Source organism: Triturus cristatus, chromosome 3_1 (assembly GCF_964204655.1).
Source record: "Triturus cristatus chromosome 3_1, aTriCri1.1, whole genome shotgun sequence".
NCBI lineage: Eukaryota > Metazoa > Chordata > Amphibia > Caudata > Salamandridae > Triturus > Triturus cristatus.
Genome location: NC_140583.1, coordinates 524,051,855 through 524,340,212, shown reverse-complemented (window position 1 = coordinate 524,340,212; position 288,358 = coordinate 524,051,855). Strand labels below are relative to the sequence as shown.

General features: G+C 44.5%; 1 long non-coding RNA gene across 4 annotated transcripts; it reads right to left on the bottom strand.

Annotated features, from left to right (window-relative positions):
- Nucleotides 1-81,711: 81,711 nt before the first annotated feature.
- On the bottom strand, nucleotides 81,712-265,114 carry LOC146860533 (uncharacterized). Of its 4 annotated transcripts, XR_014979161.1 has the most exons (5): nucleotides 264,971-265,114; nucleotides 214,416-214,475; nucleotides 206,679-206,793; nucleotides 165,611-165,768; nucleotides 145,692-145,851 (listed from the first exon to the last, which is right to left on the bottom strand). It is a non-coding gene; the product is annotated as an uncharacterized LOC146860533 (long non-coding RNA). The 4 variants fall into 4 exon arrangements; XR_014979163.1 differs by lacking the exons at nucleotides 145,692-145,851; nucleotides 165,611-165,768 and adding an exon at nucleotides 81,712-81,768; XR_014979164.1 differs by lacking the exons at nucleotides 145,692-145,851; nucleotides 165,611-165,768 and adding an exon at nucleotides 150,899-151,149.
- Nucleotides 265,115-288,358: the final 23,244 nt, after the last annotated feature.

Below are 288,358 nucleotides of genomic sequence, written 5' to 3'. Positions count from 1 at the left end.
TGGTGGGTGTAACACAGCATTGGGCTCTGCCAGGAGCGCGCTGTGACTCTCAAGTGATGTTCGTCCCCTTTCCAGAGAGTAAAATAAAAAGTATTACACATCCGGCAGTGGATGTGTGTTTTATTAACCGTGAGGGGGGTTTCTTACATAGTTTTGGTCGAATTTTTGTCGAATCCCCTTTGAATGGCTTGGTGTGCATGTGTATTAAATGTGCCCGTCAATAGCTATCCATGAAGCGACAAGGGTGTCTACCGGGATTAGGCACGGTAGGGCATCAGACATGTCAGAGCTTCACTAGTGGTGTAAATACATTCCACGTGGATTCATTGTGTGCATAGTCGCCTTTTAATGAATATCACTCAAATCGTCATGGTGATAGGTACGTACGGTTTGTCCAGCATGTCCTAGGTGTGTCTATAAATATATATTTTTAAAAATAATAAAAAACAGTGGCCGGCCCTGGGGATTGGGGTAATAAAATATAATTAGGAGACAGGCCCTAGGGGATGGGGTCATCAGGGGCCAATAAATTAGAATAAGAAGGGGAACCACACAGCCCCCCTTCTTAAAAAACTTAAAATAAATAAAAGACTGGCATCGTGCCGGAGACCACCCCCGTCCTTGCAGCACTCTGCAAACGCGCCCCCTGGCGAGTTGTAAGTTGGGGAAGTAATTCCTCTTCAATACTGAGGGTCCCTGAGGGCCAACTAGCCCAACAGGCATCTCCAGTATGCGCCAGGGAGCTGCGCTGCAGACAGGTGTTCTGAGGCCAAGCCCCTTTTTACACCTCTCTGCAACGCAGCTCTGTGGCGCTTACTGGAGGTACCTAGTGGTCTAGTTTGACTCTAGGGACCCTTAGGATTCAAGGGGACTTAATATCTCAACTTAGAACAGCCACAGGGCGCGTTTACACAGTGGTGGAGGGAGGGGACGGGGCCTGAGGTTACGTGTGCAAACACGCACTATGGCACGTTTTAAATTGGGGATTTAATTTCCCTTCAATACTGAGGGCCCCTGGGGGCTAACTAGCCCACCAAGTGCTTCCAGTAAGCGCCACTGAGCTGCATTGCAGAGAGGGGGTCCAGGCTGTGCCACTTTTTACACCTCTCTGCAACGCAGCTCTGTGGCACTTACTGGAGGTACCTAGTGGGCTAGTTGGACCCTAGGGACCCTCAGGATTCAAATGAACTTAATCTCCCAACTAAAAACGGACACAGGCGTGTTTACACAGTGGTGAAGGGAGGGGACGGGGCCTGAGTTAACGTGTGCAAAAACGCCCTGTGGCCTGTTTTAAGAGGTAGTTTTAATCCCCCTGCCCTATTATATACTAGGGGCTTACAGAGGAGGTCATGCTAATCACAGGGGGACCCCAACGCATAGTGTTCCCTAGTGTATGTAGGTGTTTTCACTGTATTCTAAGTGTCGTTTAACATAGCACTGGCTCTAGGACTGGTTAGTCAGACTCAGTTACCACCAGTATCCGTCTGAAAAAGTTGAGGGTACAGGATGATTTTGCAACAAGGATTCTTTCTGCTCTTCTTTTTGTTCTTTCTGCACGTTATCCTTCTTCCTGCACTTTTCTTCGTCTTTGAGGACTTCTGTTGCTTCTTTCTGCATTTCTTTTTTTCTTTCTGTGCATTTTTTCTTCTTTCTTCACATGTCCTATCTCTGTAGGCATAGTTAGAAATTAGCATTTTAAAAACCTTTGAAATTCACAGAAAAAACCATAGGTTTCAGGCACGTTATAGTTAGGAATTAGCATTTAAAAAACCTCAGAAATTCACTGAAAAAACCATAGGTTTCAGGGGTGTTATAGTTAGCTGGACTTTTCACTTGTACAAAACCATTGAAATTCCCCCGTTATAGTTAGTTCAGCTAACTATAACTCGCGCGCCCGCAATGCACTGCTTATGACATCACATATTACATCACTGATGACATCACTGATGACATCATCCTTGTGATACAGTGGCAGACCTCCTCTCACCCTAATATAACCTTTGATACACACATTCAAAAATAGAGACTAAAATTTTCAAAACAATGGACATACCAATACCAGTTACAACAACCTCTTCAGTAATTCTAAGATCCACATACACATCCACTCATTCACCAACAGTCCTATACAGTCACTCATACATGTACTCACTCATCATATGTACTCATACACCTATACATCCTGTTACACAATGCCACTCATCCATAGAGTTACTCACACACATAGTCACTCATGCTAATAAAGAATCAAACATACATTTACTTGCATATACAGTTATACACACACCACCACACTTACTTCTACGGAAACTTACACATACTTAGTCTTTTAAACAATCACTTATAGAAACATACTTATTCATACAGTAACTCTTTCAATCTCTCACTCTCACATATACTCACTTATATACACCAATAGTCACATATACTAGTTTAAAACATATGTAGTTACTCATAAAGACACTATTGAGACAGTCATTCACTCACTAACACACCCATACACACACTCATCCACCCATACAGTCCTGCACACATGCTGTCTTCAACACATACAAACAGTGAGTCACTCATTCATGCACCTATGCACTACGTAATACCCCCACCGAACCATGCAGACACTCAGACTGATATTCAAAAAACCAACTAATAACCTATATAGACACCCATGTAGCTACTCACCAACCCATGCAGCCACTTGTACACAAAGTGAGAGACTGATACAGATATTTACATATTTAAACATTACTCACTAAGCCATGTATTCACTATGATACACTTAATCAGTCAGTTACACAATCAATTTTTCAAAAACAAATCATCCATTTAGACACTTATATACCCATTTATTCTTCCATCGACCTTGAGATATACATATATAAAACATATTTAATTTTCTTTCAGAAAAACAGACATTCACTGGATGATGTAATCAGTGATGTCATCAGTGATGTCATTTGAGATGTCATCAGTGATGTCATGATTGATGTCACTGACCATGTCATGAGTGATGTAATATGTGACGTCATCAGCAGTGCATTGCGGGCGCGCGAGTTATAGTTAGCTGAACTAACTATAACGGGGGAATTTCAATGGTTTTGTACAAGTGAAAAGTCCAGCTAACTATAACACCCCTGAAACCTATGGTTTTTTCAGTGAATATATATATATATGTATATATACACACTTAAAAAACCATAGGTTTCAGGCACGTTATAGTTAGGAATTAGCATTTAAAAAACCTTAGATATTCACAGAAAAAAACTATAGGTTTCAGGGGTGTTATAGTTAGCTGGACATTTCACTCGTACAAAACCATTGAAATTTCACCGTTATAGTTAGTTCAGGTAACTATAACTCGCGCGCCCGCAATGCACTGCTGATGATGTCACATATTACATCACTCATGACATGGTCAGTGACATCACTGATGACATCTCAAATGACATCACTGATGACATCACTGATGACATCACTGATGACATCATCCAGTGAATGTGTGTCTTTCTGAAAATCAAATATTTTTTATATATGTATATTTCAAGGTCGATGGAAGAATAAATGGGTAAATAAGTGTCTAAATGGATGTTGTTTTTTGTAAAATTGTTTGTATAACTGACTTATTAAGTGTATCTTAGTGAATACATGGGTTAGCGAGTAATCTTTAAATCTGTAAATATCTGTATCAGTCTCTCACTTTGTGTATAAATGGCTGCATGGGTTGGTGAGTAGCTACATGAGTGTCTATATGGTTTATTAGTTGATTTTTTGAGTATCAGTATGAGTGTGTGAGTGTCTGTATGGTTCGGTGGGGGTATTACTTAGCGCATAGATGCATGAATGAGTGTCTCACTGTTTGTATGTGTTGAAGACAGCATGTGTGCAGGACTGTATGGGTGGATGAGTGTGTGTATGGGTGTGTTAGTGAGTGAATGACTGTCTCAATAGTGTCTTTATGAGTAACTACATATGTTTTAAACTAGTATATGTGAGTATTGGTGTATATAAGTGAGTATATGTGAGAGTGAGAGATTGGAAGAGTTCCTGTATAAATAATTATGTGTTTCTATAAGTGATTGTTTAAGAGAGTAATTATGTGTACATTTCTGTACCAGTAAGTGTAGTGGTGTGTGTATAACTGTATATGAAAGTAAATGGATGTTTGATTCTTTATTAGCATGAGTGACTATGTGTGTGAGTAACTATGAATGAGTGGCGGTGTGTAACAGGATGTATAGGTGTATGAGTTCATATGAAGAGTGAGTACAGGTATGAGTGACTATATAGGACTGTTGGTGAATGAGTGGATGTGTATCTAGATATTGGAATTACTGAATAGGTTATTGTAACTGGCATTGGTATGTCCATTTTATTGAAAATTTAGTTTCTATTTTTGAATGTGTGAATCAAAGGTTATATTAGGGTGAGAGGAGGTCTGCCACTCTATCACAAGGATGATGTCATCAGTGATGTCATCAGTGATGTCATTTGAGATGTCATCAGTGATGTCACTGACCATGTCATGAGTGATGTAATATGTGACGCCATCAGCAGTGCATTGCGGGCGCGAGAGTTATAGTTAGCTGAACTAACTATAACGGTGGAATTTCAATGGTTTTGTACGAGTGAAATGTCCAGCTAACTATAACACCCCTGAAACCTAGGGTTTTTTCTGTGAATTTCTAAGATTTTTAAAATGCTAATTCCTAACTATAACGTGCCTGAAACCTATGGTTTTTTAAGTGAATTTCAAAGGTTTTTTAAATGCTAATTTCTAACTTTAGTGTAACTGAAACCTATGGTGTTTTAAGTGAATTTCAAAGCTTTTTTAAATGCTAGTTTCTAACTATGCCTACAGAGGTAGGACACATGAAGAAAGAAGAAAAAACACACAGAAAGAAGAAAATGAAATGCAGAAAGAAGCAACAGAAGTCCTCAAACACGAAGAAAAGTGCAGAAAGAAGGAAGACATGCAGAAAGAGCAAACAGAGGAGCAGAAAGAGTCTTTGTTGCAAAATCATCCTGTACCCTCAACTTTTTCAGATGGGTACTGGTGGTAACTGACTCTGACTAACCAGTCCTAGAGCCAGTGCTATGCTAAAAGACACTTAGAATACAGTTAAAACACCTAAATACACTAGGGAACACTATGCGTTGGGGTACCCCTATTATTAGCATGACCTCCTCTGTAAGCCCCAAGTATATAATAGGGCAGGGGGATTAAAACTACCTCTAAAAACGCGCCACAGGGTGTGTTTGCACACTGGTGAAGGGAGGTGGGGGCTGAGCTGACGTGTGCAAACACGCCCTGTGGCCGTTTTATTTTGGGGGATAAAGTCCCCTTGAATCCTGAGTGTCCCTTGGTTACAACTAGCCCATCAGGTATATCTAGTCAGCACCACAGAGCTGCGTTGCAGAGCAAATGGGCACGGCCTGGACAACCTCTCTGCAATGCAGAACAGTGGCGCTTACTGGAAGCACCTGGTGGACTAGCTGGCCCCCATGGGCCCTCAGGATTGAAGGGGAATTATTTCCCCAACTTAAAATGTGGCATAGGGCGTGTTTACACACGTCACCTCAGGCCCAGTCCGCTCCCTTCCCCACTGTGTAAACACGCCCTGTGGCCGTTTTAAGTTGGGAGATTAACTCCCCTTGATTCCTGGGGGTCCCTAGGGCCAAATTAACCCACTAGGTACGTCCAGTAAGCACCATTGCAGAGAGGTGTAAAAAGGGGCACAGCCTGCACCACCTCTCTGCAACGCAGCGCAGTGGCGCTGACTGGAAGCACCTGGTGGGCTATTTGGCCCCCAGGGTCCCTTAGGATTGAAGGAGAATTATTTCCCCAACTTAAAATGTGCGACAGGGCGTGTTTGCACACGTCACCTCAGGCCCCGTCCCCTCCCTTCACCACTGTGTAAACGAGCCCTGTGGCCGTTCTAAGTTGAGAGATTAAGTCCCCTTGAATCCTAAGGGTCCCTAGGGTCAAACTAGCCCACTAGGTACCTCCAGTAAGCGCCACAGAGCTGCGTTCCAGAAAGGTGTAAAAAGGGGCGTGGCCTCTGAACACCTGTCTGCAACACAGCTCCCTGGCGCATACTGGAGATACCTGTTGGTCTAGTTGGCCCTCAGTATTAAAAGAGAGTTAATCCCCCAAATTAAAACGCGCCACGGGGCATGTTTGCACAGTGGTGATCGAAGGGGGCGTGGCTTGAAGTGACATGTCTGCAAACACACCCTGTGGCGGTTTAAGTTGGGGAATTAATTCCTCCTCAATCCTGAGGGTCCCTGGGATAGAGCAGGTTTTCCTGCTCTCTCTTTCAAAATTCAAACCAAGTTTGCTATGGCAGGGCGGGAGCTGCGAGGCTCCCGCCCTGCCATAGCAAACTACAGTGTCCCAGGGGTGGGCACCCCGGAACACTGCAGGAGCCGGCCCTGGGGACTGGTCGTCCCCAGGGCCATGAAAGGCTCCAGGAGGGGGGCCACGCGTCCCCCTCCCACAATCTACAAAGCCCTGGGGGGTGGTTGTCCTCGGGGCTGGGGGGCGTGACAACCCCCCAATTTAAATATTTAGAGCCCCGGAGGTGGCGGTCCCCGGGGCTTGGGGGGACCTTTGAGCCCCCCACCCATATATTTATAAGCCCAGTAGGTGGCAGTCCCCGAGGTTCCCCGACATATTTTTTTAAATCCCCGGGGGTGGCAGTCCCCGGGTCTTGGGGGGGTCATTGAGCCCCCCACCCATTACTTTTAGAAGCCCATGTGGGGTGGCGGGCCACGGGGCTGGGGGGGCCTGAGAGCCCCCGGCACATAATTGAAAAAAAAGCCCCGGGGTGGTGGCGGCCCTCGTGGGCTGGGGGGCCCCTCTGGGCCCCCCTTTACATAAACAATATTGCCCCCAGGAATTGGCCCCCGGGGGGCTAATTACCAAGGAAGCGCGGAGATCCGCGCTTGTTTTTTTTTTATCGGCAGGATCCACGCACCCTGCGTGGATTTTCACGATTTTTTAGAAATAAAAGCAGGCCTAGGGGGTCAGGGTGTTTCTACCCTGCCCCCTTTTTGCGTTTTTTGCGAGTTTTTTTCTGCTTTCTTTTGCCTCGGTTCTACCGAGGCACAAGATGGCTGCCAACACTTCCTGGTTTGGAGTGTTGACATCCAATTAGCATTCAGCTTGTCATCAGGAGGGTGCGCGGATCCTGCGCGGCCATAGATATATATCTGATTTTAATTTTGATTTTCTCAGCAACTACTGAACGGATTTACACCATTTACTCTCTGAACCAAGGGCTACCTTTTTGCCAAATTTGGTGTAATTCTATTCAACAGTTAGGGCTGTAGCTGCGACTAAAGTTTCCTATGGAAAATTGCATGGGGAAAACATGTTTTGGGACCCCCTTTTTTCTCGGCCCCCGCTTGACGAATCACCCTGAGACTTACAGGATTGGAGCGGACCGGAGCGCCCCACCAGTTTTGAAAATTTCACGGTTTCGTCAACCAGCGCCAAAGTTATTAGGAATAGAATATTGTGAATTTCTTATGGAAAATAGGTCCTAACTATAACTATCTACTGGCGACCGCCAGTAGATAATATATATATAAATATATATATATACATTATCTACTGGCGGTCGCCAGTAGGTAGTTATAGTTAGGACCAAGTTTCCATAGGAAGAGCATTTTTTGTTTTGCTTATAACTTTGGCGTTGTTTGATGAATCTTCATGAAATTTGCCAAACTAATTCTTTGTTCATATCAGCTCCTATGTTGAAAGTTTGGGGGTGATTCGTCAAGGGGGAGCTGAGAAAAAAGGGGGTCCCAAAACATGTTTTCTCCATGTTAATTTCCATAGTAAACTTTAGACAAGGCTACAGGTCGAACGGGTGAACAGAATTAACCCAAATTTGGCAGGGAGAAGGGTCTTGGTCTAGAAAGCACGCCTTTGTTTATCTGGTGTAAATACGTTTAGTAGTTTTGGAGAGATATCGAAATTTACAGATTTCGATATTTGGGAATTCTGCCATCTGATTGGCTGAGGCGTTACGAGCACAAGCTTGCTGCTTATTGGCTGAGAGTGGTGCGAGCGGTTGCAACTAGGAAGTGCTGGAAGCTATTTTGTGATTCTGTTGAAAGGAGTAAGGGGGAAAAAGGGCAAAAAGAGTAGGAAACAGGAGGATAGGAGCACTGTAACCTCTGTGCAGGAGTGCGAAGCGAAGTAGTCACTCCTACCGGACTGAGAGTGCGGTGTTGCTCAGAGTGACATGGTGCTGAGATGAGATGCTGCTACACTCGGGTATGAAACCGAGAGCCTAAACCATGAGGTCATTGCTGTAAAGTGATGTGCTCTGGTGTTTGTAGCATACCTGTGGAAGTAGTGTTAGTAGGTGTTTATACCATACAGGGAGTGGGAAGCGAACTATTGACCTCTACCGTGCGTTTATACTATACCGGAAGTGGGAAGCAAAGTAGTCACGCCTACCGGTGTGAAGAGTCGGGGATCAAGCCAAGCTGATTGTTGTAAAATGATGGGCTGTGGGCGCTGTAGCATACTGGCCGCTGTAGTATAACTGTGTAAGTAGTGTTAGTATGCGTTTATACTATACAGGGAGTGGGAAGCGAACTACTCACCCCTACTGGTCTGCAGACTCGGGGATTAAACCGTGAGCTCATTGCTGTAAAGTGATGTGCTCTGGACGCTGTACCCTACCTATGGAAGCAGTGTTAGTTGATGTTTATACAATAGAGGGAGTGGGAAGCGAACTACTCACCCCTACCGGTCTCCAGACTCGTGGATGAAACCATGAGCTCATTGCTGTGAAGTCATGTGCTCTGTGTAGTATTCCAATGTAAGTCATAGTACAATGTTAGTATGTAGTGCTACTATAATGTAAGTATGTAATGTTAGAATGTAGGGCTGTCATGAGGGGAATCTTGGGGAGTTTGTACACGGTGCTGGAGAAGATGATTGCCTTGCTGTCTGATCCTGTTGGTGGCTGTTTAAGCTGTCTTCTTTTCCTGCAATAAATCAACTTATCGGATCCACTACTGTCTTCTTCTTCACTACATAAATTTGGCGACGAGCGGGAGAAGGTAAAAAGAAGGCAGCACACACCACGATTTTGAGTTTGCTTGCGTTCTGCTGAAGATCTGTTTTCTTGGTGAAGCTGTTTCTACTCATCCCAGGGTCGTCGGCTGATCGAACTATGTGATCCTACCTCTGGTAGGATTTATATGTTTTGATTTTGGGCTTCCTCTGCCTCTTCACTACACTCTGGTTGCTGTACTACACGTGTGCAAGTAGTGTTAGTATGCGTTTATACTAATTCTGTAGTTATGCATTAACCAATGCATCATGGCCCTATGGAGCGCCACCTCCCAGGCGCAGGTCATACAATGTCCCGGGGTGTGCCTCCGCGGGACATTTATGTTTTCTATTACAGGGCAGGAGCATTGCTTCCACTCTGTGATAGTAAATTCTTGTTTGCCTTGTTGAAGCGAGAGGAGGAAAACATCGTATCGCTTCAATAAAGCAAAAGTAAAAATGGAGGAAAAATAAATTAAGCGGGGTCTCATCCGTTCATTTAAATGAGCCCACTGATGGGTAATGTTCCGGGGCCAATCCTATTATTATACTGCGGGGTGTCTGCAGCACTGGGGACCTTAATCTCACATGTAAATTAGGTGCGGGAGGGCACAGAGACGTTTTGCACACTAGGGGTTCGACACCTCCCCGGGTATTGTTTACGAATTGTTTGGGGGGCTTCGAAGCCAACTCAAGACCGGGGATTGGCAACCTCCGGGGCTTTACTTAAATATGCAGGGTGGGCCTCGCCAGTCCTTGAAGCCTCGGTGGCCCTAGGCAGCGCCTTATTGGTTCTGAAATCACACGGGCAGTACTCATGGTGTTATAAAGTGATACTCATAGAACCCTTGCCGTTGTAGAATTACCCAGGCTTCATTTATGTAATAGTCTGTTGGTTTTTATTTGCTAGGTGCACCGCAAAATAAAAAATGTTTTTCCTCATAACCTACTATCAACCGCTGATTTTCAGAATAAACTACAGACAAGTGTTGTCAGAAGAAGAAGACCCATACACACACTTATTTATTGGTAAAATAATACCTTTTATTAAAATAACACAAATAAATGGAAAAGTAACTTTATTCGTAAAACATGAAAGAAGTGGGTGGGACTCCTCCGGAAGCAGCGTACAAAACCTGCAAGAGGAAAAAGAAACATAAGTATGTGTGCCATGTCCAAATGAACAAGCATTTGCAATGCAATAGGTCTCGCATTAACGCAAGTTTAAGCTATTGGCATTGTAAATGACAATGCCTTTTATTGATGTTTTAAAAACGAAAACAAAAAGAAAAGGCATTGTTATTTGCATTGTCAATAGCTCAAACTTGTGTAAATGCGAGACCTATTGCATTGCAAATGCTTGTTAATTGCGTGAAGGCCTACGACTAAACCCGGGTGTAGAGCTCACGGAGTGTACGTAGCGCTGCCTGCTTCGCGGTTTATGAAGTAGGCGTAGCAGGCAGCGCTACGCACACACCAGTGCGAAGCAGAGCTGCCCGTTACCCGCCACCCGCCCGCCCTCATTTTAAAATAATTTAAAGAATATTAAACTAAGTAAAATGCTTTACCTGCGGTGCGATAAGACCAGTGGATGACCCAATATACCCTTGAGGCAGTCTTGTATGTTCAATGATTCACAGCACCAATGGTTCATAACTGAGATGACAAGATAATTAATGTGTTCATACTTTGGATTTGTATAGGCAGTCCTATATGCTCGATTATGTACAGCTGTAACTTGTTGGTTTTAGAACGAAAAATATCCAACTAAGCATCATTACAAAACTATATATAAGGCTGGGTAAATCTCCTCGATCCCCTCAAAACTCCCACGGTGTACCACAATTGGACAGGACACTTATCTCTGAGAAGGATGCCCCTGTCAAACTTGTTGTTTTGATCTTTGACTTGACATAACTTTATTTAACAACCACAATTTATTTGCATTCTGCATTGTGTCTATGAATTTTAACCATTATTATGGCTAACGTTAAAGATCAAAGTTCCATCCAGACAATTCAGTTTAATTCTACATAAGATCATTCTTAGTATTATATATGAACAATGCAAATATTATAAATCACTTGCAGTATATGTTGGGACTCAAGACCTCCAATTAACAAAATATAGATAACTTCCCCTTTTAAAGATGGCCGACGTTTAACATCCTCCTTGTCTGACATACATCTTTTAGTCCGCTTTTGCTGTCTAATCAGCATAAAGAGGCTGGCTCACAACAAAAGTTGTTTCGCCGTTCGAGCATTGGAACCTGATTCACACTGCGATAGTAGACCTCAGGTAGGCTGCAAGCGTTATATCATTGACGGTAGAAGACTGAGTTGATTAAGTTGAGTATCTACTTTCTCCACACTAAATTACATGCTTTGATATCTACTTTGTAGATTAACACAGGGGCGTCTACACAACTATTCAAATACGTTTGATTAGAGAACTACGCAACTATTGGGCAACAATGGATCAGTGATTTAATGCCCCACGAGAATATCTATTGATTAAAGAAATTATCATTGATTTGAGGTATGTTTTTACTAAATTGCAAACCAGGCCTATAACACGTAATTCCCTGTACACTTTTAGAAATATTTCCAGCTCTTAGATTAAACCAGATGCCACTTAAGAAGAACTGCCTATAGTTAATATGTGCTCCCTAGTCCGTTATCACTGTTTATTCCGCAGCACAAAGTCTGCAAACACGCACACTGAAGTGGGTGTGCTGTACGCGGTAAAGCGTTACATATCCCAGACCAGACATCGGATATGCATTTTCTTTTTATATCTTTAAAGTACATCTGTGATGTCTACCACCTCGTATGTAATGCGTTTTTCATTCGGTTTTGTCACAAATATACTCAGAGGTTTATCCACAATTGATTTTACTTGCACATTTTATCTGATATGTCTAACTACGGGATTAGCTGAAAATGAAACATAAATCCTCAGCGATATTTTGACAATCTAAATCGCTGTAAGATTAAGACCTCACCAAATAAGCTATTTGGTAATCAACTCTTTCAAGGAAGCCATCAAAATAATTATGTGTCATACTTCCACACTACCACATATATTGATAGGATTGATATTTTGTGTGTTCTTATTACAGACGACCAACACCACAATATCTCTGAATGAACGAAAGGTAACAGTTGGAGTCTTTTATTGACATAAAGCCGAAACATCAAGGTAGATATTTTTCAGAAGGACAATAACGAATTGTATTTTTACACTGGCCGACTACACAAAGGCCTTATCCGCATAATTATTGATTTAGACAGATGTGAATAGAGATAACCAAAACAAGATATTGATAGTAAGAATACTTGATCATGTACATTATGATGCTCATCATGGCACAACCAATAACACACAATTAATAACGTGTAATAGTGATTGCTGCCAATAATTTGCATCTAAAACAGGCATTAATTGATAAAATCTCGGTTATGGGTGATGTTCTTTAAAACTCACTCAATGGGAATTAACCAAATATTGCATTAGCCGAAGAGAGCAAAAATACCAAATATTTAACATTGATTAAATAAAAAGATATAATCTGTTCCTGCAAATAATGTTTGTTCTCAATATAAATGAATTAAGTCTTGATAAATGTGAAGATTAATATTTGAGATTTGTGAATAAGAAATTGCTATATGTTTTTTAGGAGAAAGATTTTACTGTTTTGGGTGTTGATTTTTGAATTTTATTTTCTTAAGATATTTTTTCTATTCTACTAGGGGTCAACTGTTTAAATAAAATTGTCCTGAGGATGGTCTTACCAAAGAAAATCTAGAGACCGAAACGTCGACATTCACACTGTTTTCCAACATAATAATTGTATTCTCTGTGAAAAAGTGTTTGATAATTGTTAAAGTGAAGGCATGAAGAAATGAATTATTTCCTTCCAATGTAAAACTAATTGAAGTACCCTTTTGAAATTTGAACATAAATTTAACTTCCTACATATACACCTGTTTGCTTCTTTTCCTTCTTCTCCTTTTCTTTTGTTGATTGATTACATTTATGTGAATATGTGATGATTGATTCGCACTCTTTTTAACTACGATTCAGGCTAATTGATTTCATTTAGCAATAAAAAAGTGATCGCAAATAAAACTGTAGGTATATAATTAACCTACCTCCAATTAATAATCGAAATAACTCTAATTAAACTGTAGAATAAATCCCTTGAAGGCACCCTTCTACCCACTTACCTGCGGTGCGGCGTCCCGGGGCTCCCTCTTCCTCATTGACGGCAACTTCTTCTCACAAATGCGCATGCGCGGATGCCCGCGCATGCGCATTTATCGCGTGAAATGCACAAGCGCAGGTGTCCACGCATGCCCATTTATGAGAAGAAGTTGCAGTCAACGAGGAAGAGGGAGCCCCGGGATGCCGCACCGCAGGTAAGTCATTTTCTCTTATTTTTAAAATAGTTTAACTTATTTTAAAATGAGGGCGGGCGGGAGGCGGGCGGCATGTAGTGGGGCTATGCGGAGCTCGTTATGGATGCGCATTTCTTATCCAACGGCTTCGTAGCACCATGTCCCGCCTAACATCATATACATATAAGGTCGCGCCAGCTCCTAGTTTGGTATGCGACAGCTGTGCGGTACCAATACGCGTGTTACATCATCTACGTATAGGTTCGCGCCGGCTGCGCGTTCCGTATGCGACGAGTGCACGCTGCCACGTCCTGTATTACGTCATAGACGTATGGTATCGCGCCGGGTACGCCATTCCCTCATTTATTTTTTTATGTCTCAAAACTATATCTAAATAAGTTTAAAGTGTATGAGCAAGCGATAATCTAAAATATTGTCCACATTTATATATTTCTAACTGTAATAAACTTATATTATGGTAAATATATTTTCACAAAATCGCGTCGGGTGCGGCCTCCTTGCGCGCCATGTGCGTGCTTGCCATGTGACCTTACAAAAAAGCTTTTGATTGGTTCATAACATTTCCCATAGTAACAGTTGGAGGACCCCACCCATTTTAGTCATTCTCTCTACACCGTTTGATGAGAAACACCTCTTCTGCTTACAGAGCTTTTTTGAAAACTTTTTTGCTGTGTACACATATCTTATAGTACACACAACATGCAACGATCATCTCGATCAATAATCATGCTCTGTACAGTAGCCTTCCATGTGTGATAGCCATGCATCTGAAAAGTTACATCAAAAAACAAATGTGTGTTACACGATGCCCCTGGTGTGCGTGTGTGCGTATTATTGTGCTGCCTTTCGGTCTGGGTATTAGTGGCTCGAAGGGGTATCATCAGCCACCGGCAGAGTGCACATCCTAGATCACATGTGACAAACAGTAAAGCGTAATACGTAGATTGGTGTTGCACTATGCTCTGTTGTCAGGCTTTACCAGTATAGTAGTGTGTCATATGTGAGACTTTCAGATTCACGTTTGACATGCATTCCTTGACTGTAATGAGCGTTATCACTGTGTATGACGGAGCCTCACTGTTGATCCTTCCTCTATCTGAGCACATTCACATGTGTGCGCTTCACGATAGCAACACTTTCAATAATACCGCACACCATTGACATGCGTGTCTGCGCATATCCACAAGCTTGACAACGACATGTGATGTTGTCCATGCAATGTTTTCGGACAGCATCTCATTAGCGATAGTTGCAGTCCTCCCGGTACATGTTACATTAATGTAAATTGCGGATTGTGCGATGTCAAAACTGCAACAGGGACACACACATAAGTACACTTCCTGCCCAGGCAGGAACTGAACAACACCCAGGTCCCCGGAATAATTATTCACACGCCTACGCTGGCCTGACGTACGCAAGCCCAGCCCACTTTGCGTATGTATAAATAGGATAACGACAACGCCACATGTCCCAGTTCTTCCACACTGCTTCAGGTGATATGGCCGCATCCACCTCGCATATCACAATGCTCAATAAAAAAAAGGGATCCATGAGGTGTACATCATCCTGGCAATCAAAACTACATCTGAATTGTGAACCCTGCTGGCTGTCGTGTTTGGACACAAACGAATGACATCAGGCGAGCAGTGGGGCCTGCGTGCACAGGGTCTACAATTGAGCGCGGTGTGGCAGAAGGGATGGGGTGCATCAGCCTGGGTGCACATGTGCAAACAGGCAATGTTGCGGTGTGTAATGATGTGATTTCTGACCTCATTCAGTCACATCTCTCTCTCATTTTAAGGACCTGCTGGACCGTACTGTAGGCCTGAGCCAGCGGGCAGCGCTGCCCTACAGACACGTGGCATTGGCTTTTGGGGCACTGTAATGAGCTGATTACTAACTGTACATCCACACAGGCTTGCCCAACTGCATTGCACGCGCACATTATCCTTCTAGCATGCGCTCTGTTCCTTTGTATGTGAACGTTGGCATAATATACTATTATTTACCATTGTGTATTCTCGTGCACTCCAACTCCTCTTTGAACCACGATTACCACTAACAGTTGATAGATCGTACTTCAAGAAGGAAGGATGCACTCAACTGGTGTTCTCTCTTAAGCTTGAAATAAACCTTCATTTACCTTAAGAGATTTCCACCATTATATTATTTCTCCCTTTTCAGACACTGAGTTAGTTGCACGAAAAAGCTCGCAGCAGGTGCTCAACCAGTGCTGATGCTCTGGCCTTTCTGACGCCTTCCATTGTGGTATCAAGACACCGTCCCCGACCGGAGACCTGCCGTGCCATGCTGAGCGGCACCCTGGAGTTGGAGCTCACACAGGCATGTTGTTGGACACACCAGTTGTGGCAGGTGAGCAGTGAAGCCTCGGTGTGCAGGAGCTGCAATTGAGCACAGTGCGGGGGAAGGGGCTGGGGTACAGCAGCCTGGGTGCACAGGTGCAGACAATCGATATTGCTGTAGATAATATTATAATCTCTGGCCTCATTCATATCTCTGTTTCATTTGAAAGACTTGCTGGACCGCACTCTTTCTCGTGGACCCCAGCGTCCCAGACACACGGGTGATGGGAGGTGAACAGTGAGGGCTGGGTGCAGTAGGCCGACGCTCTGTCTCCTCCTCAAACTGTTCTTTTGACTCTCCCTCCCCTTCTCACTTCCACCCACTCACTCTCTAGCCCATTCTCACTTTCTTACTTTCATTCTGACTACCTTTCTTTTTAGGTCTCGCCTACGCAGTGCGCATGCACTGCATAGGAGACCTTTGGTCGTCGTGCAGCTCTTTTTACAAAGCACATACTCCTGCTTGTGGCAGCATACGGCTTGCGGGAGTGCGCAGCCACGTGCCAAAAGCACGAGTATGTGTTTTGAAAAAGAGCAGGATGCGTGATCACGCACCCGCTCATCGCCAGCGCACTCACTCAAGCGCCTCTGAGCACCACTTGCGTGCTTTTTTAAAATTTTCTTTTAACGTGCACGCGCGCACACAACCCCTGGGCTTGTTATTTCATTATATTTATTTTGACGTTTTTAGAGCGCCTATGTGGCACCTTACGAGAACTTCAGGGCACGTGCTGGTATTGCCTCTTTTCTGATGCCAGCCCATGAGCGCGGCTTAAGGCTGCCTCTGGTCTCATGCGGTGAGCCAATGGTGGTGAATTTTAGGGATAGGAACCTCATACTGTGAGCAGGAGCCAGTGTCACTGGGCAGGGGGCCTTGGGTCAAAGGGAAAGGAGCCTTTTGTGTCATGAGCCAGTGTCACTGGGCAGGGTGCCTTGGGTGAAAGGCCAAGGAGCCTTTTGTGTCGTGCAGAGGGCGCTTGCTTGAAACGTACAGTGCGCAGGGCTTTAAGTGGGCCGGGTCCCTCCGGGTCGTAGATAACCCTGGGCGTAGTGATGTCATCAGTGATGCACTGACCATGTCATGAGTGATGTAATATGTGATGTCATCACCAGTGCATTGCTGGCGCGCGAGTTATAGTTAGCTCAACTAACTATAACAGGCGAATTTCTCTGGTTTTATATGAGTCAAATGTCCAACTAACTATAACGTCCCTGAAACCTATGGTTTTTTCAGTGAATTTCTAAGGTTTTTTAAATGCTAACTCCTAACTATAACGTCTGTAAAACCTATGGTTTTTTCAGTGAATATATATATATATGTGTATGTGTGATGATTTGCTCCTGTTTCTCAGATTCGGTGTCCAAGGTCCATTGCCCTTTCGGATGAAATACAGCAGGGATCAGCTCTGTGTGGTAAACCATGTTTTATTTGAACTGATTCCTGTTGGACCAATAGCAAAGGCTTCCGTCTTTTCCCTTAACCTTTTCCACCACAGTCGAGAGCGGCAAAGAAAATTTACTTCTTTTTGCCTGACAGCCAAATACAATACATCCAGTTGACTCAGCAATCTGTCTCTGATAGACTGAGAAGAGAAATGCCTTCTTCACAAGTCTGATTCAGTCGTAAGTGCCACTCATTGCCTGTGAAACATTGTTGTCTGGAAAACACTGCTAAGTTCAGAGAAGTGTTTATTAAGTTTACAGTACAAAAGACCAGCCTGCAATCACTGTCCTCACCCTCGGTAAAAATCTCTTTCTGTTCCTTTTCGATGACCCCCAACTTTCCACGTTCCAAAAGCATAACATAATAACTTATAGTTGAAGATGCTTAACAAATACAATAACATAACATGTATCTGTATGTTGGTCTTGTAATTAGAGGCATAGAGTTACCATAAATACACTATCGTGAAAAGGAGAGAAACTACTGAGTTTTTGTATTCACATATTAACACACACACCCAGCAATCGAATCATTATACACAGGCATTACAGCATGCAACTAATGCACCTCCCTTATCCCATATTTGTACTTTCTTCAGATATCCAACAGCATTCTACACCCAAAATACTACTATAGACCATCTTTCCACTCTCAACCTCAAATGGTGTCAGAACTCCCTGCCATCAAACACACACACTGAACCAAAAATATATAGCTGGCAAAGTCCTTTTAAATCAATGGCACTGTAACACATGATACCAACATAACCCTAAAACACATAAATAAAAAATAAAAAAACATAACTAACCTTTATATGTACATCACATTTTAAGATGCCTACCTGGGTTGTAATGCATATATAAGAAGCACTATATTCTAGCTGAGGAATTGATAACTGATACCCCAATCAAGAGAAAACTGGAAAGACTTTTGGCACTCCGACATAGTTCACCACACTGATCTTCCTAGTTTGAACTCATCCAAGTTTAACACTAACTGACTGAAACTCGCTCAATATTTAACACTGTATAAACTCTACAAAGTACACAAAATCAAACACTAATAAAGCATCAAACTTAATTTCTCCTCCAATCTGAATAATGTTCTGCCAAGATATGCACTGTAGGGCGCCGAGGTAGATACTGCACTTTGATGCCATAGCAATAGTAGATGGGGCTATTAAAAAATAAAATAGCTTATTTTAACATAACATATGCAGCACTCTACAAGCAATTGTAAATGACCCAAAGGAGAAGCTGGTCAAGAATAATTTAATTCAGTTAATTTCATTGGTCTATTCAGAAAACATGGAACCCCTTTACCAGCTTCATATTGTATTTCTGTCTCCTCGTCTCATGTAGGACTCAAAAAATATTTTAGCATACATTCCAAGTTTAGTGAAGTTTTCCAACACCTGCACAAACCCATGTTTGCGCAAGGACAGGAATTATGATTTAGTTGGTATTTACAGCATCTGGTAATTACTAGCTGCACTAAATACTTCACATTTATTAAGTTCTGACAGGTCAGTCTTAAAGAAACGTACCAATACTGCATTCACCAAGACGTGTAATACAATAAGCACTACAATTGGTAGCTTAGTCACCATATAGTCAGAGGAGTCGTTATTTATTATTTATTTGTGCTTATGAACGTGGTATGGTACGCGACGCACTCTCGAAGGAGTATCTCGGTTCTGTGAATCAGGCAAGGACAGGTCCATTCAGAACATTCATGTTTTCAGTGCCTTCTTGAAAGCCCTAAAATCAGAGCCGTACATTTTCTAAAAGGCAGCCAATTAAGTTTTTCCAGAGTGGGTGCTGATGGAGTCCGAGAAGGAAAGTTGCAGATAAGCCAGGTGGATGTGTTCTGCACAACATGCAGCTTGGTCAGCAAGGTGTCATTTGCAGCAACCAGTAAGGTATTTCCATAATCAAGGTGACTAACTATGAGAGCCTGGACAAGGCTTTTCCTAGAAGGGGAAAGCAGCCGTGGAAAAACTTGTTTTAGAAGCTTCACTGTGGTAAAACACATGTCACATGTGGAGTTAACTTGGTCTCTCATAGACAGAGAGTGATCAATCTTAACACCCATATTCTTCACCACTTGCTTAGGCAAAGGGGCTGGGCCAAGATCAGTGGCCCACCAGTCGTTTAACCATAGCGCTTGGGCTTTGCCGAATGGCACAATCTCAGTTTTTGCTCTATTGAGTTGGAGACAATTCGTGGCCATCCAATTAGCAATTTCTGTCATACAATTAGCAAATTAAACTTTTACGTTCTCCGGATCAGGGCTGAAGGAGATAAGAAGTTGGGTATCATCTGGGTAAAACACAATCTCCACACCACACGCCCTCACAGACTGAGTTAGAGTCGCTCCATAGATATTAAATAATGTAGGGTTCAGAGTAGACATGAGCCCTGTGGGACTCTTTTACTGATGTGCATCATTCTTGATTTGAAAGAACCGAGACATATGTTCAGTTGCGGCTGGTGCAGGTGAGAGCGGTGGGGCGGAGGCAGGGCATGGGGTGAATTTAACAGTTAATCAAAAGAAGTCCACTGGGTAGGATTTGTTTAATATGGTATCTTTAATATTAGAGAGGCTAGAGACTTAGGCCATTGAGACAGGGAAATTCTCAGATATCCAACATAGGTTCAGGAGAGGCCTTGGCACTGTTGAACAGTGTCTGAACCTGCACCTGGTCATCTGCAAATACACCTTAGCCAGACCTGGAACCCTTTATTTGGGGTTCATGGACCTGAGGTCCGCCTTTGATTGGGTGCAGAGGGGGAAACTCTGGGAGAAGATGCTCTTTATGGGCATAGAACCATTGATTGTTCATTTCTTGGCAGCAATGCACCAGGGTGTAACAGGTAGAGTGCGCTATGGTGTTGATGGCGAGCTCACTGCCCCAATAAAGATGGATCGTGGGGTCCGTCAGGGTTGTGTCCTTGCCCCTTTTTTATTTTGCCTCTATATTAATGACTTGGAGAACAATTTAGTAAATGGGAACATGGATGCACCCATGATAGGCTGTAGACCACTTCCAGCACTTTTATATGCTGATGATTGCGTTTTAATGTCCAGAACTGGGGTGGGGTTGCAGAGGCTTTTAACTAGTTTTAATGGTTTTATGAGTGACCTTGGCCTGAAAACATATGTTGCTAAATCCCATGTTATGGTGGTGGGCAAATCTTCCATAAACACAAGAACATGTTTTATTAATAATGAAAAATGACTTTGTGTACCCACCTTTTCCTACGTGAGCATTCTTTTTAATCAAAAAAAGTCATGGTCCCACCTAGTGGAGGCAAGAATTGGAGGTTTTAATAGTAACTTCGAGGCCCTGTTTAGGTTCACCAAAAAATTAGGCTCCCGACCTATAAAAGCCATCACAGATATATACAAGGCTCGCACGTGCGCCATCACCTTGAATGGTGCTGGTGTTTGGGGGTCTTGTAGAAACTGCGGGTTTACAGAAAGCTGAAAATATGTTTTTAAAATGGTTGTTGACAGTGCCTAAAAGTACTGCTGCTACTATTTGTCATAATGAATTTATGTGTAACCCCATTATCTTTTCGTCTTCAGTTATCACCACTTCTGTTATGGCGTAGCATTTGCGTGAAAGAAGAGACTGTTCTAAATCGCGCTATAATCACTGACTGTTTAAAATTGGACTGTCTCACGAAAATTCCCTGGATTATGTACATACGTGAGTTACTGGGGAAGCTGAGGCTCTCAGACTGTATTGATACTCCCGACAACATAGTCAAAATTCCAAGAGTTAAACTGAAAAGAATGTTTATGAAACATAGTTACGAAGTCAGAGATCGTTTAGAATATAGTAAGAAAAGAGTTGTCGAACACTCACTGTTGGTCTGTTCTTTAGGCACTGAACCTTATCTTTCTTTCTATTTTAATCATCGTATGATGTTTTACCTCATAGGATTCAGGATGGGTATTGCCTATTTATTGGTTTCTTATCCGCGTGATGCACATTGTGATGCAAAACTGGATTTGTGTCCCTCTGACTTAGAATCAGTACAGAGCACTTTACATTTTATGTTTTTTGTGGACTCTATACTACTCCTACACATGCTTTTGTAAAACCACTGTTAAGATTTTTAAATATAAGAAAGTACAGGACTGCATTACAATATTTGCTCCTACTGAAAGATGAGTTTATTTGTTTAAAGATTTATAAATACAATTCTACCGTGGTTTGGCTTCGGAACATGGTCGGCAAATGATTTTACATTGCTCAATACGATATTTTTGACATAAACTTGATTGCCTTAATTATATGAAATGTTTTTATTATGTAATATTTTATGGTTGATTTACAGCTGAATAAAGATTCATTGATGATGATGATGGTATGTTTCCAAATGTACGTGACCCATGTGGGAAAGAATTATTTTTCTTAAAATAACCCTCACCCACCAAAAAGCGCCTTGGTGGCTGTGGGATGGGGCATGCTACGACCGACGGAGACGTGGGAGCACTTTTTTGGGAGGTGTGGGCTATATTTTGGTGTGGGAGTAGAAGGGTCAAAATGATAGTGCAAACATATAAAAAGATACCTGTCCGCTAGGAACCTAGACTTTAATGAATCCTGTGGCTAGTATTATTAAAAAGGGGTTGGTGAGTTACACAATGTAATGGGTGTGTCACTCTTGGTATACATGTTTCGAGCTGCCCCTAAGGCTTTTCGTCAGGACCAGATGGGTTGATCCCTAATACCACTCCTGAGTAGTGCCTAATGTATTCTTCAGTGCCTAGTCACGGTATGAAATGTAAATGTTATACAAAACCTAACTGGTATGATGCTTCATGATACCTATTTGATATGATGTCTCACAAAAACATTCTGGAATGATAAGAATATATAATCAATGGGTTTGACTTACCAACAAAGTCAAGTAGTGTAAAACTACATCACCATTATGTGAAAAATTCATGATATATTTTTCTGTAATCTTGACATTGTCATTGTGCCCTTTCACCTGTGAATTCAACAGACAACGACGAGCGAAAATTAGTATTGAAAAAAATGAAAACCACTGTGCTTGTGGTCATTCAACTTCACATCTCTGTACCCAGCCCCCCTCGGCAATGCAGCCAGCGCATTGATAAGTGGTTTTAGTTATTTTTTTATTTAATTTTACCTATATTGTCATCTGTTGACTCACCCCTCTCCCCCGCTCCACCGCTCTTACCTGTGCCGGCCTTGCTTAGTGGGAAAATTAAAGTCTACACTTTTGAGTAAACTTTACACTCATAAATAGTGAATAGCCAAAAGTAGTAAAGTTACTCAAAAGTGTAAGAGAAAGCTCATACATGTAGATTTACTAAAGTTTTTTTAGTTTGCCTCCTCTGTCTATTGGCTGTCAATTATTAAAAACTTTGTTAGAAAAACAGACATTTGAGTTGATCAAATCCAGAGTGTCGCTGGTGTTGTAGATTGCTCTATACAAGAGTTGCTCTCCACCCAGAGTTCTCTACTTATTTCTTGCATAATTTATGCAGCACTCTAACCCTGAAAGGGTATTGTTTTGACTCATACTTGGTGCTCCCTTGTGTCTGGACAAAACTAAACCTCTCTAAAGAGTTATAATGATAGCGAAACATGTGGCAGGTGTTGCTTTTATCAATTCCAGGTTGCTTAGGATGATATTTTACCAAATCAATGCTGTAATACTGTTTCTAAAGTTCTAAATGTTTTTTGTCATTTTATAGCTCGGTGTGGATAGCACTGTGCTAATCCTATGCTTAAAGACTGCTGTAGAAGTGGCAAAAGACTTTTGACCAAATTACGAGTCTGGCGATCTTTGACCGCCAGACTCGTGGTGGAGCAGTGGTGGGGGTCCTGCGGTAGGCATATTACGAGGTGGTCATTCGGACCACCACTGCTGTGCCAACTGCGCCAGGGAACCATATACAATGAGGGACCACTGCAATCCACTGAGCATTTTTACGAGTTTCCCCACTGCCAGCCTTTTCATGGCGGTGAGCCCACCATGAAATGGCTGGTGGTGAGAAAACAAAGGGGCCCTACAGGGCCTCCATGCCCCTGCCACTATGGGGATGCCTTCAAGGGGGCACAATATGTGCCCCCCTGTTTGCATGTGCCCCAGGTTCCAGCACTCACAGTCCATGCCGTACTGGAACCTCTTTTGCGTTCCCATTGCGGTGCCTGATTTCAGGACACCACCATGGGATTGGCAAAAGGAAAGCCTGCCAGAAATAGTTGAACGCATAATCTGGGGGCAGACCATAAATGACTTTGGTGGTGCTGTGTCGGCGCAAAGCCAGTGCAGCACAGTCAAAGTTGCAATTAGGCCCTTGGTCCTTTTCTAGCTCTGTGAGCAGATTCATATTTGACTTGTGAGGGTCATCTAGTAACGACTAGTGGAACTGCACCTTGATTCAATGCTTTTGCATTTGACTCGTGAGAGACACCTAGTAGCGACCGTTGAACTGCAGCTCTTTGTAGAATTATTTTGATATTGGATACTATAATATTCACTGCCCACTGCTAATCTCATCCCATAACGCTTTGCAGAGCCTTTGGTTGGGATTGTATTTTTGCCCATAATAACTGTGCTTGGGGTGGTCCTATGAGGATGGGACCACCACCGAATCGTTCAGCATGATAGGCTCTTTGTGTTCAAGGCATCTGCTTGGTCCTCCCCCTAGGTTAGGAGGGACCCCAAAATTATTACCTCTCTCATTGCCTGATATTTTTCAATTTCAAAGTTTACTTTTGTGAATTGGTTATATGCTTTTTAACATGTAAAGTTGATTTATCAAAGCATGTTTGGGTGTAGTTTAGAAGCTGACTCTATGTGCCCAATCTATGCAAAAGCAGAGGGGAGTTCATTGCCCAGGGTTACTCTATACAGGAGCTGCTATCCACTTAAACTTGGGATCTACCTAGAGCTCTCTGCTTCTTTTTTGACATTCAATAATATGATGTCCATCTTAATATTGTCTTACGCTTAGGTGTCCAATATGCCTTCATCTACTTCACAGGTGGTGGAGAAGTTTAACCATAAGCAGTGCTATTTTTGGATGACACTGACTACTTAGCTTGACACTTCCAAATGGTTTCTTCTTGCATCTTGCAAATTTGCTGATCTTAACGTATGACAGAGTTGTCACAAGTAAGCATACACTATGTGTGCATAGGGAGTTCATTTATAAATGCACTATTTAAAGATTTCAGTTTCTATGTATGCACCCATATGCTTGATTGAGGGCGACATGGTTGACATGGAGCCATATCTGTGACACCAGCAATGTACAAACGTGCTGCATATTTCCAAACAATGTTGCATGGACAATGTTGCAATGGGCAAATCTGGGGTTTCTTTCACTATGTTCATTATGCCCACTGCAGGGAAACTTCCATCTGCCACTTGTTAATTATGTAATTCTGAATTTCCAACTTTACGCTAAATACTTTTTTTTGCCAACATCCATGTTTTGTGAATTAAATAATGGGCTGTCAGGATTTGGTGCCAACTCTAAAGAAGATTCAGCATTGGTCAGACAGAGGTAAAGGAAAATAGTTAACAGCTTTTAAAATCAGGATTTGCATTGTATTGCAGCATTTATACAAAGGAGGAGTATCCAATGGTATAACAGAGCTGAGGAAAGATTGTTAGCAGAAATTAAGATCAAGTTAAAATGTTTTAGTACAGTGAAGGATGTCACAGAAACACACCTCATTAGTTAAATTGTAGGTGCCATCAGCTATGGAGTAGGAAGGCCCTTCACCAGAGAGAATGTAGCATCTTTTATAGAACAGATGGCAATCACTCAGAGACAGTAGCTGCTGCTACCAGATGGGGTGGTGGGTCAGAGGGGGGTTTAATTAACAAAAAAAAGCACGCTTACCTTAGAACCGTCAGCCGGCTACTGTTTCACCTGTGTCCTCTTCCTGTCTGCAGTCCGGCCGGCAGCAGGAAGCATCAGGCACACAGGTTCCCCTGAGCCAATCACAACGCTGCAATGCAGCACTGTGATTGGTCTGAGTGCTGTGAATTGACATTCAGACTGGAACAGGGAGACTATGCAACTTCCTCAGCAGGCTGCGTAACGCAGCCTGGGGTGAACATGCAAAGTGCGCATGACTGTTTGGTCGGCCCAAAAGGGCCGGCCAAACAGTTCATGTGCACTTTGGGAGTGCAAACAACTCCTTCCCTGCTCTGGCCAGCCCCGCCCCTACCGACACAGGTCACTGACTGCATGCAATCGGTAAAACGAAATGACAACAACGTTATTGGCATTTTATTTTTCCTTTTTCCGTAGTGGGGCAATGCTCCTCAAACTTAGCGGAACAGCCGTCACTGCTTAGGGAAGCACACAGCATTGGAAACCTACAGTTCTGACTGCTGCTGGATAACTGACAGGTAGGGCTGGAGGGCTCTACTACCGTTAAATCCTATTTCGGCATTATGCAGCCAGAGGTGGGGAGGGAAGGCTGGCCGTGGATTCAACCTGCTCTTTTTCTGGCCTAATCCTGGGTGTTGTTTGTGGGGATCATCACTGGTTCTCCCCACAAACAGTGGGCATATGATGCATTCAGAGGCTCTCACACCACTCTGGACTGGGCCATAGAGGACATGTCCTCGACGGGCACATCACCCTGCTCACATTTACTCTGAAGAGCCAATTACAACTGGTATTTTAAGGCACAATTGGATGGAAATTGCTAGGTAGATAACAAAACGGCAACTCCAAGGTTATTGGTATTTTTGTATGTTTCGCTTTGCTTTGTATTTATATAGCACTTACTGCCCTTGGCAAGGCGTTGCAGGGTGTTTATCCTGTCCCTTTTATCCATCATTTGTATGAAACCATTGACACCTCATCAAGTAAAGCTGAGGAAAGCTAACTAGCAATTGTAATTAGGCCGATAACCAACTCCTTTTCTTTCCAGGCCTGCGGATTCATGCTTTTCCCGTCACTTGTGCCTGATCTTGGAGTAAAAGCTTTCCATTCCAGGGCATTGTCTTTTTCTTCTGTAAACTGGGAGCGTTTTCTGAGTTGTAGGATTAAATAAATGCATGTATTCAAGGTAAATGCGAGAGAAGAAATAACAAAAACGTTTAATCAAACTGCCCAGAGGAAATAGAAACTTGAGCTGTCAAAGTTTTAAAGGCAATTGATTGGCATGGAACAGGATATTTTGAAAGACAAATATGATTCGTTGCTGTGATTATTGGCGAAACATGTGATTGGTTTATCAGGTTCCACTTTAAATATTCATCACTAAGGTGAACGGGAGGCACATGAACAAGAAATATTCATAACACACTTCGGCTGAAATAGACCAGGTCAGCACCTGTCCAGTGCCTTCCAGTTTGGAATGGTTTGTGTTCTGTGCTCTTTTGCCGCCGGCAAGGACACTGTTACTGACAATACTTGTGAAACTGGAGCAGGCATTAGGGCACTGGTTGGATCTAGACGAGGGTTCTCCAAAGTCGGTCGTGGGGGGCCGGATCCAGGCTAGATTTAGATTTTTAGGGTCACTACATTTATCTAAATGTGGAAATTCTAAAAATCTGGCATGGATCTGGCCCTCCAGGACTGACTTTGGAGGACCCTGCCCTAAACCATTGTAGGAATAGGCATGTCATATAGCAAATATGGACCACAGAGTTAACTGAAAGGCATGCATTGATATGTCTATTTTGATACATCTGTTACTTTCTTGAGCTGTCATTAGTATACAAAGATCTTGAAGACAGCCAGACACTGAGACATGAGAACATGTCAAATGTATCCTGAAATCCCTCCGCTTGATGCCAGCGAAGCAGATAATCAATTCCAAAGCTTTGTCACTCATACTTAAAGCCAAACATTTCGAGACAAATTCAAAGAAACTCCTGTAAGCAGAATAACCAGATCACCTGGCAAAACCCACTAAATATCCCTGGTGCGTGCTACTCCACATGGAACTGAAGGCGCCTGTCAGCCACTGAGAGCGAAAGTCTTGAATGATTTCCCTTAAACAGCACGTCAGTTTCAGGTCACTGTTAAACTCTGTGATTGTAAAATATATGTCACCTTGTCAATCCAGCCTTATGAAAATAGAATTTCAAAATACATTCCTCTCTGGAGGTTTAATTCCTGAAGTAAATACTCTCCCGGATGGATACTTGTTGTGTTCCTATAAGAAAAAAACCTCTCAATGTGCACCGGAAATGGGTTGTCATATGCCCAGAAGCAAGTATTTGAGCTGCAAAGTGAACACTATTCTGGGTTCAACTAAACTTCTCTCGCTTTCCTTCTCCCTCCTACTTCACCCTGCTTTTCCTATTCAGATCTTCCCTTCCTCCTCTTTTGCATCCTCTATCTTTTATCTCTACCACCTTCTACTTATCTCCCTCTTTTTTGGCCTCTCACTTAGGAATCTCTTCTCCCTTACCTTCCTTCATTCTCCTTTTTAATTTCCATCCTCTCTTACAACTAATTCTCCTCTTCCACACCCTTTACCAGAACTCTCCTTTCCTACTCCTCACATTTTTGTCTCCTAACACTAACTTCACCTCATCCTCCTCTTAGATTAATATTTTCTTTTTCTTCTCTACTATTGTCTCATCATTGTCTCCTTCTCTCCATTCAAATATTACGTTTCTCCTCTTTATTTTATCCTTTTCTTCAAAAGAGATACTCTTTGCCATTGCTCTATTGCTCCTCTTCTTCTATTAATGTCTGCCACTACTCCGCCTTTCTATTCCTCTTCCGAAATACTATTCTTCTGATCCTACTCTCTAGCCCCTTGTCTCTTCATCTAATTTAATTTAATATTTTGCTCTCTCCTCTCCACTCCTCCTCTTCTCTTCTCTTCTCTTCTCTTCTCTTCTCTTCTCTTCTCTTCTCTTCTCTTCTCTTCTCTTCTCTTCTCCCCTCCTCTCTACTCCTTTCTACTCCGCTCCTCTCCTCTGCTCTGCTCTCCTCTCCTCGCCTCCCCTTCTTCTTCTCCCCTCCCCTTTTATCCCCTTCCCTCCTCTCTCATTTATCAATTTTTTGTGGTTTCAACCTACTTGAGGTTTGTGGTGTAAATTGGTCTGAAACTCCTGGGTGGCCCAGGAAAGCTTTACATTTCTGACAGGTAGACAACAGTTTTAATTCAGCTGGGAGTCATTTGTGTATATCCTCAAGGTTTTCCCAAAGAAACCAATCATGGAAATATATTAATAATGAACATGAGGAGGGAAAAACAGCCATTGGAGACAGTGGGGCATATGTACGAGGACTGGCGTTTACTAACGCTAAGGTTAGTTAGCGGCAATTTTTTTATCGCCGCGTATCACTGAAAACTATCGCCATGGTACCGACATATTTACAACACGTCGATGCATGGCAATAGTTTCCCATCGCAAGGGTATTTGTTTTCGTGAACAACAGCGTTGCTGTGGTAAAAATCTTGCCGCTAACGTGAAAAAAGTAGTGGCAGGCCAGTCAGCGGCCAGGAACTGCACGCTAATCAGCGTGACTCCACTTTTTTTCACGTTTGGCGGGAACATCAACTACAAAACGCCTGCAAAGCATCACAAACACAAAATAAATAGAAGAACCATGGATGAAGCTGAACCCAGTACTGCAGGCAGTACTGCAGGAGAGAACAACCACCCTAACACCTCAAACAGCCAGGAGGACCACCCAGAGACCCAGGGGAAGGGGAAGAGGAAGAGGAAAACCAGGTTCAGCCAGCAAGAAAATCAGATCCTGATTGCGGAGGTGACAGAGAAACAACACCAGCTCTTTGTCAGCTCTAGTGTGTCATTGGGGACCAAAAATGCAATATGGCAGTCCATCACAGCCAAGGTGAATGCTGTCACAGAGGTGAGGAGGACAGTGACCGACTGTAAAAAACGCTGGCATTATGCTTAGCGCAGGACCACGCATAAACTGTCCAACAATCGCCAGGCCACACTGTAGACCGGAAGTGGGAGTCCACAGGAGGAGCTGGATGCCTTGGAGGAACAGGTGTCTGTGGTCATCTGCGAGGAGTCGGTGGTTGGACTCTAGGGACAAGATAGTGCTGAACAAGACCAACTACATCAGCAACAGGGTGAGTAACAACCAGGGACTAGGGGCAGCGGGGTGAATGGGCCCAATGTCACTCATGCCAAAATAAACATCCCTCAGTGCACACCCATATTGGCTGCAGATCTTGTCCCAGACACTCTTGTCCCAGGGGGTATAGCCACATATCACCCAAGTCAATGAATATATTGCAATACACATTTTGATGGTGTCACAGACTTGGAAATCTGCACAGAAAAGTTATCCCAAACTCAGACAATAAAATATTTACATCAGAACACCAACGAAGGCAAACATGAACAAGCAAAGGTGCATTTGAAGATTGTACATGTGCATGAAGGAGGACCTTACTTCACATACATATCCTTGCACACAACTCAGACACCCGTGCGCAATGATGCATGTGTGCTGCTATTAGTGGTGGCATGCTCACGTCTGCCCATGATCAGTCTTCTTCACGGTGCATCATCATGTTGTTGTCCCAGAGATGCAGCCCTGTACAGATAATCTGTATGTGCGCGGTGTTGAGGCAAGGGGGCCATTTTGACACCCTGCCGCATCTCGAGTCAATGTGCCCCTTTGCTTGTTCATGAGATGCACCCCTGTGTCCACCAAGTGAGATAGCATGTAGTGAGTCTGCATACCATGAACACATGCATTGTCACAACATAGTGATCATGCAGCATTTGGTTGAAAAGGTGCATATCCAACATTGCACACATTCAGCACAGTTGAGACATAATGTGATGTCATACTATGAGCAGGGGGAATATGCCTACAACAGTATAGTGCATGGACTATGCATATCAGGAATGTGTCACCATAAAGTTTAACTACATGTCTTGTTTGTGTACCATAATTACAGAACTAAAATGTCCCTGTAAATAAGAATAACAAGTTAAGTATGACACCAAGCAACAATACCAAATTAGCACCAAAGCATGTTTAATTGCTAAATGGCACCATCACCCCTGAGGTCTAAGTGCACTCCGCTTCTCTCAAGTGGACACATGTGCCATACAGTATTCTACAATAGTCCTGGTGTGAGTTGCCCTTTACACCTTGATGTGCATGTAAACAAGTATTTTTTGAAAATCAACAGTGTCAGGGAACAAGTACGCAATCATGTCTGTAAACATCCGCACACAAATCCCGGCATGCCAATATTCATTTACAGAACAGCATATATCATCCATGTGACCATCTTAGGGGCACATTCCCAAACACACATTACCCTGCCGATCACACCTGATGTGATGTTGGGGGGTGATAGGGTGTGAGCACCACTAATAATCCTTTGGAAATATACAGCCCTGAAATCTAGGCACAATTCCACACCACACATGGTGTCAACGTTGAGGGTAATGGGTGTTGTATCTGTCTGTTCACCCTGCACCACCCATAGAAAGTCAAGTTGCACTATACTCACAATGGTCAATACAACAGAAGGGCAGTAAGCATTGCATGCAAGGAAGAACATGACCGACGACATGCATACAAGAGAAATCGCAATAGCCAAAGCAATTTGAATGTACATGTGTACTGCATTGTGCAGCACACATATAAACTGCAATTAGTCCATCATTGCCAATGTGCCTGAAGGTGTCCCTCCTCACACATAAACATTCCCGCCCGAACCCATGCACATGTGCACTACCCAGTAATCATGGTGCAGGCCCCGGTCACTGAAGTGGATGAGTGTGGATTACATCATTTAAGGAGCAGGTCTCTCTCTGTCCCTTTCTCATGTTCATACAACCCCTGATGTAAGAAAGACATCTGCTGTCCAACAACGCACAAGTGTCCCAACTGTGACCAAGACCCATTCCTCAAGCATGCAACATCTCCCCATTGGCAATGCATATAAGTGAAAGAGTCACTGGTAGAATGGGATAAGGGGCAGTAACAACAAAGCTGTACCATACCTGCAGATCAACATGCATCTATTAAGATGTCATTACTCCCTGTGATTCAACAAAATGAACAAGTAACTACACTGTGTGTATCATGGCAAATCAAGCATACCTCTCTGCCCATCTCATGTGGCACATCACATCAACACAGATCACAACAGTGTGATAGCCCTAATTATGGCACAACAACAATCATGTCGCATTGCCAAAATCAAGGTGTGGCCCCATGCAATCTACACCTCCAAAAAGGAAAAATCCATTAAAATATCAAGGTGTACTGAGTAGGGTTGACTCTCCCACAATGCAGTGTACAGTCACATAAATCTGAGCTAATCAACATCGACAACAATGTGGTACAACCTGCACCACTGTCACTACTGAACAGAGGACACAACTGGTGCTGCTTGTGTGTAGAAATCGGCCACTCACATTTGACATACTTGTAAACTGCAAGATGACAATATACAACTATAATGTCAAATACTTGATGTTGTACAATGATTCACTATCCTACATATAATAGCCATCTTCTCCTAAACATTCTGAATGGACATTGTCATACACTTAGCTTGTAAACGTATCCAATGCATGATCAAACTTGAGACACACATACAACTGCATCTCCCCTTTACATTTCAGAGGAAGAAACATCACCTCCTGTACAACAGCCTGTCCCACTCTTCACTGATGAAGATGATGGCATCTCAATCATTGACAAGAACACCCTACAAGAACTGCTCAACCGCATTGACACCCCATCTTCAGAAGCAGTGCCATCCAGCAGTGTTGTGGAAGCTCCACCCCCTGCAAAAAACAAACAGCAGCAAGTACCTACCACCACAGCTGTCTCCCAGGACCTTAAGGACCCACTTCTGACATTTCAATGTCATGCGGTAGAGGTCCAGCAGGAGATGGCTGGTCAGGTGCGGGTGGGGTTTGACAGCCTGGCAGCCAAATTAGATGGGTGTACGTGGGTGTCTCAGTCCCATTCAGGATCACCTACTGTCTATCACTGGCACCCACAGTCGGCTCCATGCTCTCCAGCATTCCATGGCTGACATCGCTGGAGTACTGACTCAGAGGCAAGAACAACTGTCCAGTCATAGTGGCTCCAGGGATGTCGCCAAGGAGTTGCGTCACGTGCAAATGATCATGGAGAACATGGAGCAGATGCAAACCTCACACTTGGCTGCCATGGCTGCACACCACAGAGATGTTGCTGGAATCTTCCAAGCCCTGCAGCTTCTCATCACAGCAGTACTGCCTCAAGGTTTGGCACAGATAAATGCTGCTGCACCTTCAACATCCACATCTCAGCCCCCTGATGTGTGAGTGTCTGACATTGTCACAGCCAATCTTCCATCACGCCCACGGGAGGCACATGACACATCAGAGGATGGAGATGTGGACAATTCAACATTCTTGCAAAGAAGAAAGCGGTAGCATTGATCTATGTTTAATAGACTGTTTCTGCTTGGATCTGTGCTGAGCATCATGCCCGGAACATCTGCTTCCCTCTGTGACACTCGCCTTGGACATCGATATGGACTGCCATATTTTGTGTTTTTTTCCAATGACACTGCAATCAGCCTGCTGACTGAACTCTGCCTCTTCCTCAACATGTCTCTAGACATGTTAACCCCAAAGGACTCTGTCAGGCCCTCCACTGGGCATCTATACAATGTTGGAGTTGTTTGTCCAAGTACTGGGCCAGTCTCCTACCACTGTGAATGTACATGATAATAAAACAAGTTAAGTCACACAGATGTGTGTTGCCTATGACCATTCAAGTATAGAAGTCTTAAAAAATGTTGGGCCAGTTAATCTATCAAAACGTACACAGAGGGACATATGATAAATGGTCATGTTGAATCTGTGTCCCAGATACCCAGGGAGATGACTGGGTATGTGTGAACTACCCGTGCCCTCATTGCTCAAATACAACATTCTTGCAATATTCCAACATTGCCCCACGTACATGATGGGAATAGGCATGTGTGGAAATATGTTCAAGTCAGTATCATGTCACAAGTAGTGTCTTCATTTAGCATTGCTAACAAGTCTCACTTTGCAGATCTACTCACAGTCAACGGGGTGGACCAAGCTTGTTGTGATGGGGGTAATGGCATATCACTTTTCAAGATAGCGCACACACCACATTCACATAGATGATGAATCGTAATGGCACATATCAACCACCCACTATTGGAACCACAATGTCTATTTCAGTGAAGTTGTGTTGGCAATAGGGACTAGTCACTGTGGCTTAACAATTCCATAAAAGTAAGGAACCCTCTCATGCTGTGCTCACTGTGAAAGGGGAGGGCAATGTGTCTAGTGGTGTGTAGTGCACTGCAATTAGCATATAGTGAGATGCAGTACCACCATTTAAAGGTTGGCATCACTTTGATGCAATGCCCAAAGTAACAGTGGTGAAACGTGGGCATAACACTGGCACTACAGGGAGCAATGCTTCATTTCCCCTCCTGTTTGCTGTAGAACTGTGGTCTGCCTTGTGCCGTGCACATTTGATGTGCCAAATGACAACCTGACACACTTGCACTACGTAGCAAGTGTGCCTGTGTCTGTGCATGGTAGATGGACTCTGCGCCAGGCTCATGTGAAATGCAGGGTGGGCCGTAATCTGGGAAACACAGCGCATTCATCCATTTTCATGATGGATAAGAGTTGCAATGTCAATGTTTGCTTAAACCCATGTTCCTACATTGTGTTGTAAATGGGCAACAATGGGGTGTACAACTGTGAGTCACACATAGGATGTTCAACTTCACTAAAGAGTGTCCCTAACCTAGGGCATAACTCTTACTTGCCATCCTGTAATCAATGCAAGTTTCCTGTGCACAAATCAACTGGATCCTGACACTATCCGTCAAACTAAATTATGTGTCATGACCACACGTACACATTCAAATGATTGTTCTGTGATAGAATAAGTTGTAGACAAGGTTAAAAACACCACTCAACCAATTCACTTCTGAAATAAGTGCAACCACATTTCAAAAACAGTAACCATTTATTAGTACTTTACAAAATGAACTACCCTATACTAACACTAAGCACTACAACTAACCTAATCTTAACTAACTAGAACTAAGTGAATGCTACTCTAAACTATCTACCTTAACTAATACTAAACACGCAACAACAGATCTGATACATTAACCCCCCTCCCACCCTTGAAGCACATCAGCAGACAGGGAAAATACATCTTAGCTATACATGAACTAACTACTCATTTATCCGATAGATAGATAGATAGATAGATAGATAGATAGATAGATAGATAGATAGATAGATAGATAGATAGATAGATAGATAGATAGATAGATAGATAGATAGATAGATAGATAGATAGATAGATAGATAGATAGATAGATGTTACAAAAAATACATCAACCCCTCAGCCAAAGGAAGAGGAAACTTAGCCCCAAATACTACATCAAGATATTAAAAAATCTGAAAAATTGTTCAAATATGACACTACCTATTCCTACACTGCAACTACACTACCTAACACTTATACACCTACACAATTGCAAAATATTAATAGAAAAAACATTGGGGGACTGGTGAAAAGGGGGGGGGGACACTACTTGTCCATGTCAATAGGGGAGACCCAGGGCAGCCTTGATGTCCTGGAGGTGGGTGCTCTGATCTGACAATTCCCATTCAATATGGGCCAGTCTAACATTCATGTCCATCATGCACCAACGGTCCCTGATAATGAATCCCACAGCATATGTCAGTGCTATAGATGGCACTTTGGCAGTCCCTTGTCCACGTGGCTGTGAGGGGCACATGCCTGTAGCACCAGGTTGGCTGTGTCTGTGCCTGTGTCTGTGTCTGATTGGCAGATCTTTGGCCATATCATAAAGTTCAGCAGCCGTTATGCGAGTCAGCCTGGGAGACCAATAATCTCCATAATGAAATTGTAAAAACACTTTGCAGTAAACTGAGGCAGGGACACATACAGAGAAAATCTCAGTCTCCCAGCATGCCTCTGCCACAAATGCGCTCGCACCCTTTGATGATGTCGGACACGTACACACAGTCCTACTGGTACTTAGAGTCACACGCCACAAACTCCGGCACTCGGTAGAGGCCAGAGCGAGACACGGAGGTACTCAATGGTGCTTGTTCTTTGACGTAGTAAGTTGGCTGTGTGTGGAGATGTGTGGTGTTATTTACAAAGGGGGTGAAGTGAGAGGTCTGTCACCTCGTAACAGTAGAAACAATTCCATGTCACAAGCGTGGTGGTTCCGTGCTATTTATCTTTCCATTGCAACAATTATACTGCTCACCAGCTAATGACAATAAATGCTTTCACACCCAGCGAAGTACAATCGATAGTCACACCCAAAGAGGGAATGAGCATGAAACGGTAATGAGTTGAATGTATGATCACTAGATATCATTCCTAAAAAACTACCAAAAAAGCACCCTGTTGTTTGGAAAATACAAATATTCCTCAAACTCGATAATGTTAGAAATATGCATGCATATTTCAAAAAACAAATTGAAGAGGGGCTAGGCCATTGGATCTGACTGTGCGTATTTAAACTCACACCAGGCAGTCATTAAGAGTCAAATAACAAAACCCAGCAGGTAAGCATGAAAAGCCATAAAAACCAGACCTAACTGGCATGTGTTTTGTTACATAGATATATATATATATTTATAGCTTAGAGAAAAAAAGCAGCTAGGTTATATACGAGTGCACAGCCTAGACTTGTCACCATGCAGTAGTGCTAGTAGGGTGCTTGCCGGATACAGGAAATGACATCACTTATTGAAAACCGGAACCACTCCAAGATGGAGTAGTCAGGATGCATACACTGTCTAGTTCATACTCCTTATCGGGGACATCCCGGAAGCGCACGCCTTGGCGCCGAAATATAAAGGCTACTTTGACATTTCCTCTGGTAACCGTTCCGACACGACGGCAAGCACGGCGTTATTGACCCCCCGAAAGTACAACTTGGAATTCTCTACTCGAAGTAAGCATGGGTCTGGGTTTTTAGCGTGTCTTCCTTGTATTCGATTACAAATTTGTGATCACAATAGATGTACTCCAGCCAAACGTTTTACTTGAGTCGTATGATGGCTTTTTAACTGCTAAATTAGGGTAGGGCAACCATGCGCATGTTGCGAATATGGCTGAGTATGGTAGCGGTTTGAAGAGAATTTCAGTTTTTTTGCTAAACGAAGCTAACGGGACTTTGCTCTATCTATGGGGGCTTCACATACGTGCAGTTCAGCTCCTCTGACTGACTGACGATGTTGGCATAAAGTTTCAATTACACGAGTATATTTGTAATGAATACTATTCTGTCAAGTGAGTTTTTTTCATGGGTAGGATCTAGTTTTGCTTTGCTCAGGTTCGCTTTAGTGGCACTCTGATCTTGCATCGAATACCTCATGTTTGACTTCGAGTTTGCTGTGCTATTCATTTTCCTTACTGATCATATTAGGCCCACTTACGGATAGGGCGTCTTTGTATTACATTTGGGCAGATACCAGCCCTTTTACCTAGTGTAGTTTCTCACGAAAGAGTTCGTTTCTCAAATTTGATATTTAATTTTTTTCTCAGACCTAATACTACTAGGACTCCTTGAGAACTCTCATCCCGGATGTACTTTATGACTTATGAGCATTTACGTTTCACTCTTCATTTTGGTGAGTGTATTTCTATGTCTCTGAGCCTTAAGGACAACTGATTTTAATTTCTCCTTAAGAATATACTTATATGTGGCTTTATTATCTATAGATTCTACCTACACTGTATGCGACGACACCTGTTGAACATACTTTGTGCATCTACGTTTAATATTGCGTGGTAAGCGTTTCACATCTCGCTTCCCTCTTCTCAAATAATTCACCTTAGACTTTATCTTTTATTGGGTCCGTGTTTGTTTTAGACACCTGTTCAATTGGGGAAAGTAATAAGGTGTCACTAACAGGGCTTAAGACCTTGTGCTCTCGTGCATTTCTTTTTGGCAACCTTGTTCAGTCACATGAGCTAGCCTTTTTGTCACCACTATGCTAGTTCAGTTTCTCGCACGCCCCACACGGGTCACATGGGTGACTAAGTCAACTCACGGCAGTTCACCAACCTGGTCTATTCCGCACTTATATTGTTGAACCAACTTGTTGCTGTTTTTCCCTATCTGTCATCAGCATGCTCTTTTTCTTTTCTTTCATTTTCATTTCTCTTTAACGTCTCTTTTCCTTACTTCATTTTGCTCTCACTATGGTTTGTAAATGAATTCTCTATGTGTACCGAGTAAGGATACATTCCATATTTTTGTATGATTCCCAAACAGCCTTGAAAAAGCCCATGTTTGGGCGAAACGCGTTGGCTGTGAACATTGTCGCACTGTGTCTTGGAATAAAGAACACCTGAATACTGCGAATATTTCGTGTGAACTGAAAATTTGTGCTTGTGTTGTATTACTTCTATACAGCTTTCTCTTGTGTTGCCTCTCATATTTCTATAAAAACATATATATATATATATATCCACACCTAGGTTTGACATCTGGACATAGTTTAGTTAGCACAAAAATAAATGTAGAGAGTATGGATCTTAATCAATACAACCGACATGGTTCACAAACCTCATTTGTTTTGATTATAAAAAGTATTTTAAAAACTGCACTGAGATCAACATTACTTTAATATAGCCTTGAGGGAATTTGCTCATGTTAGCACACCACACAGGATAGTCGTAAAATTATGACATCATGGTCCAGTGTATAGAATGGAGAACTCACGGTGGAAGCAGCCTGTTTTTATATAAGCCAGGTTTGACGTTCCCTTTTGTTGCTTTTCTTTTCTTCCCTTTCCTTAGAAAAGCTACTGGGGAAACAGATAAAACAGGTGAGCACATTGGGCCTCATTCCTATGCATGAAATGCATGCATTTTTTCAGAAGCAAGGATACGTAGTAGTAGATATTCAGCCATGAAGAAGGCACCAGACCCATGCGGGCTCACAGTGGGGGCCGAAACATGTTGGCACTTTAGAAAGAGTACAACCCCGACTATCTCATGTTTTTATCCATACCCCAGGTACCCTCCTAATAAACATATCATTTGGGTATACCTGAAAGTACTTTACTATCACTCATCTGGTTCCCTGCATGGCCAGCTTTGCTTTATATAAGAACTCCCAGAAAATCTTTGGTTGAGTCTGCCCAGGTAGTACCATCTTACCTGGGTGTGGATAGACACCTATGATGAAGCATGTCCCAATAAGTGAGTGAGGTGTCTACTCCAAGATCTTTGGATACCCCATCGCCCAAAGATTAAGCAGAGGAAGACCAAGTAACTCTTTTGGTACCCTTATCACCTCTTTTTCTTCCTCTTTATTTGGTAGTCTTGATATCCCTTTGGTGCGATTGTACCCGGGAAGATTGCAACTGACCTGCTTTTCTCTCACTCTCTATTGTGAAAAAGACATGTGACACCCATGCTGTATACTACTACGTACAGGATTTTACCCAGACATTCATCACATCTCACAATGACAATATTTGATGGGTGAACTAACCAGTGGCGTGTGGGTCCCTGAAGGCATCTATGTCCCCCTGAGTGATCAGTTGTTGACCAGCTGTGAGACATGAAAAAAAATGTGTATTGATATCAGATGTCAATTCACAGATGTGTCCTATTCATCATCAGATTCATCAACATCAATGCCCGGTAACTTTACTGTTGCAGTTCAAGTTACATACATGATTGTGTCAACTTTGCCTGTTCTTCTGACAAGACATGACCAATGCTGAGTTTGGCAACACAAGGCAATCATGCTTGCAAATGTGCAAATTTGTACATTTTGCACACACTACTTGTGTGACACATTTCTCCCAGCAACAACATGTTCTCCATGGTCTGTAGGCTGCAGATCTCACAAGGGTGTGTCACAACAATTGAGGGTGTATGATCACATCTTCTGTATGTGGTAGAGTGACACCCCGGAGATAGCCTATTTTATGAACAACAATTTTTCATATCTCATCATAGGTTACACCAAACCTAGGTACAAGGGCAGTGTACATAGGAGGCAGCACAAAGATCAGTGAAAATCAGATCCTAACTTGTCGAAACTAGGAGAAAAGCAGAATTTTTCCTCTTTTTTGCTTTTTCCATGTGTGATGCCTTGTGCAGCACACATGTAAAAAGCAAAATGCCTTGGATTGTTTATGTACAAAAAGTTCCCCCTTCCTGTACTTAAACAATCTTTCCCCTGCACACAGACACACTTGCACTATGGTTCAAGAGTGCCTGTATTGGCACTACACTGATGAGTGTCGCGCTAGCGCTGGCTGAACTGCAATTCTGAACCATATTGTTGAAATTATGGTGCAGCCTTGCATTTCGGAAGTGGCAAACTGAGCCGTTATGCTATGTCGGCTAACGCCTCACCCCGCCATTTTCTTAAACATAAGCCCCATTGTGTTACAGACTGTATTTTTGACTTTGTGACAAAAGTGTTCATTTAATAATTTAGAGATTGTACTTACCACCTTGTAGGCCAATAAGGACTCCCAGGTGGTCCAACATGTCACGCTCACGGCCCAGGCAATCCTGCCATCGGTGCTTCCATTGTCGGTCAGTCCTGTCCACCCCGAAGATCCTCAGCATCTGCCTGCATACATGCTCCCACCTCACCTTCCGTACACGTACAGAATACCCCTGCAGGATCCTACCCCCACTCCAAACCATCAAGGGCAGGTAGTATTTGACTAGCCAGAGGAAGCCCCCCAATGCTCTCTCCGACATCCTACCCTCCCTACCCACACCCACCATCTTCCAGAACACACCTAAACCCACTTGTTAAAAAAATAAAACCCAAATATATATCAAAGAAACTATTAAGAATGTAAAATTACCCCTTGGACAGACACCCAACAAGATTTGGTACAAGACGCAAAAACACGTAAGGAAAGATACACAAGACTTCACAGAGACACTAGGGACAGTTTACAGGACACAACAACACTCTCAACTTCCAGAAACACTAAACACCCCCCACTCTCTCCACATTCACTAGGTGTGCTCAAACGAGAAAGTGAAAGTGTACATATTCCTCCAGTAGCCAGGATGCATGCTGACAACACTTCTTGTGTGTTTGCGGCCCATTTTTTGACTATGCGGTAAGATTCTGCACTCAAATTGGCTTTAGCGGTAATATGCTGTGTTGTTACATGTATTTTGTGATCATTTTCTATAGCGTTATGAAACAATTATCGCTTTTGTGTTAAAGCGGCTACATTTTGGACGCTAAGTGCAGGTTGTTCCTCAGATGAACAGGATTTCATGGAATTGCATGGCTGATGTAAAAAAATTCTTTTGTGATGTGATCTGTGTTGGGTATGTGACTTAACTCAATCTGTAATGTCTAGATTACAGTTATACATAGCTGTCTACATGCACTTGGATCACACATTGCAGACTATACACAGTAATTCATGTGTGATAATACATGCATGCATAAGTGCTCTTCATTGTGTTCGACATAGTATGTGTGACATCGGTAGTGACTGGCAATTTACTCATTCCTGTGCTGTCTGCTACTGTTTGACAAGCTTGCAAGACACATGTGAATGAACACCAGGCATCCAGAACTTGCAAAACATATTTTGTTTCCTTGAAACAATGTGTATGCATGACAACAGATTCATACTTAGTATTATTCAGCCTAGTTTAGCAGATGTGCACAATTTGTATGCACAGCTGCAAAGTCAGTGATGTGCATGAATCAAGGAGGTTGTGTGACACGATGGTGATGTACATTTTCTGATGATGTAAGCAAATTGTGTATATTTTGCATTATATTAGCTTTTTATGCTCCATATGTGAGATGCATTCTTACATCTCATAAAGCACAGTTTGTGCCCAGAACAAAATCACATTGGTTTAGTCTGTTAGTGCTACAGAGCTTGAAGCTAGGTTGATACCGATATGATGCCTGGACAGCTGACACGCAAAGCATTTTATGTGTGTCTACAGTTTGTCATGTTTGAGACTCTGTACACTTCATGAGCTTGTGGTAGCAATACTGATATTGTAGGCAGCAATCTATGCACCATAATGCAGAATGTGTCACCTATGTGCAAATCATGTGGAGGACAACAAAGCACACAAAGCTATCTGTTTGTTTATTGTGGAGCCAGTGTCCAATGTGGACATGACATTTTTGGATGGCCACTACTGAACAGAACTTTACATTGTGCCTTGATTACAACAGCATGGCGTTCAATGCCAGTAAGCACATACAGTCAAGATGGAATTGGATCAACACTGTCTGATTTATATTTGAGCCATAGTGTCAGACACAGGTAATGCAGTGTTTATGCAAAATGTATTTGGCAGCTAGGCCTGCATCTTCCACAGGTCTGTGTGCACTAGCAGTGGTCATTGATACAGCATCAACAACACTTAGCTGTTGGCAAACTCTGGCATACCAGATGTAGACCCATTGCAGTCCAGAGATACATGAAGGGTGCAGTGAGTATGGTTGAACAATGAAGGTGCACATGATCATGTACATAGGGTGCTCTGTATTGCATGGCACACACCAAAGCAACGATGGGTTGACAGTGGAGACATCCTATTTTGTCCAGCCCCCTTTCACATCATCTTGCATGTTCTTTTTGTGGCGAGCATTAGCTGGTGAAGGTGAGGCACCTGACCTTGGCACAGCTTAAATGTCAGGGTACCTGTGACTGTGCAACTTTGAGTGCATATTTACATTCACAGCACATGTGTTTTCCACTGGCAGACTCAGAGTGCACAGCTGTACCCATGCTGGTGTCCCGGATGAGCAAGTATTGCATCAGTAGATTCACTGATCATTACAGTGCGTTATGTTTGGAGGGCTTGTATCATTGTCCATGGTTGTGAGATGGTTTTATATGGAGCAGATGAGGAACATCAATGGCATATTTAGCAGCAACATGATCACACTGCTTGTACAACCATGACTTACATGGGATCGCTCTCACATATGTTTAGCTTTCTTAAGTTGTCAACCAGGAGACAACCATGTGTGTCCTTTTTTCAGTATCACATGTTATGAATCTCTTGTATGTATGGTGGATTTACCTTGTTTCTGTCTGTAGATAGGTTTTGGGGTAGCATTCATGTGACTAGAGTGGCAGTACTGGGTGCCCCCACAAGGCTGCAACACATTCCATATGTCTATTTTCCTTGCCATCTTGACCAACATTATATTCTACCAAGTATGTTGTGCATTCCTGGAGTGATACAACAAATTGTGACATTGCCACATATGGTAAGTTGCAGGTTTGTCTATGTGTTAAACTGTGACAGGTGTGTGTGTGTGTATATTTGTGTAGTTATGATAAATTGGTACAAGACACACATCATGTAATTGACAATGGTAAACTTGTATTGACCATCGTAAGACATTTTGGACAATGTCAGGGTGCTACTACTTGTTAGCATGTCCATCTCACCCAAAACATTGTCCAATCCTGGTGTAAGTGTTAGTATTTCAATGGCAATCTTTTGCTCTAATCATTGGTTTTCCTGCTGCACTTCACTCATGTCTATGTCTGTTCTCTGTTCACTGCGGGAGCATACACATTACTGAGGTCATAGGCCCAATCCGTTGTTCCATCCCCAATCTTTGTTTGCTGTATTTTATGTCCACTGCTATGTGTGAGAGCTGTGTGGCTCAGTTATTTGGTTACCTTTAACTTGTCAGATACATGAACTTATGCAGAGAATAAAAATGTACACAAGATTTTGATGTAGTGATATTTTATTGCACACACTAGCCTTATGTGCCATTTTTTAAACAAATGAAAACATGATGTCATCTTTAGACATTGGGATTAGGTGAAGAAATTTGTGATGACTAGATCCCTCTGTGCTGATCCAGCAGCAGAAGCTGTGGTGTGTGCAGCATCTGCCTCTTCTTCCTCGTCATCCTCTGGATTGTCTGGATCCTCTGGCTGTTCAGCCGAGGGCTTGTTTGTGCATACACATATGTTGTGCAAAAAGCAACATGCCATGATGATTTTGCAGACAAGTTCTGGGCTGTACAGCAGTCTGCCGTCTGATATATCGAGGCACCGGAACCTGGACTTCAGCACTCCAAATGTCCTTTCAACGATGGACCTAGTGTGTCCAGGGCAAACGTTATACTCTCTCTGTGCCTGTGTGTCTGTTACTCTGAAGGGAGTCATCAGCCATGGTGAGAGTGCATATCATTGATCACCTGAAACAGATAATGGAGAGATGTGTCCATTACTATTTGTGCTTGCTGTGTTTGCGGAGTCTCTAGTTAGTGTGATTTGTGCTACTTTGGATATTCATATTTGTCATGTGTGCTTCAGATAATTGACCAGCATCACAGTAAAATAAATTGCCTATACTTGACAGCCTACCCATCACCATGGTGGCATTGTCTGGATCCTGTGTATTGCCTCCATGTTGTGACTGTCAGGATGTATGTTTTACTCAAAAACGATTACTGTTTCTTTACAGGGCCGTTGCACATTCTGATCCTCTCATGTGCACATATTTAATAGGGTGCACCATTGGCACATCTGCCTACTGAAACATCCCCTTAAGGTTTTGACGACTACTATTTTTGTACATCATCTGTATCCCTCATTGTGAGTGATTGTGCTGAGGGTGGTGTGAGAGCAATTCCCTGTCTGCTAAACGTTGAAGTAATTGTGTACTAATTACATCTACCTTAACCCAAAGGTGGGTCTGTGTTTGAGTGACAGTGGCACTGCTACCTGGTGCAATGTACTCACTGGAATATGTGATGACAATGTACATGTTCATTGATGTCCTTGTGCATTAATTGACTTTGACCCTGCATGTATACATGTGTGAGTGATACCCATCAATGTTTCAGTGTATGCCAGTTCTGAATCGACACACATTGTTATTTAAATATAGGTTCATCATATGTCCTACCTTTAGCATACATTGCACCCTGCCCATGGGGGTACCTTGGGGCTACCTTAGGGGTGACTAACATGTAGAAAAGGGAAGATTTAGGGACTGGCAAGTGGGTGCACTTGCCAAGTCGACACGGCAGTCCCAGACTGCACACAGGCTCTGCAATGGCAGGCCTGAGCCATATTTTACAAGCTGCTTCTGTGGGTGGCACAACCAGTGCTGCAAGCCCACCAGCAGCATTTGATTTACAGGCCAGAGCACATATGGTGCACTGTACTAGGGTCTGACAAGTAAATCTAATAAGCCAATCATGGCGTCACTAATCCATTACAACAATTTACAATAGGGAGCACTTGCACTTTGGCACTGAATAGCAATGGCAAAGTGCCCAAAGCATCTAGACCAGCAAAAATATAGGAGGCAACAGCAAAACAAAATGGAAGGGAGACCCACGCCAATGGTGCCAGGTCTAACAAGGCGGACTTACCCACTTTCTTCAAAGGTCCTGTCCCTCTGTCACACCTACTTGGTTCTCGCCTCTCCCGGCATTTGCAGATATGTGACAGAGGGGCAGCACCTTAGAGGAAAGTTTGAGTACAAGCCTACCTCCTCTAACCGCAGTCCCTTGAGACACATTAAATCCACTTGAATTGGTAGTCATATGCATGCACATCATGTAGTGAGATTGTGATTTGCATTTTTTGCATGCTCTTCCTTTGCATGCTCCATTCTGCAACGACACAGAGTGATGTTTTATATACTTTGGAGAATTTTTGCATGCAGTTGGTGCTCCCTTCATGCAGCACTACTTGCATTCCTATGATTCAGGAACACATGATGCATGGTGCATGGCTGACTATTTTTTGCATGTCAGATAATTGTGCACCATCACATGTGAGTGCAGGGGATCTGTCATCTTCTTGTACATATGGCTTATATGTTTATTTCAACATGTATGTAGCACAGTAGAAGCATATGTTCTGTGTGATGTGCTGCATATTTCTTTTAACAGTATTTTCTGGGGAGTTCAGCAACATCTATGTTCCATGTGTGCCTTATTGGTTTGTGTGCAAATTTGTAGGCTGCTCCCTTGTTGTGCTGTCTGACATATGTCTTGATCACTTGGCATTGGTTGCTTGTGTATAGTAGGTGGAGCAGTTACAAGGTTTGCGGTATTACATTTGCTACATGTGCATTGTCACTTATTTGAGATACCTGATTGTGGACTTGAGGTGTGCGGTGTGTTTGGTTTGTACTTGCCAACAAGCAGTCGGTTTCCATATGTACCATTCTCAAACCGCTAATTGATGATGGATTGTCGGAAGATGTAGGAGTCATACACACTCCCTGGAAACTTTGCAACAACATTGATGCAAAAGCCCCGGTGGTCCACGATTGCCTGCACGTTCATTGAGTGATTGTGCTTCCTGTTCCTGTAGATATGTGCAGTGTCCGCAGGTGGCACAAGTAGAACATTTGTGCTGTCAATTGCCCCCAAAACATGTGGAAAGCCAGCAATGGCATCAAAGCCTTGCTTGGTGTCAAGTTGTTCTTGCACAGTGTTGAGAAATTGTAGGTGCTGTGGTGTCAGGCTGATAATAGACAGTGAATGCACCACTCAAAGGTGAGTGATGTCCCTCTAATAGCACAGCTGTAATAAGGCGATGAAATCGCACATGTTCAAACTGAGTCCAATGAAGTTAATCATGAAATTGTATTCAACAAAGATATCCATCATCACCATATTTCATACTGTGTTCATATGGAGACACTAACCAGTGGGTTGCGACACTCACTCCTATCTTTGTATCTTTTAGGATTCCTCCTGACGAAGGGTTACCCACCCGAAATGCATTGGGGATTTTCCTTTGATTTCTTTGGAAAAGTTACACGAATTGCCTAAGCGACAATTTTGTTTGAATATTCATGATGATAATGGATATCTTTGTTGAATAAATTTTCATGATTAACTTCATTGGACTCAGTTTGAACATGTGCGATTTCATCGCCTTATTACAGCTGTGCTATTAGAGGGACATCACTCACCTTTGAGTGGTGCATTCACTGTCTATTTTCCCGCCTTGGTTTAGAGGACGACTCCTCTTCAGCACGCTCAGAACTCCCTGAAATTGGTTTATCCTGTTTAAAACGGTGTGCATGGTATTCCATACCTTTGTCAGGCTGATAATGGCATCCAAGACAGTTGGGAGGAACCTTGAGAAGGATGACTGGGAGACTCCACCAACTCTAGCAGTGGTTGGTTGGAAGGTACCAGAGGCTAACATGTGCAGCACTGCTAGTAGCTTCGTCTGCGGAGGGATGTTGGTGCTACGCTGTGATAGTGCCTGCAGCATGGGGGCTATCTGGGTCAGTATGCGGAGGATGGGGGTCCTTTTCAGTCTGTAGTGGGCCATCACATCCTCAGGCGTGAGGTCTATCAGGGTGATGCATTGGCGGTAGACCCGCTCTCTTCTTTGCGGCCGCCTCTGTGGTGGTCCTGGTGGCGATGGTGGTGGTTGTGGTCTTCTTGGGGATTCGAGCTGCAAGAGTAGTACCTCCATGGCATCAGTAGGTAAGCAAATGAGGGTCTGGAGTAGTCTACCTTATGTACAGTTTTTTTATCAACATTTTCTAGACCAGCTTTTTTCTGGTCTTAATAACCAGTCCCTAACTTGCCTTTGCGGCTCTTTTTGGAAAGTATCGCTGGAAAGGGAAATCATTGGAAATATCATGTAGTGGGGTTAGCGGCCATGTTTGCATGGGAACGTCTACCTTGCATCTCATTTTCGTTAGCTATCGCTAACAGAAGTGGCAATAGTTAAAATTAACGTTTTCACCAGGTAACTGTCACTAACTGCGATTAGCGGCAACTCATAAATATGTCGATAAAAATAAGCAGCAGTAACGTCAAATTTTTTCTCTACAGCAGCGTTAAGTCCTTGCACATATGCCCAAGTGTTTTTATCTGTAATTTTTTGTCACCATGGGTGATTTGAAAACTCAAAATACCCATTCCCTCCAATAGCTCATTCTAGTCAGGAAGATATATAGAATTTGTAGGTTTTCTAAAAACACACGATACACAGAGCCAACATCTGAGTTGCAGCTTTAAATTATTTTTTACTAAGCAGTGACCATACAGTAATCATATGGTAAAGAGATAATAAATACAATTGGTATGACGGAACAAACACAAGGAAATGATGGACGATTCGCTGAAACTTTTTAGACACTCACCCCCAGTCACAGATCTGGGTTAAATCCATCCTCATTCTTTAGCTCACTTCACCACCTCAGTTCAGACCCAGACATATGCAAATCAGCCATGACCCTGTTCCTCATTGGCCAGTCCAGCCTGAACTACCAAGCCAGGTCTTCCCTGGACCGGAAACAAGTATCCTGGGTTCAGATTGGGGGTACCACCCCTTATCAGCCAGGTTAGCTTGAATCCAGTGGCAAAGTGAGCAAGGGACCCACATATGGGCACACCCTGCCAACTTAGGTCGAACAAAGCAAACACAAGGAGATAATGGACGGAGCGCTGTAACATTTCACACACTAACTCCCAGTCACAGATCTCGGATTAATCCATCATCATTCTTTAGCTCACTTTGCCACCCCAGTTCAGACCCAGTCATATGCAAATCAGTAATGACCCTGTTCCTCATGGAAACAGTCCAGCCCGAACTGCCAAGCCAGGTTTACATGGACAGGAAATAAGCATTCTTGGACTGGTTTCGGGGTAACACCCCTCAACAGCCAGTCTAGCTTGAATCCAGTGGCAAAGTGAGCAAGGGACTCATATCTGGGCATACCCTGCCAACTTAGGGCAAACAAAGCAAACACAAGGAGATGATGGATGGAGCGCTGTAACTTTTTTTCTCACATTCACACCCTGTGACAGTTCTGGGTTGAATCCATCATCGTTCTTTAGCTCACTTTGCCACCCCAGTTCAGACCCAGTCATATGGATGTCAGTCAGGACCCTATTCCTCATGGGAACAGTCTAGCACAAACTGCCAAGCCAGGTCTGCCCAGGACTAGACGCAAGCATCTTTGGAAAAATAGGTATGACGGAACCCTGTGTATTTCTGCAATGCACACAGGATACTGAGGTTAGGAACAGTGGTTAGTTGTACACTGAATTTAGAGTTACCCATGCTATTGTGGGATTCAGAGAGCATTTTGCAAAATGACTTGTTTCTTCCACAGTGGCTTACCTTAATTTTGGGAGCTAAAAATGCAGAAACGTTCAATTAATAATAACACATGTGTTACGCTATGTTATGGTATGCAGATTTATAGAGCGTACTTTCATTTGGGATGGTATCCTCGTGCTGAACAGGTGTGTGTCTAACCACCCCTAGGGCCTAGTGGGACTATTTGAAAAGCCAGGTCTTTAGCTTCTTACCGAATTCAAGAAGTGAGGAGGAGGCTCTCAGGTACAGCATCTGGTCGTTCCACACACAATTATGACATGTCTGACAATAAATGCAGTACCCCACTTATGTGGCTAGGCCTAACGCCGGGCCACAAAATGCCCTAAAACGCAACCTGAAGAAATCACAAATTACTTCAGCAAATTGATTGCTTTTTTAAACATTTTGGGTAGCTGCAGACTTTGGCATTAACCCAGCTGTCATCCAGGGAAATCTGCAAAACCAGATATTTCTGAAAACTAGATACGCAAGGAGTCAAGGAGAGTATGACTCATTTGGAACCCACAAAGGGTTTTTACCCAGAAGACCTTGCAAACCTCAACCATTGGCTATAAACACCCATTTTCCTCACATTTCTGTGAAGGAAAGTTCTGGAATCTGTCAGGACCCACAACTTTCTTACCAATCAGCGTTCCCACACCTCCCTAATAAAAATGGTACGCCAGTTGTGTGTGTAGGCCTAGCACCTGTGTCAAAATACAACATGAACAGATCAAGTCTTTCCACTAAAAAATGACCCTTTATTTGCAATGTAGGTAGCTGTAGATTTTGGGCCGTATCTTAGCTGCTACCCAGGGAAGCCAACTAACCCCAGACATTTCAGAAAACTAGACACCAAGAGAAATCAAGGTTGGTGTGCCTTGAATGGATACCAATACTTTTTCCTAACCACAATGACCTTCAAACCTCAAACTCTGGCAAAAAACACATTTCCTTTGCATTACTGTGAGAGAAAGTTCTGGAATCTGCAGGGATCAACAAGTTTCCTACCACCCAGTGTTTCCATACTTGTCCTGATAAAAACAGTACTACACTTGTATGGGGGTCCTAGTGCCCGGGACAGGAAAGGTGCCAAAATGCAACATTAGCAGAATACATTTTCCCACACAAAACTAACCCCTTTTTTGACAATGTGTGTAGCTGTGGATTTGGCCTGGGTTTGGCCACGACCCAGAAAAACCTATCAAATGTAGACATTTCTGAAGACTAGACACCCAGGGGAGTCCAGAGTGGTGTGCCTTGCATGTATGCCATAACATATTCTTTGAGATAAAGTTCCGGAATCTGCAGGGATCTACAAATTTCCTACCACCCAGCATTCTCACACTTATTCTGATAATAATGGCACCCCACTTGTGTGGGTAGGCCTTGTACCTTCAACAGGAAAGGCCCCAAAAAGCAAAGTTTTTCACTGAAAACAGACCCTTCTTTTTGCAATGTGGGTAGCTGTGGATTTTGAGCATGGACTCGACTGCCACTCAGGGCAACCTACCAAAAGCAGACATTTCTGAAAACTAGACACCTAGAAGAGTCCAGGGCGTGGTGTCGTGCTTGCATTTCATTATGCTTTTTTAAGATAAATGCCATTCACACCTTAAACTTTGGGGGAAAAAACACATTTCCCTCACATTTCTTTGAGAAAAAGTTCTGGAATTTGCAGGGATGCACAAGTTTCATAACACTTAGCATTCCCACACTTGTTGAAATAAAAACCGTACCCGACTCCTACCTTACTTTACAAAAAAATATATATATCCTTATTGATTTTAAGCATATGGCAATATGGCATTTGGCATTAATAAAAGATACATGGTTAACAACTCCCATGTTGCTAATCATAGTAACAATATACTTCCAGTATTCAGTGCATGACAGTATATTTGCCATGTTTTCTTAGTTCACCATTTATCATTATCTGGCAAAGTCAGATATGCCCAGTATAGCCTAACCATTACCTTAACAGAAAACTGAACGATTGAAAACTAACCAGACTTTACCCAGTGTGTTAGAAGGGCCAGCCTCAGGAAAGGACAGAGTGTGTACCTGACCGCCCTGCGACTCACCCTCCCCGGGAGATGTAGCCGAGCACTGGTGGGAGACCCCCTCAGGGCTGGGTCTCGTATCTAGGATCGTACACGCTGACTTAATACCATGCAACACAGAGACACCACACCGTAGATTCTGAAGCACGTATTCTTTATCTAGAATATCGGGACCTTTATGATCCGCAGATTCATCTGTACAAGTAGATCAAGGGCTCATAGAGTCTCGGTGGGGGTAGGGGTAGCGGGACAGTCTTAGGATTAGGGTCAATGCAGGTGCGTATCCGGCGCACGTCTCTCAATCCTCGAGCCGGGGGATACGGGACGGTCTTTGGGGTCCAGCCGGACCAGGATAGTACTTGAGGGCGACCAAGTCTGCCGGGCTCGAATTCTCAAGGTGGCGAGGGGAGCCGCGACGGCGTCAGCAGGGCTCTGATGATTCAGGCAGAAGTCCGTCTCTGCCAGGAGGAGCTGCAACGCTGTCTGCAGGGCTCAGTTGGTTCAGGCAGAAGTCCGTCTCTGCCAGGGGGAGCCGCGACGCTGTCTGCAGGGCTCAGCTGACTTAGGCAGAAGTCCGTCTCTGCCAGGTGGAGCCGCGACGCTGTCTGCAGGGCTCACCGAGGTTCCAAGAGTTCCGTCGGATCTTGTGATGATGTTCCTTTAGCCGCGACCACGTCAGCAGGGCTCTCTTCGTTCCAGGTTCAATCTGCCGATCGTCCCAGAGCGCCCCTTGTTATAGGTCGACTCCCCTTTGATGTCCGGAGTCCTCACGGGCAGGGGTCTTAGCCCTGGGGGTCGTTTGTTGGGGGTTCCTGCCATGCGGTCCTTTGATCCTTTCAAGGCGGTGTCGGGAGGGATCCTAGATACGCAGTAGGCGTGGAGCCAGCCCCCAGGGTGGCCAGAGGGCGATCGAAACCATCTCTTGAGAGGAGGCCAGAGGTGTGAATGAACTGCTCCTCCCTCTCCTGCTCACCGGGAGCTCTTTCTCCCCCCAGCCGGCATGGCGCGACTAGGCCGGGGTTGTGCTGGGGTCTGGGGCGGCCATCTGGGGTGCAGGGCCTGGTCACTGGAGGACGCGAGGCCGATGGAGTAGGGAGGGGGCCCGGTGTCGGGAAGATGGAGGGAAGGACGGGGGTAGCCCCGGGTTCTGTGGGGGGATCAGGTGTGGTGTTACTACGGGGTGGGGGATCAGGTGTGATGTTGCTACGGGTCGGAATGGGCCACGCCACAAGGCCGGGTCCAACACAGTGTCTCTAATTGCAACACTCCTAGGGCTCTGCAGGGGTCATCCTTGCATGAGATCAGGGACGGGAGGATCGGGGCATGAAGGGTCTCGCCCATGTCTCACAATCGGTCTATCATAAACAGCCAGCTTAGCTGCATGCTCCGGTAAGGCTGTTACTGCTGCTCAGGCTCCATGAAGCTGGTGACTACCTCCCCCCACAAATCCACCTGCGGTCACATATGCAACACTCTGTAGTCTTCGGCTCGTAGCGCATCTTCAGCTACCACCCAGCTTTTCACCTCAGTCCACCACCTATTATGCGGTGGTCCATATGGGGACGTCCAAAAATGGGTTTGGTCTCTGCGTGCCACTCCTAGCGGTAGATCTAGAAATCTATTGCCCACTTTTCCCTTAGAATGTCGCTTGTATAAACCAAGAAGGCAGATTTCTACTGTAAATAGATTCTCACAGTTGAGGGTGAGCGCCAGATACCTCGTAACCTGCAGCCAGACCCATGCTATAATCAGACATCCCCATAACATATGTAAAAAAACCTGCATCAAGCTCTGTACACCGAGGGCACTGCAATTCTTCCAGGTGTAGCATGAGATTGAGCCTATGAGGAGTGATGTACGTGCAATGCAATTAGTTATACTGTGTGTGCTTAAATCTCATATCACACGTAGAGGAGTAGGCAAGCTCCAGAATGTGAGTCCATTCTTTACCATAGAAGGGCCTACCTATATTTTTTTCCCACCATATTCTCAGGGCAAGCAAGCCATCTGTCCTTATGGTCAGGGCTGATCTATAGAGCCACAAGACCAAATGTGTGCCTCCAGCAAACGTTAGGATGGTCTGTAAATGATTGTGTGTAGGGGGTTCCGGGATCCAGTGCCCAATACAAGTGTCTCACAGCTCATATGTCTGCCCCATAAGTAAAAACCTGGGTTCCAGGCAAGCTGCCCACAGTCATTAAGGCATCCAAGGATCGGAAGGAGCCCTCTAAGTCGCAGTCCCCAATGGTCTCAATCTAAGATGCCATTCGCCCAGCAGTGAAATAGCCCTTCCCGCAGTCAGCCAGCTCACTAATGGCATGCCTGGGAAATAAAGGTCTGTCAATCCAATCCATCGACAAGGTCCCCTTCATACCCGAGAGCTGTAGAAAGAAGTCTTGGTTCAGGGCTTGCAGAGACTTTAGTCCAAATATTTTAACAGCAAAGCTAGTAACATCCCCTCTCTGTTTGGTTCACCAAACTCTCCCAACTCAGCCAGGTTAAGTCCCACCAACCAGCGAGCCAGTCATTACAGTTGGCTGTGTGGTAGGATAGTTCATAATCTGGGATCCCCAAGCTGCCTCGGGATGAGGGTTCCTGCAGCATTCGTAGGGATATCTGCAGGTGACCACCATCCCATATCAGCTTCCTGATCAGGACTTCAAGGGATCTAAACCAGGAACTCCACACCCAAACCAGGAGATAATATAATGCATGATTTGAGGGAGTATCACCATTTTAGTCAATGTTATGCTAACCATGGTGGGAAGCTGGAATAATCCGCCAAAAGGTCGTGCTGCTCCGTAGGCCATGCATCACTCTCCCGAGGTTGCCCTCCCTTACGTCAGCATCAGTGTGGTACACCTTGACTCCCAGATATATTGAGGACCACAGATTCCCATTGAATTCCAGTGAACAATGCTGCTGCTGGTGGCTTTTAAAGCCACACCGACACAGGGAAAGCGCATGACTTCTGACAGTTCATGCGGAGGCCCGAGACTTTCCTGAAGACCTCCAAGAGTGCAACACTCCATGGGATCTCAGATTTAGTGTCCTGCTTCATGTTCCTTGTCCCAGAGTGGAATTTCCTTCCATCAGGTACACCCACCACAACACACAGGCAAATGGCTCAAATCACCAGCTCAAACAACATGGAAGAAAGGGGGCAACCCGGCTGAGTAACCTGGCCAATCTCAAAATCTTTGGAAATTCATCCACCCATACATATTCATGCCCCAGCACATAACAGAGCAACCCATTTAGTCCAACCTCCACCTAAATACATTCTAGACATGAACATCTGCAGGTAGTCACATCTAACAGAATCAAAGGCCTTTCGGATGTCTACTGCAAATACCAGTGCCTCAAGAAATCTGTACTCATCTATTGCCTCTATAACGTGGATCAGACGCCGAATGTTGTTAGAAGTGGTACGGTTGGGAATAAATCCATTTTGGTTGCATGTATGAGGCTGTGATGATGCAGTTAACACCTATTGGCCAAAACCTTGCCAAGTATTTTATAGTCTAAATTCAAGAGCCATTCAACAGCCATAAGGCTTGTTAGGACGTCACTAAAGGGTTTAGGGATGGACACTACTAAGGCTTAATAGGTATGAACACCTACTAGACCTGTATTTCTTCTCATATGCATACCACGTGCTAAAGGTTCTGTTCCAAAAATGGAAATGTGATACCTATACAATTCGTTATACAAAACCAAGTTAATTCTACTTTCCAAAGTGTCTCATATTTGTTAATCTCGAACAACACATATCTTTACAACGTTTTTAAAGAGTCTACACATACATTTGAGCAATTCTTTCTATGTACTGCAACATAATCCTTCTATCACAAATCCACTCACTCTCACATGCATCCAAAATCAAACACCACTAGGCTCAACATTCCTACCAAATCCAAGGATACTGCACATACCTTAGACAGATAACAAAGGCAAAACATATTGAACTTGCATTGGTTGAGATGTTATAAATTGAGATTACTGTTCCAAAAATTTTCAGCGCACGTTTCGGTAAGGGCGTAAAGTTCGACCAGCAACCTTCTTCAGGACCACACAACAATACAATAGCTTCTAGAAGGGAGTAATGTAGGGGAAATCTATTTAAAAAATAAGTAATATAGGGACATCAGAACCAGGCTGCTAAGTATTTAATTTATGGTTCACATGTATATAACTATTACTCAGGGATAGAGAATATTTTTAGAAAGTATTAAGTGTGTTTTGGGAAGCCTCTCCTCCAAATGGGCCCAATGTTTGCCCAGATAGTTCACCAAGTGCTCCAAAAACCACTTATAGTGCATAAACCAATTTCCAAAACAAAAAAGAAATGAAAAGAAAATGTAATAAGAAAAAGCCGGATACCCATTGGATATTTGCTTACATCCAGCAGTGTCTATGTCACCTCATATTTTTGAATCAAGCATTTATTGTCATATAAGCATTTACTGATATATATATATATATATATATATATATATATATATATATATATATATTACCTACTGGCGGTCGCCAGTAGGTAGTTATAGTTAGGACCAAGTTTCATAGGAAGAACATTTTTTGTTTTGCTTATAACTTTGGCATCGTTTGATGAATCTTCTTGAAAGTTTCCAAACTAATTCTTTGTTCATATCAGCTCCTATGTTGAAAGTTTGGAGGTGATTTGTAAAGGGGGGGCTGAGAAAAAAGGGGGGTTCCAAAACATGTTTTCTCCATGTTAATTACCATAGGAAAATTTAGACAAGGCTACAGGTCGAACGAGTGAACGGAATTACCCCAAATTTGGCAGGGAGAAGGGTCTTGGTCTAGAAAGCACGCTTTTGTTTATTTGGTGTAAATCCGTTCAGTAGTTTTGGAGAATTATCGAAATTTACAGATATCGATATTTGAGAATTCTGCCTTCTGATTGGCTGAGGCGTTACGAGCACGAGCTTGCTGCTTATTGGCTGCAAGCGGTTGCAACTAGGAAGTGTTGGCAGCCATTTTGTGATTCCGTTTAAGCGAGTAAGGGGGAAAAAGGGCGAAAAGAGGAGGAAAGAGGAGGGTAGGAGTTCTGTGAGGTCTGTGGGGTGGTTAGGGTGTGCTATACAGGGAGTGTGAAGCGATGCATTCACCCCTACCGATGTGAAAGTGCTGTTTTGCCCAGAGTGAGATGGTGCTGACTTGAGGTGCTGGTACACTCAGGGATGAAACCGTGCGCTGATTGCTGTAAACTGATGTGCTCTGGGCGCTGTTGGATACTGGCCGCTGTAGGATACTGGCCACTGTAGCATAGCTGTGCAAGTGGTGTTAGTATGGGTTTAGAGCATAGCGGTGTGAGCTCTGTGGGGTGACTAGGGTGTGCTATATAGGGAGTGTGAAGTGAAGTATTCACCCCTAGCAGTGTAAAAGTGCTGTTTTGACCAGAGAGAGATGGTGCTGAGGTGAGGTGCCAGTACACTCAGGGATGAAACCGTGAGCTGATTGCTATAAACTGATCTGCTCTTGGTGCTGTAGAATTCTGGCCGCTGTAGCATAGCTGTGCAAGTGGTTTTAGTATGGGTTTAGACTATAGCGGGAGTGGAAAGCAAACTACTCACCCCTACCGGTCTGAAGACTCGAATGGAGTGTTTTAGCAAGCAGGAATAAAGAAATAATCGTGAAGAATATAATGCAGAATGTTGCAATGCCACAGAAGACAAATGGTGAAATCAGGTGTCTTTAAGAAAGTGGCTGTGTGGAATAAAGCGATGGAGTCTGCAAGTTATGTAAAAAGAGTATTTATTTAAGTGCCATGAATGGACCCACTGGTGCAAGAGCTAAGACATCCAGCTGAGGCAAACTCCAACCGCTGCTGCTGTATTCAAAGCTAAGCTTCTGCATCAGTCAATTCCACATTACATGTTACAGTTCCATGTGACATAAACAATACCTATTAGACATGAATGACCATAAATTGTAGAATGAAAATAAAGGTAGGATACGATTACCACACTGTGCCAACCAGTTCCTAAACAATGCTGTTTTTTTTATCTTGCGCGCCAGTTCGTGAGCAGAGGCTAAGGATGAGCTAATTTGTGTGAAAGGGCTTCGTGGATAAGAGGCAGGCAGAGAGATGTGTGTACAAAGAATAGATATGGTTTCAAAATGGATGTCGGGTTTAGGCTAATTTAGCAAGTAAATAGCGTATTTGCATAGGCCATACATCATCCTTCCCTGGTTAGTGTGGAGACGTAAGGGCCAATAATGAAAATAAAGTTAAAATGCCTAAGCATACTTTGAAAGTTATTATATGAAAATAGTTTAATTGAAGTGGATTAAAAAATGTTATAGGAAAAAGTCCAAAAAGTTGGAAAAAATCAATCCAAGAATAAAGTGAATTTCTTACAAGTCTTGGAGATTGCAGTCCGGAAGTACTTCAATGGCTTGAGATGTGTAATGTTCCAAGAGGCAATTGTTGCCATCGTGTGAGAAAAATGAAGCGATCCAATTCATATCCTAGAAGGGACAGTAATGTTCCTTGAAAGTTGGAGCGGCAATTTGAATTGGCAGGCAATCTGCGATGTTGTCAAAGGTCGCACGTTGCAGGAGATCTTTCGCTGCTGCGTAGAAGTCCAATTCCGCCATGATACCTTTCTGCGTTGCATCCACCATTGCTCCACTGCCCGGACAATCAAGTTCATGGTTTTCAAGATACTCCATTACCTGCTGGATATCGGGAGCATTTGCTGGGATGTTGGCAAGGCATAGATCCTTTCGCCAGTCGATTGGGCAAGTTTTGCAATAAAAAGATGGTTGCACGCAGATTGTATATGTGTAAATAAATGTCATGTTGTAGCTGGCTCCGATAATAGATAGAAGCAGGCAGCCGAAAAGTTGTTCCATTTTTTCACGGTATTGATGTAGCTTCGTGTAGAGGCGTATTCTGTCAGAAATGCTTTTTACCACAGGGAGCGTAGCCATTTTTAACAAGCTAAAATAGTAGTAGGATGGCCGCAAACAGAGCGAGAATTATGGGCACTGTTGCTGTTATTCCAGAGATGATCAAATGAATGAAGTCTGGTATTAGACTAAAAACTGTTTGAAAGCCTGTGAGAAGGCCGAAGGAGACAATGTTAAAAAAGTGTAGCAGACATTAAATGTCAGATGTGTTGAAAATTGTGTAACAATTCACAAAGTGTAATGGGAGGTTCGTATTTAAAAGGGAGTGTATTTTACTTGAAGTTCATGCTATCTGCAGTTGATAAATTACTTTTGGAGAAGTGAGGGACACTTCTGTTTGAAACAAAAGCGTGCTCAGTTTGCTCCGTTTAATAAAATCTGTTTTCAAAGTAGGTATTGAAGGCCAAGTTGAACTTTGGGAGTTACTTTGTGTGGGTGGGGATAGAGATTGCCAGAGGAAGCTATCCGGTTTGAAACAGTAAGGACATACGGTATGCCAGCTCACATTGCGTAGCAGTCCATGTTATTAAGAACCAGATAACTGCCGTTAGAAAGCTGTGTGAATGTTGGTCTGATTGTGGGTGTTGGCGTGATTTTAAGAAAGCACGCAAGATTGGGGGCTGTAAGCTTAGAAGCGTCGTGCAGTTGGATATTCCTGCATAGTAATGAATGATTGCCATTGTGGTCCCACTTTTCACCTGTGAGAAAAACTTTGGTATCCTCTTTAAGACAGCGATATGTAAATGGGAGAAACCACTGCTCGTGAATAAACGCGCTACCTTGTATACTCACATACAACATGACAAACAACATGTACACCTAGCAGACACAACAACACTACGTACTGTGGGAACTGTGGCTAGCCATGTACACAAACCAAACATGGCATGGCACGTCTGCCACACAATGCATAATGTGGGAGAGATGGGAGAAAAGTATGTGCGAAGGTGGCAAGTGATTCTCGATTATAAAAGTATACAATGCAAAGTGTTGAGGGGATGTGCGTATGCAGAGCACAGACATGTACATGTCAACATACACTGATGATCTATTGAGTGAAGTCGACAGTGGACGCAACCATGATAGTACAGTCAGTAGGGAAGATTACGAAAACATAGTGCGTATGTGCCCCCTCCCCCCCAAATCTTTAGCGTAGTGGGCTGGCTCGACGTACGCAAGGCTAGCGTAGGGGTATGAATAAAAGGCACATTTCTCTGGGAATGGTGAACATGTCTGTCAGGTCTGCGCAGCTTACACCGCCACGAGACTGACGCTGTGAGCGAAGGTGGCTGCGGGAATAATGCTCTCAGCCTGCTGCTACCCAGAAACCGTCATGGCCGCTGCAACGCACATATGCCCCACAGTTCACCTTTCGACACCGTTGTATGTGAAAGAGGGCCCATCACGTGCCGGCGGAAGCTCCTGGGCCATGGTCTCCGAGCTGGGAAGGTTCCTAAGATCAACGCTGGCTACCGTAACACAGGCAGACAGTGCCCAGCTGAGGCCCAGCACCATGGAGTGCTCTGTATTAGTACACAGTAGTCCAACAGGTACCAACAGTGGAACGGTGTCTTGATCCCACTATTACATGCTGCTTGGTTTTCAGAGAACTCCCTCTGTTGAGGTGCATCAGACTCTGTGCTTCCGTAGCTAACTGCTGCACATAATTATTGGGCTTTGCTGACTGCAGTCGGTGGAGTACACCGTGGTACAGCAGGTCGGAACATGAAACGGGGTCTTGATTCTGTGATTGAGGATGTCAGAAGATAAAGTTTGTGATAATTTGTGTGTAGCCCCTCCAATCAGGTGCAACCAACTGCGTGCTTCCGAATCCAACGACACATGGCTGTGAGGCGTTAATGACCACTGCCTCTGGCCTACACTGTGGTCAGCAGGGCTCACAATTCAGATTGAGTGGTGATTGTTTAATTACAGAATCCAGTAGGCAACTAACTACAACGTCTATTGAAATATACACAATAGCCTTTTAGTATACTTGCTTGAAGAAGTTTTTTAAGATGACTTATAGGTCTAGTACAATGACCAAATTCTTCTTGGTAGTGGTAAAGAACACTGAATAACAGTGTACATAGTGGACAGCAGAGATCGCAATTCGAATTATTTTGATTTATTTATTGCAGAGTTTTGTGTAATTTATGTTGTTGTATTTTGTGAAGAGGAAGTGAGAAAAAGTATTCATGGAAGACTGTGCTCACTACTGCCTTCAATTTACACTGTAGACAGCAGTGTTCACAATTCAGATCGAGTCGCTATTGTAGACGACGCAGTCCTGTAGCCAAAAGACATTGCTCCAGTGCACTCTGTCCACACCACGCATATGCATCATCACAGGGTCCGCACACGGTTTTTGTTGTTTCGCGTACAGTCAACTGGGCAGCTCAAGTCAACGCCACGTGGTTGTGGGCCCTTGCTGACCGCTCTCTGGCCTACACTGCAGACAGCAGTGTTTATAATTTAGATTGAGTCGCTATTGCAGATGATGTAGTGTTGTGGGCAACAGACATTGCTCCTAGTACGGCCCGCCCGCAGCACGCATCATCGCTGGCTGTGCACATGCCTGGTGGTCCTTGGTGGCCTTGGCTGTCTGGGCTCTCTTGGGACCTCTGCACGGTGCCCTTGAGCTGTGAGCCATCTGTTCAGTGGTTCAGGTTATGGTTGTGTCAACAGGGCGGCCATTTCATAGAGAGGCGCTGTAGAACTCTGCAATAGCTCAAAGACGGCTACCTGAAGTCCCTCTAGTGTCAGATTGAGTTAACGATTGCCCCTCCATTTCTGATAACCCACACACTCGTTGTGAACTGTACTGGCATAAAGAACTATTAAAATCCATCACCCAGTAAATACACAGAGGCTGCCACTTCCCCGCAATCCTATCTATTTCATCCCTAACAGTATTGATATTTTCACATCTGTTCTGATCAAATACATTATAATACCAATTTATCAGTAACATCTTGGACTGAAATAAATTTGAAATCAGAATAAGTTGATACCAATTGGAATCAGAGATAGTCTCCGTCTTGATGGACCCATATTTGACGGAGATCAGGGTCGCCAACACTCCTTTTGCCCTCCCTACTGGTGAGGCTATTGCATGGACATTGAGAGAATAATAACCATCTAGCTCAATGTTCTCCCTGCATCATGTTCCATGAACACATATAATATCAAAGGCCTTGACATACTCTAACCATACCCCATCCTCTAGTTTCGTGAGGGTGCCTGCAATATTCCAGGAAACAACTCTAATTGAGCCAACTCTGTGTTACCTTATCACTGGAGCTTCCCAGTTACTGGTAATAGCAAGTCTAGTAGGCATAAGGTCTAGATCATGCCCTCCTGCTCCAGAATTAGATATGGATTGCGGAGTGGATGAATCATCTCCACTCTCTATTCCATGTGTGTTGCTACAAATAATAGATATATTCTTTCGATGGGGATACACACACTTTCCGACCTCTCCATTCCCTTTTATTCTTACCTCTACTTCGGGGTCTCTCCCTAAAGGCCCATCCGGTGTTACAATCTTATCTGGTCTACTAGGGTCGGGAGGTAGCCAAACTATGTCAGTGAGGCCAGAAAGTGCCTCAAATCTATTAGGATGGGTCCATGTACAGTATTGAGGGAGGGGAGGTCTATTAAAAATATGGGGGCGTAACTGTTGGCTCTTAATGGCCCCCTGTTGGTAGGGAGAAAAATAACCCAAAGGGCGGGCCTGTATCTGCTCCACAGTAAAGTCCCTGAGGTGCCGAAGGGCAAGGCCAACACATGCACTATCATTAAAATTCAACACCACACAATCACCCTCTCGATTTTTAGTTGTTTTCACCAGCCATCTCACCCGCCTTGCCATGATGATATGTATGTGCCAAGTTCCGGGCCTGAATTTTACTAGAAAACAAATGAGCAGATTTATTGATAAGGCTCTGGCAGCTTTCATAATGTCCTGGTGATAGATAAGGGACCCCTGTCAAGACCAAGGTTTAGGGTGTACATCCCGGGGGTAAGTTTAGAATAGTGTTATCACCCTGGCTGCTTGGCAGATCAGGCGCGGAGCCAGTTATGGGCCTTTTCCCTATCAATAGGCTCCTCCTGTTAAGCCTGTCTGATGTTAAACAGTTAGTGGTCCCTCTCCCACTGTTAAGGTCCACACAATGAGCAAGTGCCATTGCTGACGGCGCTCTTAGATGGGCCAAGCTATCAACCCTATCGTGGTCAAGATCCGATGGGTTTATCGCATTACATATAGCTAGGGGGATATTTGTTTTTGCCCTCCCACCCTCTGGAGCACCAAGGGGAATGGAAACTCCTCTCTCACCAATGCCATTTACTAAGTCACATTTTTCTCTTTGCTTACTTTGTGTGGGTATGGTCCCTGGGGTCAGTAATAATTTATCTAGCTGCTCCTCAATACGACCCAGGCAGGACAGAATAGGCTCTAAGGAGTCCAACACAATTTTACTAATTCTGTCTAACATCATGTCCATTTCAGTTTGGGTCCTTGTAAGCCCACCCCCGATCTCCCCACTGGTCCTGGGGGGTTGTGCCTTGTTCTCTTGACCTTTGGAAAAGGGCCCATTGCACGACAATCAGCTCCCGTTGGGTCAATACGCTTCCTTTTTGGACTCGCCGTTCTCTGGTCCCCCATAGATGTATGTGTTGCAACTTCCATTCCCTTTGGCGCTCCCTCTGTAGCACCCGCCTATGGATGATAATAGTAGGCGAAAGAGGGAGTGGAGGAAGTGCCAGAGAATCAGAGGGCATGGCAGATGTAATAATAGTGGGAACCTCCAGGGTAGAGGAAGTAAAGGAGTGGGTGGGCTGAGTGTTCAAAATATCAGATGGGGATAATGGGGCTAATGAAAGTCTGCGCTCAGCAAGTTCAATTTCTTTATTAATAGCCCCCACAGCCTTCTGTAAAAACCCATCTAAAGTGGCGTCTGTACTTTTCACAGCGGGCGTGTGTTTCTTCCTCCCCATAATGGAACAGTGGTGAGATCCAAACACAAATCAGGGTTTCGTAACAGTGGGAGATATTGCTGCAATAAGATGCCCTCACGCCTCCTTACTTGTAGTTGTGCCGACACGTTGTCAGATGGGGCCCAGAGGGGTCGCCCAGCCCGGCCTCTTTCAGCCGCTGATGGGCACAGACGGGCCCGCCCTTAGCACGGAAACGCCCGCGCACGTCCCGCGCTGCGGGAGTCTTGGGGAGATCTTGTAGGCGCCTCCTGGTGCATGAATGACGTTGGCGGATACGCTGCCGCAGGGCACGTCGGGGAGTGTAGTTCAGCACTCTCCCCATCCCGATCTCCTTCTACTCTGGCCCCCGTCAGAGTCACAGCAACAAACAGTGGCAGCAGTAACAGGGCAACCCGGGCTGCGGGAGCCCTGGGGAGATCTTGCAGATGCCTCCTGGCGCAAGAATGATGTTGGTGGATACGCTGCCGCAGGGCACGCCGGGTAGTGTAGTTCAGCACTCTCCCAGTCCCGGTCTCCTTCCACTTGGGCCCCCAGAAGAGTCTCGGTAGCAGTAACAGTGCTTCCCACGCTGCTGGAGCCCTGGGAGATCTTGTGGGCACATCCTGGTGCGAGAATGACGTTGGCCTCTATGCTGCTGCTGAGTGTAGTTAAGCACTCTCCCGGTCCTGGTCTCCTTCCACTCGGGCCCGCAGCAGAGTCACTGCAACAAACTGTGGCAGCAGTAACATTGGAGTCAAAGACATTGGTGTAAACGACAATCGTGAGCTGGGATTGTTATTTAGATTCCTTTGTTTATGTTAGCGTAATGGAAGGGTCTAGGTTAATACAATTTTGGAAATAGTGTTTTTTTTATTGCACATGTGTAGGCCCTTAAGTTGTAGTGTAGGTTATGCATGTATAGTTTAAGGGTGTATCTTCTGTTTGAAGGCTTTCTTTGGGTATTGTTCAATTGAGGGTGGGTTTGTATGCTTTTTTATTTTCACATTTTATACCTTCTTATATAGATGGGTTTTGGAAGCTTTTACCAGGATTTTTCCACATGGAAAATATGTATCTTTTTGAGAACCTTTTTACATGTGTTTTCCTAGGTCATTTTTTTAAACTTTGAATATTTGCCGGGTTGTGCAAAGTCCGTCTGTTTTTTGATGGACTATTCATCATTCATTTAAAATATTTTTGCACATTTCGAAAGATATTGTTTTACTTCACCATTTTTCATAGATTTATATTATAGTTTATATAAAAGATTGTTGGTCAAAGTCTTGTTACTAAAGTGTATGTACTTTTTTTGTTCTTATTGTGGGTTATTTGTCTTTAAATATTTCTTATTATTAAGTGAATGACTCATTATATAGGTACTTATTATGAGTTTGGTTGTGCGGGAGCGGAACCCCTGCCAGATAAGGAGTTGTCTCCTGGTCTGGCAGGCAGTTCTTTGGCGTTCCCAGGGTGGTGCCTATGAAATAGGCATCGCAATTGTAACGTCAAAGGCACTACCTGCTGCAGTTCATTCCATGTAGGTACTGGGGTGCATGCAAAAATAGAATACTGACAACTTATTTTTGTCACCCTGAAACAAATAACACACATCAAACGGCAAAATCAATAAAAACCAGATTGAAAAAGTAATCAGTTGTAATGCATTAAAATAAAATCAGATTATATAAGCACATTTAAAAAACAGTAACAATATAAATGCATAGCAGAATATTGTTATTAAGCACTAATTAAGCAAACTTTCTCAAAAGTATGCCAAATGTATATAATCAATACATAAGTACAGAAAAACACAGAAAACACTATGGCCCTTATTATGAGACCACGGACCGCCAGACTCACAATGGCAGCCTCCCAACTGCCCTATTATGACTAGGGCTGCCCTTGAACTGCCGCAACCATCGCAACTGCCAGGGAACCGCTGCTCTCTGGCGGTTGCATGGTGGTCTGAGGCCGCAATATGCTTGGCGGGACCGCCATAGTTCCACCAAGCATAATATGAGTTTCCTCTTCACCGTGGTTTTCATGGCGGTGAGCCCACTATGAAAACCATGGTGGAGAGGAAACAAAGGGGGTCCTACAGGCCCCTTACTGCCTCACACAATGTGAATGCACACAGGGCGGCACACCATGTGCCCCTCTATGTGCATGCACCCCTGTACCTACATGGCATGAACAGCAGCAATTACAGTCTTTGATGTTCCAATTGCGGGAATGCCAAAAAACCACCTGCCAGACCAGGTGAAACTCCTTATCTGGTGTGGGGTTCCTATATGGGTTTGGCGGTGCAGGAGCAGGGCGGTCCCGCTCCCGCATCACCAAACTCATAATGAGGGCCTATATAATGAGTCATTCACATAATAATAAGGAATATTTAAACACAAATAACCCGTCATAAGAAAAATAAGTACATACACTTTAGTAACAAGACTCAGACCAACAATCTTTTATATGATCTAAAATGTAAATCTATGAAGAAAGGTAAAGTAAAACAAAATAATTCGAAATGTGCACAAATATTTATATATATATATATATATATATATATATGTATATATATATATATATATATATATATATATATATATATATATATATATATATATATATATGAAAGCTCCAAGGTTGCCCAGCTGGCAGGGATGCACTCTGGGATCAGCAATGCCACATGGACTCCGTCACACACGGAATGCAGCCTGACGCTTTTCAAACAATCTTCTTCAGAGGCCGCTCTTATGTGTATGATGACATCAAGCGCCACACCTTAATTCAAATGTGCTGCCTCCTGATAGGCTCCCACTCATTGAGCAGTTCCAGCAGTCTCTCACAGTATTGTGGTATTAGTAGTGTGGCGCAAATCCAACCTAAATAGGTGCCATCAACCCATAATCACTAATTCATGCCCTGGATGGGCTCCATGTGTTTTGGAGTCACTCATTTCGGCGCTGTCCCCTTGTTGCAAACTGAGCATGATTCCCAGCTCGCCGACCCGCTGCTATACTCGCGGTGGTGCATCCCTCGCGGCAGGGCCTGCCGCGTATAAATGAAAGCTCCAAGGTTGCCCAGCTGGCAGGAGCCCATCCAGGGCATGAATTAGTGATTATGGGTTGATGGCACCTATTTAGGTTGGATTTGCGCCACACTACTAATACCACAATGCTGTGGGAGACTGCTGGAACTGCTCAATGAGTGGGAGCCTATCAGGAGGCAGCACATTTGAATTAAGGTGTGGCGCTTGATGTCATCATACACATAAGAACGGCCTCTGAAGAAGATTGTTTGAAACGCGTCAGGCTGCATTCCGTGTGTGACGGAGTCCATGTGGCATTGCTGATCCCAGAGTGCATCCCTGCCAGCTGGGCAACCTTGGAGCTTTCATATATATATATATATAAATATATATACATAGAGAGAGAGAGATATATATATATATTCACTTAAAAAACCATAGGTTTCACACATGTTATAGTTAACTGGACATTTCACTCGTAAAAAACCAATGAAATTCCCCCGTTATAGTTAGTGCAGGCAACTATAACTCACGCGACCGCAATCCTCTGCTGATGACGTCTAATATTACATCACTGTATTTAGACACTTATTTACCCATGTCTTCTTCCATTAATCTTTAGCTATACATATATTACAAATATTTATTTGTCATAAAGACACATATGTCATCAGTGATGTAATATCTGACGTCATCAGCAGAGGATTGCGGTCGCGTGAGTTATAGTTGCCTGCACTAACTATAACGGGGGAATTTCATTGGTTTTTTACGAGTGAAATGTCCAGCTAACTATAACATGTGTGAAACCTATGTTTTTTTAAGTGAATTTGCAAGGTTTTTTAAATACTAATTCGTAACTATAACGTGTGTGAAACCTATGGTTTTTTCAGTGAATTTGTACGGTTTTTTAAATGCTAAGTTATGTATTTATTTATTTATTTATTTTTGTTCAGGTTTTTCACCGTGCGCGCACCTTGCGCGCACCTCACGATTTAAAAAAAAAAAATTATGTTTTTTTCGCCCTTGGGGGTCCTTCTGTGACCCCCTGACCAAGGCTAGGGGGTCAGGAACTGTCCACTCTGCCCCCTTTTCCCGTTCTCCGCCTTTTTTTTTCACCCTCTCAGACAGCGAAAGACAAAATGGCGGCCGACACTTCCTGGTTTCGACCGATTCGAATGTTTACCGACATCTAACAACCAATCAGAATTGCGCTCGCGCACGGCAGGGTGCGCGCACGGTGCGCGCGTATAGATATTGATATGCTTTTAAATGCTATTTTCTCAGGAAATACTGAACAGATTTACAATCGACCTGCAAAAGGCACTTCCTTGACCTTATGGCTACCTCTCTGCCAAATTTCACGTCATTCTGTTCAGCCGTTTGGGCTGTAGCTGCGACTAAAGGTCCTATGGAAAAATGCATGGGGAAAACACGTTTTGGGACCCCCTTTTTCTCGGCCCCCGCTTGACGAATCACCCCAAGACTTTCAGGGTAGGAGCTGAACGGAGCGCCCCATTAGTTTTGAAAAATTCGCGAGGATTCGTCAACCGGCGCCAAAGTTATTCATAATAGAATTTTGAGATTTCCTATGGAAACTAGGTTGTAACTATAACTATCTACTGGCGACCGCCAGTAGATAATATATACATATGTATACCTTGTAAAACCTACTCTATAGTGTCAATGTATTACAAAGGCAAAGCACACTTTAGAATACATGTTCTTTAATTTCCTTCCAATGTGTATTTACATTTAAAATGTGAATTTTAATTATATGAATTTTTGCAAGAAAGCATATTTTAAATATTGGCAAATTATCCCTAGCAAAAACACGTTTCTCACAACATTGACAGACATAGCTACAGTCTAGGGCAAACAATGAATACGAACTGGATGATGCTCAAAAGATCCAAATCTTTTAAAATTGTGCTAAAGTATATAATGCATATTAAAACATACATAATGATAAAAATATAAAAGTAAATGAGTAATGTAATCTTACATTTCCATCTCGAGGTTCAGGTGACATTTATAAAACTTTACAAACATTTGTGATGTCACCAAAACACCTGGATGACAATATTGGCCCATCCTACACTGACATACACAGATACACCATCAGGATGCATTTAGTAACCTAACTATGACTTGCACTATCCTCATGGCGAGGTGGTGCTTCTTTAGGGGCGTCGGGGTGTTGCCCTGTATATGTTGCCCCACGTGAAGAGTGAATTGTGAAATACATGTTTTTTGCCCACAACACCGCTTTGCTCTTTTTATTTAAGGCATTAGTGCCTTTCTGTGAGTGTGGGCGTGGGTCTTAATGGCTACAGGCTGAGCTGGGATTTCACTAATTCATGACTTGAAGTTCGCATACTGGGTTGGATAGGTGCCTTTCTGTGTCCAGCCTAACATGCTCACGTGAGGCCTCTCCTCTACCTGCCCAACTTTAGTGAACCCTGGCCACCACAGCCACGGGCTCCCAGTCTCCTATGGAGCACCGCGTTTGCTTGCTCCAGCCAATTCTGGCGCTGCTCTCATTTGGATGAGCTCAGAGCAGGAGAAGGAGATGCGAGTAGGGGTCTCTAATCTCAGCATTCATAAAGTAGTGCATGGGTGGGAGGTTGACAGAAAATGTCCAATCACTGTACTGGCTTTATTTTGAAGGTATACAGTGATTGACCTTATCCATCTGTCCCTTGGCCTCTTCCCTTCGTGCCCAGTGCCAGTGACGGCATTGCGCACAAGGGAGTGAAGGAGAAGAGTAGTGGGTTTCCTGTTGCTGCCTTCAGCATCTTAGGGCGCACCTGGATGTGAGCTGGGAACGGACGCCTTCCTTTTCAGCTTTAATTCGGCCCCCAGCCATCAGCAGCCATTAGCAAGGTAGCAGCCCTATAGGGTAGTCACTCATGAAAAACAGCTAAGAATAAATGTTAAGAAACATAAACCCGCTCTGCTCACTGCTCAGACTCTGAGCAGGCTGTTCTTATATGTTATATGTTTTTTAATGCTCAGACTCTTAGTACACCATTACGTAAGGCGTACGATTTCACATCTTTCTACACTGTTCCTCTCGGTACGATTGGAGGGGTGCACTTCCTGCATTGCTTACCGTGTTGCTTCTAGCTTCCACTTTCCCCGGTATTTATGTTTTCATCAAGCAGCCTTGGGTGTTAATCCTTTACAGCGCACACTTATTCCAAAAACGAATCATGAAGTCTGATGGTCCTGGGTAATTGAACTCCGCTAAGGGTGTTAGTATTTATTTTCGGCGTTTCATTGGCCAGTATGACTAGACCGTAAGATTTAATTAGGATATAATTCTATGCGCGTTAGCAAACTAACATCCAAGTCTCCTTGATGCAAAAATAAAATACCAGGGAAAGTAAAAACTAGAAACCAACCCTGTAAGTGATGCTTTCCGATGTGATGCTTCTTGCCGCAAAACCCAGGCCCTGAGTCTTGTGCTCTGCGTTTCATGCGTTTCACGGGTTTAGTTACCATTGAACGTGAACGCTGGCCTGGCTCTTCTAGTGAGCCTCAGCCAGAGAATGTCCGTTGCCACTATTGGTAATTGTTTTCTGTTTGGTGCACGTAACCCTAGTATGTAAAAGTGTCTTTTGTGTGTGCGTATTATTAGAATGTTTTGCCGCAACTAAGAATGCGTGCCTTGTTTGAATTCCATTTAATGACACAATTTGTACTATATATTGCTGTGGCTAGCTCCAAAGGCATTAGCACTATTATTCAATCCCTCGCGTTGAGAAACGTAGACTAATCCTATAGATCACTATAGATTCCATTTTTCATGGTAAGGTTCTGTTTTGCATGCAGTGTGAATGCTAATAGTCTGGGACACTCCTTCACGTAAGGCCTGAGTGAGATGGTAGTTCAGGTTTTTTTCTGTGGAGTACAGACATGCTGGATGCTATCTTAATGTTTCTTCTCTTCTGTTGTCACCATTTGTTACTGGATTACATTGTCTGCTTATTGAATACTGTTCTTATTATGTGCAGTAACTGAGTTTTGCAATGCATTGTCAATTTCTTTTCAATAATATTTAGATATTTCCACACCCACCACAGTGAGTTGAGGCAACCCTTTTAACGGTTTTCTTTTTCTTTTCAATCTGGTTTTTAACAATCTACAACGTTTTTTTCAGAAGGATTTCAGAGGATGTCTTGAGATGCACCACATAGTTATTTCTTCTGTAGTGGATGGACTAAGTACAAACGTTTGGTCTGAATGTGTCCAAGGTTATTTAGAAATGTGATGAATGAAATATCAGGATATCACAGAGTGGTCAATGTAGCAGATGCTGTTGTTATGGGTTCTTGGGTTGCGTATGACCCGAGAGGTGAATTAAATTTAAAAGAGATGGGAAGAAGGAGGAAATCAACAGATGAGATGGGGAACAGTAGTGTGACCTGCCCCATGCTAAGACATCAAGTTGAGTTGAGGGTGAACTAATATTCAGCTTTCTCCTGAATAAATTGTGCACAACATTGCTAGCCCCCGGAGGTTACCGCTACAAAGACACCAACAAATAATGCCAGCCCCTCCACTAGCATACCAAAAACATAGTTAGGAGTATATAGAACATATGTAATTTCTAAGAACAGCCAAGGGAGGGAAGCACTGTTCAACATGGTCTTCTGCCAGTCCCTCCAACCAATTCTCCATGGAAGGCCAAATGCCCCGCTGTACATGGCCTTCGGCAATGCAGTGGTACTGACCATGCACATAGCCCCTTGAAGACAGCAAACCTCCATTGTGCTCAGCCTATAGCCTGCACAATGGCAATTGACCAGACCTTTGTTATTTTCAGCAAAAACATTTTTTAATGCTGTAGTACTTGTACTGTGTTACTACAGGGGGTAGCCTTTCAAATTGCTACAGTACCAGCTACTAGTAACTAGACTTAGGTGGGATTTTTTATTCGGCTTGTGGAATTGGAGGAATTTGGCAACTCTGCCTTACTCATTTACCGTGGAGTTCTAGCCAAATTCCTCCAATTACCGTTGGCAGATTTGTGTTCCAGTGTGAGAAATGCAATGACAATGGGAACAACGCGAGGCTCCAGCAAGCAACCTGGCAAGAGACATTGGGCCTACCCTAGCTGGTTTTCCAGTCATTAGGAAGCCATCCAGTATGACTCAGAGGGCTGCATGCAGCAAAATCAACTCAAAATAGTTTTTAGAGTAGGTATTCTAACTGAACGCATGGTTCAAGTAGTTTATTTTAGTGTGAAACACACATTTTTATTTTGCTTATTTTTCCAACAGGAAGTACCACAGAGACTGCAACTTCCTATTCCTGTCCAAAAGGCTCCTCCCACTGCCTTATCCATCCCTTGGCCTTTTGTCATTCGGATTCGGGTGGGGGAAAAGATCACTCTTTTTATCTGCAATCCCTACTGCAAATGCCAGAAGAAGGCCGGCAGTGACACAACCTGAGTCCTCCTCTGCTTCCGCTTGTGCAGTGAAGTAGCAACTGCCAGAGCTAAGAAAGAACTTGAAGATGGCCCCAAAGAAGGGTTTTCTTGCCAAGAAAGGGGTCAGTGAGGAGGAGGAGAAGAAAAAGGAGATTACTACCACTGGTGTGCCGCCCTCCACTTTCCTAAGGAAGCGTGCCGCCCTCTACCTTTTTCAGGAAACATGGTGTACCTGCCACACCTTCTTCTGGACAGCAGAAGCCCCCACATCAACGGCACCATGCCAACTTAAGGCTAAACCAAGTCCATGTCTCTCAGCGACGCATCTAATGCAGTCATGGCAGCGAGCAGTGAGTCTCAACCTTATTTGCCTCAACTGCAATATTCCCAATCTTCACAGAAAAGAGGACAACAGGAGCCCCAGCCAGCAACAGTTCTTCCTGAAGTCGGAACAGAACAGGAGGTTGAGCTTCCTAATGAGCAAGATGTTGCTCTTCCACCATTGGCTTCACAAACTCTAGCAAGAAGTTGCTGTTCCAGCACACTATCATGATGTGCTGCCATTGGTTGGCCAAGCTATGCAGCAGAGTGCTGTTCAGACTATCCATCTGATGACAGACATGTGGATCAGTTGTCAATCAACTGTTTACATGCATATTTCTGCACACTGAATCACTTTTGTGGGGGTTAGGCAACAGCTATCTGCAGGTCTCAGCATTGAAGACAGTTTTAAGGGCATTCAGCGGTGATCCCCCTTTCTGATGGTGTGGACATGGATTGGACCCCGACCAAGTCCGAGACCTGCCCCAAGAGACAAGGGAAAAGGAAAGTTCTTGAAACCCTTAGAATTATGGAAGGTAACAGTGATGACGACTAGCCAGTGATTGCCAGTATGGAGGGTGGCTCAAAAGACACTGAGATGAGTCATCCTATTCAACCTGCTCAGATGGATGTGGTTCCAGCATCACCGTCAGCTTCCATATATGTAAGACTCCTGCTGAGACCTGTATCCACCACTGCAAAGTGAAGTACGCTTTACAGGGAGGTAAAAATGACACACCCACCTACTTTCAGTTCTACAGGCTTTGGCAGTGGCACACTAACAAAAGTTATCCTCCCCAGTTTGTGTCTTCTATACGATTAGCAAGCAAGAGGATAGCATTGCATTATGTTCCATTTGTCATGCAAGTGTTTGTCGAGGTAACCCAAGTTCGCACTACAGTACTAGAGGCCATCCGAGAAAACATCATGCAATCCATTGGGAGGAGCATCTTAAAAAGAGAGTTGCTGGTGGTAGTGATGAGAGAGGGGAAGCAACTCAGCTCACAGCGATAGAAGAAAAAGGTAGTCATGAGGAAGAAGAGGAGGATGGCATTATACAAAGCAACTTCCTGTTTCTTGTAGGGTGCCAGTATCACCTGTATCAGCACCCTTCAAATGGCACAAGATTTGGATGTAGACACCACCTCACATAGCAAATCCCGCAAAATGTTAACCCTCAACCTCCTGCCTTTTCGTTTTGTGGAAGGAGTGGAATTTTTGGGATTCGTGATGGCCATCTGCCTGAAATGGAAGGCTCCCAACCAAACTTATTTTGCAAGAATTGCTGCTCCAGCACACCATCATGATTTACTGCAATTGCATGGCCAAGACTATCTATTAGATGACAGACATGTGGATCAGTTGTCAAGCAACTGATTACATGTGTATTATTGCACACTAAGGGCCATATGTAGGTGGCATACACTTTACCGATTCTTAAATACAGAATTTTACCGATTCGGTATTTAAGAATCGGTAAAGTGTATGTAGGTAATAATTCGGTAAATGTTACCGAATCGGAGTAAGTCGGTAATTACCGAATCGGTATTTACCGAATCGGTAATGAGGCATACCTTCCCATTGATTGAATCAATGGGAAGGTATGCCTCATTACCGAATCGGTAAATACCGATTCGGTAATGGGGGGAGCACATTCAAGGGTGGCAGGGTGTCACATTGACACCCTGTTGCACCCCTGATTCGTCCATGTGTGCACATGTGGCGCACATACATGCCCTAGGGGCATGTATGTCTGCCACATTGCACACTTTACAGCGCACAAAAATGCATTTTCACACCCATTCGTCATTTACCACCAACTATTAGTTGGTGGTAAATAACGAATCCCCACACCCACCACACAGTCCCCCTACATCTCATTTCTGTATTCGGTATTTACCGAATCGGTAAAATTACCGATTCAGTAATTTTACCGATTCGGTAAATTATCGAATACAGAAATTATCCCCCTACATAGCAAAAGCCTAAATACCGGTCGGTAACGGTATATTTACCGAAAATCGGCCGTTACCGACCGGTATTGGGCTACCTACATGAGGCCCTAAATCACTTTTGTGGGTGTTAGGGAACAACTATCTGCAGATCTCAGCACAGAAGAAAGTTTTAAGGGCATTTGGCGGTGTTCGTCATGGAGAAATCCCATACAGCTCTAAATATCTTTGAAGAGTTTTACAGCAAGGTTTGATGAATGGCTTTGATCCAGACATCTCAGAATTGGATTTGTTGACATGAACAATGGCTGTAATATAGTCAAGACCATGGCAGAAAGTGAATATTTCCGGGTGCTGTCTTTGGTACATAGCATCCACCTGATTGTACGGGACTTTCTAAAAACAAAAGACAGTCAGCAACATACTGGCAACCTGCCGAAATATCTGCACTTATTTCAGTCATTCATTTACAGCCCAGAAGCAGTAGAGGATCTGTTGTAATTTCCTCCCTTGGTATGTTCCGCCCACCCCTCCCCTTTACCCCACTATGGTACAGTCATGGAATGTTGGAATGAAGTCGACCTTAGAATGTTGACAAGCTTGACTTCTGTTCAGAGAGATGCTGTAACTGACAAGCTGAGGATGCATCAATGGTTTCAACTAATAAAGAAGTTAATCTTATCCACTTACCTGCGTGGTCACTTGTTACATTTGGCGACGAGTTACAAGGGATGCTGTGACAGGGACGGCGATGCATCCTCCCCTGTAGTTTTGCAGCTTGCAGTTGGTGATGATAAAGACTTGACAGCATCTGGGTCGTGAGTAAAGAGACACAGCGACAGCGGTTGGGCGGATAAATTGGCCGGTTGCCGTGGATGTTGTTGTTGTCGATACCTGAATTGAGGAAGTGTGTCACAGAAGTACGGCATGTTGGAGGTCTTTAAGGTGCTCACAGGGGTTGGAAAGCAAGAAAACCCTTGTGTTAAGTGTTTCGAGGGGGATTTGAAGCTGGAGTATTAGAGAGCCTGGGGCGGTTTGAACTGAGTGAACAGCGGAACCCTTGCGATCGCTTTACCAAGCGGGTGGCAGACGTCCGTCACACCTCGACAAGAAGTACAAATACGATGAGGCCGAATTGAGAGTGAGCGTGTCGGTGTAGCGAGATGGCGCAACGGCTGATAATCTGTAATTGAGGTGGTGAGGCAAGCTGCGTTGGTTACGTGAGCGACGGACTTTTGGCCCACTGTTCAGGCAGATTCGACGGGGCAGTGCATCGGGATTAGCAAACATCGTGAAAAGTGAGGAGAGAGTATTCTGAGAGGACGGGGGCATTTACCTCGTGAGGAACGGTGCGTATATCCTTCCCGGTGTGAGGCAGCTACGATCTCCTGTGAGGTGTTTCCTGTCAGCGGTGGAGGCGTCGCGCTTCACAACGCAGGCCAACCAGAAGGAGGAGGAGGCGGTGATTCCTCGGAGAGAACACAGTCACAGAAACAGGACTGTTAACGCTCAGAGGTTGAATTTATTTTTTTATCTTCATTTTTAGACGGTTTGGAAAGACTACAAGAAAAGAAAAAGGACTGTTCGTTCTACTGGTATTTACAGTGAGTTAAGCACGATTTCAGTGGGAGTGAATGAGAATATATTTTTTTTTTGAAAAGGTGGTCTTTCTGAGTATATTAAAGGTAAAACGAACTGTGGAACAGTATAAACATTTCATAGACATTTCAAACTGTCACCTGGGAGAAAATTTGTATTATACTACAGGCTTGCTGATTGAGTGTGGTAAAAAGTGCAGGGGTATTTAGAGTGCTAAGGCGTATAGATTGTATTCAGGGAGACATGGCGGGAGCGGGAATGAGTCAACCTCCCCCATTCTTGAATGATCTAGGAGAACCAGAAATTCCGTGGAAGAGATGGGTTGGAATTTTTAAGTCATATTTGATTGCAATAGGTGGAGGAAACTTTTCTAACATACGGAAGCAGCATATTTTGTTGCACAACTTGGGCATACAAGGTAGAAAGGTGTATGAGGATGTGACAGGGAGGTCGGTTGAGGATGATCCCTTGGAGGAAGAGGAAGGTGTTGATGTGTATGAGTATACTTTGAGGAAGTTGGAGGCGCACTTCAAAGTAAAAATAAATGTGGTTTTGGAGAGACACAAGTTTTTCAAGCGCAATCAAAAGAGAGATGAGAAAGTGTCCTCCTATGTAGCAGTGTTGCGTGGGATGGCTGCCACATGTGAGTTTGGTGCACTCACTGACTCCCTTATAAGGGACCAATTGGTGAGATGCACAAATGATGAAAAGGTGCAAGAAGAACTTCTCACAAGGAATCCGGATCTAGAGGAGGCCATTAACATAGCTAAAGGTCTTGAGCACACTGCACAGTGTATGAGAGAAATGAAAATTGGGGTGGCAGTAAAAGATAAGTTGGAATGCAAAGAGGGAACCAACAGCGAGGCTGTGTGTATAGTGGATGCAAAACAAAAGGAAGGGTCAAACAAGAGAACAAGTAATTTACAATGTTTTAGATGTGGTAGTCATAACCATTTGGCGAACAATTGGAAGTGTCCAGCAAGAAGTATTGTATGTAGAAAATGCAATAAGAAGGGGCATTATTCGAAAGTTTGTAATGTATTTATGCCGAAAGTACACATGATTGAGCAGAATGAGAATGGAGAAGTTACAAATAAGAATTTCATTTTCCAGATAGATGAGGAGGACACGGAGAAAAATACAGGGTATCCCATGTGTGAAATCAAGTTGGATGACGAATGTTTTAAAGTGTATGCAGACTCTTGTTCCCCATTCACACTGGTGGATAAGAAATTATTTGAAGGAGAAATTTGCTAAACATGACATTATTATAGAGAAGGCAGACATTTCTCCGTCAGGGTACAACAAAGTTCCCATACCCTTAGAAGGCATGGTGAGAATGAGGATTTCATTCAAAGACAGACACACTGTGGGGGAAGGTATATATTTCTAAAGAGGGGTCAAGCTTGTTGGGTTGGAAACATCAGAAGGAGCTTGGCATAAAGCTTGATCCCAACAATAGTGAACAGGTTCTACTCATGGAGACCCCAGGGGTTGGGGCCACGCTAATTGAGAGTTATCCGGAGGTATTCAATGAGGAGTTAGGGTTGCTCAAGAATTACATGCACAAAATTGTACTTAAAGAGGGGGCAAGGCCAGTCATTCACAGGACAAGATCAGTACCCTTATTGATGAGGGAACCATTGAGATTGGAGTTGGAGAAACTAGTGAGACAAGGGGTGATACAAGAAATTGAGAGCTCAGCGTGGTTGGCACCCATTGTGATCACAACTAAGGATGGGGGTAAGAGCATTAGGCTCTGTGTGGATTTGAGAGCGCTTAACGGAAACATTGTGAAAGACAGACACCCCTTGCCAAGAATTCATGAGATGTTGAGCACCTTGCAAGGTGCTAAAGTGTTTAGTGTTCTAGACCTATCGTCAGCATACTATCAAGTGAAACTACACCCGGAGTCACAACCGTTGACGGCATTCACTACCCCTTTTGGCAATTACAAATTCTTAAGAATGCCTTTTGGACTAGCTTCTGCAGCCTCAGCCTTCCAAAGAGCCATGCAGCATGTGCTCAAAGATTGCAAAAAATCCATGTGCTTCCAAGATGACATACTCATATATGGCACGAGCGAAGAGGAGCATAAGGTTAATGCAGAGAGGGTGTTGGAAAGGTTGAAAGAAGTAGGGTTTACCAGTAAAGAGAGTAAGTGCAAGGTAGGGGTCACCTCCGTAGAGTATTTGGGGCACATAATCTCGGAAGAGGGAATCAAACCTAAACATAGTCTAGTAGAAGCAGTGATGAAAGCGCCCACACCTACTAGCAAGGAATAAGTGCTGTCATTTCTAGGCCTGGCAGAGTACATGGCAAAGTTCATTAGGAATTTTGCAATGATGGCTCAACCCTTAAGGGAAATGCTAAAGAAAAAATGTGAATTCACTTGGGGTAGAGAACAGGAAGAGGCAACGGAACATATAAAAGAATCCATTTCCAAGGCACCCTACATAGGCAACTTTGATGTTAATAAGGATACCATAATTACCACGGATGCCAGTAGCAAAGGGATTGGGGCAATGCTATCACAGAGTACGAAGGAGGGTATAAATGTGGTAGCGTTTGCTTCAAGAACATTGTCAGAAGCCGAGTCTAATTACTCTACTATAAAGAAAGAGGCTTTGGCGGTGTACTGGGCAATCCGACACTTCAATTTCTATGTGTGGGGCATGCCGTTCTCGGTGCACACGGACCACAAACCCTTAGTGGGGTTGTTCGGGAAAAAAGAATTGGAAAATTTGGCGCCCCGCATTGCTAAATGGATCCTGGGCTTACAAAGCTTCAACTTTAAAGTGGGTTTTCTACCTGGTCACCAAAACAAGGTGGCAGATTTTCTGTCTAGATCACCATTAGAGAAAGGTTTAGAATCCGAGTCGGAAGAGAAAAAGGTGATGGAAATAAAGATACCTGCAGTTACGAAAGAAGTATGGGATGTGCATTCGGAACAGGATGCAAATCTGGCGGAAGTGAGAAGGAGGGTGGCCAAAGGGTGGCCCAATAAGTGCAAGGATCTGGCGGAAGACATCCAACCGTACTGGAATGTACGCAATGACTTGTCTATAGATGGGAAATTTATTCTCAAGTCGGGAAAGATCGTACCCCCGGAGGGTTTGAGATCACAGATTATTGATCTCACCCATGAGGGTCACATGGGCAGGAGTATGTGTAAAGCACGTTTAAGAGCTGCGTACTGGTTCCCAGGGATGGATCAGCTGATGGAGGACAAAGTGAAGGATTGCTATTCATGCAGTATCAGTGACAAGTCTAGAAGCATAAGACACTCACCGCTCATACAGGTGGAAGTCCCCATGGTCCCATGGGACAAACTAGGATTGGACATTACAGGGCCCATCCGGTCGAAAGGACCTCAAGACAGGTACCTTTTGGTTCTAATTGACTATTACTCAAGTTGGATATCTTGCAAATTTGTGAACACAATAAATACAAAGACACTTATAGAGTTCATGAGCGAAATATTCTCGAGAGAAGGAATTCCCTCCACCTTGGTTACTGACAACGGGGTACAGTTTGTGTCGGAGGAGATGAGGGAGTTCCTTAAAGACATGTCCATATCACATGTACGCACACCCCTATATTGTCCCAAAGCTAATGGGAAGGTGGAGAGGGCATACAACTGGCAAATAAGTCAGGGTTCGCGATCGAGCCGGCTATTAGAGACATGCTATGGGCATACCACACAACACCAAGTCTGTCAACGGGACAGTCACCCTTTGAATTATTGAGGGGAAGGAAGGCAGGCACAAAGTTGTCCCCCAACTGGTTGGGTCCGAAGGAGAGGGTAGTGGTCAACTTGAGTGAATTCAAAGCTAGGACTGATACCCGGCAGAGGAAGTACCAGGAGTGGTATGACAGGAGGTGGGGGGTACAGGAGAAATCCCTCAGTCCAGGGCAAAGTGTGTACATCAGGAAACCCGAGATACAGGGTGGTAGTGGAGGTAAATACTACCCTCCGGGTAGAATCAAGGAGGTCAAAAGAAACGTGGTAATCATGGAGGATGGAAAGAAATGGAGCATGGACAGGGTGGCGTTGGATGAGAGTGGGGGTATCCACAGAGAGGACAACAGGGGTCATGGACAAGGTGCTGGGGTGGTGAAGACTCAAATCAGGAGAGGGTACCGCCAAAGGTACACTCCATGCTGGCACAAGGATTTTAGTATGGGAGACCCAAGTCAAGCAGAATGTTCATATACTTAGGTCCACACCACACATAGGGCACCCAGGGAGACAGGTAGCCTTGTCTTCTTATTCCCGTGGTGAGTTCCTTTCCCCTGCCCCTCTTCCCTTTATTGACTGTTAGGGAAGGAAGATGTGTTGTAATTTCCTCCCTTGGTATGTTTCGCCCACCCCTCCCCTTTACCCCACTATGGTACAGTCGTGGAATGTTGGAATGAAGTCGACCTTAGAATGTTGACAAGCTTGACTTCTGCTCAGAGAGATGCTGTAACTGACAAGCCGAGGATGCGTCAATGGTTTCAACTAATAAAGAAGTTAATCTTATCCACTTACCTGCGTGGTCACTTGTTACAGGATCATTCAGCATGCTAACAGAATACAGGTTTAAGCTCTCATACAGGGAGTGCCAACACATTGGAACTAAACCTATTACATGCTGTAACATCTGCTTGAGCGGTATGATCTGATCACTGTTAGAAATTGGATTTCTGGTTGACGGAGGCATGCACCCTATTCAAGCAGGATCCACTATCCTAGTCAGGGTAGGTCACAACACAACTAGGCCTGGGCAGTAAATTCCGTTCCGCTTGCGGAATTTGGGTAATTTTGTGTTCCGCGGAGAACGCGTAATTGCCCAAAATTCTGCGTTCTGCGGCTTAGTGGAATTTTTTTCTTGTTCACGGTCTCAAAATGCATGTTCGCAAGATATTTCCCCCCTGAACACGCAAACAGCATTCGCGAACAGAAAAAAAGCATCGCGAACAAGCAATTCCGCGTGTTCGCAGAGTTTTTGCGTGCTCGCGGAGATTTTTTACCGTTTCGCAGAGCTTTGCAGAGCGCGACTACGCAAATTCCGCCAATTCCTAAACACAACACAACCTAAATTATCCTGCGCTCACCCTCAGGTATTTTGGCACAGAGCAGTCCGGCTTAGCGTAAGAGGCAGTGTGTTATGTATTTGTGTAACACTTCAAACATTAACACAGGGAAACACCACAAAAAGTCTCCACACCAGGTTAGAAAAATAGATTATGCTTTTTAAATAAAACAAGACCAAAATGACAAAACTCCAATTTTTAGAAGTCGATATATGAATTTTTTAAGATTAAATGCAAAAATAGCGCTTAGAGAGTTAATTGGTCATGCTGGACCGGAACAAAGTCAAGAGTTTAGGCCTTCCAGATGAATGGCTATCTCCCACTGGAATGGTTGACCGGCTCCAGCAGCAAGAGCAGCTATATCAAGAAAGAAAAAAAACACAAATTGTAATGATCAGTGCAGACATTTGTTTATACTTTAGTGACATTGTAGCATAACATTGCGGGTTGCCTAGGGCCACTAGATCTTTTATGTGATTTATGTGATTAGTCAGAGGGCCAAGTCGTTCTTGCACATGCATCATATCATGCAATGGCACTGACTGCACGGAATTAAGCCAAACCACCAACATAATCAAAAAGTGATTTCAGTTTAAAATATTTCATAGGGTGAAAGTGAACAGACACTTTATGTGTGTTAAAAAATTAATTAGCTACCTTTAATGAGTAAGGCATATTTATGCTGCACAATTACTTAACTATATGTGCAACACTAATGGAACTTCCCCTACTCCCTCTTCAATTCTACTTTAAGCCAAACCTTAGGGGCTGATAGAATTTGACATATGGGATAGTCTGCCACACATTGTGGTGGATAGCGGAAAACCCCTCCACAGTATACATAAACATAAACATAGAACATAAATGATGCATTGCAGAACAGCGAACTGGATATTTTATATGTCACATTTGTCACAGAGTATCCCATCCTCCAAACTCAAAATCAGGTCCTTAGTCCCATAATACACCCTGGTCCCAACCACAAATTATTTAAAAAAATATATCTTCACTTGCAGCGGGGAAAGTTAGTCTATGGGAAGTTAAGTTAAAGGGATTGGACTAGGTAGAGGATTAGCTATGTTATGATTGTGTGTCACTGATCATATACTACGCTTTAACTTAGCAACATTGGTTTTTGGAAGGAAAAACATTGGAACCGTGAATCGATAATGGAAGTAAAAAATAAGTAACTAAGGCAGGAAAATGTGGCACATGCCAAGATGGAATTTACATTTTTAGATAGCCTGACACAGAAAGAATGATGAAGTGAAGAAAAAGGTGACTGAGTGGGCACTGGTAAACAACCCTTGTCTTGGCTGGTATGCATTGCAGACTTCGTGACGTGCTTTTAACTGAAAAGGTAATGCAAAGGACATATGGTATTGATTGGTAACGGTATCTAATTCCTGCCTTGCTCCACTGTCCTAGAAACTACTAGTATAAGACAACATTGCGGGTCCATGACCACCCTATCTCTTTATACTTTGAATGTTTGATCAAGCAAGCCTTCTCAACCACCATGCTTTGTGAATACTTGGGCTTGTGAACCTCTTTAAGTTACCAAAAATCTGTTTTCTTAATAGTACAGACATAATAAAGAGTGATGAGGGAAAGCTTATTAAAAAAAGGAGCAGAAGAAAGCTACAGACAGAAGAAACTCAATTTTGGAAACAGGAAATATAGAAAACACAGGGACATGCAGGGGGAACAAACATTAGGTAGGAGAGTTGAAAAAAGTTAAAACGGATGGCCATAAAACATTACTAGTGGGCAGAGCTAGTAAGAAATAATCATAAACATGACTTCCTGGGGACAGCATAACCATCTGCCGTGGCCGCTGCGCTGGTGGAGGTAGTTTTACTTGCCGTGACACTGGTGGTGGTGGCAACCGCTTGTCCCTAGCCAGATGGCCTCTTCCCCTTGGATCCTTATGAAAGGAGTGAAGATAAAAAGAACAATGATTAGTGGCACTCTCTACAAAAAAAACATTTTAGCAGTACATCATTGCACTTTTTAAATCAGATAGCCTATTCTTAATTCATACCCTAAAATTAAATTTTCAACTATTCATTCATTTCCACTAATGATCTTTGCTTCACTGCCCACTTTAACTATTGATGGGCCAAGTTGGTCCTCATTTGTGGGCACTCTCAGGGAGATTGGGACTATAGGAGCTACATAAAGTCACAGAGAATGCTAATACCCTTGATATACTACTATAGTCATTTTGACAACCCTTAAATCAGCCCACGTGAGCACCTGGTTCACACGGGAACAGAATCCTGGCAGTATCATTCCCTTGACGTCAAATCCACTCCTATGGTACCTATCAGGCTGCCACTATGCACCCCTACTCATGATACCAGGACCCACATTTGTCTAGGGTTTGTGTTGCTCTTGTGCCACACAAGGTGACGCCAAAGCAACACGAATTCTTAAGTGATTATTTACAAAGCCATGCTAAGCCACAATTCGTGGCCTTTGCGACTTGGTAAATCTGGAGTAAGTTGCTGCCTTGTGTTACCTTATGCCAGGAAGGCGTTATATGGGTGGAGACTGAGAGTTGGTGTATCTATATATATTACCCAGTGGCACTTGACACTGGGTAGTTGTAGGTGGGTCAACTTTTCCAAATACAAGGCGATTTTCGCTTAGCAAATAAAGGGTTGGCACCATTGGACGAATCTTCACAAAACTTTCCAAAAAGAAAGTTCAACCACCTCAGCTCCTTCCTGGAAAGTTTCAGGGTGATTCATCAAGTGAGGGCCAAGAAAAAAGGGGGTACCAAAACATGAATTTTCCAAAGACTTCTTGAAGAAACACTACAGCAAAAACCTGCTGAACAGGAACATTTTCGGGAGGCTAGATCTTAGTCCACCGATTATTTTTTTGATTTTGTATAAATCTGCTCAGTAGTTTTTGAGGCATTAAGGTTTAAAAATATTTGTACATATAGACGGTTAGGTTGAGAGAGTCCACTGAATCTAATTTTTAAAAATGGAGCGTTCCCAGGGATTTTTTTTTCTCTAGAAAATTGTTGCTGGCAGCCATTGGATAGGATAGGATAATATTTATAAAGCGCACTTATACCCGAAGATGTCAAGGTGCTGAACGAACGGGGAAGGAGTGAGAAGAGCCAACCTCCAGCTAAGAAGCGAATAGCCAGATTTTCTAAAGTTTCCTGAAGACCGGAAAAGAGTCCGCCTTCGAAATGGAAGGAGGCAAGGAGTTCCATAGTTTGGTGGCTGTCACAGAAAAGGAACCACCGCTCCATCTGGACCTGTGAAATCTAGGAGAAAACAGTTTTTTCTGTGAGGAGGATCTTAAGGTCCTCCCCAGAGTGTACCACTGAAACATGTTTTTTATATTTGATGAGCCTTTGCTATGCATAGCCTTATATACCATATTCAGGACTTTGAAGGAAATGCGCTTCCTGATGGGGAGCCAATCAAATTCCTTCCCTGGCTGACTCATACTTCAGGATGTTAAGAATGAGCCTTGCTGTTGCGTTCTGTACCATTTGAAACTTGCTCAGGGATACTGCGTTGATGTTAAGGTACAGAGCGTTGCTGTAGTCCAGCCGGGAGTTGACTAGTGCGATGATAGTGGATAGATGCAGTTCAGATGGAATATATGGCAGCACATTTCTCAGGGTTTTTAAGATGTAGAATCAGGTGATGACTGTATGGCTGACCTGGGCATCAAAGGTCAGACCCTCGTCAAAAGTGACCCCCGGATTGTTTGCTGTTCTGACCAGGACAGGAAGGGGACCGCAGTCTGCAGGCCACCTGCATTTGACCAGATAGAGTTTTGTGGTCTGAAAACGAGCACCTCAGTTTTGTCTGCATTGGTCTTTAATGAATTGCCCTTCATCCAGCATATAATGCTGGACATACATTGATTAAACTTTTGTGCGACCGATTGTAAATCATATTTTATGAAAACAATGATTTGTGTGTCATCCGCGTAGGAGAGCACCTGGAATCCAAACGATCTCACCAACTCGGCCAGAGGGGTCACATAGAGGTTAAAAAGAGTTGGGCTAAGCAAAGAACCCTGGGAGACCCAACAGGGAAGGCCAAAGGCCTTTGCTCTGAAGCCTCCACAACTGATGATGTGCGTTCTGCCGGTCATAAATGAGTGGAGAGGCTGCAAGGCCCTTCTCGTAACTCCCACTTCCAGCAGTCGCTGGACCATGCACACTGGGAAGATGATATCGAATGCCGGAGAAAGGTCGAGTAAAATCAGTACCGCAGATCCGCCTTGGTCAACCTGCGTGCGGATACAGTCGATGGCTGCTATTAGGGCAATTTCAGTGCTGTGACCGGCATGAATCCCGGTCTGAGAGCTGTCAAGGATTTCCTGGGATTCAATGTGTTCCATCAGTTCAATATTGATGAATTTCTCAAAGATTTAGGCAGGAGCGGGAAGAAGTGAGATAAGCCCAAATTTCTTCAAATCTGAGGGGTCGGCGTTGGGTTTTTAAGAAGAGGTGAGACAATTGCTTCCTTCCAAGTGGCTGGGTAGATGCCAGATATGAATGTGTCATTGAAGACCTTTCACAGGAAGTTGGCTGTTAAGACAGGAGCAAGGTTGAGTGCGGAGGGCATTCAATGGTCTGACGGAGCTCCAGACTTTAGGCTGAGTAGGAGTTCCTTGGGTTGCAGAGCGGTGGTTTGTGGAAAAGAGGACAGGGCATACTTCCCAAAGACCTGGGTAGGTTTCCCCTTAGACGGATCATCACTTTCCCCTTTGGCTACCCCTATGGTAGGTTCCTCATCTGCAGTAGGGGTGAACTCATGAAAGATCTTAAGGACTTTCTCCTGGATGTAGATTGCTACTCTGTCACAGAAGTCTTGGGAGGAGTTCAAGAGCTGTGTCCCTGGTGGCTTAACAATCTCCCTTATGACTTTGAATAGCATGCTGGAGGAATTGTCTGCCGACACGATCTTTTCGGTGAGGAAATGGGATTTGACCTGAAAGATGGTGTGTTTATATTCCCGCAAGAAATATTTCTGCTTGTTTTTTTCCCAGAGGGCAAGGGTCATCACGCCATTTCCATTCTTGTCTACAGCATTGACGCCTGAGAGCCAAGAGCTCTTACGAGAACCATGGAGCCGAGGGTTTTGCTCTTTTAATGACACGGTTTATAGTGGAGCAACTATGTCGAAGGCCTTGATAATAAGTTGCGAGAACCCTCTGCCGCGGGAGGATGAGCGATGTAATTCCCATCAGAAACTGAAGCTAAGGCTGCCTCTCAGTTGGTGGCAGTAACCTTGATCAGTCCCCTGCATTGTATATGTTTTAGGAGGGTGCCCTTATTTGCTTTAGTGAGATGAGGGAAAATAATATTGAACGGAACCAGCCAGCAGTTAACCCAGCAGCGAGGCTGAACTGCCTCAATCGTTAGATTGTTGTGATTAGCAAAAATGCCATCCATGGTGTGGCCAGCACTATGGGTGGGAGAACCATTACAGGACTCAAGGACTTAGTCCCCTCTCCAGAATTAAAAAAAAATAGTAATAATATAAGGGGACAGGGTAAAGGATACCCTTCCCTCCTCCCCCAGTGGGATGGGGCCAAAATTAAAAAAGATTGGTGTTTTTTGCTTTGATCCAGCTTGGCTTCTGTGGGATCATTGAGAAAACAATTGTGGCTGCCATTCTGTTTAATAAATATATGGTGAAGGGGAGTGAGTATGGCCCCCTCCCCAAGCCCATTTTGGGTCCGTAGGCCCCATTCCTTGAGGCCAGCTATATTAATTGTGGGCATGGCGCATGCAACCCGCCTGTCTGAGCCATTATAGGTCTCAGGAACCACATCCCCTCTACGCACTGCACCTACCTGTTGGGAGACCACTTCTTGCTGCCCTACTGCCAGCGCTGCTACTACCGTCCCTGGGTGCCTCCTTGCTGTGTGTCTCCCCCGCCGCCGCCATTACCTTTCGCGGCCGAGAGCGGGGGGAGACTACAGCCCCCAGAGTCCTTTGCGGGCATTGACGGCATACACACGCCCGGAGGCATAAAAGACGGTCGCCCCTTCCGGAGAGCGGGAAACCACATACCGCGCACTGCACCTACCTGTTGGGAGACCACTTCTTGCTGCCCTGCTGCCAGCGCTGCTACTACCGTCCCTGGGTGCCTCCTTGCTGTGTGTCTCCCCCGCCGCCGCCATTACCTTTCGCGGCCGAGAGCGGGGGGAGACTACAGCCCCCAGAGTCCTTTGCGGGCACCGACGGCATACACACGCCCGGAGGCATAAAAGACGGTTGCCCCTTCCGGAGAGCGGGAAACCACATACCGCGCACTGCACCTACATGTTGGGAGACCACTTCTTGCTGCCCTGCTGCCAGCGCTGCTACTACCGTCCCTGGGTGCCTCCTTGCTGTGTGTCTCCCCCGCCGCCGCCATTACCTTTCGCGGCCGAGAGCGGGGGGAGACTACAGCCCCCAGAGTCCTTTGCGGGCACTGACGGCATACACGCACCCGGAGGCATAAAAGACGGTCGCTCCTCCCGCATCGCGGGACGCGCGCGGGCGAAGCCCGGGACAAGGGCGGGACCGTCTGTGGCCGTCCGGGGCAGGACGAGGCTGGGCCGGGCCACGGACCTTGGCCTACAGGTTTAAGGCAACGGACTAGCAAGTAAGACTTCATTTAGACTAGCGGTGTACGTTCGTACCCTCAGCTGGGTGTATTGTGTGTCTGATAGTGCATACCGTATGGTGAGGACATTGTTGCTTATTTTATCTATAGCAAGTTCCGGCAGCCGATTCTATGTCTAAGCCCAGGTCTGTAAAAATAGCTGCCACAAACGATACCAGGACAATGGATAACTATCTTGTCAAAGTGGTAAATAAGATTAATAAAGACAGGAGACTCTCACTTGGCAGATCGAGCCCAGAAACGTCACCAACAAGGTTAACCTTGTCCACTACGCCAATGCTCGCTCTAGATAGCGGCTGTGTTAACTCCAACAATGCAGACGCAAATAACGACTTGGCTATCCTAGTAAGCTCTGAAGAGCGTGTAACCCCAAATGATCCTGGTTTCAGCCAGAGTCCGGCCACTAGTCCAAGGGATACGTCTATCCCTTCTCCGGTGTGTAGAACGGTGCGTGCATTCAGGAAGGTTCCGGTCAAGAGGGTGGCGACCCGAAAGCCGAAAAAACAAGGTCCAGCCTCGCTAAGTAAGGGGGAAACTCCAGAGTCAGAGCCCATTAATAATGTGGAGGGAAGCATTCTTCATCCAGCACACATAGAACACTTGGCTTCTATCCTACAGTCCAAACTAGAGGCTCTGATTAGCCCACTGTTGGAGAAGCTAGATTTAGTTTCACTAGAGGTTACCAGATTGAAAGGTCTCTTAGACTCTCATTTGACTCGGCCTCCCTCCCTGTCGACCCCTCAACCTGGTCTATCGGGCTCCACGTGCCTTAGTTTAATGGATCCTGCATCCCATACTACTGTTAACACCAGGGAGGGCGGTCCTGGGGGCAGTATTCAGTCACTTAGGGCTGTAAATGCCCAGATTACCAACCCACCCACACAACTATCAGTGGGTACCCTACCTGCATTAGCACCAGCCTTACGACAATCTTATTTAGCACAAAAAAGCATCCAGAAGAACTTAGTAGAGGGGGAAGTTATTGGGACCAATAAACCCAGAAGGAATAATGCAGCCAATAATGCTGTCAACCTCCCACCACAGTGTGTCCCACACACAGTGGTATTAACCAATGTTCTTGAGGTTGACTCCTGCATCTCTAACCCTAGGCTGGAAACCCATGATGCTCTGAAAAATAAAACACTTGCTTGGCTGAACAAGAAATGTGGTTTTCCGCTGGCTTTTTCAAATGACATAATATCCACTCGTAGAGTAGGCTGGATCGGTAATGGTAGGAAAAATATAAGAGGTGACTGCATCATTGTTAAATTTAAATATCCACAACATGTTGCCACTGTCCTCCTAAGAGCTGCCTCTTTACCCATCCAGGATAACCTAGTCTGTGCTAGACCTCTGGGTTATTTTTATAGTCATTTGACCAATACTCAACCACGATCACCCCAACAGCCAGAACATCATGGTAATGGTCCCACAAGGGGAACGGCTAGTTGTCTTTTTAATCTGCCAGTGAATGTATCTGGGTACCATAATGGTGGGGACTCTTATGGTCATCAATCAGCGAACAGGCAGATGGACAATATTCTTCCCCTCCACAATCGTTATACGGCCTTGTCCACATTGGAGGAAAATGATTGACTTTTTGACGGCACGAGAAAGCCTACCCAGTTACCAGCCTCATCTCTCATAATAGCCACCTGGAACATTGCTGATATAAAGAACAAAATTGGGAACTCGGACTGGCTATTGTCACTTAAGGCCTTTGATATCATTGCTTTACAAGAGACCTGGGATTTGACGAATAGTTTCTCCATGGATGGCTACAGCCATTTTTGTATCCCAGCTAAAAGCAGTTTGGTAGGACGACCTAAGGGGGGCCCTTTGAGCTTATTTAAATTGGACATAAAAGGTAAACTTTCTCAATTTTCATCTGGCTCGGATAACTGTCTGATTGTTGAACTTGTTTCGCAAGATAAGGCCAAGATCCTTTTTATTAATTTTTATAATTCTCATGCTAATGATTGTACCAGTCAAAACTTAGAAGTACTGGACATTTTTTTGTCAGCCTATAGTACCAATGTAAATACTTTTGAATTAATATTACTAGGGGATTTTAACATACACCCATGCCCCCTACCATGTATTAGCCCGGATGTTGATGCTCCCCCCCTCTCCTCCTTAACGCACTTAGAACACACCAGGCGAGGTGAACTTCTTGAAATCTTCTTAGCAAGATGGAATTTATATGAATCAGGCAGTGGGGTTGGGAATAACAGATCCCCTACCTTTAAAGGAAAAGACAGGGGTACCATTATAGACTATATTTTTTTGACTTCTATTCTGTTAAATAATGTGTCTAAATATTATACAGAGGTATCAGTTTTTAGTGACCATAATCCTGTTCTCATATAACTGATGCTTAGAGACGTAATCTCCCTAAAATCAGCTAAAGACAGAGGGGGAGTAAATCTTATGGTAAAAGACCAAAATCGTAGGTTGAAATGGACAAAAATAGTCCCTGATACTTTAAGTTGCAATATGTTTAGCAAATAGAGCCGAGTGCAACAAGGTCATAGCGGCCTTTGATTACATTTGCATAGAAATTGATCGTAGCCTCCAGTACAAATCTAGCTCGAAGCTGTTACTGGGTAAAAGATGGTTCGATAGGAAATGCTCAAAGGCTCATTGTGATCTACTTAAAGCCCTGAAAGCCTCTCCCAAAATCCGCGCGGAGATAGTTAGTGCAAGGACTGTTTATAAAAAACAATCCTAGAAAGAAAGAGGGTTTTGAAAGACAATGCTCTAGAGCAACTTGTAGAACCAGAAACCCTAAAAAATAGTGGTCTATTCTGGAAAATAATAACTCAGCCACTTTTCTCAGAAGACCCAAATACTCCTCTAGAGGCTTATATCCCTGATGAGGGCTGGATTAAACATTTTAGTGAGATATATACAGAACCTAACAGCTCTGTTATTATCGCTGCCCCCGCAGAAGTGGAGGAGGGGGAACTGAGTACCGCTAAGGTCATTGTCACCTTTGTACCAGCAGAAGTGGAACGGGCAATAGACTTGACCCCGAAAAACAAAGCTCCAGGCCCTGATGGGGTTCCAGGGGACGTTTTTAAACATGCACCCAAGTTTTGGTCCAAAATTTTATTTAATGTTTTTAACGTCCTTACAACTGACAAAATCCCGGACTCATGGAAAAAATCCATTATTATACCGGTCTTTAAAAAGGGAAACAGGCAAGACCCATCCTGTTATAGACCGATTTCCTTAATAGATTCATCAGTGAAAATACTGGGTAGGGTCATTTTATTAAGACTGAATGATTGGCTAAGTGAGAAAGGGGTCTTGTCAAATGTTCAGTACGGTTTTAGACCCAAAAGGAGCACAATTGACCAAGGTCTCAATCTGCACTTACTGGTTGAAAAATACACGAGGGCAAGGGAGGGGTCCATGTACCTGGGGTTCATGGACCTCTCGTCCGCCTTCGACCTTGTAAATCGTTCTAAGCTATGGAATATCCTGCTTAACATAGGCTTGGACAGGGCACTTGTTTGTCTTTTGGCTGACCTTCATTCTGATCTAACAGCTGTGGTTAGAGTTACTTCGGAAGGGCGTTGTACAAATAACTTTAAGTCAGAAAGAGGGGTGAGGCAGGGGTGCATTTTGGCTCCCCTCCTCTTTACCGTTTATATAAACGCCCTGGAACCTTCCCTTAAAGATGCAACTCTTGATGTTCCGCGTATAGGTGAACTTGGTATCCCAGTTCTCCTATACACGGACGATGCTGTTTTGCTTTCCCGAACTGGTGTGGGTCTTCAACGGCTACTGGATGCTTTTGAAGACTTCATGGGTACTCTGGACTTGAAGATCAATGTTAAAAAGTCCCAAATTATGATAATGGGCAAGGGAAAAAATAACAAGTTAATAAAAACATTCACATGTGGCAAACAAGAGCTCTGCAGAGTAGCCACTTTCCCCTATTTAGGGATAACATTTGATGAGAGAGGTACCTGGGGTCCCCAGATTAAAAACAGAAATATTGCTCTCGCCAGATCCTCTTCTGCCCTCCAGAGCTTTATTAAAAAATTGGGAGCAAGACCAATAGTTGCCTTGTTAAAAATTTACAAAGCAAAAAGCCTGGCCATTGCTACATATGGCAGTGCTATTTGGGGCTACTGTTCTACGGAAAGTATGCAGATTACCGAAAACAAATTTTTAAGATCAGTACTTTCCGTTCCCCAGTCAACTTCCACATATATTGTCCATTCTGAACTTGGCATGGGATACATCTCAGACCTGATTAAAGTGGCCCCTGTCTTGGCCTGGCTCAGGATCTGGCTGAATCAAGAAATTCCCCTTAATCATACCATCTTAAAAGACTGGGCAAGTAAAATACTGTGGCTGGCCTACATTAAAAACCGTCTTGTAAAGTTAGGGAGACCAGAACTCTTTTTTTCCCCGTCCACAATAACTGCAAAAGACATAGTCCTGATTAAAGGCTTGATGGGAGATATGTTACGGTCAGACAGGGAACAAGTAGAACTTAAGAAACCAACGGTAAGATCGGGTATTATCATGTGTACTTATCTTGGCCCAGAACCATACTTAACTATTGTTAATTTGCCTTACCATCGCTTCCTCTTAACTCGTTTTCGGTTGAACCTGATCCATTTATCTTTGGGTCACTTTCCGACTTGGTGTTCTCCCGAAAACGCTTTGCCGTGTAAGTGTGACAATTTCTCGATTCAGAACACACTGCATTTTTTAATGTTCTGTGATCACTTCATGGCTTTAAGAAGGAAATATTTAATTCCGATTCTTAAGGAGGCTGGGTTCATACAGGTCAAGCCAGCACTTTTATTTCTCCAGCTATTACAGACTCCAACGATAATATTTCATGTTGCTAATTTTTTAGTGGGGGCTACTAGGGTCAAGAAAAGGTTGTTGTCGGATAATCCTGTGTATTTGGGTCGTAAATGCCTTCTGTGAATACCGAAAGCCTTACAATCGTATATTGCCATTTGATAATGATTACTTCATGAATAATTTTTTTCTTTTTTAATTCGTAGAATTTATGAAAGAGATGTGTATAGCTTGTTTTATTTTAACTGATCTCTTCTTAATGCTTTTTAGGATTAGATTTTATAGAAAGTATATATTTTTGTATTATTCACATGTAAATAGTAAATGTATGTATATATATTATGAACTTACTCTGTATTAATTATTATTTCTTTTCTGATCGACTGTATATATATTTCCTCTGTCTTTTTATGATATTGATTTATCGAAATAAAGTATTATGACTGACTGACTGACACATCCCCTCTACCCAAAATAAAGTTCTCGTGGCCCCCGTCCCTTGGCCTTAAAAAGTCCCAGGTTACCCCATCCCCAAGTGCCATTGCATTAAATAAAGGGCGGTGCAAAGCCCCTCCCCCCTGAGATTTGATAGGCATTAAAGTCTTTTGCAGGTATTTCTTATTTTATTTCCTAACTGTAGCCTGGAAACTTTGAGAGTGGGTGTGTGAGTGGCTGTATAGGTTGGTGACTGGGTGTATGAATGGAGAGGTGTGGCTCACTAGTTAGAGGCGGCAGACCCGTAAGCAGAGAATCGGCCAGGGACCAGGGTTCAATTCCCGACGCGGCAGGGTCGTGGACCAGGGTCAAAATGGACTCGATAATTCTCGCCTCGGTACCTACTCTAACCAGGAACACACTCGGCAACTCTGGGCATTAAGCTTGCCTCATCTCTACAACGGCCCCCCACAGAAGCCGGGGATGCCTGGTTTCACCTTGGAGATACCCAGAAAGGGACCATCTCACAGGGATAGCCAGGACGGGTTCCCCAGCGGTCTACAGCGCCGGGACGCCCCGTTGCTGGGGCAGCTGTGCGCTTTACAAGTCTACAACATTTACATTTACATTTACATGTATAGGTCTGTGAGTTAGTGCATGATATCTGGGTAATTACGAAGAGCATGAGTAGTACCTGGGTGATTGTATGTTTGCATAGGTAGTGCCTGTGTGATTCTATGAGTGCAATTGCAAAAGACACAATGCAACTACTGAGTGCTTTTAACAACGTGTAAAACACACATATAACATATTTTAAATTAAGTTTCAGTGTAGCTATTTAGTAAGATCCTAATGTAACTTCCCCTTTGTATTCAGTTGTCAAAATAACTACATCAAAAATTAATCTTCTTCAAAGCAACACCGGAGGTCACAATGACAAATGACAAAGTGTAAAACAGATGTATCGATATATTTACAGAAAGTTTTAGTCTAGCTGTTTTGTAACATAATGGTTTAACTTTATTTTAACAAAACATTTGTAAAAAAACAACAGTTTCATAAAATAACTTTCAACATCGGAACTCATTAATAGAACATACTCCTAAATTTGCATCATGCACAATATGTGACAAGACATTGTCAAGGGGTACAAAAAGAAAATATTGTTGTGGGACTACGTCCATGCTTAACCATCTAAAAACATACCATGGGGGGGTCGGAGCCAAGATGGCGGAGTGAGTAGACGTACTACTCCCGAGCTCCCGCCAGAGATCTACAGAGCACCGGCCTGCGGGCCGCCAAAGGCACGCAAGGTACATCAATCAGCGGCGGAGACGTCCCGGAGCCGGGGCAGCTCGCTGAAACGGTGCCCGCGACTGTTGCGGCCGGCTTCAGACTTCGATGACGGGGATCGGCTCTGGGTTGTGCTGAGGCCGTAAGGGAGACCTGAGGACAGCGGTGAGATGCCGAGGGCCTGCCGGAGCGTGAGGCGGGCCCAGGCCTCACCCGGAGGCGGCGGTGGCCAGAGAGGCATCCCAGAAGTTCCCGACAGTGACGGAGGCGGTGAGGGGGCAGCCACGAGTCTAACGCAAAGCTACGGCCAGGAGCGGCCGCCATCTTGAGAACGTGAGGGCTGGCGCTGAGGCCTGTGTGGTGGTGATCGGGGGCCAGGTGCGAGAGCTGTGTGTGGCACCCCCCCCCCCTGCCCCCCCTCTTCACTGAGACATCGGCTGGCGGCCTGTCGCGGGACCGGGGGAGACTAGCTGCTGGAGTCAAGGGAAGCGGCTGCGGAGCGATCGGCAGTGGCGGCTGGACTGGGGTTCGTTCCTGCTGTTGCGCCCAGGACTGCGGGGGCTGCCGCATGGCGCCATCTGGAGTGGGAAGCACAGATGGACCTAGAGAAGGTGAGAGCACCGGCTCGCAGCTGGCCTCGTGGGGGAGGGCCCTCCCGGGAATGACAGTGTAGTGCCCTGCGAGGTCGGGGGTGCAGCTGTTGTGGGGACGCACTGGAGGGACAGTGTGCGGACATCTTCACGACGCCGGTGGCGGCCCTTCGGGTCATGGGGGGCGTCCTGGAGGGGCCCGTTGTGTGGCCTAGCACTGCAGAGAACTGGGCCTATTGTTTGGTGGCAATCAGCTGTTAATCAATGATCCAGGGCTCAGTGACGACCATCCTGGTGGAGGAAGTAACACTTGCCATGGGGAGTCCTCTCTTCTATGCCCCGTGATCCGCGTGAGCTAGAGAGGGCTCGGACTGTGGAGTTGCAGTGGGGGAGGCTTGGGGCCTGGTCGCTGAGGCTCTCTGATTTGGTGCCCCTCCTGCTTTCAGGCCTAGCCGCTACTGGCATCTTCTCAGAGAGGAGCGCACCACTGGTGGAGTTCTGCAGCTGGTACTGGCGATACCGACACGTGGCGGCTTGACCCTCGGGGCAGGGGTGCCGCTTGGAAGAGTTGCTGGGTGGAGAGACAGGAAGGTCCCAGAATTAGCTCCATCTTTGCATGCAGGAGCTGGTGCTGGCCATACCGGGGGATCTGGGCCCGGCACGCGGTTCCTTGGATCCTCTGGGGGGGAGTTATGTCCAACGCCAGGAAACAGCCGGACAGGACCCTTAAGGACATTTTTGCCAAGACTTCGGCGGGACAGATGGCCTCTGGGGAGGATGCGGGGGCTTCGGGACAGACATCGGCGGGGGCTGGAGGACCGGAGCCTATCACCAAGGCGTTCCTTAAGGGATGTATGACGTTACAACGCACACTATTACAACGCATGCACTTACAACGCATTTTTTACAACGCATAATCCATTACAACGCATGACATTACAACGCATGACACTACAACGCATTTTTAAAAAATACCTTTACAACGCACTACCATTACAACGCATACTACCTTTACAACGCATACCATTACAACGCATAATATTAAATTACATTTAAGGTAAGTATTAGATAGTATAGGGGTAAAAATTACTATTCTAACTCCAGGGGGTGCAACAGTAGGGTAAGTGTTGGATAGTGTAGGGGTAAAAATTACTATTCTAACTCCAGGGGGTGCAACAGTAGGGTAAGTGTTGGATAGTATAGGGGTAAAAATTACTATTCTAACTCCAGGGGGTGCATCAGTAGGGTAAGTGTTGGATAGTATAGGGGTAAAAATTACTATTCTAACTCCAGGGGGTGCATCAGTAGGGTAAGTGTTGGATTGTATAGGGGTAAAAATTACTATTCTAACTCCAGGGGGTGCATCAGTAGGGTAAGTGTTGGATAGTATAGGGGTAAAAATTACTATTCTAACTCCAGGGGGTGCATCAGTAGGGTAAGTGTTGGATAGTATAGGGGTAAAAATTACTATTCTAACTCCAGGGGGTGCATCAGTAGGGTAAGTGTTGGATAGTATAGGGGTAAAAATTACTATTCTAACTCCAGGGGGTGCATCAGTAGGGTAAGTGTTGGATAGTATAGGGGTAAAAATTACTATTCTAACTCCAGGGGGTGCATCAGTAGGGTAAGTGTTGGATAGTATAGGGGTAAAAATTACTATTCTAACTCCAGGGGGTGCATCAGTAGGGTAAGTGTTGGATAGTATAGTGTAATATTATGCGTTGTAATGGTATGCGTTGTAATGGTAGTATGCGTTGTAATGGAATGCGTTGTAAAGGTAGTTTTTAAAAATGCGTTGTAGTGTCATGCGTTGTAATATCATGCGTTGTAATGGATTATGCGTTGTAAAAAATGCGTTGTAATGGTAGTGCGTTGTAAAAGTTGCGTTGTAAAGGTTGTTCCCCTTCCTTAAGAGAAGACATTCACGTCCTCAAACAGGAGTTCACCTCAGAGATCAAAGAAGTCCGCCGCGACATGGACGGCATTGGAGAAAGGGTCGCGGACCTGGAGGGTAAGAGCGATGGGAGGGACGTGGAGGTAGCGGCATTACAACAGCTGATTATTAGACTCCACGACCAACAGGTTGACCTCCAGACCCACCTTGAGGACCTGGAAAACCGCTCCCGTCGTCACAACATTCGGATCAGGGGGGTTAAGCTGGATGATGCCTCGAGGGATCTGTTCGTCTATATGATGGAACTCTTCAACCACATCCTGGGTAGGCCTCTGGAGACAGAATTATGCATAGACCGTGCACATAGAGCGGGCCTTCCTAGGGCATCAACGGCCCCCCCATCAGACATTTTAGTTTGTGTCCAGGACTATCGCACCAAAGAAACTATTCTTCAAAAGGCGCGTCAAATGCATCCTATACAGTTTCGAGACCAGACACCGGTGCTGTATCAGGACTTGTCGGCTCTCACGCTGCAAAAAAGGCGACTTTTCAAACCCATCACTCTGCACCTGCAGCAGGTCAAGATTCCTTACAGCTGGGGCCATCCCTTCCGTTTAGTGTTCCGCAAAGATAACAAGCTGTACCAGTTGCGCTCTCTGTCCGAGGCCAGCAAATTATTGGGTGTGGACCTCCCAGAGGAGCAAAGTGGAGGGGGGGACCCTAAGGCAGGGCCTGATGAATCCAGCAGAGTTGTAGACGCCGCCCCAGGAAGCCCCCGGCTGCGGAGATTGCGAGGGGTCGGCAGTCAGCTCTGGAGGCAGTCTCCACGGACCTCTCTGACTCCAACACCGGTTGACTGTAAGCACTATGTTGTACCTGAGCGACTGCTTTACTACTGTTCAGATCACTGGCGGGAGAGGGGCTTCCTTACACCACTGGTGGACACGACCCAATGTTTCAATACTGATCACTGACGAGTGATGGACTCTATGTACTCAGTTACCTTTGCAGATTGTTTTGTATTTGGAGTTTTTTTGGGGTTGTTTGGGGAGGGACCTCGGTGCTCCGCGCCCATTTTTTCTTCAGGGTTAGTAGACTCTCCCGTGTACCTGAACCCCCGGGGCAGCTGTCCACCAAGGTTACTGATGACACATTAAGCGACACTCTCTGGCTCTTTCAGACCCTGGTGGTAACATACCATGCCCCTCACCACACTTAAGATATTAACCCTCAATGTACGGGGCCTTAATAACCCTGTGAAGCGCAGGGCTGTATTGTCCGGTTTAGAGAGCTCGCAAGCGGATCTCTGCCTATTGCAGGAAACCCTTGAAGGTGTGTCTGGGCGAGAGTTTTAAATCTTAGATTTCTAAGGAAGAAATTTCCAAATCAATGCAGATAGGTCCGATGATGTTTAGTCATATATTCGTACTTTATTCGTCAAGTGTGAATAAAGGAAGAGATGGCACAGCCAACACGTGTTTCGCCCCCTAAACGGCCATCAGGCCTGGGGCTTCCTCAGGGCGGGTAGTTTCGTAATGGGATTTCAATGAAAAAAACGGGTTTGTTAACCAGGGATTCTCAAGTCTCGGCTAGTGCCAGATTCGGTGAGTTTCTTCGGCTAACCGCGTTAAGCCGAAGAAACTCACCGAATGCACTACTGCGTGGGAGAGTTCGCCGAGAACTTGACCGATGGAAACACTACCCCCTCTCCTGGTTAGGCAAAATTGCTGCGGTCAAAATGACCACTCTCCCACAGATTCTCTACCTTTTACGCACTATACCTCTCCGGCCGCCTGTTGGGTGGATTCAACAGATGCAATCCGACCTGGCCCAGTTCATATGGAATGGTCGGAAACCAAGTATGCGCCGTACACTGGTGTCGTTGATGCCGGGTGATGGAGGGCTTGGAGTTCCTTATCTTAGACTCTACTATAAGGCGGTTCAATTGCGGTACCTGGTAGAGTGGAGCAGATGGGAATCGGAGAAGCACTGGTTGTTTCAAGATCAGGCAGTGGCAGCGCGGCCCTTGCAGGAAATTCCCTTCCTGCGTAGGTCCCACAGGCCCCCTAATCTATATGCCTACTATATCACGCGGGTTCCCCTGGAAGTGTGGGATGCCACCAATCTCATGCATGAGCTCACCTCATTTCCATCTCCGCTTACTCCATTGCTCGGTAATCCTGACTTCACCCCTGGGATGACGGACGCTGCCTTTACAGGCTGGAGGACAGCTGGCTGCCGTTTTCTCTATCATGTCTATGGCCCAGAAGGGGTCAACTCGTTCGCTCAGCTGAGGCGGGAGTACGGTCTCCCGGAGACGGAGCGGCTAAGGTATTTGCAGGTGCGACATTGGGCGCTTCAGCCACAGGTTCGGGCTGGAGCAAACAGACGTTTTCTCCCTTATGAAAGATGGCTCATCACTCGCACGTCAGATGAAAACCTCATCTCTATAAAATGCTGCAGACTAAATATAAACACACACACAACCCTGGTAGGGAGCGATGGGAGCGGGAGTTGGGCAGAACACTGAGTCACAAAGACGGGGAGGGTATTTATTATAGGGCCTGACACTCTGCATATCACATGGGACATACGGAGACACTCACGAAGATTGTGACATACTGGTATTATACCCCAGAACGCTTACATAGGGTGGACCGGTCTAGGGACGCGACGTGTTGGAGGGGCTGTGGCCAGGTGGGCAACCTGGTTCATATATTGTGGGAGTGCACACACATTCAGCGGTATTTGACCCAAGTGTTGGATGAGGTGGACAAACCCTTTAAGACGGAGATACTACGCTTTCCAGCTTATGTCTTACTAGGTCTACCCAATCCTTTGACCTACCCACTGCGATCTCGCAGAGGCAAATTGATGGCCATTGCTTTAGGGTCGGCTATACAAAATATTCTTACACACCCCCCATGTCCCTACCTTTACGGGTTGGTTGCACCGTCTGTGGTAAGTCCTGGGCATGGAGAAACTAGCACTAACTATGGCAGGGGAGGGGGATAAATATGGCGAGTTGTGGCAGCCCTTCCTGTCACTGTTGGCTGTTGAATTCAGAGAAGTCACATGCCCTCGATATCTTAGGCTGTTGCGTCTCACGGCGGCGCCTGGGGAGGAATGCTGAGGGGTTTGATAGGTGTTTAAAGTGGTCTTGGGATTGGACGTGGAGCACGAGGAGGGGAGAGGGTGGGGGCAGGGGAGGGGTTGGTGGGAGTTCTTGCTTATCCCCCTTTTTTTGGTATTTAATTATTTTTTATTTTTTTTGACTTTATTGTTTTTCTTAGTCAAGGTTCTACTCCAGCTACATGCACACTGTTAAGATGAAGTTCTAAAGTTCTATGGAACAGTGGTTATATCACAGCAGTGCATAACAATCGCTTTGAGACTGCGGTGTTTCTGTGAAGTTTGTTATTCAATAAAAACATTGAAACCATAAAAACATACCATGGCAATCGTCTAAAAGCAGCAAGAAGGCAACACAAGGCTCAAGGACCTTCAAATTTAATAGCAGCCGCAACAGCACCGGGGCAGAGAGTCCCTTTAGAGGTCTAAAATCAACGTCAAGATTTGGCTCTAGGGTTTTCCAGAAAGCATCAAATTGCATGGATTGTGGAGTGGTATTGGGTGCTAAAGAACAGTCCATAACAGCCCTTCAAAATGCTGCAAAGAATCATAAATGTTGTTTTGTTTTTGTTTTTTTGGCCCTTCATAGTTTTTCTACATTAGCAGGCATTTTATTATCTTCTAATTTATTGTAAAAGACTGAAAACTGAGAAAAATCCTAATTTTAAGACTTTCGGTATTCACAGAAGGCATTTAGGAGTCCTAAAGTTAGGAGTCCTAACTTTACTACTACTAAATTGAGAAAAATCCTAATTGTAAGGCTTTCGGTATTCACAGAAGGCATTTAGGAGTCCTAAAGTTAGGAGTCCTAACTATACTACTACTAAATTTAGAAAAATCCTAATTTTAAGACTTTCGGTATTCACAGAAGGCATTTAGGAGTCCTAAAGTTAGGATTCCTAACTTCTGTGAATACCGAAATGAGTAAGTGCCTTCTGTGAATACCAAAATGAGTAAGTGCCTTTTGTGAATACGATAATGGTAGCAAGTTTAGGATTTTGTCTTAAGTTAGTTCTGTGAATCGGGCCCACAGTTTTTATGTTATTTTCCAGTTTAAAATCCACAGATGAACCTAGCTACATAACTAGAAATACTTACTTCAATGTACTAAACCCAAACCAAAAAACAAAACTTAATTTATTAGTCACCTTTTAATATTATAGCACCCTCTCCTACAACACAGCTGCATCAAATCTCAGTTCTCACTTATACATGTCAAGACCACTTTATCCCTTTTTGTACTACATTTTAAAATAAACATCAACCACAGTGTAAAAGTACACTGTCAGTGTCTCAATACTGTAAATCCGACAACACATCATAAGAGCTATTTTTGTGCCTCTCTACCACATCGTCACTGGACGATTTAGTGTTTCAATGCTTTTCTACTTAGATGAGTCAGATTTAAATTTTGAGAAACACTGCATATAAAGATCTGCACATTAATCTGTATCACAGCATATATCTCACAAATTCTTCTGAGCACGTGCAAACAACGCGTGACAGGTTACATATATAATTCATCAGATGGTTCTTAAACATTACCTATACGTCACTAAAACTTGCAAGTACATGTGTTTCTGGTTGAGTACAACAATACTCCCTGGATGATTGGATGAGTGCATAGATAGTGCCTGGGTGATTCCCTCAGAATATAAGTAGTGCCTGTATGATTCCCTGAGTATGTAGAAACTACATCAGTGGTTCAATATCTGCATAGTTAGTGCCTGTGTATTCACATGACTATATTGCTACTATCTGGGTGATTAGATGAATGCATGGGTGTTGCCTGCAGTTTAATGAGTACAAAATTAGTGCCTCCATGATTGGAAGAGTGCATGTGTAAGTGCCTGGGTGATGGAATAACTGCTTACATAGTGTGTGAGTGATTAAAAAACTGCCTGAGTAGTGGCTGAGTGATTGGATGAGTGCCTGAGTAATACTTGGGTGACTGTAAAGTATCTCCATTGCTGTTACATACATAACTGTCTTGACTATTTCTGTAACTCATTGTTTAACTCCTACTGTCAGTATCAAACAATCTGTTTTAGTGTATCTATCCTTTTCTAATGACCTATGTGCCAGAAAAGTCTAGATATCACCCTTCAATATAATTGGATGCATGCCTCTCTACAAGCATGCATTGTTGTATTACTCAGCATGCACATGCATCAGTAATTTTCTAAAACGGAAAACAACAAATCTTACTTTTTCAAAGCACAAAACCTTTTCTTAATGGCATACATACATAATTTCTCAACATTTCTTGTGTGTTTGAAACATATATTCAACTTTTCTTAAAGAAAAGTTACACACCAAATGAAGGCAGCACAAGAACTCTCAACAGGCATTTTGCACTATAAACTCTCGTCAATTTTAACCAGAGCATGTTTAAAGAAATATACCACCCTCACCACAAAATTTTCATTAGCCTTTAAATAAAGAACATAGATCAACGTGTAAAATTATATGTGATTCCATAACAGATATTCACCTTCAAGCCATCTTTCCAAAAATATATAGTTCTCTGCATATTTAAATAAACTTGAGTCCCATCATACATATAACTATCTGCAACCCCAGTATACATGTTTCACCATCTGAGCATATGCAAACTTGTCATATAAGTAACAAATCATATTGACAAAAAACTTCCTAATACATATCTAACAAGTATTAATACTTTATAATACATATACGGCTGCAGAATATTTTCTTATCTTTTATTTGTGACTACATTAGTCCTGTTTAATAATTTGACTAAAAGTACTGCAACTCCCAGAATGCAAATAACATAGATCTATCTAGTCTGCACATCATGCTTAGACATTTAAAACATTCTTAGCTTTAAATACATTCCTCATTGTAACTTTGAATAATAATACTATACTGCTATTTTTCTATAAACTACACAATAGAATACAGAGCCACTAATTCATTTAACCTTTGTAAAATTAGTAAATTTGTAAAAACTAAGCACAAGAATGGTACACCACTTTAATTGAAAACAACTATATAATGGCGAGCTCCTCAACTTTCCACTCTATGATCATGAGAAAAGCAGCAAATGACATCGTCTTTCATTTTAGACTATTCTATCTCCACTTGTGAATGGTTTGCATCTGTTAACCCTATCCATCTTTCTCAAAACGAGGCTCCTGTCTACGCGTTTTTGCAATTGTTTTGGAATCATCGCGGAGTTATCGTGAAAAAATAACCAGCGACAAAACCTATATTTAGCTTCTGTTTTTTAAAACTTAGATACTGCACAACAGTTTATTACATAGTCCTCAATAAGAAATTAAAGTTTATCATTACTTAAACTATGTCATAACTCAACTTTAAAAAACGAATTCTGTCTCTTCAACACCCTTTCCCCAACACACTCTTAGCTCGGTGTATCTAGCAACCCAGTGAAACCAGTAGGTCATAAGTTCACAGCACATAACATAACATAACATTCTAGAAGGAACATGCTACTTCTAAATGAGCTACAGCAGGTTTGGTTTACTGTACAGATTCAGAAGCATATCCAAGCCTGTAGCACATTCCTTTTTTTAAACAACATCCAATAATACGACTTCTTAGTAATGCATCCAACATGCTACCGAATTTTATTCACTTACTTACTGACAGCATCCAATAAAATATATCTTAAAAAAAATACCTCAATTTTTACTGCTTATCATTTGGAAAGCTACCTCATTCAGAGTGTGGATTGTTGGCTACAGCTATGTCTATTGGGATGAAAAGGCTGGAAAACAGAGAGGTATTGACAGGGACTTGGGTTTGCAAAATGTGGAAATTACTTGGTTTGGCCATAGATGCTTAAAGTGTCATCAGTTGATGGCTTTGGTTAAACCCATTGTGGATTGCCAAGTTCCTCACCTCATGATTGTGCACTGCAGTGACAATGGCTTAGGCACATTGACCGCGGTAGGGCTGGAAATCCTAATGAAAGATACCTTGCAGAACTGATGTCCCTTTTCCCCATCTGTCTTGGTGTACTCTAATATATGCCAAAGTCAGAAATGGAAGTGGTCAAATCAATTCTGTCCACAGATTGACAAAGCCAGGAAACATTTTAATAAAACTGTTTCTGCATTCCTCAGAGACCATCACATGGGCTATATCTATAACAACAGTCTGCATTTTGGCATGCATAGAATTTATAGAAATGATGGAGTGCAGTTTACAGACGAAGGCAACAGGGCGTTTCTAAGTAACCTGAAACTCTGCATGCGGTCTTATGTGTAGCTGTCATATCGACACAATCAACGCAAAGGTTCTTGTCAGAGTCACCCTAGTAGCCAATATCTTGGTAAGATTCTTTATATAGATACTTTTTTTTTTAGTTTATGGGAATATTTGCAACAATGCCGTGATGGTCACGAATACGCTGTGAATTAGCAAAACAAAATCAGACATTCAATGGCCAACAACACATGCAAAAATAATTTAAAAAATTCCATTCTAAACATTGCGCTACACATATTACTATATACATGCTTCTTTAAAAACATGTCTAAACAATTTTTTTTACTAAGTTTCTTTAAAATCCATCTTTAAGACCTATTTTATGTTTACGTGGTTATTCTAGGAGTCAAGACAATATACTTAACTGCGACGATCGCGCCTTTTCCATAAAGTGAAAAATAGATATGTACACACATAATACAGTATTTTACACACCAGAGGTTTATTACTGTACACTTCAAACTCATGCTGTCTAGAGTATTTCTAGAACAATCATCTCTCAAACCTATTTTCCAAGTTTTGCAGTGAGGCCAGAGATCGCGATGACGTTGGTAATCGCGATCCCCTCTGATACGGCACGAAATCGGAAATCAAAAGCAGGAATTCAACAGCCACCACCACATAAAAAAATTATAACTATATAATGAATTTTAACCATCACACTAGATAAATCACTATCTATATAACTCTTTAAAACATTTATCAGAATCTCAATATAATACAATGTGCATTAATGATTCACAGATATATTTGTTACTATTCCCACTAAATATTTGCTATATCGCTGCGACAATACATGAGGGCCACGCTGGGGATCACGTCATCTTCGCAACAATCGCCTGTGATTAAAACAATCCATTTTGGACACATAACTTGTGTCACTAACACTTCCATTTCTCAAACAGGGGGTCAGATTACCTCAACCCTCACCCCTTATGTTTGCTTTAACAGTACATTTTTGCCCCGGGAACCCTTCCCGATAGATAAATTGGTGGTCGCAACTTTCTGTCCAGGTTGCGTCCAACCAATCAGAGCATTCCCGTTGCGTGCGCAGTCGCGATTAACCGCAAAATCGTCATGAAATATCCATGGACAGAGATATAGTCATACTTCTTGGCTTAAATTTCTCAGATTTGCACCAAATAACAAAAAGCACAATTTGCCTAACAGCATCTACCTTTCTGCTAAATTTGGTGTAATTCTGTCCAGTGGTTTGGGCTGGATGTTCGACAACGCATTCCTATGGGAATTAACATTACAAACTCATCCTTATTTTGCACCCCTATTTATCAGTCCCGACTGCCAAGGTTACCCCCAAACTTTCCATAACACACAGAACCTACTTTGACACGTTTTTGGGAAAATTTCATGCTGATTGGTCAAGCAACCACATAGTTATAGACAAGTCAAAAAATGCTTTTCGCATGGAAACTAGGTCGTAAATATAACTACCTACTGGCAACCATATATATTCATGTATGTATTTATGTGTGTATATATATATGCATTTATGTATGTATTTACATATGTATATACTGTTATTGCTACTAACCAATGTATTTAGAAATAAAGCGTAATTTAAACGGGCACTGTTGCTTATCTGCTACATTATCCGGTTTGTTAAATTTACATTCCCAACATTGTCAGATTTACAATGTTATGTGTTATATATTGACCCCTTCTCCAACTGTGGATATACAACTTACTTATTTTCAGCCTTGGGGTAGATATGCCGAATTGCATTAAGGGGGACCGAACCTTGAATATGTTTATGTTTTATCTAACCACTAGGAGTATGTTTTCACTTTCTGTCCTTCCATCTTTTTGTCACGAAGGCCACAGTGGGTTTACTAATATTTTGCAAATCTTTACAACTGACTTAAAGTCCTTATGTATTTTGTTTAAATTGATTGTGAATCTTGGGTATTGACCTACTATTCTTTATGTCTATAATGCTCCCCTGGTTGCTGTGACAACCATCGAGAGTGATGCAGCATATATTGATTTTCTTCGATGGTGCCCGATTTTGTGAGCAGGGTGTTTCATCCGCCGAAACGCCCCAGGGCCTCTTCGTGAAATAAACGGTTGGTGTTTCACTAATCACGTTGTTGGTGCCTGCTTCCGTGCATATATATATATATATATATATATATATATATATATATATAATATATATATATATATATATTACCTACTGGCGGTCGCCAGTAGGTAGTTATAGTTAGGACCCTGTTTCCATAGGAAAACTGCAACATTCTATTTTGAATAACTTTGGCGCCGGTCGACGAATCCTCGCGAAATTTTCAAAACTAATGGGGCGCTACGCTCCGCTCCTACCCTGAAAGTCTCGGGGGGATTCGTCAAGCGGGGGCTGAGAAAAAAGGGGGGTCCCAAAATGCATTTTACCCATGCATTTTTCCATAGGACCTTTAGACACAGCTACAGGCCGAACGGCTGAACAGAGTTACTTGAAATTTGGCAGAGAGGTAGTCTACAGGTCAAGGAAGTGCCTTTTGTAGGTCTGGTGTAAATCTGTTCAGTAGTTCCTGAGAAAATAGCATTTAAATAAATATATATATCTGTGGCAGCTTACCGTGCGCTTACCGTGCGCTTACGGTAAGCTTACCGTACGCGTACGGTGCCGTGCGCGAGCTCAAATCTGATTGGTTGTCATATGACTGTAAACATTCGAATCGGACGAAATCAGGAAGTGTCGGCTGCCATTTCGTGTGTTTCACACAGAAAAAAAAGGGAGATAACTTGAAAAGGGGGCAAGGAAGAGAGTTACAGACCCCCTAACATTTGAAAGGGGGTCAAAGAAGAACAGAAAAGTTAAAAAACAAAACATTTATTAATTTTTAAAAAAAAATCGCGGGGTACGCGTACGGTAAGCTTACGGTAAGCTTACCGTACGCGTACGGTAGAAAATAAAAATAAAAATAGAAATAAAATTCAGATTTAAGTGTTTAGATATTAGGGGGCTCTAAAAAGAGCCGTTGTGTTTATGAAGTGATTTTTTAGTGGTACCTACAAGTAAGTACCGATGCAGAGTCTAAGGTTCAAGAGGAAGACTCTGTTCCCTTCATCAGTGAAGTGTACACCATCTCCTCTATAAATGTCTTGCATGTCGTAACGCAAGTTGTTGTGGTAAATGGAACCCATACCATAGTCTCGGAGGAAAGCAGAAACAGATTTGTTGACGTGCTTTCTTGCTTTGTCAATCTGCGGACAAAAATGATTGGACCAGTTCCATTTTTGCCTTTGGCATATGTTAGAATACACAAAGGCAGTTTTAGGGAAAAGTGAAAACAGTTCTGCAAAGGTCTCCTTCATAAGCATTTCCAGACCTACCCCAGTCAAAGTGCCTAGGTCATTGCCACCACAGTGCACTATTATGAGGTCAGGGTGTTGGATTTGCATGAAGGATTTCACCAATGGCATCAATTGGTGCCACTTTAACCCTCTCTGACCAATCCATTTAATGTCTACATTTGGCAAAGCAAGGTCTCTCACCATACCTGTTTTCTCTGCATACTTTTCACTCCAGAAGACATAGCTGTGCCCTACAATCCACACTGTGAACATCTTCAAAGGAGATCTGGATGCACTCAGGAGGTGTATTTCAGTAGAATGGGAAAAAGAAATGAAACACATTTTGGAAATGGAGGCATACATATTTTTTTTAAATAAAAAGAACTCATTGGCTGTTTCATACCATTCTACACTAAAAACTAGGCTGTATGTGTCAATTTATAGAAGCATGTTTTGTATTGGTACAGAAAAATGTGTTACCAAAGAACAGTACTATGGATTTGCTGTTAGGTTTGAAAAGTCAAGCACTCTTGCTCTTTGGAAATGAAACATTGTGTGGTGAACTTCTGACCTAACTCCAAACAGCAGTGTTCCATGAGCTGTTGCTATGGTAGCAGGCAGAAGTCAAGTTGGGGGAAGGGTACTAGGCAGAAGTCAAGTTGGGGGAAGGGTACTTTTGGAAAAGGGTTGGTTTTCAACCAATAGAAATGTGTGATTACATTTGAAAAAAAGGGGGAAGCACTGAGATTTGAAATTAACATGTATATGTGTGGAAAAAGAGAGGGAAACATTGCCATTATCTGGTTCTGCTGAGAGGAGAGAGGTGTACAGAACAGAGATCCTGGCTCTGATAATCTGCTGTTTGAGTGCCACATTTCTTTCACAACTAACTAATTTTAAAGGTGAGTTATGAGTTTGAGAGGGGATGTATATGGTAAATTAAGAAATGAATAATAGAATTGGAATTCCTTTTGTTGAAGTTGTGTTTATCATTTTGTGTTTTGGGAGAAATTTAAATGTAAGGAACATGTAAAATAATATGGACTATGTTTTCACCATAAATTAAGGTGTACTGGTATAAATGAGGAATATTTTTAGGGTTTGAGGTTGCAGTCAGTAATGCAAATACATTCAGCATCACTAAAGCAGGTTGCCCTTGCTGGAGTGTAGTTAGTCACCCAGGTTACACATGTTGCTGGTCTCAAAAAGCTGTTTGGACATGTGCTGGTTTCAGAATCTGAAAAGTGGATTCAAAATGTGTCAGACTGTAAAAGTACTTATCACTTGCAAAAAAAAGATTAGTAAGTGTGCTTTCCAATTGGCAAAGAAATTTCGTTTTCTGACTAATATCAAACCATGACTCTGTGTGCAAAGAGGAATTATAGAAAGAGATTTATTGTGTATTACTCTGGTAATTTTACATTTGCATTAGTAGGAAAGGGGGAGCTATTTTTTCTGCAGAAGCAGACTCTTAGCCCACACCCAGCTGCTTATCCTGTAGAATCATGCATAGTATTCACAACCGAGTGGGGTTTGCGGTTGCAGTCAGTAATGCAAATACATTCAGCATCACTAAGGCTGGTTGCCCTTGCTGGAGTGTAGTCAGTCACCCAGGTTACACATGTTGCTGGTCTCAAAAAGCTGTTTGGACATGTGCTGGTTTCAGAATCTGAAAAGTGGATTCAAAATGTGTCAGACTGTAAAAGTACTTATCACTTGCCAAAAAAAGAGTAGTAAGTGTGCTTTCAAATTGGCAAAGAAATTTTGTTTTCTGACTAATATCAAACCATGACTCTGTGTGCAAAGAGGAATTATAGACAGAGATTTATTGCGTATTACTCTGGTAATTTTACATTTGCATTAGTAGGAAAGGGGGAGCTATTTTTTCTGCAGAAGCAGACTCTTAGCACACACCCAGCTGCTTATCCTGTAGAATCATGCATAGTATTCACAACCGAGTGGGGTTTGAGGTTGCAGTCAGTAATGCAAATACATTCAGCATCACTAAGGCTGGTTGCCCTTGCTGGAGTGTAGTCAGTCACCCAGGTTACACATGTTGCTGGTCTCAAAAAGCTGTTTGGACATGTGCTGGTTTCAGAATCTGAAAAGTGGATTCAAAATGTGTCAGAGTGTAAAAGTACTTATCACGTGCCAAAAAAAGAGTAGTAAGTGTGCTTTCCAATTGGCAAAGAAATTTCGTTTTCTGACTAATATCAAACCATGACTCTGTGTGCAAAGAGGAATTATAGAAAGAAATTTATTGCGTATTACTCTGGTAATTTTACATTTGCATTAGTAGGAAAGGGGGAGCTATTTTTTCTGCAGAAGCAGACTCTTAGCACACACCCAGCTGCTTATCCTGTAGAATCATGCATAGTATTCACAACCGAGTGGGGTTTGAGGTTGCAGTCAGTAATGCAAATACATTCAGCATCACTAAGGCTGGTTGCCCTTGCTGGAGTGTAGTCAGTCACCCAGGTTACACATGTTGCTGGTCTCAAAAAGCTGTTGGACATGTGCTGGTTTCAGAATCTGAAAAGTGGATTCAAAATGTGTCAGACTGTAAAAGTACTTATCACTTGCCAAAAAAAGAGTAGTAAGTGTGATTTCCAATTGGCAAAGAAATTTCGTTTTCTGACTAATATCAAACCATGACTCTGTGTGCAAAGAGGAATTATAGAAAGAGATTTATTGCGTATTACTCTGGTAGTTTTACATTTGCATTAGTAGGAAAGGGGGAGCTATTTTTTCTGCAGAAGCAGACTCTTAGCACACACCCAGCTGCTTATCCTGTAGAATCATGCATAGTATTCACAACCGAGTGGGGTTTGAGGTTGCAGTGAGTAATGCAAATACATTCAGCATCACTAAGACTGGTTGCCCTTGCTGGAGTGTAGTCAGTCACCCAGGTTACACATGTTGCTGGTCTCAAAAAGCTGTTTGGACATGTGCTGGTTTCAGAATCTGAAAAGTGGATTCAAAATGTGTCAGACTGTAAAAGTACTTATCACTTGCCAAAAAAAGAGTAGTAAGTGTGCTTTCCAATTGGCAAAGAAATTTCGTTTTCTGACTAATATCAAACCATGACTCTGTGTGCAAAGAGGAATTATAGACAGAGATTTATTGTGTATTACTCTGATAATTTTACATTTGCATTAGTAGGAAAGGGGGAGCTATTTTTTCTGCTGAAGCAGACTCTTAGCACACACCCAGCTGCTTATCCTGTAGAATCATGCATAGTATTCACAACCGAGTGGGGTTTGCGGTTGCAGTCAGTAATGCAAATACATTCAGCATCACTAAGGCTGGTTGCCCTTGCTGGAGTGTAGTCAGTCACCCAGGTTACACATGTTGCTGGTCTCAAAAAGCTGTTTGGACATGTGCTGGTTTCAGAATCTGAAAAGTGGATTCAAAATGTGTCAGACTGTAAAAGTACTTAGCACTTGCCAAAAAAAGAGTAGTAAGTGTGCTTTCCAATTGGCAAAGAAATTTCGTTTTCTGACTAATATCAAACCATGACTCTGTGTGCAAAGAGGAATTATACACAGAGATTTATTGCGTATTACTCTGGTAATTTTACATTTGCATTAGTAGGAAAGGGGGAGCTATTTTTTCTGCAGAAGCAGACTCTTAGCATACACCCATCTGCTTATCCTGTAGAATCATGCATAGTATTCACAACCGAGTGGGGTTTGAGGTTGCAGTCAGTAATGCAAATACATTCAGCATCACTAAGGCTGGTTGCCCTTGCTGGAGTGTAGTCAGTCACCCAGGTTACACATGTTGCTGGTCTCAAAAAGCTGTTTGGACATGTGCTGGTTTCAGAATCTGAAAAGTGGATTCAAAATGTGTCAGACTGTAAAAGTACTTAGCACTTGCCAAAAAAAGAGTAGTAAGTGTGCTTTCCAATTGGCAAAGAAATTTCGTTTTCTGACTAATATCAAACCATGACTCTGTGTGCACACAGGAATTGTTTTTAGATATTTAATTTGTGATGGTGTTATTGTGATTTTCACTTGTAGGAAAGGGGTACATAGTATTTTAAGATTTGAAAAGATCATAAAAAATGTAGTAATAATTAAATAAAATAAAGGATTTTTTTTTTAGTTTTTTTCAGATATTGCTGAAGAGCAGTGAACAAAATTTAAGATGCCTACAAAATCAAGACTAAGGAAAAACCACAAAAAAAATCTATATTTGAAGACAACTGGAGGACCTAAGTTATTTGGAGATGCTCATGTTGGGAAAAAGAGAAAGTCTTCTGGTAAGCAGACAAAAGATTTTTTAAACAATATCTTCAAAAAAAGGAAAAATGTACAAAATGTCTGTACTGGAAAGAATGTTTTAAATAGAAAACAACAGGAACAAATTGAGCATTTAGTTAATGCAAATATACCTTCAGAAAGAATAATGATTAACTTAAAAAGAAAAACAGCGTTTAAAGAGATTCGTAGAAAAATGTTTCAGAGAAGAGTTATTTCCAATTTGATAAAGGATGTGAAGAAATATAAGTCAAAAGCTACATTTTATAAGAGAAAAAAAGAAATTGAAGCCATTGCAGCAAAGGCTTTAGAATTAAAAAGGAAACTATTCATTTTAATTTTGAACAGGATGCGTACATTAGATAAAATGGTCAATGTACTGAAATCACAAAGCAAAAGGAAAAGACTAGTGAAAAGAACAAACTTTTGTAAAGTGTTTTTAGGAGAATGGATGCATAGTTCAAGTAGTGAACCTTTTTTTAATGAAGAGAGTTATTTGCAAAGTAATAGTTTGCTGCATGCAGTTGACACCAGAGGTCGTGCTTATGAAGTGAAAAATGGTTGTATAATGGAGAAGGAGAAAATGGTTCCAAGAGATGAGGAACAAGTGATGGCGGATGAGGCTATGGGGAGACGTCCTAAAGCCCCAGTGTACACTTGGAATTGTAGTAGTATTTGCACCGTGCGTCAGGAATCTATTGATAAATTTCGTGAGTTTCTTAGAGAATATAGTAAAAAAAGTGTTAAACAGAAGATTAAGGTGCTTCAAAGTCTAGATCCATGCAGAGTGAGAGAGAAAACTGGTTTGCAGGGACATTCTCTGGCTTGTCTATCTAGAAAAGTGTGTAAAAGTGTTTTTCATCATTTTAGGATGCTGGCTGTTCATCATACTGAAATGAGAAAGTTTGTGAGACGATTGTATTTTGCTAAAAGTCCAGCAATAAAGTTAGATGAATTGAATAGGGCTCTGTTCCGTGGATCGGTATCAGATGTAGAGAAAGTTACTGATGAAATTCAGTTTTGTTACTTTGGTCCAGAACAAGAAAGTGCAGAAAAGGACACAGTAAATGAGGAAGAAGTGGAAGAGAATGTAGAACCCTCTGTGAGTAAGAAATTTAATAATCACATAACAAAATTTGCAATAATCTCTAATGAAAGACCAAATATTACTTGTATTTGTTGCCGCAGAACTCATTATAGAAAACAAACCAGGAATGTTGATCTCTACAGAAAAAGTGAAAATGAAGATAATTATAAGTGGAAGGATTTTGCAACATATATATTTCTTGAAAATTGTTTTGAATTGGGTGAAGATCAGCGTATTTGTAAATACTGTTACAACAAGTTAGAAGAAAATAGAATGCCAACCAGAGCTGTACATAATAATTTAGAATTGGATGCTATTCCTGCCGAACTTTCTGAATTAAATACATATGAGTCTATACTTATTCAATGTGTTCATCCGTTCCAGACCATAGTACGTATGGAGCCCAAACCTGGTAAATTACCTCCTTCAGATTTACTGAGAGGTTTAAAAGGTAGAGTGGTGTATTTGCCCTTGGATTTGAAAAAAATATGGAAACTATTGATGCAGATACTTTGGAAACTGAACCATTAGTTATTCTGGTTAATGGTGTACCTACAAAGAATAAGAAGATTTGGCAGGAGCTGGTAGATGTACGGAAAGTACAAAGAGCAAATTTGTATTTGAAAAGGAATAACAAATGGTATGAATCAATTTATATAGAAGAAGAAGAAGAAGATTTACAAGAAGACACACAAACACCAACTGGACAAATTGAAAAAGTGGACAAGTCAAAGGAAGAAGAAATTTATGAACATTTTAGCATACATCCTCTTCATTCAAAAGAAGTTATGGGAGACAATATTGATCTGTTTCAGATGAAGAAAGCAAAAGGAACTCCTGTGAGTGTATGGGAGGAGAGCTTGGAAGCTCGATGTTTTCCCCAGCTGTTTCCTACAGGAAAAGGAGGACGATACGATGAACGTCCAGAACAGATTCCAGCTTCTGAGTATCGAACTACAAGACTATATGCAGAAGATCCAAGATTTCGACAAAGTATTCCTTATTTGTTCCATCTTTTATTTGAAAGCGACTTGTCTGCATTATCTTATGCAGTAAATCACATTTTAAAAAGTGGAGTACATTTACAAAATGTGTCTGCTAAGGATTTTATGGAGAAAGTGCAGCACCGAGATGATCATTTGGAAACACAACTGATCAATCTGATGGCTTGTCAGCGTGAGACAAATGAATATTGGTACCGACGCCATGGTGAATTAAAATGCATGTTATGGAATTTAGGAACTCCAACATGGTTCCTTACCCTAAGCTGTGCCGAGTACGCTTGGGATGATTTACTGGATTTTCTACGAGAGGCATATTCAAACATTAAAAACATCGAATACAAGACAGCAGGAGAACTGTGCTCATTGGATCCGGTTAATGTTTGCAGATATTTCAATCATAGATTTGAGGCTATGATGTCCTTCATCTGCAATAAAAAAATCCACCTCTTGGAGAAGTAGTGGATTTCTTTTGGAGAAAAGAGTACCAGGCAAGAGGTGCTCCTCATATTCATATGCTGTTGTGGATCAAGGATGCCCCAAAGTTTGGAACAGATACTGATGAAGCAGTGTTATCTTTCATTGAAGAATATGCAACATGTGCTATACCAAAAAGCACAGAAGAGAAAAAGTTAAAAGAGCAAGTTTTACGTTTCCAAAGTCATCGGTGTGGAAAATACTGTCGACGGAAATACAAGAGCAAAGATAAATACTACACTAAATGTCGATTTGGATTTCCTAGGCCTGTTCTTTCAAATGGAAGAGTAAACAGTTTTATGTCATCTGTGAGACATACTATTACAAGAAAATCACCTAAGAATACCTACAACCTTAAAAGAAAAGAAGAATCAAAAAATATAAATGACTACAACCCAGTCATTTTATCCATGCGGAATGCTAACATGGATATACAGTATGTAGCTGACAATTCCATTGCTGTTGCTCGATATGTAACGTCTTACATTACTAAATCAGAAAAAACTGAATTGAAAGAAATGTGGGAAGAGATTTCTCATGAGAAGACTGTCAGTAAGAAGCTGTACAGTTTCAGTTTAAAGATGTTATCGCATCGAGAAATTGGATCCTACGAATGTTCAGATAGGTTATCTTCTGCAAGTCTCTACTCGAAATCACGAAGAATAATTTGGGCAAGTTTAGGCCTTGCAGCAATGAGAAATCGGGTACTGAAATCTGTTGGAGAAATTGAATATTTGGCCGAGAATGACCCAGAAAGTACAGATATTTTGAAAACAAACATGTTGGACACTTATTATCCCAAGAGAAGTCTTCATCTAGAGAACATGTGTCTCTATGAAGTGCTGCAGAACTACATTTATTCACGGAAAGCCACAGAAGACATCAACAATGGAAAATATAAAGTCATTGGTGAGGACGGATGTTTGGTGAAGCAAACAAAAGGAAGTTTGATAAATCACAGGAAGCTGAGTTGCAACACTACTGACAAAAAGGAATTTTACTACTTGGCTCTTTTACAGCTGTTTAAACCATGGCGTACAGAGGACGAACTACTGGGAGAATTTCAAAGCTATGAAGATTCCTTTAATGCTTGCAAAGACTGCATAGATTGCAGTACTTTCACAAATTATGTGCAAATGTTAAATGAAGAAATTGAACAGGAAACTACAATTGCAGCTGAAGTAGCTAGAGACAGTTCTCAAGACAGCCAAAGTTCAGGAACACTCAGTCAAGATCCCCTAGGACAACCAATCGTTGAAAATGAAGCTGCGATAGCTATGACTGAAGTGGAAACGGCTATGAATCAAGCTCAAGAAGAATTTATAGACTTACCAAATTTGGAAAGACAACTGAATGAAGAGCAGCAACAAATTTATGAAGAGATCAGAAACAAAATTGATCACGGATTACTACATGAAAAAAAAGAGTGCTCATGCACATCATTTCAACCAATCAGGATGTATGTAAGCGGACAAGCTGGAACTGGAAAAAGTTTCTTAATAAAAGTCATCAGAAGCTACCTACAGCAAAACACGGATTCAACTTTGTCTTGTGTGGTTACTGCTCCAACTGGGTTAGCAGCATATAACATAAAAGGAATCACCTTACATCGTTTGCTAATGTTACCAGTGGAGCATGAGAACAAAATACAATACCACAAGCTAACTGGAGAAGCATGCATGGAAGTTTCAAGAGTATTGAAGAAGATGCAAGTTCTCATTATTGATGAGGTGAGCATGGTATCAAACTTAATGCTTGCCTTTGTGCATTTAAGAATGCAGCAAATTCTAAGGACAGACTATGACGTGTTATTTGGTGGAAAACATGTCATAGTTTTTGGGGATCTTCTACAGCTTACTCCAGTTAAAGGACAACCAGTGTTTAATACTGTGACACATGAAGATACAAAGAAGTCATTGGGAAGCATTGGTAATGCAAATATTTGGTCCTTCTTTGAGTACAAGGAACTTACTACTAATATGAGACAAGCAAACGATGAAGAATATGGAAGTATTCTGAAAGATATCAGAATTGGAGTACTCACTGAGGCTGGCACGAAAGCATTACAGAGTCGGTTGCTACATAATTTATTTCCAAAGGAAGAAATAGTTGCAGAGAAGATATACAAGAACATTGCAGAAAAGAAAAGTGTCATCTGCTTAATGCCAACTCTACGTGAATGCTCAATATTCAATGAGGAGCTTTTGAAATTGGAAAAGGAAGAGATTAGGAAATTGGAAGCAGTGGACAAAATTCAGCATGAAAGAATTACTATTACATTAACAGGCAAACTGAAAAATAAATTGGATTCACTAGAGAAGAACATTTCCAAAACAGCTGGATTAGAAAAAAATCTATATGTTTGCATGAACTGTAGAGTATTTTTAAGGAGAAATTTGGATGTTGAAAAAGGTTTAGTAAATGGAGCTATGGGAAGAGTTGTGGGTTTTATTAATTACCAGAAAAAAGATGGAATTGAATGTTTAAAAATAAAATTTGATCAGATAGAAGAAGTTATAGACATTTGTCGTTGTACAGTTCGTTTCATGCTTGTGAAAGACTTATATGTACGTAGGAAACAGTTTCCGTTTTCTCTAGCATATGCTGTAACTATTCACAAGTCTCAAGGATTGACTGTAGATTGTGCATTTGTAAACATTGGTTCAACTGTGTTCAAAGAAGGTATGGCTTATGTAGCTTTGTCACGAGTGAAAACATTATCTGGTTTATTCATGATAGACTTTGATGACTCAAAAGTTAGTGCTGATGCAAATTGTGTAAAGGAGTATAATAGATTAAGAAGAACCTATGCTCCTCATTTAGGTCAGTATCCTGTGTTGGAGAAACGTGTAGTTTCTCGAAAAAGGAGAATTGAGAATATCTGTAATGAGGATGTAGAGAGGAGAAAAAAAAAGAGGAGTGATGTAATTGCAAGCAAAAAGAAAAAGGAAAATGTTGAAGAGGTTGTAGGTTGTCATTTTGAAAATAGCTCTGGTGTCAACTGCTACGCTAATGTAGTGCTGAATGTTGCATTTTATCTGGAAAGTTTGCAAGAGCAGATAATAGTAAATCAGAGAAAAAGATTCTGTTCTGTGCTGAGTCTCCTTTTTCAAAAGCTGAGTAATGATAAAACTCAAATAGAAAGTGCTACTGAAATTAGAAAACTTTTAGATGTATGTTCAGGACGAACACAGTTTTCTCAAAATGTACAGCAAGACGCACAGGAATTCTTGATGTATTTTCTTCAGGTACTGGAAGAAGAAGGGGTACACATTGAAAATATGTTTGGTGTCTCTTATAAATGGGAACATAGTTGTGAAAACTGTTTCAATACATGTGGCTCTAATGTTGATTCTGAAAGGTTTATTTATTTAACATTGCCAGACAGTAAAACAGTCACTTTTGCTAAATTAGTTAAAGATGCTAATCATAGCATGGAATGCGGTGAGTGTAAATCTGACATGTTTTCAACGTTAATTTTAAAGGAATACGGACAGTATGTAACTTTAATGATGCAACGATGTAGAGCTGATGGTTCAAAATTGGATACTTTAATAAAGAAGTTTATAGGACAGCAGTTATCAATTTCAGGAAAAACTTTTGTAACAGTTGCAATAATTTTCCATGAAGGACCTACTGTAACTTCTGGACATTACACAGTTTATCTTAAATGTGAAAAAGGCTGGACACTGTGTAATGATTCCCAATTGATTTTCAAGCAACGTTTGCCTTTTGATTTAGCAAATTCCTATCTAATCTTTCTGAAACCTAAATTTTAGAGAGAATTGGCAAGATCTGTACAAAACAATTTTACCATTTTATTGGATTACCATTGGAATTTTCAAATGAAAAGATGTTTCAAATTACCATTTGGCCTAAAGGAAAGGTAACCAATTGTATTGTGGAATTATTTAATTACTAATTAATCTTTCTGAAACCAAAATTTTAGAGAGAATCGGTAACATCTGTACAATTTAAATTTTGGAATTTTATTAGATTACCATTGGAAATTTAATCAAAAAAGAATTTTAAAATTACCATTTGGCCTAAAGGAAATGTAACCAGATGTTTTGTGGAGGTATGATTGATTGATTGGAGTACTTATAGAGCGCAACTATCACCCTACCGGCATCTTGGCGCTTGCATTGGGAATCCGTCCTGGTTTTTCCCTGTAAGATAACCCGTACTGGGCATCACCCCAAGGTGAAAGCCAGGCATCCCGCCGCGGGGGGCCGTTGTGGAGATTAAGCAGGCTTGTTGCCCAGAGCTGCATAGTGTGAACTCGTGCTTAGAGTGGGCACCGAAACGAGAATTATCGAGTCCGTGGACAATTGGGTTCTGGACCCTGCCGCGTCGGGAATCAAACCCAGGTCCCAGGCCTGATCTCTGCTGCAGGGTATGCCTCCTCTAACCAGTGAGCTACACTTCTCCAGAGTTATTTGAGATATATTATTTTTGTGATTATGCTTCTGTAACAAAATTGTCAGACGGTATTTTAAAGAAATAGTTATTGTTATTAGATGATATTTTTTTTGAATATTTTGCATTTCTATAATGTTATGTTTAAGTGAAAAGAGATTCTGGGCTTTTTTTAAACAATCTTTGAGATTGTTATTTTTTTTTGCCCGCTGTTAAGTGATGAATGCAATTGCTTTCACGATTTATAGTGAGATGCAATATATTCTGAAAACAGCAAAAAAATGGCAAAAAATTGTTTTGGGAAAATATGTAAATACGTGTACTGTATTATATAATGATTTATTAAATATTAATACTTTTTTCTTTTTTTTCAGATTGTGAAAGAAAATTTTCGGAAAAAAAACCATTTTTACAAGTAATTTCAATTAAATTTTAATTAAAAATTAAATTGTTGGGTGGGTCATGGGTGGGTCAGGTAAGTCAGAAATTAGATGGTCCCTTTCTTCCACTTCTCCTCAAACAGATTTTCAGTATTTAGTTATTAATCCCTCAAGGACCTTGTAATGTGGTAATTGTTTTTTAGTGTTTTTAAATAAAAAAAAAAAAATTAACAAAAGTTGAGTGGTAAGGTTGGCTCTTAAAAGAGCCGTTGTGTTCATGCAGGGACAGAGGAAAGGAAGAATGGGAACATTAGCTGGTAGGACAAATGTGCTGGTCTATTTTGTTGTTAATGAGGGGAAGACTGGTCTCCCTATGAACAATTAGACCATGGCAAAATGAACACCGCATTGTAACCCTCGCAAACCGATGGTTTGTTTCCACAGGATCAGAAAAAGGTGAATCTGCCCCCACAGATGAAGGGCTCAGCTGAGCTTCCGAAGATGGACTCGGCTGAGCTGCTGTGGATGTGCTTGCTCGACTTACTGAAGGGTTACCCCTAGTATGTCGTGCATGTGTCCTAGGGTGTACATCCTCAAGGTGTCGTAACATAGTGTGATTCCCGAAGGAATACTTCTTGTTAGGATTACCTCTTGAAAGTACACGCTGGCACAGCTTACAAGTCACCAAAGCAGCATTGACTTTTTTCTCGCCCTCAGGAAAAGTAAAATACTCCCATATAAAAGAGCTCTTCTGCTTCCTCTTTCTCTGCCTGATGGTGGTGCTGCTAGCCTCACTCTCAGCAGAGGAGTGCTGGTCTGCCATCGTGTCACAAAGACAAGTCAGCTCCTTTTCCTAAGGGATCACAAGCAGAAATGAGGGGAATGGGTGTGGTGTAGGAGAGTTCTAGAACTGAAACTACTTTAAACCAATCAAAAGTTTTGTTTCTTGATCACATGACCCACCGTGCGCGTACGTTACGCTTACGGTACTCTTACGGAGCGCTTACGGTAAAAGTACGCATGCGCGTAAAAAAGACACGCGCTCGCGCGCATGCGCATAACAGCCACGCCGCAACACTTCCGTGTAACGTGCACGTGTAGCGTACACGCTTACGCGCCACGTACGCAGTACGCACGGCTACGTAAATTGCGTAAACATACGCAAAAAGAGTAGAAATATTACGAACATTACGCAAACCGTACGCTTACCGTAAGCTTACCGTACGCGCACGTAAAAAAAAATAAAAAATCACTATGTTATACTACTATATCTTACCTGTTTGGTAAAAAAAAGAAAAATGAGAAAAAATAATATATTGCAGAATTTTTAAAAATTAAGCATAGTGTTTTAAGAGAATATAAAGTAAAAAAAAAAAAGTAAAAAAGCTTGCAAATAAAAAAAAAAAACCACGTATAATATAAGAATTTGTATTAAAAAAACCGTACAAAAACAATGAAAAAACCATGGGAATCACACATGTTATAGGTAAGAATTAGCATTTAAAAAACCATACAAATTCACTGAAAAAACCATGGGTTTCACACACGTTATAGTTAGGAATTAGCATTTAAAAAACCTTGCAAATTCAGTGAAAAAACCATGGGTTTCACACACGTTATAGTTAGGAATTAGCATTTAAAAAACCTTGCAAATTAAGTGAAAAAACCATAGGTTTCACACACGTTGTAGTTAGCGGACATTTTACTCATAAAAAACCAATGAAATTCCCCCGTTATAGTTAGTTAAGCTAACTATAACTCGCGCACCCGCAATCCACTGCTGATGACGTAACATATTACATCACTCATGACATGGTCAGTGACATCACTCATGACATCACTGATGACATCTCAAATGACATCACTGATGACATCATCCAGTGAATGTGTGTTTTTCTGAAAATTACATATGTTTTATATATGTATATCTCAAGGTCGATGGAAGAATAAATGGGTATATAAGTGTCTAAAAGGATGATTTGTTTTTGAAAAATTGATTGTATAACTGACTAATTAAGTGTATCTTACTGAATACATGGCTTAGTGAGTAATGTTTAAATGTGTAAATATTTGTATCAGTCTCTCACTTTGTGTATAAGTGGCTGCATGGGTTGGTGAGTAGCTACATGGGTGTTTATATAGGATATTAGGTTGTTTTTTGAGTATCAGTCTGAGTGTCTGCATGGTTCGGTGGGGGGTATTACGTAGTGCATAGGTGCATGAATGATTGACTCTCTGGTTGTATGTGTTGAAGACAGCAAGTGTGCATGTCTGTATGGTTGGATGAGTGTGTGTATGGGTGTGTTAGTGAGTGAATGACTGTCTCAATAGTGTCTTTATGAGTTACTAAATATGTTTTAAAGAAGTATATTTGACTATTGGTGTATATAAGTGAGTATATGTGAGAGTGAGAGATTGAAACAGTTCCTGTATGAATAAGTATGTGTTTTTATAAGTGATTATTTAAAAGAGTAAGTATGTGTAAGTTTCCGTAGAAGTAAGTGTGGTGGTGTGTGTATAACTGTATATGCAAGTAAATGTATGTTTGATTCTTTATTAGCATGAGTGACTATGTGTGTGAGTAACTCTATGGATGAGTGGCATTGTGTAACAGGATGTATAGGTGTATGAGTACATATGATGAGTGAGTACACGTATGAGTGACTGTACAGGACTGTTGGTGAATGAGTGGATGTGAATGTGGATCTTAGAATTACTGAAGAGGTTGTTGTAACTGGTATTGGTATGTCCATTTTTTTGAAAATTTCTGTCTCTATTTTTGAATGTTTGTATCAAAGGTTATATTAGGGTGAGAGGAGGTCTACCACTCTGTCACAAGGATGATGTCATCAGTGATGTCATTTGAGATGTCATCAGTGATGTCATGAGTGATGTCACTGACCATGTCATAAGTGATGTAATATGTTACGTCATCAGCAGTGGATTGCGGGTGCGCGAGTTATAGTTAGCTTAACTAACTATAACGGGGGAATTTCATTGGTTTTGTATGAGTAAAATGTCCGCTAACTATAACGTGTGTGAAACCTATGGTTTTTTCACTGAATTTGCAAGGTTTTTTAAATGCTAATTCCTAACTATAACGTGTGTGAAACCCATGGTTTTTTCACTGAATATATATATATATATATATATATTACACACAAAAAATGAAAGTAGAATTTATCGCATTATATGCCTTACTATCGAAAAGTCTGTCTTTTATGGGGATTATAGGCACGCCTATCATGTGACATGATGACACAATAGATTTAAACATCATGATTGGCGGCGTTTCTTCATGTAATCAAGGACACATATAGTGACCGAAACGCGTTATGGAGAGTTTGGAGTGAGTAAATAACGGAGATTTAAGCACAATTGTTGGAGTCCGTACACTTCTGTCCGCTTCAGGAGGATTTTGGTTGGTAAACGTCGTGGCATTGCAATTACGGAAGCAGGGTATTACGGACCCCCCCTGTTTGAGGTCGAGCGGCACACAGCCTATTCAAGAAAGTACACTTTGACAAAGAGACAGCCGCAGCAGCCCCCTGTTATCAGTCAAAGATCTATAAACCATGTGAAGCGGAGGTGGGAGGCGAGTCGGAGGACTCGTGCAACACAGCAGAGCAGCGGTGAGTAACAGAGGCGAAATACAGGTGGGGAGGTGTGCTGAGTTAAATTAAACTACGTTGGGGTTATAATCATTATCCCCCGGTGGGCTTAAATATTCTCCAACATGTCTGAGGAAGTGCTGCGAGACAGAGAGGCTGCAGCAGAGGAGCTCTTTGGCAATATGCCAACAATAAGGGAAGACAGTACTAAAGGCGGACCCTTGCTTTCAAATAAAGACAATGACAGCAAAATCCTTTTGAAAAATGTATAGAAAAAATGCGCATGGAAATCGCAAAGTCGTGGGAGCACAGGTCCCTGCAGAAATATGAGGAAACAGGTAGAGTACCTAGAGGACTCAGGATCATGCTTGCACCAAGTTTTGATAACGCATATCCCAAAATGTTAACTGAGTGGGGAGAAAGCAAGTTAGACGCATCTATGAGATTGGTGAAAGTTTTTATAAAATATGCACTAATTGACAGAGAGATGCCATAGGCAAATTCCACAACCATGTCATTGAGGATTTGAAAGAAATGTATGTCAAAAACAAAAGACTGGGTACCAAATGGAGATTTCAAACAGCAACAGTACGAGAGGCTAATGAAGAATTAAGAGAAAATAAAGACATAGTAATAAATAAATAAATCTGACAAAGGAGGGAATGTTGTCATATGGCCCAAGGAACAATATACAGCAGAAGCCTATAGACAATTAGATGATAAATCATGTTATGAACGCACAAGCAGCAGACACTACAACATCATGAAGGAAAAACTTAAAAAAGATTTAGCACAATGGAAAAGAAAAAGGACTAATTACAAAGGAAGAATTTGGTTTCCTACACAAAGAACATCCAATGCTCCCAATCATATACCTTATAACGAAAATCCACAAAGGGACACTATCTGTACCAGGAAGGCTAATCATCTCGGCAAGGAGCAGCGTGTCGGAAAATATATTGCAATATGTCGACTTTTACTTACAAGAATTTGTTCAGAAACTGCCATCTTATATTAAAGATACGGGAAACTTCATTAGAAAATTACAGGACACAACATGTAGTGATGAACATATTTTAATGATGCTTGATATTACTTCACTCTATACAAGTATAGAACATTCAGTGGGTCTCAATGCAGTAAAACATTTTCCAAATACTCGTCCAATAGGAATGTTAAAACACAACAAAATTTTGCTGGAATAAATATCATGATATTTACATAATAATTTATTAATATTTGGAAAGGAGATGTTTAAACAAATTAGAGTAGTTGCTATAGGAGCCTGCTTCTCCCCCAGTTATGCACGTTTACATGTAGGTTGGTGGGAGGAGAAGGTCCTCAGAAGTGAACATTCTGTTTTGGTGGACAATCATATTGTTTAATGGATGAGATTTATTGATGATGATGTTTTTATAGTGTGGCATGGCAATGTGGACAGAGCAACAAGTTTTGTATAAACAATCAATGCAAATTATTTAAACCTAGAATCCACTGCCCACATTGACGAATATTCTGTCGATTTTTTTAGATGTTTCAGTATATAAGGGACAACATCAGCTGGAAACAACATTACATCGTAAAATCACTGCAGGAAACTCAACGCTTCGTGCAAAAAGTTTCCACCCAAAGCATCTCATCAATAGTATACCCTATGGGGAACTATTAAGATAACAGAGAATATGCAGCACATAAATTGAGTTAGAAAGATGTCAACAAGAAATGATTAGGAGATTCTCACAACAAGGTTATAGTCAAACTACACTTAATCAGGCTATAACAAAAGTCAAAGCAAACGTAAGGGAGAAAGAGCAGACAAGAAAGACCATTGCGAAAGAGATAATCCTTTTCCAATCGAGCACCATATCTACTGAGAAAAATGTAGAAGACACCACGGGCAGGCTAATAACTAGCTACAGTCGGCAGGAAAATAAAATCAGAAGCATAATTAACAGAAATTGGCCAATAGTTCTAACAGACACTATTATGGCACAAAAAATTCTGGAAAAGCCCACATTAACATTAGGGCGGGCTCTATCAATGAGGTAAATTTTGGTCAAAAATAGTCCAGAGATCAACCCCAACAAATCATGGCTCGAAGAGAAAATGTTTTTTTCAGATGCACATCGTGCAGGGTGTGCAAATTTGGAGTCAATACCACAGAACACACTACCTCAATCAGCACAAAACCCACACTATTAAAAGACAATTATAACTGTTGCACTGAATATGCAGTTTATGTGCTAACATGCACCTGTGGCTTGCGATATGTGGGTAGCACCAAGCTGCAGATGCATGCAAGAATACTTCAGCACTTAATAGCAATAGTGAATTCTGATCAAACATACCCTGTGGCTAGACATTTTAAGGCTGTACATCAAAATGATTTAAAGTGTTTAACCTACTACATAATTGGATCTATACCACCGCCTAGGCGAGGGGGCAATTGAGAAAAAATGCTCAGAAGATTAGAGTCGAAAATGATATTAGAACCGGACTCCAAATTGCCTTTTGGGTTAAACAACAGTGAGGAATTGCATAATTGTCGGTAAAAAAAGTTTTTATGTAAGGTTTTTTTATTTAAATTGTTATGTATGTAAAAAAAAAAGAAAAAAGTTTTTTGCAACATACATATGAAAAAAGTGTTTTGAAACATACATATGATATAATGCAGGGTGTGGTAGGTCAATCCTATAATTAATTTTGTGGGGTTATTTATTTATATGCATATGAAATGTTTATGAAATTTGCTGGAAATTTTATAAAGGTTTTATGTAATTCATTTTAGATGCTGTCAAAACGTAGCATACACACACTTGAGATACATATGATAACATAACTGAACCATCTCCATCTTAACATGACAAATCAACATGGTATAGGATTACACCATTTATTTTTCTAAAGTTAAAAGAACTTTGTAGAAATACATAAGGAGAATACAAAGATAATGAGAGAAACAGAAATAGAAAGAAGTCAGATTTCTCAAATTTCTTAGATTTCTCTCTTTCTCCAGAAAACACAAATAGGAAATTTGAGGGTCTCACAGAAAGTGAATATTGTGGATAAGAGAGTGTCCAGCCTCTGCATTTAACATCTAGCTTCTATACAATGTTTTATATCTGTCTTTTAACAGCTATATCACTGTTTTTTAACATAATTATAGGAGAAAATATGCACTTAAAAAAATTTTTAGGCACTTAGCACTTTGGGCGACACTTAGCACTTTAAGAAAGTATTGACAAATGTTGTCATTTGCACATTAGCACTTTGCGATAAAATAAGACGACATAAACTCTAAGAGGAATAGTGGTGAAGTATTTAAGCAGATTTCAGTCTGACCACAAGGCAAAAATAGGAAAGTTTGTAATTAACTCATTAAGAAACATAATAATGTCAGAGGGAAATAATCATGTTGATGTGTAGGTAAGACAATGACACTAAAAATCACTATGCAGTGAGACTCAAGTCTTCCCACATATGAGCATTAAAAATAATATCCAGTAAATAGTTTGATGCATTTTATCTATTTATTTAAGTATTTATTGAATTGATTGATGACATCATCGTTTATCCCCTTGGCTGTTTGGATTTATTTATTTACATATATGACCATACACATTTGTGTTTATAATTGCCGTGTAAAAAATGAATTAACCATTTGGGTGCCGATTCCGATCAGTTAAAAAAATTTACTGTCCGACTCGTATCCGTATTTTTTTACGTACGAATCGTACAAGTCCTGTACAAACGGCGAAGTACGATTCGTAAGTGAAAAATACATACAAATGACCTCGGGAAAAGTCTACGAGACATCCCCGGACAGTTTTACATACGTGTCGTAAAACTGAAGTCCGAGTGCACAAGTCCGATCCGTACCGGCGCCCCGAATACACAAGCGTATGGAAAATTCCCCGTACGGAGCGAACTTTGCACGACCCCTACCCCGGGTACGGCCCCCCCCAGCCTCCCACCCCTCCCGCGTACGTCCGCACTGTACCCCCCACCCCCGTATGTATGGTGTGTACCCCATCCACCGTATGTATGCGCTGTACCCCCAGCCCCTTATGTACGCGCCATACCCCCAGCCCCGTATGTACGTGCCGTACACCCAGCCCCCCGTATGTACGCGCCGTACCCCCAGCCCCGTATGTACGCACCGTACCCCCAGCCCCCCGTATGTACGCGCCGTACCCCCAGCCCCGTATGTACGCACCGTACCCCCAGCCCCCCATATGTACACGCCGTACCCACAGCCCCGTATGTACGCACCGTACCCCCAGCCCCCCATATGTACGCGTCATACCCCCAGCCCCGTATGTACGCGCCGTACCCCCAGCGCCCCGTATGTACGCGCCGTACCCCCCCACCCCAGCACCCGCGCATGTACATGCCGTACCCCAGCACACGCGTATGTAAGCGCCGTACCCCCACCCCAGCACCCGCGTATGTATGCCCCGTACCCCCCACCCCAGCACCCGCGTATGTATGCACCGTACCCCAGCACCCGCGTATGTACGTGCCGTATCCCCCCACCCCAGCACCCGCGCATGTACGTGCCGTACTCCAGCACACGTGTATGTAAGCACCGTACCCCCCACCCCAGCATCCGCGTATGTACGCCCCGTACCCCCACCCCAGCCCCATCATTGGATGCACTGTACCCCAACACCGTACCCCAGCATCGCGTATGTACGAATCATACAACACCATTGCATATGTGATGACTGTACAACAACATAGCTATGGACACACCTTACGTACGCGAAAACAACTCATACTGAACCAGGACACTGTAAAACATCCCAAGTCAATTCGACTCGCACAACACCACAAAACACATCTACAGGACAAAAAACATCTAAAAGACTGACCTGGCACATCCAAACAGGCAAACAGAGGCCCATACTCACAACCACCTCTTATAACACACCCACCAAAAGTTCAAACCCAGCCACACCCACAAATGGACCAATAAAAAGGGCCCACAATCACAAACCATGAGCCTTTGCAACAGACCCCCTGCTGACAGACATCACACACAAACAACTGCACCCATACACCTTAACTTACAAATCTTCACACAACCTCCTTCACACAGCCCCCCTCTACACATACACACACACCTACACATTCACACCCACACACCCACAACTATTCACACCCACACCCCACACCATGCCCACAGACAAGAATCCAAAGTTCTCAAGGGAGGAGCTGGACATCCTTGTCAACGAAGTCATCAGAGTCGAGCCACAGCTCTTTGGAACATTGGTCAGACAGACCAGCATATCCCAAAACACTAGCCTGTGGCAGAGGATCGTCGATCAGGTGAATGCTGTTGCGCCCATCAGAAGGACCAGGAATGAATGCCAAGCCAGGTGGTACGATCTGCGGAGGGCAGTCAAGCGCAAAATGAATGAGGACTACGCCCAGAGTAACATCACAGCAGGTGGGCTGCCCCACAGACTGGTACAATACCATCCCTGGGAGGAGAAGGTGATGGCCCTGCTTCCGCCGGTGGGAGTACACGGAGTCGAAGGAGTTCGAGAGCCTGGTGAGTACACAAACAACTTATGTAACATGGGGGGAATGGCATCCACACCCCAACTACAACAAATGCATTCACCTATCCCCAAGCCCTCACCTGACACAACCACACTCTAAACAACGCTCATGCCACTAACATGAGTATGCCCCATTCACAAAGCAAGGCCATGCCATGTCCCAGCCTACACAAACCACAAACCCAAGACAGGATGGCCGGGATGCTGGGAGGGTGGGGATCACTAAACATATTGTACAACTCAGAAACAGACACCATTGCCCTAAGCCCATATGGCCCAGGTACATACCCATGCACTATGCGCAATGCACAGCGACTGGCAAAGTACTGACAAGGTAGCTGACACTTGGCCCCCCTGTAGGCAGCACAAGGCCCTCTTGTGACAACTGCAAACTCTAACACAAACACAACAAGCTCAGAAATCTAGGACAAGAACTCACACTCACTGACATGGCAGCATGCGCCATGGTGGGACAGATACATCACCTGGGAGACCCACTGCCAAATCAAACCACACCCACCAGCAGGCACCGTCAAGCAATCAACAATCGATCAGGGTACTTGTAATGCGCGCTACTTACCTGTCAGGGTCTCAAGGCGCTGAGTGGGGGGGGGGTTCCACCACTGCTCGAAGAGCCAGGTCTTGAGGAGTATCCTGAAGGCAAGTAGGTCTTGGGTCAGTCGTAGGTGGGTTGGGAGGGTCTTCCAGGTCTTGGAGGCGAGGTAGGAGAAGGATCTGCTGCAGACGGGTGAACGTTGGATGCGGGGGACAGCTGCGAGGGCGAGGCTGCCGGAGCGGAGCTGGCGGGTGGGGGTGTAGAACCTGAGTCTGATGTGCAGGTAGGCTTGTCCAGTGGTGGGGAGTGCCTTGTGTGTGTGGGTGAGGAGCATACAGGTGATCCTCTTGTTGATGTGGAGCCAGTGCAGGTCTCTCAGGAGGGGGGTGATGTGGCTGTGGCGGGGGGCGTTGACGATCAGTTGCGCCGAGGCGTTTCCGAAGCATTGTAGCTGCCGTTGGTGTGTGGATGGGAGTCCTGCGTAGAGTGCAGTGGCGTAGTCCAGTCAGTTGCTGACGAGGGCCTGTGTCACTGTTCTACTTGTTTAGGTCGGGATCCACCAGTAGATCCGGCGGAGCCTGCGTAGGGTGTCGTAGCAGGAGGAGGAGACGCTGTTGACCTGCTTGGACATGGAGAGGGAGGATGCGAGGATCACTCCTAGGTTGCATGTGTGTTTGGTGGGTGTCGGTGATGTCCCCAGAGCAATCGGCCACCAGGAGTCGTCCCAGGCTGAGGGTGTGGGTCCGAGGATGAGGACCTCCGTCTTGTCCCAGTTCTGGTTCAGATGGCCGCTCCGCATCCAGTCGGCGATGGTCCTCAGACCCTCGTGGATGTTTGTCTTGGTGGTGTGAGGGTCCTTGGTGAGGGAGAGGATGAGCTGGGTGTCGTCTGCATAGTAGATGTTTTTGAGGTTGTGGTGGCGGGCCACTTGTGTGAGGGGGACCAAGTGGATGTTGAACAGTGTCGGGCTGAGGGATGATCACTCACCCCTAACACAAGCACACACCCCCGGGGCAGCCAATGGAGTCACACACGCTCACATTGGACATGTGACACAACAAGATCAAGCCACAGCCAAAAAAGTATCCAAGGCCAAATGCGTCATGTCAAAGACCCTGGATAACATTTCAATCATTCCCCTGCAACATACCCATCCACAAGTGAACATTTATGTGAATGCGAGGCACATACAACTACCTGGAGGAACTGTGGCAACTAGAACATGTATGAAACATGGATGTCGCATTAAACAGCATTAACATTGTCTCTCTCTCACACACAGGGCAACGTCATGGATCTCCCCCCAAGACTGGGGGGAACAATCACAGGCCCAGGCTCGGCAGGAAGATGATCCCACCGGCAGCGACGACTCTCAGCACTCTGTGGATGACCCCAACGAACCTGGACCCTCTGGTGCCCAAGCCCCTGCAGCACCTGCGTCAGGTACATCTGTGCCAACCACCACCCCCATTCTTGCCACATCCCAGGAGACACCCAGGAGCCCTGCCCGCACAGAACAACTGAGCCAGTCTGACCTGGAGGGACAAGGTTCTCCGGCCACCCAGGAGGAGGCAGACAACCCTGCAAATGCCATCCCTCAGGGGTCCCGTAGACCCGATGTTCCCACAATGGCAGGCCAGGCTCGTGTGGGCAGGGGTGGTGGGAGTGGAGGCAGGCGGAGGCGCGAACCTGACCAGCCAGCTGAGGGAACCGGTATGTCACACATACGCCACATCTTGGACACATACCGGCGTGACACCAGGGGCATCAGCCACGTAGTGGCGACCCTCAACGAGATTAAGAACCAGCAGGCCGAGCAACACGCCAGTCAACAACAACACCAAGGACGGATGGAGGCAAGACTGGCTGAGCTCCTGGCGGTGCAAACGGACATGAGCCGTTCACTCTGTCGGATCGCCGACAACATGGCCAACCCTCCCTGTGCCCCAAGGCGAAGACCACCACCAGCCACAGGGAGGGAGGAGGAATCGTCCGACAGAGCGTCACGAACATCGTCAAGGCCTGCATCTGAGGGTCCCCCGAGGAAGGTGGGTCATCCACGGAAAAGACTGTGAGAGGCAGCGGACCATCCACATCTCCCAGGTCACCTGGCCTGGCACCTGGCCCTCATGCGCAACAGCAGCACCTCATCCAATGACATTCTCTGCCACATGGACTTGCTGGTCACAGTCTGACCAATGATGACCAACACTGTGGTCTGGACTCTGATGACTCCAAATGACAAGGATCCCATCTCCCCCTGTGAACTTTGGATTCCATGCACACTGTATAGCAACTATTTGTCCACACTAAACAGGCCCCTCACCGAGAATAAATCTTCATTTCTTCAATTAGATGTTGCATTTATTTTGCATGAGTACACAACCTATGTGTGGGGAAATGTCAAACTATGCCTGAGTGTTGAACTAACTCCAGCCATCCATACCCTGGAATCTGAGTCTGGTACAGGACACACATGGGTCACAATGTATCATACAATACAGACATGGAGCACAATACTCACCCGTGATGGCCTCAAGCTGCTGAGGGGGGGCATGCAATACTGTGCGGACAGACCAATTGGGAAGAGTATCATGAAGGCGTAGAGGTCATGGCTCATGTGGATGTTGCCGGGGAGGGAGTAGCAGGTATGTCTTGCCAGGTGGGAGAACTATGTCCTGCATGCTGGAGTATGGTGGATGTGAAGAATGTTGGCCAGGGCAAGGTTGGATGCACGGAATTGGCACAACGGGGTCTCGGATGACAGACGGGCAAGGTTGGTTTGGGTGTCTGGGGTTGTGACCTGCCTCCTGAGTGTGGGTGAGGAGTCTGAAGGTCATCCTGCAGCAGACAGTGATCCATTGCAGCTATCTCTGGTGGACGGTGATGTGGCTGGGGCGCGGTATGTTGAAGCTGAGGTGTGCACATGCAGCCTGGATGTGGACAAGTTTCCCGGGAGTTTGGATGTACTCGCTCCGTAGAGGGCGGGGCAGTAGTTGACTCGGCTGGTGTAGTGGGCCTGGGGGATGGTCTGTCTTTCCTTGGAGTGGATCTATCTGTGGATCATGTGCATCATGCAGAGGGTGTTGCATCCTGAGGTACAGATGCTGGTGATGAGCATGGCAAATGTGAGTGACGAATCCATGATGCACACCATCTTGTGTGTGTGGGCACAGGGTGCATGTGCAGGGCTCTTGCGGATGGGACACAAGCAGTTGACCCAGCTGTAAGGAGACAATCCTCAGATGATTACCTCAGTCCTGTACAGGTCCAGCCTCAGGTGGCTGACGTTCAGCCATTCATCAATGGATCTCATGCCTTCTTGAATGTTGGAACTGGCAATGGCTGCGTCTTTGGTGAGGGTAAGGAGCACCTGGCTGTCAATGGCATACGAGCTGATGATGAGGTGCTGTGCGCATGTGATGCCGGAGAGGGGGACCTGGACACATTGAAGATTGACACGCTGAGAGATGATACCAGGGCCATGTGCCAGATGATGCCACTATACTACATGCTGAAGGCTTGAGTCCCACTCCCATGGCCTTGCTGGTGTACGGAGCCGGTGGGGAGTAGGAGGGACATGACCTGGTTGGTGTGACAGGACCTGGAAGGTGGGGCAGCGCTGTGTAGGCAGTTGGAGTTGCACACTCATCATGCAAAGGTGTCGTGTGTGCGCCTAGGGTATGCCTGAGAGCAGGCGGTAGATTTTCGGATGGACAATGCTTGGAGGGTGGCTGCAACATCAGACTGTAGTGTGATGTGGGTCATGCAAGGACATGAGGGTCGAGCAATGTGCACGTTGCATGCGCTGACGGTCCAGCCTTTGGCACCGTGTGGCCGCAACAGTGGCACAGACAAGCTGATGACACCCAAATGAATGGGTGGAGGGAGGAAGGGAGGAGCATCTTTGAGGTGTATGTGTTGCCGAATCCGGAAACTTTGTGGGCCCTTGCTGCAGGGGCCGCAGCAGCAGGCGGCATGTCCTGAAAACTATGCCACAAGTGGCACACAAAGAAAAGGATGTCAGAAAGGACAACTGCAACAGGCGTATGTAAAGGAAGGAGTGTCCGGTTTCCCATGGCACACCCAGAGACAATGGATGCACAATCACCATAGATGACTGACACAGGATCAGGAAATTGAAGGCCGAGCTGCGCATAGGATACACACCCTCTGCAGGTGTTGACGGCCCGTTATGGTGACCAACATGGCCAAATACATACACAACCTTGGACATCATGCACAATAGAGATCCTAATCCCTGAAGAACTGCATGCATGTTGCTAAACTACACATAGACTCATAGGCACAATCTTTGACAACTATGCCAGAGATGCCGCATGCAAAGTGGCAAGAGACCTGCATTGACAGAGATGTGGCACCTTGGAGGGTGAGGAACACCTTTATTACTCAGGTTCACACCTAGGGAAATGCATCAATATGAACAGACTCACAGGTCATTAGGCTGAACATGTGGGACCTACACTGGACACCCCCTTCACAACACAGATGCTGTAAATCCATTGAACTGGCACACAAGTGAAGGGGGTGAGCCAAACACCCCCTGCTGCACACGGAGGGGCTGCAATTCCCCATTGATCCTCTCATGGGGATGTCCCACACTATGCCCACCCGTAGCATCCCATATGTTTCAGAGGGAAGTTGTACACACATCGATGCCTTCATCAGAATCCACAGTCCCATTACAGATTACTGTTACGAAGGGTGAGTTGACATGTATGTATAGTAACACAACATGCACAGGAGCAGTGCCCACACATTCCAAACACCTACCAACACCAAAATGCCTTGCAGCAATCCTTAACCAAAAAGACTTTTCACCATGTCCGTGCATGGGACGCTGATTCAGCACACGTTGCAATACTCATGAGGAATAGCGGTAGGCCAGCTACCTGGGGATGACAGACACACAAGAAGTCAGGGAAAATATTGTCATCCGCATGCATGGTCATTTACTATACAGGAATAAGTGTGTCACCATGCTATTTTTAAATTGAGTGTCTAAGCTAAAATGTGTGGAAGGACATCATCCCTCGAGTGACACATCTGAACACACCTCTAAGTCACTTAGCATACATTCAGCTGGACACACACATTGCAACACATGCCACACAAGGCTCCAAGCGTGCACACTCAGACCCATGGGCTCACCATTATGAGAAGAAGTTGCGTATGAGCTGTCTCCGGATGTCATCCTCCTCCTCCTCCTCCTCCTCGCTTGCCTTGTGACCAAGCCCTTCATCCTCCACGGGTGGATGTTCCTGCTCATCCGGATCCAGGATGAGTGGCACAGCCTTCTCCACTGCCATGTTGTGCAGCATGCAGCACACAAGGAAGATTTTGCAGACCTTCACCGGTGCAGATGGGAGGGACCCGCCTGTCTTGTGAAGGCACCGGAATCGGCTCTTCAGGAGGCCAAGCGTCCTCTCAATCACTCGCCTGGTCTGCCCATGTGCGTTGTTGTAACGGTGATCTGCAGCTGTTCTGGGGTTGCAGAGAGGCGTCATCAGCCATGGCATGTTGGGATAGCCAGAGTCCCCTACATGGAAACATCATGTAAAGAAGTGGGTCAGGAGAGGCCGTAAGATACAAAGATAGCGCTAAACAAAGGACAAACAGAATATACCCACCAACAAGACATGCTCGTTCGTTGTGCAGCCTCAGCATCATTTCTGGCACCCTGCTACGCCTCATGATGTAGGCATCGTGTGCTGACCCTGGAAAACGTGCACAGACATGGGAAATCAGCATGTTAGCAAGACACACCAGAAGGGGATTTATAGAGTGGTAATGTTTACGGTTGCGATAGGCGACCTCCTGTGCCTGTGGTGGTACAAAAGCCACATGTGTCCCATCAATGGACCCAATGACATTGGGCATCCCTCCCAGGGCATAGAAATCACCCTTGACACCTGTCAACTCCTCAGGAGTCGGGAAATGGATGAATTCATCCAGGTGCTCCAACATGGCTTCTAAAACATCATGCAGGACACGGCTGAACATGGTCTGTGACATGCCACCCACATCAGCTATGGTGAATTGAAACGTACCGGTGGCAAAAAAATGTAGGGCTGCCATCACCTTCATCTTGGGGGTCAGCGCAGTAGGATACCTGTGTCGCGTTTGGAGGTGTGGTTCCAGCTTTGCGGTCAAGTTCTCAATCAACTGTTGCGAGAAGCGGTAACGTCTTATGCAGTCACGTTCCCTCATGGAAGCCAAGTCTGACATTGGTCGGGGGAGAAGCGGTGCCCTGCAGAACATTGGAAGGAATAACAAAGAGTGAGTACATAACAACATCAATGTCAATGAACTGAGCACATGCTCAACTGCTACTACACATCTGCTAAATACAGAGTCTGGTCTGTGAAATACATCCAGGACACGTATACCAGCCAGGTGATACTCCTACGAAAAGTCAGCGACACCCGTTGATTGTCAAGTTCTACATGACATGCCCTGAAACTAACTGTGGGCCAGTGTAAGTGAACAGCCAGAGACATCACAGGAGTGACATACATCCACATATCTGCATTTGAAGGATGTCATCTCATACAGACAGCTGGCGGCAAGCTAGACGCACAGGTCACATGTCATTGAAAATGTACAGATCACACACATTACAATGAAGGGGTACACGTGAAAAACGAAAACACAGACATGAATACGGCGCAGATATGTCCTCATGTCAAAAAATCATCTTCGAAGCATCCAGACACACGTAACGTGTGAATCCACATGTGGCATGGTGTGCGTATATGTGTGCCATGCCCATCTACACACAGACACATGTTGGATGCAGCAACAGCAGATGCAGTTGATGGAACACCAACAGCAAGCTCATGGGAACACATGACACACACAGGACATAGTCACATCGGGGCACGCTGGTACTTAGATGTCAGGTGTTAGTGTCCCTGTCCCTGGCATCAGGGGACAGTTGCGGGTGTTGGTGACTGTGCCATACCAGTGATGCAGTGCTTGACACGTTTGTACTACATGTACACATGTGCAGAGTGGGACGGGGAAGTGTGCCACATACTGCCCCATCACACATGACATGTGTACACAGGTCATCACACACCTGTTGTGCTAAAACATGAGGAGACATGTGCCATATCACTGCCTGACACACCTAGGCCCTGCACATGAAGGACTGCAATGACAATGACTTGATGTACAGCCGTGCATGAGCCTGACACCTCCATTCCTTTCGTGTGCGCCTCCTATCACCAGTGTAAGCTGTGAAATGCCCCGTACACACGCTCTGAGGGCGTGTGAACGGCCCGTATCATTATATTGGTGTTGCCGCAGGAGTACGGGTGTGTGTATGGACCGTACACACGTACGTCTATGACCAGTGTGTACACCTACGTGTACTACCAGTGTGTACACGTACGTGTACACACTGGTCGTACACGTACGTGTACGACCGTAGTACACGTACGTGTACACACTGGTCATACACGTACGTGTCAAACGCACTGTGCAACTGGTGCCGTAGGGGTATGTGTGAAACGCACCGTACCTGTGTGTGGATTTCTAAATTACATAGGGACACATGAGGGACAAGTATTAGGGCCTAAATGCATGCTGGTTGTCATGGATACCGAGTTTCCAGTTCAAATTTTTCCATCAGGTGTCCTGTAAAAGTCAGTTGGCAACTAAATACAATGTTGCAAAGTGGTTGTTGACTTCACATGATGCTCAAATTTTGAACCATGCAAAGGCACTCACTGGTGTGTGTTTAAAGGGATTGGAGGAAACGTAGGATGCAAATGAGTCTGACCAATCACTCTGTACACCTGTAAATGAAACAGCCCAGCAAGGCAGATATAAGTCAGCCAGAACCCATGAGAGGGCACTTGCCTGCACAAGCTTTCAGTCGACACCACTGCTGCTGCCTGTGCTTCCTCTGGCACCATGTCAAGGTCTGTGGAGAGGGCCCAGCCTTTCACACAAGAGGAGAATGAGGCATTGCTAGATGTCATCCTCCCACAGTACCCCAGCCTGTATGGGAGACCAGGGGAGCAGGTGAGTGCTGACTCCACTGCCTTTGACTGTGCACCTTTTTTGTGACTGTCCCTTCTGGCATTTTGTCCAGGTGTGACAGACATGCAATGTTGTTTAGAGTGGGTCCCAGGGGTGGGAATGGCTTATGTCTCTCATGCAGAGCATGATGTAGTTCATGTGTGCACTCCTCACTTGCATTGTGCTTACTGTGACATTCACTGCATAGTGCATGGCACATTCAGCCTGCACAATCCTTTGGGCCATTTTTATTATATAGTCCTGAGTTGATTCAGTGCCCCCCCCCGGTGTGACAGGTGACTGTACCCACAGATGTGTGTGAGTTGAGTGGAGCTGTGGTGAGAGTGGTGAGAGTGTCCAAATTATGTGTATGCCCCCTGGACATTGATGTGTGTGAATGTTCCTTGTCATGTGGGTGAGTGTCTATGTGAAGTGTTGCACCACAGCTGCATGGAGGAGGCAACAGCTCTACCCATCTGATGTGAGAAGTAAGCCGTGCTGTGTGTCTGACTTGCTGAGCTAGCCCCACACCTGTGACACCCTACAGGCAAGTGGCACATGTGCAGAGTGAGGTTTGTATCCGCTGTTGCCAATGGCATGTGATTGATCTGTGCCTGTGTGTGTCTGTGTACTCTGCTGAGGTTGCATCAGTGGCCTGGGGCATGTGACTGCTTGGAGGTGATGTCCATCAGCCTGGTGTTGCATGTGATGCACAGTGTGTGCCATGATCAGGGAGTGTGTTGCACCCCTCATGTCACCTGTGTACTTTCAATGGCATGTAGTGCATTGGGGCTTCCACAGAGGTGCTATTTGTTGGCAGCATACTATGCCCTGTTCAACATATCAAAGATGTTCAAATGTGTGTCTCTGTGACATGGAGCAGATGTAGTGATGTAGTCTCACTTTGTCATCCTCACAGGTAACTGCCTACGAGAAGGGGAAGATCTGGAAGCGGGCCGTCAGGGCCATGAGATCGGTGGAGGGTCGCAGTCGGCGCCTAGCCCAAGTGAGGAAACGCTGGCAGGACATCCGGTGCTGGACCCAGAGGATCACCCGGGTCCAGCCTAAGGACTCACCTCCACGCAAGCACGGCGGGCGCCGACGCCTGACCCACCAGATGACGCGTGTCCTGGCGGTGGTCTTCCCTGACTTGGATAGGCGGTTACAGGAGTTGCAGCAGCAGGAAGGGGGTAGGTACATGTGTGTTTGTTATGTGTCACCGGCGTTTGGAAGTGCTCAGTCGCCTGGATACACTGCGAGGGTTGCTTTCTGCATCATGGGGGGGGGGTGTGTCTGAGACATGTGTTGTTACCTTGCCTGTGCCCTGTCCTGTTCAGTCATTTTGGGGTCCATATTAGTTGGCACTAATGGAGAGTCTCAACATAGGAGTGTGAGTTTTCAAATGAACAGACTTGCAGTATGCATGACCGATGTTGTGGCCTCAGACATGATGTGCATGAGTGGGAGATATGCATAGTGCCGGGACGGTTGCTCATGTTACAGTCAGATCATTCCAGGACCATGGAGCAGTGTGCCCACTACAGTCCCCTAAGACACCCTTGCCTCGGAATCATGTGTGTCATCCAACACTGTGCCCATTCTCTGTGTGTTCAGCATAGGTTGGCCTCTGTGGCATTGGTCCCTGGCCTCATTTGTATTTATCTAAAGTGTGCTACATGTGCCCATTGTACAGGCTGACCCTATTTGGCTTGTGCATCCTCACACTGGGCAGTGCCTGTGTGTCTATGTACAACTATCTGTTGATGGTTGTTTGTCACAAATATGTGTTGGCAGCCTCATGAGGTGATGTGGAGTACATTTAGGAATTCTTGATGCACATTTTAGTAAACCCAGATTAAGAGGTGTAACTTCTTGATCTGTCTCAATCACATTGTCTCAGGTATGGGGGTTTGTGCGGGCAAGGCCTACATGTCCAAACCTTATGTCTCCTTGCCAGGTCTGACCTGTGTGTGATAATTGTCTGGAAAGACACTCAACATGCAGTGACACAGTCATGTTGTGCAGGGTTTAATGTTTGTGCTTTGCAGCATGTGTCAAAAGTTAAAATACATGGTTCATGCTCATCCATTTTTGCCACCAGTGTGTGGTCGAGATGCTACGTAGTTTGGTCTGTGTGTGCTGACATCTGTGTGGACATTCTTGGTTCCCATGAGGGTGTCTCCTCAGTGCAGGTGCTCCTTATCCCGACACAATTGCAGGCACATTAGCTAATGCATTGTCCTGTGTTTGGACATGTGTGCCACTCCACATGACAGGCAGATGGTCAGATGTGTTGCCAACTGAGTAATCATGGTACGGATGGCCATGTGACAGGTGGCAGGATTCAAGTTGTTAGTCAAGAAGTATTGTACCTTGGCACTCACTACACTTGTCAACATGTCTCAATTTTTCATATGCTTGACTTTGATGTTTTGTTGTGAAGGACAATAATGTTCCTGAATGACAGATGTCTCCAAAGGAAGTGCAAAAGAAAGTAACTTTACACTTTCCGGGGACACGCTGGCACATTTTAAAGAAAGGCACAGTTCGATTACCACTTGTTTTCTGATTATACATATCCATGTTCCCTCAGTGTGTTTGCATTTAGGTAAGTCCTTGGTTGTTGCTGATACCAACTCACGAGTGTCAAGTCATCCAGACCCCCGTGGTGCCATGTATATGTACTTACTGATACCCCATTTCTTCTTTACAGTGGCTCATTTGAATTCGGCTGGCAGCTCATACAATGACTGTGTAAATGTAGTTTTGTGTGCACCTCCTTGTGTGACTTCTGTTATACAGGCACATGTGTGTTCTGTTCACAAAGTGGCACATTCACACATTCTAAACATGTACATTGTGTAAAGTGTTGTGAGTCCCAAGGGATCACAATGTTTTTCGTTTGGGTTTCCAAAGTACTCACAGGTCTCTGAGTGTGGGGACACCTTCAGCATTGAAGTCTGTTATTTGGCCTTGGGTGCACCAATACTGTTTCGTTCCCAGTGAACAAGAGGTGGCATGCCTTCATAGTCTTGCTGTGCTCAACTGTTCCCAGACACTAGCTTCTCAGTATAATTCGATATCAAGTTATTTGCTGTTGTGTCATAATCTCCATTGTTTCCAAATCGCATGGTGGGTCAACCAACTGGGGAGTGCAGGGTTACATATGTGCGGAGTATTCTAGATGTTACTCATGATGCATTTCCTGATATGCACTGTGACATATTTTGTTTGGACTCATGTGTCAGATGTATACAGGTGACTGATTATTTTCTGTATCTTCACCTTGCCCACAGTATCATCGGAGGACACCGAGGGAGACACCTGCACGGACCTGGAGGAGGGATCCAGCACCGCTGCCACCATTGCTGGCGAGTCTGCGTGAGCAAGTGGCACGCAGGGCGAGGGGAGTCAGGCGGAGGACCTGTCTTGTGGCAACACTGACTACGATGCTGACGGGTCCGAGGCTGAACTCCTCGAGGGGGCGGAGCTGCTACAACACCTGGCAGCAGCACTACATCTGTCACCGCCCCCTCCCTTCTGTCCGTGCAAGGCACCACCGTGTCTCCTTCGTGCCAGGCACCGCACCCCCTACTGCCCTCACTGAAGAGTCTGTGGACATTCTGCGGCAGTTGCAGGTTGGCCAGACATCGATGCTGAATGTCCTCCATGGCCACACCAGACTGATGACACAGATGGTGTCGTACATGGAGGGCATGTCATCAGCGATGTCTGACCAACGGATGTTGCTGAGGTCCATGGACTCTTCACTGATGGCAGCAGTGAGTCTCCTGCAGCGCTTCGTCCCCCCTACCCCTGCACCATCCACACTTCCCACTCCCATGCCTGTCCCAAGCACACCAAGACATTCCCAAGCACGCACCCCACCAGACACAGGCAGCACACCACTACGTAAGGGCAAGCGCACACCTCCTCGCACGCACACTCAGGGGGATGAAGGCACACCCACTGGGTCTGGGGCACACAGGCATACACACAGCCACAGTCCGAGTCCGCATGCCACACTACCCAGTCCCTCCAATGGCACTCCCCTGGCTCCCCTACCACACAATCTGACAAGGAGGCCTACTTGGCTGTGCTGGGCCTCAGCCCCTCTGGCTCACCAGCCCGCAAACGGGAACGGCACTCCACGGGTAGGGGAGTTGAGTCCCCCCTTGTCCCCCCTCCTCCCCCAGTAGCGCTGCACCCCATCCCTCTGACCCCCCCCTCCTTTGAGCCTCTGTTTTCTTCGGGTGCAGGGGATATGCTGGACAACCTGGCAGCAGGGTGCAGCGCCGAGCTGACCTCAACCTTTGGTGCTGCCCCACCCCCTGTGGTGGAGGCGTCCATCCCTGCACCCACCACACCTACCCTTACACCTCCTGTCCCTGCGGTGCCTGGTCCTTCCCCACATGATTCCCCCCCCAGTCGACGAACATGAGGGTTCTAATGTGCAGGCAAGCTAGGGGAGACGCGTGGCCATGTGCCCCCCCCAAGGACTTCTGATCTGGACTGGCCATGTGCCTTTGTAAATAGTGTCCTTTTATAATTTTGCTTTTAATGCTGAATAAAGCATTTTCTTTTCACTTTGAACACTATTGCATTTCAGGTATTGATGTGGGTGCTGATGCTCCAGGAGTTGGGGTTGTGGTAATGTGTTATGTTTCAGGGAAATGTTGTAGTCTTATGCTCATGGGGTGGACCATGGTATCTGCGTGCCATCACAAGGTCTCTGCAAAGAATCTTTGGTTGTGTGTGCTATTTGTGTTTGGAGACATTGTCCCAAGGAGTGTTCCTTCCTCTGTGGCACCTGACATCTTCCCTGCAGGGAGTTGCACCATTGTTGTGCTGACCTCTGTCTACATTTCCTTTGTTGGTGACGGATCCCTTCAACTATGGCCATGCCTGCTCAGCAATGTCTCAGGCTGCATCGTCTGTGCCATCCTTGCTAGTCAAGGTACTTGTGTATTGAGTATGTTGTAATGCCTTAATGGCAAAATTCTCCCTTTTCCGCACTATTCATGTGTGTTATCCCAGCCTAGCACACAATTGGTACTTGTTCTGTAGGGTATTTGGGCACCTGACTGACAATTGTGGGCATTGTATTTGTGGGAACTCCACCCTATTCCTTTCATGAGAGGCAACATCTTGGTGGCTGTCCCAGCACCTGTACTTTCCTATCAGTCCTGGGATGTGCGTGACAGTGTGTGCTCCCTTTGGCTCTCTTAGTTTAGTAGGCATTGACATGACTATACAGTCTTGTGGCATGATTTCTGTGTGTGTATTGTGCTGCATCTGCCAGGGTTGGGTATGCATGTGTCATTTGTCCTCACACCCGCATGTGGTGTGTCATGCAGTGTGGGAAAGACATCCATCCTCATGGGAGTGGGACACTGCTGTCAGTGATGTGTTGTTATGGCACTATCAACATAGTCGAACATTAGGGATGCGTACATACACCCATGGAGTTGTGGTCATCTGATCACGATGTACACACCCCCATGTCTCTGTCCACTGCTGGTATTCCTCTGCATCCACCCCTCACATGGCTCTGTCCACTGCTGGTATTCCTCTGCCCCCTCCCCTCACATGTCTCTATCCACTGCTGGTATTCCTCTGCACCCACCCCTCACATGTCTCTGTCCACTGCTGGTATTCCTCTGCACCCACCCCTCACATGTCTTTGTCCACTGCAGGGAGTAATAGGCACCCACCCCTCACGTGTCTCTGTCCACTGCTGGGAGTGATAGGCACCCACACCTCACATGTCTCTGTCCACTGCTGGTATTCCTCTGCACCCACCCCTCACATGTCTCTGTCCACTGCTGGTATTCCTCTGCACCCACCCCTCACATGTCTCTGTCCACTGCTGGGAGTAATAGGCACCCACCCCTCACATGTCACTGTCCACTGCTGGGAGTGATAGGCACCCACCCCTCACATGTCTCTGTCCACTGCTGGTATTCCTCTGCACCCACCCCTCACATGTCTCGGTCCACTGCTGGTATTTCTCTGCCCCCTCCCCTCATATGTCTCTGTCCACTGCTGGTATTCCTCTGCACCCACCCCTCACATGTCTCTGTCCACTGCTGGTATTCCTCTGCACCCACCCCTGACATGTCTCTGTCCACTGCTGGGAGTAATAGGCACCCACCCCTCACATGTCTCTGTCCACTGCTGGGAGTGATAGGCACCCACACCTCACATGTCTCTATCGACTTCTGGTATTCCTCTGCACCCACCCCTCACATGTCTCTGTCCACTGCTGGGAGTGATAGGCACCCACACCTCACATGTCTTTGTCCACTGCTGGGACTCCTAGGCAGACACCCACCCACCCACCCGCACCCTTGGTGCAGTACACTGCTGTCCTGGCCATGAACACACCCCAATATACTGGTTATATGCTGCACCAGGCCCTAAGCCAACATTTGTGGCGTGTGTATGCCTTGTATCACAAATGTACTGGTGCCCTAGGGGTACGGGTGATGCGGTCCATACCCCCGCATTCATAGGTTGGGTACTGTCCATACCATGCGTACCCCTACATCACCACTACAATGGTGGTACGGGCCGTACCCACGCCCTCAGAGCGTGGGTACGGCCTGTATCAGCATTGTAGTGGTGATGTAGGTGTACGCGTGGTACGGGCCGTACACACGCTTTGATGGCATGGGTACGGCCCGTACCACCATTGTAGTGGTGATGTAGGGGTATGCGTGGTACAGGCCGTACATATGCTCTGAGGGCGTGGGTACGGCGCGTACACCTACATCACCACTACAATGGTGATACGGGCCGTACCCACGCTTTGAGGGCGTGGGTACGGCCCGTACCACCATTATAGTGGTGATGTAGGGGTACGCTTGGTATGGGCCGTACCCACGCTTTGAGGGCGTGGGTACTGCCCGTACCACCATTGTAGTGGTGATGTAGGTGTATGCGCCGTACCCACGCCCTCAAACCGTGTGTACAGCCCGTACCACGCGTACCCCTACATCACCACTACAATGATGGTACGGGCCGTACCCACGCCCTCAAAGCGTAGGTACGGCCTGTATCACCATTGTGGTGGTGATGTAGGTGTACGCGCAGTACCCACGCCCTCAGAGCGTGTGTACGGCCCGTACCACGCGTACCCCTACATCACCACTACAATGGTGGTACGGGCCGTACCCACACCATCAAAGTGTGGGTACACCCTGTACCACAATTTGTAGTGGTGATGTGGGTGTACGTGCCGTACCCACGCCCTCAGAGCGTGGGTACGGCCTGTACCACGCATACCCCTACATCACCACTACAATGGTGGTACGGTCCATACCCACACCCTCAGAGCATGTGTACGGCCCGTACCACGAGTAACCCTACATCACCACTACAATGGTGGTACGGGCCGTACCCACACCCTCAGAGCGTGTGTACGGCCCGTACCACTCGTACCCCTACATCACCACCGCAATGGTGGTACGGGCCGTACCCACGCTCTGAGGGCGTGTGTACAGCCCGTACCATGCGTACCCCTACATCACCACTAAAATGGTAGTACGGGCCGTACCCACGCCCTCAGAGCATGTGTACGGCCCGTACCACACGTACCCCTACATCACCACTACAATGGTGGTATGGGCCGTACCCACGCCCTCAGAGCGTGTGTACGGCCCGTACCACAAGTAACCCTACATCACCACTACAATGGCGGTACGGGCCGTACCCATGCCCTCAGAGCGTGTGTACGGCCCATACCACACGTACCCCTACATCACCACTGCAATGGTGGTACGGGCCGTACCCATGCTTTGAGGGCGTGGGTACTGCCCGTACCAGCATTGTAGTGGTGATGTAGGGGTACGCGTGGTACAGGCCGTACACACGCTCTGAGGGCGTGGGTATGGCCCGTACCACCATTGTAGTGGTGACGGGTACGCGTACGCGGGGATTGGTGGACACACCCCCCGAAGTGACCAGACCCTGGAGGTAATGTATGGACAATATATGGTATTTTTAAAATTAGGTAGAAGTTATGTTTCCTGCCCCTCGCCCCCCCTTTGTCCCTGGGTGTTGTGCTGACTTTCTGCAGCATGCACAGCAGTTTGGGTGCACCAGGTTGTAGGCTAGGAGGGCCGGGATGACACGTAGGATGGAGTCCATGGCTGTCCGTCGCGTACCGCTGCTCCTTCTTCACGTCGTCCTCAATTTCCCGGGAGTTTTTGGCTGCCGTAAAATATTTGCCATGCGGAGTGACGTAGGCACGAATCGTACTTGCTGGTCCGTAAAATGCTGCCTGTCTCCGTCTGGACGTCACGTACGCGATGTCCCGGATCGGAATTGTGGGTATTTTTTCGCTGCACGTAGTTTTTTACGATTCGTACAGAAAAGGTATTTCTGTACGAATCGTACTTGCTGCTTTGTAAGGAGGATTTCCCGGGTACGAGTCGTATGGAGAATACGCTCCGTACGACCATTCGTACCCGGGTTTTACAGGATCGGAATCGGCACCTTAATGTTTAAATAGAATTTACACAAAAAAATGTAAGCAGAATGTATTGCATTATATTCCTTACTATAGAAAAGTCTGTCTTTTATGGTGATTATAGTCACTCCTATCATGTGACATGATGATACAATAGATTTAAACATCATGATTGGCGGCATTTCTTCATGTAATCAAGGTCACGTGTAGTGACCGAAACGCGTTATGGCGAGTTTGGTGTGAGTAAATGAAGGAGATTTAAGCACAATTGTTGGAGTCCGTAACCTTCTATCCGCTTCAGGAGGATTTGGGCTGGGAAACGTTGTGGCATATATATATACATATTACCCATTGGCAGTCACCAGTAGGTAGCCATAGTTAAGACCATGTTTCCATAGGAAAAGCATTTTTTGTTTTGACTTACCCATATCTTTGGCACCATTTGACGAATCTTCCCGAACGTTTCCCAAAATTTTCATAGTGTGTCTTGTTGTGCATGGAATGTTTCAGGGTGATCCGTCTAGTGAGGGCTGAGGATATATTCTTAGAACTTCCCTTATTTTTCGGGTTATGTTCCTACAGATCCAATATCTTATTTTTATAACCCTACACCTTCACCACAGTATAAAAATATGCTTACATAATCAACATTGGTTTATTACAATTCATTTATTTCACTACTAGACTTAGAGGGTTATGAATGCTGGAAGAACAATATTGATCTTGAATCTGTTTTGGGTACATAATACTGGCAGGTTCAAAGTGCTGCTGATGCTTTATTTAGGGTTTTCTTGATCCCTAGCCTAATAATAATTCTAAAAAAAAAGGAGAGCAAACTACATGTCTTGGCTAATACTAACTATATATATAGGCCAAGCATTCCCTTTGTTGCGAAATTTGATAATAGGAAGTAGTTTATTAATTTCACAGAAGAACAGTTCAAAGAGATTGTGTAAAATGGAACATACAATTCATCATTTTCTAGTTCAGGAGGATGGTTATAATGGGCAGTTGATACCAAAAGCTTTAATGCCCATTTTTTAAACTCTTTCAATGGGTTTACAGAAAACAGGCCAGATCCCTGTTATATTCTGTAGCAACACTCTGGAGTAGTTCCTGCCAATAGCGTAAGGACATTATGCCAGTAATGGTTAGAACAGTCCACATGGTCCACACGTATCACTCCTTTCGGATACTATGGATTTTCAGGATCTTTTATTGGGTCCCAGAGCTCCTCATTGTAAGCATGTTATATATGCTACCTATAATGAAATTTGGGAAAATGCTCAACAAGAAGCTGCTGAACAATTAAAATTTTCTTAGAAAAAACATTGTGCACAGGTATTTATTAATTGAATAATATTGTTTCATCTGCATTTGATATCATACAGAATGACGTGTCTATGCTGCAACATGGTCAAAAGTGAAAACAAAGTGAGTCCCTATTCAAGTTCCATACATGTATGAATCATGTGTTGGACATGTAACATTGTATTATAATAACAGTTATACAGCAAACAATGCAGTTAGACACAAAGAGACCTATTACCAAACAATGAACATCAAAAGAATTATTTATTACAATTAAAACAATATAGTCACACTTGGGTTAAAAACATCTCATATTAATGATACATTGTCAATAATAATCAAGAAAACTAAAAAAGTCGACGCAGCGTTTCGGTGACTTGTATCTCTTTCACCTTCCTCAGGACAAAGTTTTCTAAGTGGTAAGAAACAATTAATTATTATCACTGTAAACATAAAGTGTCTCATCAATTAACAAAAATTAGTCCAAAAAGCTTTGTATAAAAACATATATGTGACTACTGCTATGTCTTATACTGTATTTAGTCAAACCTATGCAGCATTGTTCCGCAATACGTGATCTAATAAACTTGTAACATCTAATATACTGCATTTGGTTTAGACATCATTCATCAATATACTACAACACATGATCCAGCTAAAATGTAGGGCAACGTGTAACTACATGACCTACCTAAATATGTTTCAGCATTTAATTTGCATGAAAACAGTAGGGGAAATGTTCCTCCACTGTGTTACTTTTGATAATGGAAATCTAGAAAGAGGTAAAAGGTAGAATGTATCCAAGGGAAGTGGTTGATGTTTAACTATTCCCATCCAATGAACCTTATTACATACCTTAATATTAAAAACCACTCAATGAGGGTTGTGTTCGTTGGCGCCACCGAAATCAAATTATTCGGGTTGAATATTAGAACAAGAATCTAGGTTAAACAATATCAAATCCCAGATTAGTTACCTAAAATGTTATGAGCTCCCATTGGGGTATACCCTTTATATAGATGGGCTTACCGTATCTAAGCTGATACATTCATAGATCAAACTAATGTGCCGTGACCATAACTTGATTTTTCAAATCTTTTCCGGGTTTGGATTTTAGCTGTTTTAAATCATTGGCGATGAGCTACTGCACTACAAAGAAAACATAATTGTTTGCTTAGATCACTAGTAAAAAATGAGAACTGTTTGATTTATACCGGTTTGTTCCTCGTCATTACCTGATATAGTTGTACTGAGAATAGGGCAACTGTGGTAGATTAGAATATGTAATAATAAACGGAAAAACAACGTTTTACTCATGTGACTAATTGGGTGCTCATTACTTAACTAATGTTGCCTGTTTATCATTGCCCCATAAAGTGGCCCACATAATGTGACTACTGACCATACCTGAAATTAAGATGTTATTGTAATCTTATGAGAGGAATTATTCAGAAAATGAATTGTAGTGCTCTTCAATTTTCTTTTACCGTGATCAACTTCTGCTGATGGCAACGACAGATGGCTCTTAGTCTTTAGTCACTGTTAATAAAAACCATCAGAATAATAAATTCAGGACGGCAGTTTTTGTAATCCTCGTTTACAGCGATATCTGCAGGTATATTCCAAGCAAATAAAGAAGCTAAGATGCAAACCACCGTTCTCTCACATTTAACCCTACGGTGGTCAATGAAAAACATAAATGCAACTGAGCGGGGCCACCAGGTTTTTAATTTGCTATCTACTGGCCCTACCGGGGAATTCAGTAAATAAATAAAGCCTGCCTAGAGCATTTAAAGCAGCCAACATAAGGGTTGTTGCTGTATCAGCGCTTACCTGTAAAAAGCACTTTGGCCTCCCTGCTGCCAATGAAGAACTTCCGGGTCAGGATACACAACAGTGGTGACCCAGAAGGTTGGTTAAGTACGTTTTTGATGCATGACGTGATGCGTATTAGAGACAATAATTTTTCAAAACAGGGGGGTATCTCAAGAATCTTACCTAGCCTACGGTGATTGAAGAATAAAGGTGTTCATTTAATATATATATAGCGAAGGTAACTAAAATTTTAACTATGTAAACAAACTTTGTTAGTTACCGTGTGTTAATGTAAATATGGCAGCCATATTGTAGAAGGCAAAAGAAACTATGTATCTCACTTTATTAATTATAGTGCGTTTCTTCTTGTATCAAAACTACCTTCAGTATAGACCAGTCTTGATAGTCATTAGATTAATAATAAAAGGCAGCTTTGTGACCATGCAATAAATGCCATCTTTTATTTGGCAGATGATGATATCCAAAACGTCAATACCTTTTTGACTACGACGTAATGCGTGAAGCAAAAAAGTATACAGTTCGTACACCATACTAATCAGCAAGCATTTTATAGATTTAAAAGCCATGTATTCTTGTGGACATATTAGTCCTATTTGGGGGAAAAGGTTAATACAGTACATTCAACCCCATTCTAACTGAAAAATAATTTAAGAAAATGTAATATATATTTCAATTCTAGTACGCTACATCTTATGTCCTATTCTTATTAGGCTTGACAAGCCTTATCCACTCATTATATTAATCGTAAGGAACTAGGTTGTCTTAAAGTCGTACCAGTATATATTGAGTCGATGGAAACAACCAAAATAGATGATAAGGTTCCTACAGCAAGGATGAGTCTATATTAGATTAATTTTTCCCAATCTTCCTTGCTGTTTAATCCATTTCTGAAGGTATTAAAACGGGACATATAAAATTGTTCGCATTTTTTCCGTTTTGTTGTTTGTTCCCCACCGCGGGCATTCATATGATTCATTTCAACACCACGCCATCTGAGATCTTCAACTTTATGGTGCATTTCCAGCCAATGTTCAACCAAAGGGGCAGTTTTCTTGTTGGAGCATATGGCTGATTTATGATCATTAATTCTAATCCTTATCTCTCTTGATGTTTCACCAATGTATCCCTGATTACAGGGACACAAGATTAGGTAGATCAGATTTTTTGTGCGACAATTTATGAAGTTCCTGAATTTGTGGGTCACCCCGTTATGGGAAATCATGGGTCCTTTAATTATATTGTTACAGCTGTTACAAGCACTACATGCAAAGGTGCCGGTAGGCAAAGGGGCATTAATAATGAGGAGTTGTTTATTTTTATTAATGACTCTGCAGGTATGTACAAGGCAATTCCTAATGGTATGGTTCCGTCTAAAAGAGAACACTGGTTTTATGCAATTTCTCTTTGCCTTGAGCATTGACTAAGTGCCAATTCCTATTGATGATATTCTTAATTTTGTTACTGATATTACTGTAATTTGTTACAAAAATCAAGGGTAAGTTCCTAGAGTCCGAATTGTTTGGTTTATTATCAAAGAGGGAATCTCTATCAAAATATTTGGCTCTAACATAGGCTTGTTTGATCAATTTCCTAGGATAACCTCTATTCAGAAGATTTCTCGTAAGTTTATCAGTGTGTTAGTCATAGTCCTTAATACTGGTACAATTACGTCTCACTCTTAAGAATTGTCCAAAAGGAATATTATCCTTTTGGCAAACTGGGTGATTGCTATTATAGTGTAACATGGTATTACGGTCGGTGGGCTTTGTGAATAATTTGACCTGTAACTGTCCCTTTTCATTTTTCATCTTAATGTCCAAAAACTCACAGCTTTGTCTGTTTACTGTAGATGTGAATTTTAAATTAATATCACCTAAATTGAGCCATTCTATGAATTCATACAAGGTTTCTCTGGTTCCTGTCCACAAGAAAAATAATAAATTCATAAATTGTCGCACAAAAAATCTGATCTACCTAATCTTGTGTCCCTGTAATCAGGGATACATTGGTGAAACATCAAAAGAGATAAGGATTAGAATTAATGAGCATAAATCAGCCATATGCACCAAAAAGAAAACGGCCCCTTTGGTTGAACATTGGCTGGAAACGCACCATAAAGTTGAAGATCTCAGATGGTGTGGTGCTGAAATGATTCAAATGAGTGCCCATGGTGGGGACCAAACGGAAAAAACGCGAACAATTTTATATGTCCCGTTTTAAAACCTTCAAAAAGGGATTAAACAGCAGGACGAATGGGAAAAATTAATCTAATTTAGACTCATCCCTGCTGTAGGAACCCTATCATCTATTTTGGTTGTTTCCATCGACTCAATACATTCTGTTACAACTTTATGACAACCTAGTTCCTTACGATTAATATAATGAGTGGATAGGGCATGTCAAGCCTAATAAGAGTAGGACATAAGATGTAGCGTACTAGAATTGAAATATAAATTACATTTTGTCAAATTAATTTTCAGTTAGAATGGGGTCGAATGTACTGTATTAACCTTTTCCCCCACTTATGACCAATATGTCCACAAGAATACATGGCTTTTAAATCTATAAAATGATTGCTGATTAGTATGGTGTACGAACTATATACTTGTTTCAGCACACATTACGTTATGGTCAAAAAGGTACTGATGTTTTGGATGTTATGTTATGTTATGTTATATTATGTTAAGGGGGGCTTATAGAGCGCACGGCTACTCAAAAAGAGTGTCCCGGCGCTAAATATCACCATCACCATCTGCTAAATAAAAGATGGCATTTATTGCCTGGTCACAAGGCGGTCTTTTAATATTCATATAATGACTACTAAGAGTGGTCTATACTGAAGGCAGTTTTGTTACGAGAAGAATTGCACTATAATTAATAAAGTGATAGACATAGTTTATTTTGCCTTCTCCAATATAGCTGCCTCATTTACATTAACACACGGTATCTAACATCGTTTGTTTACATAGCTAAAATGTTATTTACTTTCGCTACATATATAGTAAATGAACACCTTTATTCTTCAATCCCTGTGGGCTAGGTAATATTCTTGAGTTAGCCCCCTGTTTTGAAAAATGATTGTGTCTAATACGCATCACGTGATGCATCAAAAATGTACCTAACCAACCTTCCGGGTCATCACTGTTGTGTATCCTGACCCGGAAGTTGTTTGTTGGCAGCAGGGAGGCCGAAGTGCTTTTTAAAGATAAGCGCCAATACAGCAACAACCTTAATGTTGTCCACTTTAAACGCTCCAGGCAGGAGTAATTGATTTACTGAATTCCCCAGTAGGGCCAGTAGATAGCAAATTAAAAACCCGGTGGCCCCATTCAGTTGCATTTATGTTTTTCAATGACCACCTTAGGGAGAACGGTGGTTTGCATCTTAGCTTCTGTTATTGCTTTGAATATATCTGCAGACATCTCAATAAGCGAGGATAAAAAAAACAAGTCCTGACGTCCTGAATTTAATATTCTGATGGTTTTTATTAACAACAGTGACTAAAGACTAAGAGCAATCAGTCGTTATCATCAGCAACAGTTGATCACGGTAAAAGAAAATTGCGATTCTCCTATTACCATGACTAGAGAATCTGGATTTCATTAAAGACTCGGAGGCTAACATTACGCATATAACTTTTAATGCAGTCCCAAGCAGCCGCATACATCATAAAGTCAAAGGGTTCCAGAATAGAACACTCAGAACAAATAAAAGGCATGAGCCCATAACATTCTGCCTCTTTTGAATGTGGCGTAAAATAGGATAAGTCTCATAAAATTGAAAAACTCTAAACAGTTCAATAAACCATAACAAAACGAAGAACATGCCGAGCGAAGAATGCAGGCAGGGTCGGAATCAAATCATGAAAGATTATCTGAAAAAAAGGAGAGAAAATAAGTACATTTTAAATGATTAAGATAATAAGTAAAACAAGAAGTAAGCAAATCTTGAGATAAGCAGAATCATTGAAAGAAGACATGTTTGAAAGAGAAAAACCCAAACTTAAGTTAGGAACATTGTAAAGGCACTGTAAAAACACTTCAATTATACTGTAAATTAATGACAGGTCGATAATAAATAATTGGACAATAAAACAGTACATTTAAATAAATTCAAGAGAAAGGGAGGGTGGGATAATGTTAGCCCCCGAGTCTTTAATGAAAACCAGATTCTCTAGTCATGGTAATAGGAGAATCGCAATTTCATTACAAGATCGGAGGCTACCATTATGCATGTTGGTAGCCATATAAAACAACATTAGACATATGAGCAATTGGTTTACAATAATGCTGCGCGAAAATACTAGCATTAGACCAGTCAGCAGCTTTTAGGATAGCATCCAACTTACCACCAGACCAGAAGGATTTACTGGTCAAAGCACCTCTGATCGAGTGAGGATTGAACAAATTTAAGTCAATACCTGCTAAATTCATAGCTACTTTGACCCATCTGGCGATAGAAGTAGAGGTTATAGCATTGTGCGGTTTAACGAAGGAGATAAGGAGTTAATTCACACCAGGAGGGCGAAGAGCGTTCATTCTGCATTCATAGTCTTTCAGACAGTCAACCACGCAAAGTTTTGTGCATAAGTCAAAACGTGGATAGAAAATAGAGTCAGTCATAGTCTTGGTTCTTCCAAACAGATCTAATTTGACTCCAAACATGTTATAGGATCTATTGGAGATTTCGAGAGCTTTAACATCTGAAACTCTACGACAAGAAATAAGACAAAGAAGAGTAGCAAGTTTAATGGAGAGGTTTTTCCTACTTAAATGAATATTATCGGGCCAGCTAGAAAAAAGGTCAAGAATAAGATTAACGTCCCAGAGGGACTGATATCTGGGTTTAGGAGGTCTTCTGAGTCTAAAATGCTTTTGAGAATTCTACAGATAATTGCTTTCTTACCTATCGTTTTACCATTAACAAGAGCATGTCCTGCGGATATAGTGGATCTATAACAATTAATGGATCTATAGCTGAGACCTTGTTCGAATTGTTCAACTAGAAAGTTAACTATGTTAACGATAGGTGCTTCCACGGAATCCAAATTCCTTTCCACGCACCAACGTGCCCAGGATTTCCAAATGTTGTTTTAACTGTAGTGCGTACCTGGGGCCCAAGACTCTCCGAGGAGAGTAGCAGCTGTTGACGAAAGTCCAGAGAGATCGTTGGATCTCCTGACACTCCCCAGGCAAGAAGGTTCAAATTCCCTGTTTGAACCAGAGGGTGAATTTGACCGTCTACGTCTGTAAAGGTCCCGGAGGGAGGGAATTAGAAAAGGAATGTCACAAGCCAGTTCTAAGGTTGTAGGGAACCAGGCCTGGGATGGCCAGAAATGAGTCACTAGGACAATGGAGCATTGTTGATGTCTCACCTTCTGGAGGACTCTCTGGATCATGGAGAAAGGGAGAAAGGCATATGCGTTGGTCCCCTTCCAGCATTGGAGAAAGGCGTTCACTGCTAGAGCACCCGGGTCGAGCATCCAGCTGTAATAATTCACCAGTTGGAAAGTTAGTCTGTTCGCAAAGAGATCTATTTCCAAAGGACCCCAAATTTTGTCGAGGGATCTGAAGACAGAGACGTTGAGTTTCCAATCGCTGTGATCCAAAAGGAACCTCGAGTTCCAATCCGCAGATCAATTGGATTTTCCTGGCAGATATTCCGCCTTCAGAGCTATCTTGTGTTCTAGGCAGAACATCCAAAGTTTCTTGGCTAAATTTGAGAGGTCTGCAGATTTTGTTCCTCCCAGATGATTTATATAAGCAACCGCGGACATGTTGTCCATCTTCAGAATGACTGATCTGCCCAGAAGGCAATTTTTGAAACTCATCAACATCAAAGCACAGTGAGTTTCAGGTAATTTATGTGGTGAAGGATTCTGCTTGAGACCAAACACTGCAGTGTTCTGGTCTAGGAGACAGGCACCCCAGCCATGAAGGCTCACGTCTGATTCTAGAATAAAGTCTGGTGCAGAGCCGAAGATGGCATCCAAGTTCTTCAGCCACCATGTGAGTTCCAATCTGGCTTCCTGGTCCAGCGAGATGATATCTCCGTACCAGAGGCCTGATCTCAAAGCTCTCGCTTTTACTCTTTGGAGAGGTCGGTAGTTTAGGGGGCCCGTAAAGACAACTGGAATAGAAGAGGAAAGGAGACCCAGAAGTCTGGCGAGTTCCCTTAAGGATAAAGTCTCTTGTTTCAAGACGTGTCTTATCTCTTTTCTGATTTGGGATATTTTCTTCGGTGGGAGTAGGAGAAGACATTTCGTGGTATCTATGGTGAAGCCTAGAAACTCTAGAGATCTGGAGGGAGATGAGATTGATTTTTCTCTGTTTATGATGAAGCCTAGGCTCTCTAGAAGATCTATAACAGTCTTCAGGTCCTGGAGGATTTGGGAATGATCCTGGGAAAGGATGAGGATGTCGTCTAGATATATGATTAAATAGATACCCTTTTGTCTTAAGTAGGAGGCGATTGATCTCATCACTTTGGTGAAACACCAAGGGGCAGACGTGAGGCCAAAGGGAAGTGCTTGGAACTGGAAGAGATGATTCTTCCACATGAATTGGAGGAAGGATTGGTGCACCTTGGCCATAGGAATGCTGAAGTAGGCGTCTTTTAGATCTAATTTGACTAACCAGTCCCCTTCCAATAAAAGGTCTCTTAAATGATGGATGCCTTCCATCTTGAAGTGTCTGTAGACGAGGTATTTGTTGAGTTCCCTTAGATTTATTACAGGTCTCCAACCTTTGTCCTTTTTCTTGACAAGGAAGAGAGTACTTAAGAATGTAAGCATTTGCAGAGGGACTTCTATTATTGCGCCTTTTTGAAGCATAGAATGTATCTCTTCCTCTATTATCTTCTCCTGATCTAGGGTGAGAGGAATGTCCCTGGGAAAAGAAAATTGAGTTGGAATCTCTGTAAAATCTATCATAATCCCTTTCACAGTATTCAGAACCCAAGGATCTTAAGTAATCAATTCCCAGTTGTGATAGAAAAATTGGAGTCTGCCTCCCACCTTTGGGGAAAATGAGGTGGGGGGAAGAAAGCTCGTACTTACTCTGGGAGTTGTTGTCATTCGAAGAGCCTCTAGATCTGAAGCCCCTGGAGCGGAAACCTCTTCCTCTTTGAGGGTAGAATTGGGGGTTATTGGAGGGTTGGTGACCTCTTCCGAATCCTCTTGATCTTCCGAAGGGCCTGCAGTTGAAGCGGCCGGAAGAAAGGCCCCATCTCCTGGCCTTGGCAAAAAGGTTATTGTTGAAGAACCTTTTCATGTTTTAATGGGCCTTATCTAAGGCCATAAATGTGGAAACATATTTTCAAAGGGTCTTGATAAGATCCTCCCCGAAGAGTAAACCCTTGGGGTTCAATGAGGGTTCTTTATCAGCCAGGTCGCCCAACTTAGGGCTGATTTTGGTGAGAACCACCCTTCTTCTCTCGGAGTTGAGGCTGGCGTTTGCGTTTCCAAGGAGAATTAGTGCTCTATGGGACCAACCCCTAATTGCTTCTGTATCCAGGGGTGTGCCAGTGATGTGGCTGACCTCGGCTGTGTCGATGATCCATGCCAGGGGACCCAAGAAGTTGAGGACATGATCCTGGCAACCTTGAGGGGCCTTTCCATCCCCTTTCTTGGGTCCCTACCGAGTTTGAAAAGGTATTTGATAAGTTTGGGGTCGAGATTAGGCTTTGTCGTCGATGCAGGGTCTGGAGCATTCTGCTCACAGTAAGTTGCGAGTATACCTCTCCAGTGGGTTTCTAAGCCACTTCTTGATGAATTTGCTGACATGCTCTCGAGTGTACCATTCAGAGCTACGATGGTGTTTTATATTAAGGGGAGATAACATCTCTTCCCCTGAAGGATCTAGGATGGCATCTTTGGAAGTAGAAGGAGGTTCGTCTTCAAAGCATTGGTAATAAAACTCTTGATCATCATCATCTAAATCTAAGACGTATTCATCAAAAGATCAGAGCCATCATGATCTTGTGAGTCATGATCTCTCAAAAAATTATGTTGAGCACTTGGATAGTTTGTGCCGCTAGGGACACCCATAAACTTTGTGCCGCTGGAGACACCATTATAAGTTGTGCCGCTGAGGACACCAAGTGTATTTGAGGTGCAGTGACCTCCCATGGTAGTAGAGGTGCTTGGACCTCCTGTAGTGCTCCTGGGGATTGTATATTCGATATTTTTATTTTTTCTAATTCTCTTCCGACTTTTTTAGATGAGATCGTCAGATAGGTTATTTTGCATGTCGCTGGTCTCATCCTCCACGCTAGGGAGTGACCTTCTGTGTGCCATAACTTTAGATAGAGTCTCCAACATGCAAGATCTCATCTCATCATGGATGATGCTCTTAAAAGTTTGGTTATTAATACTGGGAGTTGGTCTAGTGGCTTCATCTGAGTCTGCGTCAGACATTATATATAATTTATTGGGTAGATATGGAGATATAAAAGAGGATGTACCCTTGTCTTTTTTTGTATATATATATATTATATTATTTTATTTTTTTATAATGAGATTGAAGGTAGTCTTAAATTATTTATTTTTGGATAGAGGAAGAACAAAAAAAGGTTATGTACAGTTGGAGAGAGGGATATGAAGAGGTACACGAGGATGATTGCTTCAGAGCCTCAGGAAAGTAGTATTGGGTGGTTGCCTCAGAGCCTCAAGGAAGTAATTTTCATCAAAAAAGTCTTTAAAAAAAAAAATGAAAATTGTCCTTTGCGTTGTATTACCATGTAATTCTGTGCGGTAGCGGCTTCTGGGGTACAGAGCCCTGCTTATAATGTGCAAATGACAAATAAAACCTGTTGTTAATAAAAAAAAAAGGTCTTTAAATTACAGCGTCGTCAAAAATTACCAGCTGATCGAGAGACACAAGTAACTGAAACTTGGCTCGAGCGTCCGATCAGCTGGCTGTAGGAAAGACTGTAATTGTTCAAGGAAAGACCCCTGGCAACGTGCGTATGCGATCCGGGCATTGCCAGGGTATATTCCTCTAAACGCAGTCGATAAATCCCCGAAGACGGAGAAGAAGGTGTTGAGGCGGTGAGTGAGCCTCTTCTGTTTAAAAACAGGTAAAGGAGTGATAAAGCTGTGAGCTTGGGGGAGAGGAGCCTAAGGGTGGCGGTTCTCTCCCCCGGTTGTAATTCAAAGCGGCAGCAGAAGGGATAACGGAGCGGGGGGTCAAGCGCCGGTCTCCGTAAATTGGAGAGTGGCGAGACAGGGTGGGAGAGAATGGGTAGATCGATAACAATCGCAATGTGGGACAGTAAAAACCTGTAAGGTTAATGCGAGTTAAGGCAGATTAGAACAAAACTGTCTAAAAGATTGACATAAAAAGCATTGGCAAAGTGAAGCCTTAGCATTAACAAGTAATACATTGGTAAAATGAGGTATTTAGCAAAGGAATATCAAATAAGCAGTTATAACAATCATGCCAACAGAGATAAGAAATGTAATGAACTTATCTGCTTGGAGCCGCATTTAAAAGAGGCAGAATGTTATGGGCTCATGCCTTTTATTTGTTCTGAGTGTTCTATTCTGGAACCCTTTTACTTTATGATGTATGAGGCTGCTTGGGACTGCATTAAAAGTTATATGCGTAATGGTAGCCTCCGATCTTGTAATGAAATTGAGGAGCACTACAATATATTTTCTGAATAATTCCACTCATAAGATTACGATAATATCTTAATTTTAGGTATGGTCAGTAGTCACATTATGTGGACCACCTTGTGGGGCAATGATAAACAGGCAACATTAGTTAAGTAATGAGCACCCAATGATACACATTTGTAAAACGTTGTTTTTCCTTTTATTACTACAGATTTTAATCTACCACAGTTGCCTTATTCTCAGAGCAACTATATCAGGTAATGACGAGGAACAAACCGGTATAAATCAAACAGTTCTCATTTTTTAATAGTGTACTAAGCAAACAATTATGTTTTCTTTGTAGTGCAGTAGCTCATCGCCAATGATTTAAAATGGCTAAAATCCAAACACAGTAAAAAATAGCAAAATCAAGTTATGGTCAGGGCACATCAGTTTGGTCTATGAATGTATCAGCTTAGATATGGTAAGCACATCTATATAAAGGGTATACCCCAACGGGAGCTTGTACCATTTTAGGTAACTAATCTGGGATTTCTTATTGTTTAACCTAGATTCTTGTTTTAATATTCAACCCGAATAATTTGATTTCGGTGGCGCCTATGAACACAACCCTCATTGAGTGGTTTTTAATAATAAGGCATGTAATGATGTTCATTGGATGGGAATAGTTAAACATCAACCACTATCCTTGGATAAATTCTACCTTTTACCTCTGTTGCAGGGATTCTGCTTATGCGCAGAACTATGCGCAGGAACCCAGGCCCTCAGTGAATTGCGGAGTACCAAAAACTCACCTCAGAACCCAGAACCCCTATCCGGCCAGCATCAGTGTCCCATTCGTTATCCGAGATTTAGCTTGGCGGTCCCAATGTATAGACAACCCAGAACAAGCGACTTAGTATATTTCTCAGGAATGGTGGGAATCATAAACACCTTTTCGTAATTATTCTCGTACCAGTCCACAACAGAATAAACAGAGACACAGGAAAAGTTTAAAGAGTTTATTTTATAAACCTCGTGTCCTAATATGCAGCAGTTTGGCTAACATTAGCAGTCAAACGATTAAAATCAAAACCATCAGCATAGTTACAATACCATAGAAAATGAAAGGAGCAATCATACTAAAATGACAGTGGCTCTAGGCCACCTTCCTTTCTCTAACACACTTATAGTATTATTAGACTAATAAAAGGTCTCTAGGCTTGAATGGGGAACCCCATACCGTATAGATCAGCTCAGAGAGTTCACATCACAGGATCAGCTATTCTCTGCTCCTAGGAACGCTCTTCTTCAGAATGTGTTGAAAACATGTAGCACTGCAATATTAAAAGCAATCGACTTTCAGGTATTTGCAGCTGCGTGTGTGTTATGGCTAAACTAGTGGGCCGATCAACCTGAACTCAACAACATGCACCGTCTAGCGATCCAGACTGTTTCTGTTACACTGTGTACAGACCAAGGTCGCCATTCACTGTTCAAGATGTTAACAACAGACAGTTCTCATGTGAAGCAAAGTCGAGTAAGCATTTCTCAATTCTAATAACATGTGACTACAGTGTCGTGTGCAAAAGCAGCAAAAGCGGCAAGATGGCTTTCTAACATTAAACGCAGTTATGCTAACTTAGCATTGTACATAGGTAGATAACGATCATCACTACATCCCCCCATGATCGGACCAGTAACCACTAGGGGCGCATGGACAGAACGCAGAGTTCACGTTCGACAGAATGAAACCAAGGGCATGAACTATAAGTCCATATAAGGAAAGTCAAAAAAGTGCGAAAGAAAAAAGCGATGAAAAAAGCTAAAACGCAGAAGGGGAAAAAAAAAAACGTGTAGAAGACCAAAAATCGATGACGGACTGAGGACTGAAAGAAAGTTCAAAAGTCAATCCAGTAATGTATAGGCACAATAAGTTGCAACTGCTTCCAAGAGGAAATAATTGGAACGTTCCGCAAAATTATCTGCCATCCAGTTCAGGACGGGGAAAGAACAAACATGTTCCTCAACCACCGGAGCCTCCAGCACCTGGCGAGGACAACCGGGGTGCACCTCAAGATAACTGTTCGTTAAGAAGTCAATCGCTGCAGCTCCGATGTCCCAATTACCAAGAACTCCATGCGCTACAGCACAGGCCATAATCCCGACACCAGAACAGTCCGACCCGTGGGCCACTAAGGGGCTCATAAGCCGATCATAATCCGGATCAGGAGACACCAGGTTTGACAGACACAAATACAGAGCCCATTGGAACGGACAATCTAGGCAGTGAAAGACAGGCTGCACACAAGTAAAGTAGGCAAAACGGAAGGACAATCCATAGGCCACGCTCAGAGTCGCCAGTGGTAAGGCGCCATAGAATTCAATCATCTGGTTACGAAGATGGTGCAGCCGGGACACGTTGTTGTGCCATGCAAGTTGTGCATCCATAGCGCAAGGCACAAATCAACAATAGAATTCCAGCTATGAGGGCAAGAAGTAAAGGCAGACCTCCGAAGACACTGGAAAAAATAGAATGAAAAAAAACCGGGATCACTCCAAAAATAGATTGAAAAGAGGTCACGAGGCCGGAGCCCACGAGTTTAAAAAAATGAGCTATGCCACTTGTAGAAGAGGCATTAAAGATAGTCTGTATCAAGGTCCCAAAATGCAGTGGGAGATCAGTATTCAAAAGCGCTTGCACCTCAGTGCGGGTGTTAGCTACATGAAGGACAAATGTTTCCCGGGATGAAGTCAACGCGGCTTCCCTTTGAGACAAAAGGGCCCTTATTCTGCTCATCTTGTTGAACTCTGCTTTCAAGGTTGGAATCGAAGGCCAAATGGAGACATCCAGCCTGCCATGCGGGGGTGGAAAAAGCACGTTATTACAGCAAACTACCCTCTGTGACACAGTCACGATGTAGGGAATTCCCACTAACATCCCACAGCAAGCTTCATTATTTAACAGCAAATAACTACCGTTAGCAAGCAGCGTAAAAGATGGAGTAATAACTGGCACTGGAATCCCTTTCAGGACGCAAGCTAAATTAGGGGCCTGGACATTACATGCACCATGCAATTGAATGTGCCTACACACAACAGAGTGATCCGGTGCGGTAGTGCACTCTTCACCTTTCAAGTAAACCTCCTTGCCCTCCCTCACACATCTGTATGTGAAAGGGAGCGACCAGACTTCATGTAAGAAGGCAGTACCCAACCGTTCGTATCTGCCTAAAGCATAATGTTTCATACACAAACTAAACTTAAACAAGGGGAACGGCAAAGTGATCAGCCCATGTACAAGCCACACGGCCGAATTCAGTTCGGCAACAGAGAAAGGCAAAGGTTCTAACTTTTCAATGTGCAGCAATGAATATGTAGCATCTTTCATGGACATGAATTGCTGTTTCGCAGTTAAATTAAAGGGAAGGAATAAAGATGAAGTATTCATGTAATCCCAAGGGACTTTCCCTGCCTTCAATGTTTGCAATGTCCATGCAAACTGCATAATAGATCGCAACTGGTTTTGACCATGATACAATACAGATAAATCATCCTGCACAATGTCTACCACAGATGAAACAATATTATCTAAAGTATAGATTCTGGAAGACAGGGTGTTAATGCTATTATCTATAACAGCCAATACTTTTTCCATATTGGCTTGATCAATAGCTCGTAATCTGGATGCAGCTTCAATTTGTGACAACTTCCAAACTTCGTTATAAATAGCATACACCCATCGCTTGGGTCTGCCAACTGCAGGACCCTTAACAAAATCATTCAAATCTATTTTGTCATTTAATCGCGCCAAATGGAGTTTAACAGACGCTAAAGTGGAATGTTGTAGCCAAGACTGGCATAACTTTCCTACTGAGTAGGTAGTTACAGTGTGAGAGGATTCAAAACGGGGGCCACACGAACCTGTGTATACCCCTGCTTCAAATCCAGAAACCTATGTTGACAGGAGTCCGAACTCATTTGCCACACCAACCACCCCTTCGGATTCAAGTTAAAAATATTGAAGAACATGTTGGAAACCTGTGTCTGCAACATAGCAAGGGATAGATCCATATGATTACCCCAATTGGGATAAGCACCCAGATCCGGCACGGAGGGAGAATTTAATTTTTTAGACGTAGCCAATCCAAAACAAGTTGTCTTAAAAGCGGAGGAATTTAAAAATAACATATGATTCGGGATTAGACAGGCACAATGCAAAGCCTCTGTCCCCTGTACTTGCCATCGTTTGGAACCCCAAACCGATTTAAGATCGACTGTAGCTTTCCACAGATCATACCCGCCAATTGCCAACTCGTCCATAAACGACTTGGATTACAATAATTTGGTGTGTGTCAGTCTGACTTTAGAAGCAGCCTCAGGCGCAACCTTAAAATAAAAGGACGCTGGATGGGCTACACTAAAATCAGAAAAATAAGTGAATTTTTCCACTAACGTGGTAGAGCTGCCCATCCTAGGGGCGGGGCAGTGTTCCCATTGTGTAAAATTTACAAAATTTCTAAACGTATTCGCCTTGTGCAGGAAATGTGTGCCATAATGTTGATAACAAAATTGTTCATCATAATTAGCAGTATCTAAATACAAATCCTCAGCATCAAGCGCAGCATAATATTTTAAATCAGAAAACAGTGCTTCTATGGCTTGAACATCCCAATCATCTGAGTGAATGTTCTGTTTAACGACATCACCCATAGAAACACGAAATACATTGGGTACATTAATCACTTCAGTGGGCCCATGAACTTGAAATTTGACAGCATCCCAAGCGATCCCATCAGGTACAGGCCAGGCAGTAATGTTCACAAAAGTCTGGTCCCTCTTCATTATGTGTGATGAGGAGTGGGGGGCCAAAGTTCCATTAATTAGTCGAATTGTAGAACGTTCATTCAGGTAGTGTCCATTGATAAGTCTAAAAAACACTACCACAAATCCAATGGACATAAACAAAAAAACACATATGAGCACCAGCCAAATGTAAGTCCAAGGAGGTATCAAAAAATGTCTCTTGAACCAAGTCACAAAAATCGAAACCTTGGACGGGGCACTGGAAGTCACTGAACGAGAATCAAAAGAGTCTTGTGAGAGGGCAACTGTGGTGGATTGTAAAACAGGCAAGGTAACATCCGCAGGATAAGCATACTCAACTTCTTCAAGCGCGCCACTAGGTGTTTGTGGCAACAAGGGACCAGTAACGGCATGCATCTCGACGGCAACATCAGGCACTATGTCAGAAGCTCGGGCCACAACAGAATTTCTCAGCATCAAAGGGCATGAAACTGCCGGAGTCATACTAAGAAGAATCGGCCACTCGTTGTAGTTTGACATTGTCAATCGAAATGTACCTGTTATCCTTTCGAACAGGAAAAGGAGGTAAAATGACAGTTCTTGTACCCTGCACTCCAAGCACTGGAACCGGTGCACGATAAGAGGGGCCGAACTCCTTCTTGGTCTCCACCTTCTCACGGACCAGATCACCAACTCGGGGTAGCCAGCCGACTACCGGAATCTGAACCTCAGCTTCAGATGAGGGGGGTATGTGTTCCTTTGCTAGACTGTTTCTGTCTTCTTGTAGAGTCTGCAATACAGCACAGTGTTCATCTACATCAAAGGGTGCGGCTGACGCTGCCATGTCTAGACCATCAAGGTCTGGAACAAACATTCGAACACCAAAGAGCATCATGTATGGGGTCCGCCCACCCAGTTCCGACCAGTACTCAAAACTCTGGCTGTCAAAGAATGCTTTAAGTCACGGTTCATTCGCTCCACTACACGATTGCCCTCAGGCCGGTATGGAGACGAAAATTTGACTTGGACCCCCAAATTTCTCATGGCCTCTTTGTACGCCTTAGAGGCGAACGCCGGGCCCTGCTCAGAATGAAAGGTACCACACGCAAAACTCCCAACAAAGACACGCAAATCCTTAATGACAGTGCGAGAATCAGCACTCCTGCGTGACCATACCCACAGAAAACGTGTGCACGAATCCACTGCAACCAAGATGTATTTGAAAGCAGTATCAGAGGTAAAAGGACCGCAGTGATCTAAATAAACACAACCCAATGGTTTATTAGATATGTACAGCTGAATCTGTGGTGGGCGTGCCGCAGAAGAAGGTTTAATCTGCTGGCAAATATCACAATTAAGAACATAAGCCCTGGCCTGTTTGTACAAACCGCACCACCAGTAACGTTGTTGTAACAAAGATATAGTAGCCGCAACGCCGGCATGCGCGGACGCCATGCCCTCGTGGGCCGCTAATATCAAAGAAGGTCTGCAGTCCGCGTTGGGAATCAATCTGTCACCAACGTCATTAATCCTCACTAATGGGACTTTATCAGGACTTAAGCGATAATGGTAACGAGCAGGGAAACCTTTCGGTGGCTTCGTGCCCTGCTCTGTAGCAGCAATAGCTGCCAAGATGTCATCATCGATCTTACTTTTGGATCTTGTAACTGCTGCTACTAAGTATGTTGCCACTGCTGTTTTTGCTGCCTCGTCAGCTAAGCTGTTGCCGACAGCATGGACACCAACGCGTTGGTGACCAATAGTGTGAATTACATTCACGAGAGGCAGACGGTCTTTAAGATCTGCCACTCGAACCCAAAGCAGTTTGTGCTTTATAGTGCTACCTTTGGAATCACGGTAGTCATTCTGAGACCAAAAATGTAGATTGTCATTGTAAGATTGAACACAATAAAAGGAGTCACTCACTATAAGTGTAGGGACTCGGGGATCAGCAAACTCCAGTGCGAGCACCAGGGCACGTAGCTCCGCCAACTGAGCGGTACAATCACCCAATGACTGCGTGTGCACTACATCGGACATGAATTCACCATTCACGAAAGTACCAACCACAATTGCGCAAGCCGCTGAATAGGCGTGCTTTGATCCAGTTGCGGGTTGCGCAGACCCGTCAGTGTATATGACACAATGGTAATCCTCGAGCGGGCGCAAGGACAGAGGAGCTGGATGAACGAATTCATACTGCAAAAACTCCTGAGTCTGAAGTGCCGCGTTAAATATAAAAGTGTTGTCCGGCGAGGTCAAGGAAGTGGCCCATTGTATCCACCTTGGATGCAAAGCTTTAGAATTCGGTACACTTGCTTTCGTCACCGCCTCTAGGGCGGGATAGGGCGTAACCACCAACAAGCGTTTCTCTTGTGACAGTGCTCGTTCTTTCAGAATCGCCATCTGTACTGCTGTCAGAACTTTCTCGACAGCGGAAAAACGCAGTTCAGCTGAAGTGTACAAGTGAGATTTGTAAGCAATGGGGACGGTGTCGCCCTCATTGAACGTTAACTATGTGAAACCAACTGCGCCGGGCACTCTTCTTATGACCAGGTTAGTGTGGTTATCACGTGTCAGTAAGTACTTAGAAGCAAGAAGATCAGCTTGCAATAACTGCAATATAGCCGAATGCTCAGGCAGCCAACAGGATTTGGAAAAAGTAGGTTGTACCAAGGCGTAAAGCGGCTTGATACGCTGGGCATAATCCGGGATATAAGTTCGACCGAAATTCAGAAAACCCAGCAGGGATTGCAATTTCTTCAGTGAAGTAGGATCAAGGAGGCATGCGCACTTTTCTAGAAAGTGCGGAGCCAATCCTCGACCTTCATTGTTGAGTTCGTACCCCAAGAACAACACTGTATACTCTGCTATGTGCGACTTCGCAAAATTGAATTTGTAACCGAAGTCTGCAAACAAAACAATAATGCGATCAACGCGCCGAAGATGCGGGCCCAACTCGTCATCCGTGAGATAAATGTCATCCACGTACGAGTACGCATCTGGGTCCACACCCTCTAAGAGGGAGACCACGCGAGCGGCAAAGACTCCCGGGCTGTTTTTATAGCACATTGGCAATCTTTTGAATAGTTTTTGTTTGCCACCAGAGGTGAACGCCGTCCACTCACTACTAAGAGAGGACAGGTTATGGCTGTAGAAGCCATTGAAAATGTCAAGTGTGGTTTTAAACCTTTTTCTCACGAGACTATCGACGAGAGCCGAACTATGGGTGTTCTGTACTGCACAGGTCCGGCAATGAGAGTTAAGGTGCCGGTAATCCAAAACTAGGCGGTACGACCCGTCAGGCTTCGTCACAGTAAACAAGGGATTATTCATGGGTGACACACATGTTTCGATTACTCCCTGATATTCCAATTGTTCAAGGATAGATGCTACGTGAGATCTAGCTTCACGACGCATGGGGTATTTGGCTTGTGGCTGGGGCGTAGTCCGTAACGGAATCTCATGGCCGGGGGAAAATTTATCCCAGCCCACCTGAGTCCGATATAACGCAGGCGCTTGCACCTGAGCCCATTCCCCGGCATACTTATCAGCTAGGACCTTAGGCACAGTGTGCGCAAAGGATGGGAGGATTACCTCCTCCCGTCTAGGAGCAGCCAAAACGAAAGCCGGTGGCCAATCTGCCTCCGCCAACAAAATATCATAGGTAGTGGTCAGATTATCCCAAAAAAAACCTTGAATTGTACGTTGTATGTCACTTTCAATGTGAAGAACTATATTATATAGTCTATCAGGGGGAGACACACGAGTGTCAGCAGTTTCAATATTCACGAATATATCAGTTGCTGTCGCCACCAGATATGGACGCAGTGCTTGTCGCACTACTGTAACTTCCGCCGCGCTGTCCAGCAGCGTTAGCGCCCATGTTAGGTTCTGAAGCTGCGTCCGTACCATCTGAGGCATACCTCACCGTCAGAGCAGCAACTTTCTTCTTCTGAAACGGGGGTCTTTGACGTGCAGAGTCTTCTTGCTTGCCTTTGCCGTCAGTCTGTCGGGATTGCTCACGTGCTTGCGGTGCACCCCGACTTTTCCCAGCGCCTCCGCCACCGATTGTGAAGCCGATGTTTCCTGTGAAGAAAGAGGAGAGCGTTGTTCAGAAACCTGAAATCTATCAGGTGACTTAATAGTAGCACGATCGCGCAAATCATAAATGCGTTCACTACTTGACTGAACAGGAGAGGCAGGACGGGACCCCTGTTTCTGTTGCTGTTTTTCCAGTTTTTTCGCCCTCCAACTTTGTTTAGGAAAGTTAGGGCGCTCGTCCTTACCAGACAAATTTGCCTTTGTCTGCTGAGAATCAGGATTTTTCACAGTTGGCTTAACCCCTAAAGTGCTACGACCAACCTGTTTATAGGCCATCGCAATAATCTTTGCGAATTCCCTCGGCTTGTCGTCTTCGTCCACTGCGTCTAATTTATTAAGCACCTGGAACTGCATAGCATCTCCTTTGAGGTTGCCCAATATCATGGTAGCAACCACATCAAAGACACCGACAAGCCGCATACCCAATTCAATAGCAGCCTCCGCACCATGATTCTCCTGAACACGTTTTATAACGGAGGGCAGTACCGACAGAGACGGAGTGCCATAGCACTTCGAGTATGTCGCTGCAAAGACCTTACCCCAGTTTTCACAATCTGCCATATCTGGGACTAAGTCTTTAGGCAAAGCAATGGTAAGGATCCTGTGCTTCTCCACAGGAGTTGTACGCAGATAAACCGCTTCTATTTAATCAAATTTCTCAGCAAGCCAATAAGGGAAATCATCCCTATTCTGGGGTCGCTTGCCTACCACCGAATTGACCATAACAGGACTAATAACCACCGCATGCCCAAGCGGAGAGGTTCAGTGAGTTGTTGCCACCGCGTAGCCGGCCAAAAAACTTCTGGGAACTGATGGGGGTCCCGTCTCGGAGATGGCAGAAGAGGAAGCTCCCGGGGGAGGTGTTTGTGTGGGGGACGCAAGATGACCCAACGGCGGCGATCAGGGAGGAGGCGACGGAAGGTGCTGGGGTGCCACTCGGGCAGAAGATGAGTGGAGGCTGAGTGTGGGAAGCGAATGGGGCTGCGACTGACTTAGACCTCAATTGTTTAGCTGGGGTGGGTGGGTTAGGGGAGTTAGGGGGAACCGTGGGAGGAGGGAGGGGGTTTGGAGTTTACGGCCACAAACACGTGACTGTGCCCTACGTTCTGAGGGAGGAATACGCTAGAGCCTGGCCGCCGACAGGGGGACTGCCCCACAGACGAGCGTCGATGTGGAGGGACACTTGGTAAGCAGTGGGTATTAAACCAGTTATGCACGGCGATGCCCGACCTCCGGGATGTGGGATAGCCGATACAGTTGGCTGGATATATGAGAAAAGGTGGCGAGCCCCTGGTTGGTGGCACACGGATATGTACATTACTGTGCCTTGTTTGCAGTCAATAAATACATTTAAATAAAAAATAACCACCGCATGGTGGTCCGTCGGTTGTCCCGCAACAGCAGTAGCGACCACCTGCACATTGCGTGACACGTACTGCACTAGAGCCCTATGCACTGTAATCAGGGCAGTGTGCAGAACGCGCAACTCAGCCACCGCTACCTGCAGGTAACGAGGATGAGGCGTAAACCCGGCCAACACCGGCCACGTGGCCCCTGGGATTGACAAAGGGCCCATTCTTGCCGGTGTCACCGCATGGGGAAGGGCGCCATTAAACCAAATGTTATGCTGCCAAGCAGAAATAGGAATTTCTTGAGTCCTATATGGCGTATAGTTGGCTGGTAACGCCGTGTGAGTATAACTGTGGTACGTATCATCGTCATCACTTATCGCCGGGAAAGTAACCCAAGAGTAGAACAACTCAAACGGAAACGACGCATCGGCACTCCCAACAAAATACACAGCCATACCATCGTCTGGCACCCCATAATTCGCCAAATGACGTTTCAGGGGTGCCCGGCTATGAGCCGGAATATCGACTGCCATTAGGACACTAACAGTAAATCTACAATATACCAGTAGCACTAGGGTTCAGATTAAATAACCTTTTTAAATAACCTTTTTAATGATCAAGCTTGAAGGAACCTATTTAGTCGAAACACAGGTAGGTTAAACCGTCACTCCCGTTATCCGGAAACCAGAGTGAGGGTGTTGTGGACTAATACAAGCACTACTAAAGCGTCTCAAATCAATAGACCAAACGTTAGGTGCGCCATGTTGCAGGGATTCTGCTTATGCGCAGAACTATGCGCAGGAACTCAGGCCCTCAGTGAATTGCGGTGTACCAAAAACTCACCTCAGAACCCAGAACCCAGAAAATTAAAGGCCGCCATTTTGGGTGAGTCAGAGGACGAGCAGAGCAATTGCTCGGCCCTCCCACCCTGACCAGTATAAAAGCGACTCTGTAACCCACAGCGCGTATTGCAGACTTACAGATCTAGTGTAAGGTCCTTGAGGCGAGTAGCCGGGGACATTTTTAACTTTTAAAACTTGTAAAAATTGGATTTCTTTGTGTTGAACTTTATTTTAAAATTCACATTTGTTGGTGGAATTAGCACTAACAAACCCCCCCAGGCACATCCCTACCTTTGCTCGCGCTAACTCCCAGAGACTTCCAGCAGCCGACTAGGCGCTGCTCGAACAAAATTAAAGGCCGCCATTTTGGGTGAGTAAGAGGACGAGCAGAGCAATTGCTCGGCCCTCCCACCCTGACCAGTATAAAATGTGCTCCCAACCTCGGAAGCGCAGCGGACGAGCGCAGCGGGCGCGCCGGGAGCGTGCCGAAGGCGCGCCAAAGGTAAGCCCGTCTGCGCCCGTCCGCGCCACGACGGGCCAAGGGCCATGTCTCCCTGCTCAACCCATTCCTAATCCTATTGAATATTCAGGCAATGCACTTATGCAACTAAGGAGTTCCACAGCTGTCGCCTGCCTGCACTCACTAACGCTTCAGGACCGCCAAACCAAATGCCGAACCTGTCACTTTAGTCTAACCCCACCACTACCTCCAAACACTTGCACTATTAAACTGGCCCTGCTCAACTGCAGATCACTTCCGAAACATAGTACGGAGATAAATCTTCTGCTCCTAGAAAACAAACACCGAGGTTCTGTTTCTGACCGAAACTTGGATCACCCCCTCATCAAACCCCGATATCGTTCAAACCCTACCCACAGGCTACCTTATCAAACATTATGACAGAACATCAGGAACAGGTGGAGGCATCGCTGTCATCTTCAAATCCCACCTGACTGTCTATTCAAGGAAAGCCCAATTCAAGATTGCGAGAATATTCACTTCTCCATTTCCCTGTCCCCTGAAACAACCCTTTCTGGACTACTAATTTACCGACCCCCGGGCCCGTACGGACAATCCCCCAACTCACTGGTGGACTCAGTCACCTCGTTAGCTTGTCTCTCCCCCAACTTCACAGTACTGGGCGATTTGAATATCCATTTCGATGACCTCGAGAACAAACAAGTGGCAGATCTTATAGAAGACTTAGCAGCCATAAATCTAAAACTGATCAACAATTCCCCCACACACATTAAGGGCCACTTATTGGACCCAATTTTCTCAAACATCCCGGAACTCACAGTGGAAAGGCCCACCCCAATCCCCTGGTCAGACCATTATGTAATCACTATCAAGTACCTACTCACTGTCCAAGCCCTTCACCCCCCTGTACCCAAGGCTCCCACACGCCCTTGGTGCAAACTACACACAACAGATTGGTCTAGCCGACTAGCGGCGTCTACCCCTACCATCGACCCGGACCCCTCCCTAGCGGACGCTCAAATCCGGTCCTGGATCGAAGCCTCTCTAGACGCTGTCCTCCCCGTCAAGCCACTTCCTAGCAAGAGAGGCCCACTCAATTCACCATGGTTTACCTCTGAACTACGCTCACTCCGGAAAACCTGCAAAAAACTAGAACGCCTCTGGAGGAAAGACTGGGGCACGACAAGTAGAGGAAGCTATAAAGCAGCATTAAAACTCTACAAAAACTGCATAAAAAGCACTCAAGCCGCATATTATGAGGGAAAAATACTTGCGGCTGCCAACTCTTCTAAGGAGACATATCGGATAATCCGTTCATTAACTAAAATACCCGAACCAGAGCCCATCGCCGACCCTTCTGGCACCAGATGCTCCCAGCTAGCCGAGTTTTTCGCGTCCAAAATCCTGAAAATCGTGGAATTCTTCCCCACCCATCATCCCCTCTCTGGCACACACCCCCTCCCTGCACGTCCGAATGTCCCTCTTCTTACCACTTTCTCCCCAGTACCCACTGAAAAGGTCACCAGCCTTTTGAATTTAATAAAAAGCGGGTCTCCCGCTGATCCTGCTCCCATGAGCAAACTAAAATTGATCACCTCCACCCTAACTCCCCTGCTTACCAGCCTGATCAATGCCTCACTTACGCAGGGGACGGTCCCCGCCACCTGGAAAAAAGCGGTGGTTCGAGCACTTCTAAAGAAACCACACCTCGACCCCACCGACCCCTCCAATTTCAGACCCATTTCACTACTCCCAGGATTCAGCAAAACGACCGAGAGAATCGTGAATGAACAGCTCTCCTGCTTCCTGGAGACCCATAACCTTCTCCGTCACTCCCAGACTGGGTTCAGACCAGGTCAGGGGACCGACATCGAACTCCTGGCCGTAGTCGAAGAAGCCAGATCAATTCTGGACGCAGGGGGATCAGTGGCAGTGATCCTCCTCGACCTAAGTGCTGCTTTTGACGCGGTGGACCACACCATCCTCATCCACCGTCTCCGACTAGCTGGCGTCACCGGCTCAGCCCTGGCATGGCTGAAATCCTTTCTGGACGATAGGTTCTTCAGGGTATCCGATGGCTACGGTCATTCCAAACCTTTCCCCCTGAAGTGTGGGGTCCCTCAGGGTTCGTCCCTGAGCCCCACTCTATTCAATGTATACATGGCCCCTTTGGACGACATCGTCGAACCCTTCGGCATAAAGGTGGTCATGTATGCAGACGTCACACAGCTAGACGTCTCCATTAACCAGTCGAACCACTGCATGGAGAACTTATCCTCATGCCTACAAAATATCTCAAAATGGATGGTCGACTCCCGTCTCAAGTTAAATGGGGAGAAGTCTGAGATCTTGCTGCTAGGCGACCCCCGGAAACTGCCTAGTGCACTCTCCTGGCCCCCCTGTATGGGCACCCCTCCCTCCTTAAAGAAAGAAATTAAGAGCCTGGGCATCTGGCTAGACCAAGACCTCAGCTTCAGAGCCCAGGCAAAAAAGACGGCTGGTACGTGCTTTGGCCTCCTGCGAGCCGCACGGAAGATCCTTCCCCTAATCCCCCCCAGTCCAGAAAAATCTTAATCCAAGGCCTCATCATATCACGACTGGACTACGGCAACGCCCTATATCTAGGTGCCCCCATTGCCGTTTTGACCAAACTCCAGCACGTACAAAACGCCGCAGCAAGGCTACTCACAGGGACAAAACTTCAGATGCTCAGCCAAACCCGCCCTTAAAGCTCTCCAATGGCTTCCAATAAAGGAGCGAATCGCCTTCAAAACCCTGTGTATCTTGCATAAGATCCTCCAGGGCAAAGGTCCTCCAATACTAAAATCATTCATTAAATGGCACAAACCTGTCAGACAGCTGAGATCAGCGGCCCTCTCCCTGGCTTCTGTCCCCAGAATTAAACGAGTACGCACAGGAGGTCGTCTCTTCGCTCACAACGCCCCCAAACTGTGGAACACCCTCCCCCTCGCCATCCGGGAGGAAACCAACTTGCTGCGATTCCGTAAGCAATTAAAAACCTGGCTTTTCCCTCAATAAACCTCATCACGAACTCTGCAACAGTCCTCACAGCGCTGGGATGCCCACGGGTAGCTACGCGCTCTACAAATCCGATAATAAATAAATAAATAAATAAACCCCTATCCGGCCAGCATCAGTGTCCCATTCGTTATCCGAGATTTAGCTCAACCCAGAACAAGCGACTTAGTATATTTCTCAGGAATGGTGGGAATCAGAAACACCTTTTCGTAATTATTCTCGTACCAGTCCACAACAGAATAAACAGAGACACGGGAAAAGTTTAAAGAGTTTATTTTATAAACCTCGTGTCCTAATATGAAGCAGTTTGGCTAACATTAGCAGACAAACGATTAAAATCAAAACCATCAGCATAGTTACAATACCAAAGAAAATGAAAGGAGCAATCATACTAAAATGACAGTGGCTCTAGGCCACCTTCCTTTCTCTAACACACTAATAGTATTATTAGACTAATAAAAGGTCTCTAGGCTTGAATGGGGAACCCCATACCGTATAGATCAGCTCAGAGAGTTCACATCACAGGATCAGCTATGCTCTGCTCCTAGGAACGCTCTTCTTCAGAATGGGTTGAAAACATGTAGCACTGCAATATTAAAAGCATTCGACTTTCAGGTATTTGCAGCTGCGTGCGTGTTATGGCTAAACTAGTGGGCCGATCAACCTGAACTCAACAACATGCACCGTCTAGCGATCCAAAAGGACAAGAACTAACGGCGGACTCCAAGTGTCGCACTTCTTTGTTGTGTTCCCCAAAAAAATATATAAGAGTGTAATTCTAATAGGTGTGCATCAAAATGCTCCTGTATCCGCCGTTAATGGACACAGACTGCCAAGCAGATAGAAAAATTCAAAAATGATTGTGGTGCACTGCTCCAATCATTTTTGAACCGTCTAGCGATCCAGACTGTTTCTGTTACACTGTGTACAGACCAAGGTCGCCATTCACTGTTCAAGATGTTAATAACAGAGAGTTCTCATGTGAAGCAAAGTCGAGTAAGCATTTCTCAATTCTAATAACATGGGACTACAGTGTCGTGTGCAAAAGCAGCAAAAGCGGCAAGATGGCTTTCTAACATTAAACGCGGTTATGCTAAGTTAGCGTTGTACATAGGTAGATAACGATCATCACTACACCTCATTCTAGATTTCCATTATCAAAAGTAACACCATGGAGGAACATTTGCCCTACTGTTTTCATGCAAATTAATTGCTGAAACATTTTTAGGTAGGTCATGTAGTTACACGTTGCCCTACATTTTAGCTGGATCATGTGTTGTAGTATATTGATGATTGATGTCTAAACCAAATGCAGTATATTAGATGTCACAAGTTTTTTAGATCATAAATTGCAGAACAATGCTGAATAGGTTTGACTAAATACAGTATAAGACATAGCAGTAGTCACATATATTTTTTTATACAAAGCTTTTTGGACATATTTTTGTTAATTGATGAGACACTTTATTTTTACAGTGATAATAATTAATTGTTTCTTACCACTTAGAAAAGTTGTCCTGACGAAGGTGAAAGAGATAGAAGTCCCCGAAACGTTGCGTCGACTTTTTTTGGTCTCTTGTGATGTTTATTATTGACAATGTATCATTAATATGAGAGGTTTTTAACCCAAATGTGACTATATTGTTTTAATTGTAATAAATAATTATTTTGATACTGTATTATTAGTTTGTTCATTGTTTGGTAATTGGTTTCTTTGTGTCTTACTGCATTTTTTACTGTATAACTGTTATTATGATACAATGTTACATGTCCAACACACGATCCATACATGTATAGAACTTGAATAGGGACTCTCTTTGTTTTCACTGTTGGATTACCCCGTCCCTTTTCTCAGTACTAGGGTTCCTCCCTCTCTTTCTTGATATCAACATGGTCAAGGTCATTTGAGATCGATTTTGCCATTAAATTGGACATTGTAGGTTTTGAAATCAAATCGAGTGCCATGGAAATATTTGAATGCAACTGAATTGTTTTGCCTTACAATTTGACATGCATACAGAAAGCCATGTCTAGGAAGGAATCCACTTACACTAGCTTAATATAGAGAGCTTAGAGAAATTGCCTTTCTCTGTTGCTTCACCCCCCTTCAGCCATATGGCTTATCCACAGTTTCATTTCTCTCCCCATTTTAACATTTCATTTCACATCATGTCTTAAAACATTTTTCTGTGGACAGATATGAGGAGATAGATGCACGTTTTTCACATGAGGGTGCTTTCTCCCTTTTGAATACAGATATATGCATGATAAAAAAGAGTTTTTATTAGTTTACATGAACGTGGAACTTCTTTAGGCCATCCCTTCATTGTAAAGAGATAAAACTTTATGGCATCTGTAATGCATCCATGGCTAGCCTTGCATGTTATTTGAAGGGTGTTTCCGTACCATTGAGAAAGCCTACATTTTCTGTTGCTTTCAAATGGTAGCTACTTTATTCTAAATGATCAGAGTTGCTGCATAAACCAGGTGTCCCTAATATAGTCACTGTTTCCAAGGTTGTGACTTGCTGCATGAATATCTTATATCCTCCTACACATTCTATTTGGGGAGTTACGTGTGGCCAATGGTCCCTCTTTCACATATTAACTTTGATAAATTAATACTGAAGGCTTTACTGTTTCAAAAAGATGTGGCTTTAACATTTGCAAGGTACAATCACTGTTACGTACTCAATTGCTACAGCATTTTGGTGAGCGGATACACCGTACCTTTAATGCTTCTAACACCGCTGGAGTGGCACACTTTTAAAAGTGACTGGGTTTGAAATGGTTTCTGCATTTCAGACTGTGCTTGAAGTTATTCCATCTCCTATACATTTGTTGTTTTCAGGCCTTTTTAGAGGCATCCCGATTGTGCTATTTCTTCTGGTTCTATTTCTGTTGCTCCGCAATGGATGTTCCACAACAGGGCCTGATGGTAATGGAACTGCCACACATCCTCCAGTGTTGTGAACACATGATTCAGTATTTTGGAGAATCCTTGCTATTGAAACTGAACAAGAACTGGTCTCTGTCCTTTCAACCCGTGTGGTTTCAGAGAGCGCAGCCTGTGTTTCACTGCCTATGGTACTCTTTCAAGTGTGCTCTTTACTTGTGCCTTGTTATGCAATTGTCCCAGTTTCCAGACCTAAATCAGCTTGTGCGTCCTTTGTGGTTGCATCCGTTGTGTTGTTCTGTGATTCTTCTCCCTTTACTGCAAGATCCCTACTATGAACTGCCTTTGCCTATTCTGCATGCTCCTTCAATTTCTGGTTTCATGGTATCTGGTGTCAGGCTGCACTCCTGCCACTGTTGCCTTTGACATCTGTTCAATGGGCTGGAGATGACTCTCTTTGTCCTTTGGATCTTGTTCTTCAGGCCTCTGTTGATGTGTTGTATGCGGATGCAGGTTCACACCTGGGCCCCAATTTCATTCTAGATCTGGATGTTTTGGACATGTTGGTGTTGCAACACTTCAGTTTGGTTGCCTCCTGGACTCTTTAATTGGCTTTTTTTGGTTTTAGGACATAATTTTCTTCATTTTTAATTAATTTGCGTGGTTTTGTAATTTGGCATTTTTTATAGCTTTTGAAATGTGCTTGTGCTGTTGAAGCGTTCATGTGAAAGGCAAGGCTTTTTACATGTATAACGCAAGGCTTTTTTAAATGTAGCAATTGCAATTGCTTATTGTTATATGAGTCGTCTCTTTCCGCCCAAGGGAAGGATGTCATGTAGATTACATTTAATCTCCATTTTAGTTTTTCATTTTAACATAGTACTGTTTTCCAATGGTAGCTTGGGCTTTTTCCCCAATGTGCCATGCACGCATTTATTTCTTATAGATATTGTCACTGTAGTTTGCACATTTAGTTCCCGGGTTGCACAATTGAGAACACAATGCCCTATTTTATTTTCCTTTATTTTGCTTGTAGGAGATGAGTATTTCACCCCAGTTTGCACATCTGCCACAGTGTGATAAGTTTACCATTTTATTAGTTAAACAGCATCCATGCTGAACTCTGTGAGAGTTTTACTTTCCACCTGAATTATAGGATAGGATAGGATAGGATAGGATATGTGTTTATAAAGCACTCGAATGCTGAGGCATCTTGGCGCTAATGTAAGTGGAAGTGGTGCAGCCTATTGGTATTTTATTCCATAGCTTTGCTGCACAATTAGAAAAGGTTCTTCCACCCCATCTCACTCTCCTAATCCTATCAATGTGGAGAAGACCCAAAGTGCTGGATCTTGGGGAACGGGCTGGGGTATAGGGCCTGAACATTTTTTGGATATCTTTAGCTCCCCCACCATAAAATGCTTTGTGGACCAGGCATAGCGCCTTGAATTCCACCCGTTGCTGAATGGGAAGCCAGTGGAGTGCTCTGATTCCAGCAGAGGTTGGTTGGCCTCTAGGTATATTTAGTAGCAACCTCGCGGCGGCATTCTGCAATGACTGTAGCCTACTCATCTGGGTTTTGTTAATCCCCAGCAGCAGGCCATTACAGTAATCAAGCTTAGATAGTAGGAGAGCCACCACCACTGTCTTTTGTAATTCCTGCCCAATGAAAGGAAAGAAGCAGGAGGAGAAATTTAGCTGGCAATCAAAAATAACTCTGAGGTTTCTAACCTTAGGGACAGGACTGAGGCATTCACCTGCTCTCACTGGCCACCAGGAGTCGTTCCACAGGGGTCGCCCCTGGCCAAACTCAATGACCTCTGTCTTGTCAGTATTGATTTTTAGGAAGCTATGGTTCATCCAGGTCATAATCTCAACAAGGCACGCATGAAACCTGATAGCTGTATCATCAGGCTAATTGGCTATCGAGATTATAAGCTGGGAATCATCTGCGTATGAAGCCAGGGCAAAGCCATGCTTCCTAATGAGTCTGGCCAGGGGCATAACATAGATGTTAAACTTTGTTGGTGACAACGCTGATCCCTGTGGAACCCCTCAGGGCAGATGGAAACTATCTGACTTATCATGGAACGATGTTGTGGGCTGTGACTGAGATGCTGTTCCACTGTCCCTGACCTTCATCCTGAGAAGGAAAATTGTTTGTGTTTTTCACTATTCTAATAATGATTATAAAAATATGATTAAAAAAAACTGTGCTTTCATCATCATTTCTGTATTTTATTATGAGCCTGCCTTACTGGAATCTCTCTAGGAATTCCTCTACATGGTCTGGTTCTTAATACCTCCCACCTCATCTGATATCACTCGTAATTACCAGAGGCCGGAAATGATAGGAAAAGACACATTTACGATTGGTGTGGTAAGTTTAATATCAAGTATAAACAGTTTGAGTCCAAATTTAAATCATGGGCTTCTGTGCAAATTGAAATTGGATTGGGTTTTTCAGAATTTGTACAGTGAAACCAGTGAGTACAGCGTACACATTTGAGGTATTTTAGTTGCAAAACCTGTTACAATATGTTATTCTTCGGGTGTAAAACGAGCTCCAGGATCAGTATTTCCCTGTGGATTCTTTGCGCCTCATTTTTCCCCATGCCATGAACTGAGGCTATAAGTCTTTCTCCCCTGCTCCTCAAGCATTATCGCCTCCTCAAGTTTCTAAATATATCAATGATCGACCCATCCCACTTAAATGTGGGATTTTATTAATGACCCAACCATCCTGCTTCTGCTGATCTGGAGATAAGATGACGGTTATAACAAATGCGTCGCTCTGATGAATATTACAGATGACCTCTGCTTACTCTTTAAATTAATCAAAAATATTTGTTCCCCGCAAAAAATACACATAAAAAAGCTATAACACAGCACTCATTCTCCATATTGAAAGAAATAACACAATACCCTGAATGTAAAATAACCTACAACAATAGGCACTCGAATACTAATAAACAAATCTCCAAAGTTTGAAAAAAGTAAAAATATTCATCAACCGCCCTGAAGTCTTTTAGCTACTGTCTCTTTTTCTTACAGCATTGCCTCAGACTCCTGTAGCTAGGTCAAACCTACAAAGACGTAAAAAGTCAAAAGGGCTATTTAATTCTCTCACAAAATTCCCTTCTCCATTGAAGGATTTATGGCTCATAAATCTCCTTTGGAAATTCAAGTTCTGTATTGGTCGCAGATCCTCCTCAGATCTCTAAAGGAGATATAGGTACCCTGATAGGTTCAGGTGTTACCAAACCCACTCACATTTGCATGAAGATATAAAATCACACTGGCTCTCTTAAAGAGCATTGGATGCTCAGGTCATCTCATATCTTCTCCTGGATTGCTAATGGTGCTATTTACAGATATTTGTCTGTCAGTAGATGTGACCTACTCTTCACTTCCTTCTGGCTTACTCCTTTGTTTCCAGGAGTAATTCAGACTACTCACAGAAGAAAAGTGTGGATCATCCTGAATTGCCTGCTAATAGGTACACACACACTGTTTTAGATGCAGCCACTTCTGTTAACTGCCTGTCCAGAGGTAAGAATGGTGCTGAAGAGTGGTACACAAAACATGGCATTACCACCCACTGTACCACATTCCATTCTGCATTCATGAGCAGTGGCCACCACACCTCTCGAACGCATTAAAGAGTATTTATCAGCCAACACTCACAAAGGATGAAATAATCAGGAAAGTATTACCCTGCTAGTTCAGCTTTTTCAGACAGAGCGTCTAACTCAGAAAGGTACCGTAAATCCAGGAATCATCTCCTGGTCCATGGTAAATATCTAATAACTCAATTGCATGCATTTCTACTTAAAGTTCTACCTCAGTTGACCATTACTTGACATGAAGCTCCGAGTATGGCATGAACCGCATTTCATTAAATTCCAATAGTAGCAAAGAAATAACATTGGGGTTCATTCCTTGTCCTGACCATAGCCTCTCGGCAATCTCAAAAACCTATGATTTGTTGCTAGTGTGAGGGGTTAGGACACGGACATGCGGGTGAAACCATAGAAATTACTCATGGTTCCAAGTTCCATGTTTACTTTTCAATCGCTATCATCTTAACCCCATAGAAAATGGAAAAGGCAGTGCCACAAGTAACAAACAGCTGACCACAGGTAGCAGCTAGTGTCCTACATTGGGATCAAAGAAGTTCAGCATGAACTTTCAATTCTGCAATTCTCTTTTCGTCCTCCAGGCTCTTAGAATGATCCTGCCTTTGCTATGCTTTGCCTTTGCTATCCTTTACCCATCAGAAAATGGCCATTCAAGCCATTTTTTTTTATCCTCATCTCACCAATAAACATCTGCAATTCTCAAAGAGGAGCCGTACATTCGAACCTAAGCACCCAACGGCTGCTGCATATGCTCAGGCCACACCGGGCCCACCCCCTTCGTTGGAGGCATGGTGTAATCATAGGACCAGGTTGTTCCGGATCAGAACTATACCAAACACAGCTCCCTACCCCAAGAGATTAAGGCCTGCCAGATGTTCTCCCTGATCTCAGTTTCTCCCTCCTGGTCTGTACGTGCTATTGCAAATGCAGCTTTTAACCAATCATCACACAATGGGGGCAGCGGGTCTTTCCACTTCTTACAAACTTCTCTGCGAGCTATTAATATCAAATATAACAAAAGGCCTCTATGTACCTGCTGGAAATTCTTCACAAGGATTCCATCCTCCCCAAAAATTACCAATGAGGAATTGACCTTAATTTTAAGTTTAAAAATGCCACTTTAAACGTCCTCCACCTTCCTCCAGAAAGATCTAAGATCAGCACAGTTATAAAAGATGTGGGGGCATATTACTAAGGATTTGCGATAAATATCGCAAAGCGCGCTTAGCGCTGTTATTTTTATCGCCGGCTATCGCTGGATTTAATCGCCGAGATAGCGTTGTATTATCAATGCTTATCTCAAAGGCAATAAGAAATCCAGTGATAGCTGGGTTTTCCATGGAACATCGCTGGTTTTCCAGCGATGTTCCATGGAAAACGGCGATAGGCTTGATAATAAGGCCCTGTGGCCTTAGCTGCACAATCCACCCTCCATGTTAGGTATGCCTTAGTCAGGAATTTAACAGACATTAAATTCCTGCGTTAAGGCAGAGTTAGCGCGATTAATGTTATCGCTGCAACTCGTTGGTAATATCGCGAAGCTGCCTTTGCGATATTTAGCAGTGTTGTTTTGACAGCCTCGCCTACTTTGGATCTCATTAGCGATGTGATGATAGGCGTGCTGGAAACGGACGCTAAGTAAGGAAAACACGTGCTAGCGTGTCCTTGATGATATGGCGATATAATTATCGCCGCTTTTCGCCCAAAAAATGGACGCTAAAGCGCGATAATTATATCACCAGGCCTTGATAATATGCCCCGTGGATGTCATCAGAATTGAGAAAATTACACCTCAGACATTTCGGGGCAGATAGTGCTGCAAACTTAGCAATCTTTGCCGGGGTGTAGTAAAGCCTATTGATGACAAAGAAATGATTCTTTTTTAGAATGTCCGACTTTACAAATGTATACAAAAGCTTCCGAAATGGTTCAAACACATCTTCAAACACAGGCTCAAGAGCTGACTGGTTCCACACTGTATACTGCGGGAGAAGCTCCAGATCTTCCATCGCCATAAACTTCTTATACCACAAGGAAACCTCCTTCCTTTTGGTATGTACTTGTTGTAGTAATTGCTCCATCTCCCAATTTCTTTGTATAACCTCCTTTTCTGATGCATACCAGGAGACCAATTGCAAATATTTGAATCTAGAAAAGCCGCTACCAACTTTAGCTCTTAAGACCTCCCATGGGTGCACACCTTCGGCCGACACAAGCTCTGACCAGATCGTAATCCCCGCCCTTTTAATTGGGGTTGGGAGGCTATCCCTCAAACATACCGGGTCCCTGGGGAATCCCAGATTGGAGCTAAATCTGAGTAATACCCTATACCCCAACTACGTCTAATCTTGTGCCAAACAATAAGGGCTGCCCTAAGAACTTTCAGCCGAACCTTTTTGAAGAACATGGGTGCCCCAAACTTATACAAAAAGGCTTCCCCTCCACCGCCCCCTCTGACCTCGCCATTTGCCCCAGTAATCTCCCCCAAGATGTCTCTACTGATTTTACAAGTAGCATCCTGATATTTTTAAATTGAAATGCAACCGAGTACCAACTAATGTCTGGTAAGGCTAATCCTCCCTTGGTGAGCCTTCGTCTTAGCTTTTTCCAGGACAGCCTTGCCCCATTTTTAGCCCACACAAAACTCCCGATCTTACTCTGGATTTTACATATATTTTTAATAGGGTATTCAAGGGGGATGGCATTAAACAGGTAAGTCAACTTGGGCAAGATAACCATTTTCACTAAGTTGACCCTGCAATAGATTGTCAATGGGAGATTTTTCAATCTTGCAAATGTACGATCAACCTCTTTTATGATCTTATTCAAGTTAATCTGGGGAATTTTATCCAGATCCTTAACAATGGTGATACCCAGATATTTAAACTCTTTACTCGTAGTGCCATCCCAACCATCGATGTTCCAGCACATCACCTCGGTTTTGGCGGTGTTAGCCAGGTATCCTGATAGTGAGCCAAATTCTGCTAACAGGGCCTCAGCCCTTGGAATGACCGCCCCGGGATTATCCATGTAGAGCAACAAATCATCAGCATACAGAGCCAACTTACTACAATATTGCTGAGATTTGAAAGGGGAGATTGCATCATCTAATCTTATTGCTTGTGCGAATGTCTCAATATAAATGTCAAAGAGCAACGGGGAGATAGGACAGCCCTGTCTGGTTCCTCTATGGATGTTAAAACTAGAAGTTAGCATACCATTTAACAGAATTTTAGCGGAGGCACCTTGATAACAATTTGTTAAAGCTTGAACAAAGATAGGGCCAAAACCCATCACCCTAAGTACCTCCCATAGGTATACCCATCAGACTCTCTCAAATGCCTTAGCTGCATAGAATGCCACTACGGCCAGGGGATCCGCTCGGCTTATTGCCAGATCGATGTTACCAATTAGCTGCTGAGTCTGCTCCTGAATACATCTCCCTGTGATAAACCCTTTTTGATCCGAATTTATCAACTGAGGTGCCAACTTGACCAATCTCCCTGCAAGAACGCTCATAAAGATTTTATAATCTGCATTTAGCAGAGAGATTGGTCTGTAGAAATCTGCTTTTAGGAGATCCTTTGCAGGTTTTAAGATTAAAACAATAGTTGCTTCTTTCCAGGAATTCGGGACCTGACCGCCCACTTTATGCACCGTGTTGAATAAGATAGTCATTATCGTGACCACCTCCTCAATGAGTAGTTTGTAAATCTCACTCGGAATCGCGTCCGTGCCGGCTGCCTTATTGTTTTTACATTTTCTTATTTGGTCTCTAAATTTCCGTCTCAGTGATTGGGGCGTCTAAACAACCACAGCCTTCGTTGGTTAATGTTGGTAGAGATTTACTCTTCAACCAACTTTGAAGCATATTAGTATTGGGCACAATCTCTTCCTGGTACAGTTCTGCGAATAGAGAGAGAGTAGGCAGGCTTGCATATCCTCCACGCTACTTATCCCCGCTATCGTTTCTGGGTCTATTCCAGGCACCTCAGGTCCAGTGGGCTCCTCAGGCTCCCTGGCAGAAATGTTATTATCTTTGTAGGATGAAATGAGGAATAGGTTCACAGTATCTGAGACCAATCAAGCTGTGTTTCAAGTCTCCTGTGTGGTGCTAGCCCAAAAATTGGAGGAGGTCTCTTTGAGAACGGACGCATTAGAACAGGAGCTACCGAGAATTAAGGAGGCACTCCATTTGTAAACAACAGAGATGACAAAATTAGCAAATCAGAATAAAGACCTGAAGGAAGACCTTGAGCATCTTGAGAACCACTCTAGGAAGAATAATTTGAGACTTATTAATGTCCCAGAAGCAATCGAAGGTGTGGATATAAGAGGTTTTGTAATCTCTTTGCTAAAAGAAACTGTGTTAAAAAAACTCCCCTAATGTTGATCTTGCCCAGGAGATACAACGGGTGCATCGTGATCCATTTAAAAGGAACCTGGCTAAGCAAAAGCCAGGGAAAATTTTTATTAATTTTCTAATGTACACTGTCAAAGAAGCAATTCTCTCCTTGGCCTTAAAGGAGGGCAGTAGATCTTCAACAGCCTTTTCTAGTTTGTTCTCTTTTTTCATAAGATCGAATGTCTCGTATATCACTGCAACAAAACAATAGGAATTGGGCAAAAGAATGGAGACTTTGAACAAATTGGGGGTTAAGGCTCAATTGAAATTCCCAGCATCTTTGCGTGTTATGTGGAACAATCATATGTATATGTTTCGCTCAGTTGAAGATGCCGATTTGCTCATAGAAAAAATTAATGGAGGTGTTTAACCATGGATAGGGGAGGGTGAAAGATAGATGGGGGGAAGCAAGGGGGTGCCCTGTTGACGAGACCTATGATTGATTGATTGTTAAGATACTTATTTTTCTAAGACCCATGGGACAGAGGCCAAATAGGCATGGGCCTAATAGAATTGAGGGTTTCCCAAAGGGAGGAGGGTCACAGGGGGAGTGAGGGGGGTTGTGGGGGCTTGCACTGGGTGGGGATTTGTGGGGGAAAAAAAAAATATATATATATCCACAATCTCACATTATAAGCCAGTTGTTAGGGTGGACATAGGTTTTACTTTCAGATGGCAGGGCCTTTTTCCATGAGTAATGAGGTTAAATTCATTACCTGGAATGTTAATGGGTTAAGGTGTCCTCGTAGACAAAGGCTGGTCATGAAATATTTAGAATTATCCCCTGCTCAGATCTGTCTTATTCAGGAGACACATTTAAGTTATGAAGAAAGTAGATCTATTTTCCCTAAAATTCCCTGGGTTGAATATTTTTGTTCTTCTAAACAGAAAGTGCATAGCAAGGGGGTCGCCATTTTGATAAAACGGGGAGCAGGATGTTCCATCAAATCTATTCAGTCTGATCAGTCAGGGAGGTGGTTAGTGGCTTTCTTGAATTTCGATAGTTTTGAGCTTGCATGTGCCTCCTTACACGGTCCCAACAGTGATGACCCGATGCATATTTGTAAACTACAATCAAACATGCTTGAAATAGTTTCAGCAGCGTTAATTGGTGGTGATTTTAATGTCTTTTTTTACCCTATGAGAGATAGATCAAATCAGAGTCATTTTGCGGGGGCTCACGGTGTACGAAGAGCATTGAAAAATATGTTGCATAATTTAGATCTGGTGGATGTTTGGAGGGCAAAAATGGGCAATAAACAAGGGTTTACGTTTCACAGCAAGAAACACGGCCACTCCTCTAGATTGTATTATGTACTATCAGATAGGCCAAGTGTGGTCAATATTACCAGTATTACGGTCCTGCCTAGTCATGTCTCTGACCATGCCCCTATATTGTTTTCCTATGTTGGGAAAAGGCCAAATCTATCCCCCAGATGGACATTTAAAAGGTCCATGCTGGCAGAAGTCGATATAGCAAGGGCACTTAAATCAGTCACTGTAGACTATTTTGAGGATAATATCGGATCTACATCCATGGACTATGTTTGGGATGGCTTTAAAGCTAACATCAGGGGCATCATACATATTTTTATTTGCTCTAAGAATAGGGCATGTGCCCGGGAGCTACAGACTCTGGAGGAGAAAATTCTTTCTTTGGAGAAGGAGCTGTCTCGGATCTGTCACAGGAGTGTTGATAGGGTTTCTCAGCTCAACAGGTGCTTGGAGGTTGCTCGCCAGGACTATATGGGGAAGTTAGATAACAAATGTAGGGCACAGTGGATCACAAAAAACATGCAAAACTTTGAGTATGGTGAGAAGGCAGCTGCAGTCTTGGCGTGGAAAGCAAGAGTAGACTGCACAAAAAACAACATTAGTGAATTGATAATAAACGATAGCGGGGATAAGCCTTGAATATTTCTTAGTTGGATTATGACAACGCACTCTACCTTGGTATACCGCTGTATTGCATCCACCACCTTGAGAATATCCAAAATGCTTTTGCCAGAATCTTACTGAACCTTCCTTGGTATGAGTCCATGCAGTCACACTTTTGTTCCTTGTACTAACCGCCTGTACTGACACAAATACAGTTTAAGTCCCTCTGTTTCATTCAACAGGCTCTTAGCAAGGCTGGTTCAATTTATCTTTGACAATGACTCTCGAGATATCTGCCTGCACATTTCTTCCACTCCACCTCCCTGGCTCTTGTGAACATTGCTGCCATCCCCTCACAAGGGAGCAGACCTTTCTTCTATATTGGTACGAAACTGTGGAACAAGCACCATCTTGAGATTAAACTGACCATGAACCACGAGCTTTTAAGGAAAAGATCAAATCACAGCTATTTCAATCTTAGTCCTTCTTCTCTTCATGGCCTAATAATGCCAGGGCACCTTACGATATTTTTACGCTTTATAAAACTGTATTAATTTGTTCATTCACTCCAGTGGTACAGCACCTGTCAAGTGACTGCTGCTAGTCTACCAGTGATTTGGCATTGGTGCAAACCTCAGACAAAACAGCAAGCAAGGCATGTTATCGGTGCAAGGACTGAGTTTGTCCTGAATTTGTCATACTAGTTCTAGTGAAAAGCAGGATTATCATCCTCAGGGATGACTTTAGTACCAGGGCCTAACTGGGAACCCAAAGCAACCTTGGCAAGTTTGTCGGACAAGCCCCCTGGGGTGTTTGGGGGGGTGTTGCTAGTGTGAAGCACTGCTGCTTTTGTTACGGGGGGCTGATATTACAGCAGCGCTGCAAAACCGGCCCCCAGGAACAAAACCGGCCCTCACTGCTGCAAAACCGGCCTTCCAGGGGAAACGCCCAATGCCCACTACAGCCAGTCCGGCCTTTCTTAGCGCTGGTGCCAATCTGTTTTGGCACCTCCCCATGAATACCACTGGGCAAACATGCCCCTTATCTCTCCATTGCCCCTCTCTCACATACATTTCATATGTTTTAAAGCACTGGTAAAGGCTAGAATTACTCATAAAAATCTATGTCTACCTGGACCAACCCTTTTTAGCAACAATCCCCTTGGGGTCACTGCCCCCTCCACAAGTCAGTGCCCAGTGCGGCCGCACCAGTCGCCCTGCCCCAAAGCCTGCCCTGACTATCCTGCTCAAAGAAAGGCCTCTATGTTCACAGGACAGACTCAAAGGGCGCTCGTAAAAAAACACAATGTAATTGCCAAAGCTAATGATACAGTAACCAGCATCTAAGCACAAGGCACATTAACACTGAATTAAACAATAAGGATTTGAACACCACGTCATAATATGAAGAAATCGCCCATTTTGACGTTCGTTCAACAGCTTTCATTGTGTTTACAGACCTTTCATTGTGTTCACAGACCTACAGATCTATTCCTTTCCACGCTAGAATGATCTCATGCAGTTGCCAAAATCTAATTTTCCAACAAGAAAATGAAAGAAGAAGGCACGTTTTGCTCCTGATATTTGTCAAAACCTTCCTCCCTCCTCAGGGGCTCATTTCACTGTTTGTCTGTTGTCCCAAAAGGTTTCCAATAGTCGCAGTCCACCTACAGAGCCAGTTCTGCCTCTCGTCTCCTCCCCCCGCTATTAAAGCGAGAAAATGATATACAATTTGGCACCTGGGCCCTCCAGTCAAGCTCCACTTTTCGAATAGGAAAAACTTTCAGCCTTTCCTCGGCCCGCCCTTAATAACAGCCCTCGTTTGGAACGGGTTACGGGCCTATTCACAGGCAGCCAAGAAGCCTGTGCCGGGAAGGGGTTAATCTGCGTCAATCACTGCTCCAGAACTGTCCCTCTCCCTTCCCCCCCGCCCCCTCATTATGGGGTTAATGTGGATATGGCGTTTGGAAACCCTTCAATTACACAAGGGCCAACTCTCACAGAACAACTTTATTAGTGGTTGCCAATGTTCATTTAAGAGCTTCTCAACAGCTGCCTAATTGTGGTCACCATTAAACTTATCTGTCCCTGGCCCCAGCGCCATTATTAGACCTAATTACAACCCCTTATATATTTACGGCTACAGCGCTCACCTGAAATTGCTAAGAAGGGCAGGATGTGTATTAGTTCACTGCAAGCTGACCAGCCCCTCCCCCAGGAGAAGAGATTAGAGAGGGCCCTGAAACCTGCACCTTTCACTGAGAATGTGCCTGGGCTGCACCAGATGTTCAGTGCTGAAAAGATGAATGCCGCCTCAACGCCGAGCAAAGAGCGGGCAATTAGATCACAGGCACAGTTTTGAGGCGCGCGAGGGAAAGAGCTCTTACCTGAGCTAATGGGGACGCGTGGGGTCCTGGTCGAAGGGTTTTTGAGGAGCCTTCGAGGAGCAACGTTAAATTATAAAATATCCCATTTACTAAACAAAACACATAGCAAATGGCCTATTTTACAATGACTGCAAGACATGCGTCTCCATGCATCTTCAGAAATATTTACAGAGAAAATGTATAAATAGCTTCCGTACAAAGGTTTGTTTATTTAATTTCAGACATTATGTAGAGCACAACGTCTCCCACCGGGATACTTTGTTGTTCTACAAGTTATAAACTGTATAAGGCAGGAGAGGTATGCATTTATTCCTATACAGGAAAAGCAGTCCGGGATAGTCTCTCTCGAGGGCATGACAAGACATAGTAAAGGCCAAATGACTAGGGAAATCCGGTTGATTGACCTTTTCGAGAGCTCTAAGACATTTTTATGCATGTCAAACACTATATTCACAAAGGCTTTATATCCGAATATTTGATAATTTCAAGACCAAAGCATTGGCAAAGCCAGTAGGCCTGCCTTTGGCAAGCTGGAGCAATAGTTGCATTCTTTTAACCTTTTCATTGGATGCACATGCTGCAGAATTAAAATCAAGGAAAAGTATTCTTGCAATAAAACTTTGAAATAAAAAACTAACTACCGTATATAAATGTAATACAAAGTAGAACAGTGCTAGTGCTTCCTCGTAGACAGGTTCACTTAGAACAGGCATAGAAACATATAAAACCTTTGTAGTTTAAATGTGTATCGCAAGAAAACAATATTTATTTTGGTGCAAGAAAAGGTTACTATCAAGTTTGAATTGTTGTAACCTGAAGATAGACTTTAACCACACATGTATGACTAAAAAAACTAAATAAGAATAAAAAACGAGTGAAAACAGAAATGGCAATTACGTTATAGCCCTTCAGCTCTGTCTTTTAAAGCGGAGGTGCAGATTAGACCAGGCAAAAATTATCAAACCCAGGGCAGTAGAGCAATAGTTCTTAACCTTTTGACTTCTGTAGTCCCCCACTTAATCGGGGCCCTAAAATGAATCATTCCTGGAATCCAGGGACCCCCACTAAGTCATTGCTGGAAGCCGAGGGCCCTGGCCTAAGCATTTTCAATAATTTGAACCGAAAAACAATAAACCAAAATTACAAAAACAAGAATTCATCAAGCAAATACACAAATAATGAACATTTTTATTTAATTTACTAACAAATATAGGAAAATTAAAATGTTAATAGCAAGGTTGGAGCTTTTCTAAATTAAATTGAGGCCACTCATGGTCCATACTATATTCGGTTTGAAGCAGTTGCATTGCTCTAATGAATTAATCTGAGGAAGCTAACTACATTTTAAGCATCTAATTTTAAAACCCTTCACATTTTCAGAATGGTTTAAAATTTTCAATTGTACGTTTTGCCTCTTTATATACACTTTATTAATCTGTTTATTTTAATTTTCTATGCAGTCACAGACCCTAGTTGTAGGCTTCATAGACTCCCAGGGTTCCCCAGACCAAAAGTTAAGAACTACTGCAGCAGAAACAATAGCTGAAATGAGCTCACCCACTGCCACATGTTGTACGCTGTGGTGGGCTGAAGCAAAATGTGAATGGCAGCTGGACAGACCAATGAACGGAGACGGCTGTCCTAAAGCCAATATATGTAGGTAAGGATATGTATTTTCCATTTATGAATTGTTTGATTACAGGAGGTTGGCCGGACTTTAAAAAGGAAAACACAATGGGCCCAGTTCACAAAGCCATTTATACATGCATGTTTAACTTAAATACAGCAGTGAGGAGGTTTTAAACTGCTAAGAATTCACAAAAGCTGACATTCCACTTGAAAACACTTTTACTCATGCCTGATATTACCACATTATGTTTTAATATGACGCAACAGTATATCCAATGCAAGGAGCAGGGTGTCCAAGGTGTGTTTTGACTGTAAAGTTTGTGAACAACCACATCACATGATTTCTAACATCCCTGAAATGGTCAGAGATGTATGCAACCTAAAGCACAACAGGAAGGGAAACATAACCCCAAGATTTCTTGGAGGAAAAGAAGGGGTTTCTCTACAAGGGGTAATTTTTATTCAGCAAACTAAATACAAATAAAATAAATATGCTAATTTGCCATTGCACATACGTACTGGTATTTCAGGAGGTACCATTTTACCCAATGTACAATTACTCTACTGCAAAAGCCAACATCAACTTCGAAATTTGCTCAAATTGTACAACTTGCAGCTAGATAACAGAAATTATAACTCAACCAACCAACATCATCTGGTACTTAAACCACATGCTCCTCTGGACAAAATAGAGTTTTCTTTGTAAGGACAGAGCCAAAACTGAGATCTTAGTCATAGGAGCGAATGGGCTTATTCATCACCCTTCAACTGGGCTGAAGCTTTGACCACCCCCTCGCTCAATCACCTTCTCCAAAAGTAAGGAGTCAATGGATACTTATTGACTTTAATGTTTTGTTTGCGAGGGTGTGGCAAAGATGGCAGGTAGCTAGGATGTGTTTCTGAGTTCCTCCGTCCCCGCCATAAGGCTTCCCAGCAGGTCCCTGAGACCCAAAGGTCAGCAGCACGGCCCGCAGGGCACAAGAACACCAGTGAAGCATTTTCCTAGTCAGCTACCTTGCTGGCACTAAAATCCACAGAGAGCGGGTGGCGGCGTGGCCCAGGTAAGATGGCAGCCTAGGCAGGTTGGACCTGATCATCAGCGGGTTCCTATCCTGGGAGCATCTGCGCCATCAAGGCACCAGATGGGTTCCCGCTACTACAGGGCCACAAAGGGGGCTCATAGGATGACATTTGCTGGCCCCCAGTATATTACCACAGTGATGGACGCACCTTGGGATTAGCCGGCACCTCTCCTGGGAGCGGAATCCAGCACCTGGCCCACAGGCTCCCTCTTGGATCAGACAGGGGGGAGCGTACAATGACCATTCACAACAGGGGGAGAGCCCAGAGTTTGGGTGGAAGTGGTTGGGAACTGGCTTTGGGTGTGGCCCTGCTGCCACCTCATTATGGAACTTACTGCCTGAAGGAGCTGACGACAGCCCACACAGCCTTACCTGGGCTCATTGGCTTGCGGCCCCAGCGATGACCTGAGCAGAGCCACGATCTGTATTAAGACATACGGCCATCCTGCCTCTGACAGAGGGACAACCCCGGACTCGGACTGGCGGCAGTGAGTGCACCCCGAATGCTGACCCTGCAGCCTGCAGTTTCCCTGATTGTAGTCCCTGTTCTCACTGGTGACTGTGCTGTAGTAAAGGCCTGAAATACCAATTGCCGGTGAGCTGCTGGGCTCCCAACATTGAACTTCTCAGAAGCTAAACATAACAAGCCTCAATTGCAATTCACCTCATCTTGGCGACTTTGCTGGGAGTGAGGCCTGATGTCGAGTGTTGGACCCGGCCTCGTGGCGTGGTCCTTAACCCCCTGGATTGTGCCCGTTCCCCGCCCCGGCCTTCACGGGCCACCCGTCTGAACTGCACCAAGACCCTTCACCCGGAGCTGCACGTGGTCGCATACTCCTCGTGGCTCCGCCATCTTGTTGGCATACACGTCACCCCGTGCACCAGCCGGCGCGACCCCGCTCAACCCGGCCTCGACCCCAGCGAAGCCCCGCCATCAAGGCACCACGAACTAGCCAGGGGGTGCCGCAGGAACCATTCATCGCCCCCGGCGGAGGACAGTATCGATGGGACCCCCAACTGTCCTCCCCTCTCGAGGTGTGATCGCCCGGCAACTCCCATGGGCCTGGCGCCTCTCCTGCTGGGCGTCTGGCCACCTCCACCCGGCCACTCCGCCCCCTCGGGCGCATAGGTCCGGACATCAAAGGGCTCCAGACCTATATCTGGGGCGACCCCACCACAGCTCGGCAGTTGTATCCCGGAGTCGAGAGCCCTGCTGATTGAATCGCGGCTGACCCTACGGAGAAGAACTCTTGTCGGAACCATCACGAGCCCTGCTGACTGCGTCGCGGCTCCTTCTTGTGAACCCTTTCTGAACCACCTGGAACATCGGAGCCCTGCTGACGCTGTCGCGGCCCAACCTCGCTGAAACCTTCCTCGGAGCCCTGCTGACGACGTCGCGGCTCGAGCTGAGCAGAAACCATCTTGAGAGCCCTGCTGATTGAATTGCGGCTCTCCACGAACTGTACGCCGGAGCCCTGCTGACGCCGTCGCGGCTCGACCCCTCCGAGATCCGGAGGTCCTCCAGCTTGAGGATAAGAACTGGGCCCCAGGTACCCTCGTACCGCATTCCTGCCAAAGACTGTCCCGCTACCCCGACCCTTCCAAAGAGACACTGAGACTTTTGGTGGATCCCTTGATCCCTTCATGTAAATATTGACCTCGTAACCTTTTTATTGCTGATAAAGAATTGCTTGTCACAAGACAACCTCCTTGAGTCCGGTGTGGTGGTGTTACTGTGCTAGTACGTGATAGGAGAAGGATCTCTCAGGAGACTTCTCGGCAGCGCTCGGCTACTTCGTGCAGTGAGAGGGCCCCCCCCTTGGTGGTCTCACCGACTCCTCGGGGTCCGCCTTCCAACATTTGGTGGCAGCGGTGGGATCCGAGCCGAACGCAGTACGTACCAGCCAGTACCCACTAGCTACCCATCCAAACGAACAGCATCATGAGCAGCCAGGAAAACAACGCGACAATGGAGTTCCAGCCCGAACGGCTGGAAGAATATACGCACAAAGAATTAAAACAGTTCTGCAAAGACAAAGGCATTGCAACCACCAGCCTAGGTACCAAAGAGGAGATGCAGAAAGCTCTGAGGACATGGCTGGAGGCCAGGGCAGGCCCCTCCCAGGAAGAAGGGCCCTTGCCCCTGACTGAGACCACAGCAACCGCACTGACTCCGGCAACCGGAGGAAGAAAGAGCCTAGAAACCGGCCTCTCCGAAGAAGAAATACGAGAGCGGGAAAAGGTCCGGAGCCACGAGCTAGAGCTCGCCCGACTGCGGCTGGACGGCGAACTCCAGCTGGCAGAAAAGAAACTGGCCCTAGAGCAGCTACGCCTTCAAGAAGAGATAGAGGAGAAGAGAAGACACCGGGAGTTGGAGGAAAAGAAACTAACTCTTGAGCACGAGCGCAGTCTCAAGGAACTCGAGATCAAGGCCAAGAACGGAGGGACCGACACCCCCGGTACTAGAGACACTCTACCGCCTTCCGAGGCCAAGGTACATATCCCGAAAGAGGTCGTCAAGGAGTATTACAAGAATGACGACATCCAACAATGGTTCAAGGCCTACGAGGTGGCCATGGCCTCTCATCGGGTGCCCCGAAAAGACTGGGGCGCGGGCCTGTGGGGGCGGTTCCTGAGTGAAGGGCGGGACACGCTGCTCCAGCTACCGGAGGAGGTGATGACCTCCTACGATCACATGAAGGAGGCCCTGCTCACCCGCTACGGGCTAACAGCGGAAATGTACCGCCAGCGGTTCAGAGACTGCAAGAAAATCCCGGGTACCACATGGGTGGAATATGTGGACTTTTTTCAGTCGGGCTCTAGAAGGGTGGATCAAAGGGAGCAAAGTAACCACCTACGGGCAGCTGGTCGACGTCATCGTGTGGGAACACCTTTCCAACAATTGCTTCGTGGAACTGAGACAGCACCTCCTCGACAGCAAAATGACCGACCCGCGAAAACTTGCCGTTGAAGCCGATCGATGGGTCAACTCCCGGAACTCAATGGGGGAGTACCAGAGGAACCCCAACGGACCCCCCCGCCAGCGCGGTGGGGGGGAGGGCCGAACAGGAACCGAGACCCTCCCGCCGGGGCCCCCAGGAGTCCCCCTCACGGGCCACCGCAGCCCCATCTCTCCCCGAGCCTAGCCCGAAGGGTGGGCCTGGCCCGACCCGGACCACGGCCACCAGTGACCTGCTACGGCTGCCAACAAACCGGACACTTTGCCAGCGATCCGGCCTGCCCTCTGAACCGAAGAAACGGGGCCGGCGGGCCCCCGCCCCGACAGCTGACAGCCGCCGCCTTGGGGGGAGGAGAAGAGGAAGAGGAGGCCCGCGACCGAGAGGACACTGAGTGGGAGCCGGCTGCCATGTCCCTGGTCTGCCTGGGTAGCCGAGAGATGGTACCCTGCACCCCCATCCCAACCAACACCCAGAAGTACCGGCAGCAGGTCACGGTCAATGGACAACGGGCCGAAGCCCTTCGTGACACAGGCGCCAGTATCACCGCTGTCCGCTGCCACCTGGTGACCCCGGAACAGATTCTACCGAATTTGCTGTGCCCCGTACGGACGTCCGACAACAGTGAAAGCCTATGCCAGATGGCCCTGGTCCCCTTCGAGTGGGGAGGGGTGACGGGCCTGCTGAAGGTGACAGTGCGCGACGACGCCCCGGTCGACTGCCTCCTGGGGAACGACTTGGAAAGTTCCCCCTGGGCTCAAGTAGAGCGACGAGAGCACCTCCGAATGTTGGGACTGGCTGATTGGGCCTGCGCCATCACCCGGTCCATGACCGCCCAGGCCCCCCGCTCATCCTCGACCTCCGGGACCGGCCAACCCGAGGGGCTCACACCCCCTCCCACCAGCAGCGAGGAGGCGGCGGATACCGACCCTGGACCCCGCGAATCCTCCCCCGAAGAGATGGCTTCTCCGAGCGCCCTACCAGAGCTGACACAATGGCGACACGAAGGGGGCCCCACCCGAGAGCAGTTCCAGCAAGAACAACAGTCCTGTCCCTCTCTCGAAGGGGTCCGACAACAGGCGACCGCGCAAGCCAACGGTGACCAGACCGGCACCCACTGGATCTACTGGGCCGAGGGCCTGTTGTACAGTGAACAGAAAGTAGCAGAACTCGGGGCCAGCCGCGTGTTGGTGGTCCCCCTCCGCTTCCGGGAGTTCCTTCTCAACCTGACCCATGATGTGCCTCTCGCCGGACACTTGGGGCAAGACAAAACGTACAGTCGTCTGGTGACCCACTTCTACTGGCCCCGGATGCGGAGAGATGTGGACAACCACTGCCGGTCCTGCCAGACCTGCCAAGCCAGCGGAAAGACGGGGGGTCGGGTCAAGGCCCCCCTCCAGCCCTTTCCCGCCGTCAGCACCCCGTTCGAACGGGTCGGAATCGATATTGTGGGACCCCTGGACCCCCAAACCGCCCTGGGCCACCGCTTCATCCTGGTCCTCGTGGACCACGCCACCAGGTACCCGGAGGCGGTCCCGCTAAGAACTATAACGGCCCCTGTGGTAGGCCGGGCCTTGATGGGGATCTTCTCCCGAGTGGGGTTCCCCAGCGAAGTGGTGAGCGACCGCGGCACGAACTTTATCTCCAGGTACATGCGGTCCCTGTGGCAACAGTGCGGAGTCACATACAAGTTCACGACCCCCTATCACCCTCAGGGGAACGGACTGGTTGAGCGGTTCAACCGAACATTAAAAGGGATGATCCAGGGCCTGGAAGAACCCCTCAGGCGGAAATGGGATGTCCTGCTGCCCTGCCTCCTGTTTGCCTATCGGGAGGTCCCGCAGAAGTCCCTGGGGTTCAGCCCGTTTGAACTATTGTATGGACACCCGGTCCGCGGACCGCTCAGCCTGGTCAAGGAGGGCTGGGAGATGAAGCCCTGAGGCGCCCCTCCTGACGTCTACCGATACCTCCTGACCCTCCGAAACCAAACCCGCAAGTTCCGAGCCATGGCCAAAGCCAACCTCGAGGCCAGCCAGGAGGACATGAAGCGGTGGTACGATCGCAACACCTCTACTATAGAATTCGAGCCAGGTCAGAAAGTATGGGTCATGGCCCCGGTCGAACCCGGCGCCCTCCAGGACAAGTGGACCGGGCCCTTCAAGGTGGTGGAGAAGAAGAGTCCCGTCACCTACCTGGTCGATCTGGAGTCCCCCCGGAACCCCCTCCGGGTCCTACATGCTAACCGGCTAAAACCCCACTTCGCCCGGACCGAACTGAGCCTGCTGCTGGCGACCGACGAGGGGGGCGAGGACGACTCCGAGCCCTTGCCCGACCTCTTGCAATCCGACCTTCACGATGGATCGATCCAAGGGGTCCAACTCGCCTCGTCCCTGACCCCGGAACAGCGCAACGACTGCCAGCAATTACTGCGGGACTACGCAGCCCTCTTCTCTCTCACCCCGGGGGTGACCCACTGGTGCGTCCACGACGTCGACACCGGGGAGAGCCCCCCCATACGACACAGAGCCTACCGGGTGCCTGACCGAGTGCGGGCCTGCATACAGGCCGAAGTAGCGAAGATGCTGGCCCTGGGGGTCATCGAGCCGTCCGACAGCCCGTGGGCCAGCCCTGTCGTCCTGGTGCCCAAGGCCGCAGCTCCCGGTCACCCCCCGGAGTTGCGGTTCTGCGTGGACTACCGAGCCCTGAATGCAGTAACTAAGACAGACGCACACCCGATACCCCGGGCCGACGAACTCATCGACCGCCTAGGGGCCGCTCGCTACTTGAGCACGCTGGACCTCACCGCCGGGTACTGGCAAATCCAGCTCACCCCCGGCGCCCAAGAAAGATCCGCCTTTTCGACTCTGGATGGGCATTACCACTTTCGGGTGATGCCCTTCGGAATGAAGAACGTCCCGGCCACCTTCCAAAGACTGGTGAACAAGGTTTTGGCCGGGCTTGAGGCCTTCAGCGCGGCCTACTTAGATGACATTGCCGTGTACAGCAACCACTGGGCCGAGCACCTCCTCCACCTGAAGGCCGTCCTGGCCGCCCTCCAGCAGGCCGGGCTCACAATCAAGGCCAGCAAATGTCAAATCGGCCACGGATCCGTGACCTACCTGGGCCATCAAGTGGGGAGCGGGCAGGTGGCCCCCCTCCAAGCGAAGATAGATGCCATCCAGACCTGGGAACCCCCCACTGCCCAGACCGCTGTCCGGGCCTTCCTGGGCCTCACCGGATACTACCGGCGGTTTATCCGGGACTATGGGAGCATTGTTGGCCCCCTCACAGAGTTAACGTCCAAAAAGCAGCCCAAGAAGGTACACTGGACACCCCGCTGCCAAACAGCCTTCGACACCCTAAAGACAGCCATGTGTACTGCTCCGGTGCTGCAGGCCCCGGATTATCAGAAGGAGTTCGTGGTACAGACGGACGCCTCCGAGTATGGGATCGGGGCCGTCCTATCCCAAGCCGACGAAAAGGGGCTCGACCGACCAGTGGCCTTCATCAGCCGACGACTACTGCCCCGAGAGCAACGCTGGAGCACTAATGAGCGCGAGGCCTTCGCTGTGGTGTGGGCCCTCAAGAAGCTCCGGCCCTACCTCTTTGGCACCCACTTCCGGGTCCAGACCGACCACCGGCCCTTGCAATGGTTAATGCAAATGCGGGGCGAGAACCCCAAGCTGCTGCGGTGGTCCATCTCGCTACAAGGGATGGACTTTGACGTCGAACACCGGCCCGGCAATGACCACGCCAACGCCGACGGCCTGTCCCGCTTCTTCCGCCTTGACGAGGAGAATCCCCAAGGAAATGGGTGACTCTCCATGCCTTCGGCTGGGGGGGACGCCTGTTGGACCCGGCCTCGTGGCGTGGTCCTTAACCCCCTGGATTGTGCCCGTTCCCCGCCCCGGCCTTCACGGGCCACCCGTCTGAACTGCACCAAGACCCTTCACCCGGAGCTGCACGTGGTCGCATACTCCTCGTGGCTCCGCCATCTTGTTGGCATACACGTCACCCCGTGCACCAGCCGGCGCGACCCCGCTCAACCCGGCCTCGACCCCAGCGAAGCCCCGCCATCGAGGCACCACGAACTAGCCAGGGGGTGCCGCAGGAACCATTCATCGCCCCCGGCGGAGGACAGTATCGATGGGACCCCCAACTGTCCTCCCCTCTCGAGGTGTGATCGCCCGGCAACTCCCATGGGCCTGGCGCCTCTCCTGCTGGGCGTCTGGCCACCTCCACCCGGCCACTCCGCCCCCTCGGGCGCATAGGTCCGGACATCAAAGGGCTCCAGACCTATATCTGGGGCGACCCCACCACAGCTCGGCAGTTGTATCCCGGAGTCGAGAGCCCTGCTGATTGAATCGCGGCTGACCCTACGGAGAAGAACTCTTGTCGGAACCATCACGAGCCCTGCTGACTACGTCGCGGCTCCTTCTTGTGAACCCTTTCTGAACCACCTGGAACATCGGAGCCCTGCTGACGCTGTCGCGGCCCAACCTCGCTGAAACCTTCCTCGGAGCCCTGCTGACGACGTCGCGGCTCGAGCTGAGCAGAAACCATCTTGAGAGCCCTGCTGATTGAATCGCGGCTCTCCACAAACTGTACGCCGGAGCCCTGCTGACGCCGTCGCGGCTCGACCCCTCCGAGATCCGGAGGTCCTCCAGCTTGAGGATAAGAACTGGGCCCCAGGTACCCTCGTACCGCATTCCTGCCAAAGACTGTCCCGCTACCCCGACCCTTCCAAAGAGACACTGAGACTTTTGGTGGATCCCTTGATCCCTTCATGTAAATATTGACCTCGTAACCTTTTTATTGCTGATAAAGAATTGCTTGTCACAAGACAACCTCCTTGAGTCCGGTGTGGTGGTGTTACTGTGCTAGTACGTGATAGTGATAGGAGAAGGATCTCTCAGGAGACTTCTCGGCAGCGCTCGGCTACTTCGTGCAGTGAGAGGGCCCCCCCCTTGGTGGTCTCACCGACTCCTCGGGGTCCGCCTTCCAACATCGAGTACATACTTGATCTCCTCTACACTTTTGCTTTTATCTTGGCCCTTCAATGTCACCTATGGTTGCTGGATTAGGAGCACAGAGCGTCCAATGCCTAAGCTGATGGTTGCTTAGGAGCTCACCGCTCCCCCCGATGGAGACAATATAATAAGAGGCAGCACCTGAACACTCTGGCACACCTAAAGTCTCAGACCAAACTTGGTGAGCAAGATCAACTGCCCCCTCTATTGTGGCCCAGCATAGAAATTACATGCTGTACTAACCCTGAGCCTTAGAAATGACCCCTTGCGGGATCTTGGGCCTTTCTCCTGCATAACATGGCAGCCTGGTTCTCTTTCGATCACTCTCTTTAAGCACCGGAGTGCCTCTATGTGAGGCGTAGATTCCATTTCCAGTTTTGAAGTGGTTGGGGGTTTCTTACTCCCCCCCCCCCACTTGGCAACCTTATTGGTGTCTGAACTGAAGGCCCCTGGAGACAGTCTCTCACAAACTGTAAGTCAAGCAGTTCAGCAATACCTGTACCACTGATCTGAAGTCACTGCGTACCTGCTTGAGAGAAACCCCTCGGGGAAGGAGCTGGAACTAGATTGCCTTCCCTAGATGTTGCAATCTATTGGATCGTCGGATCATGACAACGGGAAGAGTGATAAAGACCCACATGTTAAAGGGCATACTCATTAAAACATTTGCCCTTGGTCGGAAGAAGCCTCGACTTCTCCAGGACAGGTCACCGTGCTGGCCCAAAAGGGACAGATACCCCGGACACCTGTTCCTTAATAGAGTCCCTTTTTCTCTTTCTGTGAGATGACCTTCAAAACATCAAAAAGAATCTATCTCAGAATCTAAGGAGGTTTGTATGGCTATAAATAGCGCGGGAGACAGGGTTGTATTGCTTGAAGATCATGCATCAGGTCGTGAAGAAGAAATCGGACAACCTCAACAAGAGGTTATCCATCTCCAAAACCAACATCTAGACCTCCAGGCACATGCAGAGGATTTGGAGAACAGATCGAGACAAAATAACATTTGCATCAAAGGAATCCCCTCAGATGCAGAAGGGTCTGACATTATGCTCTTTGTTTCCGAACTCTTTCGCTCGATCTTAGCATCCCCCAGTAATTGTGAAGAAACTAGATTAGGCCCACAGAGTGGGATCCAAGAAACCGGCCTCAACTCCTCCGCAGACATTTTGATCTGCCTGCATGACTTCCCGGTAAAGGAACAAATCCTCCAGGTAGCCCATGATAAACATTCAATACACTTCCGGGGACTCACCCCGCTGCTTTAGCAGGACCTTGCTGCCTCAACCCTACAGAAACGCAGGGCCTTTTGACCTGTCACTACCCATCTTCAATCTGCGGGTATTTCATACTTGTGGGGACATCCTTTCAGAATTGTTTTACGCCAGGCCAGGAAATGTCACCAACTTCGCTCGGTGGAGGAGGCCTGTTAATTGCTCGGCATCGAAGATACCACCCCTGAACAACCGAGGGCTGGGCAGGATGAGCATGGAAACCAGTGAAATCGCAGAGGACAGTTCACCAAAACTCATCCCACGGATTCGGGCCCCAACCAGGAGACAATGGCGAGGGAGCGCCAGGTGGTGCTGGAGTCTCTCACTGGCGATTTGAAAGAGGGAGCTGGGTCTTGAGACCGTTTGGACCTTTCCTCTTCTTTTTGTATCTGTGGGGGTGCCCGGGGCGGAGGGGAAACACTGAGCCACTACACACCCTCTCTCCTGTTTCCTAAAAGGACACTAGTCCTGGACACTGACTCTTGTGAAATGTTGAAATGGTTATTTGTTATGTTTTTTCTGTTCTTTCATTTTCTATTTGGGAACCAATTAGTAACAGCACCACCTTTTACTATGTTACCCCTAATTTTGGCTCCCTTTCATCACATTATGCGAGCTACATATCCACCCCATTGGCCGCTCTTGTCTACTGTCCATAGCTTTCTAATATATTTAGCCTCGTGACACGTGACCTACTGATTCTTACCCTTAATGTTAAGGGTCTAAACAATCCCACTAAATGGCACGCCATACTGTCGTACTTAAAACACTCCGGGGCCCACATTTATCTCCTTCAGGAAACGCACTTACTTTCCAGAAACACACATAGGCTGAGATCCAAGATTTCCCCCCAATACTTTCTTTCTACAAATCCCACTAAAACTGCAGGAGTTGCAATTCTGGTTCCCAACACCTTCCCAGGGAAGATAAGCCCTAATCAAGCCAAAATCTGAGGTCAATTGCTGGCTTATTCTGTGACAGTACGCTTTCATACCTTCACTTTAGGGTCCATCTACACACCTAATGAAGGGCAGGAACCTTTTCTTCACTGCGCAGTGACTTAGGTATTGAACACCCCTGACCGGCTGATTCTTTTGGGAGGCGACTTAAATTTGGTCTTTAACAACACTTGGATTGATTGACCTATTGCCATGGTCAGACCTGGGCTCTTTCTCGGGAGGGAGTGCTATGGTGGGGGGAGATGGGGTTGCCAGACATTTGGCGATCACTACACCCACAAACATGAGACTATACATTTTACACTCATGCACACAAAACATATGCCTGACTGGATTATTTTTTTTGGTCCTCCGGCATCAATTCTATGGTCTTGAATTCTGTGATAGAGCCTCATTCCCTTTTAGAAATGCTACAGTTCAGTTACCCTGAAATTCCATCCGATGCAACCCCGTCTTTCTAGATTCTGACGACTGTGAGAAACTCTGTTACATCGCCTTGAAGTAGTTAAACAAGTTACCAAGTATTGGGCGGTTTTTTTTAGCTCTTAACAATACGCCCAAAATTTCCTTCTTTACCCTATGGGAGACATTGAAGGCAGTGGTTAAAGGGAAATTCATAGCAATCTCTGCAGCCTATAAAAAATACATAAAGACAAAAGGAAACAATTGACCCTCCAGGTCCAAGAATTAGAGCACATTGACAAATGTACAGGTGCCCCTCAGATATAGCGGCAACTCGAATCTGCCTGCACACAGGGATCGACCTAGACAGAGCAGAAAACGTGGCTCTCTGGCTCCGCCCCATGTTTTATGTATGTGGTGACAAGTGCGGGCATTTGCTTGCCCATAGACTATGAACACAGTAGCAGGCGACAGAAGTTCAAGCAGTGCTTGATTCTAAAGGTCTAAAACAGAAGGAAGAGCCCCAAATTGCTGCAACTTTTCAGGATTTTTACAAAGATCTACTCTCAGAGCAGCAATTGCCTGCGGATGGAATCATACTCATAGCTTTCTGATGCCCACACCCCAAAACTAACATTAGAACAGGCAGTGAACTTGGATCACCCTATTAGTGTGGAAGAGGTCATCTCCAGTATAACCCGTCAGAAACCTGTCAAATCGCCAGGCCCAGGTGGTTTTCCAGCGATTTTTTACAAAACCTTCTGCTCGATCTTACCCCACCTGCTTACTAGATTGTTTAACGCAATCACTCTCCCCTCCTCAATCCCACCCTCCATACTAGTGGCCTCTGTAGTTGTGATCCCCAAACCAGGATGAGACAAATGCTAGTGTGCTTCAAACAGACTGATCTCCCTCCTAAAAGTTGGTCTTAAACTCTTCACAGGCATCCTAGCTGCACGACTAGGGCCTCTACTGCCACGCCTTAATGCTCCAGACCAGTCAGGCTTCATACCCCACCACCAATGTAGTGACAACAATAAAAGGTTATTACAGCTTATTGACAAAGTGCAACGCTCTGGCCAGCAATGCATGCATTTGGCGATTGATACCAAAAAGGCATTCGATTGAGTTCACTGACCAAACCTGACAGCTACACTCAAACACTTTGGCCTTCACAATTGATTTTGCTGATGGGTCCTCAGTAATTATAGCAACCAAGCTGCATCGGTTAGAGTGAATGGTTACCCATTCGATCACATTTCCAATTGGTGGTGGCGCGCGACAGGGGTGTCCACTCTCGCCTCTACTCTTCGCGCTATATATGGAACTAATGGCTCCGGGAATACGGGATAACCCAACATTATAGGCATCCCATTTGGGTGAGAGGAACACACTATCAGTCTCTATGCTGACGATGTTCTGGTGGCTGTGAACGACCCAGCTGTCTCACTCCTGGATTTTCTTAGTGACTTACACATATTTGGCCGAACACTAGGATTCTGAGTTAATGTCCACAAACCCTTGACACTTAGCCTATCCCTCTTGACATCTACTTGGGGAGACTTGATACGCAGATTTCCTCTACAGTGGGTAACTACAGCTATAGCATGCCTTGGGATTCAATTAACTGCCATGACCCAGTACACAGCCCAGAAACTGACATACCAGATAAAATCTGATTTGAATAGATGGAGGCCCTACCGCCTCTCCTGGCTCGGCTGAATCGCAGCTGTAACAGTTTTGATCCTACCCAAAATGCTGTTCCTTTTTTAGGTGCTCCCTTTGGAGCCCCCTCCTGGAACAATCCAGTCCCTCCAACGTGAAATAAACCACTTTTTGTGGGCTGATGGTCGCCCCGCATGCGGAGAGATCTTAGCTATAGATTGCCAGATGAAGGGGGTCTGTGCACTCAAAACCATCATGCTACTACCAGGCAGCCCAGCTTAGGTTCCCTCTAGAGTGGTCCTGTGAAGAGTCTGCAAAGCACTGGCTTTTCATGGACAGAGCGGTGGCGGGACAACACCTATGGAGGATCCTTTTCCTCCACAGAATTGCTTGCCCCAAGGGCCTTTACTCTTCTTCTATCACTAGAACCTCCCTGGCAACTTGGGACAGAGTGGCTGAGCAAGAGGGCCTTACCTTGTTCCCTTTACCTTTGATGGCCATTGCTGGTAACCCATATTTCAACCCAGATTGAATTTCACAGATTTTCAACCATGGTCAGCAATTAATTGTGCTACATGTATTTAACCTCCAAATAACACCATTTTGAGACATTGTTGTATGTTACAGATGATTGCCCTAGTCTCCTTAGGGTATATGGGCTACCTCCTGTAGTCTGATACTGTGGTGACAGATAGGGCGCCGCTCCATAGGTCATTTATTTAACATGGATGGCATGATACCCTTTGATTGCCTATGTTCTGACTATACGATACATGAATCGGAGGTGTTACACTATCTCCATATCAGACGTTGGGTAATGCATCCTTCATTCCGCCCTAGTGCTTAACGCTCCTTTACCCCCTATGAGAAACAGGTACTTTCCAAAATGACAAATACTTTCCTTATAACGAAACTTTATAACCTCTTTCTCTCCACCACTACACAGCCTAAACCTGCTAGCCAGAAATGGTGGGAGGCAGAGTTGGGTCATTCGTGGAAACCGAAGGAATGGGGGGACATATACAACTGTGCCCGACACATGGCCCGTAGCATAGCAAGCATTGAAACCGAAATCAAGATTGCTACCTACTGGTATCTTACACCTACCTGTCGACAACCAGATTGCTGGCGTAACTGCAGCTCCCCAGGCACACAGTTACAGCTCCTTACACATGCAGGTATTGCTGCAGTTGTCCTCTGAAGCAATGTTTAAATTCTGCTTTTCCATCTGTAACTCATCATATGATCCTCTGCAATCCATTTATTCGGGCTTCAAATAGAAGGTGGAACAACCTCATCAAGTGCTTTGAAGAGGTGGCAGAGAGCTATCCAGATGGGAAAAGAGCTATAAGCTAAGGATGGATTTATTGACAATAGATATGTCAGAATGTCCTGCAAGGGCAAGGAACATGATTGAACATTCAGCAATGTGCCTGATAAAAATGTTTGGGAATCTTACCAATGGCTTTTTACACCTGTGTCAGCATCAAGTTAATAACTTTGGTAAAGTATAAACATGAGTTCCTATCAAGGACTGTACACTGTGAAGATATGTTGATTTCCATTTATAACTGCCTCAGGAAAAGGTATCTCCTCCCAGTAGTCTCTGTGCCACGCTGCATAGATTAATGTTTGTGAAAGGGAACATGCATCTCTTTAAAAGAGTGTTATGGTTTCGAGGAGAAAAACACCAAGTAGTAAACCTCTGAGCCATCTTTTATGCCTTGATGGAAGATGCAGATCAGAATTTAAGAGATTAGGAAGGTATTAAACTTCTCATGACATCTGGAAGGAAAAAAATGTGAAGTATTGGTATCCAGAAGTAGAACCCACAAGAAAGTTCAAATGCAAGGAGCAATCATTAGGTATAAAAACGGTCTCAACAATAAGGCAGCAAATGCAGTGTGACTTTGGAATTTCATCTTTATATATGCTACTAACAAGAATTTCACAGGAAAATATTATACCTCATTTTGGATTAAGAACCACGGCTAGTGACCAATGGGCAAACAATAATCTTGGAAAGGGCAACTTAAATAGCTTGTACACACCTCTTTTCTGAAAATCATGACTTTCACATGGGAAACAAACAGTTAGACCAGGTTTGACTTCTTTCAACTAGAGCTGCATACTGTGATCTTATCATTGCCATCCATGCTCACTGCTCGAAGTAGCCCATGGAAAACCCAGCTCAGGGAAAACCTTCGGGGCCTCATTTATGAAAACGTGGAGCATCTCTGTGATGGAACAGAGATGCACCATAATTTGTTACGATACTATGAGTCACTTTTTTGCGGCATGGATTCATCACATTTATGGTTTGACACACCATGTCACGATTGATGAGTTAAGGTTTTTAAAAATGACATTGACGCGGCTGTCTTGACATAACAAAACTGACGCAATTGCTGAAGAAGTGTGGTAAGTCAGAACGCATATTCCGATGCAAGACAAACTTGCCCTGCACCCCTTTTTCGAGGTTGTACGATGGTACAACGCATGTACCTTTGCCACGCATTTTTTTGAATGCAGGTTTTTACCGCGAATATACATTTACAATGCATGCCAATATCACACATTGTTTTTAGATTTAAAAACAATATATTTGTGGGGGAAGACCCCCCAACTTACCTTAAATGCGTGGTATGGGCATGCGTTGTAAATGCATATTCGCTGTATAAATATGCATGCTTAAAATTGCGTGGTGAAGGCACAACAAGGTAAAAACCTTGTTGTAAAGGCTGTTTCCCCTTTTACATTGCGTCACGATTTGGAAATAGGCAAAACAACACGCAAATACCTCAAAAATCAATTTGGAGGCAAATAAAGGTTCCAAGGAGACACCAGCAGTCAAGAGAACCTCCCACATGCTAGCCAGGATGTCCATCCCGAAACACAAGGGGAAGAGTAAAAGGAACGTACATTTCAGTGCGGAGAATTGGATACTAAGCAATGAGGTCACAGACCACTATCATCAGCTGTTTGTCACCTCTATCATCAGCTGTTTGTCACCTCTAAGTTGCCGTTATCCAAAAAATATGCCATCTGGAAGTCCATATTGGATAAGGTCAACTGTGTGGCTCAATCGAAGAGGACAGTGTCAGATTTAAAGAAATGCTGGCATGACATCAAGTGCAGGCAAAACCTGAAGGCAGGAATGCAGACCGGAGGAGAGAACCCAGTACACCAGGAGGAGCTGGATGCCCTGGAGGACCGGGTGGTGGCTGTCATCACAGAGGAGTTGGTGGCAGGACTTCCAAGACAGGACAGTGCTGAGCATGAGGAACTGCAAGACACACAGCATAAGTTGCAACAAGGGGCAATGTTGGTAACAAGCTAATGTTGTGCAGTGCATTTACTAAGGTACCAGTCCTTATTAGCGACATGTCTTGTGCAAAGGGAAGTCATGTATGTCATGTAAGAAGTGTCACATAAATGCCTTGTACCCTGAACAGTCAGATGTTGTGCAGTCCATTCCAGATCCATCATGTACAATACATATGTCAGACGTGCAGTACCAGGCCACTGCTGCCCCTGTGAATTGCTACATGTAGGTGTATACACTACAGAACCCATTTGAACAACAAATCCAACAACACACTGCAACAAACATAGGGGCCCTCATTTATGATGCTGGAGCAGCACTATTGTACTGCAAGGACATCACTTTTATGATGTACTGGCGGCACAATGTGCCACTTGCATATTTATAAGGGCATGTGAAGTCATGGTTTTCCATGGGTTTAAAAATATGTGTCTCTTTCATGCAGGAAACTGCGTGAAAGGGGCATGGCATGGGTGTTGCTGGAGGTGTTCCCAGCAACATCCATGTCTTTTTTGACAATGCCTCAGATTAATAAGAAATTATAACTCTAAGGCAGTGCAAAAAACTTACTTCTCACCAGGGGAGGGGTAAGGGAAGCACACCTAGGAGAAATATCTTAATTTTTTCCTGTGTAGCCTCATTCTATGTGTGCTGCATCTGCAGAACACATAGAAAGATGAAATAGCAACTTGTGATTGTTTATGTGCAGGAAGGTTTCCCTTCCTGCACACAAATAAGCATCCCCTGCAATGAAGGCACCCTTGCACCATGATGCAAGGGTGCAGGCACTGCTTCAGGGCTGGCCTGTCTGGGCATGTGCCATGGTAGAGGAAACACATTTCAAACTCTACTTGGATATGTTGCTATCATCATTTTAAATTCACATCTGATGATGTGTTGCATGAACTTTGCTCTGTTGACCTACATCATAGTTACAAAGTGATGATAAAAAGTTAAAACAGTAGATTCTCGAGAACAGATGTCAAACATGAGCATCAACCTACATTGTGTCACATTTCAGAGCATGCAACACCTACTCCTGAGCAGCAACCTGTCTTGGAAGATTATCATGTGGAGGGTGATAGTGTGCCAAGCCTGGACCAAGACATCCTCAAGGAACTGTTCCAATCTATTTGAACACCCTCACCCGTCACAAGAAGGTCAAGCAGCATTGCGGTGTCTCCATATGACCTGTCTGGAACCCATCATACACCCCCTCCCACAACATCTGACCCTCCAAACTCACATGACACGCTAAATGTATTTGAACAACATGATGTTGAAGTGCAGAGTCAGTTGGTACAGGAGGTTTGGAAAGGGATGGAAAGCATGGCAGCAACCCTAGAGGGAGTCCTCCATTGTCTAAGCTCACATTGTGGCAGTGCAATCCATGGAAGTGACGCCGACTCTCCACCCCATGGCTTGTTTCAGGCCCTGTATGACATATCCGTTGTCATGCGGCAGAGGCCCGAGCAAATGCCCAGCGCAAGTGGCACCATTGAGGTTGCCAACAGGCTGGGGGACATCCATAACATTCTTGAAGCCATGGAGCTGAAACAGGATACATACCTCACCACCTTGGCTGCTTACCAACTTGTTGTAGCTGCAGTGGTAGCAAACCAGCAAGTCCTGCTCAGTGCATTGCTGCCTTACCTGTTGGCCCAAGGAAATGCTGCTGGAAACCTGCCTTCCACATCTCCATCTACTGATGTGTGTATGCCTCCTTTGTCTACGGGACCAATGAAAACACCATCAGCTGAGCTACCACCTACATCAGAGGAAGAAGATGTTGATGGTAATTAGGAAAAGTTCCCGTTAGCATTACCTATTGCCACATGACCCAAAATCGACAATGTCCTGTGCTTATTATATTGTTAGTGTACCCCACAAATGTCATAGCTCTTCTCTTATTACTGGTTTATCCCTCACATATTTGTAGACTGTCTCTGTAATGTACAGGTATGATGGCAATTGTTCATTCAGCCACACTTAAATCTTACTCACACCTATATGTCCCATGACATTTATTTAGCCTGCTCTGTGCTAGGATAGCCTTATCCTTACTGTAAGTGCCTCTGGATTTTTGGCCTGCCTTCGTACTTGCTCCTTGGTTTCTCGTCTCAATAAAATTACATTACATGTTCAGCATGCATGGTTCTACTGTACCCATTAATTGAGTGACTAGTACAGTGGGGAAAGCAGCAATTGCAATGGCAAAGATAGCACTGGACGTCCCATGTTGGTATGACAACCAGTTACAAAATTGGTAAGAGTGTGTAAATGGTACAAGCAAATCTGATTGCAATCTTGAACTTCCGGGTGGTATTCCTAGGTGGATGTTTGATATGCTACAATCATTAACATCCCAGTGGTATGGATATCTGTGAATGATGTCCAGGTGGCTGACATCAAAGACACATCATAATGTGAACAATATTGTTGTCACAGCAATTTGTACATATGTAAAGTGTATATGTGCTTCCCACCAGTGTGCCTGCAACCACATTCTACATTGCTTAACATATGTCCATGTATGAGGCCCTGCCTGCACTTTTGTGGCGCTGGAATGCCAATTTGCTGCATATCGAAGGAGACACTGCAGCGGTACAATGGGCTTAGAATTAGCCACTGATACATAACTTTGCTGACATGGCTCTACTCATCATGCATCAGACATATGAAAACATGAAAGAGTGACTACCAATAGACATCCCAAAATTTCTTGCACTCAGTGACACATTTCCTGGAGAGATGTGACAATCGGACACATTACCATGTTTAAGGCACTTTGTAAATTTGGAAATGTGTAAGGGGACAAGGATGTAACTTGCACCCACCCACACTATCAACATTTGAACAGGCCTGTCACAAAGACTATTGCAGAATAATGGTCCATAAATTTCAAAGGCCTAGTAAACTCAGGAATGGTGCATTTCTGTGGTCTACGAGATGTGTTGTACTTTATGTTTACAAATGTGGTTTCAGATACTGTTCTCCCAATACTAGTACAGTGTTGCTTGTCAATGGCCCTATTTGACTACTTGTAATTTCGACCTATTGGTAGACATAAGATCCAAATTGACAGTCTGCTTACAGCATGTGTAAGACCCAAACTAAGCAGATGTCACCACTTATACAAGTCGGAACTTTTAGAAAAACAAACAATGCTTTATTTTTAAAATATGTAAAATCACAAATACACTATCCTGAACACCACTACACTATAAATAACTAAAATGCTAATTTCTACACTACATTAAACTAAATCAACTACACTAACATCCTAACATTTAAACTTATACTAAATAACTATAACTTATACTACCGTACACATACATCACAACAGACCACTAAAACATCAACCCCCACCCGCTTATGCAACAATAAAACGTGAGACACACATACACTATATATCAAAACATAGACTAACTAAACCTGGCATAGTAAACAAAGACATATTTTCTGTGTTTTTTTAAAGTTTTTTCTAAAAAATACATCTTAAACCTCAACCCCCGCACTACTTATAACTTAATGACTTATCCTACAACTAATACTAAGCACTAAAACTACACTAACGGATAACAAACTATTACTAAACTAATACTAAAAACTGTGTAAAACTACTATTACACTATATATATGTAAAATGAGCACTTAACACACAAAAGTTGGAGATCATGGTGGAGAGTGGGAGCTAAAACCTCTGGTACATTTGTTTTATGGTATCCTGTATAAACTGTGTAAAACTACTATTACACTATATATATACCAGCTATTTACCAGCATCGTTACCTGGGGAGAGAGGAGGCGAGATTGATCCGCCTGATAAGGGGTGCCAAGAATGGCTTGAGCTTTCCGGACAACTGCGGTGGAGTGAGGGTCAGCAGCCACACAGTGGGACATCACATGGTGTTGTGCAATACCCCATCACTGTATGGGATTGCTCTGAGGACTCCACCTACCAGCATGCAGTAGACTGGGAAGAGCTGCGCGTGGTGCCGCCGTGTCATAGAGGCGGAAGGAGGGGCAAGTGATCAGCTGACTGGATGTGGTCGCCATTTAAAGATCGTAGTAGCTGACCCCCAGAGATGGAAGGAGAACATGGAAACGGGCACTGAGGAAAGCTATTGAAGGCTGAAACGCGTCTGCCAGCGTTTCATGGACTCGCAATGCCAGCGCTTTTTAACAAATAAAGCCACTTTTTCTGCACTCCGGAGCTGTCCCGCACTCTTTCTTAGTGAGAGGGAGTATTGGCTTGATGTTGTACCAGCGTGCAGGTTGCTGGTGTAGCGGGACGCCCTCTCGGTCAGGAGTGACGCGTAGTGCCTGCAACTTGGGTTGTCGCATGAAACTGCAACGCGCCACCCCCCCTGGTATGGTGGATTTCCAATTGGACGTTATCGTTACCTGGGGAGAGAGGAGGCGAGATTGATCCGCCTGATAAGGGGTGCCAAGAATGGCTTGAGCTTTCCGGACAACTGCGGTGGAGTGAGGGTCAGCAGCCACACAGTGGGACATCACATGGTGTTGTGCAATACCCCATCACTGTATGGGATTGCTCTGAGGACTCCACCTACCAGCATGCAGTAGACTGGGAAGAGCTGCGCGTGGTGCCGCCGTGTCATAGAGGCGGAAGGAGGGGCAAGTGATCAGCTGACTGGATGTGGTCGCCATTTAAAGATCATAGTAGCTGACCCCCAGAGATGGAAGGAGAACATGGAAACGGGCACTGAGGAAAGCTATTGAAGGCTGAAACGCGTCTGCCAGCGTTTCATGGAATCGCAATGCCAGCGCTTTTTAACAAATAAAGCCACTTTTTCTGCACTCCGGAGCTGTCCCGCACTCTTTCTTAGTGAGAGGGAGTATTGGCTTGATGTTGTACCAGCGTGCAGGTTGCTGGTGTAGCGGGACGCCCTCTCGGTCAGGAGTGACGCGTAGTGCCTGCAACTTGGGTTGTCGCATGAAACTGCAACGCGCCACCCCCCCTGGTATGGTGGATTTCCAATTGGACGTTATCGTTACCTGGGGAGAGAGGAGGCGAGATTGATCCGCCTGATAAGGGGTGCCAAGAATGGCTTGAGCTTTCCGGACAACTGCGGTGGAGTGAGGGTCAGCAGCCACACAGTGGGACATCACATGGTGTTGTGCAATATCCCATCACTGTATGGGATTCCTCTGAGGACTCCACCTACCAGCATGCAGTAGACTGGGAAGAGCTGCGCGTGGTGCCGCCGTGTCATAGAGGCGGAAGGAGGGGCAAGTGATCAGCTGACTGGATGTGGTCGCCATTTAAAGATCGTAGTAGCTGACCCCCAGAGATGGAAGGAGAACAAGGAAACGGGCACTGAGGAAAGCTATTGAAGGCTGAAACGCGTCTGCCAGCGTTTCATGGACTCGCAATGCCAGCGCTTTTTAACAAATAAAGCCACTTTTTCTGCACTCCGGAGCTGTCCCGCACTCTTTCTTAGTGAGAGGGAGTATTGGCTTGATATATATATATATATATATATATATATATATATATATATATATATATATATATATATATATATTATCCAATAAACCAAAGTAACGCACTCTCAGAGGTCAGCTCTTTATTTCATCCAACCATCGTTACGCGTTTCGACACAAATGTGTCTTGCTCACACGATGTATGAAACTTTACTTAGCGTGCATATATACAATATAAACATAGAGGAAGCACTTGTGGTTTCAATGCATTCGTAAAGTACAAAAATATGGCAGCCATCTTGGAACTGGAGTTGTGATAAAGTGAACATATAGAAACTGGGTTACTCTAGTGGATAATCTATTGTAAACATTGTTACAGTAATGTAAAATCATTCGTAGACAGATAACTCAGTTATATCATACTAAATAAACTGAAAATGCAGTAATCAGTGTTACAGCCCTGGATTGAATGATAAAACTTTATGCGTAATAGAACAAACAAGTATTGATAAGTGTGTGAGACCCACACATTTCCCTCGGCTTAGTGCCAGTATTGCCACGCAAGAATATCTACGTGGTGAGAATGATAAGTCACGTGTGCTTGTTGTTCTTATATCAATATTTTAAATTAACGCTACTGAAGTGTTGCTCAGAGTTTTTTTTGACATTCTCCCATTTTATAAATTCGATCGGATGTTCCTTATACCCCGGTAATCCAAACAACTGGGGCTGATACATAAGAGTATATAAACATCACTGGACTAGTGCCTGTGAATCATGGTTGCCATGTATTAAGAATATTCTTAGACACCAGGTGGTGAAAATTCGTATACGTAAGTGCTGCTATATTCAACATGTCGCCACACAAGAATTAGCACGTTCCAAAGTTCGAATAGTAGTGCAATGATAATTGATATCAAATGTACAAAGGTGAAACAAAATATCCAACATAATCAAGAAGTGCAGTTCTTATCTTATTGGACGTGCAGTGGTGATCCTGATGAAGAAAAGGTTAGGGAACCCGTGCTGTGCCGTGGAAAGTGATGTGTCCCTTCCTTTCCTCCTAGACTGTTATACCTCTAAATGTGGTCTTTTATGATTATGAGGTTGTTTTGCATATCATGGTTTATGCTAGGGCGATTATTTTCCACTGTGTGAGTTATGCCCCTAATGTAGTTATACTTAGGAGGTTAGGGTCTAATGTGTTAAACTTGTGAGAGATTGCATAATGGGTTTATGCCCCTGTGATGTACACAGGATAGGTTTTATACCTGATTCTATTGTGATAATGCTGAGGTAATTATTGTGCCAGTAGTTACTGGTTGTGCTCTACAGTTATAATTTGTGTTACAGTTGGTATATGTTCTACATTTACCATTGGTGATTTGTGCTAATTCTGACAGTGGCCCATGTGGCCCTGCCTTGTGTAAATAATCCCTTGTAAAAATTGCCCAGTGCCAGTTGGCACAGTGTATATTGTGTGATTACTTCTAATGTGTTATGAGAATACAACAGCTATTTTTGATATATCCTTGTGTGGAGTTCCTTTTGTAGTGTGCCTGGGATGTTGTTGCTGTGTGCGCGCGCAAATGCTTTACACATGGCCTCCGGGATAAGCCTGACTGCTTGTGCCAAGCTACCAAGGGGGTGAGCAGGGGTTATCTTTGGCGTGTAACTCCCCAGCCCTGACCTAGAGTGGTGGTTTCTGCCTGGCTTTGGCGCAAGCCCTAGCCAACCAGAAATCCCATTTCTAACATTGGTGATCAGCGGTGGGATTAGGACTTGCATTTGCGCAGTACCACAGCGACAACTGGCTACACTACAAAACCCTATATTTTAGATAGTCACATGTTGGGGATTAGTGTTTATGATTTTGTTTTCTGCTCAAGAGTGTAATTTTTAAATGGTGTGTTCTGCGCCTTTATGTTGTGTGGCAGAAGAGAGAAAATGACAGGGCGGGACGCCAGTAGGTGGGGGGGTTCCCATAGATAGGGAGTCCCTTGCTGGGTCAAGTGCCCAATCCCTGTCCCCAGAGGTGTGGGTAGATAGGAGGGAAGAGAGGGAGCGTGGAAGAGAAACAGCTAGCTCAGGAAGGTGGTTATCCCCTGAGCGTAGTGTGAGTGTCTGAATTCACCAGTAAGGGTGGGATCCAGTGGTGGCAGCAGAAGTGTGTCCAGTGCAGGAAGCCCCATTCCCGTTCCCAGAGTATGGTACCTGGTGCTCAGTAAGAGGGGTGCAGGTTAAGATTCAGGGGCAGTGAGCAACTGTCCCACCAGTCTGGGGGGGGGGGGGTGTGGATGAGTGATGTATTGCACTGGACAAAGGAGTGTGAGTCCTTTTGGTGATAAGGAGCTTGCATGGAAGGTGGACCTCTGGCTGCGTGCTAGAGGTCTTGCAGAGGCATTGGGGAGTGATTCCAAAAGTAGTGGCTTAGGTATCTTCTGTTCCTGTGTGGGGGAAGAGGTTCAGTGTAGCCCAGCTAGGTCCCAGTGGAATGGGAGGGGTGTAGGGTCTCACGTCCGGTCTCAGTGGAGATGGAGTGAGTGTGGGACGGTGTGTCCCACGGTGGCCCGAAACCCCATCTCAGGGCCTGGAGGGTTCCCTGAGGGAGCGCCAGGTCGGGGGCCTAGGCTGTACTTGTAGGGCTGGAGGACATATGTATGTCCAGATTGACAGACAATAATCTGAGTGAATGGTTAGAATGTGATCTGCTGACAGTTGTTCTAGAAGATGGAAAGGATAACAGGGTTCATGCAAGGTATCATAATCCTTGTGGTTGACATGCCGTATGTGGTCCACATGACAACACAGATTCCTCTGAGAGCTCTAACCACCTGTCTATGTCAGATCTGCAGATGCATGTCTATGGATGTGTGTCAGTCATGTGTGACATGTCTCAAAATAAATGTGTTCAGAGCATTATATGGTCTTCAATCATGATGTTTTACCATGGGGCAGCAACGCAGGCCTTCTTGTTGCGCTGAACAACGGTAAAAGAAAATGTCAGGAAAGTGCTGTATCTTTCAGATATGGCGCATTCCTGTCCTTTTCCCCTGCACAGGCGCAATATGGGCTGTTGTGCGCCAATGCAGGCACATTTTCACCATGGTGCAAGGATGGCTGTGTTGTGGGGAAGATTATTTCTGTGCAGAAAGGGAAACCTTCATGCACAGAAACAATCAGAAGAGGCTCTTTTCATCTTTCTATGTGTGGTGCAGAAAGCAGCTCACAGAGAAAAAGTTAAATGATGAGAAATAAAGATATTTCTCCTTGTTGTGCCTCCCTTACGCCACCCCTGAGGAGGCATACGTTTTTGGCGCTGCGTCAAATTTACGATTTTACGTAAATCTGGAAAAGTGTCAAATAGCCATGGATGTTGCTGGCAACGCCCCCAGCAAAACCCATTGCATGCCTCTTCCAAGCAGAAAACTGCATTGAAGGGAGCCATATTTACAAGCCCAAAAAAGTGGCTTCGTGCTGCCTCGTAAATATGGAGCATGCTCACAAAAAGTGAAGTTTCTGTGGCGCAGTGGGCCTCATAAATGAGTCCATATGTGTTTTGTATCACATTTTATATTACGTAGGTAACTGCCTACATCATGTATTTGTGCTTCTGCTATTTGTATGTCTCATGCTGACATTGATTCCCCAAACTATCTGTCACAGACAAAGTGTGTTCCATTTATGTGGTTTTGACGTAGTGCAGCACAACAAGGACATTTTCTGCACTGCCCTATGGCAACACTTCATATAAATGTGATCCTTATTATTTTTGTCATGCATATGCACATAGTACTGGGAACTCCTTTGGTCTTCCATGCACGTGATGTGTAACCATGCTGCATGAGATGCTGATGCTTCTGGCATGTCTCAGTACAAAGTATGTATGAGGAGACATTGTAACCGAACAGACAAGATTAGAAATGAAAATACACTCACCCGTGGCTTAAGGATTCTTGAATTTCTCCATCTCTTCCCATGTTCATGAGGGTGCACCAACTACGAGACAAACATTTTGTCAAATTGATTAGTGAATGTTGCACAGTTCCACACTGGACATGTTGGGCATTTGAGTTAGTGGCATCTTCACAAGGTTATTAGAATGAGTCCCATATATCTCCCAAAAATTTACACCATTGCCTGTCTAATTGCTTTACATATGAAGCAGGCTCTTTCATGAAATTTGTAACACACATGATCACATTTTTAGTGGTGATCCATTGAGATGCCAGACACAAAGGCATGCACCCTTGCACCATTTTGCAAGCGTATCTGCATTGTGACGATGATTGTGATTGTGCAGGTATGGACTGCTCTGTGACAATAATTACATCTATCATCCAAAATTGAACAGGTCTGCGAACATTATTAAGCGTATGAAATGTAACATTTATGGCAGGCGGACCTCCATAATGCCACACATAGGGTTTTGATTTATAATCCATGCCAGATGTACAGGGCCTCTAAGATCTGTGAGTGTGCCTGCTTCAATGGTTGGTGCATTGTGACAACCACTGCATGACCCATGAAATGCCACTTTTACACATTGTTATGTGAGAAAGGTGCACATGTACACAAGGTCATGTAAAGCAACTTGAAAACACTTTTCATGGCCTTGTAATTGTGTGCCACTTTCACATATGACACTGCGTGACAGTGGCATTACATTTGTCTTGATGTTTGTGTTCCAACACAACAACCATGGGAGCAGACACAGTCCCAGCTGTATGAGAAATCATATGTCTGGGTATGCATCCAAACCTAATGTAGCCCCCGGTGTGGCATTATGGATGCTCACCGATATGAAATTGTCTTAAGTTTACCATTTGGTAATTCAATGTGTGCTGCATTCCACGCATAGTAAGTTAATATCAGGTCATTTTGAAGTATTTTAACAAAAAGGTGATCCATCCTGCACACAATCATTCTTCACCACATTGCAAACACCCTTACAGTATGGAAAAATGCTGCGTTCATAGGTGCTCGGGAGACACTTGTGCATGTGCGCTGTGTACTAGTGGCAGATAGCACAATATGTACTGTAAATGATGCATTCCAACACTTTTGTTATGATGTTGGGCAACACAGCAAGATTACTTGTGGCACTGGTCAACGTCTAGTTCTCAAGTATGATGGCCCTGGAGATGAGTACTGTATATACAGGGCATTCAAGGTGTTATGATGAGGGCACAATAAAAGTTTCCACAATTCGATCTGAGAATGTCATGCAAAACTTTCAATGACTGGGGGCCTCATTTATGAAAAACTAACGCAGCGCGGTGCCGCAAGTTATTTTGCTGCGCTGCGTTAGTTTCGCGGCACAGGGATGCAACATTTTTTCACCAACATGTTGCATCTCTGTGCCTTTCGTGCACTGGCGCACAAACTGCTGCCATACGCTGGCACGGGCACCCTTGCATCATGGTGCAAGAATGCCTGCGTTATGTGGAGAATGTTTTTGTGCAGGAGGGGACACCTTCCCCACACAAAAACAGTCACTTGAGGTGATTTCCTCTTCGAATGCATGCTGTAGAATACAGCATGCATTGAAAGAGGAAAAAACAAGGAGAAATGAAATTGTTTTTCCTCCTTGCACCTCGCTACGCCACCCCAGAGGGTGGCGTAGAATCCTAATGCATTTCCAGGTTTACATTTGCTTGTAAATCTGGAAATGCTCCAATGGACATGGGTGCTGTGTGTGAACACCCACAGCAACACCGATGTCACGCACCTAACATGCAACATGTTGCATTAAATAAAGCGTAATTTACAAGCACACATAGACACCATGCATGGCTTTATGTGTGCTTGTAACTATATCCCCTTTTCATGCAACAATTTGCGTGTTAGGGGCGTGAAGCGGGTGTTGCTGTGGCTGTTCCTCCGCAACACCCATGTCCACTGATGCCTTTAAAAATGTATGCGCAATTGTAAATCTGGAAATGCTTCAGAATGCTATGCCAACCAAGGGATCGCGTAGCTAGGTGCAAGGAGGAGAACTGATTTATTTTCATGCATGCATTGTAGGAAGGAAATCACCTCAATTGATTGATTTTGTGCACGAAGGTGCCCCTTCCTGCACAAAAACAATGGAGCTTATTTACAATCCCCTTGCGCCACAGGTGTGTCACTTTTTAAATGGTAAAATGTTACATACTGGTGGTACAAGGGGCTTATAAAGTGCCCCAATATCCCCACAACACAAGCATACTTGCACCATGGTGCAAAGGTGCCTGTGCCAGTGCATGGCATCAGTTTATGCTTCAGTGCCTGGAAAAGCACAGAGATGCATCATTTTAATTGAACTAAGTTGCATCACTGTGATGACAGAAAACTGACTTGCGCCACCGTGCTGCGTTAGTTTCTGGTAAATTGGGCCCTACATTTGTCAACATGAATAAATCCAAAACATCGCTGTGTCAGTCACCCTACCTACTTTTCCATAGACTTCCAGGGCCAGGAGGTCCAGCAGATCCTGCTCACGATTCACAATGTCTGCCCAGCTATGTTTACAGTAGCGCAGGTTCCTCTTCACACAAAAAAGGCGCTGCATTTGGAATCAAACCTTCTCCCAACGTGTCTTCCTCTCCTGGGTTGGGTACCCCCAGAGTACCCTGCCTCAACTCCCAATCCTATTGGGTAGATAGTGGACAATGACCCACAGTAGCCCCCAGAACTCCTACTCAGTCAAGTTCCTGGACCTGCCTGACATCTTGTGATGCAGCACAAAACAGTCTTAAAACTGAAACAAATAACTCTATGATCTAACAACCCTTCCCCGTATAACTATGAACAAACCCCCTTAAAAAGACAAACACCCCTTAAAAATCAACATAAAACTACACAATAGACAACTACACAACAGTCTGACACAATATGGACACAATAGACAAGAAACATACAGAGAAACAACTTTCAAACTCGGCTAAAATCACCAGCAACCCAAAATACCCTCCTACCCCAAGCACAAACAAGAAGACAGTGAAAGAGAAAGTGAAAGAAACTTGTAACTGTTTGGATGTGACACGTTTTTACCCAATGCGTCATTTTTCATCCAGTGCATCACATTTTTGTGATTCCTCGATCATCGTAGATTTTCATGTTAAGTTACACAATCTAAGAAGCATTGTTTTGCACATAGGACACCAGATGCATGTTTTCTGGCTTTCATAAAAGTGTATCAAGAGGCACCTTCATTAGTAAAGCATCAATTTATGGTGTGAATGTTTGCATGTGAGTCTGATTTTGGCAATTGCATGGATGACAGATTTTTTTCCACAATATTTGTTGTTTCATCTTGCAACGTCAATTTTGGGGGTTGAGTGAAAAATGCATAGGTCTGATTCTGACGTATGATGCTCTAACACCATATTTGGGTATGAGTCATATATTGAGGTAGGCCAAAACTGACTTTAGGTGCTGACACCACTCCCTTAATCATTCCATGAAATCATTTTACAGTCCACCACTGTCCAAGTGGATGTTTTTTCGATGTTTGTACTTGTTATAAATTTTGGATACATCCAATTGACTACATTCTTTACATATTTCTATTGTTCAAACTGTTGTGTGACATTTCATTATATGGTGTCACCTTTACATGTGTACTTTTGTGCTCTTCTAAACAAAGTAATTTTATGGGCACATTGGATTAATGACACTTGGAAATAGACAGTACCTAGGGACTATTTTCATTGGTTTTGGATGTAAAAAGACAATGCAGGGAATGTGTGTGCGCTGTCATACATCAGGAGAAAACCTTGGTAATGTACAGTTTCTATGTGAAACAATGCATTAATCCACTTTTCACATGCACTTGCACACTATTGTATGCCATTCAACGTCACAGGCAACTTTGCAACATGGTGCAAGTGTGCCTGTGTTGCAGGGCTGATTGGTTTTGTGTAGGAAGCTTCCCCTTCATGCACTATTCCAATCTATTCATGCCGTCACCTCTTTCTTTGTGTAATTTATTTTTGCTCAGACATTATACATGGTAAGTACATAGAGCTTTTTAAACCTTTCTACTGTTTGCATCTCCCTAACACAACCCCTGATATTGCATATGAATCTTGACACATTTCAGGATTGGGGCTATCTTTGTTAGCTTGAATTCTCACAAAATCCATGGGTGATGCATGGGGACACCCACAGCAACACCCATGATATGCTCTTTTCACGTAGTGTTTTGCATGTCAGGGGCACATATTGCCAATTACATTGATGGACACCTGAATGATGAGGCTTTATGTGTAGTTGTTTATATGCCTGTGAACATTGTGCCAACTGAATGTCGCAACTGTGACATTCATGCCCCACAGGCCTTTACTTTTTATTTGATGGATGTCTGATGACTGGCATCAGGCATAAGAGTCCATTTCTAACATATACTCCAAATCTAAGGTTTGCCAGGAACTTGCACTGTTTATTTGAAATGTGATACATACACAGGCGAGTAGTAGTTTTAGACTAGTTTTGCTAGAGAAATAAAATCAGGGCAATAGCTGGGTTCAGTAGTTAAGGCGGTAGATGGTAATAAAATCTAATAGAATTAAACCATATCTGCCATGTTTGCAGAATACTGCATGTCTCTCTATCACACAAAAAACTAGTTCAGGGTAGGATGATCTAAAAGCCATTTCAATAGATATCTGTCAAACCAGGCTATCTAATGATTAAAGTAGTGAGCTAGAGGCAGCAATTACTGAAAATTAAATCTGGGAGACTTTCTATGATAGGAGGGCAGAAACAGATGGTTGCTCCAGATGTGAGCAGCAAGGCAGCTTCATACACACCCTATGGGAATGTCCTTGTTTGGGGCCTTTTTGGAAGGGAGTTGGAGATTGCCTGGCTTGTCTCACAGAGTTTGCAGAAGAGCCTAGTGCAAAACTGTTCCTATCGACTAATTGGGAGGATGTGACCTTGCACAGAGACTAGAAAATATTTTATAGATTATTCTTTATGGTGCCAAGAAGAAACATTTCCAGGCAGCACCTGTGGCAGTCTCTCCTGAACTAGAATGGTGGGAAAAGGATTTGGACTGCTGTAAGGTGGAGGAAGCGTATACATATGAAGGGAAAGTATGGCCTAAGGAATGGTAGAAAATATGGATGCAAAAGAAAATATATAGGGGCACACACCAGAAGCATCACAAATAGAGATGTAAGAAGAGGGTCTGTAACTCAGTTAGAAGCTTTTGGATATGCAATGTTGGTTGATGAAAATGTTATTCTGTCCATGGTTTTCTGGATGGATGTGCAGATTTTTCAATAAAAATATATTTAAAAAACTTCCCACCTAAAGTAAAATATATTTTTATTATGCTGTAAAATGTATTTAAAGTTATGTTAGAATGTATGTAATTTAATTCAATTACTTTAAAAATATGAATGTTAGATTAAAAAACATTAATAACGTTTTATAATAAACAGATTTTTTTATATTTAAATATACATATTTAAACATAGTATTAACATTTTTCATAATTGTAAAAAATTAAAATAAGTACATTTAGTTTAACATGAGTGCCTATGGGGTTTCATTATTAGGTGTTGCCTGCACAGCGCTTGTGAAATCTTTTGTATTTAATATATCTTAAAAGGAGTTTGCATCCAGCCTTCACTTCTTAGTTGTCCGAGTGCTTGCCACTTACATTTTCTTCCATTTCTATTGGTTGTAGTGTTCTATTTCCTGTTGTTCCTTGTGTGTTTCTCTTATCAGTGTACCGTGGCCCACGTACAAATTCACATCCGCTTTGGTGGGTGGAAAACTTTATTAGGTTAAGGCTGCACAGTGTTTACTGTTTACCTTTACTTATCTTTCTCTGGCTGCACTCATTTAAAGTGTGCTTGTCAGCAGCAATTTCTTTTTGTTTGTCTCACTTTTTTTAATTTAATTTCTTCCTTTTGGTTGTGCAAATTTTTTTTAAATGTAATCTCATCCTGTCACCACACATTTCTACTGTGCTTGTCTTTTTACTTTGCAAACTTTGCTTGTGTACTGCCAACTAAAATTTCTACAGGAATAAAACTACGGAAAGCCCCTAGCTAGCCAATCACAAGATAGTTTTCTGTGACAAATCATGAGCTTGCTTTTGAGACCAATAAAAACATGGTTTACAGGCACGCTGCAGCAACTAATTCTGTTTCATTTCTGCAGCATGGATTGGAATGTAAGATGGAGTCTACTTTATGTATCTGTACTGGTGTTTCCAGGTGAAGCTTAGCAAAAAAGGCAATGATCTGCATGCCACTCTGTAGTATATCACTTCTCAGCTGTTTTCAACAGCTCAGGTTTTCTATATGCTTGTAAATGAGATGAGTTGTAGCACAACCTGTACATTCTGCGACAAAAAGACTTTCCTGAATAAATACAACAGTTTTATCAATTTGGAAGCATGAGATCTTCTGAGCCATAGCAGTATGGAAAATAAGTTTTAAACTTACTACTATCTGATTGTATGCGAGTTTGGCTTTATGACCCCAACTTCAGCAACTATAAAACATGCAAATCTTCATGCAGTACTCCCAAGATTTGACTCAGACTAAAGGGGTTTTGAGAATGGAACTTGTGTCGACACCTGTTCAAGAATAACTAAGTACATGTGGGGAGTACCAACAAATTTACAGGGAGATCTGAGCCAAGGGCCTAGCTCGGCTCTTAGAGCCACATGCACGAGCTAAGCCATGAAAATGTTTGCTATGCAAATCATACAACAAACATCATTAAAAATATGATAAACTATCTTAAAAAAATTTAAAAAGTGTATTTCTTTAACATGTGGAAGCTTTGGCAACAATATGTCATATTATGGCACTGTAATGAGAAATACTTATTGAAAGTGATAGTTTTTAAACTCGCCGCCATATCAAAGGTATATTTCAGTAACTTATATTGCACAGCTGCTCACCATGCTACAACTTACAACAAAACACAACTTATTATTAATCACATAGCTAAAACCGATTTCATTTACCAATGCTTGTTAGTCCCTGATGCCATTATTTTCTGTGAGAGGGTATTGCAAAACCATTGGTTAGCCATGTGTGATGTTGGATGTTCATCAGTTTTGAGCTGTAGTATATTTACTACTGCTTATGGTTCGTTTAGGCTGTAGTAACTATAGAAGTGCAGATGGTGAATATCAATGGTTTTACTCTTTCGTGGGTGGGTGAACTTTCCTCCCTAACCACCTTCTAGCCAGTCCTTAAGACCTCTTGACTCATCCCTTAATTCCTCTCTTTTAAGTATTCCCCATTTTTCAGCCACTCCACTCTGTCTCTCCCACATTTACTAATAAAAGTATATCTAGGCCTCTGCAGTTGAGGCAGAGAATTGTGACATAAAAATAGAAAAGGTAGAGGTGTTGAACTCTGCATGTAGGTATGGGGATTGCATTTTGTAGTACATGAGGATTACTATTGTACCACTATTAAGCATATTGCAAATTGAAGTTTGTGAATATATGTCTGTAAGAAATTGGGTTGTTGGTTGATTGGGGGGTGAGCCCTGGTCAAGCAGCTACCACAATCCTTGTCTGAGTAAAGCCAAACAGCCCAAAATTAACTTGAGCTCAATCCCCTGGTAGCTTAGCACAGAGCAGTCAGGCTTAACTTCGAGGCAATGTGTAAAGTATTTGTGCAACACTTGAAATAGTAAAACAGTGAAAACACACCACAAAAGTAGCCCACAACACATTTAGAAAGATATGGTAATTTTTTATAAATAAAACAAGACCAAAGCAAGAAAAATCCGACCAGTAGAATTTTTGAATTTTAACATTTTTAGAGAAAATAGCGCCAAAACGCACAAAGCGCCAACTGTGGATATCTGGTCGCACCAGACTGGTACAAAGTCACAAGTTCAGGTCGACCATGATAGAGCGCAGAATGGTTACAGGGATCCAGTAAGGCCTCTGAACAAAGTACCTTAAATCCTGGTTGCAGAGCGTTGTGAGGGTCCGCGGCAAAGATATGTTGAGCAGCCGAAGCAATGCATCAGTTTTGATGTATGGTGAGGCTTTTGAGTGAGGTCCTGTTGTGTCATCGTCGAGGATCCCCTCAAGAGGGCTTGCGACATAAAGTCTGGCATTGGAAATGCGGCACGCAGTAGGGGCAATGCGTCGGTTCGGAGGAGCTGCGAGGTTGCAATATGGAGTCGTCATCGAGGCTGCTGTCGATGAGAGATGCGAGAGCCTGTGAGGTGGATCTTGCTGCGCCTTCAGGGCAATATGTCAGTTTCGAGGACTGCAGAGGCAACACAGGTCTTTGTGATGAGTCCAATCCATGCACCAGCAGTGATACATCGGTCCTCCAGGAGGATGCATCACTCTGCAAAGGAGAAGCATTGGTTCTGCTTGGGGATGCACTGCTCAGAAGATGCATTGGTTCTGCTGAGAAGCACCTTAGTCCCACCTCCAAGGGTCCAGGACTGGGGTGGCACAACCTGACAGGGTAGACTCACAGATGGCCGAGTCCAGGTACGACTGCAAGATTGTTGGATGCCTTAGATGTACCTGAGGCTTCAGATCAGGAGGCCAGCCAACTAGCTCTTGGTGTCACTACGGGATCTGTGTTCAAGAGATGCAGGTCCAGTCCTTCACACCTTGCCCTGCTGTGTAGCAGGCCTGCACAGCAGGGCAGCAGTTCCTTCAGAGCAGCAGTCCAGCAAAGTGGCAGTCCTTCAGCAGCACAGCACTCCCTCTTCCTGGCAGAGTATCCAAAGGTCCAGAACTGTACTAAAGAGTTTGTTTCTGAGGTCCTTATTTTATTCCTGGTACCTTGGTTCTGAAAGGTGGTAGATGCTTCTAGACAGTGTGCCCGATTCACAGAACTAACTTAAGACAAAATCCTAAACTTACTACTTTTGGTATTCACAGAAGTTAGGATTTTGTCTTAAATTTGTCTTAAGACAAACTTAAGACAGACTTAAGACAGACTTAAGACAGACTTAAGACAAACTTAAGACAAACTTAAGACAGACTTAAGAAAGACTTAAGACAGACTTAAGACAGACTTAAGACAAACTTAAGACAAAATCCTAACTTCTGTGAATACCAAAAGTAGTAAGTTTAGGATTTTGTCTTAAGTTAGTTCTGTGAATCGGGCCCTTCGTTTTTTAAGTGCAAAGATGCCCTTCCCTCCATGCTCTGTCTACACGTTGGGTGAAGTGACAATGCACAATTGTTAGGCTCTTTTTGTGAAGACAGGATACAGCCTGTTCAAGTGTAAATGAGGCTTGGCCCAGGTCTTCTCTTCCATCCTGCCAGTGATGGCCCTAACAGTCACAACTAAGCTCCCATTTTGTTTGGCTGTCTAGGTGGAATACACAAAGCCCAACTGCCAACTACACCCAGTCATGTGACCAGAGACAGGTTGCAGGCACTCAGTGGCTAAGGAAAGAAAATGTCAACTTTATAAAACTGGCATTTTCATAATTGTCATTTAAAATCCTACTTCAATCTGAACTATGTTGGAGGGGATGTGGGATGTCTGGTACCCTATCGCACTTGTTATGGCATTGTCCCAAAATTCAGCGCTACTGGACTGAGGTCCTTAATAACATAGATAGAGCGTTCAATACCACCTTACCCCGGTCTCCTTGGACTCTTACTCTCACGGGTTTTCCCATTACGATCTATGAGAGGTAGGCAAATAGCGCTAGACCTGCTAGCAGCAAGACAAGCTATTCTAGCTCAATGGGACACATAGGCTATCCTGAGATAGTGAATTGGTAACATCGCTTGTGGTATATTTATGCTATGGAGCCCATGTCCCTTGTTGTGGATGGAAACGGGGAGGTCTACGCAGAATTATGGGTGCCATTTCTGCAGTTGTAGTCCAAGGACATGAGATAAATCACTTGCCCTAAATATTTGCAAATCCTTAAATTACTACCGCAAGATGCGCATGCTACTGCACCACCGAATACAATTTAAGAGTGACAAGCCATCAACACTTCTGTTCAGGGGCCTCGGATCCGGCAGGGAGGCAATGACTGGTGTGGAAGAGGGTGGGGGAGGGATAAGTGGGTTCTAGGGGTGGGATTGTTCTTTTTAGTATTTCCCTATTTGTTTCTTTACCATGAAAAGTAAGAAGTCTATAACCGATGTGAAGAGCCATTCTGGCCACAACGCTGCCGGCCTCCAGGTTGTTGGCATGAAAGCTGTGTATTGCTACAAGAGATGCGCTCTGCCGGCCATTGGATGTAGGCAGGAGGCTGTGTTACCGTATTCTGACTCCTTACCAATAAACAGATTGGTTCCTAAAATCCTACTTCACCATAAGTTTAGATTTTAAATTGGGAATCCAGAGACATCAAATTTGAATGGGTTAGCACTTCCCATTTGGAAATTATACTTATAACATGTACAAAGGCAACTCCACTGTGATCCTATGGGAGAGATAAGCCTTGAAGTAGTGAAAACGAATTTAAGAGTTTTTCAATACCAAAACATGTAAAACTTAAGAGTACATGTCCTACTATTTGCATACATTGAACCCTGCCTTCTGGGCTGTCCAGGGCCTACCCTAGGAGTGATTTATATGTATTAAAAAAGAGCGTTTGGGCCTGGCAAAAGATTTATGTTGCCAGGTTGAAATGGCAGTTTAAACTGCACACAAAGACTCTGCAATGGCAGGCCTGAGACATTTTTAAAGGGCTACTTAAGTGGGTGGCCCAATCAGTGCTCCAAGCCCACTTGTAGCATTTTAATTTACAGGTCCTGGGTACACATAGTACAACTTTACTAGGGTTTTATAAGTACATTAAATATGCCAATTGGGTATAAGCCAATATTACCATGTTTAGAGGAGAGAGCACATGCACTTTAGCACTGGTCGGCAGTGGTAAAGTGAACAGAGTTTTAAGGCCAGTAACAAAGTGAGGAGAAAGGCAAAATGTTAGAGGGAAGACCATCCTATGGCTGACAGATTTAACAATGTTAATATTGAAACAAATGGAATGAGGTGAAAATATCCATTTCACACCTCAGTGCTATATATGCATTCTCTGAAACACCTTGTTCATTTCTTATTTACTCCTGTAACCTCCCTCCTATGTCCCCAAAAAAACAACTTGCCTCAAGAGGAATGGCAGCTGATAGAGGGCGCTAACACAGTGCGGAGGAATGTCGCTGCATGAGCATAATGCAGCTAAATACTGACAGCTTGGAGAAAAACAGGTCAATAAAGTAATTATATGTTGGACAGCAACAATTGATGATTCTTGTATAGAAAACACTGGTTCAGCATAAGGACCATGACAGAGTAGCAATGCTACGATGGCTGGTAAAACAGTGTGGAGAAAGTGAACTTGCCAATGGAACATTTGTGAGTTATCTTTTTAGTCTACATAAGTTATACACGATCAAGCACATTTCATTTACAAAGTTAAGGGGTACAGAATGGTATCAGTGTACCGAAGAACTTGGTTTGTGGATGCTTTCTCTATATTGTTCTGAACGCTAACTTCAGATGTGAGTGTTGTAACTGCAAGATGGCAGTGCAGTGTGTTCGCCTCCTACTACTGAAAGGATCTGTGTTTGCATCTGAACCACAGTAATGTAACATTTTGGTTTATCACACGCGTTTATGTAGATTAAACATCACAGCTGCTATTAGAAAAGTTTAACTCATATCAAATCCTGTGAATTGGCAATTATGAAATGAAAACCAACGGGCTGGGAAGATATGGAAGCCGATTCATAAATAAAGTAAACACAAACAGAACAGATTTACAATGTCGTTTTGATTTTATGTGATATGCATTAAACTCAACCTGTATTAGAACACATCTCATTGTAGTCCAAGAACATTTATGGCAAAATTATTTTTACAAAAGACCAAGGCCTTTTCTACAAACAGCATTTTGACTGCACTGATGCTGCCATACTCCTATGTTAACAAATAGGTGACTCATAAATGCTGAACTCTTATTACCTCAAAATACACGCTATTTTACATATGATCAAATTGCGCACTACGGCATACAAGCCGAAAATATACTTTTAAAAAAAGTTTTAGAACTTGGTCCTTTTATTATCGTAGAAGACCGGTATTTCTAGCTGTCATGCCTGGATATTTTCGCTAAGGAATTGCCCAATTAGATGATTATGCTTAGAAAGATGTATCCTCAATGGTTTATTGCTTATGTAATGTAATGTAATAGTATCTTATAAAGCGCACTGGAACTCAACGAGCATCCTGGCGCTAAAAGAGGGAAAAGCAGGGAATTAAAAAGCAGATAGAAAGACATTAAGTTCTAGGAAAGAGCTAGGTTTTAAGTTGTTTACGAAAGACCATAAGGTCTTTCACCTGTCGCAGCTCCAGGGGCAGTTTATTCCAGACCCTCGCGGCTGCGACACTAAGAGCTTGACCCCCAAGCTTAGCTCTTCTAATGCGAGGTACTCCCACCCAACAGGCTGTGGAGGATCGAAGAGAGCGAGAAGGTGTATACCAGTAGAATTTACTATGCAATGGTATGGGACCCAGACCATACAGTGCCTTAAACATGACACAGAGGGACTTAAAGTAAATCCTCTGTGCTATGGGGAGCCAATGCAGCTCCGCAAGGGCCTGAGTGGAGGAAGAATGACGGGAATGCATCAGTGCCAATTTGGCTGCCATATTCTCAACTCTCTGCAATTTCCCGATCACAAATCGAGGGGATTCCAGCAATAGTGAGTTACAATAATCCAATCTGCTCACGATCACACTCCTAACTACCAAGGGGCGCACATGAGCTGGGATCTGGGGGAGAATCTTCCTCAAGATTCTTACAAGAGAAAAACAAGTCCCCAAAGTCTTATTGACATGTGATTCCAAAGACAGTTTTTCATTAAATATGACTCCCAGATTGCGGACTACCCCAGCAGGTTGTAATGGGGGGTCTGCAGGAAGAGGCCAAAAGTTGACCCGGAGGGGAAAGGAGACTTTCCCACCCTTAGTGCAAAGGATTTCAGTTTTATCTGAATTAAATTGCAATTAATTAGTTCTTAGCCAACAAGCCACACTCTGCATACATGCATGAAAATTCTCCAGGAAAGATGACTGCTCTCCCTCCAGTGATAAAATAAGCTGGGTATCATCTGCATAGTTTATCATGCCTATGCCATAAGATTTAATAATATCCACCAGGGGACGCATGTAGACATTAAACAAAATGGGGCTTATTGCGGACCCCTGCGGTACACCATGCAGGATTTTGGTGAACTTAGACTGAAAGGGGGGGGGGGCTACGGTCTGGCTTCTATCCGAAAGATATGAGTGGAACCATTTCAGTGCTAGACCGTTCACCCCCACTCCTTCCAACCGCTCCAGAAGAACCGTGTGATTGACCGTGTCGAATGCGGCAAACAGATCTAATAGGATCAAGATGGCATGATGACCCTTGTCTGCACGCAAACGAAGATCGTCCAACACGGTCAATAGGGCAGTCTCTGTCCCATGCCCCGGGCGGAAACCAAACTGGACCTCGTCCAGTAGGTTATTTGCCTCAAGGAACTGGGAAAGTGCTCGACTCACATGGCGCTCGATGATTTTTACTGGGTAGGGGAGGAGTGAGATAGGCCTGAAGTTTTTGAGACACTCCGGATTAAATGAAGGCTTCTTCAGGAGGGGTTAGACAGCTGCTTGCTTCCAGCAGGAAGGAACCATCCCGTTAAGCAGGGATTGATTACACAGCTGTCTAAGTGGAGGAAACAGTTCAGATTTGAACGCCTTCCAGACCTTATGTGCAAAAGGGTCTAAGGGTGAACCGGAAGAAACCCCCACTGCAAGTTGCTCAAATAGCTCCGTGGAGAGAGTATCAAAATGGTCCAAAACGGGAATGACAACCGGAGCCTTTCTCGGCGCTCTTGTTTCCTCCTGTTTATCCTGTGTGGGACCATCGGTCTTAGCAGACCTATTATTTTCTTCCAACCCTACAATAATTTTTCTAATATTATCGTTAAAAAAGTCAGCTAGGCTATCACAGAGTTCCTGTGTAGGACGGACCTTATTTTTTGTGCATATCGGATTAGCAATATCATTTAGTATATTAAAAATGCTCTTGGAGCTATTTGGAGCCTTCACAATTATCTCAGCAAAGTACTCAGCTTTAGCAGCAGCAATAGTTTCCTTGTAACTAGAGATTTTCTCTTTCCAAAGAATTTTGTCAACATCCGAATACCCCTTCCTCCATTTTCGCTCAGCCTGTCTACATCCCAACTTTAGCTTTTTCAGGGCAATATTATAGCAAGGCGCAGAGGGCCCGATTCACAGAACTAACTTAAGATAAAATCCTAAACTTACTACCATTTTGGTATAACTTTAGGACTCCTAAATGCCTTCTGTGAATACCGAAAGTCTGAAAATTAGGATTTTTCTCAGTTTAGTAGTAGTATAGTTAGGACTCCTAACTTTAGGACTCCTAAATGCCTTCTGTGAATACCGAAAGTCTTAAAATTAGGATTTTTCTCAATTTAGTAGTAGTAAAGTTAGGACTCCTAACTTTAGGACTCCTAAATGCCTTCTGTGAATACCGAAAGCCTTAAAATTTGGATTTTTTTCAGTTTAGTAGTAGTAAAGTTAGGAGTCCTAACTTTAGGACTCCTAAACTGAGAACAATCCTAATTTTAAGACTTTCGGTATTCACAGAAGGCATTTAGGAGTCCTAAAGTTAGGACTCCTAACTTCTGTGAATACCGAAGTGAGTAAGTGTCTTCTGTGAATACCAAAATGAGTAAGTGCCTTCTGTGAATACCAAAATGGTAGTAAGTTTAGGATTTTGTCTTAAGTTAGTTCTGTGAATCAGCCCCAGAGGGTTTACCACCTCTTCTGATCATTTTCTGTGGAGCGATCCGATCAAGATGATTCTTTATATGTAGACAAAAAGTGGTGTAATTATCGTCCACATCTTTCCCCGGATCGAACAGACCTCCCGGATGGAATATCGGGGAGGAGCTAATATTCATCAACAGGCCTTTCCAGTCGCTGCCAAGAAAACATCTTACCCCCTTCCTGGCCAAATTACTGCAGTTAATATTAAACACATCATTTTTTATCAAATGATGATCAGACCAGCCAACTGGGGACACACAACTTCCATTGAGTCTTCCCTGGTAAATATCAGATCCAGGATATGCACCCCCATATGTGTAGGCTCCACCACCCACTGGGTAAGGGACAGGTCCATACATGATTGTAAAAGATTGTTATTTCCTGGATCCATACTTCCATTGGCCCATAGATTAAAATCCCCCAATATAAGGAGCCTAGAATGTGCAAGAGCCATATTACTAAACACATCTACCAGGTTTTTTGTTGCAGGTGACTGGCTACTCCCGGCGGTCTATAGCAGATAATACCCCTCAACACCTGGTGCCCAAGAGTGTTTAGGGCGAAGCCCAATAATTCAACCCCTTCAACCATGTCAATATCTACGGGCGACACATTCCAGACCTCCTTAAAGAAAATCCCGACCCCTCCGCCTCTACCACTTGGACGAGGTTTATGGAAAGCTTTATAGCCCTGCAGGCAGGCTAGGCCCAGTTCTAGATCTGAATCCAGATGGGTCCAAGTCTCCGTCACTACCAAAACATCCAAATCATGGAGTTCCAGTAACATCTGTGTTTCTAAATGATGTTTGCAAAGAGCCCTGACATTCATCAGACCACATCTTAAGGAGCTTGTTCCAGACGGATCAGTTTCTGTCTCTGCACCTACCAAACCCACTAATTGAGCATCCCTTTCAGCCCCTTCAACCTCGACCTGCGCTCCCATTACCTGAGAGGATGCAAACAGTTCTCTGGGAGCAGGAGCAGCGGAATGTTCTACCCATGAATTGACATAGTGGCTGGTGCTGGACGCACACGGATCGCAGACAGTCTTGACATAGGCGCGCCGCTGCATGTCAGCGCCATTGTCATTTTTATATCTGCAGTGGGTAGGGAGAACTAGTCCGTCACTTCACCAAATGGCTGCCCCAGATTTGGCCAACCGGAAGTGAGGATGAAATGTATCGCAACGCCACTCCCTCCACTACAATCAGCACGAGGTGCGGTGGAACGGGGAGGAAGTGCGATCTAAAATGATGTGAGTACTAGCGCAGTGCTTCATACAATAATAGACTGCCCCAGCATACAAAAGTTAACCAAGAAAAAAGTTGCGCAAATTAGGTTTAATTTTAAAGAAATAAAACAACAGCAATGTCAATAATCAAAGACTTAGCCAGTACAGGTGCTGCCTGTGCATAAAAGCCCACAGTAGAAACTCAATTACCGCTTTTATGAAGTAAGAAATCTCCTAACATAGTAAAAAACTGAAAAGGAACACGAAAATGAGTTGGGATGGGGAGCCGCTTCGTGTTTGGAGGAGGTTGCTTTGTCTCAGACAAGGACTGCAAGTCCCGGGGGGCCTGTTGCTGATTGCCCGAACCTGAGCCTGCTACACACTATTTCACTGCTCGCCGCTCCTACTTAGCGGGAGCTGCTTCGTGTTTGGAGGAGGTTGCTGTGTCTCAGACAAGGACTGCAAGTCCGAAGGGGCCTGTTGCTGATTGCCCGCACCTGAGCCTGCTACACACTATTTCACCGCTCGCCGCTCCCGCTTCATGTTTGGAGGAGGTTGCTGTGTCTCAGACAGGGACTGCAAGTCCCAGGGGGCCTGTTGCTGATTGCCGGCATCTGAGCCTGCTACACACTATTCCACCGCTCGCCGCTCCTGCTTCGCGGGAGCCGTTTCGTGTTTGGAGGAGGTTGCTGTGTCTCAGACAAGGACTGCAAGTCCCAGGGGGCCTGTTGCTGATTGACCGCACCTGAGCCTGCTACACACTATTTTACCGCTCGCCGCTCCCGCTTTGCAGGAGCCGCTTCGTGTTTGGAGGAGGTTGCTGTGTCTCAGACAAGGACTGCAAGTCCCAGGGGGCCTGTTGCTGATTGCCTGCACCTGAGCCTGCTACACATTATTTCACCGCTCGCCGCTCCCGCTTCACGGGAGCCGCTTCATGTTTGGAGGAGATTGATGTGTCTCAGACAAGGACTGAAAGTCCGAGGGGGCCTGTTGCTGATTGCCCGCACCTGAGCCTGCTACACACTATTTCACTGCTCGCCGCTCCCGCTTCGTGTTTGGAGGAGGTTGCTGTGTCTCAGACAAGGACAGCAAGTCCCAGGGGGCCTGTTGCTGATTGCCCGCACCTGAGCCTGCTACACACTATTTCGACGCTCCTGCTTCGCGGACCACGTTCGGGCATGCGCCAGGCGAAGCCCGGGCCAAGAGTGGGCCCGTTTGAGCCCGTTCGAGACCGGACGAGGCCGGGCCGGGCCCACTCTCTGAGACTGCTGAACCCATAAGGTTAGTCCTTGTCAGCATTCTGGTGTTAACTAGAGGAGTACACTGAAGAAGCTTGCTGTGTTTTGTTTTCATTTTACTTCCCATTTCATCTAAATATACACCTTAGGATGAATCTGCGAGAGGGTGAGGGGAGAATTGGGCCGCGTTCAGGAAGTATGGTGGGGACTTTGGACCAGTTTTTAATCAGAGCCAGCACGGTCCTCGCTCATGAGATAGCACTGACGGAGCATCGTCTATCTCTTGATCCCCAATTGTCTAAACGATCATCTTTGGGTGTTATAGCGTCTGCACATACTCCTAATCTTTCTTTGGTTGTAGTCGCTGACTCCCCTGATAAGGCAAGTGATGCTGGTCAGTTTTCTAATGGGCCATTGGAAAAACTTTCAGCGCTGGTCGCTGATAATATATCCTACCATGTGGAGTCAGTCCAGACGGATGTAGTATCCACTCAAAGCAGCCCACCTCCACGTATTGCCACAAGGTCAGCACCACAACGCAAAAACAAAGTTTCCACTCCAATCCCAGATCCACCACTTAAAAGAAAGTGGGGAGGGGGGGGCCCCAGAGACAGAAATCGGTGAAAACCCAAAGGACAAACACTAATGGAGGAAGTACTATTTCAACAATGGTAGCTACGGAGGAATCGGCTCTTAGTGAGCCTGGAATTCTGACCTCAGGGACCACGGGCGTTTCCTCTGCTGAAGCTAATGAGGCTATGTAGAATACACTGGGGGATTTAATTACAACATCTTTAAGTCCTATTATCCACAGATTGACTAAGATCGAGAAAAGACACAATTATTTTTGAATTGAAGGTCATGACAAATCATAGTACTATAGAGGGTTTACTGACACAAGCCAATCGATTATCTACATCTAAAGAGCTGAGAAATGCGGTAGCAACTAATTCTAAAACATCAAATTTACCACCAACCAGGCTAATGTCATTGTCGTCAGGGAACATTGGTACTGTGTCTATTAACCATGAAGTTGGAGCAACAAATGTGGGAAGTGAAGTGGGTGAGATAGAGAATGTGCCTAGTGGCTCTAGTCTAGTTAATCAGGGTGCTCGGGGAGGGGATGATAGTAGACCATGCAAAGGGCAAGTAGGTGAAAATGTACAACAGCGATTCCCGTGCATTAGTAAATCGGGTTAGCACTATACTAGGGTCTTATGGACAAGGGTACCCCCGGATGCGCGAGGGACTGGATAATATCCCAGTTGTAGAGGGTTCTCGAGTCTTACATCTTCTCCCGGCCGCAGCCCCTGGTCCTGAAGAATGTCCCAGTATTACAGGAAGGCCAGATTGAACCCACCGATCAGTTGATGGCTAAAACCATGCACTGGCTTACAACACAACTGAAGGAGGTTGGGGCAAGGGACTGGGATATCTGTAACCAGATGATTATGGTCAGACGATCTCCATGGATAGGTTATTCTACAAAGGATGGGGAGGGGACTGTATAGTTGTCAACTATAATAATGAGAATGTTGTCAGATTTCTCTTAGACCATCTAGGTAGTAACAATTTAGAGTATCATATAAGGAAAATCTCTCTATTGCCCCTAAGTTCTTTTATAGACCCCGTCATACTCCTATGATGGGCTGGGCGATTTTGCATCCAGTGAACCATGTAAGGGCACCCCACAGAATCCCACACAGACCATCTGATTTATATTTAGTTAATAGATTTGCTCCTCTCTCTGGTTTAGATGCCTGTGATTGACTACCAACTGTAAATTCGCACCTGTTAGAGAACACTGCTGTCCGGACCGCCTCTTCTTCTGCTATACCATCTTCTCCAGAGAGCAGTATGATTAGGTCTTTTTCAGATAGGAGGGTTAGCATTGCTCCCACCTTCTTAAATATAATATCATGGAACATTGCTGGTCTTCAAACAAAAACTACCTCTAGTGAATGGTTGTGCTTTATAGAGAATCATGACATCATTATGTTCCAGGAGACCTGGTCATTGAATACAATATTTCTAGCTCTGGGTATTTGAATTTTGGTAAATCGGCTATTGCAAGTCATAAAGGGAGACCTTCTGGGGGTTTGCTCATATGGGTTAGACAGCAGGCATGTTGCCAGGTGGAAGAGCTAATAATAGATAACCTCTGATATCCTGGTTATTAAAATTCGATTTGAACATGAGCTCGATCTTATTTTTGCCAACGTTTACGCAAGAGGGTTAGGAGGAGGGAAAGCCTCTCCTTCAATTTCTAAAGTTGATTCATTTCTTAAACCACTGAAAGGGGTAAACCATCTAGTAGTGGCGGGTGATTTTAACTGTACATTTGAGCCCCTGGGCATAGAAGATGGAAGTTTGTCCAGGGAGGAGGATGCGACTTAGGGTATACCATCGCTTGAGCTTTCCCCGATTAATAAATGGTCAGAGGTGGTCCTCCAGCTAAACAATTTGTCTTTGGAAATGGGCCTGAGGGCTGTAAATGGAAGGTCAAAACCAGACTATGAGGGTACCCATACTTTTAATAATGGGATAAGAAGTAGCAGAATTGACTACTTCTTTATCAATTTGGAACTGTGGATAAGGCTAGATGATATGAAGGTCCTGAATACACTGGAGAGTAACCATGACCCCTTAATTTTAACTCTTAAAATTATTGGGCAACCTACGGCAAGGGTAGGTACTGAAATAGCCACAGCTGAAGTGACTATGTCCAATGATTGCCGTATATTAAAGTGGGCACTGGTCTTAGAGGATGAGGGTACTATGGACCTGATAAAGCTAACCATTGAAGATACCTTACTAGTCCTCTCACAGCTTGATCTGCATGAGACCTCTCTTCCTGCCCTTACAAAGGTTCACAAGGAGCTATTTATAAAGATGAAAGTTCTTTTTTTGCTACAAAAAATAATAGGACCTCCAAGCAGGCCATACAGAAATCTCCAAAATGGTATGATGGGGTATGCAGGGCTGCTTTTAGTCACCTCTCCCAAGCTGTTAGGTCAGGTTTGCCGCAAGAAGTTAGGGAAGCCAGGGTTGCCTATAAGGAAATCCAGTGAAGGGCAAAGAAGACCTTCGATGAAAAAAGATGACAGGATTTACTAAATGCAAGTAATGGAAAAAACTGGGTGCGGTTCTGGCAAACAGTGAAATGGGGTAGTGGTGATATAGGGCTGTTACCAACTAATAATGTCCCTCCTGAAGCATGGGTCATGCATTATCAGACCCAGTTTGCTTCAATGAATAGTAGTTTAAGCCATTATGCACGAGTAATGTGCGATTCTGTGCTAACTTTTGATATAGGGGAAATAGAGAGAGCCTTGGATAGTGTGGCAGCAGGTAGGGCTCTGGGTCCGGACTGTATCCCAGCGGACATTTTTACATTTGATAAGAAAAACTGGCTCAAATATATACATCATATGGCCAATGGACTTGCAAGAGGTGCTCCCCTGCCAGAATCTTGGCGCGGGGCAGAGATTATCCCTATTTATAAATAAGGGGATCGTGCCAGCCCAAGTAACTACAGGCCCATAAGTCTCATAGATACCATGCAAAAGATTATGGCTAGACTTGTGCTGACAAGGGAAAATACTTAGATAGATGACCAAGAAATTCTATCCACCTTTCAAGCTGGCTTCTGTCCTCATGTCAGTACTATTGATCAAGTTTTTAGATTCATGATGATTTATTGCAACAGCGTGGTTTTAACAGGGGGGCTCTCTATGCTGCATTTTTAGATCTAAAGTCAGCATTTGATTTGGTGCCCCGCTCTAGGCTGAGGGACTCACTTAAGGAAGTAGGGATGCCCCCTGAGATTTTAAATGTTATCATTAAACTTCATGAGTCTAATTATGCCCGGGTTTGTTGAGGTTAACAGGGAGTGATAACAGATCGATTTCCTGTGACCAAGGGGGTACGGCAGGGCTGTGTTTTGGCCCCCACCCTGTTTTCTCTGTTTATAAATAATGTTATCTCGTACTATTCTGAATATCCAACTGATGCTCCTACTCTTCCTGGCGTGAGGGTTCCACTTTTAATGTTTGCAGACGACACCCTAATTTTATCTAAAACACAATCAGGTCTGCAACGAGCCCTCGACCGATTCACTTTATTTTGTAATGACCATGAACTTATAGTTAATGTTGATAAGTCTAAGTTCATGGTGTTGCATAAACATAAAAAAGTGAAAGGCAGAGTTGTAAAGAATGGTGCACCGTTGGAGCAAACTGACACTTTTACGTACCTGGGCGTAACGATGGGCAAGAGGATGAATTGGAAGCCACAGATAGCTTTATGAGCCCTTAGGCATAATCAATTAGCAGGGGCTCTTTTAAAAGAGTACCGGCTGTCTTATACTAAACCGGTAGGTCCAGCACTTGCCATATATAATGGGAAAATCAGGACTTCCATAATTTAAGGTGCAGAACTTTGGGGCTTTGATAACCTAGGCCCCTTAGTCCTGGCCCAAAATAAGTTTTGGAGATCTTTGACTGGCCTTCCCCAATCATCCCCCCTCAAACCCCTATTTTTAGATCTGGGATGTATTTCTATTGAGGAGGCAGCGGGCTTTAGACCTCTCGCGTATTGGAGACGGCTTTGGACAACCCCTGAGCTACTACCATATGCCAAAGCAGTTAAGCATATCAGAGAAGCTGATATGTCTTCAAAAATTACCTGGCTGAAAAAAATCAAGAACACGCTGGTCGACATGGGGCTTAGGCATTTGTGGGAGGACATGGTAGGGAATCAGTTTCCATCTAAAAATGATTTTAAATCTCTTTATTGGGACATGGTTTGTCTTAAGTCCCTGTCACTGGTGGATAGTGCATCCCTGACCGGCCTCTTTTTAGATCATAAGTACGAATATAGGTTGGAGGCCTATTGGGATGTCATTACGAGACCTGGTGACAGGAAACCGTATCACCAATTTAGAGTGGGTACCCTCTCCCTCAAAACCTTTACGGCAAAATAGGGAGATGGAGATACAAAATGCACTGTGTGTACATCTCAGGATGAGTCCATACTCCATGTATTGTTTGTATGCCCTGTGTATAAGGGTCCTCCTAATAAATGGATTAAGCCGATCTGCCGTAATATTGGCACAAGATCATCCCAAAAAGCACTGCTGATTTTGGAGAATCTGTAGTCATAGCTATGGCAACATTTTTGAGCTGGTCATGGGCCCTTAGAAAAAGTAGTTTGGCTGCTAATGCAGGCTCCATTTTGCATCAATGAAGAGGATAATATTGTGCTGGATGTCTTCTCTTTGATGGTCATGTGGGAATATTGTCTCTTCTTTTATGTGGCTCCCTTTTGATATATTTGTATTCTTTTTTAATATAACATAATTAATTTATATCTTGTGGTACACATGGTTTTATATATACATGGTTTTATATAATGTTTTTATATGTGTCTTTTATGATTGAAGTATTATCGAATAAAGACAAATTGAATTGAGTTAAATGGCACCTGCCCAATTTCCCGGTTACAGATTCGAATGCGTTTAACACTCAGCCAGCACCTATTGATTGTGTCATGCAGTTTCACTTATTGTCGTAAACTTGCCAAAAAGCGTGCTGCCCTTCCACTGAAAGCACTTCACCGCCTCTTTAGGCGTAGGAAAGGCTACACACAACTGCAAAACAATGCAAAACAAAACGTGGCACGTTAATTCAATATAGTAGCATGGATGTCACATTGTAAATGTGATAATTCAATGCTGTGAAGGTACAGATCTCATGACCTCTAGTTGCTATGTCATAAATGGATGCAGGCTGCTCTGGCTCTGCTCTGTGAGAGCCTGTCAGTGCAGCTCCGGATGCAGGGAGCGCAGCTTCCGTGGGGGAGGGAAGGGACGCGCAGAGCGGTGGGGGTTGGTGACAGGAGGGAGGTCAGGTATTTTTTTTACATTTAGGCTAGGGAAGGGAAGCCTGTTATTTATGGCCCCCAGGACTCCTCTGCCCCTGTGTAGCAGTTGAAATCAAGGGTAGATAATTTGGGGGTTGGGGTAAATCTAACATGAAATTACAGACGGGTAAAAAAGTGAATTACGGGGTATGTGTGCCACCTACGGGGTTCTGAGGAACATCATGGACAACTTGGGCTTCGCTCTCGTCATCTATTTCACGTCACTCAGAACCCCCCTGTGAAAAATATCCCCGTAATTCACTGTTACCCATTTAGAATTCTATATGTTGTTGCTAAAGAAATATATAACTCAGTTCTGGAGAGTCAGCTTGTCCTCCATCAATTCAATGATATTGAATAATGTTCTCTTACACTCTCTGGGAATTCATGGCAAGTCTTTTTGGAATAACATTAAACTGATGAGCCTTCTGATTGGTAAATGGGAAAGTAACAGAGAACTGTCCTTGCATTGTGAGAAAAATGCAGTTTGAAGCAGCCCTAGCTTAAATAGAGGAACCGCCCATACTGCTATTGCACAACTAAGATTTCTTCTGTGAAGCTCTCATATAAAACTTAGATAATAAATTACACTTTGCAAAGCTGTGAGTGTGCAACTCTAGTCACAATTTATGAACAAAGCATTAGTTTTATTGTTTAGCACCTTGTAAGTAAGAAGAACAACCCCTCCCCCCACCATCAAGTGACATGAAGTACGCTTTGTATGATCTTGACTTTTAGGGTTGACTTTATGCATTTATAATTGTACTTGATATCGCTTGGTATTAACATGTCTCCGTATTTCCTACAATGAACTTTGGCTAGTGCACAATTGTATTTGTCTGATATGTAATTTGCATTCATCTCCTTCCCCTGTTTCCCTTTTGCATTTTACCCCATACTGCAGTAGCACAGTGTGGCTATATAAACATATGTATTTATGTTGTTCCAATGTAGATACATGTGGCATAAATAAAACGTTATTTAGAGCAAGTATACTAGCAAACGGATATTTACACATTTAATAATACAGTACATAGGTCAAATTTCATGTTATTATCACAATACACGATAAGTAACAAAACAGTGCTCGATTTCTCACAAAATGCATGTTACAATGATTTGAAAGTTGAAAACAACACTACAAACAAACTTGAGACCTAATCTCAGTGGCGGCTCCTCGCTAAGGTGGAGGAGCGTCGTCCCACTGCCAAAAAGCAGCAAAAGAAAGGAACGAATAAAATGATAATAACGTAATGTTATTATCATTTTATTTTATCCTGCTGTGGCAGCATGTGTGAGGGGGTGAGGCTGCAGGGCAGGGGAGGAGTGGTAGAATGAATAGGACATGTTACAATGCAAACTTTTACAACGCATGCCTTTACAACACAGTTTTTACATCGCAACATCCATTACAATGCATAATTTTACAACGCATGCCATCACAACGCATTTTTAGAAACTACAGTTACAACGCATTCCATTACAACGCATACCATTACACCACATACCATTACAACGCATAATACTTTTAGGGCAACAGTAGTGTGAGTGATGGATAGTGTAGGGGTAAAAATTACTATTCCCACTCCAGTGAGTGCAATAGTAGGCTAAGTGTTGGACAGTGTAGGGGTAAAAATTACTATTCCCACTCCAGTGAGTGCAACAGTAGGGTAAGTGTTGGATAGTGTACGGGTAAAAATTACTATTCCCACTCTAGTGAGTGCAACAGTAGGGTAAGTGCTGGATAGTGTAGGGGTGAAAATTTCCCAGTACTTACCTTATAATGCGATGTAATGGCATGAGTTGCAGTGGCATGCGTTGTAATGGCATGAGTTGTAGTGACATGCATTGTAATGGCTGCGTTGTAATGGCATGTGATGTAAAGGATGTTGCGTTGTAATGACTGTGTTGTAAAGGTAGTGCGTTGTAATGACTGCGTTGTAATGGTTGTTTCCCAGTAGAACACTCCTGTGCACAATGACTGTTTGGTCGGCCCTCTTGGCCACCCAAAACAGTCATGCACACTTCCCTGTTTTCCATGCAGGCTGCATTACAGCCTGCATGAAGAATATGCCGACGCCTCGAGCCCCTGGCTGAGCATCGTGTAACAGCACTCAGACCAATCACAATGCTGCACTGCAGCATAGTGATTGGTTGCGGGGACTGTTGGAGCCCTGGTGCTTCCTTCTTCCTGTTTCTAACAAGAAGCCAGGAAGAGGACGGGGCGGGACACAGAAGATGCTGCGGCAGCTGGCCGGGAGGTAAGTGATTTTTTGTTTTTGTTTATCCTCGCTCCCCCTCCTCTTCGCCCCACCTGCCCACTGCTACTTCTAGACAGCAGCCGCGACTGCCTAATCTGAGTGATATTAGCTCTATGCGTACCTTTAACCCATTGCATCACTGTTCTCATTCAATGCCTTTTCTTATAACTGTTAGACCCGACAGCCTTAGAGTAGTCTTTCCCCAACTTTTTGCCTGCCTCTCTGCATTTTTCTGTACTCATTTTTACTGGCTTAAGGGGTCTAGCACTTTACCACTGGTAATCAGTGCTAAAGTGCTTGTGCTCTCTCCCCTAAACATAGTAACATTGGCTCATACCCAATTGGCATATTTGCTTTGCTCATAAGTCCATGGTAAAGTGCACTACAGGTGCCCGGGCCTGTAAATTAAATGCTACTAGTGGGCCTGCTGCACTGATCGTGCCACCCACATATCTAGCCCCTTAACCATGTCTCAGACCTGCCACTGCGGTGCCTGTATGTGTGCAGGTTACTGCCACTTTTGACTTGGCATTTAAAACTGCTTGCCAAGCCTTAAACTCCCTGTTATTGCATATACCCAAAGGGAAGGGCACTATGTAAGGAAAAACCAGGACATGTACTTCTGTGGTTCACATGTCCTAGTAGTGACAAACAGCTAAATTCATTTTTCACTGCTGTGAGGCCTACTCCTCTCAGAAGCTAGAATTTGGAATTTCTTAAAATACCTTTAAGCTTTAATTCATGATCAGAAATGAGTAGCTTTTGCATGTTTCCTGTCTTTGGAATGGTAATGATAAATTCTCTTTACTGGTAAGTTTGGATTTAACATTACCATTTTAGAAATGCCCCTTTTAGAAAGTATTTTGTGGCGTGTTGTGATTGTGGCCAGGGGATGCATTTCCCTTATGAATTGAATTATAAAGGAGAAATCGAGAGCGAATACTTTTATCCTCTATGATTGTTGTGCAGAGACACTTTCCCTCTTATTTCCTCTACCACCCAGGGCCTTATGACCCCCAGAGGATTAGGGGCCAGATGTACGACCAAAACATTTTGCAACTTGCAAATTGCGCAAAATTGCGAGTCGCAAAATGCTATGTACAACATTGTAGGAGACACTGATTGCGATTCCCAATGGGGTCGCAAATTGAATGCCCCATTAATATTCATGAGGCATTCGCAATTTGCGACCCCATTAGGAATGGCTGGCCCTCCCAGGTACGGTGGCCTGCTGGGCTCAGCAGACCACCATGTCTGGGACTGCTTTTAAATAAAGCAGTTTTTTATTTAAAATGCAGCCCATTTTCCTTAAAGGAAAACGGGGTGCATTTAAAAAAAGAAAAATGAAACGTTTTTGTTTCCTTTTTTAATGGCAGGCAGTGGTTCCTGGAACTACTGCCGGCCCCTAAAATATATTTTCCTCTGCATTCACAAAGGGGAAGGGGTCCCATGGGGACCCCTTCACATTTGCAAATGGATTACCACCCTCTTGAAGAGGGCGGTAAATTGTGAGTGTTTTGCGACCACAATTGTGGTCGCAAAACATTCTTACATAGGATAGCGAGTCGCTGTTCGGAAGGGACGCCCTTGGAATGCCCCTTCCTAATAGCGAGTCGCAAATCCTATTTACCGGGGCGCAAAAAAATGGTGACTCGCTAAATAGGGTTTGTACATGGCCCTATTGCATTTTGAAATGCGCTAACGAGTCGCAAACCTGTTTGTGCATGCAAAATAGGGTCGTACATCTGGCCCAAAATTATGGAGGGACCATACAAAATATCGAATCCCTAAGAATATCCCTGCTTTAAATCTCTAGTTAGACATGCATATTTAAATGTCATATCTCTATATGTTTATTTTCATTGTCAAAGGAGTTGATAAGTTCAATGTTTATGCAATTGAGAAGCCAGAAAATGTATGTTTTAACTGTACTATGTGTTAAATGTATACATGATATATGTAGAGGGAGACATCCGTTACAACACGGTCTTTACACCGCAATACGGTTACGTGGCCATTACAACGTAAGTCATTACAACGACTTGCGCTGGATGGCGCTATACACTAAGAAATAGTATGATTTACTATTCTAACACCTTCCCTACTGTTACGTAAGCTGGAGTCTAGTGTCTTCCAGCGCAAGTCGTTGTAACGACTTGCGTTGTATTGACTGCATTGTAGACGTAATGCGGTGTAAAGACCGCGATGTAACGTCATACATTCATATGTAGATACACTTTTAAAGTCGATTTGCACTAAACAATATATAAAATAACAATTAATACTTGTTTTATATATGTGTATGCCTACTTGGATTGAGATGAGTGATACACAGTAACACAGAAAGATAAAATAGAAGGACAGAGAGGGAGGGGAGGGAATACATATAGACAGCAAAATAAGCACAGAAATTGCCTGTCTGGACGTATATCGGCTATACGGTCCACAAGAATAACTTGTACATGTATGGTATAGGGAGTCTTATTGGTGTATAGCTACTCTTAGAAAGTGGACATTTCTCTGCTCGTACTGCTCTGTGTTCCTTACAGCCTGTCTTTAATACACGTCTGGGCTAGGTGACAGATCCCTTTCTGCATTCAGCCACAGACACAGGAAAGGGCGGGTGTGATTTAGCACACATCTGCATTCTAATGGGTCTTTCTGCATAGATGGGAAGAGGAGGCTCACCCTTACCCTTCAAAGGGTAGTGGCCTGAGCGCATACAAAGGACTGGTAGCCCCCTATTGGTAGCCCTAGGTGAGAGCTGGGATTGAAAAGGATACTCGTGCTCTTCAAACCACTCTTTGAAGTTTCCCTCACATCAAAAGCCATTTTGGGTATAAGTAATGCATCTCTGGCCCCATCAAACCAGACACTTCTGGAGCTACACTGAATCTCTGTCAGAAGAATTGTGGTGCTGCGCAAAGGACTCAATTGAACAGTTTTTCGTTAAGAACTGCATTTCTGCTTGTTGCCCTGTGGCCTGCTGCTCTCTGACTCTGCTGGAAGGAGATCTGGACTCTGCCTTCCCTCCAAAGTGATCTCCAAGGGCTTGTTAGCTTGCCTCCTGCTTCTGAAGTCTCGGGGACAAAAACGAATTACTGCAGTTCTGCTGGCATGGACGGACTCTGCCTTCTGTGAGTCCTAACCTTGGATGAAATGCCTACTCCAAGTTCTGGGCCTCAGTAGTGGGTTCTGCAGCTGAGTTTCTGCCAAATCTGTTGCCAGGCAGTGTGACAGCTCTCGGAACTGATGCCATACTACACGAAGCCCCGTAAAGCATCACCGCACAGCCTCTCAGTGCCAACACTGGACGATGCAAATTCTCACTGAGTTTACTGTGCCCCAGGATCCAAGGTACTGTGTTCAGCGGGCCCAAGTGGGTCCCGGTAGCCGGCATGTGCTCTATTGCTGTCAGCCTGAACTTTGGATTTGCACCCGTCCTTTGTGACCTGAAGTAACCTTTTTAGCGTGACCAGCTTCTAAGCGCTTTATTGCATTTATTTCTTCAACATTCAATAACTCAACTTCTACTAGATGGATTTTGATTATTTTGAACTTGTCTAACTCAGATAAATATCCTCTATTTTTCTAAACTGTTGTGCAGTCTGAGTCTTTTTGTGGTGTATTTACTGTGTTGTGGTATGAGTTATTACACTAATACTTTACACATTGCTTTTTAAGTTAAGCCTGCCTGCTCTGTGCCAAGCTACCAGGGGTGAGCACAGGATAATTTAGGATTGTGTTGTGACTTAGCCTTACTGGGACTGTGGTCCCTATTTGGACAGGGTGCATACCTCTGGCAACTATTGACCTGATTTCTGACAATAACTATTACACATAGTATAACAGCATGACATGACCCATCAGTGCACATCCACATTGAGTAATATGATGTTTTTTGTGATTGTTCTGTGAGGAGAGGGGCAGCATGACCCACTTGAGGCATCACATCTCTCTAGGCGTGGTCTCTCCCTTGGCTATGCTTATATTGGGACTCAACTATGCTAACGTGTTACTCCAGGGCATTGCTAAAAACACCTAGCTTCTATGAAGTCTACCCTTCATGTTGCAGTGAGACTCATCACCGATATTAATCACTTTGATCATATTACTCCAGTCCCTATTATCCTCACTTGGCTCAAAATAAAATCAAGAAGCATATTTAGAGTGGCCTTAATTATGCTCAAAGCCTTAAACCATGGCCCCTTGAAAAAAGCAGCAAAAACACTCAGCACAGCGATTAGGCTTTCGATCTCTTTATAGCGCAGAATGAGGGCACCAATAATCTAAGAACCATTGGCCTCGTACAAAACTTTAAAATAAGAAATCATAATTTGTGACAAATATCGATTTACAATATGATTTTTTGATTTGAAAGATTTTAAAAAAATACCTCAGAGGGATTATGAGTCGTGATTTACCTTTGCTAAATAAGCTGTTGCTTATCGAAAAGATAACATTTGCAAGTTGAGAATGGCATTCACAAATTGTGATTGCCGATCACAAATTGCAAATTTCGCTCTGGCTACTGCTGATGACATCAGCAACCCAAGAAGGGGAAAGCCACACTGTTTCTAAAGTGAGCACAGGAGACAGAAGCTCATTTTGGAGCTGTTAACATTGAAATTGAAAAAAATGTCTAGTCAGTAGTCTTCATAAGATGCTATCAAAAATAGAAAGCAAATGTTCAACGACTCTGAACTAGAATCCTAGTGTGTGGCCAAAACAAGAAGTTATTTGGCAAAGCATTATTCAGTGTCCTTGAGAGCACTAACAGACATATGTGGGCCAGAATCAGAGGTCCCATAAATGTAGTGGAAGTGACTAAATGTACCACTTAAGAAATATGAAAGAATTGGTATGACCACAGACCAAGAACAAAGGAGAGTTTGGCATCAAGCTCGAAGGATGCTACTATGACTGCAGGTGGACCAAGTACAGACAATTCATCAAATGTATTAGAAATGGAGGTCTCTAATTGGCAGTGGCTTGAACCCTGTCCAAGCAGCACCCTCCCTTCTAATCAGGGTAGGGGGACTACACAGCTAAGACAACCCCTACTCACCCCCTTGGTACCTTGGCACGAGCAGTCAGGTTCATCGCAGAGACAATGTGTATGGCATTTGTACATAAACACAGAGTAACACAGTGAAAACACCACAAATGGACACCACACCAGCTTAGAAAAATATCCAATCTTTATCTAAAACATACAAGACCAAAGTGGCAAAAATCTAACATTCAGATCTTAAAATATCACTTATAAAAGGTTTCTTTTAAAAAATAGTTCCGGGAAGGCAATAGCTCCAACTGAGGCTATAGTGGCATCATGACCAACAAATCCAACAGTTCATTCCAACCACGATGGAGTCATGGGCCAGCTATGGTATCGGAGAAGACACGGAAACAGTACCTTGGAATTGAAAAGGCGACGAGTACCTTGCGGTGAAGTGTAGCGCTGAGGAGTCGCTGGAATTGCGAGGTGTCTGTGCTGCACGTCATTGCAGAAGTGAGTCCTTGAAGTAACAAGAATTACAGGTCGAACTCCATGAGATTGAAGTCAGGAGTGCTGACATCAGCAGTGCAGGGGCTGCAATGTCATTGCATGCTGTGCGTAATGTACTTCACAATGCTGTGTCCGTGGCTTCTGTGCAGGCAGCGGCATGGTATAATTGCGAAGCACTGGCATCGAAATTGATGACGCTGTCATCAGCATGATGTCGTCAAGGCAGTATGGAGAGGCGAGGTACTGACCACAGTTGTGGTGCAAGCAGTGGAGTCGGTGATGGGGCTTAGGCGGCGGTGGCAGTGGGACCAAAGTTGTGGTGTAGTCAAAAAGTCGATGCGACAAGACGGTGCCCATGGTCACGGTGCAGGCAGTGGCATACATGTCAGCAAAAAGCGTCATCATCGATGAGAATAGGCCTGGGGTGTCATCGAGGTCGGTACAGCGCTCACCCAGCTAGCAGTGACCATGGTGTTGGTGCAGGCAGAGGCATCAGTGACAGCATCTGGAATGTTTCTTGAAGTTACAGCACAGCAAACATCTCCAATGGCACATAACTTGAATTGGCATCACCTAGCAGGTTCAGAGATCCCAGCAATGGAGTCCAGGTGCTGACTCTGAGACTTCCTACAGGAGGCAAGCACACACAAGCCCTTGGAGAAACTTGGAAAGCAGGAGTTCTGAAAGCAAAGCCCAGTTAATTTCATTGCGCACAGACAGAAACTGCAACTGCAGGCCAATCAGGCAAAGCAACACACAGCAAAAAGGCAGTACTCCTCCTGCCTGCTATTCAGCTCTTCTTCTTGGCAAAGTCCTGAATCCAGAAGTGTTCTAAAAGTCTGGGGTTTTAGGTCCAATAATTGTACCCCTTTTGGCCTTTGAATTAGGCATTCTTTAAAGGATTGTCTTTGTAGTGCCCAAGTTCTTCTCCTGCCGGGTCTTGGCCCCAGACACACTCCAGGGGGGTGGAGACAGCATTGTGAGAGACCAGGTGCAGCCCTATTCAGGGGTATGTGACAACTCCTCCCAGAGCACTATCTCAGGGAGAACCATCAGCCTGGTGATCAGTCATCAGGATATGCACGGCACACATCAACTCCCTTTGTGTGACTGTCTAGAGTGAATGCACAAACAGACCCCTGTCAGTCTGACCAAGATGCTGATTCCACAGGCAGGCAGAGGCACATGATGGTTAGACAAGTCACCGTGCCACTGGATTCAAGCTATCCTGGCTGATGAGGGGTGAAACCCCGACACCGGTCCTAGGAGTCTTGTTTCCGGTCCAGGGAGGATCTGGCTTGGCAGTTCGGGCTGGACTGTTCCTATGAGGCACAGGGTAAAGACTGATTTGCATACGGCCAGGTCTAAACTGGGGTGGCATGGGGAGCAAAATAATGATGGATTTAACCCAGGTCTCTTGACTGGGGGTAAATGTTTTGATTTGTTCTACATTCTGTCCATCATCTGTGTGTCTTTTGCTTTCTCGCCCTAAGTGCACCGGGAACTCCTAGACTTGGGTCCCGGGCTCACTGTGCCACTGGATTCAAGCTATCCTGGCTAATGAGGGGTGAAACCCTGAAACGGGTCCTAGAAGGCTTGTTTCCGGTCCAGGGAGGACCTGGCTAGGCAGTTCAGGCTGGACTGCTCCCATGAGGCACAGGTTCAAGACTAAGTTGCATATGGCCAGGTCGAAACTGGGGTGGCATGGTGAGCAAAAGAATGATGGATTTAACCCAGATCTCTTGACTGGGAGTGACTGTTTTGATTTGTTCTGCATACCATTCATCATCTGGGTCTTTTGCTTTCTCGCCCTAAGTGTGCCGGGTATGCCCAGACGTGGGTACCGGGCTCACTGTGCCGCTGGAATCAAGCAATCCTGGATAATGAGAGGTGAAACCCAAACCCAGAAACCAGGCCTAAGAGGCTTGTTTCTGGTCCAGGGAGGACCTGGTTTGGCAATTCCGGCCGGACGGTTCCCATGAGGCACAGGGTCAAGACTGATTTGCATATGGCCAGGTCTAAACTGGGGTGGCATGGTGAGCAAAAGAATGATGGATTGAATCCAGATCTCTTGACTGAGGGTGAATGTTTTGGTTTGTTCTGCATTCCGTCCATCATCTGTGTGTCTTTTGCTTTCTCGCCCTAAGTGAACCGGGCATGCCCAGACGTGAGTCACGGGCTCACTGTGCCAGTGGATTCAAGCTATCCGGGGTGATGAGGGGTGAAACTCTGAAACCGGTTATGGATAACCAATCATAATCATAATTTACACACAGAGCACTGGAACTTTAGCTTTAGCACTGATCAGCAGTGGTAAAGTACCCAGAGTACAAAAAACAGCAAAAATTAAGTCCAGTCAAAAATATAGGGGGTACAGGCAAAAGGACAGGGGAAACCACTACAAAGATGACAGGGCTAACAACGTGTAATGGCACAACTGATGGCTGAGTCCACCTTTAGTGGACACTTTTTCCTCAGTAAACAATGAAGCAGGTAAGTGGATTTTTGCCAAAACTGTCTCAAGTATTTAAAAATTTGTAAAAAAATGCTACATTTTTTATTGAATTAAGTAACTCTATTTGGGGGGCGTGGCCTGGTCGAGCACCAAGATGGTAGCTTGGCTGTGAAGCTCCCGAGCTACCGCGCTGATAAAGATGCCCTGGTAGCACCTACGCAGCGAGCTATGCCCCCAAAAGTTGCTTCGGTAGACTGAGTCTCACAGGCATGAGGGGTGAGCAGCGAGACCGGTAAAGATGCCCTGAAACACCCGGTGCAGCTACATCGCGGCAGTGGTCTGAAGCAGTCCTTGGATGCCCAGCGACGTATGAGGTCACGGGCAGGCCTGAGGGTGGGGCCGCCATCACCAAGAGCAGCTGCGGGAATAAATCAAGCCCGTGGAGCTGCGGCCTATATGAACGTGGTTGCAAGGTGTAAGATCTCCCCCGATCCAGCACCGGGAGGTGGTGGTGAGTCTGGCGAATGGGTGCAGGACCCCTCCCTTCCGCATTGGATGAGCGCGCACTTGGAATGAGACTGGCGCGAGGTGTGGGCCACGGCCAGGACCTATTGTTTGCGCCTTTCCCCTGGAAATGCTTGGTGGCTGCATAGGCGCCCTGGGAAGTTGTTGGCTCGCATGATTCCTCATACAGTCCTTCAATGCAGGTAGTGGAGGAGTGAGAAGCGTGATACCTGGAAGCATGAGCATTACAGTAAGAGAGTGGCTTCACTTACAAATGGAGCAATTGAAGCTCTGGTGAGATGACTATATTTGCTGACCAGCCCCCGACTCTCGATCGGTGGGTCAGTGGAGTTGGGGTGGCCCCCACCTCCGTTTATTGCTTTTCACATTGTTGTCAGTCTGGGAAACCTCATATTTTACCACATCTTGGCTGACAAACATGGGTCGGGGTGACCCCAAACAATGGCAGCTCACCTTTGAGACCGCCAAGACCCCCAGAAAGAAGGGCGGAGACGATGTGCCACATGGTGACCCCCTGAGCACGCTGATTGGCTTCAAGGCCATAGACACTCGCTTTGACGAACTGGGGGTGCGGATGGATGTCATTCATGAACGGCTGGAGCAGCATGACACCCACGTAGAAGCTGCTGAGAAGTGCATCTCTAGCAAACAACAGGGTTATACCCAATTGACCCTATATATACCTGGGTATGAAACAATTATATAAACAGAAAATGGTATCAAGGAATAAATATGCAATTTACTTTTAGATATAGCACACTTAGTTGCTCTGTCTCTAGTTTATTAATCTAGAAGGATTTTATCAAAACATTTTTACATTTCTACATGAAGTAGGACATGTACTCAGGAAGGAAAACAATACACCAATACAAATATGCGCATAAATTATACATACAAAATCCTAACATACAAAAGAACACCAACTTGTACATACAAACTAACCCCTAAATAATCACGTTTCTACTAGTGTCCTCCAAATTTCTGGAGGAACCACTGGGAGATAGTCCAAAAGGTACGCTGCAACTCTGTCAGTTAATGTCGACCATTCTCAGCGTACTGACATGAAATATCCAAACATTGCTCAATTTCTGTGACTCCTCCTTCAGAAAAAAAGTCTACGCAATTGCGTTTCGGCCTTACTCTTTCCTTGGTCTCCTCAGGACTGGGTTAATACAATAACTGTACACACACTACAAAGGAATAAATAAAAAGATCAGTCTTCATTACAAAACAAAAACTTAAATCACAAGCAATGTCAATACAGCTCCATGCTACCCGGGGGGGAAAAAAGGTGACAGTGGCCGGCAAAATCAGGCAATCACCAAAAGAAATCACCAATGTGCACCCACAAAATAAAAGGAAAACCCTGTCACTATCCAGTGATATAAAATCAATACATCTCTCCAACATCTATCTCCTCTATAGACCATATGGAAAAAGAACCAATCAACACCCCAAAAAAAGTGCACGAGCCACCGAGAATCATAGTGCACAAACCACAAATGAAAAGGAACCTAATCCCGCACTGTACAAACCACACACAAACCTCTAAGTGTATTTAACTTAAAGCCTTCGTGCCCGCATATTACACTGAACCACAGCATGCATCTAAACCCCTGACCTAAGCACTCACGTCTAGGACGGTGGTCCCCCGGCCGCCTGTTTCCTTAAATCGGCTGAGTCCACACAGACCCAACAAATGGGGAAAATGCCTAACGAAGGAAAAAACAAACGAGAGCTCTAGTCTCTAACACGCCACTCTAGGGCGCAAAGAATGGACAGACATCCACAGATCCACAAGGGCTTATCTTCCTCGCCTGAAAAATCCCTCCTCGTGAATGCGGGCACAAAGATGTTGCCCTGCTCAAAGCCCGGGAGGTGGAAAACCTGCAGTATCAGGGAATGACACTCTCGCTCTACCCAGACTTCACGCCAATGGTACAGGAGGACCGGCACAAATTTCAACATATCAAGCGTACCTTGAGGAATGAGAATGTCCGCTCTGCCATGCTATATCCGCCACGCCTTCGTGTTCAGATTAACGGTAAACTACTATTTGTGACACACCAGCAGAGGTTAGCAGACTTTTGAAAATGCCACAAGTCGGGCAGAGCAGTCTCTCCTGGAAAGTAATGTTTCATGGTCTGAGAACATGTGATTCGTAATGAGATGCTATCCAGACACACAGAGGAATGCTAGCTTGGGCATGGACTCAGGAACACGTAATAAAGGGCATTGTGTTGTGATGCTCTCTCTTTTCTTTCTTACCAGAGTCACACTCATCATCGTGTTACTCTATGAGTTGTGTATAGCTACATGCATATTATGTTGTATTGTTATCATATTTCGTGGTTTGCTCGGGGCGTTGCTGCCCCTTAAGAGATATCCCATTATTCCCATTTAGTGTGTGCTTGTTTCTTTTCTCTTTCTTTTCACTAAGTAAAAATGTTTTGGGGTTCACCAGATACAGGTTGGGTGGAAATCCGATGTGGGAAGGATGTGGTGGGGGGGTAGCTCTGGTTGAGTAAATTTGTTTCTGTTTTTTGTTCACAGGCCATGCAGGATCCCAATGGTTGGCTATCCAAATCCTACCAGAATAACAAATCAGATGGCATAATATTGCACCTACTGTAGCGGGGACAGGGGGACTTAAGCTGCACTGCATAACATGGAATGTTAGAGGACTGTCGAACCCACATAAGGGATGGCAGGTGCTTGCATACCTAGCTAGACACAAGATACACGTGGCATTACTGCAACAGACACATTACCACCCGAAATTAGATTACGGATTCGCAGCTCCCTAGGGTGGTAATCGTTTTTTCGCCAGTTACAGAACTTATTCCCATGTAGTCTGTATCTTGATTCGTAAGTCACTCCCCTTTGCGAACCAGACTGTGATTGAGGACCCGGAAGGCCGCTACCTACTGGTGGCAGGGGCCATAGGTGCGCAGCGTCTACTTTTTTATTCAATCAATCAATCAATCAAAAGACCTTTATTCGAATTTCATAAAATTCATAAAAGTACATATATAAAAAAACAATTCATTATTACAATATTTCAATACAGTTTCATAAAGATTAAAAACCGATACAGCAACAAATCAGGGATTTTCCATCATTTTACGTACACGTGTAATAAGTCTTAAGAAAGTACTGGTGCGGAAAATTAGTTCCTCTGTCTCCAGAGAAAGTAACATTGAGCGGGACTCCTCCAAAGAGAGTGGTCTCTGCTTTCTAAAGTAGGGTGTTAAAAACCAATTTATATATTTTAAATAAAATTTACAGAAGAATAGGAAATGCAACTCATTCTGTGTGCTAATACCGTCACACGGGCAAAGACTATACTCTGTCGAACGATGGTAACCCAAAGGGAAACCCAATAAAAATTTTACAGAGCCTGCCCTTAACCGGAATAGCAAAGACCTCTCCCAGTTAGATATGGGTAGGGTAAGATAGAGTGGGAATGGTTGCGAACACATGTCATTCTCCATGTATCTTACTACAGTGGGTTTTGATATTTCCCTTTCCATTCTTTCTGTGTCAAAAAGTGCATAAAGTGCTTGTTTGACCTCTGCCTTATCTTTGGGTTCAATTCTTAGTGGGTCAGAAAAGAGGTCACCTCTATTTACGGCGCTTAATATTTTTAGGACTCTGGCGAGCCAAGGAATCAATAAGCCGTGGTCACATTTAAGGCAGTCTTTGATTATATCTTGAGTTAACCACCCCTAGGTATGTAAAAGAATTTACAGAGTCTAATTTATTAGGACCAATATGTATAGTGTTAAGTTTCCGTTTCCCAGGCCCACATGATATTATGAAAGACTTTTTAAAATTTACACGCAGATCTAAACCCTCCATATGGTGGACAAAATTTTCCACAAGCAGACGGAGGGCGTTTGGGGTGCGGCCCATAAGGACCGCATCATCTGCGTATAATAAAACGGGTAAAGGAAGCCCCTGAATAATTGGCACATCTTTAGTCGCTAATTTTAATGCTTTTGCTATCCCATTAATATAAATGATAAACAGCAGGGGTGCTAAAACGCACCCCTGTCTGACCCCCCTGCCAATCTTTATGGGTCCGGATACTTCACCACCCGACCCAATCCTAACTTGTGCTTTGAGGTCTGTGTGAAGATACGCTAAAAAGTGTACGAGAGCCTCATCCAAGCCGTAGTTAAGTAGCATAGTCCATAATTTCGATCTATTAACTAGGTCGAAGGCTGATGAGAGATCCATAAAAGCAAGGTAAATAGGGGATGATCGAGCGACGTTGTACTTGTCAATTATCAGTTTTAAGTTCAAACACTGCTCGACCGTACCTACCCTGCTCCTGAATCCCATCTGACACGGGTCCAGAAAATCTGAGTCTTCTATCCACTCTAACACCCTATTATAGATAACTTGGCCAAGTATTTTTAAGGTGTTATCCAAGAGCGAGATTGGGCGATAGTTGGCTGGGACTGATCTGTCACCTTTTTTGTATATTGGGACTATGATGCTAGAAGACCACGTCTTGGGGATAGGTACTTTTGACAGGCTATTGAAAACATTGTGGAGGATCGGTGCCCATAAATCCGGACTGTGTTTTATAACGTCTATAGGGAATCCATCTGGGCCAGGTGCCTTGTTACCAAGGCTCTCTTTGATGGCTGCTTCTACCTCAAAAAGGTCAATATGCGGATTTTGCAGCTGTCCCAGATCTGGGATAGTTAACTCCTCAGTGGGGGCAGCATATATTTTGGAAAAGTGGGCCTCCCAGATGCTGCTAGTTATGTTACAACTGGTTGAAGATAGGTGTTTGCCCATATCACGCGTTTGCCTAACGGCGGCCCAGAATGGGCCGCTGCTCTTTAGGTTGGCGCTGACAACCAGTGATTCCCACTGTTTCGTTAGTAGGGCAGCCTTCCTTTCAGCTATTTTTTGTTTATAATGTTTCCTAGCTGTCTGTACCTCTACAGGGTTCCTTGGCTTGGTCGCTAATGCCCTACGTAATCCCTTATTTGCAATTGAACAGGCGGAGTCAAACCATCTTGGGTCTTTCGTTTTAGTAGATGGGGAACTGACAAAACGGTCTTAATTGTTTCACATAATTTACAAAAATCAGTGATTATCCTATGACAGTTCCCATGAAATAATAAACAGGAGTCAATTAATTCTTGATGATCATTTTTTACACTGTCAAGTATGGCTGCACAATCGATTCCCCTCCATTTTAAGCGGAGACCACCGCAAGATAGTGTAATATCTCTTGCTCCATTTAGGTTAGCATATACCGGGCTTGGACCCAAGTGTAAGATAACTGTGAGAGGGTTGTGATCTCCAAATGATGACTCCACCACTTCAGAGTCCATAACACAGTTGGTTAGGTGAGGGGATGTAAAAACAAAATCAATGGTAGAGCGGGAGTCCCTCCCTCTAAACGTAGGGGCGCAGGCCATCCCCGGGGTTTGACTTACTTCCATAACATTACTTAAAATGTGTTCGTTTAATATCTTAGCTAATTCAATACCCCTTCGTTCTGCTTGATCCAAAAGATTATTATCCTTGTGCCAATACTTCCTTAAAATTTTCGCATTAAAATCTCCCCCAATGAGGATCCCTGACTTATCTTCTAGACCTATATTGGATTCAAGGTGTACTAAAGTGTTGGAGGGTGCTGTATAGTTCTTGTTCGGTACAGAATAAAAATCATTATTGTAAAAATTGATTAGATAAAGCTTAGTCTTTCGATTATATTCAAGGACCTGAATATTTGGATTCCCTTCAGATAAATCCTTAAATGTGCCTCCCGCCAGTATCCTGATACCAATAAAAAGTCCTCCCACTGCACGGCCGAAGGCAGGTTTTGAGGCGTGCACACTGAAGCAATGGTAACCTTCTAGGTGCACGTTCCCTACAGCCCAGGTCTCTTGAAACATGATGATGTCTTTACCATTCAATAACTGGACCCATCGAGGGTCAGACAATCTTGAGTCTAGTCCTGCGACGTTCCAGCTAAGGATGGACAGGTTTGAACCACTAGGAATGCCTGGGAGCTTATCCCTTACACTCTGCTTGGGATTAGTTGGCAAAGTTGTTATATCCACACAAGTGACTGGTGATGGGGCAATGACAACCTTTGTGACCTTTGGTCGGGTTGCATTAATTTCTATGGAATCTGGTAGTACCCCAATTGCGTCAGTTACCTCTGCGCATTCAATATTGCTTGTGCTGTTCCCCAGTCAATCCAGTTCTTCTAAGTTTGAAAAAGCGTGTTCAAACCGGTTATAGGTGGGGACATTATACATATATCTCGTCTCATTCTGAGCAGTATTATTAAAGTTTAAATTAGTCCCTGCATGAGGCCTCTCTCTTGGAATATACTGGGGCGCAATGGGATAGGATGGATATGGCATCGGGTGTACCGATGGTGTGAACGCATTGCCTAATGGGGGGCCATTCCTAAAGTCAGCGTATTGATCCTGGTGGTGCCTTCGACTATTGGTTCTGATATAGGGATTCATATACTGTCTATATCCCCAGGAATTAATCCCAAAATTAGGTCCATTGTCTTTCAAGTGCCTATAGAAGTACCCAAGAGGGAGAAGGGTAGTGTTGTATTCCCATTGTGAGGGTTGTGGGGCTTTTGCAAGCGTACATTGCGCCCATTGCGGGGACCTGAAGTTTATAATTATACAGTCCCCCTCAAACTTTTTTCTCAACGGACCCACCCACCCCACTCTTTGGGTATGAATAATCTCCCCAGCACCCTCCATCGGGAAATCACAATTTTTGGATAGCCAATGGAGGGTTCTATTTTTAAGATTGGTAAAATTTTCCTCTTGGTCTTTCCTTAATTTGGGCACATTAGATAAAACCAAGACATAAGGTCCACACTCTGGGGGTAGGCTAATACAAGCCGGGATCTGTCTCATAATAGGTGGAATAGGCTGTTCCAATTTAGCTGGAGGCATAGAGGGAGAGTTACAGGCATCAATGTTGTCTTGTCTAAATTGTGGCTTATTACTTTTGGAAACATTTTTGTCCATACCTACGGGAGTATCAACCCTGGTAAGTTTAGGTTGAGGTGCCTGTTTGGCTGGATGATCCGTATTGGGTGGGTTTTTACTTGTGCTTGGTTTTGGAGGTAACAGGAGATCATTAATATGTCCTTTGTTATTCATATTAGTTACACTTAATTGTGATTTATCTACAGTGGTTAACCCCAGACTGTGCATAGTTGTTTGATTACGCCCAACACCTAATTTTTTAATGTGATAATTTAATTCCTTCAGCCTCTTTTCAATGTTCAGGACTTGTAAATTTATTGGCCCCAGAAGAGTGGCTATCAATGTCTCCAGTCTCCCCCAAAATCCCTCATTCTCTGTCACGGTGTTGATTTCTATAATGGAGGAATCCAGCGCGCCGAGTTGATTTCCCCCCTTGTCCTTATTTAGCTCTACAGGGGCAGCAGTTCACCGTGATAGGTTTTGGCTGTCCTTGTATTTATCAAATGTGGGCTCATTATGCTTCCGTTTGCTCTTAGCTTTTTGCCTTTTGGGTTTCTGGCCCCTAGTTTGCATAGATACGCTAGTGCTTTGATCCCCATCTATAGTCAGTATATCAGAATCGGGGCATAGACCTGCTGTGTGTATCTGATCATTGGCTAGGGGTTCTGAGAGAACGGGGTCCCTGTTTATGCTTGGCTCTATCAAGGTAGGGGTCGACGACAGCCTAGTATTCATTGAAAAGTGGCCACAAGAGGTGGTATCTCCATTAGTGCAGTTCTTGTTAATACCTGCACCCGGGAGCCCCGCATAGGATGTGGCTAGCAGGGAGTCCAATGATTTTTCCGATGAATTATCTTGATGCATAAAGAGGGGCAAACTTCATGGGAGCGATAAGCGCCTTTCTGTGTTCTGAATTGCCGTGGCAACAACGCCAATGGTTTTCTGTAATATTTTGTCTATTGCTGTCAGGCTGGGCAGTGGGGTGGTGGGGGTTGATACGGGTAGTTTCTGCTTACCCTTTCTTCTTGGTGCGGCTAAACTCTTCTTTCCCATGGTAGATATTTATACCGGAGCCCAGCAGTGAATTAACAGCAATTTCTGTTGTGCTCCTGTGACCAGAAGCGTTAGAGAAGGGGCCCAGCCCTGCCTCCTCCTGGCGATGACGGGTAAGGACGGGCCCGCCCTTGGCCCGGGCTTTGCCCGGGCCAAGGACGGGCCCGCCCTTGGCCCGGGCTTTGCCCGGGCGCCGCCCTCGCGCGTCCCGCGCCGCGTAGTGCCTGGGGATCTTTTAAGGGGGCTGGGCGCAGGCTGATGACCTCACAGCAGGGCGCCCAGCACCAGGCTTCTGGGTAGTGTAGTTCTGAGGCCGTTTCCCTCACGGCGTTCTCGAGCCTGTTGGAAGCTCGTATTCTCCCCCACTGTGGCCGTTCCCCTCACGGCGGTAGCGAGGGCAAGGAGAGCAAGAAGACAAAAATGGCAAGTGTGGATCTCTGGATGCGCGTCCCGTGCCGCGTTGTGCCTGGGGATCTTTTAAGGGGCTGGGCGCAGGCTGATGACCTCACAGCCGGGCGCCCAGCACCAGGCTTCTGGGTAGTGTAGTTCTGAGGCCGTTTCCCTCACGGCGTTCTCGAGCCTGTTGGAAGCTCGTATTCTCCCCCACTGTGGCCGTTCCCCTCACGGCGGTAGCGAGGGCACGGAGAGCAAGAAGACAAAAATGGCAAGTGTGGATCTCTGGATGCGCGTCCCGCGCCGCGTTGTGCCTGGGGATCTTTTAAGGGGGCTGGGCGCAGGCTGATGACCTCACAGCCGGGCGCCCAGCACCAGGCTTCTGGGTAGTGTAGTTCTGAGGCCGTTTCCCTCACGGCGTTCTCGAGCCTGTTGGAAGCTCGTATTCTCCCCCACTGTGGCCGTTCCCCTCACGGCGGTAGCGAGGGCAAGGAGAGCAAGAAGACAAAAATGGCAAGTGTGGATCTCTGGATGCACGTCCCGTGCCGCGTTGTGCCTGGGGATCTTTTAAGGGGCTGGGCGCAGGCTGATGACCTCACAGCCGGGCGCCCAGCACCAGGCTTCTGGGTAGTGTAGTTCTGAGGCCGTTTCCCTCACGGCGTTCTCGAGCCTGTTGGAAGCTCGTATTCTCCCCCACTGTGGCCGTTCCCCTCACGGTGGTAGCGAGGGCAAGGAGAGCAAGAAGACAAAAATGGCAAGTGTGGATCTCTGGATGCGCGTCCCTATATCTAATATCTATGCTCCTAATGTGGATGCCCTGGGTTTTTTCACGAACATCTCAACACACATCACTGGCATGAATACAACACTAAACCTTGCTCCACGAGGGAACTTGAGACACTACTATCGGCACTCCTCCTGGTGGATGCCTGCCGTCACTGGCACCCGTCTGCTCAGGGATATTCATTTTAGTCAGCACCGCATGGCAGCTGGTCCCGGATAGACCGATGGTTACCCCTGATTTACTTCTCAACACACAGGAAGTGGATCACCTGCCACGCGCTCTATCGGACCACTTGCTTGTGCTGCTGGTGCTGGTTCTGCTCACTGTCGCTCGTCTTTCTGTGTCTTGGCTTTTCCCAGCTGAAACGTTACTAGACACCATTTTAAAGAGTGAGGTGCAGGACGCGATTGTAGAGTACTTTCAGATAAACACTGGCTCTGTACCCCGTTATGCTACTCTGTAGGAGGCTTTTAAAGTGTATATCAGAGGCATCTGCATGGCTAAGCAGGCTGGGGTTCTTCGCACAATTCACCTGGACCTCGATGCCACTGAGCGGAATCTACGGGATCTGGATGCTCGGTCATTGATGGGTGTTGCCCCTACTCCGTAGTATCAATGTGCTAAACTATTGGGAGAATTTCAGGAGCTGGGGCATCGGGAGACTGCTTATTTTGGGAAATATGCACGTGCCCGGGTGTACGGGGAGGGAGAGACACCGGGACACACTCTGGCACGCTTATTTACTCCTAGACACCAAGCTAAATATATCACACAGTTCCAGGCTGCAGACGGTACTCATTTAGCAGATGGTGCTGATATTCAATCGACCTTCCTGGCCTTTTACACTCATCTCTACACTAACTGTGGGCAGAGAGCTCTGCTCCGCCCGTGGAGTATGCGGAGATTTCCCTACTCACCTTCACAACCCCAGTAAGAATTAAATAAAAAGACATTAAATGGAAAATAATAAATACTTACCTTGACTAGAGCATCCCCGGGCTGCCGTTCTCCTCCTCCTCACGTTTCACGGTTATCTGCGCATGCGCACGCGCATGTGGATTTCTTGCAAAGAATGCGCATGCAGGGGCACATTTTACAAAGCTTATAAAGTAAACCTTGTCCCACATTTATTGGAGGTGTATACAGAGGTGTTAGAATCGGGCGAACTACCCCCACCATGCGTGAGGCAATTGTAACATTGCTCCTGAAGCTGGGCAAGCTGTCTGACAATTGTGCCTCTTCCAGGTCATTGTCCATATTAAATCAGGATTATAAAATATTAGCGAAGGTATTGGCCACACGTATATATCACTTATAATTGGTCAGATCATATCCCCTTTCCAGTCGGGATCCATGCCGAACCAGTTGACCTCGGTAAACTTACCTACACTGTTTCCGTTCATCAACCAGATCAACCCTGCGCTTCCTGCCGCGGTGATATTATTAGATGCGGAAAAAGGATGTGATTCCCTGGAGTGGGATTTCTTGCAAACAGCATTAAGTTAACTTGGCTTTCCCCAAAATGCTCACTCTTTAGTCAGCCTTCTCTATACCAACCCAGTTGCACAGCTTTGCATAAACGGGGTACTGTCTAATAGATTTGCATTGTCGCAGGGCACCCGGCAGGGCTGCCCACTTTTGTCCCTGCTTTTTACTATTGCGATGGACCCACTGGTGCGGCATCTGCAAGAACGGCACCTTCAGCAGGGAATAGGCTTCCTTCAGGGTCCCCTTATGGCGTCCTTATACGTGGACGATATCCTTTTGTTAGTTTGGGAGCCGGCTTTAAATCCCCCTTCAATTATGAGTTTTCTCTGGGCTGGTATCAATTCGAACAAATCTGAAATATTCCCCCTAATGGATGCCACCACACCATTTACATTGGCGTTCCCACTGCATTAGTGCGATGACCCCCCCCCCCCCCAGATACCTCAGAGTAACTATACACCGCACGGCCTCGGAGGTTGTACGGCTTAATTTGGTCGGCAATTGACCGTCTCTCTGGGCAGATAGATCGCTGGATTACACTGCCTTTGTCGATGGCAGGTCGCATTGCGATTATTAAGATGGTTGTACTACCCAGGTTTTTATATTTGTTTTTAAATATTCCCATCCCACTCACAGTTTCCTTTCTTTAGCACCCTCAGGGGGATACTGACGCAACTGATTTGGGTGGGAGGGCAGGCACGTTGGGTTGGAAGACACTAATTCAACTCTTCGTAAGATGAGGGTTTGGAGTACCTGACTTTTATTTGTACTGTCTGGTGGCACAGGCGCATTATGCTTATTTTTGGTATCACCTGGAGGCACGCCTACTGTTTCTGAAACCTGAGCACACACAGGCCCGTCCCTCTCTAATATCCTCCTGCTCTGGCTTAGGAGAACACGGGCTGATATCCATACCCTACACAACACAAGTTGGGCTTGGGGACATTTGCGCAGGTACCGGGGGGCTGAACACCTGTACTTCCCGCATTTGCCGGTTCTGAATAATCCCTGGATATCCCCCAAGACTGAAACACTGACTCAACATGCACTCACCCGCTGTCAAATATAAAATATGGGGGGTATGTTTAGAGATGGTCACTTGCGTACCATGGCGGACTTGACAGGTGATTGGGACGTAACCACACTAGATCATTTTCTGGTGCACAGAACACGAATAGCACTGGTCACTGCGCTGCGCCCTGAGACAGAGGAGCCTTCTGATTCCCTAAGTCACAACAATTATTACTGCACCTGATGGTGCACACTTAGTCTCCAGAATGTACAGTCAGGCGCAGGCACAACAACCAACGATGGGTGGTGGTGTGCACGCAGCCTGGGAGGGAGACCTAGCGCAGCCCACGACAGACAAGATGTGCGCCTATTGTTATATGCAGGCACACATAGTTTCAAATAATTACAAACACAAGCTGCTACCCTTTGCATAGAATCAATTTTACTCCAGTGTTGCTCACAAAGATGGATCGTACGAAGTCGGATAGCTGACAGAGATGTGCAATGGCACATGCTGACTTCATTCATTTGGCATGGAACTGCCCTGCTGTGCTGGCTTTTTGGGAGGCGGTGTTTGGGCATCTAGAACCAATTGTTGAGACTGAGCTCTCACAAACACCCTTACTGGCCCTGTTGGGTTATGTACTCCATTTGAGTCCGGGGGTTAGGAGCTTTACTGCAATTGCGCTGTTGCTGGCTAAAAGACAGGTTTCCCTAAATTGGGGTGGAGCAGCACCGCCACTGTTGGGAGCCTGGCTTAGGGATTTGAGGTACTTCAACACTACTAGTGATGTATATGCGTCTTTGCTACCTCTCGCTTCCCGCCCCAAAAATATCTGGCAAACACTCCGTTCTTACTTTTTTCCCTACCCTGAACACACTGGCTGAACTGTATTACATGATGACATGAATGTTAGCTTAACCGACAGGTCCTGTGGATCAGGATTGCCAAAATATCTTTGTTACATGAACCTTTATTGTTGTTTCATAGTTAATGATTAAGGAATAATTGCTGCTATGATTGAAATATGTATATTTTTCCCATCCATCAAAGATTGGTTCATATGTTCCGCCTTGCATGTGCAGTGCATTTTTTGTATGATCTTACGAAAAATTGCAATAAAAACAAGTTTTTAAAAAATTAACTTTATTTATTTAATGATACATGCGATTCTGCAATGCCGGTACTCCTGTCTCTAATTTCTTTATAATTGGTGGCTTGTGAGGCACCCAGTTACTAATTATAAAGAAAAGACATCAGAACTCGACTGTAATAAGTTATTGCAATCGAGTTATGATGTCACAATGCTTGCTGCCAGCAGCCAAGCTGAAAGCCAGGTTAGGTCACGAGTATAATTAAAGCAGCTATTCAAAGAAATTAAAAACTAAGCATTGTTTTTCTTTCTTCTCTGTATTTCAGTGGCAAGCAGAAAAGAAAGAACATGTTTATTTTTTGTACTCCTCAGATAACTATAGAAAAGTTAACGTTAGAGTCTTTCTGCATGATTCTAAAAATTTGAGCTGTTTAAAACTGACTTTTCTTGAACTGTTTATAATATCTTTTTGCAACAAATATGTAACAGGTTTTTGATGGGTTTAATTTTGCACTAAAAGTTAGCATTGTATTCTTTATGTTTGCAAACATGCTCTTTCTTTCATATGAAAGAGTTACATACTAACGTTTTAAGTGGTTTGTGAGAAAGGTAATGGTGTGACCTTGTATTATATGGGATAAAGTACTCCTGGCGTACGTTATAAGGATATTGCAAGTTACCATGGAGTTCCATAACCTTATAAAAGAATTCTGCCTTAGACCTTGTTCCTCTTTATGGTTATAGAACTCCTTGTGACTTGCAATATCCTTATTATGTATGGCTGGAGGTACTTTATCCGTTATATAAAAATAATTATATATATGTAGGTTACTATTCACACTCACATCCCTTATGATAAGGATTGACATATTTGCCAACAGGTTTAGCATGAGCATTGATACCACAGCTTTTATACGAGCAAATGCCACAAGTATAGATGTGCAGCCAAGGGTTCGAGATATTGCAAATTAGAGAACTGGCACTTTGAGGGTCACTTTACCTATTAATTATAGATCGTAAAGAAATATGACAAAGCAAGAGGGACCTTAGATGACATGTTTGAAATTATTATATCTAGGACACCTCATCCCTAAGATCACTGGAGTATCCTATATTGTCAGCTAATGTGTATATCCTAAGTGCCAGTGGTGGATTATTGGGTTTGTTGATTCATATATATCTCAGCCCAACTTTGGAAGGAAAGTGCAAGCAGTTTAGAGATACACTTAATTAAGTTGGGGAACATCACCTTCAACATACTGTAAAAGCACTTTTTGCAAATTGTCCTCCCTCTTTATACAATCATATCAAGTACTGTTACAAGCACTAAAACTTTGACTGCTTTTGCTGGTTGATGTAATTAGGATAACAAAACTGCAATTGTAGCTCTGAGTATATGTAGTCCAGGGGTCTCCAACCTTTTGTGTAGTGAGAGCTACTTCTGGTCAGTGAAAATCGTTGTGAGCTACTAACCCCCAAGCAACTCGCGCATTTTTCCGAGAGACCTCCCAAGCCCAGTTTCATTGACGTTAAGCCTAATTTCTTCAGAGCCCATACCGTGGTTTGAACACAATACTTGGCTAGGCAGCAGTTTGTGTGCCAGTGCAGGGAAAGGAATGCATGATATAATGTTAAAAATACTGCGCATTCCTGCCCTTTACCATAGCGCAGCAAGGTGGCTTGCTGAGCTATGTGAAAGTTTGCTAAATATGCCCCCCAGAATAAGGTACTATAGTGCTAAACGACATCATGAGAACTGTCACAGGACTCATGACTGTATGCATGCAGGGTCTCTCTCACCATTCACTCTTTAGTGTTGTGTTTCCAGCCCACAATACACAAGCATCAGTCTCCTCCCACACATGCACAGCCAGCATAAACTGTCCACTCTCATCAGGACTGGACTGGACTGGACATAGCTCGTCTTAAAAAGAATCACCACATAGAATTTATTGCCTCTGCTTGACTCAATGGGATTTCCTGAGCTATCGATTTGGGCAGCCTTTTATATTTTTAAAAACAATTAAAATAATGTTCAGTTTTAGAAAACAAGATCTGCTGCTTAATATTGAGCAACTGACCATCTAGTTTTCTCCTTGAGTCTGACACTGTTGAGGAATGATTGTCCGGCTTCGTGAGAAGTAAAAACAAAATATGCAGGTATATTAGTGGCATGGTGGGGCGGGAGCTGTTGAGGCTGGAATGTAACCCCAAGGTGATGGAATTGGGTCAAACTATTAAAGAAAGCTGTACTGACTGTATTAACATTTTATATATTTGCTCTTTCAAATGCCTGAAAAGTGATTAGCCCAGAATCAAGTATTTATGATGTAATTACCCCAGGTTTGAATTTGCAAAGAGGTCAGCAATTGAGCCACTCCACATGTCACTTCCGCACATATAACACACTTGACTACAACTACACTACATCCACTCCTGCTGGGTAACTGCATAAAAACACGTATAAATAAAAGAAAGGATTTTGTGGATATTTCTGTGCTGCACTTTGGTTTGTTCACTAGTGTAAGTCAAACACCCAGCAGAATATAAGACCGACATTTGTGGGTTACAACTGTTGATCTCACAAAGGCACATAGAGCGTGTTTAAGTGGAGAAAAACACTTCCTTTTCTGTTTTTGTTACCAGCTACCAGCATGTTTCAGTTCTTGCTTTTACCATTTATGTTTGCACCCACTTTACTGTCCTCAAAAGATGTCACGCCGAGTTGGCCCTACCAACCTTCAACCCAGTTTCTAAAAGACAAGCCCTTCCTGACAATTCTCGTCCTCTGATTTTCTCAATCGGTAGGTAGCACATTTGCTGCAGGGAGAGCCAAGCTGACCCAGCCACCACCTCCCCGTCAGGCCCATGCCACTCCCAAGCCATGCTCCTCTCTATGAGCTCTCGACTCAAACACTTGACTTGACGGACCTCTGTGCTCTGCTCTAATGAATTCACTGCGCATCTGAGAGGAAAGGGCGGGCAACCTTCGTTAGTTAGAGTCCCTAAATAAGAGTTCGTACTTCAGCGTTACCAAAGCTGATTGTGAGTTGTCACTCCTACCCCCTCCCCACACACGCTCCCTGACCCGATAATAACTTTTGTAGTTCACTTCTTACTTACATTTGTTTTGGTGTTAATTGTAACCCGGCACTAAATTTTACTCCAAGCCGGTATATTTATTATTAGCTGTTTTATTCGAATTTAGCAACATCTTTCATTTCTCCTGGCCTAACATGTCCGTTTGAAAGCAATCACTTCACCAATATGCATTCTAAATCAGGCCTGCTCGAAATGAAGGAGGGGTTGATGGCCGAGTTTGGAGGGGTGTCGGGGGAGGTAAAGTGAAGGCAGTTCATAAAGAAGTGATTTAATTTACACATAAATTCAACTTTCGCTGTTAAAAGTGCATCACAGTTCGTTTTCTTTCATCCTGTTACCAGTTTACAGCCAGGCTCAGGAGATAACAATCCCGGAATAGGGGGCTGAATAACTGCTGTCCCCAGGCAGATAGAGGGGAGGAAGCCGGAGGAAGTAGCAGAATAAGAAGTGGAAAGCGCTGAGAATGGGGCCATCACAGATCATTAACAGCTTTTTGTGAAAAAACGGCCGCAGCTGCATATTCGAACGTATTGTGCTTTTTGCGTGCCGTCTAGTGTAATTATTAAATTAAACTAGACTTCAGAATTGTTCTGGGTGTGCTCCCACGCCAGCTTACCTGCTGCTCTGGTGAAGGAAAGGTGGCAGACTGTACAGCTGAAAGGGCAGATGGCGCGGGTCCCGGCAGTTCTGTACTGCTTGCACAACCGGCAAACAGCTGCTCCGCATTGCAAGTAGAGACGTGTCATCCTCTTCGGCCCGGCCTGCCCCACCCCAGCTAAGCTCAAACCAATCTGAGAAGCTGGTTTGGGTGAGGGCGGGCAACAGACCTGCAAACAGCCTAAAAAGCCCAAACAACACTAAAGGGCTACTAAATTCAGCCACAAGCTTCACGAGCTACTCACAGGGTCTCGGCGAGCTACCGGTAGCTCGCAATCGACCGGTTGGAGACCTACACCTAAAAATACGTATTATAGAGCTGGTACTTAATAAGGACAGGTATTGAGCACTGATACTTTAAACTTGCCATTTGTGCAGAGTCATATCAAGTATCATTGGATGTCAAGTGGAGCAATATCACAAGACATTTTATTGTAATAGGTACTGAGAAATGATGCGTAAAATCTGAATTCACATCGAGTTTGAAAGGAACCTGCTATTTTACATGAGTATATCCAGCATTGGATTTGAAACAGAGGAAATCTTTATTAGAGCTCTGGTACTTAACCAGAAGAGGAATTGAGCACTGATACTTTAAACTTGCAATTTTGCACAGTGATATCAAACATTATCAGGTGTTAAGTGGTCAATATTATAACAAGACACTTTACTGAAAAAGGGACTGAGAAATGACATCTTACATCTAAATTCAAATCTAGTTTGTAATTTGAAATGGGACTTGCTATTTTGCACTCTTCTATTCAATACTTTGATTTGCACTAGCATTCACAATTTGAATTTACCATGTTTGCACAGTACTCTTAAAGACTGCGAGATGCCAAAGGATGCAATACTGCAAAAAGATATTCTATTAATTGAAATGTGACTTACCAGCATCACAAGTTTATCTAAGGTTAAGATGTGGTTTGTGACATAACCCTATATACTTGTGTGAATGGTGGTTGTGCTGATTGAAGCACCAAGATTTTGTAAATGTTAATCTATTTCAGCTTACAACTATATGTGCTTTGAAAATGAAATTGCAATGTGGCTTAGCAATATTGTATTAGCTTCTTTGCTGGTATATTTTATAACAGATCTAATCAGCCACAGATGGAAAGTTGAGTACATGCGATTATGGAGTATGTGAAATGCAGCGTAACTGATGTTGAAGTTTGCGGCCCAGGTGCTTGCTGTTCTTAAATTGTGCGGTGTGAAATTGGTGGTTTTCCCTTCACAAGGGACAGTATGTACCCACACACTCTATGACCCTGTGAAAGGCTATGGCTGAATCGTGTTGGTCTGTTTTTATCCTGCACATTGGCTAAACTATATTAAAGAAAACTATTTATTTCAAAGGGAACTGCCAGACATGATGCGTTTCGGCTGAGCACCAGCCTTTATCAACTAACAAGCGGCATTTTGTTATCACAAAATACTTATCTTTGCCATAAACATAGACAAAATACTTTCGGTTTCATAGCAGTCAACAATTTGACCAAATATAAACATATAAATATAAAAAGCCATGACAAAAATAAATATAATGCTGTTTAGAAGCCCTCATTATATATATTTATTTCGTGATTGAATAAGCTTTTGTCAGCTCAGCTTTTTGCTCAGGCTCAAAACAGGAGATGACACAAATCCGGTCCCTTCTGTGAATTTCTTTTATTTAAGTGCTTTGCTCTGACAAACGAGCCGACATGTTTCAGCAAACGCCTTCTACTGGCCATAGACTCTTGCTTTACAGAGTGTCTATATAAAGGGAGACTTCCCTTCTTTACCAACCCCCCATTTAAAACGGCATTGGACTATTTTAGCTTTGTACTTCAATAAAGCATTCCTAAAGGTATTTCTCTGTTATTTTTCTGGTAATGTACCCAATCGTCCAATTATTTTATATTATACAGAGAAGACCATGATTTTCATTTTCTGGGTGTAGTACCCACTTATCTTCCTCTTTTTTTCAGAGTTGATTTTTCACAGATACATTTCATTATTAGAATGTCAGATAGCAAGAGCATAATTTTAAATAAAAAACATTCATAACATTGACTATTTCCAGGGAGCATCAATATCAAAAAATACATTCAGATTTATAAAAACAAATCATCAAATTAATGACTCACTAAGAATTCAATTTTTCTTATATAGACAAGCTCCAACTTCACTGAACTTAAAATATTTCAATATGGATTGGCGTATCCCCTGAGATGTCATTTAATCCTGTTCTTGCCACATACACAAACCCTTAGAGAAAAAAGAAGCAAGAAAAGAAGAAAGAGAGAAATTCCAGTCCAATACAATCCACCAAGAAAGATTAGTTACATGTCATCTTACTTCTTTCTTTCTTGTTTCACGTCATCTGCACTATATTATACAAAATACATATTGAAGTCAATATATGACAATTAGAAATGGCATTTAAAGTGCTAATAGTTAATGCAGTGCAAAATGTGCAAAGAAAATATTACTTTTGCTGAGCAGCAAAATTCCAAAGTGCTATCCATAGGCTTCAATTTTAAAACAGTTTCACAGCTTCTTTAAAGTGCAAATTTATCAGCATTATTGCAAAAGGGTTTTTAAAGTGAATGATTTCAGCATGAAATTCCATAAAGTGCAAACAAGTACTTTGAAATACCCAAACAGAGTTTGGAATTCATTAAAAAAAACTGTCAAAGGTCAAAGATTAAAATACCACTATGAGAAATGCCTTCTCAGCAATCTTATTCCATCTAAAAGTATGAGAATACATTTATAGAATGTTATAAACAAATGGAAGGATACACTGAAACACTAGGAACCAAAAAACAAAAAAACCAGTACAGATATCTTCAGAGAATAAATGAGATAACAGAAAAATATATTTAGGAAATCATTATCTTTATTATTTTTCCCCTTTCCTTTTTCTTTCTCCATTGTTTTCTGAAATTTTCTCCGAACCACAAAAAAACCTCATACAGTTCCATTTATAGGTGTACATAGAGTTCAGCATTTGTATTCAAGCCCCAGGGGCTTTCAGTGCCTATTGTAAGCATCCATTTAGATTCTCATCTCCTTAAAGCAAATTCATAATCATCTCTTCAGGACATGATACGTATATGCTATATTCCATAATAACAAAGTCCTTCTTTATTTCCTTCATGTACTTCCCAGATATGTTTCACAACTACTATAACTGTAGTCTCTGTTGGCAAATGCTATCAAATGTTGAGGTATGCAGAGTTTTCACGTATTCACTGTACTTCTGACATAATTCTTGCCACAGCCATATTTCAAAACATATACCACATATGTTGTTTCGCAATGAATCTACTCTTTGATTTCCTTGACACTTCCATCAGATATCATAAATGATGTGCTAATGTGGCCAAGCTGACAGGCCTTACATTTTTTACATTTATAAAAGCCTGGTTTCTTTAGCTAATTTTTTGCTTCAATTCTCTGATTTGCAAATTGGCTTTGAACTAACATATCACCTAATGGGGCTGTCTTTTTATATGTGATTCTTGTATAATCTGAGACATCTTTCTTTAAATCTTCATCTCTTGTAAGAATGTTACAATAGGTATGTAATATTGTTTTTATTTAAATATCTGATTGAATAAGCTCCATTATATTTCTTATAGTACTGTCTTCTTCTGTTCTTTTAGAGATTTTTTGAATTAATTATTCATCATTTCTCTTGATATTGCATTCTCTAAAGCAGCTTTCAGTACAGTGATTGGATAACCTTGTCTTCTGGATCTTTGGAACATTTTGTGTCCTTGAATGTCAAATTCCTCCATTTCAGAGCAGGTCCTTCTTGCTCTTAAAAACTCCCCATATGAAACACTCAATTTCAATGCTTTCGGATGAGCACTGTTTGCAAATGAGATACTATTGTAACTCGTTGGTTTCTGTTGTAACCTAGTGCATATTTTACCATTGTTGGTGTTAATCTCCGTGTCCAGATAACTGATTTTAACATTACTCATTTCATAAGTGAATTGCAATTTTTGAGGGTTGTTATTCAATGATTTAAAAAAGATTATCAACTTCTCCTTATCTCTTTCCCATATTAAAAATAAACTGTCGATGATGCTGACCCATAGGATCACCTTCTTTAGGGCTTCATTCTTAACCTCCGTCCATACCATTTTTGCTCCCCAATGACCCATGGTTAAATTAGCATATGTTGGAGCTAAGGACTTGCCCATTTCTGTACCTTGTTTTTGGATGTAGAATTGTCCATCCAAAAGCAACATATTGTTTGTAAGACAGAATTCCATGGTATGAAGTATTGTTTCCATGTGTTCCAAGATGCTTAATGATCTTGAACGTAAAAGATATCTAGAAGCTCTCAGGCTATCCTCAGGCACTATAGAAGTATTTAGGGACACTGCATCCATCGCCACCATTATATAATCACTTTTCCATTGTATTCCATTGAAGCAATTTTAAAAAAAACGGGATTCCTGATATACAAAGGGAGGTTGGCCAAATAGGGAAACAAGGAAATGTCTGCAAATCTAGAAGCATATTCCAGGAAATAATCACAGGAGCTGACAATAGGGTGTCCTGGAGGACTTTCTAAGCTTTTATGGACTTCTGGTAATACATAAAGTGTAGGAATAGTTGGATAATCCTTTTTTCAAATATGAGCATATATATGTGTAAGCCAGTGACGGGCACCCATTGGGCTGTGCGAAAAGAACAATTGATGGACAGAATGCAGAACAATGTCATACATTCACCCAGTACAGAGATCTGGGCCTAAATCCATCGTTTTTTTTGTTCACCATGCTATTCCAGTTTGGACCCAGCCATATGCAAATCAGTCCTGACCCTGTGCCCCATGGGAACAGTCCAGCCAGAACGGCCAGGCTAGGTCCTCCCTGGACTGGACACAAGCATCCTAGGACCGTTTTTGGGCTTTCAGCCCTCATCAGCCAGGATAGCTTGACTCCAGTGGCATGGAGAGCACAGGACCCACGTCTGGGCATACCCGTCCCACTCGGGGTGACAAATGCAAAAAGAACAATTGATGGACGGAATGTAGAACAATGTCATACATTCACCCCAGTAAAGAGATCTGGGCGTAAATCCATTGTTTTTTTTGCTCACCATGCCATTCCAGTTTGGACCCAGCCATTTGCAAATCAGTCTTGACCCTGTGCCCCATGGGAACAGTCCAACCCGAAGTGCGAGGCCAGGTCCTCCATGGGGCCATTTGACATAATTAGGGGAGGTTGTGTGTGGTTTCTATTCCCTGCTCTCACTTTTCCGGGCATGTAGCACAACTGTGCTTTGGCCCGGGTGGGAAAAAATGAATGGAGCTGACTCTCTCTAGCACCACTATAGGTGATGGGTGAGGAGCCTGGAGGCTCTAGGGGACTTAGGGCTCTCTCCGGGGCCCCCAACAATAAAGACATTGTGGGTGCTCCGGGTGAGCACTGGACAACCGACAATAATTCCAGTTGCCTGCTTCTGCCAGGGTAGCTGGCGGAGACCGCAGGGGCCCCACAGAGGCCACCAATGATGAAGGGATTGTGCATGACCAGGGTGGGCACCGAGGCATCCACCAATTATTCAAGTGGCCGGCTCTCGCCAAGGGAGTGAGTAGGGGTCACAGGGTAAATTTTAGTGAAAACATAGTGATTTAAACAAACAAAACCTTTCAAATTCACCAGGTATAGTTATTTCAAGTAACTATAGCTCATGCCCAAAAGTAACTATGACTCGCACCCTTGCTCTGCACTGCTAATCACCACACATATTGCATCACTCATTACATGTTCTATGACAGCATTGAAAATAGACACTTAATCATCTGAAATGATATCATTGATGACAATACTGTGCATGGATTGGGTATGAGTTATAGTTACTTACGGGCACAAGTTATTGTTACTGGAGATAACTATAACTGGTGAATTTCCCTGGCTTTCTTTGTTTAAATTAATATGTTATAACTGACATTCATCTAACTTCCTTTAACCTTTAATTTTTCAGTGACTTTCTAAGTTTTTTTTAATGTAAAGTGAGATTTTATTACAATTCCTGAATATACCTTACACTTGAACCTTTGATCAGTCGATATATATATTAAATTAGTGTATGACAATTATAATGTATTATTGTACATGTAGTCTAAAAAAATTTGAAAAGCTAAATTATGTTTTGAAAATATATCCTTAATCTTAAAATGTAATTAACTATATATTAAAATATTCATTAATATTTAAAAAATTGAAAATATAGCAGAGAATTAAATGTATTATATTGCTTTTCTAGTTATTTCTGATATTTTGGAAATTATTTCCTATTATTATTTCTCAACACAGACACATCAAACTGGACTGTTATTGATGATTTTCATGATGTGAAGGCAGCAGCTTCCCAGATTGAAAGAACAACATTTGAGTGCCCCAAACCATTTGGTCACATTGCTGAAAAATTAGGGACAATTACTTCATCTATGTATCTTAGATTTTTTTATTTTCACGCAGAATTAAGTCGGCAAAAAGCTGCACGAGTAGAACATTACAAATGTTTGGCAATGTTTTAGAGGAACTACAAACTGTTAATACAACTTTAAGATCAGAAGTAAGACTGCCTGAGTGTGAGGAAGGTTAAAGCATCACTAATCTTTCTGCACAGGAGGGTAATACACATAATACGAGCTTGAGTGCAGAAATTAACTGTTAGAACTGGGGGTCTCTAGTTAGCAGAGGTAGGTACCTTTGACCAAATAGGGACCCTTGCTTCTAGTAAGGGTAAGGGGGTACACTCATAAAATAACCCCTGCTCACTCCCTTGGTAGCTTAGTATGAGCAGACAGGCTTCTCTCATGTGTAAAGCATTTGTGAACGCATAAAGTAATACAGTGAAAACACTACAAATGGACACCACACCAGTTTAGAAAAATAAGTAATCTTTACTAGACTTAACACAAGACCAAACGACAAAAAATCACAATACTGTAATCAAAAACAGTCTCTAAAATGGTAGAAAATAGCTTAGTTCAATGTAGATGGTAAATGCGACACTTTACTCTCAAAGGACCTTGGATGCGTCACGCAAAACAAACAAAAGGGTTTCAGGGAAGGTGATGCGTCAGTTCCTTTGCTGTGGGGAGGTGATTCGTCAGTTTCTTACTGTGATACGGTGCGATGCAACAAGATGGCGCCTCGATGTGATGCGACGATCCGGTGCGTTGCGAGAAAATGGCGTGTTGATGCGATGCGACAAGATTGGAGGTGATGCGTGCACACCCAACGGCCGTGCGGCGAACTCGGTAACTTCTGAGCTGTGACAGGCCCTGCCACACGCTTCTCCGGTGATGCGACAGTGACCTCTGCGGCAGCGATACGCTTCCTCAATGATGCGACGGCATACACCTGCAGCAGCAGCACGCTTCTTCGGCGATGCAATAGCAACTGCTGCGGTGGCAACACGCTTCTCCTCATTGAGTCGCGCTTCCATCTCCCAGTGACTCGCAGTCTTCTCAGAGGGCCCAAACAACAGTAGGCACCTCTCTGCAGGCAGAATTCCACAGTAAGGTAATTCAAGTCCCTGAGACTTCAGGCAGGAGGCAAGCACAGTTGAAGCCCTTGGAGATTCTTCTTCAAGATTGCAAAAGTACACACAAAGTTCCTTTTCTCCATTCCTTGGCAATAAAGTAAACACTGCAGGCCAATCCCAACAGCACAGCACAGGGGCAGTCTCCTCCTTCAGCTTTCATGGTTCTTCTCCTTGACAAAGGGTTGTCTTGATTCTCAGAAGTGATCTAAAGTTCTGGGGTCTAGGACCCCCCTTTTATACACCAAAATCCTTTGTCTCTGAAGGCAGAGAGTGTCTGTACATAGTCCAAACCAGTTCTGTGCAGTCCTGGAGCACTTTGCTTACAGGACTCCTTCTTTCCTTTGACAGTGTGGGCCAGGGACATCAGACGCACCACAGGAGGTGGAGCCAGCATTGTGGAAGGCAGGCACAGCCCTATTCAGACGCAGGTGCTGACTCCTCCCACCACTCTACATGCAGATAGGTCTATTCAGCCCTGTGCTGACTCACCCTGTCTCCTGGAATCCCCCAGCCCCTGTCACTCACAAAACCAGACACACAATACACAAGCTAGCAGAGGCAGGCTGGAAGATTAGGGAAGAAAATACCTACTTTTTAATAGTGGTTTTTTCAAACACTGAATGTTAAAACCAACTTTACTAAAAGATGTATTTTATCATTCTGAGCTCAGGCATACTAAACTCGAATTCCTACCTAGTTCCCTGAGTCAGTTAGGATTATAAGATGTTATAATCAAACTGCCCATTCTGGCCTATGGGAACAGGTAGCCTTGCAATAGTGAAAAAGGAAATTGGCTGTAATTCACTATCAGGACATGTCACACACATCAGGGCATGTCCTACCTTTTACATACAATGCACCCTGCCCTTGAGTCTACCTTGGGTAATATGTAGAAAAGGGAAGGTTTAGGGACTGGCAAGTGGGTGCACTTGCCAAGTCGACATGGCAGTCACAGACTGCACACAGGCTCTGCAATGGCAGGCCTGAGACACCCTTTACAAGCTGCTTCTGTGGGTGGCACAACCAGTCCTGCAATCCCACCAGCAGCATTTGATTTACATGGCCTGGGCACACATATTGCACTGTACTAGGGTCTGACAAGTAAATCAAATAAACCAATCATGGAGTCACTAATCCAATACAGTACTTTACAATAGGGAGCACTTGCACTGTGGCACTGAATAGCAGTGGCACAGTGCCCAAAGCATCTAGACCAGCAAAACATAAAGCAAAAACACAGGAGGCAACAGCAAAGAATGGAAGGGAGACCCACGCCAATGGTACCAGGTCTAACATGATCCATGCACTAAGCCAATTGCCATGACCATGAACACAGGTAGTTGAGCTAAGAGAATGGGGAAAAAATTATGTTGAAATAAATGTACAAAGACACACTATAATGTACATTTCCATTTAATTATTTTTGATGTATTATTTTGTTTTTAAATAAATGTAAAACACCTGTAAAAACTTTACACAAACAATAATTATTTGTAATTTGTGTTCTATGGCCTCTTCCTTCCACTGCGCCTTTAATTATTTTGGGGAAATGTGTGTTGATTGGATGGAGGATTCCCTCTGTGTCATCAGGGACTTCTTCAATAGTTTGCATTGGTAATCCCCACCACATTGCAATTTTATGGAAAATACCACACAGAGCTATCATTTTACAAGCAGTACCTGGTGTGTGAAGGCATCTAAATCTGCCCTTCAAAATCCCAAATGTCATTTCAAGTACTGCACAGTTAGTTTCTGTATTCCATTATAGTGCCTTTGCATAAGAGGAGTCATGATCCCCTGAAGAATAAAAACATGAATGCAAGTATGGGGTAGTATTTTGAAATAGGAAGTTAAATGTGTTATAGGCACTCACCTGCCAAATAGCAAGAGCCATGAGTCCTCCCAGAATAACGGGTGACAATGTCTGTTTGTAATATATTCTGAACTGCACACTGCTTCAATGTTTAGAAGTGCTGTTTTTTCTGTTTCTGGACAGGTACTCGGTAGCAGAAGATGGACATACACATCTGTGTGTACTTTACTTTCATCCTATTAAGTTAAGGAAATGAGCAATATTGGACTTGGCCTTCTCTGCAGGGTCACTCCCAAACCTTTTGCCTTCACCCCTCCTGTTTTCCAACCCATTTCTGTTGACTTATTGGACTCTGTGCACTGCTAACCAGTGCTAAAGTGCTTGTGCTCTTTTCTTCAAACATTGTAAAATTGGCTTACGGCCAATTGTCACCTTTAATTTACGTATAAGTCCCTAGTAATTTGTAGAACATGTGCTCAGGGCCTGTAATTTAAATGCTGCTAGTGCATCTGCAGTATTTTTTGTGCCACCCACTTTAAAGTATGTTTCAGGACTACCATTGCAGATATTAACCTGCCATTTTAAGCTGGCAAAACAAACCTTTTGCCAGACCTAAACCTTCTTATTTTTAATGCACATAAGTCACAACTATGGTAGGTACTAAATAGCCCTTAGGCCAGGGAGAGGTGTATTTAAAAAGTTGGAAAAGTACTTTTAAGGGGCCGATTCCGATCCAGGTCGGAAAGCACTCCAACCATGCCGGATCTGGGATGTTTTTCCGACCGAGCCGAATCCCTACAGTCCAACCGAGCGAGTACGATGCGCACGTATGCTGTCGGACTCCCATAGAAGTCGATGGGAGCCAGTTGTACGATGTGTACATGCGCTACCATTGACTGAATGGGTACGTCTCGAACAAGTGCGCCCCCTACAGTGGGCACGCGTCGGTGCCATCCGCACCGTACATGCCTGTGTTGGGGAGATCCATAGGTCTCCCCCTGTGTCCGAGTCGTAGGGCTGCGGGTGTCAGGGGGTTCGATGCGGACCCCCGAAGTCCGACTCTGGGAGCTTTTGCGCACAGGCTGTCCGACGCGTGCATCGTACTGGCTCGGTTGTAAATCGCATCCATTGCACGCCACGGTTAGCTTCCGACCGAGACGTACAGAGCGGTTCGGACCCGGAAATGACTCAGTCGGTGAATCTCACGTAGCTCGCATCGTGCTTGCTCGCTCGTACAGCCCTTCTGACCCGGATCGGAATCGGCCCCTAAGTGTTATATGTCCTGGTGGTGAAAAACCTCTAAATTAATTTTTCACTATAGCGAGGCTTACCTTTCCAAAATGATAACATTGAGTTACTGTTGGACTTGGCCCTTTTGGCAGGTTCACCCCTAAACGTTTTGCCTTTCCTGTGACCTGGTATTGGTGGTCCAGTGTAAAGTGTGTGCGCTCTCTGAGTGCGTGTGGGCAGATTGGCCTGCCCTCCCATAGGAATGCATGGGGGATATGTGTGTCCATGGTAATTCCTGGTGTGAGAGGAGTGCAGGGTCGAGTTTAGTATGTGCAAACTCATGAGAATAAATGCTGCGCAACGGTGTGTGCAGATCTATGGTGTCTGGTGGAGAAGTGCCACTTTGGCATTTCTGTGTGCTATGTGTCTGCCTACCTGATGTGGAGTGCATGTCTGGCTTTTTGATTGACAGGCGCTGGATGGTGTGGGGAATTCCAGGAGTCAGGGTGAGTCAGAGGAGTGGTGAATAGAGAGATCTGCATCTAGCTGGGAGGGAGGAGTTGCACCTGGGACCTGAATAGGGCGGTGCCTTCCCTCCACAATGCTGGCTCCGACCCCTGTGGTGTGTCTCAGCACCTAGCCACCACCTGACAAAGGAGAGAGGAGCTGAGCACAACAAAGTGCTCCAAAGCTCCCCCAAACCAGTTGCATCTGGTTTTTCCCCCAGCCCTGTGCTGTGTCACAAAGGAAAAGGGTGTATAAAAGAAGGGGCTGTGACCCCATGAAAATGTTATGTTGTGCTTGTTCTTCTTTTCGGAGGACACGCTGCCAGGAGGAACTGCCGCGGGACACAGCTGCTGCTTCCTGAGTGTCCCTGCGTGCTGGCCTGCCTGGCTGCGCTTTGCTGGGGCTCCCTAGCTCCCTGGACTCTTCCTTTTTGCCTTAAGCAAAGACTTTTTGGCCTCTAGCACCTGGGAGCGCTGTTATTTAAATTTCCCCAGAGGAGAGGAGAGTGCTGGGGCCTTGCAGCGCAGAGCAGCCATCTATTCCGAGGGAATCCCGACGTAGGGATTCCCCCACTTTGCCGTGGGAAGAGCGGGTGCCCACCCCGCGTTATGCAGCTCTTTCATGGCTGCCCCAAGCCGCTTTTTTGGCGTTAAAAATACAGCAGAGCGCTTCTACTTTTAACTTGCAGCCTGGCGTTGCAGCTTGCATCTAGAGGGGTTCCCCACCTGGGTGCTGTGAGAAGCGGGAGCACACCCCGCGTATTGGTGCCGGTTTTGATTAGGAGACGGGTGCCCACCCCGCATGTGGTGCTAACTGGCGGGTGCCCACCCCGCCAGTGCATTTATCTATAACGGGAGCCTACCCCGTATTGCGCCGCAGAAAAGGAATCACCGAAATCATCGCTGCGGCCCGGCTTGGACAGGAAGCCAGGCAACCTGTGTTGGGACGTGGGCGGGGCCGCAAAATGCTGAGGAGGCGGAAGAAGAGCACCGGCCGAAAGACCCAGGCGGGAGCTTACCCCGTGCTGGGACGGGCGTCAGCTGAAAAGACCCAGGCAGGATCCTACCCTGAGCTGGGATGTGTGCAGGTGAAAAGTGAAGGGCAGATTAAACCTGGAAACAGGGCTCCCGCAGATGCTGTGTGAGCCCTGCATGGTCCTGCTCCTGCCTACCGGGTGAAGAGGGAGAGCCCATGCAGGAAGAATGTTAATGTTAATGTTAATGTTAATGTTAATGTTAAGCCGAACTTTTTGAGCGCACGGCTACCCCAAAAGGGTGTCCCGGCGCTTTAGCAAAGAGGCCCAGAGAAACAGGAAACCAAAGGCAAACCTACTACAGTCACAGCGGATTACTTGGTAAAGAGCAGAGTCTTCAACTCCTTCCTGAAAGCCAGGAGGTTGTTCGCTTTCCGAAGGGAAAGTGGGAGCTCGTTCCACAAGCAGGCTGTCACGTATTGGAAGGAACGACCTCCCATCCGAACACGTTTGACCACAGGCACCTCCATTTTAGCCAGGTCCGCCGACCTCAGCAACCTCCGCGGCACATAGAAAGCAATACGCTTCCTCAGATAGTTAGGGCCAATCGCATGGAGGGCTTTAAATGCCAGAGTGAGGAGCTTAAATCTGATTCTCCCCGAAATTGGCAGCCAGTGCAGCCTAGCCAGGAGCGCAGAGGCGCTAGCTCTCCTGGGCAGCCCATAGATGGCTCTGGCCGCCGAATTCTGGACAATCTGCAGTCTGGATAACAGATACTTAGGTAGGCCTGCAAGGAGTGCATTAGCATAGTCCAGGCGGGAGCCCACAAGCGCCTGGACTACATTCCTACGATACTGCAGTGAGAGCAGAGGAAGAAATTTCCTAAGCATCTTGAGGATGCTGAAACATTTCCCTGCTAATCCCAGGATGTGTGGACGGAAGGATAGATCATCGTCAAACACCACTCCGAGATTTTTTACCTGAGAAGATGGTTTCTCTGGGGGGAACATGTCCTGGGGCCACCATGTCTTCCAGCCCGGATCAGGGGCACAGCCGAAAAAGAGCAGCTCAGATTTGTCTGAGTTGCATTTCAGGCTGTGCCGCTGAAACCACGCAAAGACTGCGCTCAGACAGTCCTTGATTCTGCCGCCGTTGAAGGCCTCTCCCTTCCTGCAGGTGAACAAGAGCTGGGTGTCATCAGCGTATGAGATGACCCGGGCCCCAAACGCCTCCGCTACCTCCGCTAGAGGGGCCATGTATATGTTGAAGATGGTGGGGCTCAGGATGGAACCTTGAGGCACCCCCACCTCCAGCGAAAGCATTTCGGCCGAGAACGGCGGAGCCCAGATCACCTGTCGGCGGTCGGCAAGAAAGGATTGAAACCAGTCCAGCACCGTCCCTCGCAGACCAATCTCCCTGAGTCTTGAGAGGAGACCTGCGTGTGGGACGGTGTCGAACGCCGCCGATAGGTCCAACATGACTAGCATAGCCTTTCCCCCATGATCGAGCGTCTCCCTGATGGCGTCGGTAACCTCTACCAGAGCCGTCTCCGTGCTGTAATTCGCACGAAAGCCGGACTGGGAGTCATGCAGCAGTTTGTTGTTCTCAATAAAGGTGGTCAGAGTATGCTGAACATGTTTCTCCAACACCTTCGCCAGAGCAGGGAGGAGGGAGATTGGTCTATAGTTAGCGCATTGCAGGGGGTCGAGCAGAGGCTTCTTAATCAGCGGCAGAATGAGTGCGTGTTTCCATTGTCGTGGAACCACCCCTGAACTCAATGATAGATTAAGCAGGGGGTTCAGCAAGCTGTTCAACGCTGAGGCCACCTTGCCCAAGCATTTCGCCGGACAAGCATCCAGAGGCGAGCCAGATTGCAGCCGGGATAACAGCTCAAGCGATGTCTCACAGGACAGCTGGGGAAAGACAGATAGTAAAGGCCCCGATTCAGCCTGTGAGGGAGCTAAATAGGTCGACTTATCCCCTAACACAGCGTCAGCCGTTCGGGAATCCACAGATGGAAAAGTGTCCTGAATCTTTAAGATTTTAGTCACAAAAAAGTCGGCGAGCTGTTTGATCCATTCTTCCGTGTGTGAATGGACCGGGGTCCCTACTACAGGGTTGACAAACTCCTTCACAATCCTAAAGAGTTCCCGGCTCGTATTATCGGCTTTGTCAATTCTCTGCTCAAGATAGTTCTTTTTGGCTGCGGCAATCTGTTTATAGTAAGACTTTATCGCGTCGCGGTATTTCGTTAGCTCCACAAGATCGTACTTGCGCCGCCACCGCCTTTCCAACTTTTTGCAGTCTTGTCGCATTGTACGTAAAGTGGAAGAGAACCAAGGAGCAGAATTAAGATGAGGTGCTGTTCTAGCAGGCTTCAATGGGGCCAGCTCCTCGAATCTTGCCTGCATCCAGTTCTGGACCAGGATTAGGTCGGCTTCCAGAACCCCTGTCAGTTGACACGGGTATTGGCAGAGAGCATCGGAGAGCATATCTGCTGTCACTAGGTGGAAGGCTCTAGATTGCCGGGACCCTTCCTTCAGAGCCCTTTGGCTAAGCTTAGATTCAAACACTAAGGCAAAGTTTATCAGATAATGATCTGACCAGAGGACCGGGAGTGGAGGGGACACCTCAATAGGCTTGGAGGAAAAGATCACATCTAATGTGTGGCCTTTCATGTGAGTGGGGCTGTGGATAAAAGGGGCTAGCCCTAACATCGCCGTGATATCACGGAGTTTGGTAGCTTCAGCATCGGTTAGACAGTCCATGTGCAAATTTAAGTCGCCTAATAACAAGCAGTGCGCAGAACGCATGCAAGGTACTGATAAGGCCGACTGTAGGTCCTCGAAAAAGGACCCGATGGGTCCAGGGGGTCTATAGAGGAGAATTCCGGTACAGGTCTGGGACGCCGATAGATGGAGTGTAAAACCTAAGGCTTCACATCCGGCAATGTTGTCCACCGCAAAGGAGGAGCAATCAAAGACCTTGTCCACTATCAGAGCCACCCCACCGCCTCTTCCCTCAGTTCTATCCCTCCGTAAGATGGAATAGTTAGGCGGGACAGCACAGGCAATGTCGGGTTCCGAGCCCACTCCCAGCCAAGTCTCAGTTAGAAATAAGCAAGAGATCTTGGAGTGCGCGAGAAGATCCCATGTATCCGAGGTATGACGAGGAAGGGACCTAGTGTTAAGCAACGCGCAATGACAGTACTGAGGAGGGGTAGATGGACCATGAGTAGATGATAATGTGGGGAGCCAGTTACACACGGTGCAACCCTTGCCTAGACGGCGACCGCCGGGGAAAAGAGACAGACAGGCCGAGCGAGGGGGGCGCAAAGCAAACAAGGGAGCAGCGCTATACGTAATCATCCTAGAGCTGCGGGTAGTCAACCTCTAACCCGGCAGACAACAGGAGCCGAGGACCAGAGTCCGACCTCGTCCGCCTCCGAGACGCGGACGAGCGCAGACGGGCAGGACTCTGGCACGACTCAGGCGCAGGGAAGGCGCTCCGCTGCGCGTTACCGCTGCGCGAGACCATCGAGCATTAAATAGCGTCGTCTCGGCGTCCCAGGTGACCTGGACGCTCAAAGATGGCGCTCGCGCTTCCTCCCAAAGCAAGATGGCGCTGAAACCCACAGAAACCCACAACCTCCCGGTAACCCGGACCCGCCAAACAGCGGTGGTGATTCCTGAATTACGGTGCAAGGTAGGGGCCAGGAGCGCTTTTAAAAACAGGGGGGAAGGCAAAAAGTAACACAAACAGAAATCCGAAAACGGGATATTTTAAAAATAAGCTAAGCAGAGAAGGCGCGCGACCAGCGCGATCAGCAGCGGGGCACCAGTGATATTCTCGCCCTCAAGGGCACTAAGCAGGCTCACCTTCCGCTCTGCTCGCCCTAAATAGCGTCGTCTCGGCGTCCCAGGTGACCTGGACGCTCAAAGATGGCGCTCGCGCTTCCTCCCAAAGCAAGATGGCGCTGAAACCCACAGAAACCCACAACCTCCCGGTAACCCGGACCCGCCAAACAGCGGCCTGCAGAAGAGACTGCAGTGGCGGTCGGTGAGGTAGCAGGGCTCCCAGGCACTGAGGAGAGCCCCACATCCTGAAGCAGTTGTGTACTTAAGGCGGATGTGGCCTGAGGCACAGTACCGGTGCCCGCCCCCGCCGCGGTTGGGAGAGACGCGCTGCACACGAGACCGAAGGAGCCCGGTGAGTAGGGGCTTCTCTTCTGCTGTCTGAGCAGCCCCTCACCTGAAAGCGGGCCGCTCCAACGGTGGCATATTTGTTTTAGAGCCCCGAAGGCCATTTGTTTTGTAAAGCCCCGGAGTGGGACTTGGGGGGCAGATTGTGTTGAGAAGCCCCAGTGGTGCCAGACTTCATTGGCGCATTTTTCCAGCTGCCCTGCGAGGGCGCAGGCAGCTGCAACATTTGGGGGGCACATTTATTTTGATAGATTCCCAGTGAGGGACAGTGAATGCCCATGCCCATCCCAGCAATTAGTGGGCAGCTGCTACGTTTAGGCCGGATCCTTTGCGCATATTTTGGGAGATTGCTGCATTGGCACCAAGCCCTGACAGTGCGGGACATAGGACATTTGAGCCCAGAGAAAAGGCCAGTTGGCCTAGGGCCAGTTTTAGTGTGTGTGCCCCCGATTGGGGTACACTGTGTTCATGGTAATGAATGCCTAAGGTGATTCATGTGGTCTATGCTAATGTGATCCATGCCTTATATGATGTAGGCATCCTATATTTTATGTTACAAGATCCAGTTCTCAGTTCAGTATTTTACCAGTTGTTACTGGTTGCGCTCTACATTTACTATTTGTGCTACCTTTACAAGTGGTGATTTGTGATGGTTTTGACAGTGGCCCCATTGGCCCAGTCGCATGTAAATAGTCCCCAGTGAATATTGCCTAGTGCCAGTTGGCACAGTGTATATTATGTGATTATGTTTCTAATGTATTTATGACAATACAAAGGCTATTTTTATATATAGCCTTGTGTGGAGGTCCTTTTGTGGTGTACCTAGGGTGTTGTGGCTGCGTGCGTGCGCAAACGCTTTACACATTGTCTCCGGGATAAGCCTGACTGCTCGTGCCAAGCAACCAATGGGGTGAGCAGGGGTTATCTTTGGCGTGTAACTCCCTCGCCCTGACTAGAGTGGTGGTCTCTGTCTGGCTTTGGCGCAAGCCTTAGCCAACCAGAGATCCCATTTCTAACAGTTACCTTATTACATTTAATAAGCAATAACATTTGGTTGGGAACAGGTAGAAATGTTATGTTTGGTAAAATTGGATTTTAAGTCACAAGTCTGAAAATGCCAATTGTAGAAAGTTGGCATTTTCTTGTCTTAATAATTTGGTGCCTGCACCCTATGTCCTGGGTCACATGACTAGGTGTAGCTGGAAGTTGGCCATTGTGTGTTCCTCCAAGACAGTGTCAAATAGGGGGACAGGGTGTTGGCAGGATGATCCACCCTGACAGGATAGGTTGGGGTGGAGCTTGCAGCTATCACACTTGCACTTCAATGGGGGCTGCCTCCTGCACTCACAAAGAATTTCGCACTAGCCTTTTTTCACCCCAGAAATCTTTGGGGCCTGGGGCGGGGAAGTTAGAAAACTCCAGAACCAGATGTAGGAAGAAGTCTAGTAGTTTCTCCCACATCAAAGCTCACACTAGGTATAAATATTGGACCCCGAGACCTACTCTTCAGTACACTCCTGAACCTGTGAAAACAGCAGAATGGCTGCCCTTCTGACAGAGAACTGCTCTAATGCGTGAGGCCTGACCTGCTGTCTGAGAAGGAAGATTGGACCAGCTCTCTTTAACACAGGCTAAGTGATTCCAAGGGTCAGCTGGCTGACTTCCTGTTCTGAGTTACAGGGACACAACATCCCCCTGAGGCCTCCCTGCAACTGCCCCCCTGGCCTAACACACTGAAACTGCTTAGGCCTGCAACTGGACTTTCTTGAGATCTGCTGGAGTGATTTCCTGTTCCTCAAGAGGCACCTCCCCAGGTCCTGGACCCTTGGCTGGCTTTCAAGAACACTCCTCCTGGCCTAAGTGAAGTTTCCATCAAAGCCAGCTGGAACTGACACCAAGTGATGTGAAGCTAAGCAAAGCGTCACCGCACAGTTGCCAGCCTAATCGGAAACAACACATAGTGATTCTAAGCCCCATAAAACCTCGCCAGACATCTGCCAGCTACATTTTAACTGATGGCTAGTGATGCAAAGCCCCGCTGAGCTTTGCCGCAAAGATGACAGCTTCATCAGAACCGACGCAGAGTGATGCAAAGCCTTGACGCACAGCTTCATCGGAACCAACGCCAGACAATGCGAACCATTGCAAAGTAATGCAGGGCAAACCATATACCAAAGACATATTGTACTATCCTCAGCAGGCCAAAATTGGTCCTGAGCCAAGGCCTGAGCTCCATTACAATCAGCAAGAACTTGTTTCTTTGCCCTGGTCCAGTACAACAAGATAGCTTCAATTCGGCGCTACTTTTATCTAAACCTTTAAAATTCAATACGTCCAGTTATGCTGATTGGATTTTTGTTGTTTGGGCTCAAGTAATTATTTCTTAAGCTATGCGTTGTTTAGAACTGCTCTGTTCCATCCTCTGCACCAGTCCTCGTGTGCTGAGGATAGCTCCAGGCTGTCATGACACTCGAGGTAGGAAATTCCTCTAGTACAAACACCAGAGGTATTTCTTTTTACTGGATACTGCCTCGGGAGCACCTGAGGTTGTTTTTTAAAAATATTTGAAATGGCGATCAGCGCACATGGTGCGCTGATGTAATTTCAGAGAAAACGAAAGAGAAATAAGTTGATCAGCTCATTTCACTTTCACTACATTGGTGCTTGGGGGAATATCTCGTCCCCTGAGCACCAATTTAGATGGGAGAAGTATCATTGGAAAGGAGAGAATATCTCCTTTCCAATCGTATCTTTTCCTAGTGGATCCTTGCTTGGGGATTTCCTAAGAAGGGTGATCCCCAAGCAATGACCCACTCACTAGATCACCAGGGTCAATTTATTGAGGGGCTAGCTGCACCCTGTCAATTGGCTACCTCCACCCTCCACAGGCCCAAAAAGCCTTTCTGTTCCCCTGGGTAGATTTGAGGGTATTACCTCCAAACTGTCCCCGTGGTTAGAAAGTCCACTAGACACGAGGGAATGGGTGGGGCGGCCCTCCCAGGCACCGAACCTAGCTAACCCCTCCAACAAAAAAACAACAGTCTTTATGCTCCCTGTTGGCGGCAGGCTAGAGGTGTTTTCCTCCAATCAGCCTCCAGTGGAGGGCAGAAAGCTCATTAGACCATTTAAATGGTCAGCATGTCATTGGTGCACCAAAGGCAAGTCCATCTGCGCCCGTCCGCAGCCAGCTGGGGTTAGGGGATAGTTATTATGTACAAAATATTACCTACCCCTCTGATGAACTCAAACACTTACACTCTGTAGGATATCAACTCAAGCCCACCATTTTGTTACATCTATCTAATCTAGTGTTGCTAAACAAAAATAGCTCAACAATTGAAATAAGTAATCCCATCAGTTCCCTTGCCAGTGCTCCAACTGGGATTGTTATTTCAGCTAACCAACGGTTCCAACTTTCAATAGCAATTTTCAATAGCAAGTGTTAACCAATCAAGGTGCCAATTTAAAAGTTGTTCTGTGAGTGTCAACATGTTTCTCGTGGCTCACGGAATGGTATGTGTTGGGTACATGAAGTGAGTTTGAAACTAAGAAATTGCATTCCTAGGCAAATAAAAAGTTTTTCTACTGATATTATGCCCATCTTGTAGCACAGATACTGTTTAGTTAATAAAGTTATGGCTGTGTTGTAGTATTATTAGAACACTTAGCTTTATATGGCATGGCTAATCACAGAGTATCTATATTTCAAGATTTTAACATTGCACACAGTACCTCAGCATAGGACAGGAAAAAACCCTTTCCAGGGTGGGTAGAGGAACAGATGACATTGAATCTTAATGGGGGGTCGTGGGATGGAATTTCTTGACAGAGAAAATGCTTTCCCCATAGAGAAAAAAGGAACAAATAAAGCATTGGCAAAGCCAATAGGTTTCACCTATGGCAGACCTATCTCTCAAGCTGCTGTGCAACATGACTCAAAATAAATCAAACAAAGCACTATGGCATGGCCAGCATTGACAGCGTTATAGCACTTTGTTTTTATTTACTTTAATACATGTTGCAAAGCAGCGTGTGGCACTGTGCAATTTGCCTTAAACCAGCACGGGGTAGGGGTGGCAAGCAAACCTCTCCTCTGGGCAGAGGATGTGACGTTATGGCCAGTGCTGCTGACTGTGGAACTGGGGAACAAGGTTCAAGTCTCAGCGTCGACTCAAAATCCCACGGCTCCAGGAAAATCCCTTAATGTCTCTGCGCCTATAAAACACAAATGGATGTGTCCGTGTATAATAAAACAAATATGAATGTGTTGTTTCATAATGTAACAACAACAGTGGTGGGGTGAGTACAAAGTACAAAGGAGCGGAATGACACTGGCCCCAGGTAGCAGTACTTGGTCAATGCTCCACAGCAGGGATGAAAAATGAAACCCCGGAGGAAGCCGGAGGTGATGAGGAGGTACCGACCAATAGGAATCAAGGAAATGAGAGTGAAGTGGGAGGCAATCAATTGTAAGAAAGGTAAGTAATGGGTGGGCTCTAAGCCCCTTTTAAAGTTTTTTTTTAAGAACACTAGATTTTGTTGACAGCGCATCCATACTGTTGAAAAGTTGCTCTCACAGGCTGCAATTGCAATCCAGTTAACAACTGCAGATACATACATTTCAGCATAATCATGCATCAGTTCGCAAATGGTGGTAACATCTGCACCAGTGTAGCTCCTTGAGGTGAGGTGAGATATGGTGAAGCATGAGGTGCTGACAGCACTGACATAGGTTGCCATGTCGAGTTTGCAGTCGGTGACGATCCCAGATCCCAAGGTTCTTTGCATAGGTTATAGGGGTGGGAGTAGTTCCTAGTTTTGTTGGTCACTAGTGTAGTCGCACGAAGAAGAGCTCTCCCCAAAGATCACATCTTCAGTCTCTTGGTGGTTAATTTCAGACAGTTGGATTAATAATCACTCGGGAATGCCCTTTATATGGGCCTCCCCCAGAAACTTATTAGGAGATTGCAGGTGGTGCAGAACGATGCGGCAACGCTCGTTTTTAGACTTCCTAGAAAGACACGCGCTACCCCTCTGTTATATAAACTACACTGGCTTCCAATTAAACAGAGGGCGCAGTTTAAGGGTCTATGTATTGCCCATAAGGCAATATATGGTCAGGCACCCAAGTATATAAAAGACCGCTTGGAGAAATATGTTCCTGGCCGGACTTTGCGATCATCTGAGGCCTGCCGTTTAGCTCCCCCAGGCACATTTCTAAATCTAAAGGGGGCAGAGCGTTGTCTGTTTTCCTCCCGCAGATCTGGAATGATCTGCCGGAGTTTTTACGCAGGGAACCGGCTCTTCTCACCTTCAGGAAGCATTTAAAAGTTCCAATTTAGAGAGGTGTTAACAACTGCGTAATTTCTGCGACTGCTGCTGCCATTATATTTCTGCCCTAGTGACTTTTCTCTAGAAGCGCTTAGAGACCTCTAGGTGATTTGCGCTATTTAAAAGGCATATAACACAACATAACATAACATTGGTCATTGTGATTTTATATATATATATATATATATAAGTATATATATATATATATATATATATATATATATATATATATATATATATATATATATATTCACTGAAAAAACCATAGGTTTCAGGGGCGTTATGTTTAGCTGGACTTTTCACTCGTACAAACCATTGAAATTCCCCCGTTATAGTTAGTTCAGCTAACTATAACTTGCGCGCCCGCAATGCACTGCTGATGACGTCACATATTACATCACTCATGACATGGTCAGTGACATCACTGATGACATCACTGATGACATCTCAAATGACATCACTGATGACATCATCCTTGTGATAGAGTGGCAGACCTCCTCTCCCCCTAATATAACCTTTGATACACACATTCAAAAATAGAAACTAAATTTTTCAATACAATGGACATACCAATATCAGTTACAACAACCTATTCAGTAATTCTAGGATCCACATACACATCCACTCATTCACCAACAGTCCTATTGTGGAAATTTAGCTTGTAACTGAACATTATCTGCGCCATCTTGCCTCTCCCCAGCGCCACGCACAGCGAACGCACGGCCGCCATTTTGGGCACCCCACTCTCTCCCCGCTCATTCTCGATCGCCAGCGCGTTCCCCTGGCGCTGCGAGCATCCCCCGCGCGCCGGCCACCCCCCGCTCTCTCATACACGGGCCATAAACCCCCTCATTCTGCGCGACCCTGCCATGGAACCACATCCCACGCCTGACCGACATCCCATACATGGTCATGCCTCTCTTTGATAACCCCCTTCCTCTGCGCCCCATTGTCCGAACCGATCCCAGGCCATCACCTAGCCCTGCGGATGCAGTTTATTGCCCCTACTGTAAGGGAAACACCCCACATCAAAGGGATTACAGTGGATCAAAGCCCCTACCCCCTGAGACCCGGCCGGTTGCACACATTCCCGGGAATTGGCGGAATGTCCAGCTGTGTGATAGCCATCTCCTACTGTGGATGGGGTGGGGACTTCCACTGTAGATATGTGTGGGAACGAGTTCGAAGTGGGGATTCCGAAGACGTTCTTTTATACATCAAAGTAATCTCAAGAATGTGCCATGTACAATAAACCTGCAATAAAGTCATAAACCTGTGTATAAGAGGCCAGGCCTCAGAGATGCAGTTAGAGCACCTCGTGACGATACCTTGCTGTCTGATCTGATGTGTTCTGCTCCGACGGAATAAAAACTTTGTTTCCTGCCTTCCAGTCTCCGGCGCCTGCCTCTTTCATTGGTAAATTATCGAATGGTATAAGAGGCCATTACCGCCGGGCAATACTTGAAGGGTTATTGACTGAAACTGCCGCTACCATTTAACAATTGGCGTCCCAAACGTGGGGCCCATCAGAGACACGTGGATCCAGTGGGAGAGGTCCTGACGACAGAGTGAACGACTGCAACGATCGGGAGAGCTCCTGCCCAATAGACCCTCGTCTGGCAGCCGATCATCCGAACTTCACTGGTTCCGAGCAGACCTCTCTCGAGTGATCTACGGTTCTGACTGGGAACCATCAGGAGTGCCGCGGCAAATACGGAGAGT